This window comes from Lutra lutra, chromosome 4 (genome assembly GCF_902655055.1).
Source record: "Lutra lutra chromosome 4, mLutLut1.2, whole genome shotgun sequence".
NCBI lineage: Eukaryota > Metazoa > Chordata > Mammalia > Carnivora > Mustelidae > Lutra > Lutra lutra.
The window spans coordinates 96,574,449-96,813,149 of NC_062281.1; the positions used below are offsets into that span (position 1 = coordinate 96,574,449).

A 238,701-nucleotide genomic window follows, 5' to 3' on the forward strand; every position below is an offset into this window, starting at 1 on the left:
ATATTAAAATAATGTTAATTATAAATTATGAATATAAAATATAACATGAGCTCATACTGATAGTTTCATTCAAATCCAGGACCACAGAGTTTTTATTTAGCCTTATTCATCTTGCATCCATGTCTCCTTTCTCCCATATCATAAAATTCAGTTCTTGGTGGTACCTGTTATGGACAGAATTGTGTCCCTTCCAAATTTATATGTTAAAACTGTAACCCTAATGTGATGTATTTGGAGATAAGATCTTTAGGGATGGGACTAAGGTTAAATGAGGTTATAAGAGTGGCACCTTAATCTGATAGGACTGGTGTCCTCATCAGAAGAGTAGGAGACAGAAGATTCTCTTTCTCTCTCCTTACCTCTCTCTCTCTCTTCATGAGCACAGAGGAAAGGCCATGTGAAAACACAGAAAGATGGCAGCTGTCTCCAAGCCAAGAAGAGACCTCACTAGAAACCAACCTAATGGAACCTTGATTTTGGACTTCTTAAGAAAATAAATTTCTATTGTTAAGCCACCCAGGCTATGGTACTTTGTTATGGCAGCCCTAGGAGACTAATACAGTACCACTGTAACTCATTTGCTTTATCTCACAATATACCCACAATAATACCATTGTTACCACTACTAATATGATTATTGTAAAAAGTTTAAAAATGCTTCATGTAATTTTTTTGTCCTTAGTGACTAGTCAGGTCACTCTGACTAGTTTCTTCCCATGTGGTTATGCTGCCATTAATTAATTAATTAATTTTGAAAGCTTTTTATTTATTTACTTGAGAGAGAGAGAACAGGAGGGAGCAGAGGGAGATGGAAAGCAGGCTCCCTGCTGAGCAGGGAGCCCGATGTGGGGCTCAATCCCAGGACCAAAGACAGTGACCTGACCAATTGCAGACACTTAACCCACTGAGCCACTCAGGCACCGTGGTTATGTCACCACTTAAATACAAGTTAGGATTGTTTCCTTTTCCTTTTCACTTTAAGGGATGGCTTTTTAAATTTTTTTTTTTTTTTGCTTTTTAAATTTTTAAATTTGTTTTATAATTATGTAAAATATTACATGATTCTAAAGTCAAATCTGAAAAGCATCTTTTATTTATAGAATTCTATCATTAACATCCATATGCCCAAATACAACTCTGTTTTTTCAGAAGATTTAGAATATGTTTAGATGGACATATAGCAAACTCTGTCACAGCAATAATTTGTATTTTCTCTGTACTTTTAATTTTTCCTCTTTTTTTGTGTTTTATAATTCATGAAAATGTGTTTAGCTGTAGACATGTATTTTTCATCACATTGAAGACAGCATGCTTCTTGAATCTAAGATTTATGTTTTTATCAATTCTGAAAATTTCACAATAATTTTCTCTTCAAAACTTTCTTCTGTCATTTTCTTTAATCTTTTCTTTTTGGAACAAAATTGCTCCTTCTCAGTATATCTTTCCTGATTCTTAACTTCTTTTTTATATTTTCTATCCCTTTATCACCTTGTATTACAATCTGGTTGATTTCCCCAGATTTCCCTTATTTCTTTAGTTGTGTTTTAATCCGTTATTTGTTTGCTTTTTTTTTTTCCTCTGAATTTAATTCCAATTGCTAGGATCTCTGTTATATAGAAGTTCCTGTAAAAATCTACCCTTTTATCTCCTAATCATTTAGAAATACGTATTTTATACAACCTCAGGTTGTACTTTTGCCTAAAATTTGCGAGACTGCTTATCCTACTATTTATTTAGTCTACTGACTTTCTTAAGTAGTGGATGACGTTATCACATTTTATTTATTTATTTATTTATTTTTTTGTCACACAGTAGTTTTGTGTTTAAGTTGATCTTTAATGGGGGATATTTTCCCCCCTTGGGCTTTCTTTGTGCTCTGGAGCTGAAGTTGATGTACTTTTTCTATAAAGAAACAGACTATACAGTAGCCCCCTTTATCCACAGAGTATATGTTCTAAGACTCCCAGTCAGTGCCTGAAACCATGGACAGTACTGAACCCTGTTTTTTCCTATACATACATACCTATGATAAAGTTTAATTTCTAAACTGGACACAGTAATGAATTAACAACAATAAAGAATAGAACAATTATAGCGAATACTGTAATAAAAGTTATGTGAGTGTGGTCTCTCTCTCTCTTTCGAATATCTTACTGTACTGTACTCAGGCTTCTTGTGATGATGTAGGATGATAAAATGCCTAGTGATGAGATAAAGTGAGGTGAATGACATAGACATTAGGCTGACACTGACATTCTGAATACAATCCTTCAGAAGGATCATTTGCTTCCACACGGTGATTCACCGTGGGTAACTGAAACGGTGGAAAACAAAACCGTGGGTGGGAGGGAACTGTATTTTAGACTTTGTAGGTCACATAGAGACATAGTCACTATCTCTCCTTTTCTTCCTCTCCCTCCTCCTCTTCCTCCTTCTTTTTCTTCTTCCCTTTGATAATGCAAACACCATTCTTTTTTTTTTTTTTTAAAGATTTTATTTATTTGAGAGACAAGAGATCACAAGTAGGCAAAGAGGCAGGCAAAGAGAGAGAGAGGCAGAGAGCCCGACGCGGGGCTCAATCCCAGGACCCTAGGACCATGACCCGAGCCGAAGGCAGAGGCTTTAACCCACTGAGCCACCCAGGCACCCCTGCAAACACCATTCTTAACAAGCCATCATACAGAAACAGAATATGGTCAGTATTTGCTCCAAGCCTTGTGTGCCCACTCCCATAATTGATATTGGAAGAGTGTGCTTCCGTCTGCTGGGGGTCCCAGGGATTTGCTAGCCCCAAACGAGTTTTTATTAATTTCTTGACTTGGGGATGATTACACCTTCCGGGGAATATATATTTGGGCTCCACACTCATGCCATAGTTTGGTTTCTACAGGAAGAATTTTTCCTCTAATCAGGATTCTAGGCAGATTCAAATTTCCTTATCACTTCTCTGGTCCAGAGAGTGAAGTGGTTTTGTTCCTAGTTCACTGGTAAAGGTTCCAATTTTATGCAGTGATCTGAGTCATAGCCTCCCATTTTATGCAGGACCCAAACCATTATCTTATCCCTTCATGGACAAAAAAATGCTGACTTTTGACTGTTAGAAGCAATATTGAGATTTGATACCTCTAACCCCTTATCTCCTAAGTCATCACTACATTAGCTTATAATTCTGGCTTAAGTTCCTTCCTTGTTTATTTACCTAACTTTTTCTTCCCTTGGAGCCCTACTAGTGTTTTAATTTTATTTTTTTTTATGTGACAGAGAGAGAGAGATCACAAGTAGGCAGAGAGGCAGGCAGAGAGAGAGGGGAAAGCAGGCTCCCGGCTGAGCAGAGAGCCCGATGTGGGGCTCGATCCCAGGACCCTGAGATCATGAACTGAGCCGAAGGCAGTGGCTTAACCCACTGAGCCACCCAGGCGCCCCACCTACTAGTGTTTTAATTGTATGTATCATATACTACCTTCCATTGCTCCATGTTGAGTGAAGAAAGAGATCCAAGGTTGCTTATTTTCCCAAGTTGCCAGCACAATTCTTAATCAAAGAGAGTGTTGAAGTTTATCAAAAGCCTTACTTCATCCGCTGTGGTTATAAAATAGGTCTTACTCACTGAAAAAGATGCGTCATATTATATTAACTTTTTTCTAATTCTAAGTTATTCTTTCATTTCTGCAATAAAGTTTTCTGGGCTTGAGGCATTTAACATACTGTGAATTTAATTTAGTGGGTTCATGAATCCAGATGCATAAATAAAATTGCTCTAAAGTTTGATATGCTCTTCTCTTTCTTTCTTTTTTTGGGGGGGAGAAGAGGGGTTCAGATTTTGTATTACAGATGTCTTGATTCTGTTAAAAAATTGGGTAACTTCCTTCATCTTCTCCTTCTCCTCCTCCTCCTTCTTCTTCTTTTTTGAGGGAGGGAGAGAGAGAGTGTGTGGGCACATAGTGGGGTAGGGGGAGAGAGAGAATCCCAAGCAGACTCCGTGCTAAGCACAGGGAGCTTGTCACAGAGCTCAATCTCACAACCCTGAGATCATGACCTAGGCCAAAATCGAGTCTGACGCTTAACCGAATGAGCCACCTGGAAAACCTGGTTAATTCTCTTTTTCTTTTTCTTTTTAAAAAAATTTTTTTTTAAAGATTTATTTATTTATTTGACGGAGAGAGAGAGATCACAAGCAGGCAGAGAGAGAGGGGGAGAAGCAGGCAGAGGTAGAAGCAGGTTCCCCACTGAGTAAGGGGCTAGATGTGGGACTTGATCCCAGGACCCTGGGACCATGACCTGAGCCAAAGGCAGACACTCAACTGATGGAGCCACCTAGGCATCCTGCCAGGTGACTTTTGATATTCATTTTTTTATCTATGTTTTAGATTTTTGATTAGATGCTTATCTTCTCTACGTTTCCTCCAAAATAATAAATCTCAGATTTTTAAAAATAAATCTTGCTTGTGTTTTTGTTTTTGTTTTCATATTAGTTATTTTGGTTGTTATTTTTATTTTTCCTTTCTCTTTTTTAAAGAATTTGTTATCCTTCTTCTAACTTCTTGAATTGAATTAACAATTTAATTATTTCCATTCTTTCTTCAATTATTGGACTATTTAGAGTTATCAGTTTTTGCATTTGCTGCATCCAATTCTCTAACACATAGTGGAGGTTGTCTCTCTGCTGGAATGTTCTTTTCCCACAACTTCATGTGGTGAATTCTTCCTGATGTTCAGATCTCAACTTAAATGCCATCTCAAGGAGGTTATACCAACCAAAAATAGTCCCACCCCCATGGCAGCCGCATTATTCTTTTTTATCTTTATTAAAGCAAGTGTCATCCCTTGACGTTTTCTTGCTTTTTTCTTGTACTCATTTATTAGCTCTTTCCCCCCACTCTAGAGGTAGAATGTAAGACCATGAGAACAGAGTTTGCCTTTCCAGTGCTATATATCCTGCTGGTAGAACAATGTCTCGCATCCAGTAGGTGGTCAATAAGTATTAATTGCATGAATGCATTCAAAGTGGTTGCATTTCATGATTTCCAAAATAGCCCAGTATGTTATATCTCAATTATACCACAATTTAAATTTTTTAGAAGATTTTTATTTATTTATTTGACAGAGAGAGATCACAAGTAGGCAGAGAGGCAGGCAGAGAGACAGAGAGGGAAGCAGGCTCCCTGCTGAACAGAGAGCCTGATGCGGGGCTTGATCCCAGGATCCTGAGATCACAACCTGACCTGAAGGCCAGAGGCTTAACCCACTGAACCACTCAGGCTCAGTTTAAATTTTAAAAATTTAAATTTAAATTTTTTAAAGTTTTAAATTTAAAAAATTTTTTAATTTAAAATATTTTAAATTTTTATAATTATTAATTTTTAATAATTTCATTTTGTCATTCTGTTTGGAAGTTTGCCCTCTGCCTCAAGTACGTGGTTTATTTGCTTATATAATTTCTAGTTTTATTACATTCTTATATGATAAAATGGCTCAGATGAATTTCGTGTTTTGAAACGTATCAAGTTCATCTTTGTGTCTTATTTATGATGGCTTTTTGTAAATGTTCCTCAGAAGCTTAAAAAGATGGCATATTTTCTCTTTGTAAAAGAAAAATTGTGTGATCCAAATTTTTTATGTTTTTGACAGTTTTTGTTTATTTCAGCTGTCAACATTTGAGATACGTGTGTTTAAATCTCCTACAAATATTGTATTTCAAGAACTTTTTTTCTGACATTTCTAACATACTTTGTTACTGTCACAGAAAGTTTCCAGTGGTTAGATCTTTACTATAGATTGTATCTTTGGTTAAAGGTATAAAATGTTTTTCTTTGACCCATTTAATGCTTTTTGACATGAAGTCTATTAGTCTGAAATAAGCCATTGCCTGCTCTCTTTTTGTTTGTGTTTGTTTGAAGAGAGAGTCTGGGAAACTCTGTCCTAAAACTCTGATGGCTCCCAGAGCTCCTTTCCTTATGTGCAACAAAAGGTTAAAATAACACCCCAAAGGCCAGCTGAATTTGAAGGGGAATTTAATGCCCTGTATGTTTGAAATGTTTCCCTTGTAGGAAAAAGAGAGCATCTATTGCTGACTTTTCCAGGAGTGCTGAAATTACTTTACCATAGCCAGAAATTGCATACCTGTCGACCAGTTTAGCAATGTCCCGCCTTTGATGTCTTGAGGTCCCAAGACCACCTGGCCTTCCAGAACAAGATGGCAATCTCCTTGCTGCTCCTGACAGAGGATCAGAAGGCTGGTATAAGGTGAATGAACCACCACATTTTATAGAAAGCTCGTTGTTCCCAGGGGAATCTGGGAAAAAATTGCAAAGTCTGTACCTTTAGCAGAGATGACACCTTTTTGCCTGGGGCAATGGAGAAAAATTAAATATTACTAATGCCATTAACAAGGAAATACTGTACTGCTTCCACCTCCCAAAGGCAGTTTGCCTTGAGTTCTCACCAAAACATGCTGTCCTGGCAAAGAGGCAGCCTCACACTACTTCTAAAGACGGCACAGCTGGGATACCCAACCTACAACAAGGATGTGAAAACTGGTACGTGTTTGAAGTCTTTTGTCCAGGAAGAAAATGCAAAGTGTCCATCCTGGTCAGAAGATGAAACTACCTGTGTCTGAAACGTTAGCAATAACATTCACTTCTTTGAAAACAATGATTTTAGTATGGAAAGATTTACGAAATAAATGTATTATTTACTATTTTTTAAAAAAGGGTCTCCAAAGGCATTGCACTTGGGATTCACCCTAGACTACGTAGTTGCCTCTTTTGTGAAGATGTCCCTGGAGCCGACTGTAATTGGCAATAGCCAGGCGGGTTCCTAGACAGAGCTCAGAGAGCAGGGTATGGAAGGTGTCAAGTGTGCAAAGTTCCCTGCTATCCATTTCCCTGAGGCTCCTTGCTTGGTTTGGTTGGCCGTGGTTGAGACATCTTCATTCACTCCCACCTAAACCTCGTTCTGCTACTGAGATGTAGGAGTGAGAGATGCTGGAGAACGTTCATGAAGCCCTTGCGGGGAGGAAGAGCCCCGCAAAGACATCACACTCCAGGAAATGAAACCAAAAATAATGCTCAGCTTTGGCTGTGCATCCTCTGGCTATGGTAGCCAAATAAGAAGTAAGCAATGATGGGGTAGCTGAGTCCAGGCTGAATGACAGGAGAGCTGTGTGTGAGTCCCTGTCCCTGTCACTCACATGACATAGGCCACTTTTTGTTATGTGAAAAATGGGCCAGAGCAGAGAAGGGGAACAGTTCCCTCCTCAAGAACCTTCTGTAAGTAAATGAGAAAAATGTTCTAGTTTGTGACGTGTTGGGAGCTGTCTGGAAGCAAAATACAGTAAAAAAAAAAAAAAAAAAAAAAAGACAAAATAGTACAACTGAACTATCAAACTGCAATCTACCACCAGAGGCCTCTTCCATTTCAGTGAGGGGCTGGCTGGGAATGCTGTTGGCAGCTGACCCTCCGCTGTCCCGCTGTAGGGAGCCTCCCCACCCAGGAGAGCCCTGTCTCAGGGTGGCCCAAGGCCCAAGACTGATCAGGAGAGCGTAGAAAGTTCATGCCATTTTGCTCCAACCTGGGAAACCCTGAGGTTCAGCCCAGAGCTTCTGGAGGAATCTTTGGAGACCTTCACTGAGACAGCATGGCTAGACCCCTTTCAGGGTGAGCCCAGCTCCAACATGAGCCATGCAGAGTAGGAGGGAATGGTTTTTTTCATTGTTCTTTCTCCAGAAATACAAATAGATCCCTAGTGTAGGTACACCCAACTTTAAGAAAAAACCATTTTTGTAGGCGTGGATTTTTTTTTTTTTAAGTCAAATTGAAGGGCAATTTTCACAACAGCTACCATTCATTTACATTTACTATGTGTCAGATCCTGCTAAGTGCTTTCTATCCATCAGCTCATTTGATTCTCAGAACAATCTTCTGATGTAGATACTAATATGAGTTTCATTTTAGAGTTGTGGGGAGCTCGGCTTAGAAAGGTTAAGTAATTTGCCCAAGTTCACATCTAGGAAGCGGTGGGTTTCAAACTCAATTCTGTCTGGGTCCAAAAAACAGGCTAATTCACAAACACTCAATACCACTTCTTGAAACTGTGCTACAGCATGTTTCCCTATAATTCCTGTAAATAATAAATTCTTTTCTGGCACCAAGAGGAGAATTGGGTTTGCAAAAAGAGCTGGGGTGGGGGAGGACACATACTCTGTTTTCTAGAAAAAAAGGAACACTATGCACTGCATAAATATTAAATCTTTTCTCTGGGTCTATCTCTTCCATGTCCATGAAAAGAACTAGAAATAGACTAAGATGCATTTCTCACTACCTAAATACGTCAGAATTAGTCAGCTTTTCAGGACAGGAGTGTCCACAGAACAATGTGTCTTGAAAAAAGACCTCATCTGCTGTCCAAGAGGTGGGGCTATCTGTAATTTCAATGACCTCTGGGGCTTATGCAGACAGTGTTAAGCAAAAATAACTTACAGTGAATTTTTTTTAACCTCTTCAGAAGACAGCTCATTCTCTCTAGGCCATTTTCGGTGTTTCAGTCCCTCCTGCCTGAGCCTTGCCTGCAACCCTCCACCGTGGGCAATGCCCTGGGAAGGCCCACCTGCTCTCACAGCTGTCGTGTCCACCAAAGAACCCATCTCTGACTCTTCAGAAAGCAGAAGCAGATTTCCACAAGAGCACCAACCCCCCATTAAACCAAGCCCGTGGTCAGATTAGTATCTCTTGTTCTCAATTCCTTCCCAAACTTGCTGGGAATGTGACAGCCAATGCACCAGTTCGCAGCTTTCCAAAGTGTTGTCAACCCCCTTGAATGCCTCACGTTCCCCACCAGGCTCTGCCGGCCAGATCTCAATCTCAGCCACATCACTCACGTACGCCTGACTGGCTGAGAAGGAACAGAACAAAATTCCCTCAGGTCACAGCCCACATTCTTGTATCCGATAACCAGAGCTGTTTCTGGAAGAGCGTTTATCTCCCAGACCAAACACCACTGGTCTCATAGCTGAGGCCATGCTTTCCTCTGTGTATGCTCAGAGCCCCCGCCAGGACCTGGCCCCTTCCCAGACTCTCCAGAGTGGTTTGAGCTGCCTGCTGCCTCCATTCTTTCCATCCGTCCATTCCCCCAGGGATAGGTCGGTGCGCTGTGGTACCCTAACACAGAACACTCAGCAGGCACAGTTCAGCCATTGAGGGGGCTGTTCCAGACACTGGCCATGACGGATGAGGAGTGCCGGCTCTGCCTTAGACCCTTCTGGGTGGAGCTCCGACCAAGGCTTCAGGTCTACCTGATTTAGTGATGTCATAATGGCAGTGCTAACTTTGATCGACTATTGATTATGTGGCTGGCAGCATTCTAAGTGCTTCAGCTACATTATGTCACTTAATCTCTCCAAGAATGCTGGGCTTGATAAGCCCAATGTTACCCTTGCTTTATGGATGAGGAGACTGAAGGTGGGAGAAGTGCCTCACCCAAGGTTGCACGTGGGGGCTGAGCCAGGATCCCCACTGGTCTGTCTGCCTTTGACCCCATGCTAAGCTGCAGAGGCTATCCGGGAACTGGACGGTGGTCAGTCTGCCGGTGTTTTAAAAGACACTTAAAAATGTAAGCCAGTATGTAACATGCAAGCGATTTCACTTAGAAATACATAAAAAATTCTAGTAACTCTTTATGAATAGATATGTTCCAGGATATCGGGCCCTCCCAAAGGCTCCCAACCCCTGGAGGGTTTGTCCCCCCTGGAGTGGGAGGAATGGCAGGATGAGGAGGCAGCTTGGAAAATGCTGGGAAGTGACTTTGAACCTGGAATTCACTCCAAGTTCCGTGTTCTGCTGCAAACAAATTGTGAGAGGCAAGCTGAGTCTTTCTCTGCACCTAAGAGAGGGCGAGAGTGAAGTGGGCTGGTTGGAAGGTAGATGTCAGCTCTAAAACTCTTCTGAGCTCCTGCTTGTAAGTCAGATTTTCACCTGAGAGGGACTGACTTTGGGACATGGACGAGTCTTTTGTCAATTGCCCTCAATAGCTACAAAGGAACAGGTAAGGAGCAAAGAGCTCTGGCTGGCCAAGTTCAGAGCAGCCACGAGGAGGGCCGTGGCTGGGGTCCTTGTGTCCATTTTGGGGGCCAAAATCCTTTAAGTTCATTCAGGGATCACATGGAGGCTCGGTTCTTTATTTAGCAAACCATAATAATAACCACTGAACCCTGTTCTTGCCAGGGCAAACATCTCAACCCCAACAAAATCACTGGGAACTCTATTAGAGAGAATTTCACAATCTTTTTTTTTTTTTTTAAGATTTTATTGTATTTATTTGACATAGAGAGAGACAGCGAGAGAGGGAACACAAGCAGGGGCAGAGGGAGAAGGAGGCTTCCCGCCAAGCAGGGAGCCCGATGTGGGGCTTGATCCAGCACCCTGGGATCATGACCAGAGCCAAAGGCAGAAGCTTAACAGCTGAGCTCCCAGGTGCCCCAAATTTCACAATCTTGCAGCGCATTCAGAGGAACCTGTAGGAACTGCATTATTTTCTACTCTCCCTCTCAAGCACAGACCTTACCAGAACAAAGCGAACCTGTTTCTCAAATTAGAGGAGCCATGAAAATAAATATCCAAAAGACTGCCCTAAAGAAAATCAAGGTGTAAGTCAAAAGATGACACACGGGTCCAAGAAAAACATACGTTTTCGTAGGTCTGTGGGTTTCACCATTCCCTCGGGCCCATCACCTCCTGTGAACATAGGATTCGCTGGGGTCTTAGAGTAAGCCTTACTTGCTCTTCGGCAAAGGCAGTATGTACACTCTGAAGTTTAGTTGCTTGTGTGAAAATCTGATCTCAACTATGACTTCCTAGCATCCCGCAAGCCTGGGCGAGTTTGAGGGTGGGTATGAGCACCAACAGGAGAGAGCCAGATACCAACAGAGGTTCTCTGAGCCCCTCTGAGGAAACCAAGTCAACCCAGACTGAGCCTACGGGCTTGTTCTTCTAGTACTCACCTCCGTATCTGGGGTTAGCTGAGTGTGCAGCTTGTGTGAGAGCAGTGGGTCTCCTAGAGCAGGCATCTCTTAACTGTGCATACACGTCAGTGTTGGGTTGGTTTTTTTTTTCCCTAAGACTTTATTCTTTTATTTGTCAGAGAAAGAAGGAGAGAGAGCGCAAAAGCAGGGGGAGCAGCAGGCAGAGAGAGAAGCAGGGTCCCTGCTGAGCAAGGAGCCCGATGCGGGGCTTGATCCCAGGACCTCGGGGTCATGACCTAAGCTGAAGTCAGCAGCCCAACCGACTGAGCCACCAGGTGCCAAAACCTGTCAGTGTTAAATGCAGGTTTGAGTCAGGAGATCTGGGGTGTAGGGGCACCCATGATCCCAGGGCAAACTGGCCAGGGTGCTCCTAGTGGCACAAGTTCTCTAGAGAGGGTGCTGGGTGGTTTTCCAGCAGCACACAGTAGTGTTCAGGTGAGATCAGGCTCTACTGAGAACTGGGGCTGCAGAGTGGGGATGGGGTGAGGGTGGGGGGATATCGGGGAGGCCGGGCAGCTAGCACATACCTGCAGAGCAAAGGAGAAATTCACAGCCCCATTCCTTGCCTTGGGATTTGGGGATAAGCTAAGGGCCAGTTGTTTCTTAGCTTCAGATTCTTTTAGAAGTTGATAAAATTTCTTCCTAGAATCAGAAACACGAGAGATGGAAGAAACCTTAGGTCATCGTGTATAAAAACGCCCATTCTTGTCCTTCAGTGACCTCTAGAACTTTCTTGCCTTGCAGCCCACCAATAACTATCACCTCGGGGGCAGTTCCTTCCTGCCTCTTGAGCAGGAACCTTCCCCTTGAATTGAATGAAAATTGACCTTTTTGTAGCTTTCTTCCATCTGTTGTCCCTTTCGTAGAGAATGTTTGCTTCCACTCCCAAACCATTGCTCCACCCAACCTTGCTGAGCGCTCGGGAGCAACTCTTCTTCTCTTTCTATGCCTGTATCTTCTCTGCCTGTCTGATAGAATTTCTGGCAAGGTCAAATATAATTATTATGTGAAAGCACTTTGAACAAGCAGGTTGGAGCTAGACCTTAATGAATCATGGCGGTTACTGGTTCGGCTGGCTAGTTCTCCCCCTTGGTGCCATGTTTTCTTGTCTACCTTCTAGCTCCAAATCCTACAACAACCCTCCTGTTTAGCCTTTCCTCCTTCTTTTTCTCCTTCTCCTCTCATTCCTCCACCTCCACCTTTCCCTCCTCTAATAAAATTCCAAAATTTATCTGGGCAAATGGTCACGCAGATAACAATCACATCTCCCAGTGCCCCTTGCAGCTAGGAGGGACATGTGATTACATCATAGCAATCGCAGCGGCCACCTTAAACCAAAGGTGGGAACCATCACTGAGGATGGAAGAGCTGTCCCAGCGCCTACCCCTTGGATGACCTTAGGGAACAGGGCTGTATGTCTGTTCTGCATCGCCAGTCTATTGGCGGATACTTCCAACAGGAATGTTCAACTTCTGTCTTGTTGAAGTCCCTGTATTTTTGGATTTTTTTGCAGGACACTTAAACCCATAACCTAACTCGCATGCCCAGGGTTCACCCCTTGGCCTGTCTTTAGCTTAGCTCAGGACCACAGAGGCATTTCCTGTTTGTCCTAATCTATACATAGTTCCAACATGAGGTTCTCTTGAATGATTTTCCAGTTTAAGGATATCATGATCCCTCTCTGGCTGTCATTTCTCTTAACTCTTCCACCCCTCCTTCTCTGCTCACTTGCTTCTTTTTTCACGGTGCAGGCGCTCTAAATATTTGGAGAAGAATGGAAGTCATGGAGTCATGGGTTTCCTTGCCAGGTCACAGTGCCTGGGAACGGGTGGGCTAGAAGAGAGAAGGGATGTGAATGAGATTCTGAGCTTAAGAGGAAGACCTTAATTACCTGCAGCTTGACCAATCACAGCTCTCTATTACTGAGAATGTTCTACTGCCTCTTTAGAAAGAAGAAAACTGCGACCAAATAAGGAGTCATGATAGATTCACTCAAAAAATCAATTTCCGACGCCCACGACAGTGTCAGCCCACTGGCTGCTCTCTCAAGGGCATCCACAGCCAGGTGTGGTGGGATGGGTAGTTCTTATAATGGGTCTGAGGCCGTCCGTTCAACTTTATCAAAGTGGACGCTTTCATATTAAGGGTAAATGGACTCAAATGTCCATTTTAAGGAACTTTTGCTAAATAAATAGTCTATAAATGTGCAAAGCTATGGGCACAAGGATGTTCTTTTTGGTGTTGTTTGCATCAGTAATAAAATTGGAAACCACCTAACATGCAGCAATAGGAAAAGAATGAAATAAAAAATATATAGCTTTTCATACTGTAGAAGGCAAAGGCAGCCACTTCAAAGGAGATGGGTCTGTATGGACCAACCTGTAAAAATGTACATGATATATGGTTAGCAAGATGATTGTATTTTTTATAAAAGTGAAAAACTGGTATTTATATATTTTTTCATACACCTAGAAAAATAGCCTGAAAGGATACATATGAAATAATTGACAATGATTGCCTCTGGGAAATAGAATTAAGGGAGGTAGGGGTAGGTTTTCATATTTTATTCTATAGAATTCTATACTGTTTGAGTTTTTTTGTGACCATAGGAATCTGCTGTGAGGCAGGGATCATCTTATCCTGCTGATTACCCTTTGATGAATAAAATAAGGGAACAATCAACAACAATAATATTAACAATAAATAATATATTAATAATATTAATAATTAATTAATATTATCAACAACAATACTAATAATATTAATAATAAAATTAACAATAATATTAACAGTGTGCTAGGCACTGTCCTTTGAACTTTACATATGTAAGTCTATTGAATTTTCATAAATATGCTATGAAATAAGTACCATTACCATTTCCATTTTATAGAAGGGAAGACAGACACACAGAGAGGGTAAGCAAGCTGCCCAAGGTAACCAAGTGATGGAGCTGGGGCTGCATCTAGGCAGTTTGACCTGGAAACTGCTCTTACCCCAATGTACATTGATTAATCGGTGGAATGAATGAATGAATGAATACATGCATGCTAAAAGTAAAAAAAAAAAAAGTTTTCTGGCTAAGTCTTTGATAAGTAGAAGAATCAATGAACCCGTAAAACTCATTCCCAGAGCATTCTGCTTAATCAAGGTTCTACAATTTATCTTTCATTGCAAGGTAATGGGCTGTTTATACTTAGAGCCTTCCAATGCTGAAAAGACACTGATGTTAACCGTTGTTGATGAGTGGCTGGGAAAGGCTGAACATTTTAATTTAAAGTAAGTGAAAGACTTAATTGCCGGCAAATTAAAAGGCTTCATCTGCCATTTCTCTGCTCCTTGGTCTTCTGCCTTCCACCCAGAACAATAACAAGGGCGTTGTTGAGTTCAAGTGTGGAGGGCTGGCGCTCCTTTTCCAAGCTGCCTGGTTTAGCAGTTTGTGATTACACACCTGGGGACCTGGAAATGTGATAATGAATTCTGCTCTCCAGAAGCACCTAGATTCCTTGAGGGGTGATTGAGACTCCTCCCCCAAGAAAAAGGCTAAAGTATAGACAGTGAGTTCCTGGAACAGAGGAGGTAGATTTCCTCCCGTTTGTATCCTCAGCAGCTGGGAGAGTGCCCAGGACGTAGTAGAAGCTTTGCATAGGACCAGCTATCAGTACTGTCAGATCCATAGAAATTTTGATGGTATAGAGGAAGTTCTAAGAAAAATAATAAACACTCCTTAATTGACACAGCGTTTTCTGAATTTACAAATTACATTCATTCAGCAAATAGATACTAAGCATGTACTATTCACAAAGCCCTGTGGCAGATTCAAGTGAATATAAAATAATCCCAGTCTTCAAGGAGCTTATAGTAGAGTTTGAGGGATATATACACTATGTCAGCTCTGTAACTATAGAATTAAGGAGAAGAATTTTGTAAATTTGATGTCAAGGAAAAATAGCATATCTCTCGCTCTCTTTTTCTTATTCTCTCCCTCCTTCCCCCCCATCCGTCCATCTCTAATCTTAGCTATTATACCAGAGTCATTGTGTGGGCTATGCCTATAGGTGCCTAACCTGAAGGGTTTGTGGCAGAAGGAGAGCAAATAGAAACATTTCCCTAGGACAATGGAATGTGGTTTGCTGGCAGGGTGGAAGCTGATCCGTGCACAATTGAGTTGAGGGTAGGTGTGCACATAAACTGGCACTATTCCAGCTGCTGAGGATACAAACAGGAGGAAATCTACTTCCTCTGTTCCAGGACCCCATAGTGTATGCGGTAGCCTTTTTCCCCAGTGGGGGAGCCCCCGGAGTCCCTTAAGAAATCGAGGTGCTTCTAGAGAGCAGAATTCATCATCACATTTCCAGGTCCCCAGGTGTGTAAGCACATACTGCTAAACAAGGCAGCTTGGAAAAGGAGCGCCAGCCCTCCACAATTGAACGCAATAACGCCCTTGTTATTGCTCTGGGCAGAAGGCAGAAGATCCACTTGCAGAGAAATGGCAGATGAAGCCTTTCAATTTGTTGGCAATCAATTCCTTCACTTACTTGAAATCTCTTCCGTGGGAAGTCAGAAGAAAACCCCACCGGAAAAAGACATGTCAACCTATTTGATGGGACAAATGACCTATCTGGGGGAGAGGAAAGGAGAGGAGTACTTAAATGAACAATCGTGTTGGTTACCTGATTCTTAACAGTCTTATAGAAAGGGTATAGAGCAGTGATAACTAAGTCTCATAACTACGGTGGAATTAGAAAGGTACTTGGCCAGAATTTGGACTACACACCCCTCTTGTCTTTCTCCAAGCAAACAGGTGCCAAAGTCCTGAACTACAAGAAGCCAGGGATGTTGCAATTCTCCATTTGTTTCCAATCAGAAGTAATAACATCTCCTTGAATATTTTTCATGAATGTTTGAGTTTTGGAGGTGACGGCATAGTGCAGTGGTGAGAAGAGCAGGTGTTGGTGTCAGGCTACTAGTGTTGAAAGTGCATTGTGTGTGTTACCCTGGATAAGGAGACCCTACGTGGGCAGTAGGAAAGTCAGAGGGCTACTGTTAAGATTAAATGAGATAAGATATGTGAAATATGTGGTATGTGGCAAGAACTCAACAATCGCTAGCCGTTATCATGTTCCACAGGAAAAACAAGAAGTCAAGGGTGCAGAACCTGAGTTTGCCAAGTGTTTCCACATGTATGTTCCAGGCGAAGCATGGTGCTTAAGATGGGCTCATACAATGGGCTCATACAAATGTGAGTGCAAATACTGGTTTCCTCCTCACCAACTTTCCAAACACAGGGGACTCAGTTAACCTCTGAGCCTCCGTGTCCTCATCTATAAAATGGGATAATAGCTGTATATGAGGAGTATAGGCGTGTAGTGGAGGGGAGGTTAAATAATGGAGGTAAGTTGCTCAGCACACACTAAGTGCTCGGTAAGTGTTAATGAGTACTTAGGACCCTATTTCTCCTCCTAACACCTCTAGTATCAGGAACCTAAAAGTCTGTATGTCAGAGTCTCTCCTGTTTAGCTGAAAGCATTCCAGAACAGGACTGAGATCCCACTCCAGGGCGAGCAGAGCCCCTGGCTGAGAACATTCTCCCCACAAGGGAGATGTTTCAGAAAATGAGGTGGAGGCTTCAAAGAGACACACCCTGTGCCTGAGCCAGGAATGAAGATTCTAGCCCCCGAGGCCATAAAGCCAACAAAGGAAATCTGAAGGGAGGAGTCCCTTTGAATCTGGCCCTGTGCCACAGCGAAACCTTCAGCTCCGGAAATGGGGTCATCGAAGTGGACATTCTCTTCCGGTCTTAGTTCTGGTTATCAGGAGCAGACAGTGGAGAGGTCTTCATAGGTCTTAACGTGCCCAGAAGGTTTTTGGCTGTCCTCGGAGCTCTGAAGATGTGCATGAAATTAAAGAGCATGCAGAATGTGGACTCATCAGGGTGGAGCCCCACTATGCTGCAGAACCAGGTGACTCAGCTCTGAGATCTGCTGAGTCAGAGAAGACCGTCTGCTTGCAGGCACCTGTAGCAATCGTGACAACAGACGGGAAGGGACAGAATCCCATTTCTATTGCACCCCTTCCTCTCTCTGTCTATTCACCTTCTCTTCCCCCTCCAGTAGCCTCCCAAAGCACACTTCCTGAGACCTCGCATTCTTCCTCTATAGAGATGTCCACTTATTCGACTCTATTTTTGGAGTTCTGTGTATGCGACCTAGATGAGTGTCTACATGTGTCAATGTATAGTGTCTACACATGTCGATGCATAGTGTCTACCCCCATTGTGCTTGTTAATATGAGTTATCTGGGTCATCTAGATGGATAGCCATCAGGGACTTACACCGAAGTCGTGAAGCCAAACCTAAAAGAAGCATGCTGGCTTGCTCAACTAAGGCAAATCTGAAGGTTAAATATTTCTTAGAAGACAACTTAGGAGAAAATAGCTTGGTTCAGTTTAAGACAAGCAATAGAATTTTTCAAAAATCACTTAATCTTGTAAGTAGATAATACATTTATAGAATTCAAATTTAAATAAATATATGTACATCAAGGTCTGTTTTCTATCTCTGTCCTCAATGTATCCAGTTCCATCCCACCTCCCCAAACTGGTAACCATGTCAGTATTTCCTATGCATTCTTCCAGAGATTTTAAATACATGCACAAGCAAATACAAATTGACAATGCATTCTCTTCCTTTCTACACAAATGAAAGCGTGCTCTATGTGTTATTTTGTAGCTTACTTTTTTTTTCACTTCAGAATCCATTTTGGAAATCTTTTAATTCAATTCATAAGAACTACCTGCATTCTCTTTTTACAACTACATAGTATTCCACTACAAGGACACACTATACTGGATATAACCAATCCCCTACTGGTGGACATTTAGGTTGTTGCCAATTTCTTGCCATAGCAAAGAGTACTACAATGAATAACCAGTTCTGATGGTTCTTACCAAATTGCCCACCTATTGGTGGTACCAACTGATGTTTGCAGGAACAGCAGGGGAGAACGCCCATTTCCCCTTTCCTTGCTAATACCATACATGAATACACTTAGATTTTTACTAAGTTAGTAGTAAAAAATGGTATTTCGTTGTAGTTTGAACTTGTGCTTGTCTTAAAATACGAAGGACATCAAAATTTGTCTGTGAAATGAGTTGCAAATAATTTGCTCCCAATTTATTATCTGTATTTTGACTCTGTTCAAGGATTTTTCTGCTAAGCAAAGATTTTTATTTTTATGAAATTTAATTTTTAAATACTTTATGCCTTCTAGATTTTGTAACATAGTTAGAAAGGTCTTCTCTAAGTTTATACAGGAACTTTCCTTTTAGGATTTATTTTTTTACATTCAATATTTGATTCATTTGGTATGGATCCTAGTATAATTTATTTTGCAAATTCAGTGTGAACCTGAAGGACAAGGAAGTCAGAAGGATGATCCCATGTGGGCTGAAAGCTCGAATCAAAAACATCCAGAAGATTCTCATAGCTTTGCCATGTTTTTCATGTGTCCCTGACCTTCCAATCACAGTTCTTTAGCCCAGAGCTAAGTATCTCACCCAATACTGGTCAATCCAAGCCCTTCTTAGGCATATCTCAACTTGGGACCAGAACAAGAACCAGGCAGTTCTTAGAGGAGATAGACATTAAAGGTAAATCTTGGGACTTCCATGGGCCAGGCTTCCTTCTACTGGAGATAGCAAGGTAGTAGTGAAAGAGTAAAATTACACAGAGCAAAAGGGCAGAGATGATGGAATACTACTCAGCGATAAAAAGGAATGAACTACAGGAGTACACAACAGCATGAACCAACCTGAGTGAAAGAAGCTAGACAAAAATCAGAACCTACTATAGGATTTCGTTTACACAAAACTCTTAAAAATGTAAACTAATCTGGTGTGACAGAACTTAAATCAGTCAGTGCCAAGAGAAGGAGGGTGAGGAGAGGCAGAGTGGGGTGAGAGAGAGGAAATACAAAGTGGAATATGGAACACTGGGGAGCGATGGATAGGTTACTATATTAATCGTGGTGATGGTTCCAGGGGTGGGTACACATTTCAAAACTTATCGGTTGGTACACTGTGCATTTATACAGTTCATTTTTGTTTTTGAGAGAGAGAGAGAGAGAGAATGAGAGCTAGCACAAACAGGTAGAAGAGCAGAGGGAGAGGGAGAAGCAGACTCACCACTGAGCAGGGAGCCCAGTGTGGGACTCAATTCCAGGACCCTGGGATCATGACTTGAGCTGAAGGCAAATGCTTAATGAAATGAGCCACCCAGGCACCCCTATACAGTTCGTTCTGTCAGTGATATGCAACAAAGGTGCTTTTTAAAAAGCAGAGATGAGAGGAAAAATTAACACAGAGAGAAGCAAAGAGTATTCATAGGAGGGAGGGAAAACAAGAGAACGAGTGAATTTAAATAGTATCTGGTTCTCCTGTTCTAAATGCCCAGCTGATTTCCAGTTTGGTATCTTAACCCAAAATTGTATTCTTGGGGTAATATATTTATCACTTTGCCCAAGCTGAGTTTCTACAGACAGAGTAATAGAACCACAGCCTCCTTCTTCCCAAGAAATAACTCAAAGATTCCACTTTGGCTCCTTTTCTTCCTTACCTTTCACACCCATTTTAGCACCAAGTACAACCAGTTCCACCTGTGGGCATTTCTTGCCCCTGTTCTCTTCCATCCAGACCTGCTGAGAGTCCAAGCTCTCGTTCTCCATCAGACTCTTCAGGTCGCTCCACTAGGCTCTACCCTCCATATTGTTTCCAAAGTTACATATTCAAAGCACAGATCTGATCCTTCCATCCCTTCTTCTTAAAACAATAGTATCAACAAGCAGTGATAACTTAACGTGTTGCCCACTGCAGCTCCCAGCCTGGCCCCCCTGGCCCCCTCCAGAGCACTTCCGGTGTCCCCCACTTCCCGGCAGATAGCTAACCCTAGCGACACGAGGCATATCTGCCCTTGAGTGCTTCTATCCTATTGGTCACCTGACAAACTTCTAACAGAGGTAAAGTCTGACTCAAATATTACCTTTTTATAGCTTTATTTGGCTCTCTCAGGCTGAGTTAATTCCTCCTTCATCTGTGTTCCCGTAGCTCTTATCACCTCTGCTGTGGTGATCGATGAGGCTGTCTTTCCCAGAAGATGATAAACTTCTGAAGAGCAGGAAGTACATCTTATCCATCTTTATAAACCCAGAAACTAGCACAACTCACAAAACTGTAGCAGGTGCTTAAATAATGTTTTTTAATTGATTTGAATTGAGGGAATCAAAACAATCAATGGTTTTCAAGTCTTCATGAACACTCCTCAATACAACTCTTATTAAAAACAAAACATTACAAGAAACCTCAACTTATAATTTGGATAAATGTAGAACTGATCTGGTTGATGAGTAAATTCATGAGTTTGATCTTGAGGCTATTTTGTCATTCAAGTTTTATTCCTATCTGCATCCACGAATAAGAGATTTGCTTTCCCGCCACCTTCCCCATCTCCACATCTTTTCCACCACTTGACGAAGACTCCCTGCCCTCTCTAGAAGTATCCCTGACCCTCCTGTATCACAAAAAGACCCCAAAAGACAACTCCCCTGTTTTACCAGGTGCCCTTGCTCAGCACCTTCTTGTGCCATATCAAACTCCCCGTCATGGGGGTTGGGGGAGGGAGATGTTCTTGGACAAAGAAATTCCTAACCGCAAAGAAAATTCTTATAGAGTGGCCTCTGGCTGTTTGCTAGTTTCCAAAAAGTTACATGAAATTGTAAGTGCATCTCCAAAGTGCCAAGGAGTCTGGGAAATAAGCCATAGCTGTTGGGTCACCTCCCATTTATTCTTCCGGCATGCAGAGTCTTAATTTAAAATTTTGAGTCTCTGGTCTTTTATTTCCAGAATTTCAATTTATAGAGTTGATTCTCATACCATTTTCTGTCTAGTAGTATCCAAAGAGTTACCATGTTTTGATCCCCACCACACACACAGTTTTATAGACAAAGCTGATTCAATACAAAAACCAATAGGCTACATTTGGAACCCAGAGGAAGCATTCAGAACATTGGTGGTATATAAAATTTATGATAAAGATAAAACCAAAGCAATTTCATTGTTTGTAGGCAAAGTGAAGGCATTGGACCTGATGATCTCTGAGGGTTCCTCCAACCTGTGAGTCTATGACTTCTGGGCAGACGAGAACAACAACATAGGTTTCAAGTGAACTGTGCAAGAAATCAATTGTTCATTGCATAAACAAATAGCATAAAATGGCAATAAATCTCGGAAAGAACATTCCAAAAATTATCTTCAGCACCTCATTATATGTGCAGTTTCATTTTTGTCTTACTTTTCTTACTTTCTAAGCAATGCCACTCGTATGAGGTTTCAGCTGTCATTCAGCACATGGTCTTTGTATTTGTGATATCTCCCACACTCCCAGGGTAGAGGCCACAGGGTCTAGAGACATTTTGTAAGGTCAATAGGACTAAATTAAGAGAAGAGAGGACTTTTTTCATCTGCTAAAAATGTGAAGAAAGAGGGTATTGCAAAAGTGGATATGTTGTTTGGAATTCAAAATCCATTTGCCCAAAGCATTATATGGTTGTTTCTCAGGCTAGATCCTCAAAGCTATTTAACCCAAAATATAATATAAAAGGACAATTAACAGCATTATTTTGATATGCTTAGCTTCATTTGTAGAACCATTTTCTTAGGAAAAAAAAAAAAAAAACGCCCATCCTGTGTTCCCTGATAGGACACCATGGACATACATACGTCTCTCGGACCAGCAGGAGACACAGATCTGCTGCAGTGGGGACAGTTGGGGATAGGTGGTACCAGCCACCCCAAGTTCATTCTGTCTTGACATCTGCCTAAGAGGAGGCAAAGTTGTTCCAAACTAGGGAACAAGGAAAAGTTACCTAGAAGAGTGGAGTTGTGAATGTCAACTCCCCCGATTCTTATTTTTAAAATTATTCTATAAACTGAATATTCACAACAGACTGCTTGTCTTTGCTTTGTTTCAGAATCCCGTTTGGGGACCATGATTGAGAATTCCAAAGTTTTTTTGCTCTTTGTTGTAATTAGTAAGTGGTTTTATGTATCTTGATTATAATAAATTTGTTTTTGAATTTCATTGTAATACCTAAATTGATCATTGTCACAAATGGATGTCGGTATTTGGCTATCAGTGTTTTTCTTCTAACAGAAATGAATGATACAAATTTTTTGAATTACTATGTTGTGGGTTTCCTTTTTAACTACTTGAAGAGAGAAAAAAAACACACAGGGATAAAGTGTATTTTGAACCAAACACGAGCGCTCACTTCGGCAGCACATACACTGAACCACACACGAACTCATTCATTCGACAAACATTTATTGCGTACCGACTTTTGGGCTGAATCCTCTGGAGTATACTAAGATGAATAAACCACCTTTCTTGCATTCATGGACCTTATGAGATACAGCAAATAAAATAGATAAATAAATAACCCTACTAAAGATAGAATGAATGAGTAATATGAGAGATGATGATCCTTCGGGCAACAAAGGAGGGGGAGAAGATAGATATTCATCTGAGACAAGAGAAGTTTCTTGGAGATATTGGTACATGAGCTGTTCCTTGTTGGAGAATCAAGACCCAGAATGTGATGGGAAGGGGTCCCAAGGAGGAGGGAATGGAAAACCACTGATGGTTTTAGAAAGGGGAAGTGACACAGGTTAGCTGAGTGGTTTAGAAAGCAGACAGACACCAGCTCAACAATGACTACAGTGATTCAAATGAACTTTACATGCCTGAACCATAAGAGACTGGTGTGAACAGAGCACACAGATTGGAGAGATGCTAAGGAAGCCAAGTCAACAAGCCCAGGGGATCCTTTAGAGACAAGAGTGGAAACACAGATTTGGAAGTCAGTGCAGGTAATTATTGAAATTATAGAATAGTGGTTCTCAAGCTTACTAGGCAGAAGAATTACCCGGAAAGCTTATTTATTTCTGTGGATATAGAAATTGAGGAAGATTTAAGTTCGGACTCAGGAATCTGTGTCTTCAAGTCACATCCTAGATGATTTGGATGCATATGGTGTACTGATCACACTTGAGGAAACAGTGCTGTGGACTTAGGGACTTCCTGGAGAGTGTGCAATGAGTAAAAGGCGGCTGAGGATGGCTATTTAAGGAAATGAGGCAGAGAATCTGCCCACTGGAGCTCCTGCCACGTGCACTTGTTTCTCCATGTCCTGGGGTCAAAGGTGGGCCTTCTTGGAGCTTCTAAAGTAAAAGAATACATACACAGAAATTAAATGGTTTTAAATAGAGCCATGGAGAAAAGAAGCAAAATAAGGGCTAGAGAGTGATGAGGTTGGGGGGAGTGAAGGGAGGCGGGAAGGATAGTGTGGGAAGAACTCTCTGATCCAATAAGGAAAAGCTCTCAGAAAGTGACATCTAAGTGGAAAGCTGAGAAGAAGAGGTGGCCCGGAGATGCTCTGGGAGGAGAGTATTATAGGCACGTGTGTCAAGCTTACAGTGTGTAAAGCAGATGTGTCAAGATTAGGAGCTGGGAGCAGCTCGGTGTGTTCGGAGAATGGCTGTGGGGCCAGGGTACAGTGGGGCTGGCACAGAGTGAGTGAGTGGGGGAGTAGTAGGAGATGAGGATGGAGAAGCAAGGAGGAGCCGGGTCATGCCTTTGGAGACCAGGGCAAGGATTTGGGAGTTGAGGGTGTGTGTGTGGGGGGGAATTCCCTGGAAGCTTCGAGTAGGAGAATGACAGCTTCTGACTTGCTTTCTGGAAGTCTCACTCTGCCTGCTGTGAAGTGTAGAGAGCAGGTGTGGAAGCAAGAGCCCAGCAAGGAGGCTACTGAAGGGGTCCAGGTGGTGGTTATGGTGGTTGGGACATGGATGGTGGCAGCGGATATGGTGAGAGGAGGGCAAACCTGACATATGTCATAAGGCAGAAATGACATAACTTGCTGATGGATTAGCTGTGAGATCTGAGGGAAATTTCTAGGTGTGGGGGTTTTTACTTGGTTTTTGGTAGAAGAAACAATTAAAATTTAAGTGATGAAGATGACATAGTATGAAAGTAAAGGGGAACTGGGCTGCCAGGTCTTTTTGGTTTTGGTATCCCTAATGCCTTGAACCATCATGACACACTGTAAGAGCTTAACGAATGTTTCTTGAATGAGGGGCACCTGGGTGGCTCAGTCAGTTAAGTGTCTGGCTCTGCTTTCAGCTCAGGTCGTGATCTCAGGGTCGTGAGATAGAACCCAGCATCAGGCTCCACGCTTAGCGCAGAGTCTGCTGGAGATTCTCTCTCTCCCTCTGCCTCTACCCCTGTGCCCTCTCAATCAACCCATCAATAAAATCTTTTAAAAAAGATTTCTTGAATTACTGAAAGACTCACTGCTGCAGAAAAGCTAAGAAGGTGAGGACTAGAAAAAGCCATTAGATGGTAGAGTTAAGAATTTGCTGGAAGGCAGTGGGAGGGTGGATTACTAACCAGGTGAGGGACATAGAGGAAATTGCAGTTTGGGGGCCAGGAAATAACAGTGGATGGAGGCAACTGGGAAGGTCAGTTGTGCAGAATGGACTTGGTAGGGCTGAGCCAACACAGATGACAGAAGGGAGGAGCTTATGTCTTGGGTGTTACCAAGACAATTGAATAAGGACTGACAACTGGAAGAAATGTCATAATTACATGCTAAATGATTCTTTTTCAACCTCCTCTAGGGATGTGTGTGAATATGTGTAGGTGAGTGTTCGTGCTTACACAGTTGTGGGGGTTTGGATTCACAAGAGCAGCATCTGTTATGAGGAAAGCATGTTCATATCTACGGGGATATATAATTGTGCCAGCAAATTACAGTTGCTAAAACAACGTTCTCCCTTATTCCCTTCCTCTCCTCCTCCTGTCCCTCTCTTCTTCCTTCTCTCATTCCTTGCTTTCTCCCATTCTTCGAGGCAGGTTTTTAAAGACCTTGAATCGACGAGCTGAGATACTTCCTTGAAAAATGATTCTAATTTAAATGTCCTGGTAATCAAGAACGGAATAAAGGAATTCTGACCCATGTCATTCCCTAACAAATGAAAGTGGACATTACCTTTCCTGTGATATAAAGTATATTTCAAAAGAACTTGAGGCTACTTCCTAACTGATATGTTGGTGGACTGCCCTTCTCACAAGTGTGTTTCTAGGTGGAGGTAAGCCTTATGTTCCCACCCATCTGTGCCCTCTTTGAACTATTTTGGTCCAAAAATGTGGTTGTGAAAGGCTTGCCGCATTCCAACCAACAGGATCCGTTATCACTTGATGGATAGAACCTTAAAGAAATAGCTCAATATGGGGTGCCTGGGTAGCTCAGTTGGTTAAGCAACTGCCTTCAGCTCAGGTCACCGAGGGTTCTGGGATTGAGTCCCGTCTCAGGCTCCTTACTCAGCGGGGAGCCTGCTTCTCCCTCTCCCTCTGCCTGCTACTCTGCCTGCTTGTGCTCGCTCTCTCTCTCTCTCTCGTCAAATAAATAAATAATTTTTAAAAAAGAAGAAGTAGTTCAATATGTGTAACATTTAATCTTTTTCAGAGTGGCCCATGAAATTAGTTTTAAGCGTCTCATAAAACGGGACACATTCCAATTTTGTGTTGTCATAAGATTATCTTTAAATAAAATATCATAAAGATGTTTTATCTTGACATAACAAACTACCTTCCGCCCATATTTTCATACAATTTCCTGAATTTCAGTATATGCCATACCTAATAGAGTAATAATTCCTAAGCAGTCAATCTGCCTGTTCTATGCAGACTTACAATGGCACAGCTAATACCACGCTAGAGTAATGCCCTGTCTGTTTTTAATGACCTTGAGCCAACAAGCGACAGTCCTCCTTTGGAAAGCAGTTCTAATTTAGATACACTGTTAATCAAGAAGGGCATATTTGCAGTTAATTTAGAAAGTTCTCACCAACCTTAAATCAGCGGTTCTTGACTACAGACACAGTCCATTGGGATGGCGGTGGGGACGGAAATTCACAGAGACGCTTTTGGTTGTCATGAAGACTGGGAGACGCTATTGGCACTAGTCACATCCAGTCTCCTGAAGGCTCCTACCAGGCCGTTTCAGGCCCGCATGTATTCGTGTGTTATTCCCTCTTCCTGCAACATCCTTCCCCATCCCTGCATCAACTGTATGTGTGTGTTTATTATTGACTAATTGTGCAGCTGTTATCACTACCTAGTTCCGGAACATTTTCATCACCCCAAAAGGAAACCCTGTGCCCATTAAGCAGTTAATATCTCCATTTCCATCACTAGCCCCATCCCCTGGAATCCATTAAGCCTTCTGTCTTTATAGATTTGCCTATTATAGATATTTCATATAGATGGAATCATGCCATCTGTTACCTTTGTGTCTGGCTTCATTCACTTGGCATAATGTTTTCAAGGTTCATCCATGTCATAGAATGTATCAACACATCATTTTATGAGTAAATCATATTCCACTGTATGAACATACAATGTTTTATTTACCCACTCATCTGTTGATGGACATTTGTGTTTTTTCTACATTTTGGCTCTCATGAATAGCGCTAGTATGAATATTTGTGCACAGGTTTTTGTTTGCACCTATTATCAGTTTTGGGGGTTATATACCCAGGAAAGGAATTGCTGAACCTTATGGTAATTTTATGTTTAACAGTGGGTTGAGCATCTTTTAAGAAATCCCCTCTGAAATCTCTCTGGACCTGTCTTGCCCCTTCCAGCCAAGTTATCCTTCCTTCTGTGTATTACCACTGTAATACCTGAAGTTCAGCACCTGAACTTGAGTTTAACAATCTTATATTTCCTGCCTCCTGTTAGTAGATTATAAACTCCTGAGCACAGAACCCAGGTCTTATTTTTCTTTGTATTGCTTACCGCAACTCCATTTATCTTCGGTGAATTATAAACTTTTGATCTTCGCTGGGAAAATGACTGTTTTCTGGGTGCAGAAAAAACTTTGCTTCCAACGGCGTGACTTTTCACTTGGAGAACCAAGAACTTTAGATGCTATAAAGTGGTAATTGCTGTTTTTAACTATAATTGCTTGGGCTGTGATGGCACACCCGGGTTGCTATTATATTTATTTAGGCAAAGAAAGAGAGGGCGTATGTGTGTGTATGTGTGGGGAAGAAGAGGCTGTATTTTCGATGTTGCAGCTTTTTGACAGTAAACTACATTTGCAAAAGCTCTCTACCAGCCAATGACCTCAAATGATGTAGGAGGAACTTCTCAGAACTTCATCTTTGAACAAGTTTGATTTGCTGGGCTCCTCCACCGCTATGCTGATATCTGTAAATGTTGCATTTTATAAGTCATAGGTTTGCCTAGAGCTACTAGCATTTTTGGCAATCTTGCAACATCACAAGGGTTTTAATTAAATTGCTTTCAAAGTAACTTTCCTTAATGGGTCATAGGACAAAATGTTGAATTAACACAAAGAATTTCTTAATGGAGTGAAAACAAATGGGGGGTGGCTTCTCATGTGATCTTCCTGTAATTGGAACCACCAATCAGACGTGTCGCAAGAGGGCTCCTTAATGGAATGCTTTTTTGTCTCTGGATTAGCATTCAACATTAAATGCTGAAAAAGGGTTGACTTTCCAAGAGCAAAAGCACCCAGGGTCAGACAGAGAAGTATGAGGCATGGCTTCTTCTTACTAAGAACTTATAATCTAGCTGGAGAGGTGAGAAGTAGATGCATAAAAGATAATTAGCAAGTTAGGTAACATGTAGGAGCCTCAAGAGTGATATATAAACACTTGGCAATATTAGGTGAGGCGGGGCGGGGGGGTGGTAAGAGAAAATGCTATTTGAGCAGTCCATGAAGTGTGGAGAAGTGCTTAGGGTAGACAGAGAGGTTGTGTTTTCCAACTAAAGAGCATGATATGTGTCGAGATCATGCAATGTTTAAGGACCCCTGAGCCAATTAGTCTAAATGGAGCAGGATATGTGGATAAGGGAATAGGGGAAGCAGGAATAGCATGGATAAATTGGGAATCAGACTGAAAAGAGCCTTGAAAATAAAAATAAGTATAGACTTTATTCTGTAGGGATTGAGAAGCGGTTTGGCTTCTGAGCAGGAGAGTGACACATTGACGGTTATATTTACAGAAAAGTAATCTAATGAGGTTTTGTAGACTGGCTTGAAGGGAGAAATAATGGAAATGAGAAATAAGTCAAGAGACTCTTGAAATAGTCCAGGCAAGAATGGAGAATTTGAACTAGAGCAGTGGCAACGGAGATATAAAGAAGGGTGGGAGTAGGAGGTAGAGTCATAAATAAAACTGGGTTTTCTTCCATTTAGACAGACATTAAAAAGTGTTCATTTTATGTTTAATTTATCTATTCCTACTTTATAGTTTCCACACACCACTGTGTTGGAAATCAGGACCTCCTTAGCTGATGGTGGAGTTCAGAATATGACACCCCAAAATATGCCACTTTGGCTTAAGGATTATTTTGAGCTGAAGGCAATTAAAAAATTGCAGACACAGGAGGAACTCTCTGCCTTCCCCTTACTGGCTAACAGGAGGGGATAAATTTTTCTTTGTAAAGGAAGCACAAATTTCCATTTGTCAAGATGTCTCCCCTTTTAGCACCAGGAAGAGGAGGATACTTTTAATCACTGGAGATGACTCTTATCACTGGAGACAACACTAACTTCAGTCTTCATAACAAACCTTATTGAGTAAACAGCCTTTATCTACCACACATTTCCTAGTTAACTTCCCACAATTTACTGCCCCGAGAAGCCCAAACTGCACCCTTCTTTCCTTTGTCTAGTCACTTTACCACCATTTATCACCCTTTGTTAAAGTGGTATATAAACCCCTGGGTCTAACCCCTTCTTTGGGTTTTCACTTCTTTTCTGGAAAACCCCATGTGCAGACTAAATAAACCTTTCTCCTGTTAATCTGTCTTCTGTCATTTTAATTTGTAGGCTCTGGGAACAGAATCTAAGAGGGTAAAGGAAGCCATTTTGTCCCCTACACTGACCATTCAACAGTGTGCTTGAACAACTAACCAATAATCAATCATGTGACCTCTTTTATTCAGAGTCTGATGCCAAATCTCAGGTGGATTCTAAGTGCCAACTGACAGTCGAATACATTTCTCTAGTAAGCTTACTGGAGTGTGAGCTCTAAGTAGGCAAGGATTTCTGTTCTCTTCACTGGAATATCCCAGGAGCCCAGAACAGAGCCTGGTACATAGCATGTACAGTGAATGTTCTGGACAAGTAATTCACACTTTTTCCTCATACCAAAGATCTCAGACTCTTTCACTGCAATTCACACTCAACTTTTTATTTCACTGAGAAAAGAGAATTGGGACACCTGGGTGGCTCAGTAAGTTAAGCATCTGCCTTCGGCTCAGGTCATGATCTCGAGGTCCTGGGATTGATCCCCACGGCAGACTCCCTGCTCAGCAGGAGAGTCTGTTTTTCTCTTTCCCTCTGCCCCTGCTCGTGCTCTCTCTCTCTCAAATAAATAAATAAAACTTTAAAAAAGAAAAAAATAGAATTAATCTGAGGAGAATATCCACTTACTCCCATAGCAAAGGCAGCCACACCCTTGTAAACTTACCCATATTTGTTCCTTTCCACTATCACAAAGGACAATTTCTCTCAGCTTCTATCCAAGGCCGACTCTTCCAAATGTACATGGTATCCCAGCCCCTAGCATAGACTTTACTCCTTCAGTTGACTCCTCTCCTGCATCACCAGTTTTTCCTCTCAACTGGATGGTTCCCAGCAGCATTCAGATTGGGTTAGGAGAAAGCTCTGAGCAGGAAAGCAAAGAGATGCTTTGGCATGTGCTTGGGTGCTGGCAACCTGCACAGCACCATCCAACAGAACAGCCTTTGGGTGGCCTTTGGGCAGCCAAAGCATCTGCTGAAGGAGCTGATTACAAATTTTCTAATGCATAATTTTGCATCTGACAATTAGCAGGTGTTTAATAAATATTCATTGAGGAATGGATAATATCTCCCAACTCAAATTGTCCCTCTTTTGGCTATAATCCCTCCAGCTAACACCCCATTCCTCATCACCCTTTTATAGCCAAATCCAGAGGAGCATTTTTTCTATACTTACTGTCTCCACTTCTTATCCTCTTTGTCTCTCTTGCTCTCACTCCAATCATACTTTCATCTCTACCACTCTGCTGCAATTTTGAGATCACTCATGACCTCCAATTTGCCAAATGCAATTCTTAGACCTCATCTTACTTGACCTGTCAAGCAGTCATCTGACCCAGGGAATCATGCCTCCTTCCCTTTACCTTATCAGCCCCTCTTTTTCAATCACATTTGCTGGTTCCTAATCAGCAATTAATTTCGGGATATTCCCACTTCTGCCTTCAGACATCTCTTTTCTTTTTTTTTTTTTTTTTTTTTGTCAGAGAGAGAGAGGGAGAAAGCAAGCACAGGTAGACAGAGTGGTAGGCAGAGGCAGAGGGAGAAGCAGGCTTCCTGCCGAGCAAGGAGCCTGATGTGGGACTCGATCCCAGGACGCCGGGATCATGACCTGAGCCGAAGGCAGCCGCTTAACCAACTGAGCCACCCAGGCGTCCCCAGACATCTCTTTTCTATCATACTGACTCCCACATTTTACATCCCATCTATATGCTGATGACTAAAATTTATATCCAAGCTCTAAATTTGAGACTCATGTATTCAATATCTCCTCTTGGATTTCAAATGGACATTTCTCTTTCTCTCTCTTTTTTCTTTTAAATTTCAGGTGCATAGAAATGAATTAATCATAACCTTTGGTTGATGACACACTGATGTTTTGTCAATGCTTGGCCTTCATTAAAATTTTTATTAATTGGTTTAAATAATATAATAACTACTTATGAACCCACAGCCCAGTACAGAAAATAGAACATTGACAATAATGTAAATCATCCTCTGTGGTCTTCATCCATCCCATCCTTGTACCGCTGCACTCCCCTTGAGCCCCCATTACCATCTCCATCACTATAATTGTCCCATACACCATCAGCTGTCTCCTGGACTTAAAAAGTAGTCTTCTAACTGATCTCCTGGCTTCTTCTTTTGCAACCGAGCCAATCAATTATTTTCATTGCATCTGGGATGATTCTTCTTGGTCAGCTCACATAAATTCTCTCTTCATAACTTCCAATGTCTTCCCATCTTATGCAGGGTAAAATCCAAAATCCTTACAATGAATTATCAGGACATATTTGACCTGACTCTTGGTTCTCATCTGCTATCATCTTCCTCACTGCTCCTTTGGCCTAAAGTCTTGGAAGTTGCTCTTCCAACTGCCTAGAGTACTCTTTCCCAAAATATCTTGTCCCTTTCTCTTATTTTATTCAGGTTGTTGCTCACCAGTGACTCCTTAGTTTTTATCAGGAATGGTATTCCTCATCCACTTCCCAAGTCATTTTCCAACTCCCTTATTCTATTCATGACACCCTCTAACTTCTTATATGCATGTTTGTTTATCATCTGTCTTGTTCCCATAGAGTGAATGCTCTATGGGAACAGGGGCCTGGTCATGTTCACCACTCTAAACCCACTACCTAGAACAATATCTGGTGCTTGTTATAGGCTGGGGTCCCTGGGAAGCAGACTCTGAGATAGGGTTTGCTGTGCATGACATCTATGAGGGAGTATTCTTGCGATGAACAGCTATAAAATGGAAAAGAAAGAAACAGAGTTGGTCAGAGGGAGAAGGTTCCTTAGCCAACCCAATGGGAAACTCTCAAGCTGGGACAGTCTTTCAGAGTTGTACCAAATTGTACAAAATTACAAGCCTGGGTCTTTGTAAGCCCCTATAGATCAGTCATTCATGGGGTTGCCCTAGGAAGGGGGCATGACCTTGGAGGAAGGGCTCTTCAGCTAAGCAATTGAATTGCGGGCTGACAGCCACGTGTTTAGTACCAGCAACACTCTCAGGAGCTGAGGATATAATTCCTTCATTTCTGAAGGAAGATCTGGGTGGCCTATCGCAATACCCACTATAAGACTCAATGAATTGAACAAATAAAGTCATTGAGATCCAAGAAAAGAATAGATGGGGTGAGAGTTCATGACATGTAAAAAAGGAAAGAAAGGAAAACCAGGCCAATGATTCCCCATGCCTAAAGTCCTCCATTTGCCTACAGTGAGGAATGCCTTGTGCTGACGCTCTGTGGGATATAATGTTAAAAGCAACGTGACCCCTGCCCTTGAGAAAGAGAAAGAAACAAAAGCACAAACATACATGGCACCAAGCAGTGTATTTTAACTTCCATGTGTAGCACAAACTGGTGCTCATAGTGGGAAAAGAGGAGGAGGGTGATCGATGTAACGATCTTCACTAGGATAACCTTACAGATGAAGAAACTGACCCAAAAAGTTGAAGGGACTTCCTCAGGGTCATGAAGCAGATCAGCGTCAGAAGTAAAACCTAATGATAAACACACAACCCCTTGCCTCTTAAACATCTGAGTAAATACTTGCCAGAGCCCCTTATGTGATGCCTGCTTTTGCCCTTCTTTAATTAATAGGAGATGAGAGTCACTGGCCAACCTAGCTGCTGGGTCAAGTGGACACTCTCACCTAACTGTTACCACTGTGAAGAGGAATGACATCATGTGAGTCAGCTTGGAGTCTGTTTTCCTGTAGCTCATGAACGGCAAGCTGAGAAATCAACTATGGGTATTATTGTTGAAGTAAGAGAACAATTTACAAGGTTCCAGCAGAGGTCATTAGCCTCAGCTGTGATGGACAAAAGAAAATGCTCTAAGGTTGTGATTTCAGAGAGTGACAAATAGTCACTTGAAACCATGGTTTCAGCTTGAGGTTCCAACTTGACTTTGGGTTTGCCCTCAAGTTAACCAATTTCCATTTGCCTAAGCTAATCAACCTGAAGGGCAACCTGCTGAACTGCCCTCTGACAGGTTATCCTCCTGCTTGCAATGCCTGAGGGTGCCTGTTCACCCAAACCCTTGACAATCCTTGTCAAACCCGTGGGTTGTTGCCAAGCTGACAGATGAAAATAGCATCTCACTGTAGCTGTGCTTTGAATTTATCTTACTATAAATGACTTTAAGCAGGCATTCATAATTTTATTTTATTTTTTTAGGTATTCATAATTTTAAAAGGCTATTTGTCGGGGCGCCTGGATGGCTCAGTAGGTTAAAGCCTCTGCCTTCGGCTCAGGTCATGATCCCAGGGTCCTGGGATCGAGCCCCGCATGGGGTTCTCTGCTCAGCAGGGAGCCTGCTTCCTCCTCTCTCTCTCTGTCTGCCTCTCTGCCTACTTGTGATCTCTGTCTGTCAAATAAATTAATAAAATCTTTAAAATAAATAAATAAATAAACAAAAGGCTATTTGTCTTTTATTTACTATAAATTGTACGTTCGTATCCTTTGCCCCTTTTCCATTGGGTTGTTGAATTTTGATATTTATAATAAGGAAATTTCTGTAAGGAGAATTTTATGTTAGAAGTAGAAGCCCTTCTTTTGTAGTATGAGTTGCAAATAACTTTTTCAATTTGTCATTTGCCTTTTGATCTTGCTTGTAGCATCAGTTGTGTGTGTGTGTGTGTGTGTGTGTGTAAGAAACCAGCCCCAAACATATTAACTTAATACAACAAGCATTTATTTGCTCATAATGCTAAGGTCTGGCCTCCACTGAAACCACTGATCTCTGTAGCACAAGGTGTCAGCTGGACTCACCTATGCTCTGAAGTCACCCAATGGTTGATGGCCTCAATCACAGGTCTGGTGGTTGACTGACTATTGGTAGAGCTAATGGAGATCACTAGCCATTCAGCAAGCTAACCTAGTATTCATGGTGGTCACAGGTTCCAAAACATAGCAAGAGAGTAAAGCACCAATGCCCAGGTATTTTGAAGCTTCTACTTGTGTCATATTTGTTATTGTCCTGATGGCCAAAGCAAGGTAACATGGCTAAGGCTAGAGTCAGGGTAGGAAAGGAATACCCATGGGTATGAATAAAGGCAAGAAATTTGGGGCACCTGGGTGTCACAGTCAGTTAAGTGTCCAACTCTTGGTTTTGGCTCAGGTCCTGATCTCAGAGTCTTAGGATGGAGCCCCATGAAAGGGTCCATGCCCAGTGTGATGTCTGCTTAAGATTCTCTCTCCCTTTCACTCTCTCCCTTCCACCTGTACTCTTTTTCTCTCTCTCTCTCTCTTCTAAAATAAATAAAATAAATCTTTAAAAAGAGGGCCACCTGGGTGGCTCAATCGGTTAAGCATCTGCCTTTAAGCTCAGGTCATGATCCCAGGATCCTGGGATCGAGCCCCACATTGGGTTCCTTGCTCAGCAGGGAGCCTGCTTCTCCCTCTCCCCTTGCCCCTTCTCCCCCGCTCATTCTCTCTCGCTCTCTCTCTCTCAAGTAAATAAATAAAATCTTTTGAAAATAATAATATATCTTTCAAGACAAATAAAAGGAAAAAACTTGTGACCATTTTTGCAAATAATCTACCACACTTATGGGATTTGTTTGTTTTGGGTTTTGGTTCTTTATCTTGGTGTTACTACTTGTCAGTTTGTTTTTCTACACAGTTTTAAATTTTTATATAATGCAATTTCATGGATTCTGAATCTTGAGTCATAGGTAGAAAGCCCTTCCCCACTCTAAGGTTATAAAGTTAATTCCTATTTTCTTCTTTTATGGCTTCATTGCTTACATTTAAACTTTGATTCACTTGAAATTTATCCTTGTGTTCACTCCACATTTTTACATATATATAATGCATATAATATATACATGTATTTTTTAAAATATTTTATTTATTTATTTGACAGAGAGAGAGATCACAAGTAGGCAGAGAGGCAGGCAGAAAGGGAGGGGGAGGCAGGCTCCCCGCCGAGCAGAGAGCACGAAGCAGGGCTTGATCCCAAGGACCCTGAGATCATGACTTGAGTCAAAGGCAGAGGACCAACCCACTGAGCCACCCCGGTGTCCCTATATATGTATTTTTTTGAAGAGAGAGAGTATAAGTGAGGGTGAGGGGGAGAGGGAGAGAGAGAATCTCAAGCAGGCTCCACACCCAGTGTAGGGCTCAACGTGGGGCTCGATCTCACAATCCTGAGATGGAGATCTTAACTGAAATCAAGAGTTGGGTGCTTAACTGACTGAGCCAGCCAAGGCCTCCATATTTATATTCTTAACTAACAAATAGTCCTCTGCTATTTGGGAAGGTTGCTGTATCAGTCAGGATAGACCAAGTCGTACCCAATTACAAACAAATCCTAATCTTGGTGGCTTTTAACAAGAAAAATTTATTTCATGTTAGATGTCCGTCAGGGTTTGGCATAAGCTCTGCTCCACACCAATTTTGCTCACATGGGCCCAGACTGATGAACCGTTCTCCATCTAGAATACTCCCAGTCTTGCACAGGAGAGAGACCATGAGCCAACACAGACGGCCTCTCCCAGCTTCCTCTTGGAAGTCACACACATCCCTTCCACTCTCATTTCATTGGCTAACACAAGTTGCACAACCAATCTTGATGTCAATGGGATCCTCCCCTGAGGAGGGACAGTAAATATTTGGGAACAACATTTCAGTATTTCATAATTGTGCTTTCTGCTAATGTGCAGCTTTGGAAAGAAACACCCATGGAACCCGAAGCAGGCTGGGGACTGCATCTCACCAGCTAGTGAAGGAACATCGCTGCTAGTCTGTGGTTATACCTCCCAGAGGAAAACAAGCCCCATCCCAACATCTAGTCCCCAGATCTTGTATCTGCTCAGATCGGAAGGCACGAGTATAATCTAGAGCAGCAGAGGACAGAAAGGGAGGACGAGGGGGCCTCACCTAGGGGACTGTTGTGATTTGAATTATGCCTCCCTAAAAAGATATATTGGAGTGCTGACCCCCAGCCCTTATTCGGAGAAGGGGGTCTTTATAGAGATACTCGAGTTAAAATGAGCTCAGTAAGATGAGTCTTGATCCAATATGGCTGGTATCTTTACAAAATGGGACATTTGGACACACACATGTACCAAGGAAAGATGATATGAATACACAGGGAAAAGACAGCCATCCACAAGCCAAGGAGGGAGGCCTGGAACAAATCCCTGCTTCAGAACCCACAAAAGGAACCGACCCTACCAACACCTTAGTGTCAGACTTCCGGCCTACAGGACCATGAGATGATTCGTATCTGCTGCATAATACAGTTCTTGGTGACGGCAGCCCGAGCAAACAAATACAAGGAACATCTCCATTTGCTTGGGAGGGGCCTCCTCAATGCTCTTTTGGAAGGGTTTCTGGAGCCACACCAGATTAGCAGGAAAGAAGTCCGTGACCAGCTAGCCACGCTGTCTGTGAACGTGGAGTGGGGAACAGTGTTGAATTTGGAGTCAGCTGGTCAGGAAATGCATTCAGGCTCCGGCACACTGGGCCTTGGCCATGAAAACAGGGGCTTTGCTGAAAGATGACGGAAGGAGCACTGAGAGCTAGCATGGCATCTGCGGGAATACTGGCCCCTAGCCTGCCCAGTGAGAAAGCAATCAGCCCTTTACTAATAAGACAGCACTAGCAACTAGCAAGAGAAAGTCCAGGTCTCAAACAAAATGATAACTCCTTAATATTTTACCAGATGTCAGCATCCCCTTCAATTATCCTTTTTTTTTTTATTTTTTTTTTAAAGATTTTATTTATTTGTCAGAGAGAGAGGGAGAGAGAGCAAGCACAGGCAGACAGAATGGCAGGCAGAGGCAGAGGGAGAAGCAGGCTCCTGCTGAGCAAGGAGCCCGATGCGGGACTCGATCCCAGGACGCTGGAATCATTGACCTGAGCCGAAGGCAGCTGCTTAACCAACTGAGCCCCCAGGTGTCCCTCAATTATCCTTTTTGAAGTTTTCTGTATTAAGATGACAATATCTACTCTCCCCAGCTCTGTGGAGTATTATGAGATCTCTTTGCCTCCAGATGAGTATCATAAGATTCCAAAGCCCCACTAACCGTAAGGTATCTCTCAGAACAAGTCTTAGCGCATGCTAGTGTATCGGGGAAAGGCTGAAATAGGTGTGAATAAGCCCAGAGGTGTGGGTGTAGTAGCTGCTTTAGGCAGCTGAGAGCCCCTCTTTCTTTCTTTCCTGATGTATATTTAACAGCAAACCTTGTATGTTAAATCTGAGGCATGTGTGTGTGCACGTGTGCGTGCATGCGTGTGTGACATGGCTCAGCATACCGGGTGCTCCATGAAACACCCATTCCAATTTGGAAGCAGACACCCATTTTGCTGTTGACTCCACAGGTCCGGCAGTAGTAAATGGTGAGAGGACATCAGAAGGGACTCCAAAAGCAGCCATTGCCAGAAAGAAACCGGAGCAGAATAAGAGAAAGAAGAGCCTGTCTGTTGCTGATGTAACAAACCACCCCCTAAAGTGTGGCTTGAAACAACCATGTTATTTGTTCCTGATTATGGGGGTCAGTAATTTGGGCTGGGCTCAGCTGAGTGATTCTTCTAGTCACGCAAGGTTATTCATGTGGCGGTGGCCAGCTGGTCGGTCAGTGGGGGCTGGTTGATGTTCGGAAATGTCTGCTGGTTTGGCTTTCCTCTGTTCCACAGACTTTATCACAAGGCGGCAGAAGAGTCTTTGGCAGCCAGAGAGGGCAAGCGCTGCTGCATTAGCCCTTCTCCAACCTCTGCTTACATCACATGGTGGCCACGCCCAGAGTCCGTGTGGGAGGGGCTTGCACAAGGGCTTAGCTCCACCAAGCCCCGGTTCCTTGGGGACCTTTCAGTGTAAGAATCTGCCACAGTTTGCTTTCCTGAGAACCTTTGTAAAAGGTGCAGAAATTTTCCAAGATAACCCTTGCAGACATCCGGAGCTTCTGCTGTAGAAGGTAGCGATCCTTTTATTACTTTCATTGCTGTGATCCCATCTATACACACAGCTGAGTGGCCTGGGGAAACCCAAATTATGGACTTTGGTCAAACCCCTGAGCCTCAGTTTCCCATTTGTAAAACTCACCCCATACGGTTATGGTAAGGCTCGCGCGAGCTCATAAAATACAAAGTCATCTGTGGGTAGTCTGTCAGCCAGGAGAGGCTATGAGGGAAAAACTCTAAGCTGGTGCCCAGGGAAACGTGCAGATACTCAATGACAAAAGAGAGCTCTGGGAGACTGGGTTGTTGAACAAATTTTTTTTAAAAATTCATGAGAATCTTTGAGAGACATTAAGTTGGCCTTGGTCTCTGTGTCTCTCTCCCCAGGATCGACAAGGAGAAAACAGAGGCTGTCTTTTGTTTCACACATCTGCTTTCCTTTTGTGCTAATTCTAAATTGTTCCTCTAGCTCAAATGCAACGTGTTCTCTCCTGCTTGGAATAGTGTCGATCCAGCTCACAAAACATCTCCAGAAAGTGTTTGATGGATCACACCTCAGGTTGATCCCTGCTCACCCATCCATCAAACATTACCACGTCCTTTTTATGTGTCTGGCACGGTGCTAGGACCGGTGACACAAAGATGAATGAGGCATAGTTTTTATCCCCTAGCTGCTCACAGACTAGTGATGAGATAGATGCATAAACAGGAAATAGCACTATCATTGTGTGCTGTGGAAGAAAAATGTGCATTTTTCAACAAACACATAATGATCCTTTCTGTGGTGCATGCCTGATACTGGGGTGAAATGCAAAAAAAAAAAAAAAAAAAAGAAAAAAAAAAAAGAATAAGAAAGCCTTTTCTATTTTTAAGGGATGTCTAGCTCAGGAGTCAGATGAGTCAACAGTCACCGTTCTGGAACACAGAAGCAAGCACGAGGTTCACATGGGAGCCCAGGGTCTGGCACCTGCCAGATTGAAGCAGTCAGGGAAAGTTTCCCGGAGTATTTATATCCAACAAGGAAAAGCAGGGTGTGGATTCCAGGCAGACAGAACAGCACACACAAAGGCAGAGTGGCTTGGGGGAATGCGGCATTTGGGGGAAACCCAGAACAGCTCAGCATGCCTGGTACCCAGGTACTCCGCATCAGACTCTTTGCTCAGCGGGGAGCCTCCTTCTCCCTCTACTTCTGCCCACTCATGCTCTCTCTCACGCACTCTCTCTCTCTCAAATAAATAAATAAAATCTAGAAAGAAAGAAAGAAAGAAAGGTCATTCCAGCAGAGGTGGGTAAATCAGCACATACAGGGGCAGTCTGGGGGCAAGACAGTGACATAAGAACTATTAAAATTCACTTCAAATGAGAAATTATGAGGGATTGAATTTAGCTAATACTACTGGAGAAAAGAGAAGGGGTGGATTGGAAGCCATAAAGCAAGGTGATGGGCTGAATTCGGTTCTCCCCTGAAAAAATTCATGTGTGGAAGTCCTAGCCTCTGGTGCCTCAGATGTGTTTGGGAGAAGGTCTTCAAAGACGTGATAAAGTTAAAGGTCATGGCCATAAGGTGAGCTGAATCCTACCCGATTGTGGTGCTCGTGAGATTAGAATGTGGAGACACACAGAAGGAAGACCACATGAAGACACAGGGAGAAGACAGCTCTCTACAGACCAAGGAGAGAGGTCTCAGAAGAAACCAATCCTGCTGCTACAGTAGCTCAGACTTCCAGCCTCCAGAATTATGAGATGATCAATTTCTATGGTTTCAGCTACCCTGTCTGTAGTACTTCACTATGGCAACCTGAGCAAACAAATACAGGCAGGAAGCCTTGGAGAACTGGGTGGGTGGGGGTGGGGGGAGTGGGGACATGGATGTAGGGCTTCAGGGAAGAGAGGAGAGGGTGGCTTTCAGGTTTCTGCCTTGGCCACTTGGCAGATGATGCCATGACTTTCCAAGAGCTCTAACAGAGGTGGAGCAGTGGGGTTGAAAATGGAAGATGAAGCATTCCAGCTGGGACATGTTTGGTTCTGGCTGGGATGTGTTCGTGGTCCCTATAGAGCAATGAGTGGAGATGCCCACTAAGCGCCTGGACATGTGGGGCTAGGCTCACACAGGAGCGGGGTGGGGGGGTGAGGGGGTCCAGACGATGGCATCTTTAGACACAGAGGCAGTTGAAGCAGAGGACAGCTGAGGTCCCCCAGGGGACATGTGAGCTCTGAGAAGAGAAGGCAGAGGCCAGAATCACAGAGAACCCCACCCCTTACAGGAAGAAAGATGGCCTGGGCACAGGACAGAGCGAGAGGCTTTGGCATTTCCAGGAGAAGAAAATGTCAAGAGAGGCTCTGGAATCCTGGAGAGATCAATGTCTCAAAGTCTCTGTCTCTTGCTCCTTCACACCACACACACACACACACACACACACACACACACACACACATGTTTATGTTGTTCTACTGTCTTACAATATTGGTCTGTTGCTTTGCAGTGATTTTTCCATTATTTTATGTGCATTGTTTCCAGGTTTTCGAGTCAGAACCGAAGCGATGTCTGTCTGCTTCTCCAGAGGCGGCAGAACGCCTTTAGCTCCAGCCCCCTGCCTGCTAGTGCTTCCCCTAGTGGCAGGGATGCTCCTCCAGCCAGCCCCAAATGGAAGCTGCCTCTACATCACGCTCCTCTCTGCAGGGGCATCTCAGCGTGCCCTCTTGGTTTTCCCTTCAGGGCCTTCTTATGGTCGGTCCCATAGTGATGATGGGTGACTGGAGGACACAGACTCAGTGGCCCTTCTCCAGGGTGTTTGAGGTGACACTGCTCTTTTTAAGGCTTTTTGAGGAGCTGGGCAGAAACCTTGTGCCTCTGGGATGGGCTCAGATGTCTAGGAATTGTGGAAATCTCTGCTCCCGCTTACCTCAGCTGCCCAGACTGGGGAAAATCCAATTAGCCCAGACAATTCCTTGGTTCCAGGCATTCCCTTTACTTCCTCTGGGGAAAGGGAAGGCACATGGACCTCCTCTCATGGATTTCAAGATGCCTTGAAGAAAGGTAATTTGCCCAGAATTGCATGATTAATTAAGAATTTGGGAGGCGGGGGCACCTGGCTGGTTTAGTTGGAAGAGCACACAACTCTTGATCTCGGGGTCATGAGTTCAAGCCCCACACTGGGTGTAGAGATTACTAAAAATAAATTGGATCTGGCTCTGGTGACTCTTAAGATCTCTCCACTGTTAAACGACCCTCTTCCTTGTTGTCGCCCCTCAACCTCCTGCCTGTTCTGCCTTCCTTTCCCAGCATCCTCCATGCTTGTTCCAGCAGCCAGCGCACCAACACTGGAATCACGCAGCTGAAATCCTGGGGTGCTTTACCCTGAAATCAGCAGTCAGGCAGGCAGTGGGTGTTTACTCTCCAGGGCCCTCCTCCAGGGTCCAGAGGGTATGGATGAAACAATAGGACAAGAGGAAGAGAAAGGGCTTTGTGCCTTAAGAACTTCCTGCCTCCTTGCAAGTCTGAGGGCTAGATTAAATGTCGGAGATCAGTTTTTCTCACCCACTCTCCCAACAGCACTAGGTTCTGGGGAATGTCAGTCAGTGTCTCTTGGGAGTGTGAAAGTCATGGTGAGGTGGGCAGGGCAGGCCCTCTCCCCTTTTTGCTGAGAAGAAGCCTGAAGACATCTGCCCTCCCAGCTGGGCCGTCTCAGGGGCCGAGGGGGAACTCAGTCCTCGGCAACAAACTCAGCCCTCTTGTCATCCCCACTCACAGCCCTCCTGCGGTCTCTTGGCATGAATTCCCTCCTGGAGATACCACACCAATGGTGACCAGCCTCTTTCTGATCATCCACTGCCCCCAAGGAGAGGGACTCCATCCTCCCTGATCCCTGGCACGGCCTGACCCTTTGAGCTATTCCAGGCCATTCTTATTTGGAGATTAAATTACCATCCCTACTGCTCCCTTCCAGAGTCAGGAGGAGAAGACGTGTGCTGCATAAAGACCCTGAAGCCGGGGGTCCAGACAGCTGTTGCCTCTTCCCCTCCGGCCAGGTCAGGGCCCAGAGAGGCAGCTCTGCAAGCTCAGCCTCCCCAGGCTGGCTGGGAGCAGGCAGTCTCTGCGCCTGCGGGGACTTCTGCCCGGCAGCCCTGTTTCCTCATACCTGAGCCGTCTGCCGCCACGCACCACTCCCCGCCTGAACACACTATTTAAGGCCAGCACACGAGAGCTGGCTGTGAGTCACAGCTCCGGGAGGGCAGCAGCAGCTCCACGTCCCCCAGCAGCCAGCACACCGAGGGAAGGGACCCTTCCCCTCACCATGGCTTCCCTGGGGCAGATCATCTTCTGGAGGTAGTGTACTCTTCTCTAGCTTAGCTGGTGAAGGGAATAGGGGTGAGATCTTTAGGGGGGTTGCTGAGGACTCCTGGGCTACCTGTACCCTTATCCGACCCAGCATTGGGCTGGCAAGAAGCCTGGCCAGACCTGAGCCTCACGGGACTTGATTGAGCATCATCACACCCCAGCCACTCAGGGCACTTATTCAGAGTTAGGCTGGTTTTCTGCCATGGAGAGCTGGCGCCTGCGCAGGCAGCTCTGGATCAGGGAACCTGAGCAGCTCTCAGGCTAAGAGCTCCTTGAGACATCGAGGCTCTTGGGGGGGCACTGAGCAGGGTGGCATGGGGCTGCGTGCTGGGATGGAAGGACACCAGTGACTAATGATGGGAGGGATGTAGGAGAGCCCACTATGCAGTCCCTGGAATGAAGCAGGTGAGCATACTCTGACCTTCTCTGGGGGTGTGAATTCCCAGTACTGCTGCGTAACCTGCACCAACACCCTCCCTCCACCCCCAGCTCCAGGATGGGGTCCCTAGTTCTTCGGGGGCTCCTTGAGGAGGAGACCCCTGCAGCTGCTGCTGAGAATGCAGGCCTTTGCTAAGGCCCCAGAGTCTGCTCACCCTGGGGGCTGGGGGCAGGGAAGGACACAGGAAGAAAGAGCGTTGGAGGCACAAATGCAGAAGGCAGTAGAGCTGATGGACTGGAGAATCCAAAGCTGAGAGCAGGGGCGAGGCTAGACGCCCATCATGAAGAAAGGAGAAAGCCTTATGTTTTGCTCCTCTCACTTAGGTACCTCTAGTTGCTTCTTTTCCCTCAGGACATCACTTCCTTTTCTGCAAAGAAAGAGATGGAAAGTGAAGGAAGGGTTTTCCTGAGAGGGTTGGTGATTCAATGTCCGTCACAACTCATGATGGTGTTTGGGAAGACAGGAAGGCTGGTACCTGTTGGTTTTGGGCATCGTTTGAGAAACAAGTCCTCTCATTTCGTGGTGTTTTTTCTAGTGAGAGGAAAAGAACAGAGGGAAGGAGGAAAGGAAAGCTCAGATTAACAGTAAAGTTTGTTGAGATGTTGAGGGAATATTGTTTCGCAGTGCAGCCTGGAAAATTCTCTCCCTTCAAACAGAATGGCAGCTCCATCCCTTGGGTCTATCTGGAATAGCTAGTCCTGCAACAGGGGTTGGGCGGGGGGCTCTGTGTGGCCAGTAAGGGTGCCGGGCAGCACTTCCCTTCCTGTGGCTGGTAAGAATGCTCTGCTCCCAGGAGAAGCAGCAGGTAGTGGAGAGCATCCATTGGGGCTTTTCTGCCCTGCAAGAACACCCCAGGAAGCACTGACGTCAGAGGAACTGGTATTTTGCCAGCACCTTTTTTCTCCATGCCCTGGGCTAGGTGCCATACAGACGCCTCCTTTAATCCTCACCAGAGCTCATGAGAGTTCATCATTGCCTCAGAGAAGTTAAGTCATGGGCTCGAGGCCACACAGCGTGCAGGAGACAGGGCAGCATTTAAATCCACTCTACCTAATTCTGAAACCCAAGCTCTGTCCTCTGGGCCATGCTTGCCCCCACCCCCGTCCCTGACCTGCCTGTCCCAGCTCCCCACACCCCCCACCCCCATTCCTCCATTATGTTTCTATAGATGTGAAACACTCCTCATGCAACAAGTGACTCTGTTGTTCTAAAGATGGATGTGTGGGCTTTCTAATAATACATTACAACCAGCCTGACTGGTTTGGTGGGAGGATTAGCAGGAAGTGGGTGTTCAAAATGCATATTCCCCCACCCTTCAGAGACCAAATGGAATCCACAGAGGCTCCTCTTGTTGGCCCCAGCATGCCTCATTAGCTATTTATGCTCTGCAATTGCAAAAGCAAAGACAATCCATGGAGCAGCAGAGCTTTTATGCAAAGAGACTACTGGGAAGACGGTCAATGGGTGGGCTCGGTGGGAAGCAGGGTCTGGAGAATTCATCCCAGGGAACCATGGGAGCCCACTTGGGGGAACCCAGGGTCAACTCTTGGCCCTCAAACCCTCTTTCTTTGCCATAATTTTCTTAATTCATAATAATTCCTTTTATTGAGGCGATCATGACCATTGGTGATGTGGGAGAGCTTATGAGAGGGCTTGGTGGTAGATTACTCTCTTAAATAATTACCAGAGAGCCTAATACCTTCAAATCTCATGCTCAAAGATGAACGCCAATCAGGGATGAAATACTGATGTGCAGTTTCTATCATGCCTGACCTCCTTAGTATATTTAAGCACTATGTGATCAGAATTTTCCTCCCCTCTTCCCATTATAGCTGTCAACAGGAACAGCATTTGCCCATGGGACATTTGTTGAGTACCTGCTAGGAGTCCAGGGGTGGAAAATTCATGACCCCTGCTCAGTGAGGTTATGTTCTGATCAACAACATTAACTGAGTACCTACTATATGTGGGGTGTTGGACTAGGAACTGGGGGAAAAGGAGCTAAGACCTTGATGAGATTACAGCCTAATGAGGAGAAGGATTCCCAGACAGATCATTCCAACCTGCTCTTCATAGGTCAAGAAATAATAAGAGCAGGAGGCAACAGCAGAAATTCCCTAACCTGAGGTTTTGGGGAAGGTTTCCTAAGCCAGGTGATGGCTGGATTAAGTCTTAAAGGATGAATTAGTGTGATCCAGATGAAGAAGGGTGGGAAGGACACTGTGCAGAGGAAAGAATAGAATAGAATAGAATTCATGAGCCAGCATGGGGTGTTGGAAAGCTACAAGCTACTCTCCTAGCATCATCATCAGTGTATGAAGCATTAGGCAAGGAGTGCTGGGATGAAACAGGAGAGGCAGATCCAGGTCATGCTAGGCCTTTTCTGCCAGGCTCAAAGTTAGGAATTTGTTGTTGTGATGAGGAGCCAATGAAGGATCTCAGGCAGGAGAATCTTGGTGGATTTCCTCTTAGGTGGGTTACTCCAGAGGTAGCATGGAGAATGGATATGAAGGCATTGAGCCTGGAGGCCAGGAGAAACAGTTGTGGTCCAAAGTATAAGAAATAATGAGGACTTCAAGTAGAGAATGATAGCAGGGATCTATAGGGGAAGATCAATTCCAGAAAGGTTTAGAACTTAAAATCAGTAATATATGATAAATGAATGGAGGGACAGGTAGGGTGGTGCAGAGTAGGAGTAGGTGAGGCAAAGGGTGGAGTCTGGAACATGCTCCCCCCGCCCTTTTTGTATTGCACAGAGTGAATAGAGAAGAGTGAGGAGAGAGATGAGAGTTAACTCTGGTACATGATGAATTTGAAGTTCCCCTGGGTCCTCTAGTTGGAGATGTTCAACAAGCAGTGGAAGGCATGCAGCTAAAACCAAGAGAAGCCAAGCCTGGAGATAGCAATTGAGAGTCAATGACTCACAGGCAGGGAACGATCACCTGGCATGTCTTCTAAGGAAAGCACATAGAGAGGGGGTAAGGAGGCAGGGATGGGAAACTAAAGAAAACCAAATTTTAAGGATGGGCAGAGGAAGAGGAGTCAAAGAAAGAACTGGGAGTCCATGGTGGGAAAGGTAGAGAAGAGACCAGGATAGATAAATCTCAGGGATGTCAACAGAGAAAAGTTTCATAGAGGTCCCAGGGCTGGAAGGGGTGTCATTTAGGCTCAGTAAGGTCTGGTGCTGATAGAGATCCAATCCTGATAAAAATATGGCCTATGCAGCATTTCAGCAAAACTCACATGGATGTGCTCAAAAAATGAAAAGAACATACTGCCAAGCAGACTCTGCACCCAAACGAGGCCAAGAAGGGGCGGGAATGGCTCTCAGTCTAGCCTGAAGAAGGGCTCATGGGTGCACAGTCAGCTGAGAACACCAGATAGCTGTAACATGTGATAGCTCTCCTTCCTGAAATCAGAGACACAACTGTAGCAGAAATGAGGCCCAGCTAGCAAAAGTTCGAATTTTTGTTTTGCTTTCCCTCCCTCCATCCTCCCCTCTCCTCCCTCCTTTCCTTCCTTACTTTTCCCTGGATTCTTCATCTATTCTTATTCTGACTCTTCAGTTAGAAGACTGGGGAAATCACCAGCAACGATTGGATTAATGAAGACCTGTCAAAGGAAGGAAGTTACTAGTAGAGAAAGAGCAGGAGTCTTTTTACCTGAGGAAGGTGCATGAAACACAAAATGAGGGAGACTAGAATAAGAGAGCTCAAGCAGCTTTGCTCTATAGTCTTGGTTTCCCGTTGTCCCTGAGTTTTCAATCTGGTGGTTGGCTCAAACATACCAGACGTTAATGGCCAGAGAAAACAGCGCTTGGCAGCACAATGAAAGTTTGCCTGATGAGAAAATCGTGAAAGGCCTGGCTTGGGGAGGATTCTCAGCACAGGACATGATGATACTTGAAACCCCATTGAGGGATGAGATGGGCCCAACTTTCAGACTCTCTGAGCCTACAAAATCTAAGGCTTCAGGCCCCACCCCCCATGAACAGAACAGGAAGTTAGAAAATGCGATAAAACTGCACATTAGAAGAAAGAATTAAACAGGTGGCACCTGTATTCCTGCCCCTATCAGAAGTACATCATCTTTTGAGCCGGCCCTCTTTCCCCATCTCCACCTCTTAAAACACCACTCCTCTCCTTCAACATTCAGCTCAAATGGTTTTTCCACTTTGAAGTCTTTCTGGATCTTTCTGGTTGCAGTCAGTTGCTCCTTTTAAGTTCATGGTTGGTCATGTTGATGGATTTCTGTTCCTGGTGCCCATCTGTTTCCCTCCATAGGGTTGGCCCCTTGAGGGGCTGGCCTTTGTCCTGTTCACCATTGTATGAAGGCAATGTAACACCATGGCTATGTATCTGGGCTCTGGGATCAGACCCTCTGGGTTCAAATCCTCCTGTCACCTTGAATGCTTATCCCACTGGAATTAGTCTGACTAATTAGCCTCTATAAACCTCAATTTCCCTATCTGTAAGATGGGGTGACAGTAGTACCTAACTCCTAGGGTTATGTGAATGACATGTGATGATTGTATGTCTGGCACATCCTAAGAGCTCTATAAATGTTAGCTATTGCTAGAATCATTACTTGCAATTCTACAATGCCCAATACATGACTAGCTCTCTGTAAGACCTTATTAACCTCAACTCCATGACCCCACTGGCCCTCCTGTCCCTTGAATAGATGTTCTTGTGAGACTATACTTTGGCTAAATCATGAATGGGATCTTCCAAAGACAGTTAACTCTAACAACACTCTGGAGAATGGTCAGAGTTTTCTAGATTCTTGTTTTGAAAAAAAAAAAAAATCAAGACCACCTCGCCTTCTATTGTTTATGAGACTGATACATAATCCACCTTTCAACCTGAGAATGTCTGGCTATGGAGATCTGACCAAGCACTAGGTAATGGTTAACTAGCTAAACCACCCCACACTCCTAATTATCTCCATTTCACAGATCCAAATGTTGAGGCAAGATGACTTGCTCAGTGTCTCCCAGCCAGCCAATGGGAGGAACCAACTGGTTCCCACTGGACCTCCATACTGACTGTTTTTAGAAGAGTATCTTTATAATTAGCGCTTACTCTTCTCCTGCCACTTGAAGCAAAACCCATCTCATACTGCAAAGCTCACTTCCTCTGGGACAAGAGACTGCCAGGGTTCTTAACCATGGAGGAAGGAGCTGTCCCCAGAACAGGCTGGTGCCTGTGGATTATGCGTCCCTGGTTTGTGTTATTTCAAGTAGCACACATCTACCTGAGCTCTAGATGAGTGAGCTGAGGAGGAAAACGTGACTAAAACTCAGGGAGAATTTCATGCTTTCAGAACTTGATAATTCAGACAGTACACCCCCTCATTTTATTGCTGAGACAATGAAAATAAATTGTGTGACTTGCCCAAGGGTTATGCAGTTTTAGAAAAGTGAGTACAACAGAGCTCTTTCAATAATCCTGTATTGCTCAGTGTCCCTAGGTTGGATGGCAGCCAACCACAATTTACCCAAACAGCAAGGTTCCCTAAATTGGAGAGACCAAAGCTTCCTCCATATTTACCTTTGACATATGGAAGGAGTAGAAATAATGTTAGTACTATAATTAAGCTAATGTGTGTTCATATTCAGCTCTCCACTTCTTAGCTGTGTGACCTCAAGTCATGTCACTTAACCCCTCTGTGTCTTCATTTCCTCCCCACTCAACTGGGGTTAACAACAGTACCTACCTCACACAGTTGTGCTAACCCCTGGAAGGGTTAGCACTTTATGTAGGAGTTACTCTTATTCAATTATTCCCTGCTACTCTTTTTACAGAATAACAAAGTGATTTGGAGGGAGGGAAAGGAAGGACAAGTCCAGCAGTGGCAGATGGGTTTAAGGGACCTCAGCATCTGAATTGTTCTGGGGCTTGAGTTAACTGGAGATATCTTCTTTCCTAGTCCTTGTTCGGTGAAATATGGGAACATCCCTGGCCACCCCAGTGACAACACACTTTACAAAACACTCCAAATCAGTCCCCAGACAGCAGTGGTGGGAACACCACCTGGGCCTGTTAGAAATGCAAATTATTTCCGGTTCCGCTCCCCCAAGACCTGTTGATTCACAGCCTGGGGGTGGGGCCCCAGCAATGTGGATTAACAAGCCACCCAGGTGATGTTGATTGGCTCTCAAACTCTAGAAACTGTAATAGAGTTCTGTCTGTGCTCCTTGATTCCTCGGGGAAAGCACAAGGATTTAACTCAGGCAGAGATAAATTTCACCTGGGATCATTTATCACCCCACATTCCTCCTTTAAAAATGTCCTAAAGAGGGACAGATGGGCCTTGATGAAAACAAAGGGAAAAACATGAAGTTTCTGCAGGTAAGAAACCCAGGTCATATTTCTCTTTATATTAGCTTTCCGCAATCCCAAACCATCTGCCTGGACCATCTCGGATTTACTAGCCCATCACTTCCAAATGTATTCCTACTCCCCCCAGCACAGCAGTAATGGGAGAAAGGGCAGACGGTTTCCCCTCTTTCTTTTTCCGCAGATTTAGAATGAAAAATTTCATAGGATAAAAACCATGAAAATTTGAGAAAGGGAGAGAGCATCCATAAAATTTAGGGGTATTGAATTGTCTCTTTTAGCTTCCTAAGGGCTCCTCATTGTGCTGTCTCCCACCCCTAACCCAAAATGGCCATTTCATACCTCTCCTCTCTTCAGTCCTCTTGCAGGTCCCCCCCTCCCCACCCACCTCCTGCCCCAGTCTCAGATGATTATCTTGCTGTATCCTTCAGAGAAAATAGGAGTCAGCAGACAGTACTCGTCATCTTTCCACTCCCAAAATTACCGGCTATACTCACCTGTGCCCTTTTTCTCTGCCTCCCTTCCTGGTATGGAGGATGAGCCCAGCTCCTGTCAAAGGGCAAACCCTCTGTGCCCTGGGTCCATGGGATCCATCTGGATCTCGCCTGCTGCTCGAGAATGCCTCTACCAGCCAGCATCCACCGTCCTCCCCGCCCCCCTTCTTTTATCCCTGTCAGCATGCAGCCCATAGGCAGTGTTTGCTACTTTCTAGGGGAAGCCCTCTCTCAGCCTTACAGCCTCTTCCAGCTCCCACCCCAGGTCTATTTTCCCTTCTCAGCAATCTTGCCAGAAGCACTGTCTGGAGTTACCGATCTGAGATTTGCGGTGTCATGAAAGGAATACGATGTGGTTCCCAGCACAGCCTAAAGCCGGCTGCCACTTTCTAGCCATGTGGCCTTGGGCAGGTTATTGATTCTCTCTGTGTCTGGGTTCCTCCTCTGTAAAACGAGGGTGATGTTAGAAACTGCATAAGACGACCGTGAGAATTTTGTGAATTAATACATATAGAGCACTTAGCAGACCCTTATTGTAAACCATGATTTTGTCCCCTCTATACCAAGGTATTGCTCCTGTCAGTGCCAAACCTAATGTGGATTTCTCTGTACCTATTTTCGCAACAGCATTCAATGCAGATGTCCCACTACCTACTTTTGGATTTCTTTTCTTGGTTTCCATGATACTACACTTTCCTGATTTCACACCCTCCTTCCTCTGTGATACTGGTATGGTCTCTTGGGGTTCACCTCTGCTTTTCTATGCCTAGTCCTGGTTTGGGATGGTTACAACTTCCTCTGCTGCCCCATGCAACTGGAAATCAACCAGGATCTTCCTCCGGGAACCTGCTCTGGTATGAGGACTTTCAGTCATTTCCAATACTTGATGATTGGTTCTAGTCTGCTAAAAAGCCTCAGGGTCCAGGAACAAAATATAATGGTATAGGGACAATCATCCTTTAAAAGGGCTGGCATCAGCTTCGGGATTGGGGTAGAGTCCGATAAGGATGCTAGGTTAAGTCGTGTACTAGCAAGTGCTGTGTAAGAAGATGGCCATAATGGGCCACCCTTCCTGGAAACAGCCTCAGTGCCTAGCAGGATTCCCCCATGTGCCTGCTTCTCATTCTGCTCAACCCATTATCCTGTCGCATCAGAGCAAGATGGAATCCAAGCAACATGCACGACTCAAACACCTCATAATCTCTGTGTTTAAGTACCTAAGACAGTGATTCCCAAAGTTGAGGCCAAAGGACACTGATACTGCAACAAAATTTTCCCCCGAAGAGTTTTGTAGTCAAGCAAGTTTGGAAGTGCTGAATCTTATTAGGCTGGATCATATGAAATTGTCAATGTTCCATTGTTTTCGACCTACAGAAATGGTAATTTCAAAAGGCTCAACCTAAAATGTATTCTTCTGAGACATTTACTTAGGCATAGTAGCATATTAAAGTCCTACAGGTAAAGAAGTCTGTTTGATTGTGATTGATGCAATGTTATGAAAATGTAATCCTTCTGAAAATAATACTTATTAATAAACATCAGGACACACTTTGGGAGTCTAGGGGCCAGAGTAATTAGGAAAGAACATAAGTCATGAATAGAAAAAAGCACATTAACGTGGGAGCTAGGGAGCAGCATCAGGGCTGAGCAAATGCACAGGAGGAAAAGAATAGGCTGGTATTTTCCATCCTGGGAATGCCCGCCCAGCTTTGATATTCAAAGTCCTATTTTTCAGACCTTCCCCTTATACATTAATTCTTCCCTGATGAACCTTCTTCCAAATAGACTTGTTTGTAACTGACACCTGCCCTTTGCTTCCTCCTAAAGTAGAGGGAGGACTCATGAGGTGACATCAATGGCTCACCCCATATTCCTCAAGTGACAGATACTAAATAATCATGGGTATTATTTTGACTGCCCTCTCATTACTGTAATTATTAATTAGTTCATCTTTTCTGGGTATTATCATTGTCCCGGTTCAGAAGTGTTCATCTAATTTGCTTACAACTGTGAGGTGAGTTCAGCTAATCTGGACACGGGAACAAGTCTCAGCCCCAGCGGCTGGTGCCCCAGGGAACATCTCACATACGCTCTATAAAGAAAGTGAGCACGTAGCCAGGTTTGAATTTTTTGCTCTCCGGGCGCCAGAGCCAAATGCCCATGACAGAGGATGAACTCACTGGACAGGGCAGATTCGGGTAGAAGAGAATGGTACACGGGCTTGGCCAGGACTAAATCCTCAGGGCTTCCATCCTCCCCAACCCCTGTCCCACTGTCTGGAGTTCTTCCCCTGAGTCATTTGTATGCTACCTAATGGCCATCACGGTGACCAAGCCTCTGTGGAGTGACGAGGTTTCTGGACATTTGTCAGCTCCTGCAGTCATCTAGCAGGTGTTAGGGGCAGGCAGGTATTATCTAATATTCTGGGGAAGAGGAGGAGAGTTGATAGTAGGGTGTTGCTTCCCTAGGAGAGGAGAGAGTTCATTAAAGTTGTTAATTGTAGCCTGGCGGGACTTAAGTGACATTAAATGGGGCCCTGACGGTTTTGTGTCCTGTGATGGAAGACACTGCCCACGGTGGGCATGCTTACAAAAGCAATGCTTAGTCTGCCGGGGGCATCGCTACAAACATTTGGTTGCCAGGAAGGGTAAAAATCAGCCTTTTGGATTTCTCATGATGTAACTAAAAAAAAGCCTTTGATTTAAGGATGCTGAAAGAGCAAACACAGGTAAGGCTTGAACAGGCCACATTGTCTCTCAGATCCTCACATCTCATTTGTCTTCTACCCGTAGAAGTCAAATGACCTTCATAATATTTGGGGAGCTCTGGGAGCAGCAGGAAGGGAAGGGGCACGGATGTTGCTACTTCTTTGGCTGCATGATAGATAGGAAGAGGGTGGGATTAGAACCAGAGGGACCTGACTCAACTCCCCTTTCCAAATCTATACTGTGTAATATGCCGGTAATTTCTCCTGTTAAGTAAGGACAACAAATGGACAGCCCAAAACCTCCCTGGGGATCAAAGGTAATTAGGCACAATAGATTATCCTAACAGTGACATTGACGGCAACACATAGCTCTCTTGCATTACTTACATGTCTACTTCTTTCATTAGAAGTTGTCTCACCCATTTGAAGAAGATAACTTTTATTTTTTTATTAGATTTTTTTTTAATTTACTTGACAGAGCAAGCATAAGTAGGCAGAGAGGGGCAGGCAGAGGGAGTGGGAGAGCTGGCTTCCTGCTGAGCTGGGAGCCCGATGCCGGGCTTGATCCCAGGACCCTGGGATCATGACCTGAGTTGAAGGCAGACGCTTAACCGACTTAACCACTCAGGCACCCCAAGAAGATAACTTTTAAAAAGCACCAAGACCCATATACCAGGGACTTTAAAATAGGCAGAAATATTAAAAGCAATGGTCATACAGGCCTTATCGTTCATTTCCTTTTGAATACAGCTTTCAAAGAGTCTGTCCATGTTAGGGATGTAGCCCCACACTGTGGCTCTCTCGGACAACTATGTCAATTCTGGTGGTGGCCTTCTTGTGGGATCACCTTACACTCCCATAACCTTATAATCATGGCCTCCTGTATTAGGTTCTTCCTGTGTCAATACAGTTCTACAAGTTCTGCATACATTACTGATTAATTTAACAAATATTTATTGATCATCTTTTTTGTACCTGGTGCCAGAGTCCCTAGGGTTACAGTCATGTACCAGCATCACTCAGAGTACAGATGAGAAGAGACAGATGGATAAGCACGTAATTAAATACAGTACTCTACATGCCATTGCAGACGAGTTTCAGAATGCTTTGAAATCGACTTCTAATCCAGTGTTGGTTATTAGAGAGAATCAGAAGGTGGCTTCTGAATGGGAATTAGTGAAGCAAGGAGAAGTGGGAAGAACATCCAGGCAAAGTGCAAGGTGTACGGGGTGAGGCAGGTGGGAAGACGAGTGGGAAGGCAGAGCAGGGACCAGAGCAGCCCCTGGAGAGATCAGCGCGGGCTAGATTTAACCTCAACAAATGGAAGAGGTTGGCTTTTATCCTCCCATTCTGCAGCTGAATAAATTAAGGCTTAGGGTGCCGTGAGAAAGTAAAGGGAGAGGTTTGGGGGAAAGACTAGAAGATGTGCAAAACCAGCAGAGGAGATCAATCACTTATGAGAATGATTTTCAAATGAGTGAGGAGAGAGGATGAGATCAGGAAGCCCTGGGTTAATGGCAGGACTTTGTGAGGCCCATTACTTATCCTTTCTGCAAGGGACTGTGAATTTCACTACTTAACCATTATCACAACTGTTGAATATAATATACACAAAGGGAGTTGAAAGCAGATTCTAGATCTATCTGCCTCCGAAGTCTATACCCTTTCCTAGTTTAGAAAGAAATTTATTTTATTTTTTTTTTAAGATTTTATTTATTTATTTGTCAGAGAGAGAGAGGGAGAGAGAGCAAGCACAGGCAGACAGAATGGCAGGCAGAGGCAGAGGGAGAAGCAGGCTCCCTGATGAGCAAGGAGCCCGATGTGGGACTCGATCCCAGGACGCTGGGATCATGACCTGAGCCGAAGGCAGCTGCTTAACCAACCGAGCCACCCAGGCGTCCCAAGAAATTTATTTTATTTTTAATGCTAAGAATAAGTGGTTGGAGCAGCTGGGGAAGTCAGGGTGCCCGGGCTGGTGGCAAGGTGACTCTGATGAGGTCATTCCCTTTAGGTCCAAAGACTTGATGGCTATACTATGTCAGAGCCCAGCTCCCCAGGAGCCTCAGTGTCAAAACCTCAAAAGCCATGTTCCACTGTCTTTCTTTAAAAGTCCTTCGAAATAAAACTATGTCAGCAAAGAGGGATATTGGTATGAGAAGAGGTGTTTTGATACTGTAAAGCTATCAGGTTCTTGGTCCTTTTGAGGCACCAGAAGGACTTTTTTCCTTAAAGAGGTCCCCCCAAACTTCTGTGCTTAAACTGTAGGAGAAGATTAAAATTTTAAAAGTTTTGGGGTGCCTGGTTGTCTTCGTTGGTGGAGCGTGTGACTCTTGATTCTAGGGTTGTGGATTCAGGTCCCACACTGGGTGTAGAGATACTTAAAAATAAAATCTTGAAAACAAACAAACTTCAAAAGCTTTTGACCATGACCAAAACTGGGGGAAAAAAGGAAAAGATATTGGGTTACGGACATTGGGGAGGGTATGTGCTATGGTGAGTGCTATGAAGTGTGTAAGCAGGATGATTCACAGACCTGTACCCCTGAAACAAATAATATATTATGTGTTAATTTTAAAAAAAGAAGAGAAAAGGTAAATCTGGTTGTTTTCTCATATTTCCAGGTTGTCATTTTCTCATAGACAAATTCCTAGATCAACAAAATGCTCGACTTTCATAGATTTAGCAAATAGGTAATTATCATTGCCCTAATACTGACCCCCAACGTATTCCATTTATTCTAATAAAGGTGTTACCTAAATGTAAATGCCAATTGTCCAAGACAAAAAATATGGGGTCTATGAGAGAGTCTGTTTGATATGTGTATAAAGGATCTTGCTAGCTTCCCCGTTTCCTACCCTTAAGCAAGTACAATTGTAAAGTAGTAGGTTGCAAGATGGTGGGTTTTCTCTGGCATTCCCCAAAGAGGCCAAACTGTGAAGGAAGTGTTTTTTATTTATCTGAAAATTCCAGCTCCTAGTGCGGCTGCCCACCTGGGCTTCCTAGAACTGAGGCTGTTCTCAAACCATCGTGCCAGGCAGGTGTGAACAGCCTATCACGTTAGGAACACATCTGCTCACTTAAAATGAAGGCAAACCAGTTGTGGGTAACTTCTAGCCCGTATGCACTGGGTCCCCTCTCTGACTCTACCAGTGTAAACCACTGACTCATGAAACTGCTTTAACTGTTTCTGTTTTCATGGCATCACGTTGAAAGACTGTTCACTCACTGTCGGAAAGACAGGTCAAACCTGAAGAAAATAGTGGTTTCTTTGCAAAACGTGTTTTCCTTACTTGTTTTACTTATGTAATGTGGGATTAGTGTGGAAACTTTGGGAAATACAGAAAAGCATGGAAGAAAAAATATCAAAATCTGTATCATCCCTAACTGAGGGATAACCACTGTTATTGTATCCTTCCAGTCTCTTTCCTCATTATTTGTATTTAACAAATGATATCATACAGTGCATATTATCTTAGAAACTTTCAGGATGCCTGCTTGGTGTGATGGGTGGAGATCCGACCCTTGACCTCGAGGTCATGAGTTGAAGCCCCACGCCGGGTGTGGAGATTACATAAAGAACATAACATCTTAAAAAAGAAACTACTTTCTTTTTTTAAAGATTGTATTTATTTATTTGACAGAGAGAGATCACAAGTAGACAGAGAAGCAGGCAGAGAGAGAAGAGGAAGCAGGCTCCCCGCTGAGCAGAGAGCCTGATGCGGGGCTCCATCCCAGGACCCTGAGACCATGACCTGAGCCGAAGGCAGAGGCCCAACCCACTGAGCCACCCAGGCGCCCCAAGAAACTACTTTCTATTTACTGGCTTTGGGAATATGTCTCATATAAATAAATGTTCTTGGGTGATGTGATTCTTCACAACTACATAGTATCACCTCCAATAATGAACATTAATTCACTCACTCAGTTCTCTGTTCTCGGACATGTAGGCTGTTTTCAATGATTGACCTGCAATTACTATGTTAATTTTAACTTGCCTTTTAGTTGCCATCTCTAGGAATGCATCTTTTTTGTTCTTTAGAATGAGTTCTTAGAATTACTGGGGGCGCCTGGGTGGCTCAGTCGCTAAGTGTCTGCCTTCGGCTCAGGTCATGATCCCAGGGTCCTGGGATTGAGCCCCACATAGGGCTCTCTGCTGGGGAAGTGGGGGCTGAAATCCTTCTCCCTTTCCCCTGCTTGTGTTCCCTCTCCCGCTGTCTCTTTCTCTATCAAATAAATAAAATCTTAAAAAAGAAGAAGTTGAATTACTGGATGGAAGCTTGCTAGGTACATTGTAAGGCTTTTGATACACATGAACAAATTGTACCCCTCCTCACCCTAAAGTGTGCATCAACTCACAGCCCTGCCAGCCATCTAGATTCCCCAAAATAATAACGTCTGCCTAGGCCTTTTCTAGGACCAGCACTAACCCTTGCCAATGTTTTGAAAAAGAAATTTTTCAAAAGATCTAATGTTCCCACTTTTTCCCATTTCTGAGGCTTTCTTTTTCATGCCTTAGCCTTCTTAATTTACTGGCTGACCCTACTATCAGTAAAATATCTAATACTCATTTACACCCAGGTCTCAGTGACTAATGAGATAAAATATTGTACTATACATTTTAATCAGGCACAAAACCAAAGGGCTAAATTTCTTATAGGGTTTCACTTTATTATCAAGCTACTGATGGCACAGACTGTGGCGTGGAGAAAGCCCTAGAGGTGGTAAAACAGAGGGTCAGCTGTTCCCCTAACCCCCCAGGGCTGCCCTTTGCCAAGTCTCTCATGTGGAGTGACAGAGGAAACAATGAAATACTCACAGCCTCTTCCTTCTCGACCCAACCCCTCAGGAAAATCTTGGGTGTTTTCTGCTGAGTCTCTCCCCCACCCTCCAGCTCATGAAGAATTCAGTGGAGTGAACCCTGCAGAGAACACTGAGAAAGGTCTAAGAGAGAGGAGGGAGGATTTGCTGGTGAGAATGGACTTAAAGTCATGAGGGACAAGAGACCAGGGAGTGGACTTCAGAGAGTTTCAGGGAAATGTCAAGAATGAAGAGCTTGGGTTAGCTCCTAAGGAGGATAGAAGTTGCAAAAGAGGATTTTTTAAAAGAAGTTTTGCTGTGCACTGTCCTTGTAATGCTCTTGATGTTTTCCTGGATGTCCAGTGGTTTCAGTGAAAGTTTTCCATTGGGTTGGTATGTCTTTGATGGTGACACTGCCAAACACTGGACCACAGGATTATTGGGCTTTCCATAGGTTATAATGAGATCATGTCTTTGGGGGCACCTGGGTGGCTCGGTCCGTTAAGTGTCTGACTCTTGATCTCAGCTGGGGTCTTGATCTCAGGGTTGTGAGATCGAGCCCCATGTGAGGCTCCATGAGGAGCCTGCTTTTAAAAAAAGATGAAAAAATTTCGTGTCTTTGGAGCGAGACAATATTTATGCATAATAATGAAAAGCTGCTTTCTAAATGTACATTTATATTTAGCTACTCATTTTAATTATTCATATAAAATCTTTCCCAAAAAGTTATTTAAGGAGAGATAACCCTGAAATAAAATATGGACTGCCATTCAGTTGGGCTGCCTCCTGGACGTATTTTGGCTCGGTAGAAGAAAAATACATTCCAAAATCAGATCAGCTCAGTCTGGTATTTATCAAACACTTAAGATGAGTCAGGCCCTGTGTCTGACACTTAGGGGAATAAATGTGACTGATATATTGATTCAGCATGACCAGTAGGTTCTAATCAAAGCGAAATTTTATTTTTATCTCTCTCTGACCTTTTAAAGTGCACTCAGTAGGGAAATACATGACGAAATTTCCGAGCGCTCCGATGAAAACTTGGCCTCTCCCCCAGGGGGCTGATGTGCCCGCAGCCCCCCGGTCCTGGGAAGGGGCACTTCTCACATGACTCAGTGCTCAGGTCCCCTCCCCTGCCCTCCTCCAGGTATTCTACCGGTGAGGGCTCATCATGACTCCAGGGTATCTGGCCTGTTGGACAAACTTACATATGCCTTGCCTCGTACAAGGGCAAATGACCTTCAAATGCAGCCCTGTGTTCCTTCTGCCCCCTATGTTCCCTATGTGAACCCCTGTCTCTGTCTCTTTCTCCCTCACTGACCTGTTCTAGACCACATTAAATTTCTCAAGTATGATTTAGGGTCTAGCTCATGGTGTCTCCAGCACACACCAACTGTGTGCTTGGTGCATTGATGATGCACAGGAGTTTCTGTCCTCAGAAACAACCTCACGAATCTGAGCCCCTTTTATATCCTTCATCTGATTGAGGTGTCTCAGAATCATGGAACTGGCTATCAATGCTCCCCTTTTAAAAATCTGCAGAGAGGGGCACCCGGGTGGCTCAGTTGGTTAAGCGGCTGCCTTCGGCTCGGGTCATGATCTCAGGGTCCTGGGATCGAGCCCTGCATCAGGCTCCCTGCTCAGCAGAGAGCCTGCTTCTCTCTCTCTCCCCCTCTCCCTGCCGCTCTGCTTACTTGTGCTCTCTCTCTAGCTCTCTGTCAAATAAACAAATAAAATATTTTAAAAAATAATAAAATAAAATAAATTTAAAAATTAAAAAAATAAAAATCTGCAGAGAGGCGTGGGATCTTGCTTTGGTATTCTGTCTCTATTGTATCTTGGAGCCCCAGCTAAAACTTTCAACTCAACATCCTATGACGCAAAAAGGACAAGGGACAGTGCCTGCTATTGAGAAGTTTAGAGGAGGCCAGAGGAGACACAAATGTGTAAACAGATCATTTCAATTTGATGTGACAAGCATTGGGACAGAAACGTGTACTGGGGACAGCAAGGACACGGAGACAGCTTCTGATACAAATTGTCGCCACTTTCCCTCAAACATTATCTGGAGGAAAGCCATAGGCAAAAGAATGAGGAGTCCATGTGGCTTACATGGGAGCTCAAAGAATGTGGTGTTTGCCTGGGAACCTCATGCTTCACAACAAAAGCTACTGAGGTGTCCCCGCATTGACCTGTGTCTGACCAAGTGCCTGGGGAAATGAAAAAGATGACAGGTTTGAGGAAATAGCGTGTAATTGGTTAAAGTAGCTAGGAAGAGGATCCTTTTCTAAGTGTTTGAAAGGAGGCCCAGAAATCATGGCAGCCAAATGTAAAAATAGTAATCCTCTCTGAATCTGCCTTGAGATAATGTAGACACAGGGCAGGTTCTGGGGCCAAGGCAGCTCTGAGGCGTGTCACCACCGTGCTCCCAGCTCCGTGACATCTGTGAACGCAAAGGAGACATCTCCCCACACACAGCCCTGGCTGCCAGCGGTAGAGAGGGAAAATAAGCACCCTTGTCCGCGAAATCTACCTTCTCATTCTCTGCACATTCTCTCCCCTCCAATTCCTTCTTTTCCTTTGCAATAAATAGCTCATTGAACTTGCTCAGTCCCCAACCCCAACCCAAAACCTAGCGATACACAATTGTCAAGAAAATACTAAATGACTAAGAATGAGCTTGCTTGTCCAAAGCCGCTGAGGCAGGAGGAAAGGGAGCTGTGAGCAGTTAGGGCCTCCACTGAAGCTTATGCTGCTGAGCCCAGAACCCCGGAAATGTCCCATCCAGCTGTCCAAACAGGTCCAATCCACTTCCCGCACTGAGAACACCCTACCACGGACACACAGCCACAGGCCTGTTATATTTTGTTATTTTAACTCTTGTCCCTCTGAGCCATTGACAGAACCCAGAAATTCAAGTCCTTATGAATCTACACTACCCCTTTCAGACCTCTCATACATGTCAAACCACTGTTGCCATTTTTGGAAGGATCGCCCCCACAACCAGAGACCATTTCGAAGAAGTGAAGCAGCATGTCATGTCCAGGGTATCCCCGACCCCGTTAGACTCTGACTCCTCTGGCAGCCTCTGGAAACCTCCTCTAGGAGAATGGTGCTGGCTTTCACTGCGTAGTAGGAAACCCAGCCGGATGGAGAGTTCCTACATTTCCACCAGTCATCCCTGCCTCTTGTCTTCTGCAGCCCCTTCCCACCCCAGTCTGCACTGCCCCATCCCCAAGGCCATCCTGAGTTTCTTCTCAGCTCTGGTGGCCACCGGAATGGTCCTATTTGACTGAAATGTGACCTTCCATCCTTGATTTGGGGCAGAGATGCCTAGAAAGGGGGAAGAAACTAAGAAGCCATTATAAATATGAAACTAACAAGGCTAGTTTCTTATCCTGACTTCTGAAATCTAAGTCAAGGTAGATGTGGCTGGTGCAGCTTTAAGAAATCTGATATCACTTCCTTTTCTCATCTCCATCTAGCCTCCTGAGAAACAAAGCTAATCAGTTTCTAGACCAAGGGAAAAATCGGGGAGGCAAGGTAGGAGGCAATCCTACCAAGGTAGGATTCTTGGTCCTCAGCAGAATCTGCTTCTAACTGTCCCCGAAGGAGACCTTCCTCTCCTGACTCCACCCTCCACCCCTTTGGCCTGGAGAACAACCCAGTTTGTAACCACCATCACCCTCTTCTGCACATGGACCCTGGCCTCATGGGAGAGGAAAGGAATATAATATTTTTTTTTTAAGATTTTATTTATTTATTTGACAGAGAGAGATCACAAGCAGGCAGAGAGGCAGGCAGAGAGACAGGAGGAAGCAGGCTCCCTGCTGAGCAGAGAGCCCAATGCGGGACTCGATCCCAGGACTCCGAGATCATGACCTGAGCCAAAGGCAGCGGCTTAACCCACTGAGCCACCCAGGCGCCCCAGGAATATAATATTTTTTAGATCCTCTGCTTTTACAGGCCAGACTCTATCCTATAGGTGTTATATACACTACGAAGAAAGGCACCAAGGGAAGGTCGTTCCCTCCCTGGCCTTCAACTATTTCTTCCCTGAATTCAGAGCATTAAAAAGATGGTAATGGTACCCACTAATGCCCCACCAACCGGCAGGTAATTCAAAGTACAAAAGGTACAAAACCTTAAAACACACACACACACACACACACACACACACAAATGTATATACAAGTTAAAATTAAACCACTTCCCTCCAGCGTTCCTGGTTGGAGGACACACTGAAACTTAACTGATCTCTGGTCCCATTGTGAGTGTTGGTCAGGGGTGGGAAGGACAGGTTGCCCTTCCGGCTGTGCTGATGCCACAAGGTCATGCTCACAAAGAACCCAGGGCTGCCTGGGCTTTAGGCGCTGCCCAATAAAGATTGCTTTGGCCCATCTCTGGAAGTTCTTCTAGCTTGGACCCCTGTCACTTGTTCCTCTAACTAGTTCAATGTTGCCCGACACGAATTCTCTGGAAGACCACAAAGACTGATTCTACCCCGCAGTGGAGGTATAAATCTTATTTTTCCATTTTCGTGGCATCATCTACTAGTCTGTGAATCGGGCACGAAGGCTTCATGTTGGGTGCCATATTCCCTCCATGTCATTTCCGTGTCTGTAATATCCGCTGGGCACTAGAGCTATTCTTCCTATCCTGCGTTTCCTGTTCTCTCAGCACACTGAAGGTATCATTCCATCATTTTTTCTGGCATCCCTTGTGGCTTCAGAAAGCAAGCTATTAGTTTGTCATTCCTTTCCGGGTAATCTGTCTTTTCTCTCTTCCCGCTTCTAGGATCATTTTGGTTTTTGCTCATCAGAGGCATTATGAAGTCACCTGTAGCTTTTATTCACCCTACCTGAGTTTCACTGAGCTTCCTGAATCCTCAAATTGGCATCTCACATCAATACTAAAAAATACTCAGTCTTCTTCTCCTCGGGTATTGCCTCTCTCCCCCTTTCTTTACCTCCGATCAGATATATCTTAAAATTTCTCATTTTGGCCTGGGAGTGTCTTACCCTCTTTTTCACATTTTTCATCTTGTTGTTTCCCTCTACCGCCTCATGTGTAATTCTTCAATTCTCACTCGTGCTTAACCGAGTCTCCCCTCCAGTTGTATGCAGTCGTAACTTAACTTAAAAAGCTTCAATGATTTGTTTTTCATTTCTAGACACTCTGTATGGCTGTCTTTCAAACCTTTATCCGGTCAGATTGCATCTCTTGCTCCTTCCTCAAGCGTCCCATTCCCTCCTTCCATCATTTGAACACACTGAAAAGCCTTATTTTATATTCTGTACTCTGTGGTTTTTGTATCTGACATCTTTTCGTTCCAAATCTGCGGCTTGTTTCTACCAGTTCTTGTTCATGGTAACTTTTTCCTTGTGATTTTTTTTAAAGATTTATTGATTTATTTGACAGAGAGAGACACAGCAAGAGAGGAAACACAAGCAGGAGGAGTGAGAGAGGGAGAAGCAGCCTTCCCGTGAGCAGGGAGCCTGATGTGGGACTCGATCCCACGGCTCCAGGATCATGACCTGAGCTGAAAGCAGATGCTTAACGACTGAGCCACCCAGGCACCTCTTCCTTGTGATTTTTTATTATGAGCTTATATAGTTGGGGGAATTTCAGTAGATGAAATCCGTTGAGGCTTGGACTGAGAGCGCATATCTTCAGAGAAGGTTTGCCATTGCTCCTATGAAGACTTGGTCCCTTAGCAATGAGGAACCCTTTCCACTTGATTCTTTAGGTTCCTTGGGAACAGGAGGCCTTGTGAAATCAGGATGCAGACCTGCTTGACAACTGGCTGGTATACACACCATATCAGGGTAGGGTTGCTTTCTCTTCCCCCAAAACCGAGACCACATGAGGTGGTCATGCTTTGGAGGAACAGGGGTCCTAGATTATGTGAGTCCCCAATTCAGAGTCCCCAGCTTGCGTGGGCCCTTAGCTTTGTCACTGTCTTCTGCACACTCTTAGGTTGGAAACTTTTGGCCACTGGAAGGCATGGACAACCACTGTGTGCAGCGCCCTCCTACCTGTCTGGATTCAGGAGTTTCCTTCGTTTTTAGCCTTGACTCTGCAAACTTCTACTCTCTTGCCAGCAAAACCAGTGTTCAAAAAACATGTGTGTGGTTTTTGGTTTGATTCAGCATGCAGAGCATTTTTAAAGTAAGATTGTTATTTTTTAAAGGATATTTCTAGCCACTGTTGCTGGAAATTTACATTTTCCTTTCCCAACAAGTTCCGTTTTCTTATTAGAGGGACATCTCTATTTTGTAAATCACTTGCAGAAAGAGATGACGGAAAGGACCCAAGTTCAACAAGTGATCACACACAGCTGTTATCGATTAATTCCACCTCCAGGTTCACTTCCTGTCCTCTCCCCCACATCCCACCAGCTAGGTCTTCTATTCCCAGCCCTCCCAGGCAATGCGTTAAAATTCATGGCACCAGCAAGATTTCATAGACCCTAATTTTTAAAAAGATTATCTTCCTTTAGAGAAGAATATAAATGATAATTTCTCCCATAAAAGGCTGCTCAAAATCTAAGACTGCATTAGTTTCCCTTAGTAACACAGCATGGATATTTGATTTATTCATTAATTCAACAACTTTTAAATACTATGCGCTAGGTACTCTGAGGGAATACTTCTCCAAGGTGAAGCATTTATTCAACAAACATTTATTAAGTCCCTACCATGTTCTAAGAACTGGAAGAACAGCAGGAATAAAACGCAGAGTTAAGAAACAGCCTGGCGGGGCGCCTGGGTGGCTCAGTGGGTTGAGACTCTGCCTTCGGCTCGGGTCGTGATCCCGGGGTCCTGGGATCGAGCCCCACGTCGGGTTCTCAGCTCGGCGGGGAACCTGCTTCCCCCTCTCTCTCTGCCTGCTTCTCTGCCTGCTTGTGATCTCTCTCTCCCTCTGTCAAATAAATAAATAAAATCTTAAAAAAAAAAAAAGAAAGAAAGAAATAGCCTGGCATCTTTAGAGGCCCAGAGTAGTTTAGAAGAGTTGAAACATGGAAGTAGGGGGCCAGAAATGGGGCAAGAAATGGAAAGACGTATCCACACATTTATGTAAATTCTTCTCGAGCTTGTATTTGTGTTAGAACTGTTTAAACTTTCAGAATTCATATACATTCCTTACTTTTTAAGATCAAATCAATATTTTATATTTAGATTTAAATTTTAAGCTTTTACTAAAATATGGTATTTGAATATGTAGAAGTCTACACCAGAAGATAAAACAGAAATTTTGTGTCTCCTAGTAGTTCTGTAACCAATTAATCCCTGGGTTAGTGCCAAGCTCTGGGCCAGCCATGGGTTAGGGTGGCCCACAGGGTCTGGGGTGGGAGTTGGGGGTGGATACATGAGAACGCAGCAGAATCTTCTTGCACAGAGTATCTGGCTGGGAGTCCTGACCTGGGGGAATGCGGGAACCATGAATCTACAGGAGAAAGCTGAGACTGATGCCCGGGAAGTCAGGCTGGAACAGGGGAAAACGACCAAGCAGCCTGGTCCACAATCACAAGGAGGCCTTGGGTTCAAGCCCAGCTCCAGGACACAGGCTGGGTACAGGGAAGGCCTGGGAAGGCCAGGGAAACTTTCTTTGTGTTTGCTACAGATGAACAGGCGCACAGAGGGATTTATAATCTTTTTTAATTTGGTAATTAGCATATAATGTATTATTAGTTTCAGAAGTAGTCAGTGATTCATCAGTGCTCATTACGTCAGTGCCGAGCTTCGTGCCCGCCCCCCAGTTACCCCCTCCCCCACCCTTCTCCCCTCCAGCAATACTCAGTTTCTTTCCTGAGGTTAAGAGTCTCCTGTGTTTTGTCTCCCTCTCTGGTTTCCTCATTTCATTTTTTTCTTCTCTTCCCCTGTGTTCCTCTGTTTTGTTGCTTAAATTCCACATATCGGTGAGATCATGTGATAATGGTCTTTGTCTCACAGAGGAGTTTAACTCAAAGATGACTGTGGAACCTGGAGCAGCATGTGTTCCCCTTCCATCCTTGGTGTGAGCAGCCAAAGCCTGTCGTGTGTGAGAGAGAACAGCCCAGGGTCAGTGGGTGAGGGGCATGGCTTTGGCAGACTGGGCCCCCAAGGAATGGGTCAAGCTGTCTAACTGCCACACGTCCACCTCCCGAGCTTCCTACGGCCACACCTGCAGGACCACGCCCGCACCTACACAAGGAGATGTGGGTCCTAGCAGGGGAGGATTTGCGGTGGAACTCAGGGTAGGACTTTGGGAAGACAGAACAACATATCCCTTTATGATTTCCGGCATACACTGGTCTGCTTTTCACTGAGGACTTTCCTGGTATGACTAAAAGAGAATGAATGAGAGACGCCTTGGGGGGTACAAATATGACATTAGATCCCACTGCAGAACACAGAGACATCAGACCGCCTGACAGGTATGTGTTCCAGTAAAGTTCTGAGGGTGATAAATAGACTCGTTTCCGGCTTTCCTAGTGACAATGAGCCGATCCCCAGACTAGGATCTCTGAGAGAAGACAGCCCAAGTACTTCTCTGAATCTGTTCTGTGACAGCGCAGGTTTCCTGAAGGCAAGTAAGGAATGAAAAGTCACCACAGTCACTGTGGCTTTCAGCTGTTGAAAAGGGAAGCTAGACTCCAGATCATTCCGTCTGTGCGCCACCCATCTGTCAGAGCCCGGCTCACCAGGACTATGGGAGAGGCTTACAGGAAACGTGCTCACCCCAGAGAGAGACTGCCCTGTCCTCCCCTATCCAGCTTCTCAGTTCCAGCTCCTGTGTCCTCGCCTCCTGAACCCCAGTGACTGGCCCTCCTTCTCTCTCTCTGTCCCTGCCCTCTGAGGTTCCCCTCCTTGCCTTACCCCCTGAAATCCACTAAGGAAAGAGAAAGGAGAGCACGCTCTGGGTTGGGACTTCAGGAAAGGTGTCAGAGACAAGGCAGAGCTGACCCGGTTTTTGAATGGGGCCTGCCTTTCACAGCTAGAGAAGTGGTAGAAAAATGTTATAGGCAGAGGGCAACAGGGGGCAATGAACAGATCCGTTTGCTGAGAATTCACGGCTCCAGAAGGAGAGAAGGGTCGCATAGATTATATGGGGCCTTTTAGGAGGGTCTTAAATTCTAAGCAAAATTTGAACTTGATCTACAAGCAATGAGAAAGCACTTAAATTGGAAGATACTGAGAAGGGCTAAAAATAAGAATTAACATTAATAATTTAAAAACAATAATTAAGATCTATAGAAAGCATAGTTGTTTCTTTGACCCTAACAGAGATTCTGTGGACATAGTAGTGCTTACTGTGGACGTGGAGGATGAATTACAGTGTCGCTCAATTATACAAGCCCCCTGCTCCCATGAAGGCTTCATTAGGAACAGAACACCAGGTTCTCTGTGGAGTTGATAAGGGGAGAGGCACAGAAGCACCTTCTCTTTGTCCCATCCATTTCAGAAATGACCAGGCTGTCACTGAGCAGTGCTCCTGCTCTCCTCTGGATCCGGCTGGAGCAGGAGGGGCGAGGAGGGTGAGGTGGGAAGGAGGCCGTGCGTGGGAGAAGAGCAGCCTGAAAACAACCACCCATCATGGCAAGGATGTCCTTATTAGAGACCCAATCTCACTGTGGGTGCTGTGAGCGCCCCTGGAAATCTCTCCCAAGCTTTGGTTTGAAAGACTTCCAATTAGGCTGTTTCCATTGAGACCACACAGACTGCTCAAGGGCTCCCCGGCTTTTCTGACCGTATAGACAGACATTCATGGGAGGTTCATCAACAGTCTCAAGTGTGTTTGTTATTAAACACAATGGGATCGGTTATACAGCTGGAGACATCCTCTGGAAAGGTTTTTTCTCCCCCGTCTGCAGTGAGAATAGGGAGGAACGGGAAACACAGGTATGATTAGGAAAAGACTAGCAATCAACCTTATATTGACTTTTGTCTTGCTCTGCTTGCGCCACTGGAAAGCAGCGTGCACAAGGCTGATGAAATGCTAGCGCGTGCTTCATGGGCAATCAGCGAATGGTTATAAATAGAGCGGGCCGAAGAATAAAATAGAATGGTTTGCTGCAAATTCAAATATTGCTTAGGGAAAGGTGTCTATGTGTTCACATTCGGTATTTTTCCACCTGTATTGGAAAGTAGTAACTTTTCCAGAGGTATGACTCTGCCTTTTGGCTTTCCTTCCAGAGTCTCAACGCAAAGATACCACATAGAGAGGTGAGCTTCCTCAGTCTAAGGAAAATCGGGCATGGTGTCCGTCCAGAGGTTACAGCTGCTTAAAACATGAGCCTAGAAACAGATTTGAATCCTGGGATTTAGAGAACTTTTGATTTATATAACATAGAGTTTAATAATTAAGGCCATAGGCAATGGAGTATTAGACTGAAGTCTAATCTTGCTCTAATTTAATAATCTAGGGGTGACCCCTTGGATGAGTTCCTTAACACTAAAAGGAAAGATAATAGTACCCGTCTCATAGGGTTGTTGTGGGAATAAAGTGAGATAAATGAGGCCATGCACTCGTAAGTATCAGCTGTCATTGCTATGTTATTAATAAGGGTTTTAGGAGGCAGAGACAGAATACGCAACTGTGGCAAGAGCAAGGCCGAGGAACATCGAATTACAGAATCATCCCACTGTTTGAAAGGGGCTTTCAAAACTCTTCCACTCCCTATCTAGTGCCCCCAAACTTCCTTCCTCACTTCTGTCCCTACGTAGTTACTCAGCCCCCACCTGTAGGCACATGTCCCGTGGAAACTCGGCAGCCTCCGGCCAGGACCAAGGAGCTCTGCTGGAAGGTTCCTCTGCATGCTGAATCTCAATCTAACCTCCTAGAACTTTGACCTATTGCCTCCGTTTCTTCCAGGGTGATAGAGAAGAGGCCTCTAAGGCACCTCAGTTCCTGCAATGATCATTACTACATTTCGACTCCTCTAAGTTAAACTACCCCCGTTCCTTCAACTTCCCTTCAAAAACAATAACTTCCAACCACATCACCATCGCCAGTCTCCCTTCTCTTAGATCAATGGTTCTCAGCCGGAGCGACCTGTCTAGAGACATTTTAAGTTGTCACAAGAAGGACAGGACTATTGCTGGCATCGAAAAGACAGAGGCCAGGGATCCTACAGTCTGCAGAAGCAAAGAATTATGTGGCCCAGATAGACATAGTGCTGAGCCAGAGGAGCCCTGTCCTAAGCAAACACATTCATCGCTGTTCTTAAAGTGCAGGCCAAAAACATGCACAGACAAGAGTCCGCTAACACCGCCATTTTACCGTCATTACTTTTCCGTAAACTTAGCCTAGGACTGTGGTAGTTGGTGGCAAGTGGCCAGTTCAAGCCCCCTTTCATGTGTTGCTGCTGGCCCAGAGATGGCACTCACGGGGCGCGCATACTCACTCAGAAGTCTCTCATCACGGGGGCACTCTCCACCGCTGAGCCCCGAGGCAGCCTCGCAATCTTCTCCCACGCAATACCCGAGGCCATTACGATCAATCATTCAGAAGCAGCTGGCAAGCGAGAGGTAATCCATTTGCTGGCCATGTCTCCCTGGTTTTGTGGCATTGAGGCCCAGATAGGATGGAATCATGGGGCCTATGTTTTGGAGGACCCCCAGAATATCGTGTCATGTTTCTCAGCGGCAGCTTGAAGGAAGACAGGATGACTCAACATGATACTCAAAAGCACCTGAGTCTCTCCCATACAATTTTCTAAAATGTCTTCCCCAAACTGAAAGCCATGCTGTCCACTATTGTGAGAGATGTGTGACAGGGCGGGGCTGCCCAGAAGGACACCCACGCGTGTGCACGCACGCACGCATACACACACACACACACACACACACACACACTTACATAAGCTCCACATAACAGTCTTCTCTTTGCCAATTGCTTCCTGACCCTCCATTTACCACTCACAAATGCTCATGCTCGCAGTTCCCTGGATCAATACTGGCCTTGATTTTACCAATATAATGAGATAAAGCAGGGGACTGTAGAGATGGGGAAAAAGTGTTGAGGAGACAATAATCTAAGCCTCTCAGAAACTTAAAACCTGTACTAATCGATATCCAGAAAATAGATAATTTTGCCTTAAAGCCCAAAGTTCCACATAATATTTCAAAATAATTTCTTTTCACCTTTGATGGGACGAAAAAAGAGAAACGTGTTGGATAGGCTGACGTAAACGTCTCCGGTGTCAGCGTTCTTTATAAACTCAGTGGCTTGGTTAGTTTATGAACAAAGTAATATGTTTGATTTATTCAAATATTTATTTGATTTACTCAAATATTCTGCTTGGTATATTTAATTTAAAATTTTTATTTATATTTATATTTATTTTTATATAGTATATATATTTATTTAATATATAAAATGTTTATATTTATATATTTATATTTATAAATTTAAATATTTCATTTTAAAAAGCGTATTTACTTTAAAAGTGTAATTTATTCAGGTTAATCGTACGTGTGCTAACAATCTTCTTTTCAGAGTCTTAATCATTTATCGTTTATTCGAGTGAAGGTAAGCTGATAATCTGAAGGAATGTGGTATCTCTCGGTTCTGCCGGCATTGGGGAAGGAGGCAGAAATTAGAGAACATAGAAACCATTAATGTTTGGATAAAACAAAGAGCGCTTTATGTCTTCCAGACATAGTGCTCTACACATGGCATAGCAGATCCAGAAAGCCCTTGTTTTTGGAAACGGATCTAGAGGAGATATGCAGGGGTGGGGATGAGGGGAGGCTTCTGACCTTGTGGCTTCCTGCCACATGGGAATTTTGTGGCTTGGTTTGGCTTTTAGGTTTTTGGTTTTTTTTAATTTTAAATAAACATCTGCCCTTGGAGCTCCCTCCCCAAAGAAGCCCATCCTAGGCTCACGTTCCCATACGTCCACCTTTCCAGAAAACTCAGACTCACAGTACCCTCAGTCAGTGTCTGCTCAGTTGTTTCTGTGCATTTTTAATATCCCCTGAAGCAGCTTCTGGCCCTACTGAGATGCCCGCTTTGGAGGTCTGAGTTACCTCCCCACATACCCAGTATTGTTTCTGTTAGTAGACCAATTACAAAGTCACCTAGGTCATGAGTGGTCTGCCCTTAACCCTGTTTTTCCCCCATAAGCTCATCCTTTACTGTGTGATTTGCTACAGCATGAGGCTTTTCTGGAACACACCTACATGTCTTCACAGACATATCTTCACATGTCTTCACAAACGCCTGATTTCTTTCAAAGCAGCAGCAATAGAAGCAAAGACACGTGAGGGAACTGAACAAGGCCACCCTCGGGGAGTCCATACTACGTGTTAGGTGGAATCCAAGTCCATCCCCTGCAAAGCTCTGAGTCTTGCAGCCCCTTGAAGGCCCCTTCTCGGAGCCCAGAGCCCTGAGCAGGATGCTTGGGTCCTAACCCTGTCCATGTGGCAGAAAATGCCACTTTTCTTTGGGTTTCTGCCTTAGAGAGCATGTAGCAGCATGAATTAACCAAACATATTTCTCAGTGAAGACTTTGTCTTTATTTGAAATTTGTCCATGGAAATACACTTTGATTCTCCCTAATTCTCTGTTTTAAAATACCTCCTTCTCCATAGAATTCCTGTGAGAATTTATTCCTCTCTTTACTGAAGCCCTGACCACGTGTCTTGTGTTATTACAGTGTGTGTGTGTGTCTGCATGTCTGTGCATGTTATACATGCATATGTGTGTGTGTTTTACCTCAGTTGCACTATAAGCTCCTAGAGGGGGGCAGCTGGGTGGCTGAGTCAGTTAAGCGTCTGCGGACTTGATCCCAGGGTCCTGGGATCAAGTCCCGCATTGGGCTCCCTGCTCAGCGGGGAGTCTACTTCTCACTCTCCCCGCTGTTCATTCTCTTTAATAAATAAAATATTAAAAAAAAAAAAGAGCTCCTTGAGGGCTGACACTTCATCTCTACAATGTCCTCCCAACAATATCTTTCACGCGATAAATACTTCATAAATGTTTCCTAAATGAACAAATCTTCCAAAAGCACTGATTTCCATCTGGGCCCCTTTGTAAGGAGTGTCTAATAAATGTGCCCTGTGAATTCCAGTGCAGTGGTTAAAAGACAGTTTCACATTAAAAATTTCCTGCAGCATCGTTACCGGAAATTATTCTGGAAAAGTAAAAACCAAAAAGCAATGTAAGTACACCTTATGTGAATATTTTATTCAGCTTTTTAAAAAATTAATAAGCAGCAAAACAGGAACGATTTAATTTGGCTGCTCCGAGAGTACCTGCTTCTCTTTCCAAGGCTCTAGAGGGTGAGCTATTTCCCAAGGGAACAGCAGCTCCAAAAAAACCTCAAGGTGATTCCCATTTAGAGAAAGCGCTGGTAGCCAGGAGGGTTCCGCTTCCACAATTAGGGAAGCATGTGGGTCTGCGGGGACGGACCTGGGCTCGGCCGTTCTGATGGGTCCACACAAGCTCCATTGTCCCCCTCCTGTTGGTGTGTGGCCAGGTATCTGTTCTGTGTCTTTGCTATTTCTGAGGGCGGAGGATGGCATATGCAAAGGCCTGTGGCAGGGAGGACCTACAATGCTTTGAGGGAAAATGTGGGGAGAGGCAAAGACTGGGGAGAAGGGAAGGTGCCCCTTTGAGAGGCCCTGTGAGTCGTTATCCCAGGGGAGATGGAAGGACGCCCCAAGTTTTAAGCAGAGGACTAGGCTGATTCTGTTACAGTTTTGTAATCTTTCTTACAAAGAGCTCCGTAGCTGAGCCGGGGGGCTCATCCCCACACCATGGGCACCAGCAAGGAAACACATATTCTAACTTAGAAACATGTTTGTTACCTCACCACAGCAGAAAAATAAGACTGGGAATAGCTAGTACTTATTGAAGCTTCCCAGGTGCCAGTCGCTCTTCTTTTTTTTTTTTTTTTTAAGATTTTATTTATTTATTTGGCAGAGAGCAATCACAAGTAGGCAGAGAGGCAGGCAGAGAGAGAGGAGGAAGCAGGCTCCCTGCCGAGCAGAGAGCCCGATGCGGGGCTCGATCCCAGGATCCTGAGATCATGACCTGAGCCGAAGGCAGAGGCTTAACCCACTGAGCCACCCAGGCGCCCCGCCAGGCACTCTTCTAAGTGATTTTCCAAATCACCTAACTTGGGGTAACACTGTGGTAGCTCATTTAATCCGAACAAGAAGGAACAGGAACTTGAAACACAGCAGGAGCCCAGGGGCCCTGAGGCTCAAACCCATGAGGGCTCACTCTGGGAGCCACGCTAGAGACCTCAGCCTGTCTATTCTCCCCCTCATCTTGCAACTAGGTTGTCCCCCCTCGGCTAATCCGGTATAGAAATTCCAAAGTCACACTAATGCTGCCAGTGGGAGGACTGGGTAGGAGACGTCCAGGCTGCAAACAGGGAAAACTGTGAGGAGGGCACTGGAAAAATGCTGGGGAGACATGGTGGCGACAGGGGACAGTGAAGACAGGAACGAAGAGGTGTGAGAGACATGAAGGAGCTACTCAGCAGGACTTGGTAACTCAAAGGAGAAAATGCTCATTGGGCATCAGCCCCGAGCCCGGTGTGTGGTATTTTTGATGTGTCAAAATACTGTAACGTTTCTAATATTACCAGTCCGCAGGATTAAGTCATAGCTTTTGTTATTTTTTTTAAGATCTTATTTATTTCTCAGAGAAAGAGAGAGCGTGCTCGCATGCACACGCAGGGAGAGCAGCAGGCAGAGGGAGAAGCAGGCTCCGTGCTGAGCAGAGAGCCTGATGTGGACTCGATCCCAGGACCCTGGGATCACAGCCTGAGCGGAAAGCAGATGATCAACTGACTGAGCCACCCAGGTGTCCCAAATCAGCTTTTAATAGCAAATGTATTACAAACAGCTGCAGGTAAACTTTTTGATGGTAAAAAGCAATATATAAATAGCCCCTTACAGATTATGACATAGCTGCTATCTACTTTGATCTGAAAACAACACTTTTATATTCATTGTTCTGGCTGCCGTAACAAAGACCCACTGAGCAGGTGGTCTAACCAGAAACGTGCTCTCTCACAGCTCCGAGATGAGCAGTCTACTCGTAGGTCGGTGGGGTCGCTTCCTTTGGAGGGGGAAGGGGAGTCTGCTCCAGGCCTCCCCGCCATCTCCTGGTGGTTCGTGGGCCATCTTTGATGTTCCTTGCTTGAATCTCGGCTTTCATCTTCATGTAGTGTTTTCCCTGAGTGTGCTTGCATGTCTGTGGCTAGATTTCCCCTTGCTATGAGGACACCAGTCCTATTGGACTAAGGGGCCCACCCTACTCTGATATGATCCCATCGAATGAATTACATCTGCAAAGACCCTATTTCCAAATCAAGTGACATTCTGAAGGACTCGGGGTTTGGATTTCCAAATGTAAATTTGGTGGGGGTAGACACACTTCAACCCCTAACACCCTAGAGCATGTAAAGCAGGAATTACTCTTATTCCCATTTTAAAGATAAAGAAGCTGAGTCTCAGAGACATGAAGTAAGTGAAGGTAAGCAAGAGCCGGGGTCCCAAAGTCAAGTCCACTCTCTGGCTCAGCGGTCGGTACCTCTTGCTGAGATGGTGTAGCTGTTCTCACACACTTGGAGCAGTGAGAACTGAGGGTGCCCTGAGGTATGGAGAGAGGGGAAATGGTCAGATACGGTCTCCTCTTAGAATCAGTGGCAGGTACCCGATTATCATTAGAAGCATCATTTGGCTAATTCACTCACTGCCCCTACAGCTACACTCATGAGGGCTTGACCTCCAGGGAAACTGTTGACTCGAATGGTTTCTTGGATGTCTGTTGTTTTTCTCCGGTGGGCCCATCCCTGGGCCAAGCGGAGCTGGGTACAATGAGCCTATTCAGGACAGAAAGGAAAATGTCCTGTGCTTCCCTTTTCTCTCTGTGGTGTCATTCTTTGCCTCCCTGTGCCTCTCTTTTGTCCTGCTATTGAGTAATTTCAGTGTGGGTGTGGGGACTGTGTGAATTGCCAGCAGGGAGAGAGTGTGGCCCAGGACACCTGCCTGAGGACCTGTGTGCAAGGGCGGGCAGCAGTGGGCCAGCTTCCCAGGAACCGCTCTAACAACACCACAGCACCGACATGGGCCTTCTGTTTCTGAGTCACTCACAGCAGCTAGAGCTGGTGCCCTTCAAGGAGCATGGGTCCCCCCGGACCATGTGACTAGGACCCTCTGCCCCATGTGCGAGCCCCCAACTCTTGGGAGGCAGTGCGGGAAGAAGACGAGTGCAGGTTCCAGACACAGATTCTGTTCCCAGCTGGGCCACTGACCAACAATATGCATGTAGGGAAGATGCTTAACCTCCTGTGTCACCTCTGCATCTGTAAAACACGGATGATAAATGTGTTCGCCTCGTAAGGTTATTGAATAGATATATGATATAATCCATAAACGGTGCCTAGAACATGTCTGCCAAGTAATTCTAGCACTACTAGAATGTAAACACTACTTCTTTATTTTTTTCCCCAAATGTCATTTGTTAATCTGTTCATTGAGAAAGGGCAGGATACATCTCAAGAAGCTAACCGTGGTTGTGTCTGGGTGATGGAATTGCAGGTTATTTTAGTGTCCTTTTTTTTTTTAACATATTTGTATTTTCTAAACTCTCTGTAAGAAATATGTATTACTTTTTTAAAAGATTTTATTTATTTGACAGAGAGAGCGAGCACAGGTAGGGAGAGTGGCAGAGGGAGAAGGAAAACCAGGCTTTCTGCTGAGCAGGAAGTCTGATGCGGGGCTCAATCCCAGGACCCCAGGATCATGACTTGAGCCAAAGGCAGACGCCTAACCAACTGAGCCACCCAGGCGCCCTTGTATTACTTTCTTAATAAGAGAAAGCAAAGTTCCATTGAGAATCGAGAGGGTTCAGGGAACTAGGGGTGAGTGGGTATGGGCAAAGACATGACCGTCGTCCTCAGTGTAAAGTCTATGGAAGGAGACAAGACAGGTAGGTCAATGATGGGCATCAATGCTCCGTGCAGACTGAGTAGGGGACCCATCCCCCTCAAGTCGTGCCTGGCACTGCAGAGGTGTCATCAGTTTTGCCCCAACGATCTTTGTACAGAGTCTTTCCTGATCTGGAAATAGTCAGATGACATACAACGTCAGATTAAGGGGTCACTCCTTTCATCTCTCCCAGCACCCCGGGGAGATGGGGATTGTTGAGAATCCTGCCTAAGGCACCGCTTTCTAGGAAAGGGCTCATGGTGCAGACAGAGGTCAAGATGCTTTTAGGAGCACCTCTGATAGATAACACACAGGAACCCCAGTCGCAAAGCAGCATGTCGAGTGCAATGAAGAATAATTTCCTGTTTCTCTATCTCTCCATAGTGTTATTAGCATCATCATTATTTTGGCTGGAGCCATTGCCCTTATCATCGGTTTTGGTATTTCAGGTATGTGATTTCTCGAGTTCCTGTGACTCACTCACTCACCCCTCGCTGTTACGTCCCGACCACTTGATGGGGCCAAATGGAAAGAGTGCAGAAAATCTCAGAACACCGGTTCTTCTGCTCATTGGCTCTGCGCTCTTTGAATTACATTTCACCCACTGGGACTCCATTTCCTCAGTGATAGGGCGGGGAAATAACGTCCATGTGACCAGGTAGTTGAGAGAACCCCACGGGCTGTTTATCAGAGAGTTCTGCCTACCAGTCAGCGCTGCAGAGGTCACTCTGGCGACCCGGAGAAAGGGCTGCGGCTGAGCCATCCTACCTGCAGTTGGCCCAGAGGGATGATTCCCGTGCGGTGAAGCATCAGGTCTTTGCACACAGGGGTCTCAGGGAAAGAGAATACCGGCTGTGACCAGTGGAGGGAACAGGTGCCACTGTGCGTGGATGGTGAGTTTCTGAGCACAGCTGATGTCAGCAACAGGAAGAGTCTTATCTTTCCTTGTCTGTGTGGACCTTGTCTTGGAAGCATCTGTTATGGAAGCCACCTCCAGTAAGACACATTGAGTTAGGCCAGCAGCTGTCTTCTCTGAGGCAACCTGTTTGCTCCATTTCCCTTAAACTAACTACCTGATTCCGGCCAACATTTCTATTTTAACTTAGTCTGTGGCCCTGTCACTCTATAACTTTAGTTTTTATAGTCTGCCTTTTCTCTCTGTCCCTCTCCTCTGCCATGGGTGTGCCGCCACCAAATCGTGGTCACAAAGCCTGAATGAAGAAAACACATGGTAGATATGTTTGCCTGGAAAAGGCATTAGTCCCCTTCCTCACTTTATCAAAAATAGGTATTTCAGGGCACCTGGCTGGCTCAGTCTGTATAGCATATGACTCTTGATCTCGAGGTGGTAAGTTTGAGCCTCACATTGGTTGTAGAGGTTTCTTAAAAAATAAGATCTTTTTTAAAAAGTTATTTTGTCTTTCATCCATTTTTCAATTGGATTATCTTTTTCTTTTTGATTTGTAGGAATTCTTTATATATTTTGGAAGCAGTTTGGTTATATACAATGTAAAATCTCTTCTCTATGGCTTTTTCACTCTCTTAGTGATGTTGATGTCTTTCAATCAACAGAAGATCTTGATTTCAATCTAGTCCATTTTATCCATCTTTTCCATTATACGGGAACTTTTTATAACCTGTTAGGTTAAGAAGTGTTTGCCTATCCCAAGGTCTTGAAGACTTTTTTTCTAGATTATCTTGTAGAAGCCTTATTGTTTTACCTTTCACATTTGTATCTGTTAAGCATCCAGAATTAATTTGGGGCATGGTGCAAGATAGTGGTCAAAATTCACATATTCCACGTGGCTCTCCAGTTGACCTAGCGCCATTTGTTAAAACCACTGCCCTCCCCCAACTTCTTGCCAAGTGCCATTTTTGTCAGAAATCAAGTATCCAAATGTATATGGATCTGTTTCTGAATGTACTAGCCTGTTTCATTCTAATATTCCTTTATAGTTCATTTTCCTTTTTGTTATCTCTTTACCTATTGCTAATCTTGGGCATGGGTGTGTGTGTGTGTGTGTGTGTGTGTGTGTGTGTGTGTGATCATAAAGCAGGTTTGAGGTCAACAGAACAGTAGTTTTGAAAGAACCGGGTTTATGTTTGATTTTTACTTTCTCTGTTTTCCTATTAATTTTGTCTTTTATCTTTATTAACGTCGAACTTTCTGCTTTGTTTTGCTGTCTCTTCTTTTTCTAAAATCTTAAAAGAAGCACTTTGGAAAAGAGTATGCCAAAGAAGGCAATAAACAGCTTTTAGGAGATACCATCATTCAGTTTTCCAAAATGATTTACCAATTTACTCTCACCAGAAGCATATGAGAGAGCCAGTGCTCTGTGTCTTCCCCAACACTTGATATTATGGAATCTTGTTGTGGCTTAATTTCTGTTTCCTGGGGACTGAGGAGAGTGAGTACATGTTCATATGAAAAACATAATGTGGAGCGACAGAGCCAGACACAAATATAATTCCATGTATTTATAGTTCAAAAACAGGCAAAAGAATCTCTACTCTTAGAAAGGCAGGGAAAGCCTGAGGGGGTAGCCAGTTAGGAGGGAGTGCGAGGGGACTTCCGGGGGATATTAAAGTTCTAGTTCTTGGTGTGGGTGGTAGTTACATGGGATGAAATTGTGATAATTCTTCCAACTGCTCAGTTACGATGTGTACATTTTTTATGTACGTTATACTTTAATACACTCACATATACACATATATTACAAATATATAAAATATGTGTGTATATATTTTTAGCAGTAATATATTGCTAAAGCAAATATTTTGGGCTAACTTTTAAAGATATCAGTGCATACATTTCGGTGCCTTCCTCATTAATGCTTAATTAACTCTTCCTTAGTTATAATTTACCCTATTCTGGATCTTATATACCACCTTGAATTAAAACCCCAGTGTTTGTCTTTCACTCTAAATCTTAGTGACTAACTTTTTTGGGGCCTAGGGCTAAATGGCTTGGCACCAGGGCCACTCTGGAATTATGTTTTGCTTGTCAGGGGCTTTGACTACCCTAGCAAGAATTTTCACATTGTCCCAGCTTCCCTGTGAAAGTCAACACTTTGCCACTCACACTTTTCCCTGTTGAATAACTATAGTGACCTTAGGTACTTGGCTCAGTTTCCTGAAGACAATGCTCAGAGGGTACTCCATAAGTGCCTTTTGAATGGACTAGTGGATGGATGTTTGGAGAGGTAAATACACAGTTAAAAGCTAGTCTAGTCAGTGCAGCAATATTCCCCCCATAATATTAAAACCCTACCACCAATAAAGAGTTTTTCAACTCCTTCCTATTTCATGGGGTAAAAGCTGGTTGTTTTGGATAAAATGGGCTGTTTATTTAAATTCAACACTCTTTAGTTGGATTTTTCCCAACTGCTTTTATTAAAAAGACCATAACCTATACCTAAGAGCATCATATTATCACACTTCAGATAAATTCAATAAAATGTTAGCTGGCTTAATACACAAGACAGTGAAATTAAGGAAATGATATTACATAAGTGATGATGATGATATCTTTTGAATCCTTCCAATGTGCACTTCATTGTATTAAATAACTCGGCATACGTTATCTGATTTACTATTCACAACAAATAGGAGATAAGTATTATTACTACAACCTGGTAAGTACTCACACAAGGTTGCACACAGCTAGCAGGTGGGACAGTAGTACCAAGCCTTGGTAATTTGCTTCCAGAACCCACACTCCTCCCCACCACCCTGTGCCAATAGTAACATTCATAGAGGGTTGTGGCAGAGAAGGGTGTTTTCTGATTTGCTTTGTAGGCATGATGCCTGAGACCACAGCTTTTAAAGACATAGAGATATTCCTAAATACAGAAAAAAATTCAATTTCTTTGAAACTCTCCTCAGGCCATATATACCACCTCCTCATAGCCATCCTACCCCTTAGAAGTACTAAATATAGACCCCATAAAACATAAAATACATTTGAGGTAGACTGTTTGGAAGAGAGGTTGAGAGGCTCCCGTTAATCCCTGCTTATAGAACAGCATTTGTGAATGACCCTTCGAGAGGGGTGGGAGACATGTGGAAAGGCCCCCGACCCTACTTAGCCCAGTCCATGACTTCAAACGGCTCTGTGTAAGGGAAGAGTTTAAGAATCAGACAGAGACGTTCTAATCTCAGGTCTGACACTAACTGTGTGTCCTTTGGGACACAACTTTCCAGAAAAGTTTCCTCACTGGTAAAATAGAGCCATTGTGGGAATTAAATGAGAAAAGCATGTGTGAAGTACCTGGCGCATGAGCGGAGAAAATGACTGCCATTGTTCTTTATATTAATAGCATCCGTGCCATTAATGATAATTTATGATTATTAACGCATTTATATAGCACTTCCTAAAACTTGCACAATTTCCTGGACATACCAGGGCCGACTTCCTTTGAAGTTAGAGAGGCCAAGGCAGGAGGCCACAGGAAACTCCTCATAATAGATGCTGTGTCTTTGGACACTAGATAAGCCAAGCAGGCATGTGTTTATGGCACCAAAATAGGAGACTGAACAAATTGTTTGAAAAGTATTTGAGAGAGAGAGAGAGATTTTTTAAAATTGTAGTCATCTGAGAAACAGCTGTTGGCCTTTCTTCTATTTTATGGTCTTCAGTTGTTTTCATTTTTACATAAGGTGGGGATACCAATCTCTACATATTTTAGTCTGGCCATGGTTATCAGCCAAACGTGGGAGAAAGAGGACAGGCTTAGTTCCAGACAAGATCGTGTTCGATACTGGATCTGGTACTTGCTAGATATGAGGCTGTAGGTGGCCATTTACTCCCACGGAGCCTCTTTATACCATTTATAAAATGGGTAGAATGATAATTCTCACCTCTCATGGTTCTTACCAGCCTGAAAACGAGTCACTTTAACTGAAGCACTTACTAAAGTATTTCTTTCCTCCTGCTGCTCTGATCTGCAATCTTTCCAAATGATTCTAGTTAACAACAGTCCTTGATACCATTAAGATTTAACATATGGTAAGTCAGGTACTATGTTAAGCTCTTTACCTGTGTTGTAGCGTTTAGTCCTTTCAGGGACCGACTGAGGGAGCCTCTACTATCATTAACATCTTCATTTTACAGATGAAAAAAAAAGACAAAATGAAGTTAGAAAACATGCCCAAGGTCACATATCCAGGGAGTGGCACAGTTGAAACTTGAACCCAGAGGGCCTGACACCTGTTCTCAAACACCAGCTGCTTCCCACATTGTTCCCTCCTCGAGCCTGGCCCAGCATCCTTCCTCATTTCTTCTCAAGGAAGCAACTACTACCCCCAAACCTGCTCTCTTCTTGGGCAGGTGTGGCACTCACACTGGTGCCGGCTTAAGCCTCCGTGGGACCCTCGTTAAGCCTTGTGCTATGATGTCCAGCATCGTACAGAGCAGCAGATGCTGAGTGCCCACTGTTGAACATGTCCAGTATGTTCTGTAGGCTGCAGGAGACAGGACTTGTCTTACACAACTTTGATCTCTCAGAAGAGTTCATTTCCCAGGTTTGTTTGTTTTTTTTTTTTTTTTTAAGATTTTATTTATTTATTTGACAGATCGAAATCACAAGTAGGCAGAGAGGCAGGCCGAGGTGTGGGGCGGGGGGAAGCAGACTCCCTGCTGAGCAGAGACACCGATTCGGGGCTCTATCCCAGGACCCTGGGATCACGACCCGAGCGGAAAGCAGAGGCTTTAACCCACTGAGCCACCCAGGAGCCCCCATTTCCCAGGTTTTATGAAGTGCTACTGGGACATCCCAGATTCATAATCTCTGAAGAATTCTTGCATTGTATTATCTATAACCTCACTTTCCAAGAGATTTCTGCTCCTACAGCACAGGGCAACTCCAGCGTTCAGCCCCTGTGAAAACAGAACACTCTGGATTTTAGCTTGCTCCTCTTTTCCCGTGCAAACTGGAGCTGTCATACTAATTAGCCCTCCAGGGCTAGAGAATACATTTTCAGCAAATAGGTGGGTCTTCCGACTTGAAAGTTCAAATCTGTGCCTGTTTCAATTAACAGAATTCTGTCATGAGGTAATTGCCTTGAACTCACCTCCTAGAGCCTTTCTTTTTTTTAAGATTTTATTTGACAGAGAGAGAGCACGTGCCAGAGAGCATACATGCAAGATGAGCAGCAGAGGGAGAGGGAGAAGCAGGCTCCCTGCTGAGCAGAGAGCCCAATCCCAGGACCCTAGGATCATGACCTGAGCCAAAGGCAGACACTTCTGACTGAGCCACCTAGGCGCCCCTCTCCTAGAGCCCTTAAAAGGGTTCTTTTGGCTCAAAACCAAAACCCTTTGGCTCACCAAATCAAACAAGAGCCACTGGTGGTTAAGAGGCCTGGAGGATCCTACCAGGCCAGATTCTGTTTCCTAGAACATAGTTCTTTGAGCCTATTTGTTTGCAAGTTTGAACACAGATTTCTTTTTTTCCTTTCTTTCTTTTTTTTTTTTTTTTTGAGAAGCAATTATACTTGCTGCTGTTTGCTAATTACATTTAATCACTTCTGATCATCATTTATTCACCTAACAAGCGTTTATTGATTGCTTTCTGGGTGCAAAGCAATGGCTAGGTCCTCCTGGTTTATTCAGTTCTCACTGGCTTTTATTCCTCCTTTTGATTTGATAAGGGAGGAGAGGATTTAATCAACTTAATACCCCTTCCATCTGCCACATCTTTAATGCAACCTTAAATGGGCTCAAGCCTGCAGCATGTCCCTGGGGCACTCCACACTTGCCTACTTTCAATCATTAAGTTCTCGAAGAGATATTTCAGCAAATTCTCTACCTTTGGGCTCAGGGCCAACACATTAAAATTAATTTGGTAGCAAAATTACCAAACTAAGATATGTCATTACCATTTCATTCCTCCCATAAACTGCTTTAATCACATATTTTTTTTCTGAAAAGTAATTTTTCAATTCAACTTTAATGGCACTTTATAAACTACAATCAAATTTATTCTTGCTCTAACACGTTACGTTTGCTCCATGATTTTATTGAGAATCTCTGTTATTTTCATTGCCTTTCTTTTCACAGGCTCACATTTCCCCAAAATTTAGTTGTGGTAATCCTGCTGAATGTTCCTTATGCCTACAATCATTTTGGATAGAACTGTTATCTCAAATAGTGCTTTGATTTCTACTGATTTCCATGCATTCATTCATTTATTCATTCACTCAACAAATACTATTTTTCCTTGTAGAAATGGAGCACTAGGCACTTGTCTTACTTTGCTCAGGCTGCCATAACAAATATCATAGACTGGGTGGCTTAACAAAAACAGAAATTAAGGGGCGCCTGGGTGGCTCAGTGGGTTAAAGCCTCTGCCTTCAGCTCAGGTCATGATCCCAGGGTCCTGGGATTGAGCCCCTGCATCAGGCTCTCTGCTCAGCAGGGAGCCTGCTCCCCCCCACCCCCGCCGCCTGCCTCTCTGCCTACTTGTGATCTCTGTCTGTCAAATAAATAAATAAAATCTTTAAAAATAAAAAATTTAAAAATTAAAAAAAGACACAGGAATTTATTTTCTCACAGTTCTGGAGGCTGGAAAGTCCTTCCCAGCCTTCAGGTGGCCCCATCTCTAAGGCTACCATCAGTGGCCCTCTGTCTGGCCTGTTGAACAGAGGCAGTGGCCCCTTAAATCAAACAAGAGCCACTGGTGGTTTGAAACCAAGGAGGTTTCCTTTGAAACCAAGGAGGTTTCCAGGAGCCCTAATGATCTCTGAATCATCTTTAGGGTTATTCTTCCCTTTTCTGGAAGAATAGCACACACTTATGGCTGAATAGCTCTATTGTCCTGTCCTGCAGGATCTAAGAAACCTGACAGACTTCCTTCATTTTGTCTCATTTGTTCTATCCCTTTTAGTTTTTCTGACCCTCATTGGTAGTGTTGCTGCTGGTATAATCCCCATCTCTATTCCTGGCTTCTGCTGAGGTAGCTGATTTAGCCCAGGAGTAGCACCTGTGCTCTCCTTAACAAATGGCTGTACAGCCACATACCGAGTGTTCTCTCCAGAACAGATTTCTCTCTCTCTCTCTTTTTTTGCAATATGGATAGGCTGAGAATTTTCCAAATCTTCAAGTTATGGTTCTTTTCTTTTAAGACTTATTTATTTACTTATTAAGAGAGGGAGAGAGAGAGCACTTGTGTGAGGGAGTATGGGGGAGAAGCAAAGGGGAGGGACAGAAATCCTTAAGCTGACTCCGCACTGAGCACAGAGCTCTTCTCAGGGCTCCATCTCAGGACCCTGAGATAACGACCTGAGCCAAAGCCAAGAGTCAGCTGTTTAACTAACTGAGCCACCCAGGCAGGCATTCCTGGTTCTTTTTTACTTAACAATTCCTTCTTCAATTCATCTCTCTCCTTTCCCACGCTTTACTATAAGCAGTCGGGGGTAACCAAGATACTCCTTCCAACCTTTGCAGGACCCTCCTCAGCTAAATATCCAATTCCATCACTTGTAAATTCCACTTCCACAAAAACTAGAACATAGTTCAGCCAAGTTCTTTGCCACTTTATAACAGATTGGCCTTTCCTCCAGTTTCCAATAACATGTTCCTCATTTCCACATGAGGCCTCACCAGAATCACCCCTAACATCCCTAGCTCTAGCATGCACCTTAAGACTTTTCCAGCTGCTACCCATTACCCAGTTGCAAAGCTTCTTCAACATGCTTAGGTATCTCTTACACCAGCACCCCACTTCTCAGTACTGAAATTCATATTAGTTGGGCTTATCCAGAGAAGTAGAACCAATAGGTTAGTGCGTGCGTGTGTGTGTGTGTGATATGAGAGAGATACAGATTTAGGAAGAATTGGCTCACATGATTATGGAGGCTGACAATCCCAAGATCTGCTGTCTGCAAGCTGGAGACCCAGATGGTCTAGTTCCAATCTGAGTCCAAAGGCTTGAGAACCAGGAAAGCCAAGGGTGTAGCTCCAGTTCCCAAACTAGCAGGCTCAAGATCCAAGAAGACAGTTTCATTTCCAGTCCAGAGGCAGAAAAAGACTAACACCCCAGCTGAAAGCAGTCAGGAGGTAGGAGTTCCCTCTCACTTAGGCTTTTTTGTTCTATTCAGGTCTTCCGCTGACTGGATGAGCCCCTCCCCCATATTAAGGAGGTTGATCTCCTTTACTCAGTCTACGGCTTCAAGTGTTAATCTTATCCAGAAACATCCTCACAGATACCTCTGAAGGTTTGACCAAATGTCTGGGCATCCCAGGGCCTCCGTCAAGCTGACATATACAGTGAACCAGCGTAGCATTAGACGACTTACAAAAATCATTAAGACAGTTTCTGTCCTTGAAAAGCTTACAAATTTGTGCCAGGGCCAGACTAGACACAAGGTAGAGGGAGACAGCTGCTATAATAAAGGCAAGGGAAAGTGTTACGGGAGAGTAGAAAATCTATTAATTTTGTCTTGGCAGATCAAAAGAGGGTTTCATGCAAGGGCTGCCATCTGAACAGCCTTGAATATAAGTAGAATTTGGATAACTGGTGATAAAGGAGAGGAGGGAACTATAAATTATAGGTGCAGGATGAACAGGGGTGTGAAGAAGCATAGTATAATTATATAACCAGTACTAGCCTGGAATGTCTTGGATATTAGTCTGTCAAGTAAAAATAATTGAAAAGCAAATTAAATCTTTAAAGCATGTTCAGAAAAATGCCAAGGCAGAGGATGGGGTGTGTTGCATTCATATTAAACAGCAAAACCTCATCCTATCCTCTTTCATAATTTCTCTCCCAAATCTCCCAAGTGAATAGCCACCGTGCATGGCAGCTGCTCCAAAGTCCCTCTTCCCCCACACTCTGAAGCCCCTAAAACATTCTCCCAAGCCACCATATGCACAGGTTTTGTTTCCTCTGCCTCTTTTTTAACCTATAATTTTTCTCCCATTAACAACTCTCTGTTCTTTCTCAAATAAATCCATCTGGCTTAGCTTCTCCAGCTCTGTCCCTCATCCATTACCTTCACCTACTTTACAAAGGCCTGGGAGCCAATTAATTCCAGTCCCTTGGGGTGAAACCCCAAGAATATCCTTATGTTCATAAAGTTTATTTCTGAAATCTGAAAAATAGCAGGTACGCTTTGCTTATATATCTTTCCAGTGAAAGCAGAAAATCAATAAATCACTTGATATCTATAAGCAGTAGAGACTATGAAAGGACGTGGTAGGAAATGGGGCTGGAAAGGTAACAGTAAGAACTAATGTCTATGGGGCATTCACTATGTGCCCTGCTCTATTTGTGCCATGAAGCATTTAGCTTTGAAGGCCATGCTAGCGTCTGAACTTCAGTCCCCAGCCCTTGGGAACCGTGGAAGATTAGTGATTATAAAACTGACATGTCCAGATTGTATTTTAAGGTATACCTGTAAGATTAATGCAATTTTACGAAATAGATTGGATGGAGGCAAAGATCAGAGGCAGGAATAGCAATAAGGAAGCTAAGAAGTGCAGTTGAGAAGTACTCAGGACCCATCAATTTGGACTTCTTGGGTTGTAAGAAAGAGAAGTTTGTGCATACTGTTTTAATATAAAGTGTTTGTGTAAAGGATACTCCGAAATTGGGACAGGAACTAGACTTGAAAATCCTCAGGATCTAAGACAGCTCTAGGGATGGAGGACTCTCTTCATCTTTCTCTCTCATGTTCTCTCCCCCATACTTTTTTCCAACTGCTCCACTCTCGTCTTGGGCTCAAATACCCTTCCTCTCCTTCACTGCATATCCAATCACAGAATGAGCCTCTCAAGAAGATTCAGTTAATTGCATTACCCTCCTATAGGCATCCCCAGCCAGCAGTGTCCAGTGAGGAAAGAACAGTTGCTTCACAGACTACCCAGGCCATCCACTGGGCAATTGAGGGAGAGGTCGTGGACATGGCTGGCATTATAATTAATATTTCTACTGGTGGTATGTTTGGAGAGGAGGAGGTGACTTCTATCTTAAGCCAAAAATCAATTTAAGTACCATTCTTCATTATACCATCACTCTTACTATACCTTTTTATTTTTTAAAGATTTTATTTATTTATTTGAGAGAGAATGAGAGAGTGCATGAGAGGGGGAAGGGCAGAGGGAGAAGCAGACCCCATGCTGAGCAGGGGGCCCAGTGGGGGGCTCTCTCCCAGAACTCCAGGATCATGACCTGAGCTGAAGACAGCAGCTCAACCAACTGAGCCACCCAGGCACCCCACTCTTAATATACTCTTGACCAAGACACTTATCTTGTCATTGGTTTCTTCACCATTTAAATGGAGATACAAGTAACAGCCCTTTAGAATTTAGCATTCTTTCAAATTGCTAGCCACATTTAGTTAACACGAGGTTTCACTTCTGGGCCACTTCTGCTTAACTAGGAATAACAATACCTTATGTGTGTAATTACAGTTTGCAAATCAAGTTCACATCCATTTGATTTGATCCTCACGAGAACCCTTTAAGGTAGGTAAGACAGATAATACTGCCTCCATCTTTCTGAGACCCAGATAGGTTACATGACTTTTTCAAGGCCACACAGCTACCAGATGACAAAGCCAGGACTTGAATTCTCATCTTCAAACTCCAAGTTCTTTATGTTCTCTCCTTGGTGCCTCTCAAGAGTTGGGTTGCTTGTTCTCAAGGAGCAGATCAGCTGTAGACTCAAGATTACTGTCTTCCTGTTCTTTCTGTTCTTATGTCTTCTTTTCTTTATGCCTCTCCTGTTCTTCTATATTTCCAGTTTATTACAGAAGTCTCTGTTTGGCCTTTGGTAACGAAGGGTTTGGCTGTAGACATTCAAAAACTTCCCTGGGCGTTGACTCTTGCTTCCTGAATTGCAGGGAGACACTCCATTACAGTCACTACTCTGACCTCAGCAGGAAACATCGGGGAGGATGGAATCCTGAGTTGCACTTTTGAACCTGACATCAAACTTTCTGATATTGTGATACAGTGGCTGAAGGAAGGTGTTATAGGCTTGGTACATGAGTTCAAAGAAGGCAAAGATGACCTGTCAGACCAAGATGAAATGTTCAGAGGCCGGACAGCAGTGTTTGCTGATCAAGTGATAGGTGGCAATGCCTCTCTGAGGCTGAAGAACGTGCAACTCACAGATGCTGGCACCTACCAATGTTACATCATCACCTCCAAAGGCAAGGGGAATGCTAATCTTGAGTATAGAACTGGAGGTGAGTTACTTTTGGAAAGGGGGAAAGAGAGCGTCCAAAGGTATATGGGGCTAAAGACAATGGGTTGCTGCTGAAATATGTTATCCTCATGAGTGACCAAGAAGACAAAGACCATCCTTGCCAGCAGCCATCTTTGCTGTCCAAGACCCACACCCACTCCAAAAATAGCCCCCTTATAAGATTAGGTCTTAAAATCTTCTGTTCTGGACTCTAGTCTTCTCTGGATTTTCAGGTATATTCTCTGAAATATTTTACCAAAATAAATGTGGTCTCCTTTATGGTATACCGCCTTTGTTGTTGCTGGTAAGAGAAACCTATGATCTGGTCTGAGACTGTTCTATGCTAAGCAGGCCCTAGCCCAAGTCTGAAATCAGCACCTCCTGGGACTCATGGCAATGGAACCCATTTTAGGAAAAGTTCAAAGGGAACTAACCAAAAACAATATTGTTCTATAAACTCACTAATCCTCCCCCAGTGAAATCCACCCTTCCTTATCAACTCAGCTTGGTGAATTTATGTATAAGAAATTCAGGTTGGGGCGCCTGGGTGGCTCGGTGGGTTAAGCCTCTGCCTTCGGCTCAGGTCATAATTTCAGGGTCCTGCGATTGAGCTGCTGCCTGGGCTCTCTGCTCAGCAGGGAGCCTGCTTCCCCCCTCTCTCTGCCTGCCTCTCTGCCTACTGTGATCTCTCTCTCTGTGTCAAATAAATAAATAAAATCTTTTAAAGAAAGAAAGAAAGAAAGAAAGAAAGAAGGAAAGAAAGAAAGAAAAAGAAACTAACTCAGGTACTGTGAGGAGTAAAAAAAGGATAAAGAAAACCAGATGATGGTCCCTCCTCTTGCAGAGCTCATAGAACACAGCTTATAGAGTTGAGGAGAGGGATCACATCCAGATGCATAGGGAGGGAAGGGATTGGAGAGCCCCCATGGAGAATCTGGCATTTAAGAAAGGACTTACAAATAGGCAGAAAGTATCCTGAGGCCTCCTGGCCTACACTAGTCTACACTGGCCTTCCTTGGACACTTTATGACATGTGTTTCTACAGATGTAGAGCCAGACCTAGGCAAGTACTGGGACCTGGGCAAGGCAAATTCACTGACCCTCAGTTTATTCATCTTAAGATGGGGATTAATAGGGTCATGTCAAAGGGACACTGGAGCCAATTCAAAGGGCTTCCAATGGCAAAGCTGGAACAATCTGAGCAACAAAACAAACCACATGGTAGTAAATGAGAACTCCAAGTATAAAACAAATACACATGAACATTTTGTGATCAACTTTATCAACTTCCATAAACATGAGGGAGATGACACAAATCTTCCTTACAGATAAATTCCAAATAATGTATTTAGATCTCCCCACTCCAGGAAGTGGAGCTTAGAACAACCTCCCTTCCCCTTGACCACACTCCGGGTGTGTTTTTCTCAGTGAAGTCCAGCTTCCAGAGAAACCTGGCAAATACTGCCTCAGCCAGGTGATCAAAGTTAACATCGTCAATGATTAAGTCATGTCAACAGTATGCATTCTTATGTGATATGATGAGAAGGGCACTTTTCCTTCTATGGCCTTCCTCTCCAAAACCCATAGCCTCAATCTAATCATGGGAAAAACCCCAGACAAATTCCAGTAGAGGTTGGGGCAACAACAAAATACCTGACCTGGACCACTCAGACCGTCAAGATCATGAAAAACATGGAAAGACTGAGAAACTGACACAGACCAGAGGAACCTAAGAGGACATGCCAATTAAATGCAATATGGGATCCTGAGAAGAAAAAGGACATGAGTGGAAAAACTGGTAAAATACAGATGAAGTCTGGAGATGAGTTAGTAGTTATATATCAGTGATGGTTTCTGGGTTTTGACAAATATACCATGGTTAAGATGTTAACATTAGGGAAAACAGTGAGGTATATATAAGAACTCTCTGTGCTATCTTGGCAATGTTTCTGCAAATCTAAAATCATTCCAAAATTAAAAGCTTGTTTTTTAAATGCTGATAAGACAGATCCCTAGAACTGTAGTGAGGATCAAATGAAATAATGTCTGGAATTTGGCACCTGGCAAGGAATGCACCCTCAATAAATGGTGGTTCATTATTATGTACTCTCAGCAACTTACATCATCTCCCAGGAGTTCATTCCCTGCCTGCTGTGAGCAGATGAGTCTCCTCTCCCCTGCTACATGGAAGATTCTCTAAGGGCAGATGAAGGCTTTCCTTTCACCACTCACTCAGTCCCAGCACAGTCCCAGGCAAACGAAAGTGCCAAATAAATTGATAACTTGGATCTTGCCATTTGGCATAATAAGCATTTTATAGTCAAAAGTCCAGGTTTTAACATTTTTCCACAAATGTCTCATTGCCAGGATATCAGAGGAAACTAGTCTTAATTTCAAAGTTCATGTACCTCCCCAGTAAGGAGGATTATCTTAGAAGAAAACAAATGACTGTCTCTACCCCTGGATACCAGGGCTGGAGAGTCTCCACCCAAGCAAAATCCAAACCCCTGTGATGACAAGTCCTGTGTATGGAATTTCTGTGGGTGACGGGTGAATGCTGTTTGTTTTTTCCTTCTCCCTCTGCCTCCCCACCCTAACTTTATCCTCCAGGCAGAAAAATACATAACATCCAAGAGGCTTCACAGGTGCCTGAGAAAATGCCCCAAATCCTTAAGGAATAAACATTTTGTGATCAACTTTATCCCTTATCTTTAAGGGATGAACTGGAACTCCTCTTAGTTGGAGAAATTTGTTATAACAATTATACCTAGAACTTAGGTCCTTGGAGTTTGTGATTTTTGTCAAAGGGTTATACAAGTCATTATTTGCATCTATAATACAATGGGCCATACACAGGCAGCCCATTGGGGAAGTACTGAGTCACTTCAGTGGTGGAAATGACTGTGTTTTTAAGACCTAGCTCTTCAAAGGCTATATTGTTTTATCTGTATGACCTTGACATCTGTCCCTTTTGACTTTCATCCCTGCAGCCTTCAGCATCCCAGAGGTGAATGTGGACTATAATGCCAGCTCAGAGAGCTTACGGTGTGAGGCTCCCCGATGGTTCCCCCAGCCTACAGTGGTCTGGGCATCCCAAGTTGACCAGGGAGCCAACTTCTCAGGGGTCTCCAATACCAGCTTTGAGTTGAACCCTGAGAATGTGACCATGAAGGTTGTGTCTGTACTCTACAATGTCACAATCAACAACACATACTCCTGTATGATTGAGAACAACATTGCCAAAGCCACAGGGGATATCAAAGTGACAGGTGGGTTTCTCCACACTTTTTGCATGGTTTATTGGGCTAAAATCAAATACAAATTAAAATCTAATTGGTTTAACAGATATATTATGTATTGGGGCATAGAAAGCTTGAGAGTCCTCTTCATGGAGAGCTTGATCACAATTGCAATTGGGACTGAATTACATAAGACTAACACGAAACAATATTTATGGAATACAGGTCAAAAATCACAATGAGGCTTATCTTGTAAGCCTTCTCATGGACTCGGTGGGGATGGATGCCTAGAGATCAGTGCTTAGGATTCTGTGGCCCTGTCTAACTCAGAAGGACTGCTTTGGTGAAGCAATGGGGGAAATGACAATCATTTGACATCTTTTATATATTCAGTTGGTGATCTATGTCCCAAGTCCCCCACCCAAAACTGATTTGGTTCTAGCCTGCCTTTGAGAAGACTTTCGATCTGAAGACTAAAAATCTTAGGCTCCAACTCCGACTTATTCAGCCCATCTAGGACTGGCTCACGATCCCATTAATATTGGCCCAGCATTAATCAGAAAGCTCCAGATTGAACTGGCCTCCCAGACTAAAAGAGTAGGACTCCAAGAGGCCCAGCACCCTAGTTTCTCTGCTTCAGTGTATAAAAAAGCTAGGGTTGAGCTAGTGTCAAGAAAATGTACAGACTGGATTATGACTTTTAAGACCATCCCTACTGCAGCTGAATTAAATTCAGTCTATAGTGGAGGGAGTATGTCAGGAGAACTGCTATTTTATATCAATCCCAGAACTAGGTGGAATACCTTGAACATTTAAGTGCCCTATAAATATTTGCTGAATTTAACTGCATAAATCATATTTTTGTCAGCTTACTTTTTAATTTAAAAGTACATATATTAAAAGGAAACCTATGAAATGGGAGAAAGTATTTGCAAATCATATATCTGATATCCAGAATACATGAAAAATTCTTACAACTTAACTACAAAAAAATCAAATAACCCAATTTTTAAAAAATGCACAAAGAAGAAGATAAACAAATGGCCAACAAACATATGAAAAGATGTTTGATATCACTAATCATCAGAGAAATGCAAATCCAAATCACAGTATCACCTCACAAGCGTTAGGATAGCTACTATTACAAAAATAACAAAAACAAAAACAAAAACAAACAAAAAAAACAGAAAATAACAAGTATTGGTGAGGATATGAAGAAATTGGAACATTTTGCATGTGTTGATGAGATTGTAAAATGTTGCAACTGCTATGGAAAATAGTATGGAAATTTCTCAAAGAATTAAAAATAGAACTACCATATGATCTAACAATACCATATCTGTGTATATATCCCAAAGAAAGAGATAATCGTACACCCATGTTCATAGCAGCATGAGTCACAATAGCCAAGAGATGGAACCAACCCAAAATGTCTGTAGCAGATGAATGAATAAACTAAATGTGATATATTGGGGCATCTGGGTGGCTCAGTTGGTTGTGTCCAGCTCTCCATTTCAGCTCAGGTCATGATCTCAGGGTTGTGAGATAGAGTCCTAGGTCAAGCTCCACGCTGGGTGGGGAGCCTGCTTGAGATTCTTTCTGTGCCCTCCCCTCCTTCCCTCCCCAGCCCCACCCCAACTCAGACACACACTCTCTCTTAAGAAAAAAAAAAGGTGGTATATACATACAATGGAATATTATTCACCCTTAAAAAGGAAGGAAATTCTTTCACATGCTACAACATGAATAAATTTTCAGGGTATCATGCTAAGTGAAATAAGCCAGTGGTAGACAAATACTATATGATTCTACTTGAGATTCTACTTGATTCTACTTGAGATCTCTAGTCATTAAATTCATAGGAACAGAAAGTAGAATGGTGGTTACCAGCAGCTTGTGGGGGAGGGAAAAGCAAAGGGAGTTGTTTAACGGTATAGAGTTTCAGATTAAAATGAAAAAATTTTGGAAATGTTTCATAATAATGTGAATATGGTTAAAACTATTAAAACTATAAAATACTATAAAATATACTATACTATTATATATACTACATATATAATATACTATACTAATATAAAAATACTATACTATTAAAACTGTACACTTAAAATGATAAATATGGTAAATTTTATGTTTTTTATCACAATAAAAAAGTATCTAATAAAAAAATCATACATATGAGAAAAAGAGAGCTCTTCCACTATCCTGAGGAACAAACTGTTAACTAGTGAATAGGATGCTTTTAGTTGACTGTAACAAAAAACCAACTCAAATAACCCTAAGCTAAATGGAGAATTCAATAAAAGAGAATTAGTACATTTCATGAAACCAAGAACAGGAAGCACAATTTGGTTTCAGGAACTGCTGGAACCAGGAATTTAAATTCCATTGGGATTTTTAACCCTCTACTTTATTCTCTTGTTACTCTCTAATTTAATTTCTTCTGTTTTAGTCTATAGGGCAGAATGTGATTCCGAAGAGTTCCTAGTTTTAATAGTCTCTCTCACTCAATAGAGTAACAAGAGTGAGCCTTAATCCCACAGTCCTATTCCACATTCTCAGAAAGGCTCCAGTTGGGTCAGTTGCCCACACATAGATCAATGAGGCAGAACCTGATGGAAGGCCTTCCCTGAAGAAAAGGGGGAAATGAAGCATTGGGCATTTAGAAGGATAGGTGTTAATAGCAGTGTCTCAGTTCAAATCTCAATAAGTATCCCCAAACTGTATAACTAATGCCTTCCAATGGAAAGGATAATAACTGAACAAACCACAGAAATTGAGCACAACTTTGATTCAGTGAGCAGATTCTTCTTCCATACATGCTCATTGAATACGTTAGGACAAGTGTCCCATGTATCAGTGCTAGGACTAAATACAATATGGTAGCAAGACATAGCTCAAATTTCAGAAAATATTTGGTTCCAGCCTGCCTTTGAGAAGACTTTTCGATCCGAAGACTAAAAGTCTTAGGGTCCGACTCCGACTTATTTAGCTTTGCCACATACAAAGTAAGTGTATTTTTTAAACAATTGGATGAGATGGCGGAGTTTACATCCTATGTTCTTGGACTCTACTTCTAATTTAGGTCATTCATTCAGCAAGTATCTATTGTGTGCTAAATACGTACAATGCAATTTTTAAGTCCGATGATATGGAGGTGAATAGCATAATAGCCTAAATGTCCTAAGAGGAATGAATTCCAGTATAGATGTGGTGTCTAGGGGAAAGAATAGTTAATTATGACTGGCTGAGTAGAGGAGGCAGAGTTCAAGCTGGGCTTTGGAGAAGAGAATGGTTTTGTTAGAATAGGAAGGTATAAAGTCAGGAGCCTATGTGAGTGGTCCAGGGGAGAAATGATGAGGGCTTTAACTGAATGGCAATGGAAAAGAAAGAGGAAGAATCAAAAGCTAATGAAAAAAATCATCTTCGTGACACAAATATGAAGGACAAGAGAAAGAGGAAGCCAATATGGGTCTGATATTTCTACCCCGGGTGCTTAGGAGGTTAGTGATGCTAGCAAACCAAAATTAAAATAGGAGAAGCAACATGGAGTTGAGGATTTGGCGAGGAGTCGGGAGGCGTCCATCGTGCATGTAGGTAGAGATGTCCAACGCTTACAACACATTACCCAGCATATGACAGCATTCTCCCCATAAACTTCAACCCTCCTCTACATATTTCCTTCCACGAGAAAGGATTCCCATCCATGTAACCCTTCTAGGCTCTCTCATCTCCCTTCTTCCCCTCCTCCCCAGAGCGGGAGGAGTTAATTTATCTGATTAGTGACCTTAGTAGAAGAAGTTAGACACAAAGAGTTTGGCTCCTTTTACCTTTTCTCTCCAGCTAACCCTCAGAAAGTCTGCTCCCCCAAGCCATCAGTTCCTAGAAGCAGAATCTGTCCTTGCAGCAGGAAGCCTGCCCCAGTCTGGTGCTGCCCGTCACTGGGAAGGTCTGGGCTGCAGCCCATCTACCTGCAGATAAAGCTTCATCTTTTATTATCACACTTAACCAGTGATAAGTGGTTATGTGATATTATCACACTTAACCAGCCTTCCAGTTGCCTCATTCTTTTTTTTTTAAGATTTTATTTATTTATTTGACAGAGAGAGATCACAAGTAGACGGAGAGGAAGGCAGAGAGAGAGAGAGAGAGGGAAGCAGGCTTCTTGCTGAGCAGAGAGCCCGATGCGGGACTCGATCCCAGGACCCTGAGATCATGACCTGAGCCGAAGGCAGCGGCTTAACCCACTGAGCCACCCAGGCGCCCCAAGTTGCCTCATTCTTGTTGTCTTACCCTTTAACTGGTTTAGAACTCAGGTGGGGAAAAGGGTATTACTTACTGGACTCTTTTGAACCCCAACAGCAGCTGCCCCAAAATATTTACTGAATAATTAAGTTTTTAATGGACATATACAGTGGCAACCATAAATCCAGATGTGGAACTCAGGACAGAGCTCAGACTAAGAAGGTGGGTTTGGAGACGGTCAGCTTAATGGAAGTCATGCTTATTGGGCTTGAGTGGGGTCCCTCTATTGTTACAGGTGATACCTGTTGGGTGCTTATTACATGCGAGGTCCTGTTGTACCTCAGGGCTTTACACCCTCAAAACGACTCTGTGAAGCCCACTATCATCTTAGCCTTATTTTCTAGGTAAAGAAAATGAGGCACGTTTAAGTTGAATAACCTGCCTATGGTCACACAGCTAATAAAAGTCAAAGCTGAAATGAATTAAATGAGATTGGATTGTCTAAGCAGCAAATACAGTAAAAGAAGAGTGGTCTCATTCCTTCACTTCTCCCTTTCTGGGCTTCAAAATGGGAACAATACTTTCACATCGCCTTGTAGTGGTATGAAGCAAATGACCCAGACCTGTAAAGGTCACTGCCTACAGGAAAAAAAATGTGTCTGAAACCAAGGACTGGCCATGACCGCTTACCCTATTCTTTTTTTGGTAAGCAGTAACAATCTCTTTATTGGTCTAGTTTCTCATTTGGCTGAGTGTTCATGGGAGTGGATAACAGAATGGAACTTCTTTTGAAGAAAGAGAAAGCTCTGATTTTAAGCCAGTTACAGAAAGGTAGAGAATAGGGTACAAAATTGCCCCCAAATGGGGGTAAAAAGTTGTATTAGAAACAACTTATTCTGTTCTTCAGGTACTTTTCTTTGCCAAGCAGCCACGTGAAGAAGACATCCAGCTTTTCCTCTGTGACCCTGAACTTTTTTCTCTCCCTTTGCAGACTCTGAGATTAAAAGGCGGAGTCACCTACAGCTGCTGAACTCAAAGGCGTCCCTGGGTGTCTCTTCTTTCTTTGCCATCAGCTGGGTACTCCTGCCTCTCTCCCCTTACCTGATGCTAAAATAATGTCCTCTGGCCACACAGAAACATGCAAAGTCATTGGTATGACAGGTGAGATGAGTCACGAATGGTGTGGGGATTGGATCTGTGTGTGCTGTGTTCCTAACAAGAGTCAAACAACCTCCAGCAACAGCCTCAGAAAGAAACATTTGATAATGCCTGGTCTTGTGAAAGGTAAATATGTAAATATGTGTGAACAAAGAGTGTAGATCTCATCGATACACTTACAGCAAAAACAACTCTGCAAGTCAAATATTTGTGCAAATTCAAACATCTTTTCTTTTACCAAGTTATCTAGCCACAAGGCAAAAAGAGAAAGAGAAAGAGATGCTTAGCCCTGAGAGTTCCTCTGGATTTCACGGTTATCTTATAAAGCCTCAGGACACGCATATACTCACACAAGTGACTTCCTCCTAGCCCCTCAACAAAGCTCCTACTGACCAGAAGTTTGACAGATGACTCCCCAGCTGGCTCCCCGTGTTGAGACTTCTCTCTGTCACTTCAGTCCTCTGGCTCCAATTATTGGTAGGATATTGCTCCCCTAATATTCCTCTTGTATGGAGTCTGTGTGGCTGAGTTCATGAAGCTCCAGCCAGCACTACCCGATGACTCAGTGGCATCACCACAGTGCATCCGGGCTCGCAACCTTAGAGCTATTTCCAACCCCCTCTATCCTTGACATTCATTTGTTACCAGGCCCCATGGCATTTTCCTGGGTTGTCCCTCAGACCGACCCTAATCCAGCCTCCATTATTTCACACACGGCCTAGTTCTAAAACCCTGTACTTGCTTCTTCCTCTCCCTGTATCCACTGATAGGAAATAAGATGCCCCCCCCCAAAAAAATTTATTCCAATGCTATTTTCATCTCAGCATTCCTTTGCTCTGGAACCTAAGGTGACTCCCTGGGCACTCTGGTGTCAAAGTCCTCAGCCATGTGGTCCCAGCTCTCTTGAGTTTCTTTCCCTGTGCTTCCTGCTTCTCTCAGCTGCCTGCTCCGCTCTCTGGCCTTGCTCCCTCTCTCACTGCCCTTCCTGGAAGTCTCCTAGACTCGCTGGCAGTTCAAAGCCACACTTCCTTCACCCATTTCAATTAAGTGCTTCCCAGCTTATAGCCCACTCTCCCGATGGTCTGTTTCTTCCACATCCTCTTGGCATGCATGAATAATTCATGATATCTTACACTCTTGAAGGCACGTATATTCCTTGCCCAGATTGTTAAGTAGGGCAGGCAAAGATCTGTTGACCGCTTTTCCTTCTTTCTCCTGTTCTCCAAACACAACAGTGCAGCACAGAAAATGGATTCTTTATAAGGAAACCCACCAGTTCCCACCTCCATGGTTTTCAGCGGAGGGAGATTGCCCTGAGGAAACGCTCCCTTGAGGCTCCCACTAGCAGAAAAGGAACACTTTCTTCTTTCCTTGATTCCCCACGGCACTGTAAATGAATTTTTAACATTCTGCAACTAGATAATCTGACCTATAAAGTACGGCTTATTCATCTCTATCTTGTATTCCCTTTGAGCAGTAATTGGCAGCCTTTTTTAAAAGCCATGACATGCATGTAAAGCATGTTCACACATAGTATACATAGGTTATATACGGTTATCAGATTAGCTACAACCCCAACTCTTTCTCCATACAACTACAGAGGCATAACCTTAAATCAATTCTTAAAAAATAAATAAGTAGATCATTATCATTACTTGTAAAACCATAAGGAACTGTGAGGGAAGGTCATTGAAAAGATGTGACTGTCAGTTGACTCATGAGCTAGACCCAGGTGATCAGGTGCTCTTCACCTCCACCCCTGTCCTTGGGACAAGGATCCCACTTGTCTGTCTCGCTCCGAGAGGCTGCTCCAAGGACACAGCCTTGAGATAATATTGTGGTGTTGAGAACACCTTGCACAGTATATGTGATGGAACCTAGTAATGGCCCCTATATTAACTTTTACGACTTGTAAGGATGTACTTGTACTTGTCTTCTTGGTGCCCAGGACAAGCCCCGTGTATAAGTGACCTTTGCTTACTGAAACTGCCACCCACCAACCTGGAGTGGCCTGGAGTGGCCTGCCTCTTTCTTCTGTCTCTCCTTGCCCTACAAGTAAGGGGGTGTGGTTTCAGACTACTCCCAGGGAGCTCCTGGGAGGGTTGCGAATCAAACCGATGCTGAGCACAACATTTTAGGTCACATACATTCTTTGGTTGGACACTCAAGCAGAAGTCATCTTTCTACTTCTACCCAGGAGACTGCTCCTGGCTCATCTCTCTGTTCCTGTTTGCTCTAAGCATGATCCCCTTCCTGAAGAAGAGACTCAAGCCATCTCTTCCCCCAGCAACCCATGGTAGCATGTGCTCTTGATAGAACATCATCAAAATAACAGAAAAATGAGCCCATCTCTGAACAAACGATACCCTCATACAGGAACAGAGACAACTGGTTCTCCATAAATGTTTACTGAATGGTTGTAAAGACATCCTATTTGTGTTATTTTCAGAATCCCAGGAATCTGCAGAACTATTTCACAGTAAGATATGGCCTAGTTTTGTATTTCTGGGGGGAAATGAATTCATGTCTAGAGGTTTGGAATGAACAAATAAGATCAAGAAGCAAAAAAAAAAAAAAAAAAGTCAAAAGCAACCCACAGAAGACTCCAATATGAACCAGATAAATCTCTCTTCAAAGACATATATTAAAAGCTGGGAACATAATTCATCTGAACTGGATATGTGTTAGGACTAAGTCAATTGCAAGTGGAGACAAGTGGATCTCTGTATCTCAGGGACCTCCCCTTACTAACCAGCACCCCTCGCCAGCAACATCCAGGGATTGAGAGGATGGGATATTGCCTCTGACTTGTCTCTGAATCTTTATATTGCTATAATGTTGCTCTAAGTTCCCAGAAAGTTTTGACTTGCAATACCTCCACATTTTATAATCCATAAATTAAACCTCAGTAGATATAGTAAGAAGCTGCTAATTAGTTGCCACATCACAATTCAGAGGTAGTGATGGGTCAAATAACTCACCTTTCCTTAGGATGCTGCCAAAAGTACCTTGGAATCTCCTCCCACTTGACAAATGCTAAAGAAATGTGGGCACGGTCATAATTGTAACTTAAAACATGTAGTTGGGACACCCTGGTTTTCCAAATTATCCAAGCATCTTCTTTTTAAACAAACAAATGCCATTTGATTTCTCAGATGACGTGCATCCTTGAATGGTCTAGGAAAGGACCTCTCGTCATCGCTGTATACGGCATTATGTCAACATGAAGTGTCAGGCTCCGACTTGCTATCTTGCATGGACAGCGATAACCTCAGCTTTCAACAACATCTAGAGCAGTAGGACTCACCCAGTGTGATTTTTCACACTCCTCCCCACACACAGCGGACATCTGAAAATGTTTGGAGACAATTTTAATTGGCACAACTCAGGGGAGAGGGGAGGGTGCTAATGTTATGGATAGAACCCAGAGATGCTGTTCAAAATCCTACCATGTACAGCATTATCCACCCACAACAAAGAATTACCCAGCCCCAAATGTCAGTTCTCCAAAAGGATCTAGAAAAAAGGGAACTAACAAAACCGGTTTGCTTCCTACAGATAGGCACTATCCTCTGCCTCTTTGGCTGTTGTCTCAGCACAGAGAGCCAGAGCTCAGGCAGCCAGGAATTCCTGATGTGGTCATCTCTAGCAGGTTCCTTTCCCTTCATTCTAAGGTACAAATTAGGTTCTGTGAGAGCTGCCTGAGTTCTATCTCAATGTCTCTCGCTCCGAATTCTGATCTCAGGACCCTACTAGTCACAATTCCAATGAAGGTAACAAAAACATGTCCCCTCCTTGAAACACACAGAGACTTCTGAAAGTAGGGGCAGTGGGCCTTTGAAATGTCCGGGGAATAAAGCTTTGATCGAAAAGAATGTGTTGTTCACACCCCTCCCCCTTTCCATACTTTTCACATTTTGAGGTCTGCCTCCCTGGCACTTTGGACCCACCATGACTGTATTACATTTTGTTATAGAAAACTTAAGATTTTTGAGTTCTGACCATTCAAGAGAATGATTAAATGCACATTTCCTATACTGTTGTCTGCCTGGTTTGTCAAAGAAAGTAAGCATAAGATGGATAAAAAGCCATGGGTCAAGTTCTAAAGATTAGCAACTAGCATGTACAGACCTTCAATAAATGTTTGTTGAATGAAAAGATAATAAATAGGAGTGGCTAGGTCTACTTTCTTAAGGAAACTCCATAGGCTTTGCCAGCCTGCCCTGTGTGCATCTGGGAAAGATCTCAGTGGCTTGAGGCAGGTAATATTTGGGAGAACACATACAGGTAAACAAACCCATTGCTCTGGTGTCAAAAAACCTGATGTTTACTATTCAGGAATTACCAAATTCTCAAATCTTAGAGGCAAAGGACCTCAAAATCATCTTTCCTAGTCCTTTCACTTTTCAAATGAAGACCCAGAGGCCCAGGGTGAAGTGTATGTAACTTGCGGTCCTCAGATGACGTGACTTGCCAAAAATTGCACTGACAGTTGGTAGGGGGATAAAATCTATAGAAAATTTAATTGGCAAAGGGCAAATTCTCAGGGGACATTCAGAACAACTCTTCCCTGCTGTATTTCCAGCTTGGTCCCAATCAGCCTTTTGCAAGAAGGGACCAGTTTTGAACCAAACTGAAAAAGCAAACTGTAAGAGAATAAACATTCCCAACCCAGGTTCATTCTTTGGCCTTGTCCCTGAGCACATGGCAGATGCATTAGACAAACGTATTGTATCAGCTAAAGTGCAAGAACCAGAATATGAGGGGCGCCTGGGTAGCTCAGTGGGTTAAAGCCTCTGCCTTCGGCTCAGGGCATGATCTCAGGGTCCTGGGATAGAGCCCCACGTCGGGCTCTCTGCTCAGCAGGGAGCCTGCTTCCCCTTCTCTCTCTGCCTACCTCTCTGCCTACTTGTGATCTCTGTCTGTCAAATAAATAAATAAAATCTTAAAAAAAAAAAAAAAGAACCAGAATATGGCACACCACAAACATCTGGAGAAGCTCAAATCTGATGCCAGAGGCACATTTGACCAAACAAGTCAAACTTCAAGGTGAAGTATCAGCTCCCAGCTATCCCCAGGTTGTTTGAAGATTTGTTTTAAGTGCACAGTGACCTCAATCTGTGCATTATTAATCGAGGGAAAGGGTGTGCACAGTTCAATACTGCATAATAAAGCTTCAGCTTCACGGCATACATGGTATGCTTCGGTTCCACTGATGAAACGGAATTCCCAATCTCCCTCCGGCTGGGGAAGTCTCCACACATCCCACGGGCTGCTCTAATTCAGACTGTCTTACAATGTGCCTGAGCTCCTGCTCCTTCTGACTTTGTCTTGTTTCCTCTTTCACATCAGTCATCTCCAGGAGTTTCAGTATGAAAGCCATGAGTGAGAATTAACTGTCACAGAAACAGGAGCCTTAGCAATGCTCTCTACTGTCTTTTTTTGCATTCTACCTCCCCTCCAGCAAAAATTCTTTCCCCATGAAGCTGTTTCTGAGCAGTTTTATACAACATGATTTTACTCTTGTTTTTTGGTCTACGCACGCAATTTAGCACAAAATCGCACACTGTTTTGTCTATTGGTTTTCACTGCTGTGTACTTGGACTCCCTTGAAGATGATGACAAAATAAGGACGGGGGTCCAGGCAGGCAGCCCTTGGAAGTCTGCTCTTAGAAGAGGGTCAAACAGATACACGCAGGAAGCCTTGTTTCCTGAGACAAAGCAGTTAAATCTCAGCCTGGAAGGGGGCCCTGCACTTATCACTACAGGAGCCCCTATGTGTACTGAAAGGTATGGCTCCCCCAGAAAATTATATGTCTGCATCTTCTCAAAGTCATAACTTGACCTTCAGTGTTATCTTACCGCTTCGGTTCAAATCTAACCTTCTGGCCTAAAGAGTATCCTTAGCAGGTTCAGTTAGAAGGTCCCTTACCCAAAACCCTAAACAACATTTCAAATAAGAAATTTATGAATACCTTGGTCCTATATCCCTTCTTCATAACAAGCCAAAAGTGATGCTCCATTAATATGGTCTGTGAGCAGTTCATAGCAGAGGGAGACCATTTCCCTTCTCTTTGCCCTCTATATTTGCAGTTACCAAACACTATTTATAACTACTCATGTGTCATTCTAGCGAGAACAATTTAGGTTCTGACGGCTACAATTCCAGGACTTTATGGTACTTAATAGAACTTCGATGAGTTGGTTCAGGTTAGCCATATAGGACTCCAGTGGTGGATCCAGGCCTCACACCCAGGGTACCTGAGACTAGAAGTATAATAGTGTTACCGCATACATATAAGAGTTTCTATTGAGAGGGAGTGGTGCCCCAGAAGAAGCCAAGTCACAACCTGCTAAATGAGGATCTAGGAGAAAAATAATAGTTGTCTTCAGTTTCCTCTCCCTCCCCTTTTATCCATTTTCCCCACATGGCCCAATCAACTCTTCGTGTTTCCACCATTCTTTCCATTAACTGCCTCACCTCCACTGCCCAAGGGAAAAAAAAAAAAAGTGCTTCCCGGCCTCTAGCTACACATGAGAAGGTAATAATGGACAACCTTGGGGCACCTGGGTGGCTCAGTGGGTTAAAGCCTCTGCTTTCGGCTCAGGTCATGATCCCAGGGTCCTGGGATTGAGCCCCGAATCGGGTTCTCTGCTCGGCAAGGAGCCTGCCTCCTCCTTTCTCTGTGCCTGCCTCTCTGCCTACTTGTGATTTCTGTCTGTCAAATAAATAAATCTTTTTAAAAAATTAAAAATTAAAAAAAAAATAATGGACAACCTTTTTCATTAGCTTCATGTCTTGCCCTTCCATGAAAGCAAGTCTTTATTGAAATAAAGCCATGAGTGAAAATATCAAACAATATTAAATTACTAAGAGATACTTGGGATATCAAAGTGTAGCCCAGTGATTCTCAGCAGGGAAGTCTGGGGGCAGGGGATGCAGGGGCTTTTTAACAAGACAGACATCAGTCCCCCCACCCCCATCACTGCAGTGAAGAATCACTGTGTGACATGAGACAGATCTGAAGAGACTATGTTACCTTTCTACACATTTGACTACTCTGGAAGTTTGAGGTCAACTGATGCAAATAGCTACCTTTAGAGAAGGAAAGGAAATTGAGTGCCTCCTATGTGTCAGACATCATACTAGATATTTTTCTCATTCAAGCCTTATCCTATGTGGCGGGTATCACCTTGCCCCATCACCATCACCATCACCATTTCACAGAGGAGAAAACAGGTCCTGAGAGGTTAAGTAACTTACTTAAGATCACACAACCAGCAGGTTGAACCAGAATTCAAGCTCAAATCTATCATCACAACCCATACTATTTCTGAAAGAGTCTGGTCATGTGGTAAAAGTGCTATCAGAGGCTTAAAATATTATATAAATATTGGCCACCATGTAATTATATGTATTAAAATATGAGGAGGCATTGGAAGCTTTCAGCTTCTTTGCTCCTGCGGATTCGCTGCTATGTGTGATGACGGCTCTTTTGCCTGAGGGAGACTGGGATGTTGCCTCAGTTACACTTGGGGCCATTTCCCACCGCAGCCCTTCCCTGGGTCACGGAGGGTCTAGCAGTGGAATCTCAAGCCTCTCCTAACTGGTTCTGGCGACACCACCTTGTGTGTTCTCAACAGTCCTTCCGGGACTACCTCTGAGACTTCAGAAGAGGACTGTAATCTGCTGAGGTGAAGTCTTTTACAGTTGATCCAAAATGTCTTCTGAGACCAGTTTATATGTTCATTCTTGTCCAGCCTCAAGGTACACCTGGAAAGAACACATTTAATTACTGTAAATTCTCCCTTAAATCCTCTAATGTTGAGCACTAGATCACGCATGATCCCTTCTCCTCTGCTTTTGCATAATCAAATCTATCAGTTTTTCCACTTCTGTTTCTTCTTTTAGTAATTCTGTTTCTGTATTTTAAATATAACCTTCTGCAACCCTGGATTATGTCAAAGTCATCTTTATAATACTTCCATGTTTCTTTTTTAACATTTAAAACTTTACTCCATTGGGGCGCCTGGGTGGCTCAGTGGGTTAAGCCTCTGCCTTCAGCTCAGGTCATGATCTCAGGGTCCTGGGATGGGGCCCCGCATCGGGCTCTCTGCTCGGTGGAGAGCCTGCTTCCCCCTCTCTCTCTGTCTGCCTCTCTGCCTACTTGTGATCTCTGTCTGTCAAATAAATAAATAAAATCTTTTAAAAAAACAAAAAAAAAAAAAAAACTTTACTCCATCTTAGGTGCCTGGGTGGCTCAGTGGGTTAAGCCGCTGCCTTCGGCTCAGGTCATGATCTCGGGGTCCTGGGATCAAGTCCTGCATTGGATTCTCTGCTCAGCAGGGAGCCTGCTTCCCTCTCTCTCTCTGCCTGCCTCTCTGCCTCCTTGTGATCTCTGCCTGTCAAATAAATAAATAAATAAAATCTTTAAAAAAAAAACAAACTTTACTCCATCTTAACTTAATTTTTGGTATAATCTATGAGGTAAGGGAGTTAACCACTGTTTTTTCAAATTCTCCAATACTATTTATGAATTAATCCTTACCTCCAAGTTTTTAAAATATTACATGTTCCTGTACGTATTTGTGTCTGTTCTTGAACTTTTTAAAAAATTTTTCTTTTTTTTTAAGTATTTTATTTATTTGACAGAGAGAGAGACAGCAAAAGAGGGAACACAAGCAGGGGGAGTTGGGGAGGGAGAAGCAGGCTCCCCGCTGAGCAGAGAGTCCAACGCAGGGCCGATCCCAAGACCCTGGCATCATGAACTGAGCCAAAGGCAGATGCTTAACGACTGAGCCACCCAGGTGCCCTTGTTCTTGAACTTTTAAAAACCTTTGAGACCTACCATTTTAATAAGTCTGTACAGGAAAGGAGAACAAATATAGAGTTATATGCAAATACAGTTTTCCCAGATGTTTCCTGGAGAGGGGTAAGAAAGAGACCAAAACAGAGGGGAAAATTAGAAATGAAAAGTGAATGATCAGAAGGGACTTATCAGTTTGGTAACTAAACCCTTGTAAGAATCTGCCCAGGTGTAAAGGAAGGTGTTGCCGCTCTCCCTTAACGGAGTGAACAAGGAGGAAACAACTCGGGGTAGAGATATACCTGTCAGAAAAAAGCTTGGCTCCATTTAATTGCTTCTCCCACCTCACCCATTTATGAGCAAAAGTATTCTACTTACTTAGCTACCTTCAGGGTCAGGGCCAAGCCTGCTGTGAACAGAGATCCTGCTGTGGGCAAAAATTATATTGGGAGTCCCTGTCTCAATAGGACCTACTCCATTTGGTAAGTGCAACTATTAAAGAGATAATTCATGAAAAGCAGTTACTACATTGCCTGGCTGTATGACTCTGCTGCCATAACAAAATACTATAGGCTGGGGGGGGCTTAAACAACAGATATTAGTTTCCTCACAGTTCTGAGGGCTGGCAATCCCAGATCAAAGCGTCAGCATTTCTCCCAAGGTTTGTCTTCTTCGCTTGCAGATGGCACCTTCTCGCTGTGTCCTTACAAGCCTTTTCTCAGTACATGTGCATCCCCGGTGTCTCTCCCTCTTCTTATAAGGACCAGTCATATTGGGTTAGGGCCTATTCATATGACTTCACTTAAACTTAATTACCACTTCAAAGGCCCTTTCTCTGAAGAGTCACATTCCAAGGAATACTGGGGGTTTGGACTGCAATGTGTGAATTTGGGGGGATAAATTCACACAGTGACACTGGCATGTATGAAAGAACTCATAAAAACGAGCTATCCTTAAGTCCATGTGTAGTGCAAGGCAAATAAACATCGATGCAACCATAACAGGAAACATGTGAAGAGCTTTCTGACCAAGAACAGATGTCTAATGCTTGAGCAGCTGGGGCACAAGAAGGCCTTGTCCAAAGAGCTACTGATTCCAACCAGGTCAGAGGATACTTGAAGGCTAGAGCACAATGGCTCAGCAGGGGGATGCCGCTAAGGGAACTGAATTGGCTAATGGCCTCCCCAAAACCATAGGTTACTATTTTAAATGTTACAAAAGACCATAGAGCATGAAAAGATGAAAAATAAAACCAGTGTGGGTCCAGTCTTCAAAGGAGGAGAACTGCGTGAGAGGGGCAGTTTGGCTACATGAGACTAAACTAAATTGCTGTGTACTAAGCTGTCTGGGGGCAGAGGGGGATCAACATCTCTTCTGTCCTGGGGCTCTCGGGACAGAAAACAGCCTTTTCCCTTTTTCTTCCCTTTTCACTAAAATCCTTTTTGCAGTCCTTGAAGATGGAAAAGGGCTGTGTGCTGGCCAAAATCCTGCAAAAGGGACACAAATACACTTACCCCTAGTGCTACTTAATGTAAACATAAAAGAGGGGAGGGCTTATTTGGGGAGAAACCTTCTAAGCAGATTTGAAGGAGCACAGCGAGCCTCTGCACCCTTGTAAGAATGGCCCGCTTAGGCAGGGCGTAGCTGCCCTAGACCCAGCAGGGACAAGCGTTCAAGTTGAGAGTCGCCACCCAAGGCCATGGCAGTGCAAAGTGACCCTCCCCCTCAACAGAGCAGTAGGTAAAAAGAACAGTAGGTAACCTACTGGAAAAAGAACAGTAGGTAACTCTAATGCCATGGGAGCCCCCAACTGAGGAAATGGCCTTGTTAAAAAGGGGATCACCCAAAGCTCAGGAGCTAATATTTCAAGATTTACTTGTTTTATTTTGAGAAAGAGAGAGCGAGCATGGGGGGAGGGGCAAAGGGAAAGAGAGTGTTAAGCAGACTCCAAGCAGAGTGCAGAGACCAACGTGGGGCTCAATTGCAGAATCCTGAGATCACGACCTGAGCCAAAAACAAGGGTCAGCTGCTTAACCTACTGCGCTCCCAAGGTGCCCCTGCAGAAGCTAGTATTCGGTCATTCTCCACCCAAGGGCTTTCAGGACCCTCCAGAGGCACATCTGCCCAGTCAAGGGAAAGGAATATGTACGAGCCATTGTAGAGAGGGTGATCCTCGCTATATATAAATGTCATCAGACCACTGGTCCGTTGAAATGGCAGCATGAAGTGGAACTGAATTTCTTTTAAGATTCCTAGGTAGGTGTGGCCACACATAGATGTGGTCTTTTAAGAGCCAGGACTCTGCAGGACTCTTGGGTTATTTTTGCATTAGGGCAAAATAACAAACAAACCACAAGAATACCCTCTGGAGTTACACTGCTATAAAGGATCATGAATATGGGATCTCTAAATTCCTTTGTGTCATTTGAAGACCATCAACATCTTTTATCCCCAGAGCACACTCAGATAGCCTTCGAGTTCACCAAGGGATGAAGTCTTTTCTTTGACTTTCCTCTCTGCTTCATGTGCTCATTTACTCCCTGGACAAACGGTGGTCCAAATGTTATCATTAACACTATGAAAACAGTAAAAATGTCTCAAACATATATTGTAGATCAGATGTAATTCACACCAAAAGAAGAGGGTCTCTTTAGCCAAAAGACTGCATACATTTTTGGTAGTTATCAAACAAACAAAAATCTGATGATTCTCAAATTTTTATCTCCAGCTATCATCACTCTCTCCCAATCCAGACATGTTCCCAACTACTGACCAGGCACCTCCAGCTGACACTACCTCATTCTAAACATATCCAAAACAAGCTCATTTTTGTGAGAGACTATCTACTTAAGTCATCCAAGTTAGAGATTTCAGTCTTTGAAAGCTTTGACCCCCAAGTCTTAATTGGTCCTCAATTTTTATCATTTATACTGCCCAAATGCTTCTATATCCTTACTGTTCCACTGTTCTTTATCCATATTGTTCCTTAGTTCAGTATCTTTTCTCAAGTGAACAATTGCTCAGCCTCTAAACTAATCTTTCTGCCTCCAGTTTCATTTTGACTTTTGATTTTTGATCTGAGAACCAACCCTTTGAGACATGGTAGATGGGAATACAAGCTTAACCTCTCCTGAACAAGAGGGGAAAGGCAAGACTTCTTTAGATCCAACTCACAGCAGAAGAGTGACAGAGCTGAGAAACAAAGGAACAAGTCTTTCCCGATCAATATGGCATGCTACTGGGGTTTGATCCAATGATTCTGGCAGAGTTCTAGGTATTTTCTTGAGAGGAGATGGGAAGATGTTCTTTTATATATATATATATATATATATATATATTTTTTTTTTTTTAAGATTTTATTTATTTACCTGACAGAGAGAGATCACAAGTAGACAGAGAGGCAGGCAGAGACAGAGAGAGAGAGAGGGAAGCAGGCTCCCTGCCGAGCAGAGAGCCCGATGCGGGACTCGATCCCAGGACCCTGAGATCATGACCTGAGCCGAAGGCAGCGGCTTAACCCACTGAGCCACCCAGGCGCCCGGGAAGATGTTCTTGATGAAAGATGGGAAGACAGAGGAAAAATGGCTACTCAACTGAGGGGTTAAATTAGCCAAGAATCTATTAGGACTCAAGATAGGGGACCCTTAGCTTTCCTTAAGTAATACACAAAAGAACTTGCGTATGTACACACTCTAAAAATTATAGGCAAATTTTAATTTTTAAAGAAAAAAATTACTTCTAAATCTACCACCCTGGTAATGACTACCATGTCTGTATATGCCCTTCTAGTCTCTTCCCACTGCACACGTATTTTATCTAGCTGTAATCGCAGTCTTTATCTTGGGTAAATATATAGAATTATATATCTAAAGATGTGCTAAGTTATAAAAAAAAAACAGTTGACCTTGGGCACCTGGCTGGTTCAGTCAGAAGAGCATGCCACCCTTGATCTCAGGGTGGTAAGCTCAAGCCCCACATTGGGTTTAGAGATTCCTAAAATAACTAAACCTGACCTTACCTAATTTCATGCATTTTGCTTGAGGACTTTTCAATCTGGTGTATATTGTTCATTAGAGAGTAGCTCCTAACGGTGAAGGGTGATGTTGGAGCCTGGTTGTACCTACACAATTTACACAAAAGGAATAGTGCAGAATTTGGTAAAATTCTAGCCACTTAATATCACTGGACCCCAGATATGGGGAAAATGCCTAAAGTCTAGGAAATAAACAAGAGAATCTCCTATCTCCATAGCATATTCTGGCTTTTAATGGCAGCATCTTTAAAAAGGGGTTAGTAATACCTACTTTCTGGGTATTTTGGTAGCTCAGTTGGTTAAACAACCACCTTCAGCTCAGGTCCAGATCCTGGAGTTCCAGGATCAAGTCCCCACATCAGGCTCTCTGCTAAGCGGGGAGTCTGCTTTTCCCTCTGATCCTCCCCCGCTTCATGCTCTTTCTCTCTCAAATAAATAAAATCTTTTAAAAAATAATGATAGGGGTGCCTGGGTGGCTCAGTGGGTTAAGCCGCTGCCTTCGGCTCGGGTCATGATCTCCGAGTCCTGGGATCGAGCCCCGCATCAGGCTCTCTGCTCAGCGGGGAGCCTGCTTCCTCCTCTCTCTGCCTGCCTCTCTGCCTGCTTGTGATCTCTCTGTCAAATAAATAAATAAAATCTTTAAAAAAAATAATGATAATACCTATTTTCCAGGGCTTTTGTGAAGAATAAATTACGTGAAATTACATTGTAAGCTATTAAAAAATGATACAAATGTAAGGAAAAACTATTAGTATCACTCCTAAGTCTATCTCTCACTAAACTCCAAATTCCTTAAGAAACGATACCCTTACTTCCTATCTTTGTGTATCTCCCCTCTCCACCCCTCAGAATGCTCTATTGGGGCTGAGAGAAACAATTTTTCTCAGAATTCTCAGGGACATCTCACCAAGAGTTTTACAGGGGTAATAATAGGGATCCGGGAGCTATTTTAAGTATTTATATAAGTCTAACCTGGTATTATACTGTTATAAGCAGTAAAGCTTTACAAGCTAAATAAAACATCAGTGTCTTCCCTAATTTTTCTTGTTTTCCCTTGTAAATGGAATTTTATAAAACAAATATGCATCTCATAGAAAAATTAATTATTGCTTTATTTAATAAATATTGTGTGAGGCCCTGTGGTAACTGCCAAGGAAAAAAAGACAAATAAAAGAAGCCATAACCCTTGCCTTTATGGACATCACAATCCAGTGAGGACAGACAAGTTCAATGTGCAAGTATATTACACAACAAGCACAATAACAAGGACAATCACAATAAAGGGAAATGCAGGACTGTCAACCTAGACTTAAGTGGGGCTGGGCAGTCACAGAAAGGCTTCCTGGAGGAAGTAAAACCTTAAAAGATTGCTGGGAGTTATCCAGGCAAAGGCTGGGTGTAAAGGAAGAAACGGAGGCCACACAGTATTTCCAGGCAGAGGGAGCAATATATGCACAAGATCAAAAGTGACAAACATGTCACCAAGAAATTTTGGTTCAACAGGGCCCCTTGTGTATAATCAGGGTATAGGAGTGGGTAAAGATTAGGATGGCATTTTACCCTGACTTTTATTTTGAAAATTTTCACACCTAGGGGCACCTGGGTGGCTCAGTGGGTTAAAGCCTCTGCCTTCGGCTTAGGTCATGATCCCAGGGTCCTGGGATCGAGCCCCACATCAGGCTCTCTGCTCAGCAGGGAGCCTGCTTCCCTCTCTCTCTGCCTGCCTCTCTGCCTACTTGGGATCTCCATCTGTCAAATAAATAAATAAAATCTTTAACCAAAAAATAATAATAATAATAATAGTGCAGTGAATATCTATATAGTTTCACCTAAATAATCCAGGGAGTGTTGTGGAGGGTTGGTGGGGAGAAGAAGAGATTGAATGAATGAATGAATGAATGAACAAATGAATGAGGCAAAATGTTAATAATTGGTGATCAACTGGTGGTAGAGATTTCTAACACTCTTCGATGCTCCCTCGCTCCCAATCTGTAAAGGTAAATCTTCCTACAGCTTTCCTCAGTTTTCTAATCTTCCTACAGTTTTCCGCAGTTTTTTTCCTCCTCTCCCTACTTGGGAAACTTTGAAGACTAACTTAACTATTGACTAACTTAACTGTTAACTAACTTAACTGTTCATAAAAACATTCTGCTGTAATGTGAAAGCTGCAGTAATTTCTTATCCAGATAAACCAGTATTCTCAACATGTTTCATAACCAAACCACTAAGGAACATTTTCAGACTTTTTTTCTAATTGCCTCTTAGGAAACTTAAATATACAGATATACTGTATATTTGGCTTTGTAATGTGTGTGTGTTTATTATATACACATGTTACATATATTATGTATAAGTAATATATATGCTTATATACTTAAAAGAGTAAGATTTGGGGGGCACCTGGGTGCTCAGTTGGTTAAGTGTCTGGCAAGTGTCATGGTTTCAGCTCAGGTCATGATCTCAGGGTCTTGAAATAGAGCCCTGCTTTGGGCTCCCTGCTTAATGGTGAGTTTTCTTGAGATTCTCTCTCTCCCTCTTCTCCTGCCCCACCTACCCCTGCTCTCTCTCTCTAAAATAAATAAGTCTTTAAAAAAAAAAAAAAGGAGTAAGATATTTCCATACCTCAAGAACCAATTTTTGCCCACTTATGGGCAATAACACTCCTACTGAGAATGCATGAGATAAACAGATCTAACATAGAGAGGCATAAATCAGATTATAATAGAATGAATTTCCATTCCAATTAGTTTTTGTAACAATATTAATGTATTAGTCACTTACATACATGTAAAGCAAGATAAATTCAAAGATATCTAACAAAAAATAAGTTAAATCCTAAGGTTTTGTGTCAGATCTTCTACAAAAACTTTTTTATTATAAGCCACTCAGCCACAGACACCATAATTAATATGCTCCAAAGAACCTAGTGCAGTGATAAAGGACCTAATTCGTCAATTGTCACCTTCCTGACAAAATGAGTTAAATAGCGTAAGTCTCTGTTGGGGAAAGGTAGGGGGAGGACCATGGCAATCCCAAGTAGCTTGGGGTCAATGGAGGAACCAACCCAAAGCAGACAAGTCCTAGAGAAGGAGAATGCTCTTTGTAGGAGGCAGCAAAACTCAGGCAGATGTTGGAACAAGAAGACTGTTTTGAAGATAAACTACCAACAGCATCATTTTACCAAGGTCACAGCAGCTCTGTCCAGTAGAAATTTAATGTGAACAGTGTATACAATTTTATTTTAGAAACCATATTACAAAAATAAAAAGGAACGAGTAAAAATAATTTTAATAGTAGATTTTATTTTATAGATTTTTATTAAAATATTATCACTTTTAGATAAATAAACTGTAGCAGATTCACTTTGGAATAGCATCCAGTGTGAAAAAGAAATAGGTTATCAAACCATGAAAAGATGTGAAGGAAGCTTAAATGTCTATTTCTAAGTGAAAGAAGCCAATCTGAAAAGGCTACAAAACTGTATGATTCCAATGATATGACATTCTGGAAAGGACAAGATGATAGACAGTAAAAAGATCAGGGATTGCCAGGAGTTTGAGGAGAGGAAGAGGTAAGTAAGTAAAGCATGGGGGATTTTAGGAGAGTAAAACTATCCTAAAATGGTGGATACGTGTCATTATATATTTGTCAAAACCTACAGAATGAACAACACCAAGAGTGACCCTTAATGAAAACTGTGGACTTTGGTGATAATGATGTATCAGTACTGGTTCGATCACACCAAATGTAACTCCCTGGTGCAGGATGTTGATGGTGGGGAGGCCGTGCATGTGTGTGGAGACGGGATATATGAGAACTCTCTGCACTTTCCGCTCAGGTTTGATGTGAACCTAAGACTACTCTAAAAAATAAAGTCTGTATTTAAAAAAAAATATATATATATATACACACATACATATTTATAATATGTATCATTTCAACAAGCAATCAATATAAAATATTACTAATGAGATGATTTACCTTCCTTTCCGCATTACGAATCTTTTACAACCCACACGTATTTTACATTTCACCATTTCTACTTTGGATTAACCGCATTTCAAGTGCTCAAAAGCCACACGTGGGACAGCACAAGTCTAGAGCAGGGGCAGCACCAAGCCCCACTGGATACTTACACGATACTTAGATTTGCTCTGCAAGTGCAGCTTCCAATGAAGCCTCTGAATCCTCTTTCCGCCCCGACTGCCCCCTCACAGCTCCCCTCTTACAGCTATTTACGAGCACCCTCCCTACGAGGCCTTTCCCCAGGCCAGCCCTCCAGAAAGTACCACTCTAGAGATCTTCCCGATGGGACTCTGTCTAAAAGAGAGGCACTGAACACTGAAGAATATAAAGGATTTATCACATCAGAGTTTCCTGAAAACACCATGTGCTCCTCTCATTAGTAAAAGGAGAAAAAGCTTTCAGGTTCTGCACACTGTGCAGAAAAAAAAAGAAATTTATTAAATGCAGTGCAGGGGCGCCTGGGTGCTCAGTGGGTTAAGCCGCTGCCTTCGGCTCGGGTCATGATCTCAGGGTCCTGGGATCGAGTCCCACGTCGGGCTTTCTGCTCGGCAGGGAGCCTGCTTCCCTCTCTCTCTCTCTCTCTCTCTCTCTCTCTCTGCCTGCCTCTCTGTCTACTTGTGATCTCTCTCTGTCAAATAAATAAATAAAATCTTTAAAAATAAATAAATAAATAAATAAATAAATAAAATGCAGTGCAGATTTAAGTGCTACCTAGAAAATAGGTACTTAAGAAAGAAAGAGTTGCTGTCAATATAGAAATAAATAACTTGGCTTTGTCTCAGCTGGTGGGGATTATATATATTTCTATACAACTAGGAGCATTAATGTATAGACTTCTCTATAAGCCATGATATATTCTAAACTACTCATGCTCTAGATGCTATTACCAAAATGTGGGTGCACTTCAGCTCAGAAAAGTTAGCTGTCATTTGAATTAGAAAAGGCACTACATTAAATCATTGTCTGCCCCTTTATATTCATCATTTTCAGGTTCTGTCACTCAGAGAAGGGAGAAAAAAAAGGCATTTATTTGCTTATCATTTTGAACAGCTTTTCCAAAAGAGGGGAAAAGAAAAAAAAAAAAAACAGAAAGTGGCCCGTGTGGTCCCACAGAATCCTGAGAAGCAAACCATGTGCTATAACACGGGCTGCATATGTATACGTTTTATTTATAGTCACAGAAGTCATTATTAAATGCCCAGCTCCCATCTCAGTCCTCTTTGAAATGAAAGAGGGAATTTTAAAATAAAACAAATAAAATCGGTATTGCACTGTGTATGGTATTCTTTTTTTTTTTTAAGATTTTGTTTATTTATTTGACTGACAGAGATCACAAGTAGGCAGAGAAGTAGGCAGTGTGGGGGGAAGCAGGCTTTCTGCTGAGCAGAGAGCTGGATGTGGGGCTCGATCCCAGGACCCCAAGACTATGACCCAAGTCGAAAGCAGAGGCTTTAACCCACTGAGCCACCCAGGTGCCCCTGTGTATGGTAGTCTTAAAATTAAGACTTCTACGTGAAAAGTCAAAATATTTTCTATTGTGATAGCTAAATGTTTTCAAATAGGTATCAATATAATCTTAGTATAATTTAATAAAAGGACATGATATCTGGGATTCAATTGGAAATATTCAAACAAAGAAAAATGATAATAAAAGTTGGGGGAGGGAGGCCTGGGTGGCTCAGTCAGCTGAGCTTCTGCCTTCGGCTCAGGTCATGATCTCAGGGTCCTGGGATCGAGTCCCACAACTGGGCTCCTTGTTTAGCAGGGAGCCTGCTTCTCCCTCTGCCTGCTCTGCCTGTTCTGCCTGCAGCTTTCCGTGCTTCTGCTCTCTGACAAATAAATAAAATCTTTAAATAAATAAATAAAAGTTGGGGGAAATACCTGAAATAAAAATGATACTGGGGGCGCCTGGGTGGCTCAGTGGGTTAAAGCCTCTGCCTTCGGCTCAGGTCATGATCCCAGGGTCCTGGGATCAAGCCCCGCATCGGGCTCTCTGGTCAGCAGGGAGCCTGCTTCCTCCTCTCTCTCTCTCTCTCTCTGCCTGCCTCTCTGCCTACCTGTGATCTCTGTCTGTCAAATAAATAAATAAAATCTTTAAAAAAAAAAAAAAAGATACTGAATGAGAGATACATGGAGGTCCATTATACTCTCTGCACTGTGTATGGCTTATGTCTAAAGTTTTCCAAATAAAAAAGTTCAAAATTATTGGTGGTAAGTTTTAAAATATGTAGATATCTTTTTTTTTTAAGATTTTATTTATTTATTTGAGAGAGAGAGAGAGAGACACAGCAAGAGGGGGAATACAAGCAGGAGGACTGGCAGAAGCAGGCTTCCTGCTGAGTGGGGAGAACCCCAAGAGGGGTGGCTCGATCCCAGGACCCTGGGACATGACCTGAGCCGAAGGCAGAGGCTTAATGACTGAACTACCCAGGGGTCCCAAATATGGAGATACCTTTAACAAAAGAAATTGTTACCTGGTTATTTCTGACTCAGGGCATGGCATAGGAGATTTACTATTTACTTACGTTCTTTTAAATTAGTCACCTTTTTATCAAACATTATTCTCTCTATTAAAGAACCTATATACACACATATGTATACGCACACATTCGCACACACATTAGTGTTTTGTTAAGTGTAGAGCACTCTACACTTCCTGAAGAAACTGGTTATGCATTTAGCTTTGCACCTGATTAGTTGTGGGTCCTTAAGCAAGTTACTTCTGAGCCTTATTAAGAATAACATTTAAATGAGAAAGATTATTTGAAAATACCCAGCACAGTGTCAGGTACAATATAGGTGTTTAAACAACGTTTAACACATAGGGAGAACTAGATTTACTATGGAGATATGGCCACACCTAATGTTTGAGGGGCCATGAGCAAAAGGAGAAAAAGAGTCATATGCCCATATTGTTTTTCTTTTCTTTTCCACCCGAGAGAGGACACCCCAACAAACTCCATCAAGCTCCACCACCCCCAACAGCTGCCCTTTGACCACTTCTGAGCCCAAAGTGGAGGGGGTGAAGTGGGATAACATACTTAGTATTCCTTATCCCTGGGTGAGGATGTGACTGGAGAGGGGCCTAAGTAGGTCCTTCCAAAACAAAGAACTCAGGGCAGTGGCCAGGACTAAAACCTGTACTGATTAGAGACCAGGTGTTACACCAAACCCCTCAACAGAACAGCATTCAGAACACATGGATTCATGCCCCAGTTCTTCCAGAAATTTCATGTGACCTCAGGCCATGTCTCTACCTAGCTGTGCCTCAATTTTCTCATATATCCATTTAATAAATATTTATTGGGCTCCAACTATGGGCTAGGCATGCATCTAGATACCATGAATACATAGAGTATACAAGAGACAACAGGCCTTGCCTTCAGAGACTTACCATATGAACAAGCTAAGATATCTGAGGCAAATGTATTCCAGACAAAGGGTCTCCTCTAAACCAAAATTTTCCTGATTAATCTTGCAAGTTGACAAGTTCATTATGCACAAATAAGAAAAGAAGAAAGAAATAAGAAAACACAAATCAGAAAAACATAGCATAAGTTAAATTATAATGCAATATTATAAAGTGTGCAAAACATGTCTTTTTTCTTCCTTTTTATTAACCTTTAAAACAATTGTTTTTAAGATTTTATTTATTTACAAGAGAGGGGGCAGGAGAGCCAGTGAGAGAGCAAGCACAAGTGGGAGGGGAAGGACAGAGGGAGAAGCAGACTCCCCACTGGGCAGGGAGCCCAAAGTGGGGCTCTACTCCAGGACCCTGGGATTACAACCTGAGCTGAAGACAGACACTTGACTGAGTCACCCAGAAGCCCTGTTTTTGTTGTTGTTGTTTAATTTTTTTTAGTGTAGTTGACACATAATGTTATGTTAGTTTGGGGTACAACATAGCCATTTGATAAATTTAACTATTAAGTTGTGCTCACCACAAGTGTAGCTACCATCTGTCACCATACAACACTATTACAATACCATTGACTACATTCCTTATGCTGTGCCTTTTATTACTGAGACTTATTCCCTCCATGACTGGAAGCCTGTATCTCCCACTCCCCTTCCCCTATTTTGCCTACCTCCTACCCCCTACTCTTCTGGCAATCGCCAGTTTGTTCTCTGTGTGTTCTCAAGTGTGATTCTGCTTTTTGCTTGTTTATTCATTTAAAACATGCCTTTTAATATCTGTTCTCTAATACACCAGTATGAGCACTCCACAACTGCTGCTCTAATTTTAATCACAAGAATTATCACCATATGCCATACAAAATCCAATCTCTGAATGTGCCATTTTCTTTATATTATCCAGCTTATGTATATTTTATGTGGAAGATAAATTTATATAAAAGATAATGTAATCACAAAGCATTTATCCACATTAATTTTTTAGTAAATACGTTAATATATCAGGCGCTTTATGAAACATCTATTTCAAAAAAGGTTAATAATGAGCTTTATTATTTGATAGACATAAAAAAGGAATTCACAGAAAAAGATGAATAAAGTATGTAATAAAGTACGGTCTAAGAATAGCTTATATTTAGGCTAAACTAGCTAAAATTGGGTGCAGCTTTTTGACTCTATCAATTCTGGAATGTTCGGGGTCAGGGCAGAGCCTCTGGTCAGACAAGGAGTCGTCAAGTGAGAAGAGCTAGAAGATCTTAAATAAAGAATTCTTTCCGAAAGCGTGAGGAGTTAAGTAATAATGGAACTTACATCTTATTTAGTTCCAGTTTGACCTGAAAGAAGTTACACAAGGAGAGTTTCAAACCTCAGATCAGTCTAGCCATTTCATCCTACACCTTCTCAAGGCTGAAGAGTTGCCCACTTAACATAAAAATACCACTTCTAAGGAACTACTTATACCTGTTGGATCTCACAATTAGAAACATCTCAAGGTACAGTGAATTCCTAGATAAAACGCAAAGCAGCCATAATGCAACGTAACCAAGTTTTCTCCTGTCCATCTCCGTTCAACACAAGCAAAATAGAAGTGTGCACGGTCCAAGCTTTCTAAGTAGTATAGCATTTTTATTGCAGCTACTTCCACTAGATGGCACTAAAGAATCTTTTAGGAATCAGGCTCTTTCAAAAAAGTCTGGAGGGGGAAGCCAAAAAAAAAAAAAAAAAAAAGTGTGGGTGGGGCCGTAGAAGAAAGGAGGTTGAGTAGGCCCGCAGAGGTAGAGCTAAGGGAAGCCCCTTAAGCTTCCACGAAAGGAAGGATTTTTGCTTGTTCTACACAATGATATACCATGGCAATCAAAAGTCCCTGCCCTCAACTACTATTCTAGCGGGGAGCTAGCCACGAAGACATTCTGGGAAAACACATTCCAGGTGCTTAAAGAATATGTGATAAACAAATGAAGGTCCTGAAGTGCCACGGAAGATGATGATCAAATTGGGAGTTTCAGAAAGATCTCTGACAGGATTATCGAGAATGGACTGGAAACAGAGACACCAGTTAGTAATCGAAACAAAATATGATAAGGACTTGAACTTGACTTGAAAGCAGGAATAGTGGGGATGGATGGGAAGGAGTCAATTCAGAGATATGGTGTGGATAATAATGATAACAGTAAAAAGAGCCCTTTATATCAAACGCGGGCTCTAGAAACACCACCTTCACATCTCACAACAATCAAGGGAGGATGAAGATTTTTATTAAATAGGGCTGAGGAACCTGGGAAATACCAACATTTCAGAGCTGGGTGGAAGAAGTCATGCTCTGCAGGGAGAAAGACAAGGAGTCGTCAGAGGGACAGGAAGTGGAAGGAAAAATCAAGAATAGTGTTATGGCAACCAAGATTTTATTTTAAGATTTTATTTATTTATTTGACAGAGAGAGAGAGATCACAAGTAGGCAGAGGCAGGTGGGGGTGGGGGGTGGAGCAGACTCCCCACTGAGCAGCGAGTCCGATGTGGGGCTCAATCCCAGGACCCTGAGATCATGACCTGAGCTGAAGGCAGAGGCTTAATCCTCTGAGCCTTCCAGGTGCCCTGGGAAGAGAAAGTTTTAAGAAGAAATCTGTCAAGGTCACAAGCAGGGGTGACTGGCTGGTTCGGTTGGTAGGGCCACTTGGTGTGACTCTTGATCTCCAGGATGTGAATTCCAGCCCCTGCTGGGCATAGAACTTACTTAAAACAAAATAAAACCACAGCAAATTCTGTTTGAGAACAACTGAAATTTTTGAAGTAAGGAAGCAAGAGGGATGCTAAGTGAGAAAGAGGTGCAGTGGTGAAAGTAAGTCAGACACAGCTCTCTGGTTCACTTTCTATGTACTCACTCCGTCTCTGGTGGGGCTAATCAATCACTCTTCATTCTTCACAGGTCGTCCTGCCTTCCCATCCTTCTTGCCTTTGGTACTTTTCACTATCTTGGGCTACGAGGGTGGGCTGAAACTCTTTAGACACCTTGATGGACCTGATCACAGTCCCATTCCTCTGATCCTGCGACTTTGGTACCTCCCTATACTATTTGCTGCCTGGGGTCCCCAGAAAGATGAAGCAGTATGTGAGCACGGGAACACTGAACTGATTCTGGGACAGGAGAATCCTTAACTAATGCTCTCCTGTGACTTCACTCCATTTCACCTATGGTCTGACAGCCCATATACCTCTGGTTTATTCTCCTTTATTTGCAGTCATCATTCCCTGCCTCATCAATAATAAGCCTTTATTACAGGGCTAGTGATCGGGCATTAGGTTCATTGCTGAGCGTTTCTCATCTTCATACAGAGACAATGTGTTTGTGCATGTGTGTATACATACATATATGCACCCATATATATATATATATACATATATGTGTGTACATACATATATGCACCCGTATGTTCATATACATATATACAAACTAAATAAACATGCTTAACACTATCACACAAACTGAAAAGAAAAACGTATAGCAAAAGAGCTCCTGGAGCTCAAGTCTGGAGCCCTGAAGTAACAGGGAGTTTCAAAGAGGTAGTGTAAATCAGGCCTGACATCAAAGGAGGAGTAGGTTTAAACAATATAGGTGGGAGGATTCTGCAGATAAAACTGGCAACAAAAGAAGTGTGTTTGGCAATATTTAGGGGACAACTAAAAGGCCAGTTTGGGGATATATTAGGGAATCAATATTTTATCCTGTGGAGATAAGGAGCTACCGAAACTTTTAGAATGAAGCCTGCCTTGTAAGCACGTTTTTCCAATTAATTTGGGCAAAATTGTAGGATTGATTGAAAAAAAAAATTAAAAAGGGAGGGCAGGGATAATTCGGAGACTACTACAATACCTGAGGTGAGGGCGTAATACTACAGGTAAGGGTCCTGTATCATCTGAAATTCTATGCAGTGAGATGTTGGCAGTAGGGATGGAAAGAAATCGGCACCTGCCTGGATATGGAAAAAGGGAAGGGAAGCCAGGAGCACTGTAAGGTTTCGAGTTGGAGCGAAGGGGGAAAAATGATATCCTTGAGAGAATAAAATAGGAAAATTCAGAGTGCACAGTTTAGTGAGCAAAAAATTTCAAGGAAGTTTAAGGTAGGTGGGCCTGAAGATGATGGGGACACATTTGGGTGCAGATTTAAAATAGATAGTTGTGACCAAAGCTCAGGGGAGAAAGTGTGGATCTGGGAATCATCTGTGTAAGAGGGCATGTAGAGAGAAAAGTTAGGGTATAAAGAGGATGAAAGGGAACCAATGAGGAAGGAGAGTATGAGCAGCAGCCCAAGAGATCAGAAAGATGAGTAGAGCATTTCAGAAGTCAAGAAGGAAGCAAGCCTGAAGGATGAGGAAGTATGTAACAATGGTGACTACTAGAGACTGTATATTGAGAAAAGGCCAGTGACTTGGTCACTTGTAATCTATAAAAGTTTCAATAGAAAAGAGGAGTTGGAAGTTAGTTTATTTGAGGGAGGAAAATAATGGGTGATGACGGTGATGACCACAGAAAGCGGAACTACTCTTCTGAGAAATGTAAGGGTGAGAGTCACAAAAGTCAGTAAGTGGAAAGCCAGCTCAGTCAAGGGAGGATCTGCTTCCTTCTTTAGGATTTGATCGTAACTCTTGGCAGAAAGAACATGCTAGTAAAGGAGTGACTGAAAATGTAGGAGCAGGGGCGCCTGGGTAGCTCAGTGGGTTAAAGCCTCTGCCTTCGGCTCAGGTCATCATCTCAGGGTCCTGGGATTGAGCCTCGCATTGGGAGCCTGCTTCCCCTCTCTCTCTGCCTGCTGCTCTGCCTACTTGTGATCTCTCTCTCTGCCAAATAAATAAATAAAATCTTTTAAAAAAGGAAAGAAAGAAAATGTAAGAGCAGCAAGGTTTTGAAGAGCCAGGAGAGGCTGGAATAGAGTTGAGGAACGGAAGAATGGCAGTCAGGATGGGTATGAGAGGAGGTGTGACAAACCACAGATTTGGGGGGGGCGTGGGAAGAGGAGGGGCAGAGGGAGAGCCCCAACAGCCAGACTTGATCTCACAACCCTGAGATTATGACCTGAGCCAAAATCAAGAGTCAGATGTTTAATCCACTGAGCCACCCAGGCCCCCTGATAAACCATAGATTTTAAGTAGAAAGTAAGGGAGTTCTCCAGATAGCCCTGCTTTTTACACTCCATTAAAGGCAGTTACCTGCTGAGTATATAAGGATTAGGATGCTCGAGAAGAAAGGAAAGGGAGGTCAGGGTCAAATCTTAAACATGGCATCCCAAATAGGAGTTCAAGTCTCAGAGGTGTTACCTTGGCTGCCCACCAGACCTCTCTGAGACTTCATTTCCTCACAGAGTTGTTAAAAGATTAAGTGAAATAATGCACATGTAAATTCTAAAGCACTTCGTAAACAAGAGAAGCTTGGAACACCTACCATGGGAAATGTGGCGAAGCATGAATAAGAGATGAAGCCAAGCATCACCCAGCATCAGGTGAAGCCGAGAGCAAGAATATATAGCAAACAAGTGTCTGCACAGTTTTTGTGACTTACTCTGGCACACCCGAGTGTAGAAAGCAGATTCTGAGTCAGAGTAGGTGAGGAAAAGGAGGAGGAGGAGAAGCTGAAGAAACCTAGGTAAGGAGTATTTTAAGACCTTGGTAGGCATATTTATTTTGGGGAATCACATGTAATTTTTATATAAAAGTGGCATTTGGGGGCACCTGGGGGGTTCAGTCAGTTGGGCGGCCAACTCCACGACTTCGATGGGGTTGTGATCTTGTGGTCCTGGATTAGAGCCCTACACTGGGCTCTGTGCTTGGTGGAGAGTCAACTTAAGGATTCTCTCTCTCTCTCCCTCTGCCCCTTGCCCCTCAAGCTTGCCGGTGCATGCTTGCACACACGAGCGCACGTGAGCTCTCTCTCTCATAAATAAATGAATCTTAAAAATAAATTTTAGGGGCACCTGGGTGGTTCAGTCAGTTAGGCGTCTGCCTCCAGCTCAGGTCATGATCCCAGGGTCCCCGGATCGAGCCCCATATGGGCTCCCTGCTCAGCAAGGAGCCTGCTTCTCCCTCTCCAGCTCCCCTGTGCTTGTGTTCCCTCTCTATCTCTCTCATAAATAAATAAAGTCTTTAAAAATTTTAAAAATAATAAATTTTTGACTTCATTGACATGTGCATTTTGGAAATGGCCAAACATTTCAATTCCTGAAAGTTTTTATAGCTTTCATATTTTAGAGTCATGTTTTACTTTGTGTTTTGGAATTCCCTGTATTTGTAAGCTTAGGCTCCAGGCCCTGGGCCTATGGCATGAGATGAGTAATGGGAGACCCATCGGGTCCAAATCAAGGAAGGAAGGTGACCAAACCAGCAGTGAGAGAATCAGGCATACTAGACAGGGTGAAGCAACCGGAAATCATAGGAACAGTGGAGGATAAGGAGCTAGAGTGTTACCATTTCTGGAAATTAAGGAGTTACGGGTCCCGGATCCCAGGTGTGGCCAAGCCCCCACAGGGCCGAAAGAGGAGACTCCTGGTACGGACACTTAGAGAAGGAGACAAAGAAACTGTCAAGGCTGCCAGACGCGTTCATCTTCGCCATCAGTCTGTGAGCCCACAAAGGGTTCATCCCTCGTCGACATCCTCCACTCTCCCACGGTGACCAGTCACGGGCTCTCCGCCATGATCAAAACGGCAGGACAAACACGCTCCGTTTCTGGTATACAGAACTGTAGCATTCTGGGGGACAAACCCTTACGCCCTCAGAACTTCCGGCCCCGAAGGGAAACAACGGCTTCTCCAGCCCCAGCCACCGAGGAGCCGAGCTCCCCAACCGCCACCCCTCGGTTCAACGGTCAACCAGACGGGGCCCCAGAACCAGGGCCTCAGGGCCCTTGCCCCGGGAAAGGAAGCTCTTGTAGCCGCACTCTAGGCTTGAGGGATTCCTGAACTAAAATAAGCTGGGTAGGCCCCAAGGGGAGCTCCGGGCTCACGCCGGCTGAACAAAAACGTCGGTCGTCACGTCCGAAGCCTCCGCACTAAGACGACGCCTGGTCCTACAACTCCCGGCAAGCTGTGCGCTGAGCTCGGGGCGCCAGCCACCAATGGGAAAGCCCAGGCTGGTTCGTGGGCCCAATCCGAAGGCGCGAAGGAGGTCGTCCCCGGGGCTTATCAGAGCGGATTTTTAAGGGGTCCTCTGGCCTCTCTGGTCGCTACAGCGATAGAGAGATAGTCCCCGTAAAAGGGTGACGCTGGCTATACTATGCCGCTCACTCCCAGCGCTGCTCTTTTCCTCCCCTCGGTCCGAGCCCTCAACATCCCGACCCCTGGCCTTCAGTTTGGTCCCTCCCCTCCCGGTCGTAGTGGATAGGCGAAGATGTGGAATTTCCAAGCCTTATTGGATGCTGGTGGTGTCACTGTGGTGGGGGGCAGGGCCGCAGGGGCGAGGGCCGCCCTTCTCGGACGGTGATTGGACTTCCCTATGTAGATCCGGACTGGGATTGGTGCGAAGAGGCCAGAGCCTCCGGGCACCTTGGGCCGCGGTGTTGGGGAGGCGGCGGCCATCCAGAAGCCGGCGGGACTCGCAGCTCCCTTGCCCGCCGTGTGCGGTCCGCGGAGGGCCGGGTCGAGGGAAGGAGGAGGAGGCCCCCCCACCTCATCACGCAGAGGCGGGGGTGGCGCTTGTCGCGTGTCGGGCGTGGGGCCAGTAGGGCGGGCGGCGGGAGGGGGGTGGTAGTGGAGGGAGTGAGAGGCGCGGGGGTCCGGGAGTTGGCGGCGGAAAGACCAGCTCTAGACGTAGACCTGGAAGCGCTTCTGGGGAGGAGGACTTGGGGGGCACAGGAGGGCGTGGACGCGTCTGGTATGGGATGCCATGGAAAGGAGGGGGCCCTCCTAAGTAGATCTGCGAGTGGTTCCTTTGACGACTCCTCTTCTACCATTTTGCCCTGTGAATTGCCGAAGAGAGAGGCCCCATGGTCTCTGTTCAAATTCTGGGAACTTTCTCTTTGGGTAGGCTTAATCACCTACTACTTCATTATAGAGCTCTCCACCGCCTTTTCTGATACTGGGCACAAACGTGGGGATTATGTCAGAAAAGAGGAAGCCGCTGCTGGGTCTCGTAGGCAAACTCCCCAGGGGGACCGCATTGGGGAACTCAGGCAAGACTCACTGCCCTCTGTGCATGGGGCTTTTCAAAGCCCCCAGGCTCTTGCCTTGTTTGCACACAGTTTGCACCACGTGTCTGGAGCAGCTGGAACCCTTCTCAGTAGTGGACCTCAGAGGGGGAGACTCTGACACAAGTTCTGAGGGGTCAATATTCCAGGAACTCAAGCCACCCAGTCTGCAGCCACAGATCGGCATCCTCTGTCCGGTATGTGATGCTCAGGTGGACCTGCCCATGGGTGGAGTGAAGGCTTTAACCATAGACCACCTGGCCATGAATGATGTGATGCTGGAGAGTCTTCATGGGGAAGGCCAGGGCCTGGTGTGTGACCTGTGCAGCGACAGAGAGGTGGAGAAGAGATGTCAGACCTGCAAAGCCAATCTGTGCCACTTCTGTTGCCAGGCTCATAGGTAAAGATGGGATACCCCTCCCCACCCCACCCCCCCGGTGTGGCTTAAGAGCCAAATACAAAGAGGTATCAAGCCAGAAATCCCCTGGTGAGCAGATGGGACGGAAAGCTCTCTCTCGAATGCCGGCAAGGTCAAAGAGCAGTATATGCTGTCATAAGCACTCTAGGATGGTAGTTAACTCCTGCAGTCTTACATAATACATCTCGGAATAATAGAAGCAAAGGTTTGCATAGTCCTTTTCAGTTTGCAAAGCACAGGCGCAGTTTCCTTGGATCATCAATCGTTTGTATGGTGAATAATTGTAGTGGGTGCTGGATAAACAGAGAAGAATGCACAGCCCCTGGCCTCGATCGCATTTGATGCCTTGCAACTCTTATAGAAAAGCAGGCGCTGTTTTCACTCCCATTTATTATTTGGGGTAACTGAAGCTCAGCAAAATGTGATTTGCCAAGGCCCCACAGCCAGTAAGTAGCATATAACGGAATCCAGTTTTTAAATCCAGGTCTTCTGACCACATTCTGTGCTCTTTCTAGTAATCCATGCTGCCTTCCCAGTATAAGGGCTATTTGGCCGTGCCCCATCACAGCCTTGCCTTGGACCCTAGAGTGACTCTGGAGCTTGGTGAGGTGGGCCGATGATAGGTGCTTGTTGGGGTGCAGATTTTTGTCTTTTATGGCATTTGGTGAACAGCTGGTCACATGAATCACTCTCTGCCCCTTCTCCACCCCCACCCCCGTTCCAGGACATCAGATTATAAAATAGCCAAGATTTTAGGATTATCTTAAAATAGTTTTTGAATTCTGCCTTCCATTTGTTTTCTGGTCTCACCAACAGAACAAGTCAGTCATTTTCAGTCTTTCTATTTTTAACTTGTAATTATGACTGCCTTGCTACCATCTAAATGGCTGACCCTGTTTTCTCCACAGCCACTCTTCTCGTGCCAGAATAGTCATGTGAGCTCCGAGTTGCTATCATGCTACCGGGGCATCTCCCCACAGTCATCGGGTTTCCTGGGGATTCCCCTGAATCTCTAGAGGGTCGCCGGAAAGGGGAATTGAAAGAGAGCTGTGACTACTGACCATTGATTTCAGTCTTTCTAATAATGCCAGTGACTTGGGGAAAACTCTAGCTTGCTGCTTTGGGTGATACAGGCGCTGGTCAAAGGAAATGCTTTACCAGAATCTCGAGTGAAAGTGGAGGGAGACTCTCTGTCAGGGCCAGCTGGACACTTTTTAATTGCTGGGACTTATTGCTGTGCCACGTGGCACAGTTTCTGTCTCTTGGTGCTGGGTTCCCACCATGCTCTCACCTCTAGCTTGCTGAAGGAGTAGGCCATGGCTCTTGTCTCAGCTTGCCAAACTAATGCTTCGGAGAAAGTTCCAGGCCTTAGGCGTTAGTGTTGCAACTTTTGGCAAAGTCCCGTCCCAGGCCAGAGAGCCATAGTCTACTATCATTTTATTCAACATAATAGCCTTTTTGGAATAGGTGTTATTATTTCCTCCCCGCACAGATGAGGAGAACTGGAATCAGAGGATTGCATGGTTAAGTAAGAGGTCAGAGCAAGGGACTGAACTCTAATCTGTTTGACTTCCAAGCCATGCTCTGAAAACTGCCAGACTTGCCCAGCGGAACCGGCCTCTAATTGCCTGTCCCTGACTCTGTCCTTAGGCGGCAGAAGAAGACAACTTACCATACGATGGTGGACTTAAAAGACTTGAAAGGCTACAGCAGGATCGGAAAGCCCATTCTGTGTCCTGCACACCCCGCAGAGGAGCTGAGGCTGTTCTGTGAGCTCTGCGACCGGCCCGTGTGTCGGGACTGCGTGGTGGGGGAGCACCGGGAACACCCCTACGACTTCACGAGTAATGTTATCCACAAGCATGGGGACTCTGTGCGGGAACTCCTGAAAGGCACCCAGCCCCACGTGGAGGCGCTGGAGGAAGCCCTCCTACAGATCAAAAGGGTGAACACTGCCCTCCGGGAGCGGGTGGAGGCCGTGGCCGCTGACGTGCGAACGTTCTCTGAAGGCTACATCAAGGCCATCGAGGAGCACCGGGACAAGCTGCTGAAGCAGTTGGAAGACATACGGGTCCAGAAGGAGAACTCCCTGCAGCTGCAGAAAGCCCAGCTAGAGCAGCTGCTGGCAGACATGCGGACTGGCGTGGAGTTCACAGAGCACCTGCTGACCAGTGGCTCAGACTTGGAGATCCTCATCACCAAGGGGGTGGTAGTAGAACGGCTCACAAAGCTGAACAAAGTCGAATACAGTGTCCATCCTGGAGTAAACGATAAGATATGCTTCTCTCCTCAGCAGAAAGCAGGCCGGTGCCGTGGCTATGAAGTTTATGGGGCCATCAATACCAAAGAGGTCGATCCAAGCAAATGTGTCCTTCAAGGAGAAGGTAGGAAGGCATTTCCCGCTGGCCTGGAGAGGGCGGTGGGTGAGGACATGGTGTTTAAGGGGTGTGGCTTTTTCAGCTGGGGCCCTCATCCAGCTAGGAAGAGTTTCCTACCAGCCAGTTTACTGAGGGCGAGAGCCATAGTGATTGAAAGGACAGTGACCCCCCTTCCTCGCCCTTTCTTTCTGTTTCGTTCTGGCCAGGGTACAGTTAGTATCCCATACAGCAGTGAGGCGTGACCCTTTTCCAGTTGAGTGAAGCAGTTACTAGCAAGGAACTCCAGGAGCATGCTGTTTCTTTCTTTTCTTTCTTTTTTTTTTTTTTTTTAAAGATTTTTCTTTATTTATTCAACAGACAGGGATCACAAGTAGGCAGAGAGGCAGGCAGAGAGAGGGGGAAGCAGGCTCCCCGCTGTGCAGAGAGCCCGATGCGGGACTCTATCCCAGGACCCTGAGACCATGACCTGAGCCGAAGGCAGAGGCTCAACCCACTGAGCCACCCAGGCGCCCCGAGCATGCTGTTTCTATCAGATGGTAGAACAGAGACAGTGCCCAAAGACAGTAATAGGATAGGCCGGGGTGAAGTCCTGCCTGCCTACAGAGGAGCATGGCAGGCCCACAGGGGGCTTGGATCATTCTGAAGAGTTTCAGAGGAGTGAGGAAGACAAGGTTGGAGCATACTTTCATCTGTGCCCTTCTTGGTTTATGTAAGCCACATCTTGACATTTGCAAGATTATGGTAGGCATTTCATTTGGTAGGGGGAGAAACAATTTCCTTTGACTCTCCTGTCCCGAAAGGACCCTTCTGTTCCTGAAAGCAGTTATTCAAACACAGATATGTCGGAGATTGGTCCTGATGGGCAGACTGGACCATGGATGCAGCCTGACTCTGGCACGGGAATTCTTAACATTTTGGAGGTCTTCGGTCCCTTTGAGAATGATCTCTCCCCAAGAAACATCCACTAATTTGGGCACCCTGCTTCAGGAGATTCTTTGACCCCTCATAAGCTTCTGCAGAGACCAGATGGTAGTTCATGAGCCCCTCGTTAAGAAGCCCTGTTGCAACTGCTGGGCCGGAAGCTGCACCTAGTGACTATTTTCCCAGCAGCTTGGCCCAAGTGCTGAAGAGGCCAAGCCGATCAGCTGCACCCCCGACCAATTCAAGCACGATCTGCAGCTCGGACGGGATAGCTTTGGGCTTACAAGCTTCCCTCAGAGGGTCTAGAGGTTTTCTGCTCTGACTACAGAGGTCCATCCCAAGTCTTTTCAAAGCTCCCTTAGGGCTGCCCTTAAGGTTCAGGATCCTGGGTGATCCAAGAGCAGCAACTGGCTGAGAGACAACCAGGCTTGCCAGGAGGGACTCCCAGGAGGTATGCTCTGGGGGCCGGAGCGGGAAGGGAAAAGAAAGGGAGCAGGATGATTACGATAAACAGGAAGCAGGACCTTTTGTTCTAAAGAGAAGAAGGAAGATGGTGTCTGATCTGCAGAAGCAGGCACCCCGTCTGGCCTTTCAGGTGAGGACTGAGTGTTTGATCTTCCGCAGATCTCCACCGAGCCCGGGAGAAACAGACAGCCTCTTTCACTCTGCTGTGTAAGGATGCAGCAGGAGAGAGCATGGGTCGGGGAGGAGACAGCGTGCAAGTCGCGGTCATCCCTAAAGATAAGAAAGACAGGTGTGTATTACACAGCCCGGTGTCAAGGGTAATAAGCAGTGACGAAACTGGACACTTAAGGCCCCTTTGTAATTGGGGAGGTGTGCCTGCAGTACTTACACCCAACTCCCCCCACCCCGTGCCCCCCAGATGCTATTAAAATATGTGATATGACCAGTTGGAGCAGACGTGTTTTCTTCTGCGAGTTTTATGCCAATACTCCACTCTCTCCCAAAAGTCTGCTCCCTGAAAAATACTCTTATGTTGGACCCAACAGGCCCCTTCTCAAAGTTCAGCCCCACTCTGCTACTCCATTGGGCTGGGAGTATATTCGTGTGTCTCCTGGAATCAGAGGAGGGAGGAGAGCAGGAGGGTACAGCAAGTCCATTAGAGAGAACACAGTGATGCTTTCATGGAATTCCTCTGTACGTCAGATTAAAGCAGCATTTATATTGCTTCCTTCCTGTCGTGAGACTAGTTTCCGAGACCAATGGAGGGACATCCTGCTTGGGGGACATTTCAGATGAATGTGGGGCAGACTGGTGTAGGGCTCACACCTCAAGTGCTGGGCGGCTGCAGCAGGCCTGTGAGAGGGAGTGGTTTTTTGAACCCCATCTGCATTCAGTCCGGTCAGAGCGCTGGTGCGAGATAACAAGGACGGAACATACTACATCTCCTATACCCCCAAGGAGCCGGGTGTCTATACCGTGGTGGTCTGCATCAAAGAGCAGCATGTGCAGGTGAGTAGGACCTATGCCTGGCCCTGACCTCCCTTCTCCCTGCTTCCTCTGGCTTCTACCATCTCAGGCTGTGGAGACATGACTTGGGGGGATCAGCTATGTGGAGGGATTGCATGGGATCCTCTTTTTTCATTCTCTTCACTGGAGAAATGACCCAGATTTTGCTGGTGACCGTAAGAACTCTGTGCCTATTCCTCCTCCTGGCTGTTGAGCTTGTATTTTGTCATTCTTCCCGTTGGAAAATTCTTAATTTGGGAAAGATACCTTCATCCCAGGGGGCATTCTGCCAGGGGACAAGCATACACATTCAAGTGATATCCTTTAGCTCAGGATTGTTCAGACTGTAACCGGACAGACTGGAACGTACTGGAACACAACTGGGGAGAGTTATGCCCTCTCCCCTCAGCTGACCAGTCGTCTCTCTGCATGACCATCTACCCTCGTAACTCTTTCGCCTATTTCTGTATGTGCTCTGCTCTTACCAGGGTTACTGTACCACCTCTTCAGACGAGGATGACACTTTCTGGTCTAGAGATTGTGAATTTTTTAAAATTGGGCCATACTCAGCAGGTCCAATAGAATTGCTAGTACTCATAGGTTTTCCCCAACCAGAAAGCAGCACTTGACAGGAACGATGAAATATCATAGTGTCATGACGTGTTGGGCTTGTGGTGTGTGCAGGAAGGGAGGGGAAGACTTCTGTTCAGCATCCACTTGCTGCCCGTCTAACTACGTTGGCCAGAGTGGGCTACATGCCTCTGCCTACATTCTTAGGCCTTTGTTCCAGGCCGTTCAGGCCTAGGGATCATCATGCAGTTGGACTAAGGAACAAACATGCTGAGGTACACAGTCCCTATAGAGCAAAACCAGAACTTGAACCCATTTCCTTGAACTCCAAGGTGTTTTTAAAATGGATCATAAATTCTTGAAAGGAGGAGAGATGGAATACTTGAAAGGCTTCTGAGGTACCAGAATCTGAGTTTTGTGTTTCTGCAGACAGCATGCTTCTCAGTCAGGGAAAGGCCTATGAGCTACCTTCTTAGCTACTGATTGTCTGACACAGGACAGAAAGTGGAGAACGGAAGTTGTCCTGGAAGGAGAGGGGCAGGTGGGAGAGTTTCGAGTTTGAGGATTATTAAGCACACGCTCTTCACCTTTCTGCCTGTGTCCTCACAGACTGAGACTAGGTGGATGGGGAAACAAATGTCCAGGATGGAGGAGAGGGAGGAAGGGAGTGAGGCTCAGTGTGTGAGAGGAGGAGGTGTGTGACAAGGCATTGGAGAAAGGATCACGGGACGGCCTAGCCTTGTGGTTGTGGCACTCTACTAATGAGCCCTAAGACTCCCCTAGAATGGAGAAGATGGCAACACCAGTGACACAAAACACTTTTTTAAAAACTTATATATTTTTTTTAAAAACTTATATTTATTTATATGGGCTTATTCATGTATGAGGCGGGCTCCATGCTAGAGGGGCCGCACAGAGCCCTTGGCTCTCATGCATTTGTACGTGGTGTCACACGGCTAAGCACCCAGCCAGTCACTGGTCCCTCATCCGTTTCCCTCCTGCTGTCCTCAACTCTCCAGGGCCAGGCCCTGTGACTGACACTGCGTTTAAGCAAATGGGTTGCTCAGCACATCCCTGTTGACTCATAACGTGCTGTTCTTTGCTGTTCGCCTTAACTTTGAAGGGCTCACCATTCACCGTGACCGTGAGGAAAAGGCATCGCCCACACCCGGGCGTGTTTCACTGCTGCACGTTCTGCTCCAGCGGAGGCCAGAAGACGGCTCGCTGTGCCTGTGGAGGCACCATGCCAGGTGAGGAGGAACACTCTCGAAAGTCTCCCGGCAGTGCTGGGTCAACTACCACACAGCCACTGGGTTTAGGAGACTCAGACTTAGGCTCTCTTGCTAGGAATATAATCCATGCATATCAATACACCATAGTTCTAAAAGTTCGCTTAAAGCTTCTCTGTTCTGCAAAGTGAATAAGCTTTAAAGTTCTGAGTTCTTGCAGTTCTGATCTAGTTCACCAGTCTTATGAGCCCTGTGCTTCTCCCCAGGATGTTCAATTTCCATCTGTACCCTTTCCAACAGCCTGGCAGTGTAAAAAAAATCTAAACCCACTCTGCTTAGAAATGCCAAGCAAGTCAAGGATGGGGAAGTGGGTGATTACATCAGTTGACCAGGTCTGGCTCTTTTCTTAGGGGAAGGAGGGTCGACTCAGGCAAGAGACCTTTTTTTTTTTTTTATTTTTTTTTTTATTTTTATGATTTTATTTATTTGACAAACACAGTGAGAGAGGGAACACAAGCAGGGGGAGTGGGAGAGGGAGAAGCAAGCTTCCCGCTGAGCAGGGAGCCCAACTTGAGGCTCGATCCCAGGACCCTGAGATCATGACCTGAGCGGAAGGGAGACGCTTAATGACTGAGCCACCCAGGCACCCCTCTAATTTTTTGTGTAGCCCAACACAGGGCTTGAACTCAGGACCCTGAGATCAAGACCTGAGCTAAGATCAAGAGTCGGATGCTTAACCAACTCAGCCACCCAGGCGCCCCCCTAATTATTTTTTAGATAGTATCCTATTGTGTCCTTACTCTGGTGGTGGGCCTTCAGATAGGCTCATGCACCCTTTTGCATAAACACTTTAGGAACTATCTTCTTTATTTCAGCCACTCTTCCTGTGTCTTTTATTTCAATTACTTTACAGTTAAAACCTAAACCGGTTCATCTCGAGTTAGCAGAATGTTAAAACTACGCTCTCAGAACTTCAGCAAACCTTAATTGATGCGCTGTCTTCAGTCCTCAGGAGGCCTCCTCCTAGACAGGCGCCAGACAGCTTGTTTCTCTTGCCGGATTTTATTACATGTTTTCACATCCATGAGTCCACATGTTGCCAGAAACGTTAAGTTTCCACAGAAAACTGCTGGACTTTATTCTTAATGGTTGTCTTCTGTCTCCTCTTGGTACCACACAGGTGGGTACCTAGGCTGCGGCCACGGACACAAAGGTCACCCAGGGCGCCCGCACTGGTCATGCTGTGGGAAGTTTGCCGAGAAGTCAGAATGCACGTGGATGGGTGGGCAGAACGCGCCGAGGAGTCTACTCAGAACTGTGGCACTCTGACGCCTTCCTGGGCACGTGATCGACCCATTAGCTGCAGTCAGCACAACTTCAAATTACCGGAGGACCCCAGACCTTGATTAATTCTGAAGAAATGGATAGAATTAAAAACAAAGTGCCTTATCTTACACTCTCGAGTTCCAGTCCTTTCTTGTGAGTCACTAGCTGATGGTATATACAGACGGTTGAGCACCAGAGACCACGCTTCTCTCTTCATGATGGTCGGCAGTGTTCATTCTACACCGAGGCCCCCTTCTCTCATGCAGGAATGGAGCACTCTACACCATTGGATTTTGCGATCATGTGGGGAGTCTAGTTCCTAACTTCTGGATATGTAACTCGTTTATTTCTCCCAGAGCCACATGTTTGCTGTTTCCCTCAAAGAATTAAGACTGCCTTTCATCGTATCTACTTTTTCCTAGCACACATTAAATGGTTCATAATGGGATCTTGCCATTGGGGTGGAGGTCCCCGGCTTCACCACAGGCCACGTCCATCTCATACTCTTCAGGCTAGGTTAGTATTTAATCAAGGGCAAACAAGCAAAAAGTAAATAAAGGGAAACTGTGTGAAATACCACCTCAGAAATTGGTTACGGTTCTACTCTTGCCAGGCAATCTAGCTACTTTCATCCTCCTCACATCTCCCCACCTGCTGTTATTTACAGAGGAGTCTTTACTCTGGTCTGGAAAGCTAGGAAGTTTGGTCAAAGCTCCGAGTCCTGGAGCGAGCCTGCTTAGCTGTTAGAGGCCGCAGAGAACTCTGGGAAGAGGAAGCACACAGCACTGGTGCCTCAGGACTGCCAATGGCTTCACTGTATATACTTGGTGTAACCTTCTAGGACTCTGGATTTCAGTATGTATTAGATATAATTACTGAAATCTGCATTTCAGGAGCCATTAAAAAGCAGGTGACTCATTTGAGCAGTGAGTTGGGTCAGGCAAAGGAAGTGAAGCAAGAAGATGAAACACGGACTGTCAGTCATTGCGGGATACATTTCTTTCCTCCTTAGGGCTGCGAGATAGCTACATCGCAGCCGTAATCCTAAGGTAGTCACTATATTCCCACCCTTGTCCAGGAAGATTCTCTTCGGTGCTCTCTAACCCAAATCTGATCTTCGCACAAGACCGTGATGGCCCTGTGACCCTCTCAAAGTGTTAGCTACTTGCTTTTCCTCGCTTCTTATAATCGCTGGGCCCCCACATCAGGAGGGTGTCCTGTGAGCTGATCATTGCTGCTTTAGGATCAGTGCTGCTTAGCCAGGAGGGATCTTTCCCCACAAGGGATATTTAGTCATGTCTTAGAGACATTTTTCCTTGTCTAGCTGGAGGCTGGTGCCGCTAGCATCTGTTGTGTAGAAGTCTGGAACGCTGCTCAGCTCCAGGAAGCCTTCTGCAGCAGACCCAGTCCAAAAGGTTCACCGTGCCTCTGTTGAGCAGCTCTGTTCCAGACCATTACCTCTCTTTTTTCAAAAAATGGCCAGCCTTGAGCCTCAAGCCTTTCTACAACTTGCTGCTCCTCCGTGGTCCCCCTCATTCCTTGACGATTTTAGCCTGAGCTTGCTGCCACGCAGAATCATGCCTCATAGTCTCAGATTAATTCAGTATTCACATAGGCTTCTTAATTCCGTGTTCCTTTTCCCCTACCTTAGCCATACAGTCAGTCATCCCCTCCACCTGGCTGGGTTCCAACTGCACCCTCTGCATCAATTCCATTTCAAGCATCCCATGACCACCAGCTCCCCCATCTTTATGGCTCACCCATGAGAATATCCCGATCCTCTTCTGGAACACACAATCAGTGATTCCACCACCTTCTCATGGTTCCCCTCACGCCTGAATGTGCTTTCCTTCATTCTCTCTCAGATTCTACAGACCCAGCATTATAATCACTCTCTTGCATGTGGTCTCCCTATCATTTTTGGTAAAATCCCCAGTTGGATCCAACACTCTATCTAACCTGACTGGATGATCCTGGAGAAAAACACAAGAGCACGAGGATTTAGCCTCGCTTTAAATCTACGACCACAAATTTCAGCGGGCACCTAGTTGTCTGACAACATCTCCCTTGTCAGTTGGCTCCCCTGCTCTGCTAGACAATTAGTTCATACTTCCCTCACAAACTCCACTTTCTATCCCACTTCTCCTCCCCACTTATGACCTTGCCTCCTATTTCACCTAGAAAATAAAAGGATTCAGAAGAGAATTCTCCTACCTTCCCACCACATCTACAAATCTGGCTGTATCCTTATCAAAAGCAAAACTCTGGGGCACCTGGGTGGCTCAGTGGGTTAAGGGTCTGCCTTTGGCTCAGGTCATGATCCCGGGGTCCTGGGATTGAGTCCCTCGTCGGGCTCCCTGCTCAAGCGGAGAATCTGCTTCTCCCTCTGCCTGTTCCTCCCACTGCCTGTGCACACACGTTCTCTCTCTCACATAAATAAAATCCTAAAAAACAAAACAACGAAACAAAAAACAAACCTCTATACTTGTATGCTAGACCACATTGCATCTCCACAACCCAGGAACATTGCTCCAGGAATTTCCTCAGGAACATGCTATAATATTTCCCCCTCTTAAAAAAACAGATTGCCCTTGATTTTTGTACTAGTCTGCTAGGGCTGCCATGACCAAACACCACAGAAATTGATTTCTCTCAGTTCTAGAGGCTGGAAGGCCAAGATGAATGTTTCTCTTGAGACCTCTCTCTTGGCTTACAGGCGGCTTCTGCCTCCTGTGCCCTCCTGTGGCCTTTCCTCCGTGCAGACAATTCCCTGGTAGCTCTTCTCATAAGGACACCAGTCCTACTGAGTTAGGGCCCACACCCATGACCTTATTTGACTTCAGTTACCTCCGTATAGGCCCTATTTCCAAATACTGTGACACTGGGGATTAGGGCTTCAGTCTATGAATTTGGGAGGAACAAAATTCAGTCCATAACATGTTTCACCCTCCCAGCAATGCTCCATTTTCTGCTTCCCATTAAAAAACTTCAAAAATAATTGTTTACTAACTCTACTTCTCCTTGCATCCTCTTAGGTCTAACCCCATCAGGCTTTCTTCCTCACCCCTCCACCGCTTCCTCACCCCTCCACCTCTCATCAAGGTCCCCACTAATGGCCACATTATGGACCCAGTGATCAGTTCCCAATGTTTCCATCAACCGCATTTAACACAACTGATCACTTTCCCTTCCTTGAAACATTCCCTTCGCTTGGTTCGCATGGCATCACTCTCCTTCATTCTGGCTGACTTTTCCTGACTCTTGATCTTTGCTAGTTCCTCTTCCTTTCTCCTGATCCAACATGTTGGGCAGCCCTAAGGATCCATCCATTCCTGCATTTCTATGTCCTCCCCCTCCCTAGATGATCTCCTCCTCTCCTGATTCTAAATACCATTTAGACATGAAAACTCCTATGTTTATGTGCCATTCCAAATTCCAAAGGATTATATCCGATAGCTTAACACCTCCACTTGGAGGCATCCCAGGTGCCTCAAATTTCAGATGTCCACAACAGAACTCCCAGTTTCCCATTCCCACTTCCCACCTGCCTACACTAGCAAACTGCTTCTCCCGCGGTCGGCTCCACCTCTTTCGGAGGAAAGTCCAAATCCATTCTTACAGGTGGTAGGTAGAGTCAATGGCCTGGCAAATGTGTTTGACTCCCCCTCTCACGTACACATCCAATCCACGGGTGAGTCCGTTTGGCTTTCCCTTCGAAATACATCTGCTGAACACCGCTCTCCACCTCCACGGCCACTGTTCTGGTATAAGACACGCAGATCTTTCCCCTGCCTCCTAGCTGGACTCCCTGCTTCCACCCTTCCCCTCCTGTGGCCTCTCTCCCATCAGGAATTAAAGAGGTCCTCAGATCACGTCACTCTTCCACTTCACACCCAACATCTTCCCAACTCACTCAGAAAAAAGCCAGCGTTTGCATCAGCATGTAAGAGCCTGCACCCCGGCTCCCTGTTCTCTCATTTCCTCTCCCCTCACCCCTAGTCACTCTGTTCCAGCCCAACCTGCCTCCCTGGGCTCCACAAACCCTCCACATGCTCTGCGTAGCAGCCTTTACAATCACTGCCCCACCATCCGGAATGCTCTTCTCACAGATACTTAATGATTGTCTCTCCTTCTCCTCAGGTTTCCGCTCCTATGTCAAACATCATCTGTCAAACATCATCCTATCAGAGAGGTCCCTAACTACCCTGTATAAAATAGCAACTCGTCACCTCAGGGCTCCATATCCCTCTCACTCGGCTTCATCCCCACCTCACATACATATTCTATTTGTTTAATGTTTGTTCTCTGTCAGCTCCATGAAGACAAGGATTTGGCATTTATTGACCACATTGTTCCTGGCACATAGTAGAGGCTTAATCAACATTTTGTTGAATAAAAAAAAGATCTCATTTGGTACAAGTTTCAGTTTGGCTGTCCTTGGTATCTGTTTCTATACGCAAGACTTTGCTTCCCCCAAACGCCAGATTTGTCATTTAACCAAATACCACTTGGGGGAAAAAAAATATCAGCCTTTCTCTCAAACCTGCTAGATAAATTGTATGCACTTTAGGGACCAGCCTTGAATTTTCCAATTACCTCAGACATCCAGGGAATTGCTTTGCCGTGGAGAAACTTATTGTATTACATCATTTTTTCCCGTGTGTCTTTTAACAAATCACACTTCAGAAGCGAGGATAAAAAGCTTTTCATGTATTTCAGTTGGAAAAAGGGTTTTGGTAATTGTAGAACTCTACTGTAGATGAAGCTCTGTGCAGAAGAAAATTTGTCAGACATCCACGTTCTGGCAAATGCCCTAGCCTTGAAGCAGTATTCATGGTAGCAATTCCTTTACAAACACTAAGATTAATTTGTGTGGGAGGAGGGGGGTGGCTTGCTCATTGGCCTGCCGTATAGTGGAGTCCAAATTCAATTCTACTGTCCTACCAGCTGACAGACCTGGCAAAGTTAAGAGTGATCTGTAGAGCCCCAGATTCCTGAGGTGAGGAAAAAAAAAGAGAGATCTGAAGATTTAGGAATTGTTCCCAGTGTCGCAAAGTGCTTCAGAAATCACCCTTGAGTTGTGAGCAGTGAAGCATCAACATCAACAAGGTACAGTGTCATGAGGTAAGTTTTGTCTCTGGTGTTACAGGTAAGACAAGAGAGCCACAGATTACTGCCTCTGTCCTCTGGGATGCTGTCAAAGGATAAACACCTTGGCTGTCTTGGATAACAAACACACACATGTACCAGGCGGCTCGCCCACTCTGATCTCTGAAATGCAGTCCTCGCTCAGCTTTACCCCAAAGGATGCATGCCTGCTGAGTTTGTCTCCAGGGGAGGTTGGGCGAAGTGACCGCTAATGGAAGCAGGATGTAGAAAGGCATTTCCCTCTGCCTGGTTGGCCTTTCGGTACTGACTTCAATTCCCTCACTGCTTTCCCAGTCTTAACTAGTTCTTGTTCTAGCTCCTTGTCCCAAGCCCTCCCAGCGACTACCCCTCTCCCTGCAGCCCTTGACACCTCCACAGCCAGTTGGGAGACTGTAAGCCTCAGGGAGAACGGGGATGGTTTCAGGTTTCGCTTTGACCCTTTGGCTTTCAGTGCCCAGCAATGCCTGGCATATTTAATATCAATTTTTGAACTGATGTACAAATGATGTAGCAGTGCAAGTATTCTCCCCATCCTACCTTGCATACATCATCTCTACCCTCCCTCAGATTAGCTAAGGAATCTGGGTAAAAGGACTCAGGCCAGGACAGAGGTGTATAGCTGTGGATCTGTCTGCCAGGTTCCCTCCCTAGGGGTGAGGTTCTTCCTTACTTCAATCCCCACCTACTGACTCTGGGTGGGTACTTGGTGCTCTCACTGACCCTAATTTCATTTTTATTTCTGAAAACATTTTCATCTAGGTGACATGCTTAGGAATTCTAAGTTCTTATTATAATTCTTGGCGTTTCCAGCTATTTTTAAAATTCTGCCTTTTCTTAGGACAAGATGCTAGACAGCAAAGAGCAGTACAATCTCCCCCTTTGTAAACCCAGTTCTCTCAAGGCATCACGGTCAGTATCAAGATTCCCAGTGACCACGGAGGTCACTGAGCACTGATGGCTCCACAACTGTCCTACTAGTTCAGAAGAGTCTGGCTTCACCTCTGAGCCTGGCTGAAAGCCGCTTCATTGGGCAACAGAGACAACCACAGAGTAAACAAGCTGGAGGTCATACATAGCTGTTCGCAGTCATGCACACAGCCGCTAGAGAAAAGGGTCATACTCCACGCAGATGGCATCCTACCTGCTGCTGTTCATGACCGCACGGCAACAGAAGTCCTTAGCGGGATTTTTAAAGGCCTCGGGGTTCTGTCCAGCTATGACATGCACTGCACGCATTCTGTGATCAACACTGCTAACGAGAAGTCAAACCATAAACCTGCCACAAAGGCAGATCTGTCACACGAGAAACTCCTGGTAAATTGGGTGCTCCGTGGGGTTGTGCTTCTGGATGGATGCTTGCCAGCTGGCTTTCAGCTGCACCCAGGCTGCTGTCTTACCCTCATATGCCCAGACCCGGTCCCACAGCAGTAACAGGCGTGCCTGTGTGACCCTTCACAGCTTCTAAAGCCTCGATGACATCCTGTCCTCGCCTGAGTCTGGTCCAGTAGGCAGGCAGCCGTAAGAAAATCCTCCAAGTTAACAGTGTTTCTCTCCTAAACAGTGCTTGGGATGCACATGTTCATCGAACATGCCTTCTGACGTGACCAATGTCCATCCCCTCAAACAGGCTGTGGTGTATAGAGCAGTTACCACATTCCCAGTGGAGCCTAATGGGATATATACTAATCCATACACCTTACAGATCAAAGAGCTGAGCCTCGCAGGGAACCTGTAGCTAGCCTAGTATCAGACAGTCAGCCCAGGGCAGAGAAAGGCTTTGTACATCCTTGCTGGCCTGGGAGCCACTGTTCTCAGGGACTGCACCTTTGCCCTGTGTGTTCATCTTAAAACCTGCAAGAAAGGGCAATCTTACTTCTTCGTTTTCTGATCTCATCACGGACCTTATTGTAGTTGCTGGGTTCTGAAAACAATGCCCACCTTATGAATGGGGCAACCAAAGTGCAGAGAAGTTAATGATCTTTTTCAGGTCTACGTCCCCAGCTAAAACGAACCTGGAACTTAACTGAAGACTGAGTTCTACATGAGAACTCTTTCTATGGGCCATACTGTCACCTTTATCGGTCTTTAGACCTTGTCCTGAGAAAGCACCTTTACTTACCCAGGCTCTGATGCCTCGGCCCACACTGTGACTGGGTTAGCTTCAACTCCCACCCCTGACTCAAGGTTGGCACTCATAGTTCCATCTAGGAGAACTACAATCCCTTCTCACAGAAATTAGCAGATGTGTTTTAGAAATGATTGCTAAGGGGAAGAAGGAAAGAGGAACAGCTTCCCAAAGTATACAAGTCTCAAGAGCTTTTATCAGAGTACCAACTGCTATCTGACCAACCCTAAAATCTCAATGGCTTAAACCAATATTACTTCTTGATCATGTGATAGCGCCCTGGATGAGCGGAGGTGAGGAGGGAGGCACACATGCAGGCTTTACTCCAGTCATTTGGGAATTGAGGCTTACTAGTCTGGCAAAAGGTCCATGGCCCCAAAGGAGGTTAAGAATCCCTGACCTAGTGGTTTCTCTAGGGCCTTGTAGGCTTCCATCAGTTCCCTGGCATGTAGTGGGCCGATGAGGGAAGAAACAGTGTGACGAATCACTCGTAAAGTTGGAGGGGAGGTAAGAAATGACTGACATTACCTCTTTCCTTATCCATTGATTAGAACTCAGTAATATGGACCCATGTAACTGCAGTGAATGCTGGAAAATGTAGTCTCTCTGGGTGCCCAAGAAGAAAAGGAGATGGGGTTAGCAAACACACATTATCTCTGCTACACTGTCAAGCACACATTTATTCGATTATACCAACCATAACGCAAATACTAAATGATACAATGCTAAATGAGAGAATGACACTACATGCCACAAATACTGTCAGTTTGTAAAAATGCAAATACAGGCAGACCTTGGCTACTGCAGGCTCAGCTGCAGACTGAATACAGCGAATATCATAGTAAAGTGAGTCAAATGAGTCTCTTGATTTCCCAGGCATATAAAAATATTTACACTATATTGTGGTCCATCAAGTGTCCAATAGTAGAATGTCTAAAAAACTACCTATCTTAATTAAAAAATCTTTTATTGCTGGGGCGCCTGGGTGGCTCAGTTGGTTGGGCGTCTGACTTTTGGTTTCAGCTTGGGTTGTGATCTCAGGGTTGTGGGATCAAGCCCCGCATTCGGTTCCATGCTCAGCACGGAGTCTGCTTGAAATTCTTTCCCTCTCCCTCTGGCCCTCACCGTACTCCTGTGTGTTCTCTCTCTAAACAAACACATTAACTTTTTTGAAAATATTCTTTTATCGTGAAAAATACTATCATCTGAGCTTTTAATGAGTCGGTGGAGGGTCTTGCCTCAATGTCAATGGCGGCTGACTGGTCAGGGTGCTGGCTGCGGTAATCTCTTAAACTAAGATGATGGTGAAGTCTGCCACATCGAAGGACTCTTCCTTTCATGAATGATTTCCCCATAGCATGGAATGCGGTTTGATAGCACTTTCCCCACAATGGAAGTTCTTCCAAATTCACAGTCAATCCTCTCAAACACTGTCGCTGCTTTGTCAACGAAATTTATGTGATGTTCTAAATCCTCTGGCATCATTTCAACAATCTTCACAGTGTCTTCACCAGGAGTAGGTTCCATCTCAAGAATCCATCGTCTTGGCTCATCCAAGAGCTCCTCATCTGTTCAAGTTTATCATGAGATCGTAGCAATTCAAATAAAATAATGATGAAGAAGCCTCAAACACTGTGAAAACTACCAGAATGGGACACAGCCACAAAGTGAGCCAGTGCTGTCGCAAGAAATGAGGTGTCGGCAAGGTGCGATGAAGGGAGGTCTGCCTGTACTGGAAAGATGCCAGGTAGTAAACTGTGTTTCACAAGCAGCACATGATACTCTAGCAACAGGAAATTATGGAACACCATGAATGAAACAAGAGCAAACACTGGATGGTTCGAGAATACCCAAACCAGACATCTGTTCACGGACGATGCACCTCCTTGCCCTGAGGCTGGTGCAGCAGAACTGTCTGGCCAGAGACAGCTGCAGAGGCCTGGCCTCGGGGTCCACTCTCCGCCCTGCCCCAAGACGTGTTAGAAGGAGCAGCTTCGTTGGTAGGAGAGAGGGAGGGCCGGCACTGGAAATGGCAGTAACACTGGTCTCCCATGAGCTGAGAAGAACAAGGCAACGGAGGGCTTTCTGAGTTTTTACTGAGACTTTTGTAACAACTCCCCTGGTATTGTTTTCCAAAATTATCTAACTCTAAGGCATATTCTTTTTTCTGAAGTAATTCTTTGGTTTCTGCATTACCCTTTAATAAGTTGACTGATCGACCTGATGACCCAAGTGCTTAATGTGATCACTGACACCTAATTCCTTGGATAAGATGGTGGCTCCTTTTGCGGAGAGCCTGGCACTTGCCAGTAAAATGAGAAGCCGAGGAGGGCTTATATCAGGTCACTGTTCCAGACTCTACCGCAAACCCGCAGCAGTACGACCCTGAGCCCTAGAAAAGTTAGATGCCAAAAAGGACTTTGAGGTCAGCCAGAGTGAGCTTCTTGACAGATGTGCCAGATCCTGATAGGACCTGTTTGGCCAAAGTTTTCTTCTTCTCTTGGAGGTGTAAGATCTTCTCTTCTACTGTTCCCTCACAAATAAATCTAAAAAAAAAAAAAAAAAACCAAAAACAAAAACAAAAAAAACCAGATAAATAATCAGAAACCCAAAAAAGCATATTTAATAACCTAATCAAACTTGCATTTATGCTTTAGTTTTTACATGAGATTTCTTTCTTAAGTTGTCTTAAGGTTTAGTTAAAAACTCCATGTTTATGAGAGCCAAACAACCTTGATTAAACATGTGCCTGTTTAAAATGATGGGACTCAAATTATTTTTCATTTCTTTCTGAAGCTAAGGTAATTGGGAACATGCCAAAATAGGCAAATGCTATCCCTATCTAAAAAAATGCAGAGATCCAGCTGTCACCCAAAAAGCTCAACCCTGATCAAGTCAGAAGGCCTTAGAGCTTATCAAGTTCCTGCCGTGTGTGCTGGTGTAAGTACAGTGTCTCATTTCTTGGCGAATTCACACTGAGAACAGGTTTCACCCCCTGAAGAAATGCCACTATACTCATTCCCTCATTCAGCAAGTACTGATTGAGCATTTACAATATTGCCAGGTGCTGTGCTAGGTGCAAGGATGGAGAGCTGCACACAGTCCAGTCTTGTGCTCTCAAAGAGAACACAGGAAGAGAGGCGTGAAAACATACAATCACGCAAACTGGAAAGGGCTACAGTCATATGTCCAGTGTGCACAGAGTAAAAGCAAACATCTCCAGTGTTCGGGGAAATCTCTGTTGAAGACCGAGTTCATAATGTGTGGCCTGTGGGATGAGCAAGGGTTTGCCAGGCGCAGCAGAGAGTGGGTGTCCCAGGGAACGGGAATGGAAAAACCACGGCCGAGTTTAGAACAGGGTTATGTCAGAGGAAGATCAGGTGGTCCAGTCTGGCCAGGGCAGAAGTCAAAAGGACTCCACCATGTTACAGAGCAATGACAGAAGCTCTGGAGGATGGTGGAGGTCAGATCATGAGAGGCTCTGCATTTCATGCAAAGAAATTCAGACTTGAAAAAGGGAGATGGCAGTGTGGATAGGAAAGAGGAGATAGTTTTGAGACATTTCAAAAATAAAATGAATGGACTTGGTATGTGAAAAGGGAGAAAAAGGGAGGAACCCCATCTGTGGCTCTAGGATTGGATACAGGATCCTATTCATGTAGAGGCAGTCGTCAGAAGCATCGAGAGATCGGAGGCGGTATCTCACTTCAGTCTGTGACATTCTGAGTTCCTGGAACTTGTCTCCTGGAACTTGCTCCACAGTGAACACTCGGCAGGTATCAGATTTAGGAGCTGAATGAGACGGGTGCACGAGTGAATGGATAATGGGTACACACTCGGATTCAGAGGGTTAGCGGGGATTTGAGTATTGAGGTCTGATGCTGGAGGTCTTGGGGACACAGGTTCAGACTTTTGGACTTCCTGGAGCAGACAGGATTACTAGGGGAGGACCATACAGGGTGAGGTGAGAGCTGAGGACAGGGAAACCAGCATGATCGCTGTGGAATTCACGGATGACCTGTAACAAGAGCGGTTTCAGTGGAGCAACAGGGGTGAGAGGCTGAGGAATGAATCTGAGAGGTAAGCAAGACAAGACAGTCAGTGATTTCTAATTCTTCAGGAAACCTGGCCCTGAAAAGGAAGGAGAAAAAGGGGTCCGTTGCTACAAAGGGATTGTAGCATTAACGCTGGTTGTGGTTCTTAAGGGAAAAAGTCCTAAAGAGAGGGACATTCTATAAAAATCGCTGGCTTGTGCTCTTTGAAAATGTCAATGTCATAAGACACAAAGAAAGACTGACGTATGGTCCCAAATTAAAGGAGACAAAAGAGTCGTGACAACTTAATACTACGCAGCCTCTAGGATTTTCCTTTGCTGTGAGGGACCTCACTGGGACAAGTGGCAAAACAGAATAGTCCACAGCTCAGATAACAGCACTCTATCAGTGTTTATGTTCTGACTTTGAGCCTTTTACTGTGGTTATGTAAGAGAATGTTCTAATTTAAAAACGCACCCTGCAGTATTTAAGGGTAAAGGAGCACCACGGCTGCAACTGACTCTCAAATGGTCCAGAAAGAAGTCTACATGCACACAGACATGCGCTACAGCACATGAGCAGTTTCTGGTATTATTTTTATAAACAAGATTTTGGGGGATATTATTCTTTTAAGAACTCTTACATCCTTTTCTGCATGCCCGAAGTTACGTCAGCATAAAAGTTAAAAGCAAAAAACTAATAAACAAAGGGTGGGGAGGAGGGTACTTTCCCTATCCCTAACATACAAGCCTTTTCTTCTCTTGCAGGGACCAACCAACCCCCAGGTCACCCCCAAATTGCTTGTGTTCCCTTCTGGACTGTGAATACCAAGGGCACCGTGACTCAGGAGCATCACTAGTCAAGTGATCGCCAAATATTTTACATTCTGTTAAAACGGGACCCAAGAAAGACTGGCACAAAGGGAAAGCCTGTGAAGGGGCCTACGCCCCAGCAGGTCTTCACTTACTTGTGCACAACAACATCTTTCTGCTGCCCGACACGGTAAATCCGGTCACAGGCCTGGTCTTCAAGTGATGGATTCCTGTGAAAAGAGAGGCAAGGCTCAAAGGTGCTGCCACCCTGGACTGGGTGGTCAAGGGCCCTGGGCAGAGGTGGCCTGCAGCTGTTTCTGGATGGTTCTGCACCTACAAATGGGGTTCACAGTTTTAAAGGGTCAGAAAAAAACCAAATAAACAAAAAGCCCACAGTGAAGAATGCAGGACAGAGACCCATGGGGCCTGAGAGGTCTAAAACAGTTACCATCTGGCCTAAAATATTTAGAGAGCTCGCAAATCCCCGTCCTTGGCTACGCTGGCCCCGGAAAGGTTAGTGTCAGATACCTTCTTGCCCTCAAATGAGAAACTCAGGTCAGTTTGCCAACAGAAACTCAGCACCACCACCAGCTGACTTTAAGTAACTTTAAGTAACACAGGTGAACCAATGCTCCAATTCAGTCACTAACCAGTTGGATGAACTTGGGCAAGTCACCTCACCTCAACCCTCTGTACTTGAGATTGTCACTTGGAAACATGACGGCTGCCTAATGAGAGGGGACAGCTTTCTCTTTCTTTTTTTCTGTAAAGATTGTATTTATTTGAGAGAGTGACTGAGAGAGAGAGAGAGAGAGAGCACAAGCTGGCAGGAGGGGTAAAGGGAGAAGCACTCTCCCCGCACTGAGCAGGGAGTCGATGTGGGGCTCGATCCCAGGACCCTGAGATCATGACCTGAGCCGAAGGCAGATGCTTAAACGACTAAGCCACTCAGGTACCCCGGAACACCTTTTTAATATTCTGGGATTTAACTAAAGAGACTTAATTTCTTTCCTTCTTTACAGATGCTATCAACACCAAACTAGTTTCTCATCTTATCTCTTTAAAACCTTGGACAACATTCCTCCATTTCAGAAAACAGCATTTCTTTATTTTATTTTATTTTATTTTATTTTTTTAATTTATTTGAGAGAGAGAGAGACAGTGAGAGAGAGCATGAGCGAGGAGAAGGTCAGAGGGAGAAGCAGACTCCCCGTGGAGCCGGGAGCCCGATGCGGGACTCAATCCTGGGACTCCAGGATCATGACCTGAGCCGAAGGCAGCCGCTCAACCAACTGAGCCACCCAGGCGCCCGCATTTCTTTATTTTTTGAAGATTTTAAGTAATCTCCATACCCAACAGGGGGGCTCGAACTCACAACCCTGAGATCAAGAGTCACACGCTCTACTGACTGAGCCAGCCAGGCGCCCCCAGAAATCAGCATTTAACTCCCACTCTGCTCTCCTCCCTCAAACATATCAGGGAGTCCTAAGACCTAAACACATTCTCCCAGAAGATGGTACTGGGTTGGCCTGAGTGTGCCAATCTGGGCCGCCTGGAAAACCAGACGAATATGCAGCGATCTCTGCTTGGCATAACTGGAAAACCCCAAACTGAGACTAATTAGGACATTTTTCTCCTACCAACACACACACTCATTTATCTTATTTCCAGGAAATTTGCGGTTACGCTCCCAATGTTTACGACTCATGCAGCCAAGGGCCTTGTGTTAAGCATATTCCTAACATGAATAGAAAATTCCTTTTCCTTTTCCTTTTGGAGTAAAGCTTTTCCTTCTTTTCCAGGGCTGAGATTTCCCTGGATGTCCACAAATGGCGTGAAATATGGTATTCTGAAGAGGTAAAACTGAGTGATGTGGCTCTTAGCCAGGAGAAAAAGACTTCTTCTCAGTTTCCATGGAAACAGATGTAAGATTAACAGTAAGGTGAATGCTATTTTAAGCAGTCATTTGAAGCCTGGCTTGCTCAGGAATTCGGGGCCATCAACAGCCCCAAACCCTGTACAGACCAGGACCTGTGCACAGGTGTGCAGCCGAGGCAATGGCCCAATACAAAAAGGGCAGCTTCTCCATAAGAAGTCAGCAGCCCCCCCGCCCCCGCCCAGCTATGCTAAGACAAGGCAAGATAAATCCAGAGTCATTACCAGTGCATGTCCAGAAGAAAAAGGTGGTTTCCTCCAGTCAGGTTTAGACCCACACCTCCAGCCGAGAGAGATATTAGCATAACCTTCAAAAGAAAGCATGGCATTCCCTTTACACAGATCTGATCCTCCTAATACACCTCTCCCTCTGTCTCTGGTTCAAACCCAAGATCAATACAGATAAGTACCACGTGCCTATCAAATTTCCCTCTGCTGTCAAAAAAAACTCTTTGAGATGCACTCCCCTCACCCTGAAGAAAACTGTTCACTTCTGATTTTTGTGACTCAACCTCAAAACATGAATTGTACGCCTGACAAAATACACAAACACTGCAATTCAGAGCATGGGGGGTGCCTGGCTCAAGGCACTTTCATGGAACTTTCCATTAATCAGATTCTGTCCACTCCCATGTTTCTGCACCCTCCACCCTCCTGCCGCTGCTGCTCTTCCTGCCTCCCCAGGCCACCAGTGCTTTCCATGTTCCCTCTGTCCCTCCAGATCTCCCCACACTTCCTCGTATCCAACTTCCACCTACCCTTCAAGGCTGGCCTCGTCCACAGAGATCACTTGAGCCAACGAGCTCTGCTCTTCCTCTGCTTTTAGCCCTGGTATTTTATTTTCTTTCAAGTACCTGTATACTTCGATATGTACCCCAGTAAATGTCTAATAAACTCAAAGTACGGGGAAGGATCCAGGCAACAGTGTTTACACTGCAGTTCTCGCCGTGTAACTGAGAACAAGGTGCTCTCTGTGCTCTCTATGACGGAGCTCTGGTGTGACCAGTTCATACCTGGGGGCCTCTGGAGCTGTTAAAGGCCTCCACCAAGTCCATCCTCTGTTTGGGGCTGACAGAGCCATCAATGGTGGCATAAGTCAGGCCGTGTCTCTGAAGGTGCCTCGCTACGACCTGCAGCATGCTGGTCCACTGGGAGACCACGACGCTGGAAGGAAGAACACAACATCAGCACGCGGCGGCCCCCCCACCCCCCCGAAGAGATGAAACAAATTCATCGGCAGGGTCTCAACGCCCCTGTTACTCTTAAGATTCAGTCATCAAATGTGGATCCAGAAAGGCCTTCTGTCCCCTGCGGGGCAAAGGCACATGTTTAGGTCACATCTCAAGGTGAGGATGCTTCCAGTTGTTTCCAGATCCAGGTTGTCATTTGTTTCATGCTAGATGAGATCAGAATACAGTGGTTGGTCGGCCTAAAATAAGGGCTGCAGCTTCCTATCATCTGGAGATCTGTGGTCCTGTAGGGAAGGGATGCACGGGCTGCCCTCCCTTTGCCAGCCCTTGTAAGCTGCTGGCACGTCTCTACCCTCACACCTTGTGCTATGTTTCAATTAGGGTTGTAAGTTTTAAAAAAATCAAAATATTCCACATATACAAATGCAGATCCATAACACACATGTGAGGGTAACAACAAATGGATCCAAGTACCCAGCTCGAGAACATTCCCAGCACCTCAGGGCTCCCTGTCTGACCACACACCTCACCCTGCCTTTTGCACCTGTCACTCCCCTGCTTTTCTCTGGGGGCTTCGCTACTTTTAAACACTTCTCCAGATGCTTAGCTCACTCTGATCCTCTAGGGACTTCCTTCTCAACCAGTGCCACAAATAATTTAACTAGGAATCATAGAGAATGTGTGCTGTAACCTCAGTGCTTTCTGCTGAGGAGGATTCAAGGTCCTGGATTTATAAAAAGCTGAGATTCAGAACTATCAGCAATATCAGAGTTTCTGGACTCATCACAAACAATAACTTGGATAATAAAATAACATTTACCTCTTCTGGGACCCTGAATTTCCTCGGATTGCCTCCAATTCCACCAACAGAGATGTAATCTGGGAAATGTTATTCAGTATACGTTAAATTGCAGCAAATTCGCTTTTCTCCAGCATCCCTCACCTGAACTTCTGAATGGCCTGCCTCTGGTCTGACCCCACTCTAGGCCACTCTTCTCTCTGCAGCCCAAGGGCTGTTTCTAAAATGCCAGTCTGTCACTTCCCTCCCCTCCCGCAGGGCCTTCCCACCAAGGACCGAACCCAAGCTCCTGATAATGACCTGCCAGCTCCATGCTGCTCTGGCCTCAGCTTAGCCCCTCCTCAAATGATGCTCCTGTTATACCAGAGTTCCTCCTCTGCTAAGCCATGCTTTGTCTCATCTTTGTCCACTCTGTTCCCTCTGCCTGGAACACCCTTCCATGTCAGATCAACATCACTTCTTAGGGGTCCTCACTAATCCCAAAGTAGGGTTAGGTGCCTACTGCCTCCCTGCTACTAGGGCTCCCTTTGTTTCTAGCACTGTCTTTTCCACACTACCCACTGTGTCTTGATCATCTCTTGCCATCATGGCCTGAGGTGCTGCAAGGAAGCGGATCAACAGAGGACTGGTTCATTTTGGTTCGTTCCCCTAGCGGCCAGCACAGAGCCAGAGCAGAGAAAGTACTCTCCTAACATTTGCAGGAAGAGAAAATCCAAGAGCTTTACCCAGTTTAGGGCCCACTCCAAAGGCTGTTAAAGAAGAGACCCACCCACCAGTCTGAGCGACACTTGCTAAGGTTTCCCCCAAAAGCTCTCCAGGTATTTATCAAACCCCCTCAGAGCACATCTGAGTCCACAAGGGAGCGGTCTGTAAGAACCGTGCACATGAGCATGAGTTGGGAAAGCAGCTGGATTCATCCCTCCCAACTGCTAATGCAAAGGACCTTTTGAAAGCCTCCAGAGTCCCTGGAGTTTGTCCCTGGGATGGTGGAGGAGGAAGAAAATGACCAGGAATTGGGAGATGAAAAGAGCTCTTCTGTTGTACTCCTTCAGGGCTCCTGGTGAAGAACGTGAATGCCTCATCACAGAAACAAGGGGCCACCCCAGATGAACTCTGAGGCGCCCTCAGTGCTTATGTCTTGTACTGCCCTTGTTTGGATGCTTACCTCTAGAGGCCCCTACCACCCACAAGGCTGCCTTCCAATCTCAACAAATGTGCTGGACAGGAAGTGAGGACAACATGGGACCATTCTGAATTCACAGGGAAAAAGGAAGCAGGTACACGAGGTGCCCGGCATCTTGGCGACTTGAGGTTGTGGTAAGTGCTTGGACTGCCTCATAAAAAGCTAGTGATAGGTATTTTGAGAAAACTTCAATGGGAGAGCCGAACTCACAGTCCATGAGCAGGGGGGTCCAACTCCAGGAACATTCTACATGAGGTTAGGTGTGTGCCGCCAAAACTCCCTTCCCTGAGTAAAACAACCTTAAATGGTTTGAACCGCTATTAAGGGGCTCACATTAAAACACCCTGTGAATAAATACTACCCAACTATTAGATGAGGCACACAAATTATGAAGACTCAAAGTCTTAACCCAGTAGCTACTCTGAAGGTGCTACGACAGGAAGTTTGTCCACATACGGTGTCCTTCCTGTGTTTCTCTCAGTTACTAGTGGTAAAGACCTCAGTAGATATTGTGAAAGTTTAATTAAAAGTAATTCTTAAGTAACACCATTCCCTTGGCAGTGACCTCATTTCTAGTTACATTAAAAAAAAAAAAAAAAAAAAAAAAGAACCACTTGGGGCACCTGGGTGGCTCAGTGGGTTAAAGCCTCTAACTTCAGCTCAGGTCATGATCTCAGGGTCCTGGGATCGAGCCCTGAATCAGGCTCTTTGCTCAGTGGGAAGCCTCTGTCTCTCTGCCTGCTTGTGATCTCTGTCAAATAAATAAATAAAATCTTTAAAAAAAAAAACAAAAAAAAGCCTTTGAAGAGAAGCTGACGCTGGGAGACAGCCTCAGACAGCAGCCTCTGAGAGAGAGGGCCTCGCCCCACTCTCAGGGTACACGGACTAATGGTGTATACTCCAAACCAGCCAACAGAAAGGCAGCCCTCAAGTTACAACACACCTCTACTACAATGCTTCAGCCTCGAAAAGCTTTAATGGAAATAGAACAAAATGACTAATGAAGATAGAAGGCAATAGGAAATAATACTCACAGACGGATGCCTTTCAACAAGTCTAAGCAACTAGTACTCAGATGTATTACAGAGTCTCTGGGGTCAAGTCTTTGTTGTTCTCCTTTAAAGCTTTCCCGAAACAAATTGCTCACTCACTGAGGCCCTGTCACTGGTGTAAACCTGATAGGCAACCTTCCCAGTGATCCATGATGGAAAACGTGCCTTGCTGCCGGGGCCGGCCCAAATCACTCTCTGAGAGCCCACTAGGTAATAAGACTTGTTATATTCGTGAAATAAAATAAGAACTTAAGACTGGAGGGGCAACTGGACCAGCTCACATCTAATAGTTCTAGCCTCGCCATTCAATGGCTGTGCACGCTTGGACAAACGTGTCGCTCTCACAAACAGAAAAAAATGTGTGAGAAAATCCAAGTTTTTCTATCAGAACAGAGGTGACAAATGTACCTTGCTGCTCGCTCTTGTGTTCTCAAAAAGCTCTGCCTTGAACCGTTCACCGTTAAGGGAAATGATGGGAGACGCCTCCGTGTCACAGAGTTCAGACAATGTCATGGCACTGAGCTGCTCTTCCAGAGAAAGGGCGAGGTTCTCGCTTTTCAGTTCTGCCGGGTCCAGGGCCTGAGAAGAATACAGGAAGGGGACAGGGTGGGGGGTGCAGGTGGACAGTTGAGGAAGCAAGCCACCTTATTTGCCAACGAAGTGAGGACTGTTTAACATTTCACACAGCAAAATGTCTCATACTTCATCATTGGTATTTCCTCAGAGAAACCCTGATTAAAATTCAATCTTGCAAGTTTTTCACAAGATGAAAGATAAATCAAATGATGGAACTTCTTAGAGATTTGCCAGACAGATTACATGATCATTCTGTTTTCTCAGCTAAAGCAGTATAGTTAATTAAGCTATTGATAATCAAAACACATTACCACAGCTCCTCTGAAAGAGTAACAGACTCATCTTAATTATGGATGTGCCTCTAGCCAATGTTAAGGCAACTTTTCCAACTGTATAAACACTTGAGTTTTCATGACTAGCCTTAAAAGCCCCGTGCTGCCTGAAGGCAGAAAAAACTAGTAGCTAAACTGGCTTTATGACATCCTAAAATACCAAAGTATCCATGAATGGTTTAGCAGAATGACATTTTCCATTCTAAAATTAAGTTTATTTACAAAAATAAAACCAATACAAGCTGTTCTCAACACTATGGGAATAATCTCAAGATCAATAAAAACTAATATAGAGTAAAATAAAGAAGCTTCCTCTTCTCTGTCCCACCAGAGAAACAGAAACACCCCAAATGCCATTCCCCTTGATCCGGCAGGCTGGACCCCAGTTACAGAGGCCTGAAATGGACCTCTCTGGCAGCCGCTGGGGAGGGGAGCACACGAAGAGCTCTTCTTACCGACTTCAGCAGAGACAGGTGACAGCAACACTGGCGAAGTCTCAGCAACTGGGTCAACAGTACGTGGGGGGTGCTGGATCTCGGCAAGCTTGCCGCCATCCGGGGCCCAGGCCCGGTGGATGCAAACTCCTGGGCCACTTCCACGAAGGGACACAAAGCACATGGAACAGGACAGGGTTTACAACAGAAATATGGGGAAGAATCACAAACTGACGGAGGCTGTTTTGAACTTCTCTGATCTGCGATTCAGTAACATAGCTATAACTGACCTCTATCAAGGAAGCCACACAAAATACTGGTTTTCTTTATGGACCTAGGTGCATTGTAATCACGTGGATTTCAAGAGTAACTTTAAAAAAGTTAGATCAGCAGGTCTGGTGATAGCAGATCGGCTTATTTAGCTTTGGTCTGAGTTCCTAGCTAAGGTCAAGTCTCTGACACCAGGCATTCATAATATCCCGCAGCCATGAATTTTACCAGATCTAAATCCACATCTCTGTTACTTGTGTGTACTTACGAGTGTCCCACCGCTTACCTTTACTAAATGGATTATTGGGGCTTCTTCCAGACTGGCTGCCCCCACCTTCCTGCCCTCTTAGATAGGATCGCAGAGCTGACCTGCCTCAGATCGAAAGAGAAAATGCACATGGAATGTTTGCTAAGACCAAAGAGGTTTACTAGCGGTCACTGCTTAACCGTGCTTGAAGCAGGATCTTGACTAAGACTTGTTAAATAAAGTCAGGCTCGTGGCAAGCACTGGCCAAAGGTAATGAAAATTAATTATTTTAAAAGCCAAATCGAGGCGCCTGGGTGGCTCAGTGGGTTAAAGCCTCTGCCTTCAGCTCAGGTCGTGATCCCAGGGTCCTGGGATCCAGCCCCACATCGGGCTCTCTGCTCAGCGGGGAGCCCGCTTTCCCCCTCTCTCTCTGCCTGCCTCTCTGCCTACTTGGGATCTCTGTCTGTCAAATAAATGAAATCTTAAAAAAAAAAAAAAGCCAAATCATTTTTTAAAATAAGTGTCAATAAACACATTAATATTATAAATATTATGTCTGATGATAGCTATTAATTTATAACATATTGTAATGTTAATATTAATTAGTATTGGTTTATATTTATCAATAAATACAACAATATTACATCAGGTAAACAAGGAGAAAAAAAAATTCACATTGGAAATGAAAGGTACCAAGCAGGAAAGGGTAAATCTAGAATTTGGGGAAGGACAAGAGATTTAAAGAAAATACAAAGAACACATGACAAGAAGGATTACAGAGCAGTTTGTTGTTTTTAAGTTCCAATGAGATGCTGAGTAACAGGTTGAAGGTCAAAGAGATGTTCTTTCCCAACATAGCCCCACAGAACCAGATGTACCTGGTGTAGAGAGACCACACTGTTTGGCTTCTACGCAAGGAAGCCGATGAAGAACAGGTTCAGTGTGTATACAAGACAAAGGTAAGCCAGAGAACAGGTGAAGGGAGAGAAAGGGAGATTTAAAAACCAAAACAAACAGAAAAAGGAAGGTAGACATCCAAGTCATCAACAACACTATAAATGCAGTCTGAAGAAACTGGACCCTTAACTCACCCCCAAGCAAGGACAGGAATCACACAACAATAAATGTGAGGTACTTCCTCATTGCACACACCTTGATCTTGCCAAAAGGACACTGTAAACACTCTCTTCATCTTCAGAAAGCTTTAAATGGTGCACTTGAAATTTACGCTGGGGCAGCATCACCTGGAGGAGAAGAATTCAGCTATGGAAGTCCAACAAATGACCTGGGCATTACAGAGTACATTCCCCATGGCAGACCCTGGAAACCTAGTCAAGCCCTAGATAGCTCTCCCATCTGCCCTAAAAACAGGATGACTATGACACATGACCACTAAGGCCCCCTCACAGGGAGACGGGACACTCAGAGGCTCCGGAGCAAAGCAGATGGCTGTTCAAGCCAAGGCAAGGACAGGGCAGCCTCCTTCCCTGGCCTTCCCCAGGGACAGGGACAAACGAGATTACCAAGGGCTGGCCAGTGGAGTCCAGCTGGTCTTTTGTTCTCCTCAGCAAAAGGCTCTTGGTTAAAATACTTAACCGTTCTCCTCCTTTCTTTGAACCATTGTCAACCTGGCTCTTCCACAGTCGGAAATCATCGAATGGAGAACAACGGAGAAATCTTTTTTTGTTAAGGAATAAGAGGGACAGTAGGAAAAAAGAATTAGAGAATGGTTTAAGGAGTAAATAAGGGTCCAAGGAAACACACAAGATGAGAAACAAATCCAATTTTCTGTTATATCTGTCATCCAATCATTTTTTAAGAGTGAATTTCATACTAAAGCTCTGCAAGACACATCAAAAGAATCTAAGTTGATAACAAAAGCACATTATAAAATGTGAATTTTCCCATTAACAATATCTGTATCATCACAAAAGGACATACAACCAACAGCTGGAATTTATTCCTAAAGCTTCAAAGGCCAGCAAAGAAATTCCGTATTCTCTTATGGGCTGACTTGAATAAAAGCAAGGGCTTTAAAATGAGCATTCTTTTCTGTTTGCTTCGAATAAATAGCAGGCCTGACCCCAGGCCATACGCTTTAAAACAGAAAAAGCCCAAAACATTCACTAGACTGAAGAAAGAGGGCTTCTGTCTCCTTTTAATCCATCCTATATTTTTCCATATATAGGGCCTAGATAGAATCTTAGTCCTGTATCTGCCAGGCCATCAGCTGATTATCTTCTCATAATATGAATTCATTTGCCCTTTAAAGGTAGAGAAGCTTGCCATCCCCTACGTGAGATACTCTGGCATGTTCTGGAGCTTTGTCGTGAGATATGCAATAATGATGAAGGGTTAACTGACTGGTTCGCATTTATATAATCCCGAGGAGTTTTACTCACTTCAGCAGTGAATACATGTCCAACAAGGTGTTCTGAATGGGGGTTCCAGTGACAGCCCAACGGGCCCGGCCCTGCAGCCTGCACACAGCCATGGAAGTCTGAACTCGTGGATTCTTCACACAGTGAGCTTCATCTAGTATGATTCGAGCCCAGACTATTCGAAGCAAAGGTGTTTTTGCACTATCCTGGAAGAAACCCAAGTGACATCATCAACAGTATGGAAAAATGTACATGTCTTCAAGAAGAGGAGGGGAAACAATGAACGAGTAGTGAGGGTTCACTCTCGCCGTCCAGTTTGAGGGCTCAGATTGGGTATACTGAAATGAGAATTAAGCTGAAGAAACCAAAAGTGGAGACTCTCAGTGGGTAGAAATAAACAAGTTAACTCGAGGACCCCAATCCTTGAGTTTAAGATGCTTGAGAGTAGGGGCACCTGGGTGGCATAGTCAGTTAAGCCTTCAACTCTTGGTTTCGGCTCAGGCTGTGATCTCAGGGTTATGAGATCAAGCCCCACATCAGGAGTCTGCTTGAAATTCTCTCTCTCTCCCCCTCTGCCCCTTGTGCTCACTCTCTTTCTCCCTCTCTCTTTCAAATAAACAAATCTTTAATTTAAAAAAAGATGCTTGGGGCTCCTGGGTGGTCCAGTAGGTTAAAGCCTCTGCCTTCGGCTCAGCTCATGATCTGGGATTGAGTCCTGAATCGGGCTCTCTGCTCAGCAGGGAGCCTGCTTCTTCCTCTCTCTCTGCCTGCCTCTCTGCCTACTTGTGATCTCTGTCAAATAAATAAATAAAATCTTTAAAAAAAAAAAAAGCTTAAGAGTAAAAATCTTTTGGTGTGCCTGGGTGGCTCAGTGGGTTAAAGCCTCTGCCTTCGACTCGGGTCATGATCCCGGGGTCCTGGGATTGAGCCCCGCAGCAGGTTCTCTGCTCCGCGGGGAGCCTGTTTCCTCCTCTCTCTCTGCCTGCCTCTCATCTCTGTCTGTCAAATAAATAAATAAAATCTTTAAAAAAAAAAAGAGTAAAAATCTTTTAACTTGAGTTTTCAAGTTACAATTCCAAAATGAGCAACAGCTGTGGGTCAGGACTGCACTAGGTGTCAAGCCTGGAAATTCACCCATTTCAATCAAATATTTACTAAACTGACAAAAAAGTCACTGCAAAAAATTTCACTGCCAAGTCTACTTTTATAACGTAGGGTACGAAATCAGCCATAAAGCACAGCTCCTAGCCTTAAGGAGCTCACAATGGAGCGGGAAGAAAAACAAGCAGAAAGATTAATCACAGGCGATGTTTATGTATAAAGTCCCACTGGATAACCCGTAGATCCTGGAAGACTCTCGTCAGTGTGGGTCACTGCTGTATCCCTAACACCTGAGACAGCAGCTGGCACATAGCGGATACTCAGTATCCGCTGAATTATCCTCTGCATGTAAGGACATAAATAAGCTCAAGGTGCTAAGAGCGGCATTTAAACAAAGGATTAAAGGATTCTTGAAGGTGAAAAAAACAAACCAAATTAACCTGGAAAAGGCATGGAGGCAAAGCCTTCCATCAGAGAGAAGGAAAAGGCACAGAAGCCATGACAGAGCAGGACAGACACACATCCCCAGTACTGAGCATGCGATGCTGCAGGGAGGGCTGGGCCGTAGAAGATGAGGGACGCCCAAGCAGGGCAAGGTCATCAAAAGCCTCATACATCAGGTACAGGAACTAGGGTCTTATCCTGAAAGCCGTGAGGAACCACTAAGGGATGGGAATAGTTCATTATCAACAAGAAGTCAGAGTTGCTGTGCTGAAGAAGCATTCTAAAGATTTCCGCAAATATGGAGATCAGACAAAAAATAAGAACGTGCAAAAGATTTGTTCTGGGGACAGCACTGTATTTTTAGGAGAAAAACGCCCCACAGTAAATACACAAAAAAGCCTCCATGCTGAGTCACTGAGAGGACCCTGGGCGTCCTTGAGAACATTCAGACAATCAGGGTTTTCGCCTGGTTATCATTTAGCCCTGGGCCCCTTTGTGGCTTTACCGTTTGCAACCTCTTTCCCTGGGAGGCAGAAGAGAGGCAGGCAATTAGCACTTAATACAAAAATACTTGTCCTAAAATACTGGTCCTTGGGGGGCCTGGGTGGCTCAGTGGGTTAAGCCTCTGCCTTCGGCTCAGGTCATGATCCCAGGGTCCTGGGATGGAGCCCCACATAGAGCTCTCTGCTCAGCAGGGATCCTGCTTCCCTCCTCTCTCTCTGCCTGCCTCTTCTGCCTACTTGCGATCTGTCAAATAAATAAATAAAATCTTTAAAAAAAATAAAATACTAGTCTTCACAGTAAATATAAAAAATATCCTACGAGTACACCCCGGAAGACTCTAAGATAAACAGTGCAATAGGTGAGGCTCCCACAGTCAAGTGATGTCTAGAATAAAAGGAAAGGAAGAGAGGAAAGAACTTTCCCCTTCCACAGATGGAATGTTTAGGCCACACCTGACCTCACAGGAAGGTACCTTTGCTGTGTGTGATGCTGTGGAAAGACTCTGGTTAAACTATGAGGTATGGGGGCGCCTGAGTGGCTCAGTCGGTTAAGCATCTGCCTTAGGCTTGGGTTGTGATCTCGGAGTCCTGGGATCGAGCCCCACGTTGGGCTCCTTGCTCAGCGGGGAGCCTGTTTCTCCTTCTCCCTCTGCTCCCCCTGCTTGTGCTCGCTCTCTCTCAAGTAAATAAATAAAATCTTATATAAAAAAAAAATTATGAGGTGTGGCTCCCAGACTCACCTTCCCCACACTGGGGTTTGCACTGGGGGTCACTCCCTCTCCTTTCTGTGTAGGAATCTCCTTGGCCAGAAGGTTATAGGTAGTGATCACGATGTCATACGTAGAGAGGCTGCACAGATAGGACACAAAGCAAATGGTAAACAATCCCTCCATGACTGACAGGAGAGGTGGAAAGGATCCCTTTATGAAAATGCCCGTGGCTGGAAACATATCGGCAGAATTCATTAATTCATGTTCTTAATCCACATATACATGGTTCAGGAGAGGTAAATTTTACTCGTTGCCTTATGTTTTATCTCTGATCATTTTTATAGTCTGCTTATTACAGCTAAATGGTCTCCCTAGTCCCATTGCATGAGTCAGAAAGAAAAATCTCTAGCTGGAGTCATATAAAGCTGGTTAGGATCTGACAACAACAGGAGTAGGGTAGGGTTAGGAATTAACATTTAGTAATGCTTTGAGCTAGATTGATGCTGAAGTCCCAAGGAAGTAAGAAACCCTCAAAGCACTGTTCATCTAGATCTGATCTTTTGCCTTATTATCCTATAACGGATTTCTGAAAACCCATTAATCCAGCCTTGACATTTGGGTAAAAAAATACATGCTGTAAGCTTTGAGTTTACCTTGCCTATGCTCTTTACATGTAAAGATTCTTATCAAAAGGCACAATCTTTTTTCCAATGAAACTTAATACTGTGCACCTGGGAGAATGTCCATAAATACTTTGATAAAAATGATCTGCCTAATTCAGAGGGAGCACTGTTTACACGCTGGCTTAGCATAACATAGAGAAGAATTAAGAATGACTCCAATCAGTCAACTAGTACATTCTGAATACCAAATGACGTATGACTAAAGTGCAAATCAAGTAAGGTACAATTTATTATTTTTTATTTTTTTTTTTAAGATTTTATTTATTTGACAGAGATCACAAGCAGGCAGAGAGGCAGGCAGAGAGAGAGAGGAAGGGAAGCAGGCTCCCTGCTGAGCAGAGAGCCCAATGCGGGACTCGATCCCAGAACCCTGGGATCATGACCTGAGCCGAAGGCAGAGGCTTTAATCCACTGAGCCACCCAGGTGCCCGGTACAATTTATTTTTAACTACTATCTACAACAGCGGCATCTGGGTGGCTCAGTTGGTTACACGTCTGCCTTGGGCTCAGGTCATGATTCCAGGGTCCTGGGATTGAGTTCTGCATCGAGCTCCCTCCTCAGCAGGGAGTCAGCCTCCCCCTCTCCTTCTGTCACTCCACCCTGCTCATTCTCTCTCTCTCTCAAATAAATAAGTAAAATCTTTTAAAAAAAACTATCTAGAACAAAGGCCAGCCACTGACAGTATTCTGTTGGAGAAGGGACAAAGGCCTGTCACTGATGCCCCGACACCTTCCGTCTGCTACAGTGACCCTCACTCATGAGAGTGGGTGTAAGACCTAAGGCCCCGGCTTTTGCAAGTCACCTCTAAAAGACTACCGCTCTGTTCTTTAGGAGATAAAATAATCCAATAGGACAGGCTGGGGAGATTATTTAGAAGCAGAAACAACTCCGTTCTTGATTAGATCAACAAGTATTCAACCCAGACCATCATATTACAATTAAGAACAAAAAACAATTCGTTTAGGGGTTCCTGGCTGGCTCAGTGGGTGAAACATGTGACTCTTGGTCTTGGGGTTGATGTTCTTGGGGTTGAAGTTTGAGCTCTACATTGGGTGTACAGATTACTTAAAAATAAAACCTCAAGGGGGGTGAGGTTATGGACATTGGGGAGGTTATGTGCTATGGTGAGTGCTGTGAAGTGTGTAAACCTGGAGATTCACAGACCTGTACCCCTGGAGATAAAAATACATTCTATGTTTATAAAAAAATTAAAAATTAAAAAAAAAAAAAAACCTTAAAAAAGAAAAAAATCCTTTAAAGCCAAAAGGCAAAGACTGGGACTAAAATTACCATCTGGGGAAACATTTTCCTTCCTCCTTCCCGATCCTCCTCCTTGGGGAGTTCAGTTGGGTCTAATCCTAAACTCTTCAATCTAAAACTTCTTAAGATGATTCCTATGTGAAAAACACAGCCAGTCTACACCAACTAATCATTAATATTCTACCAAGATGCTCTGTAAGACTGGGCTGGTTGCACTCACACGAACGGAAAAAGAATATGAATTTGGGATCAGAAATTCCACAAGAATGCAATAACTGTGGCAGACCCCTGTTCCAGGGCTCCCTGGCCTAGAGCTCAGCAGCTCGGGCAACCTCGCACAGCCGCTCTTGCTGAGGATGGTGACAAGAAGAAAAGAACACCATTCTCTTCAAAGATGCATCTCTTAGCACAGGTGACAGATGCTGGGCGGTGACAGTGCCTTCGGTCTTCACAAGAACCATGAGTCCTGACTACCTGAGAGCTTGCGGGGAACAGGAAGGCCAATAGGGCCGCTCAAGCCAAGAGGCTGAGGGCTCGCGCCCACTGCCGTGTTTCTGCACTTACACTTTTGCACGTTGATCCCGATTGGGCCCGTGATAGAGACAGACTCTTAGCATGCTGTTGCTCACATGTTTCATCACCTCGTTTTTCCAGTGATGGATCAGGGAGGCAGGACAGATGATCAGCGTTCCGTGGGAAGTGAACTCACAGGAGTCTTGAGGGGAAAAAAAAAAAATCAACACCTCGTTGCTCTCACTAAATAGTCTTAAACTCCTTCAAGGTACCTCCTCTTCCTCTTGACTTTTATTCCTTCAATCAGTATTTTTAACAGACTATTGCTTTTATTTCCACACACAGCATAGAATAGAATGGGAAAGGACTCAAACTGCTTATTTTCCCTTGTATAAAGGTTAGACAGAGAGAGTAGCTAGAGGGAGAGGAAAGGGTGTAGTCTGTGGCCTCGGTCTAAAAAACCCAATGTGCTTCCACGGTGGTTAAGAGGTAGAAGTGGGATCTTTTCCTACCTTGTCCTGAGTTGATGCGTTACAGGGGGTATTATTACTTTTTTCTGGAAAGCATAACTTAATTACATCCATGCTATAACACAAGTACAAAACCCCTAAGACAGGCCACGTGTGATGTGGAGTTGCTGACATGTTACACATAGGACCTTGAAAGTACTCAGACAGTTATTTTATCTTAACAACAGCGGCTGTGGTGAGAGAGAAATTGTCTAGAATTGGGAAATTACAGAATTTCAGAAAACTTGGAAACAGTTTCTGCTAAAATCAGAGGTTGTGACGGGCCTTCCTTTAAAAAATTCTGTATTAACTCATTTGACCCGGCCCTGTACCTGTGTCCTTATGTTAACAAGAATCATCAGAGCCATTCCAGAGGCTTGGCTTTCTCTATACACTTTTTTCGAATCACAGGTCAGGTTACGTTTATGGCAAAAGAGGAAATGATCACTGGTAACGAGCAGATTCAGCCTCAGAAATGGTGCCAGAGGACAGAGTCTAACACTGGTTTTCTGATCGATTAATGACACAGGACCACAAATTCTTTCACAGCGAGAACACGCCCACTCACCGCTGGCTCAGACAGTTTAGGAAATAAGAAGCTATGAAGGCATTTGTATACCATCTCTGGAAAGCCAAGTCAAGGCTGTGTTTTTGTCCTCTTCTTTGTTCTTCTCTTGATTCTTCTGGGACAGGATGAGTGCAATCATCGTCAGGGTTTTCCCTAATCCCATATCATCCGCTGGAAAAGCAAAACCGAAGTCAGAGAGTTTATCACTTAGAGCAAAGAATCACATCCACTTCCACAGAAGAAACCACTGGTAGACCTGAGTCCTTGATGCGCAGCCACGGCTCGTTCAGGCACTATTATTTCTGACCCTAACAAATCCTCGACCTTGGGAACAAGGAGGAACCCTCGCCCCCCCCTCCTCATTATCAAGATCAAAGACATTTACCATGACCTTTGCAAAACTCAAAGTTTATTATTTAGACCTCACTCCTGTGTGTGTTGTACTGTTACTTAACTAACGCATTCACTGGCTGGCTGTCTCAGTCTGCTGACACTGCCCCGTCCTTTTTCACTCCGCCAATCAGAAAGATCCAGCAGAGGGAGTTAATTCAAAACAGTCCTCCATTCCCTTATTCATCAAAGCGGAGCATAAACTAACATTTCTCAGACACTGTCATTGTGCCCATCACTGAACCTCTCTCTCACTGAATTTGCTATTTATACCCTAAAAAATATTCTCACCCTCACTGTAACAGTTTAAATAATCATTCTGACATAAGCAGAAGTAAAATGTCCCAGCAAGGGTTCTGGCTCACATCTGGCTTCGAACTCCAAAGCAAGCAGGGTTCCCACGACTCCCAGAACTTCTTAGGGCAGCTCACTATGCCTACACTCCGTGCACAAACACTGTGGCTTATGCCGAACACCTGCCTTGCTTCGGGAAGCCTGGCATTTCAGGACAGACCAGCCCCCAGCAAACAGCCGAGGCCCAAACTCCCATGCTTGGCAACATCTTTGCATGTCATCACCCCATGTGACTTCACTGGGAAAGGCCTCTGGAAGCTTCCACCTGGTGTCCCCTGAACTTTGCCCCGTGGTTTTCCCTTTGCAGATTTTGAGTCACAGCACATCAAAATAATTTTATTTTTTTATTTTGCAAGAAATCCTAGCCATGCGTATGGCTATATGCTGTGCCGCCTCCTTGCAAATCGTTGACCCTGGAGGTGGTCCTGGGGAGCCCTGTCACAGCCACTTACTTCCTAGCCACTGTGGCCACCTGTCATGTTTTCTAGAAGCTGAGCACCTTGGAAATTTTTAGGTTTTTTTTTTTTTTTTTAAAGATTGTATTTATTTGACAGAGAGAGATCACAAGTGGGCAGAGAGGCTAGCAGAGAGAGAGAGAGAGGAGGAAGCAGGCTCCCTGCAGAGCAGAGAGCCCGATGTGGGACTCGATCCCAGGACCCTGAGATCATGACCTGAGCTGAAGGCAGAGGCTTAACCCACTGAGCCACCCAGGTGCCCCGGAAATTTTTAGTTTGATGAGTCTCCAAAGAAGAGCATGGAAAACTTGCTTTTGAGGGTTCCCTGCACCTAAGTCCCAGGCAGTGTGCCTTGCCTCGGGAGAACACACATACTCCCACAAGAGCTCAATTTAGATGCAAGCAACTTGAGAAAAGAGGCTCCTGTGAATCCCTTTCTGCAGGAAAGGGTGGAGACAGGAGTCTCTGACTTTGGGGTGGCAATGCTTTCCTTTAGAGTCTAATGGAGCAAAGCAGCCATGAGAGTTCCCACAAGACACTCAGGTTTGTACTTGGCTTTGGCCATGCTCATAGACATCTGGCCTCCAGCCTGCCTCCCCACACCTCCTAGAAACTCTCTGTCGCACCAGAGAATAAATTCCCCCTCTGCTTAATTAGCCACGTCAGCTTCTACCGCCTGCAGCCACGACCTGCCTGATCCTCCAGCTGTGTACTCTTGACCATGTTGCTTTACCATCCTGCACCTCAGTTTCTTCACCTGTAAAAGGGGGGCAGCATAGTGCCCACCCCAGAGTTGTCGAAAGGATCAAATGAAACCATACAATACACATGTTGCTCTTAGCATAACACCAGACTCACCCAGAATTCCTCCGTGTGGCTTCTGACTTTCCCGCCATGACAACCAGGCCAATGCCTGCTTCTGGTGTGGTAGCAAAGGGACCTGACAAAGGAAGAACCAAAAGCTGAGTATAAATTCCGCAGGAGGGGCTGGATCCTAACTCCAATGACTCCATGCTCTCCTCTCCTCTTTTCTGTAAGCGATCCTACCAATAATCCGGCTGTCATGGGCTGCCCACAGCACCTTGGAGGTCCCTGACCCCACCTCTCACCTCGGGTGGCCGAATGTCCTGGACTGCCCAGGACAGACTTGCCCCTACTGGCCAGCATGTCTATCAAGAGCATCCCCAACCCCCTCAAGTAAGTCTCCCTCTGTCTGCTTTAATCAGCCAGGCAGTTTCTACTGCTTGCAATCAAGACCTCTGACTGGCCACCTTCCTTTCACTGATGAAGCCATTCCAATGGTTCTTCCTCATTCTCTCTCTTAAAATATGACTCTCCTGGGACGCCTGGGTGGCTCAGTGGATTAAAGCCTCTGCCTTTGGCTCAGGTCATGATCCCAGGGTCTTGGGATCAAGCCCCGCATCGGGCTCTCTGCTCAGCAAGGAGCATGCCTCTCCCTCCCGACCCCGCCTGCCTCTCTGCCTACTTATGATCTCTGTCAAATAAATAAATAGAATCTTTAAAAAAAAAAAAAAAAGTGACTCTCCTCTCTGCAGGCAAGGTCCCCCTCGCACCATGAGTTGTAAATTTCAATAGCCTTTTGGCGGACACCCCCTTCCAGTCTTTTCTTAACTCCAGTTCATCTTGCACTCTGTGATAAAAATCACCTTCAGGAAACTACCTGGCTTGAGATTCTAGATGATTTCGTCCCATCTCTGGAGCAAGTCTTTCTGAGCTGCTTCCCTGTGCCACACCACACTGCCAGGGAGACCCCCACTCGAGGACGTCACCTGCTCCCCACCTTCACTTGCTGGTCCTGCTCCCGGCACCTTCTCTCTACCCAGAGTGTTTGGTTTCTACCCCCTCTGCTTCCTTTGGGCTTGCACCTCTGTGAAGGCACAGGGCAGACAGGCAACAAAGAATGCTTGACCTACGGGGCCTTCTCTCTTATTCGGTATACTGTCTGTGGTCCAGTACAGTGCACACTTTACCTATGTTCCTGTGTCCTTTTCTGTTTCACGGATGTTGTAGATGCACTTCCCCCCCAACCAGTTAAGAGCAGCAAATCCTTTGCATCTTTGCGGCACCCCTGAAGCTCAATAAATGGGTCTTCTATTGCTACTGACCTACAGAACCTTACGGCTTTAAGAAAAAAAAAAAAGTGGGTGTTGTTTTTTCTCAGTGCTAAACAGAAGGAGAAAACACTCCAACAGAAGCCACGAAAGCATTATGTGTAGGAAAGATCCATCAGGAGGGCGCTCCACCAGGCAGCCCCCAGGGTCTCCCTGTCCATGGTGCAGGGACACTCTTGGAGGACATGCTGCGCCTCGAGTCTCCCCCAGCTCACCTTCAGCCCAGCTGGGTCCTCCGCCATGGCTGTCTCTCCCGGCCGCGACTCAAGTGACGCATGCAGCTCATCGATGGCTTTACTGATGATTCTCCACGTAGCATGAGGGCCATCCTGTGGAGGGCCTGCAGACAGACAGGTGGTATGGAAAGGTGTCACGAGTGCTGCAATCTCACAACTCACGATTCACCAGGTAACCGATCTGCACAAACTACAAATTCTCACTCCAAGATTTTCCTTTCTCACAGGCTCCACGAACCCCATTTTCCGTTTGTTTAACCACACGCTTCCAAAAATCAAGGGCAAAATAACAGAAAATAGATGAAAAAGAGAGCTGGGAGTATTTTTGGTGGGCTTTTTTTCCCCCTCCAGTTTTGAAGAGGTGGCAGAGGAAAAGGTAACGCCACCATTATTTTAGGAAGAAAAGCTCCTTGGGGCTGGATGCAAAGAAGGGAAGCCAGCAACAGGGAAGGCTGGGCTAGTGGATGTCTGTGGACTTTTAGGTAGACAGAGGGACACCCCCTGATGTGCACGTCACACACTGACTGTGCCGTGCCAGGATTTTGAGAGAGAACGAGTGTGCACATGTGAGCATGCAAAGTAGGGGTCGGCCCACCCCCAGAGAGACAGAGACAAGCAGACTCCCTGCAGAGCACGGAGCCCAATGCGGGGTTCGATCTCACGAAACCTGACTCTCAAGTTGGACACTCAACCGACTGAGCCCCCCAAGCGCCCCGAAACAAGCGCATTTTCTGTTTTTTAGGCCGCCCTCAGTTGTATCCAGCTCCTAGTCTATTTCTTACCCCCATTAACTATCGCTCTTCCACTTTCTCCCTTTCCTTCCCTTTTCTGTTTCCTTGCTTCCTTCCTTTTCCCCTTCTAGATCGCTCGGGCCCCTCAGCTGGGAGAAAACTAGCCTTAGCTTTTCCAGTCACTGCCAGCCAACCGGACCAGCGAGCTCAGGTACTGTCTCCTCATCAGCAAACCAACCCATCCTAAGACATACAACCTAGTTACTTCTGAGCCACAGTTTTCTGGAAAGTTCAGGACAGAAACTCATTTAAATAGGGCATCACGGGCGCCTGGGTGGCTCAGTGGGTTAAAGCCTCTGCCTTCGGCTCAGGTCATGGTTCCAGGGTCCTGGGATTGAGGCCCCCATCGGGCTCTCTGCTTCCTCCTCTCTCTCTGCCTGCCTCTCTGCCCACTTGTGATCTCTCTGTCAAATAAATAAATAAAAGTCTTTAATAAATAAATAAATAAATAAATAAATAAATAGGGCCTCACTGCTCTCGGTGGGTCTTTGGTCATCAGGTTGACTTCTGCTGCTTCTCCGCTCGGCCTTAATACACAATGTGCAAATGTGCCCGCTGGTGTGCCTCCCTCACTGTGGAGTAAGTCTGAGTTTTCATTCACAAACATTTACGAGAGGATTCCCACATGCCAGCCCCCGGGTTAACTGATTACGGCTTGTGATCAAGGTCAGTGAACACAGCAGGCACAGAAATCTCAACACTGTGCAAGCTCAGCTAAGCATCACGATCTGCATCACGTGGGCAACTTACACCTCCAGAACGGCTTCCCCCTTCACACGGGCACAGAGACCTCTCCTAGGCAGCATTAAACATGCAGGAGTAGCCATTCACACTGGGCCCAGGCCCTTGCATCTTACCTCCATAGCCAAGACTGGATCCCCCAGTAGCTGCTGGGCAGGCAGCCTTCCCTCCTTGAGAACCCGGAGGCTCGAGACCCTGACCCTGCAGGGGCTGGGGAGGCACCAAAGGAAGGGACTCAGTGGTAGATCTGGTGAAGTTTCTCTGTTGTGGCACTGGAGTGTTACTCTTCTCATTGGTGTCTGCTCAAAAAAAACCAAGAAAAGAACAGGCTGTAATTCAGGAAAGCAAAGGAACTGTATGTGGGAGCGGAGGTCAAGAAGGGGTGGGATCACAACCACTCCTATAAGCTGGGGAAGACCTCAAGGGCACAGCACTGAAAAGTTATAAACGATGGAAAAGAGCCTGAGTCCACAGGAAATGAAGGAAGCTTTTATAAATCACAGGGGTCATTTTGAAAAGCTCAGAAGTAGATAATCAAATGGACAGGTAAATGGAGCAACAGATTCTTTACTGAAAGGTCTTGTCGAATGTCTCTTTTAAAGTTCCTGCAGACCTCGAGTTCTGGGGCATAACCCATTTTACCTGGCTCTGGGGAGAGGGCAAGAGCACCAAGGGCTTCCTCTAACTCCTGAATTTGCTTGAGCAACTTCTGACCCTTGTCTGGAAGAGCCTGGATGTTCACTGACTTCAGTGTGCTCTGAAAAACAGATCCTGTAAGATGATCTCTTGTCTCAAGTTGTTAGAAAGATAGTTTCAGAATAGAGAATCTAAAATGTGAAAACTCTGCAATTAGGGTCCTTTGAGTATATGTGTGAAAACCTGGGTTTTGTTTTGTTTTTTTAAATCCACAAATATAAACCCAGGAAAAGACAGAACCTAACTATCCACCTACAAAACCTTTCTCACACTGACACAGTTGACTTCCCTATAGCCCCCACCAACCACTGCTCAGACCTTAAACACAAAGCACACGGTGGGTCAGGAGTAATTACCTTCTTTTGCTTCAGTTGTGTTGTGAGGTACACACGTTGGGCTGCTGGGTCTGAAGACTCTGCCTTCCTGGAAACACCTGAGACAGATGTTTTTGTTTGCACACTCTGACCAGGGAACAGGAGGCTCTCCTCCTTCTGTGAGTCCGGAGTCGAGTCAAAGAACAAGGGAGGCTTAGAGGAAGTGAAAACGGCATTATTCTCCTCACCGTCACCACAGCTGGAGGCCGCCTCTGGCCTCTGTCCTGGGGAGCAGACCGTGGCCAGTGGTGCACACCGTGCAGCTGGTCCTCCCGGAGCAGGCCCATCCCCAGGCTCCGACTGCTGGGTGGTCTGAGAGCATGAACCATCCCTTGCCTTTGTTTCTCTCACCTCCTTGCTCTTGGGGTGCTCTTTGCTGACCTGTTCCCCTTTCTGGGGCTTGCTTACTGGGTTCTGACTGTGAATAATCCCAGGCAAAGGATTGGTTCCCTTTTCCCTCAGAGGCTCTGACGTTTTTTGGACATGATGACTCTCAACGTGTGACTTCTCCCAAAGAGACCTACATGGTTTTCTCAGCTCCTCACCATGGCACTGCTTGGATTTAACCTCAGAAAGGTTTCTTGTGCGCGTCCCTTCCCTCTCCTTGGCTTCATGCTGAAACTCCGTCTTCTCCCCTCGCTGCTGCTCTTGAGGTACAGGCTGCTTTTTCGTTCCCTCCACCAGGCCAGATGAGAGATCTTTCTTCATCCAGCAGTTGGATTCAGGCTTCCGTTCTTTCTTTTGATCCATGAGCCCATCTCCCTTTTCCTTTGGCTTATCAGTCACCTTTTCCTCACCTTCGCCTTCGCTGAACTGCTTCCAGAGAGATGGTGCTTGATTCTTGTCCAGCACCTTGAAAGGGTTTCTCTGCTGGGTGGAAAGACAATGAAGAGGCTCCGAGGCATGCTGAGACTTGTTGGTTACAGAATGTTCTCTGGAACAAGGCTCCTAAAAGACAAAAAAAAAAACAAACCTTAATATAAAACATTAATGGAAGCATTGTATCTAGAATGCCTTTTTTTTTTTTCCCAGAGGAAATGGAAACAGTAGTCCGATATTTCTGAACATTCCTGGGACCATTTTTAAGCTCTCAAAAGGACTATGTGCCTAACTCATGAAGTATTAGTTCCTGGACAGTACTTTTGAAGTATGGTTCCTTCTCTGTCCGCGACCATTGCTTTCCTGGGTCTCAAGGACAAGCACTGACCCAATCAAGTGCTTTTGCAGTTGCAATAGCCACAATGTATACCTTTCACAAAAAATTATTCTCTCGAGATGAACTGATCCTCAAACGTATACAATGTCCTATGCTTGGAGTTTGGCTTTAGGGCAATTTCACTATAGGAAGCCAGAGTGACAAGTCTGAGCTACATTTCGACCACGAAAGTCTTGCCACTTCCCTGGGTTGAGCCTCTCATGCTCTGGGTGTCTGTCAGTCTCTCACGGTCTAGGAGCTTACGAATAACACCCTATTTATACCAACATCAAGGAGATACCAGTCTATAACAAGATGCTGAAATCAATCAAGTAAATCCAAATTTTTTCCTAAATAGAACAGTGACTCCATTTAAGACCTTGATTATTTAAGTGAAACAGGAGGCAAATGATTAAATCACCACTATAAACAAGAAGTCCTTTGAATTAGAAGACCCAATAGGGTCTACGTTGCTTAAAGAAAAGAACTATCTTTCAGAGACAGTATGAAGACCAACCAGTTTATACTGGACTTCAAGGTCTTTTCTGGTGACACCACAGATTAACCAGTCTTGGGAGAGCAGGCTGGAAGACGGGAATAACTCCTACCTGCCACGGGATACTTCCACACCATTGCTTCCCCGCTGCCTTACTTCTAACGCACTGGAAGAACAATCTAGTGAAATATAAAACACAAACAATCAAGGCTGTGGAAATCCATCACAATGAGACAAACTGCTTTTCCATCCAAAAAACATCTTGCAACTGTTTGGTGCCGGTTTTGAAAGGTCACTTGAAAGCAATTACTCCTATATTTACATTTAGAAATTCTCTACTGCACGGGGTATGTAGAAGGACTAAGAAATGGAAGACAAGAAGCGTCATGGAAACCAAAATGTACACAGGTTTATCCTTTTTACTCTGCAAAGAATGACTAAAACAGAAACATGATCAGCAGTGGCTGCTAAAATCAGAAAAAGAGAGAGAACCAGACATTAGGTATCCCTGATGGGAAACCACGATACGACCTATACAGTAAAACAAAACAAAACTAAGCGAAACCAAAACAAACAAAAATTAACCCAGATCAGGTCAAACCCCCAGATTCAATTACCAATTTACGGAAAATACAAACGACAGGAACACACAGAGCTTGGCCACAGGGATGTGACCTGTAAGATCTTGACCGTGAGAAATGATTTATGACAAACAACTGCCTTCCTTCAAAACATAAATTACAAGGGAGGGGGAAAAATGGAGAGAGAACTCCGGAGACTTCACAGACACATCAATCAATTGCAACTGTGAACCTTATTTATTGATTTAAACATGTAAACAGAAAATCATTAAAAATAAACTATGACATCTATGAAGCTCCTGGAAATCTGCACTCCAACTGGTTAAAAAGAGAGAGAATCCCTGTCTTAGAGCCATACAGTGAAACATCTACAGAATAAATGATGTTATCTGGGATCTGTTTGAAAATATGGCAGGAGATGGCAGGGAAGAGTGGGTAGAGTATATACAGAACAAGACTGGCATGAGTTGGTAACTGTTGGAGCTCATATGTTGTAATAGTCTATCTTGTCTACTTGTATATATTTGCAATTTCCCATTTAAAAAAAAAAAAAAAGACTGTACTCAGACATACACTCCAATACAAGACTGTCCCTGTACCAGCAAACACAGCCTACAACCCCCGCCCCCCAGAAATGGCTATGCTGCTCCATTCATGAATGAAACCATGCATGCGCTCTCTGGCATGCTGGATTTTGCATGTGATTCTCCCTCCATCCAAAGAATGTCTCCTTCATCCCTATTTGCCCACCACATCCCCCATCACCAGTTGTCAAAGTCCTACATGTCCCTCAGCGTCCAGTTCAAGCCATATCTCCTTTGCAAGGTTTTCCCATATTGCTTTCCCTGTTCATCCACTGTATTGTTTCTGTATTTCTGTTGTATTGAGTTGTATTATACTCGTATCTGCCTGTCTGCCCGACATTTTCAGCAACCAGAAGGCTATAACCATATGTGATCTCTTTATTCCCAACTATGCCTTGCCTTTTGTACATAACTGTTAAGTATTGTGGAATTAAATAGAGTGAGCTGATTTTTTCCTTACCCAAAATGAGTCTTCAAACACATTTAATAATCAGTCAAAGAAAAGCAGCTTTTAAATATCATTTTAGTTAATTGTTTAACTAGGCAACAAACTCAACCAGAAAGTATAAAGCCATGAAAAGGATCATCTCACAGTAACCTATATGCCCCGTTCCCATCCTTTCCAAGTACCCATTCCTATTAGCTTTCTGTTTACCTTTCCAGAGATTTCAATATATTCAGATCAATATAAATATATGAATCATAATTTCCTTTTCCACACAAATGGATAGCATTAGTATACATTATACTAAATACACTGCATTTTTTAACAATGTAGTCAAGATTTTTCTAGAACACAAAGAGTTCACACATATATATGTGCATATATTTTATGTGTATATATGTGTATATATATACATATATATAATATGTACGGACATATCTATTTTTTCCTACAGCTGCACAGTTTCCCCCTATTTAGAGCTCCATTATTTATTTAAGAACCCTCTTGATAGTTTGGTTGTTTCCAATATTATGCTACTAAAAACAATGTCACGGTGAATCTTAATGTATCTGTAGGGTAACTGCTTATTTCTCATATTTACACAAGCCCTTTTTGGTTTTTCTTGATCAATTACCTTCTGGATTTTATTTATTGCTGTTATCTGACTCATTAAACTCCATTTTTACCTATCCTTCCTTTCTTCTTTCTTTCAGTTTAATCTCTTGCTCTTTTTCTAATCTCTTAAATTAGTCCCATGATACACAACATGAATCATGATAGTCCGAGTCCCAATTCAAAATCCTCAGATGTCATTACCTCACCTGGACATAAAAGCAAAGATAAGCCTCCAATGAACAAGTGTTCCAGTCAAACTGCAAAGAAAATAGGTCCAGCCCCCCCAGCATAAACTCACGATTTTCCCGTTCAAGCTCACAATTCTCGGAAAAAAATTTGCTGGTCTCTTTAGTTTTTCTCACCACAACAGGATATTATATTGAACATGTGTAATAAAATTTCCGAGATGCTTCAAATGCCTAACAATTTAAAGTACAGGCAACTATCGGGCAGTACCACTCCTTATCGAAGTGAATCAGGAATAAATTTCTGCTGTTATTTTAAGTGTATCAAGTACTTGAAATCTTCACTGACAAGAACATTTCATAAATCGTATCTATTTGAAAGCCCAAGTGACTAGACTTTGAAAAGGGCAGGACTTAAGAGACCAAGAAGGGACAAAACAACACATCTCTGATTTAACAACTAAGCATCTACTATGTTCTAGGCACAGTGCTAAAAATGCCTGTACTTGTATTTTTATTAAAACCAATCTGGGTGGGCTTCTCTGTTTTTAGGATAAAAAGTTTGTTATCTTTATTAAATTGCAAATCAACAAAGAAAGCAACGGAAATATATTCTCAGAGAAAGCAAATACTGATTCTGCCACGAAGAAGAATGTGATTTCTGCAGTATATTCATTATCTCCCAGGATGTAAGCAATAAACAGTAATAATGAACACAGCTAGAGGAAACCAGACCTCTTCGGTGCTCCACGAGAAGGCATATCCTCCCTTCCTCCTACAGGTTGATCGTCCAACCCAGATTTACAGTCAGGCACGTTCACTTTAGTCAGGCCAGGATTCCCTTGGGCCCCAGCATCTTCTTCCATTGGTCAGAATCCCAGCCTCACTACACTTAGCTCTGAATCCTCAGATAATTCATTTGATTAGCCTCTGTGCCAGTTTCCTTTTCTCTAAAATGGCAAAAAAAAAAAAAAAAAAAAAAAAAGTACCTACCTCCTATGATCACTGTGAAGACCACATGCATTAATACATATAAAGATAAGGTTCAGACCAACGCCTGACCCATATTAAGGACTTGCTAAGCAATACTAATCATTAGTTCATGCTCTCTGACCCTCTTGCTTATTCCTATATCCACACTTCCGCTTATAGCCCCCAAGTACTTCCTTATCTTTATACTGTATCCAAATTATAAAGGTCATTCAAGGCCAAGGTCAGGTGTCAACTCCTATACTTTCTCAGTAACTTGCACCAGCATTAACTCCCTCCTGCAGGTCTTACTAGATCAGAGAAGCGCCTGCATTTCAACACATCCAATGTGCTATACATGTAGATCGCGCTGGACTACAGCCTTCGTGCGTCTGACTCTTACCCAGTGGTGTCAGAGCCCCTTAAGAACACAGGTTCCCTTGTTTATATGCACCAGCACTAGGAAAACCTGAAGCTGGATTTCTACCTCGTCGTTCTCTTACGTTAAAATTCAAGATGAAACAAAAACGTAAATGTAAAAAATGCAACTGTTAATGTTCTGGGGAAAAAAGAGAGATGAATAAGGTTTTCTTAATCCTAAAGGGAAGCAGGCTTTTTTAAGTAGGACCTAAAGCCCTGCAGCTGAGAGGTGAAGGATTTGGCAATTCTGGTCACATTAAAGTTTTAAACTTCCACCTGTGGGAGCCACTCAGGAGCATGGCTCTCCTCTACCCTACGGCCATGAAAATAAAGTTTTAAACTTCCATATGGTGAAAATACCATTAGCGAGATTATAACACAAAAGGCAAAGTGGGAAAAGTGTGACACTTAGAGCTAACAGCCTTCACATACGAGGATTCCTTCCATTACACAGCACAGTGTATGATACGCTACCATATAAATACACTACAAGATGTACTAGCTTTATTGAGGGGGGCTCTTCATGGGGGTGGGACTTCAGGTGCTTCTGCACGGGCCTGGCTTAGACCCAAATTTCTATCATCTGCCCAGAAAATCATCACTGGGCTACATCGTCTGCACCCCAATCTTACCCAATAACCAACCACACAAGGAATCTGCTAGACAAAGACTCAAATATTATTAAAAATAAAATAGATTTTTCAATTTAAATTTTAAATTTATTTGAGAGAGAGTAGAGAGAGTGAGAGTGTGCACTAGTGGGGTGGGGGACAGAGGGAGAAGTAGATTCCCCGCTAAACAGCGGGCCCATCCACGGGGCTCAATGCCAGGCTCGATCCCAGAACTCTGAGATCATGACCTGAGCTGAAGGCAGCCACTTAACCGACAGCCACCCAGGCATCCCTAAAAATAAAATATTTTGAACATTCCACAACATTTAAAGAACTAAAACTTGTTTTACCTAGTTACAGATAAAGAATACTTCCTTCTATTTTGATTCTAGATCTTCCGAGAAGTTGAAAGACAAAGGAGAGGAGGGGGAAATGGGAGAGCAGCAAACAAAAACTCAGGAAGCTCAATGACAATGTCCACACTTGATTTGTAAATCAAAGTGTGTGTATCATATCATTCAAGTCAGGGCAAGAGTTCCTTCCTCTGGTTCTACTGAAGTGACTGTTTCTTGTCCCTAAACAGAGGACCAAGGCTGAAGGGTCAGTCAAATGCTGGTGAGTGCCACCATCTGGTGTTTAAGATAGAAAACTGCACACAAATGCAGCTACATGCCAAGGAATGAAAAATGGGCATCTTGGCCTCATCTGGGCTTATCCCTCCTTCCCATTACTTGGCTGCACCTGTCACCTAGTTGGGTTAAGCTTCAAACGTGCTGGAATTAAGTCAAAGACACGAAGTACTTTAAGTTCAGCTTTCAGAAGAAAACGTTGTATTCCCTGAGGTTATTCTCCAGAGTACAGGGGTCCTGGCTAAAAGCCCTTACTGTCTGCTAGGAAGTCATCTACTGACGTACTAGACGTATCTAATTCTGTTAAAATTTCCAGTCTGGACTATGTATCAGGGTACTTGACTGTTTCTTGTTTTTTATTTATTGTGTGTTGTTGAACTGTATTTTATTTATCCTAAAACAACCTTTTAAAACCTCCAGTAAGTACCTCCTAGTAATAATGTTCCAGACTTGGACTAAAAGAAAAACATTGACATACTTTACTTTTCTATTTTATTTTTTTTAGAGGGGGGAGGGGCACGAGAGGGAGAGAGAATCTTAAGCAGGCTCCACGCCTAGCGAGAAGCCTGACACAGCAGTCTGTCTCACAACTCTGAGATCATGACTTGGGCCAAAATCAAGAGTCAGACGCTTAATCAACTAAGGTGCCCCTTTACTTTTCTATCTTAACATAATGATCACCTCTCAGCCTCATCTTCCTAGTATGAAGACTATTCACGGTAAATTTTCAGAATTCCATCTGGAGCCTACACCTTTCTTTGGAGCTGCACTTACTTCTCTAGCTGGTCTCATATATATGTAAGATGTGACTAGTTCAAAGCTGTCTGTGTTGTCCACACATCCAAATCCTCCACTGATACTACCTTTCTTTCCTTGTCTTGCTTAATGGTAAACTCATCACCCATAAATCCCAACTTGAGCAGCATTTACTGAGCACTCACAGTGAGCCAAATGCCAGACTGCGGGGATCATACCCACGACCTCACCGAATCCTCAAACCCAGGGAAGTCGGGACCGCCAGGATCACTGCTCCTGAGGGGAAAATGAAGGACAAAGGTACAAGCTTAAATGCCCTACCAAAGCTTTTTGCAATCTAAGTACACCCAGTTCCACTGCCAATGCCTCAATCCAAGCACATCTTTTACTTAGAGACTAAAGGGGATGGATGCATCTAGAACCAGAAAGACCAAGGTCTGAATCTCAGCAATGCCACTTCACAACCTGGGACCTGCTTCCTTTCCTAACCTCTCTAAATGTTAGTTGCCGCATTTTCCTATGACAGAAGAGTCTATGGTGGTAAGTGATACTGACTATGCCATTTACTAGACATTTAATAGCACCTCTATACCGTAAGTCTCCTTGCCTCCACCATCTTCCTTTCTGACCAACCTTCTTCAACCATCTGTCTTTTATTAATGCAACTGGAGCAAACATTCTTCAGTGGCTTCCTACAACCTCGAACAGTCTTCCCATATGGTAGAGAGGCCCCTCCCAGCAGCACGTAAATGGTTTTAGGTGTCAGGACATCCTGACTTCATGCTCCAGAGGCTTACCAGCCCCACTGTACTAACAACAACAACAAAGCAGTCAAAAGGTGAAAATTTCAGAGCACCTGGGTGGCTCAGTTGGTTGAGCATCGGACTCTTGGTTTCGGCTCAGGTCATGATCTCAGGGTCATGAAATTGTCCCCGTGTAGGGCTCTGTGCTCAGCGGATAGTCTGGTTGAGATTTTCTCCCTCCAATTATCATACAATCTCCCTGATATGAGGAAGTTGAGAGGCAAAGTGGGGGGGGTCTGGGGAGTAGGGAAGGAAAAAATGAAACAAGATGGGATCGGGAGAGAGACAAACCATAACAGACTCTTAATCTCACAAAACAAACTGAGGGTTGCTAGGGGGAGGGGGGGTAGGGAGAGGGCAGTTGAGTTATGGACATTGGGGAAGGTATGTGCTATGGTGAGTGCTGTGAAGTGTATAAACCTGGAGATTAACAGACCTGTACCCCTGGGGCTGATAATACATTATATGTTAATTTAAAAAAAAAAAAAAAAAACTATAAAACCTCTAGAAGAAACCCTTGGAGAAATTTGCGATCTTTGGGCAGGGAAAGATTTCTCAGAGAGAACACATAAAGCACAAAGGACAAAAAAATGATAAATTGGACTTTATAAAAATGAGAAACTTCTACTTTTCAAAAGGGAGTTAAGAAAATGAAAACCAAAGACTTGGAGAAAATATTTATTATACATGTATTTGCCAAAGAACTCATATAGGGAATATATAAAGAACTCTTCTAATTCCATAATAAAAAGACAACACAATTTTTAAAATAAGCAAAAAATCCCCCAAAGTTACCCTTTATGACTCCATTGATGTAACATTTCTGAAGGAACAAACTTTAGAAATGGAGAGCAGATTCCTGGTTGCCAGAGACGAGGTGGAGGGAGTGAGAGGCAGGGTAGAGGAATTTAGTGATGAAGGAACTGTCCCATATCTTGACTGTGGTGGTGCGTACAAAAAACTACACATGATAACTGTATAGAACTAAATCTACACACACACACACACACACACACACATTACTACAAGGAAAATTATCTTCACAAGTAAGATCAGTGGACTGAATAACATCCTAGTTATAATATTATATACTATTTATATATACTTTGCAAAATGTTACCATGAGGTAAAAAGTCTACAGGGGCTCTTTTTGTACTATTTCTTATAAATACATGAGAATCTACAATTACCTCAATAAAATTTTCAATGAAAAAAATGGCCAAAAGATTTAAACTGATACTTCACCAAAGAAGATATACAGAGGGCAAATAAGCCCAAGAAACTGTGATAATCAAAAAATGGAACTCAACTCAGCAATAATGAAGAATTATTGATACACACAACCATGTGGATGAATTTCACAGATACTGTTACATAAAAGAAGCCAGACATAGAACAGTAATAGTGGTTGCCTATGGTGGAAGGGGAGGATTAACTAGAAGGGAGTCCAATGGCACTTAATGGGGTGATGGAAATATTTCTCTATTTTGACTGAGGCTTGGTTATATCAACTACTCAAACTCAACTGCTGAACACTTAAAATCTATGCATCCTACCGTATCTACAACCCAATTAAGAAAAACAGCAGTACTGGCATTTAAGTGCCATATGAAGATGGTACTTAAATGCCAATATTGGGGGGGGAATTGATCTGGAATATATACATTCTGAACTGCACAGAGTATCATATAGCGAACATCATACCTGGTCTCTGCCTCCTGGCCAGCCTTATCTTCTGAAATCTCTATTCAAACACATGCTAAATTATTACCAAACCAAATGCTTGCAATTCCCGGTTACTACCTAAATCTGTGTCCTAATGGAGGGTATTGATCTGTTAAATATGACCCTTCTCTTGCCCCTATTGAATTGCTACTAATCTTTCAATACTCATGATAAATATCACCTGCCATCTGTATAATTTCCCTGCCTTACCTCGGAGTTTTCATAAAATAGAAGGGAAACTAACATTTATTGAGTACTTAACATACTTTAGACATTTTTAGACATTACTTCATTCTATGACTAAATGGAAAAGTTGAAAAGTCACAGCAAGTTAATGACTATTGGGGGGCTGACAGTATTGGCTACTGAAGAGCTGGAGAGGGAGGAAGGAAAACCAATTGATCTGAAATTAACCAGATTCTCAGATCAACCACTTGCTCAGCAGTGAGGAATGACAAGCTCAGTAGGCATTCAATACACACAGAAATCCTCTTTGTTAAAAATTGTTTTTACAGAATAGTCAGTTCTAGAAAACATACCTGGCTGTAACTCTTCCAGGGAAAGAAAGAAGCAAATACACGAAGATTTTCCCTTTGGACACTTACCTATATTCTTCCTTGCCTGGCAGCAGAAGCAAACCCTGAAGCCCTACCACACAGTCCTCATGCAATAAACAATGAGAAACAGGAACACTAGAGGGGAGGGGGGAAAAAAAGGAAATTTTGTTTTAGGAGATAATAGAAATTAGCATTCTAAAATTCAATCCAATCTATGGGTTTTATTTATTTATTTTTGAGTGTGTGTGTGTGTGTGTGTGCGTGCGCACGCACATGTGTGCATGCCCTCGCATGCATGCACAAGGGAAGGGCAGTGGGAAAGAGAGAATCTCAAGCAGGCTCTACACCCAGTGTGGAGATCGACCCAGGACTCGTTCACATGATCCTGAGAGCATGACCTGAGCCAAAATCAATAGCCCAATGTTAAACTGACTGAACCACCCAGGCACCCTTAAACCATGGGTTTTAAACATAAGAATGCATGTATGACCTCCACTAGGTTTGTAAATCCCATACATTTGTACATCTATGCACATCCCTCTGGGAAAGGCTCCACAGCTTTCATTTTTCTTCACTCTCCCCTAAAGACAGGATGATGATAAATACACCTTTCTCCTGATGACTCAATAGCTCAAAACTACACTGTGTTTGTGACCTCTATGTTGTGAGACACTCACAGCTGAAGTACCTAAGACTGGCTATGAATTTTCCCCAAGTTCTTCCATCATCCCTCGTCCTATAACAATCTGTTTAGGGGCAGGCTCTCCTAACCTGCTTCATGCCTGGCCTAAGTTTTCTAACCCTCCTTTTCCAGTTTATGATGAGCGAATGTATATAGAACATTTGAGGTGACACAGTTTTGAGTGAAGACCTAAAGTGCTCTCATATGATGTGGGGCGCTTGTTTCTTTCTTTGCTTTGTTTATATTGTGGTTATCAGACATATTCCAAATTGGCCAAGTTTATTAAGTAACTGTCAAGTCAGATATTATATTGTACTAGTTTGAGAGCAGTGCATTTGCATAAATGATATTCTATATAAATGTTTGTTTCTTTTTTTTAATGATTTTATTTTCAAGTTACCTCTCCACCCAACATGGGGCTCGAACTCTCAACTCCGAGATCACATGCTCCACCAACTGAGCCAGCCAGGCGCCCCAAAGGTATGTGTCTTTTAACATAAAGCTGAGTCTTATGCTATAATTAATGCTTAGTTCCTTCAAGTCTGAACATGCTTCCATGTTTCATGAAACTTGAATGAGGTACAGAACCTAAGAAACTTGGTATAGAAATTAGGAATAAATAGTAAATCCTGACTTAATGATATGTTGTTGATAGCTTAACTGGCTTATCCCTTCTATTTTAAGATCTAACACTGCTTTTTTCAAAACCATTTCGTATTTAACTAAATTGGGTTCCGATAATTTCTTTCCAATAAAAGGACAACTAACTAAAAGACTAAGAAAGTATTTTCTCTGAAAATTTATCTGCCAAATCTGAAGACAGATTCAAATTCCTTCGCTTAGTTTCAAAGCACAACAAAGACACAAATCATCTAATCATGTAAGGGAAACATAAGTTAATACATACATGCTAAAAAATAATTTATTTTCTAGTATTGATATCCACTTTATGCCTTACAGCAGATGGAGAGAATTCATGTTTCTCTACCAAATTCAGTAGAGAGCAAGAAAAATGTTTAATGTGATTAGGTTTAAAAATTCACATAGGCTGTGGACCTTATTAACACTTTATGACAACAATATTACTTTTCTCACTTTAAGGAGATGCTTAACATTTCTGGGCCTCAGCTTCCAATTTTGTAAAACCAGAATGTTGATCAGGTATCTGATTTTCTTTCAGCATTAATCCCGAAAGTAACCTGTTTCTTTGGATTATCAATCTTACACCTTAAATGCAGAGAATCCTTTTTTTTTGAGAGAGAGAGAGAAACAGAGAATCTTAAGCAGGCTCCACACCCGATGCACGGCTCCAAGCGGGACTCTATCTCAGGACCCTAAAATTATGACCCCAGCGGAAATCAAGAGTAAGATGCTTAACCAGCTGAGCTACTCAGGCGCCCCAGAGAATCCTCTTTTAAAAAGTAGTTGACAGGGGCGCCTGGGTGGCTCAGTGGGTTAAGCCTCTCTGCCTAGGGCTCAGGTCATGATCTCAGGGTCCTGGGATGGAGCCCTGCATTGGGCTCTCTGCTCAGCAGGGAGCCTGCTGGCCCCTCTCTCTCTGCCTACTTGTGATCTTTCTCTCTGTGTCAAATAAAATAAATAAAATCTTTAGAAAAAAAAAAAAAAAGAGTTGACAATCTGACCACCAGCGAGTTTTAACCTCAAACATTTAAAAACAAATTCGGCCTGAAACTAGTGCAAAACAAGAACCACTTATTTTCTACTACATCTGCATGTCCTCACTTAGCAGGGAGAAGCAATGTCCTAGCAGAAGGCCTGGCAAACAAGAAGAAACCCAGAGCGGGAAAGAACCAAAAAGGTTCCAGATGTAGTCGACCCTCCATTTTACAGGGGGGCGAAATAGAGGCCCAGAGAGGGTGCCCAGGGCCAAAGAGCAAGGCAGGAACGGAGCGCCTCCTGAAGACGCCACGCTGTCCCGGGACCACCAAGTACTTAAAGGCCCTGGCTGCAGAGACCAGGGTCGCACCTCTCCTAGTGCCAGTGGCGCAGGGCGGAGGGGAGCTGGCGGTGGCGGGCAGTCATGCCCAGCTCGAGACTTACTCGGCGGCCAGCACGAAGCTACAGGTATTAGCCGGGCACACGTAGAAGCTCTTTCCTTTATTCGGGCCATCGCGGACGCCGGTCTTGAGAAAGCAGACGCTCCCTGAAAATAGGAGGTTGACAACGATTACGCCAAGCTACACCGACACATCCGGGAACCCTTAAAAGACCCAGGCCCCTTACCATGCTCCGAGCACCTAACCACTTCCATGAGCGCTCAGGTCTCCAAATCCACGGAGCCCACCCCCAACGCCTGCTTCCGCCTTTTACCCCGCCCTCCTCGCTCAGGAGCCAATCAGCATCCACCTTCTGCAGGCTCAGCCCCCATAATTCACCGCGCGGGACCTTCACCAACCACTTTCGCGGGCGCCCTGAATTTAAATAGTGGGGCGTGGCTTGGGCGGCGGGATGGTATTTCGGAGGAGGGGGGGCGTTCCCGGCGAGGGGCTTTCCGGGGGAGGGGCTTCGCTTGGCAGGTAGGGGGAGTGGACCCGGCGAGGCCGAGGCCGGGGAAGACCCGGGTTTATAATTGAGACCCGGAGGCGGCCCTAGAGGGAGCGCGTGTTACACCTGCAGAGGGGCCTTCTGCAAGGAAGGCTCCCTTCTCCCGGTGGCAGACGGTGCCCGGAGCTTCGCGGTGGTCTCCGAGCCCTGTCCTGGGGCTCGGTCCCTTGGGAGGCAAGGCCGGGAGAAGCTGCTGCCGTGAGTGGAGCCTGTGAATTTGCAGGGCTGGGGTGCGGTGGTGTGCGGGCTCCTGGGCGCGTCCCTTCAAGCTGCACGGTGAACCGAGAAGTCTGGGGGAGAGCAGCTGTGAAGACTTCTGCAGGGAACCCCCCGCCCCAGCAGTCCTTTAAGTTTGCCTTGGGCTTTAGACTTCACAAAGTGCTCGCGCATCCCCGTCTCTCTTGACTTGACAGCCTGGTGAGATGGGCAACATGATAAGGAAGGCCTCGAGAGGTTCACAGAAATTTGAGAGACTCAACCGAGGTCATAGAATTAGTGAGTGGGCGATTCGCCGACGGGTGCCCAGGGGACTTCGCAGCTGCTTCCTGTGTGTACTGAATGTTCTCTGGGCCCTCCTGGTGCAGGAACCCTGAGTTTTACAAGTCAAAGTGGAAACAGCAGGGAAAAAATAGGTAACCTTTAATGAAAAGTACTCTGTATTTTTTGTATTGTTAAACTTGTCTTATTAGTATGCTTTTGTGTTAAAAATCGAGTCTGAAGATAAATAAAAGAAAGGGAACTGTATTTGAAATGGTGATCAGAGCTATTAGTTAGTAAAAAGGGAGAAATAGAAATCAGAGACTTATTGCAACAGAGATGGATTCATATTACAGCTATCGAGGACCATATGCCCAGACATCTGGTGTGGCACATGCAACTGTTCTTAAGGGACAGTAGGACAGAAAATCTGTAATGTCTAGGAAATCTGGGTTATATGATAAATATAAGTGGTGGGGAGACAGGAGGCAGAGGCTCCTGGAAGGGAGACAAACCTGAGGTGTCATTATTAATTAAACAAGTACTTATCAAACAGCTTTTCCTGTGCCCAATGTGAGCGAGGTGCTTGGGAAACAGAATTCGTTTATTCACCCACAAAGTCTGAAACAGTTATTCTAACCACAAGGAACTCAGTATATGAAGGAGGCTGAGTGAACGCATAGCGAACACTTAAATAACAAAGTAAAATAGTATTTAAATGTCAGGATGAGTGGAGTTGTAAACTCTGTAAGGCTAGATAAAGGAACCAAAGTGGAGGTAGTTTATACATAACTACCTCTCTGAAACACCTATAAACTTAGAGATAAGGCAGGAACAAAAAACAAATAAGTAAAGGCATTTTCTTTTCTTTAAACCCAGATTATAATTCTCGCGTTGAGAGATTTTGTGTACATATCTTCTCGATGCTCTATTGGGAGAAGTAGAGCATCAGTACTGGAGCTGCAGGATGAGGAGCGTGGTAATTTCATTATTTCTGGAGTAAATAAGCCTTCTGGAACAAAGAAGACAAAATCAGAGCCTCTTAAATATCCCGTTTTCTTCTGCAGGATATAAAGCAGTGTTTCGCATCCAAGCCCATGGAAGTGTACACAGCCAAATTACAGAAAGGGGTAATATTTCTTCCATAAATTTGGGATATGCCAGATCAAAATGTTCAGGCTTCAGGAAATTTATCCCACCTAACCATATCTGTAGGAGTGAGAAAACAAATAAGGTGATCTTTGGGTGAAATGCGGCCATAATGTTGGCATAAACTGTAATGAATTATGTAATATATGCTTTTCAAAATATACATTAATGTACGTGTATTAACTTTTATTCTTAACATATAGGTTTAATTTATATTCTAATTAGCCTGCAGACCCCTGGAGAGAACGCCTTTCATCGACCTCTCTTTGGAGTAAAGTTGAGAGTTTCACTTTGTTTCCCTTTAAAGCTTGATTTATTCAAAAGGAATGCTTCTGCTAGGTTCTAGAGCCAGATGGTTTAAATCCACAAGGTAATGATCCAGTAAATTCTTTCCCTGTGGGGCTGGTCAGATGCAAAGTATACGATGGAATTGTTCTAAAACTGAATTGCGGTAATTGCTGCGTAACTGTAATACAGTTACCAAAACTTGGACAACTGTATATGTTAGGGAATTCTATGGTATCTAAATGATCCCTCAATAAAGCTGTTTAAAAACAAACAAAGAACTTAATGTATGAGTCATGCCAGAACATCTGCCTGGAAAATAAAAGCTAAGATCATCTCGGTATTTTGACATCCTAAGGAAATAGAATTGGTGAAGGAGTAAAATAGTAAACATTCGTTAGTTTCGGATAGTGTAGCTCCTTATGCAGCCTAGTCCTCTGACCTATGGAATAAAATATCAAATGATGCAAACACTCATTGGAAATCTTGGGAAAATGAAAGAGTTCTGTTTCCCTCTGGTCAGCATTGTGCTGGCTGGCATATAGTAAACAGGGCAGCCACCTGTAAGGTACTAGAAATGAGAGGATCAGCTCCAAGTCACCACCTTGATGTCCTTGTCACTCTCTGTATTGTTTAAAAATAATCAGTGAGGGACGCCTGGGTGGCTCAGTGGGTTAAAGCCTCTGCCTTCAGCTCAGGTCATGATCCCAGGGTCCTAGGATCAAGCCCTGCATGGGGCTCCCTGCTCAGTGGGGAGCCTGCTTCTCCTTTTCCCACTCCCCCCTTTGTGTTCCCTCTCGCTAAATCTCTGTCAAATAAATAAAATCTTTTTAAAAAAATAATCAGTGATCTCAAGTTATTTGTAAAATTCCAGCTTCTGTGCAGCCTTTGGCTTTACTAGGTATTTTAGTAATTAAATTGCTAAAATGTGTTTTTCCAATCGGCTGGTAATTCTAAGAAATATATTTTGTTTTCTGAACTTCTGTCTTTCAGGGGTTTGGCTTAATTTTGGGGATGGGGTGGGTTTGGGAGAAGTAAGTACTTCAGAATGTCAGATAAAGGATATTTGCCCAGGAGGCACACAATTACTCATGGGAACCACACAGCACACTATTTTCTGACAAGTATTCTGAGATGTGTTTTCACATGCATTTTCACACTTGGTTCTCACACTGACCTTGGCAGTGAGTATTCTTTTATTCCCATTTTAAAGAGTAGAACAGTCATTAGGAACTTACCTCAACACCATGCTCTTAACCGCTAACTTACAGAGAGCCTCTGCTTGAACTTTGGGACCAGGTGGGGCCCATACATTAATCTCGTTTGGGCTCAAAGTCACAAAGCTGACTGACACCAGGCAGATCAGGGGCTGGAAGCTATTTTTTGAGATTCCCAATCCAGTTCTGGCCCCTACAGTTTGTGTTTGTTTGTTTGTTTGAAGCATAAATTATTCAGCGATCCATTCAGATATTTAACCTACACACAGCCAAGCACTGAGATATTTGTGGTATACAGACAGGGCTCAACAAAAACAAGGTCGTTAAAAAAGCGGGGCACGGGGTGGCGGGGGGGCAAGCCGAGTGGCGCCATTTTATAAATGACCACGAGGTGGCGGCATAGGAACAAAAACTAAACACAAAGCTCTCTTGTGCTGTTTCATTCTTTTTGTCTAAGGGTATGTAATGGTAACTCAATTTCCTTCCATATTGTGCCTTTCAAAGATATTGATGAGGGAGCAGGAGGCTGGCTGAAGACAAAGCAAAAGCTGGCACCTTGCACCGCCTCTCTATCCGCTCCCCCTCCGTAATATGTGTAGCATTCCTCAGGCACCCCCGACTGCCATAAACAATAAAACAAATAGCTAACTTGGGAGATCACAATCCTGCAAGACAGGAGTCTCCCTTGCTTTACAAATGTCCTAGAGATCTACAAACAAAGAAGTTACCTTATCAATAGCACAAATTTCCAGAGGCAAATAACTCCTTTCCTCAAGCCCTGTGTCTCCCTCCCCACCATAAACGAAACTGAAGGAGGCTGAGATAGAAGGGAATGTAAATATAGTTAAATCTCTTCTGAACTAAATCTCACTAACAAAGACGATTGATAGCAGGATTGTGACATCCCACCAAAAATCTCCCAACTATCTTGATGTTAATGGCTGGTCTAAAGACAACTTTGATTAAGCTGCAAGGGCAAGGCCTCCGGTAGGCCTCCGGATATCCTTGTAGCCTTCTTTAGCATATGAAAGCTCCGTTGAAACCTCCCTTCCCCTTCCCCTTCCCCAACCGCAAGGTACATAACCTGCCATCCCTCACAACCCGGGGCAGCAGCTCTTCTGCCCATGGGTCCTGTCCCCGTGCTTTAATAAAACACCATTTTGCACCAAAGATGTCTCAAGAATTCTTTCTTGGTCATCAGCTCCGGACCTCAGCCCACCGAACCTCACCTAGGTTCTTAGAACTTCATCAATATGACCGTTTTAAATTCATCCTTTGACATAGGCACTTTTGCGATGATATTATGTTAAGGATAAATCTGGTTATCATCTGAAAAGCCAAGAGACTTTACAAATTCTTTTGTTGCGCCCTATTTCTTCTTCGGCTCCAAATTTCACTCATCTTAAAATAGTGTCTCCAAAATGTTCAAAGCACCCTCTCCTTCATCTACTTTGTGTGTGTTTGGTAAGTGTACAATTTAATACTTTTTGAGTAAACTTAGGAAGTTGTGTAGTCATCATCATAACCCAGTTTTAGGACTTTTCTATCACCCCCAATATGTCCCGCAAACCTGTGCATAGGAATCCTCACTAACACTCGCAGCACCTAGCAACCACTGATCTGCTGTGTCTTTATAAATTGCCTTTTCTGGACATTTCCTGTAAATGGAGTATACAGCGTGCGAACTACCGCCTTGTCTTCTTTCATGCAACACAAAGCATTTGAGTTTTCTCCGTGTTGTGGCACGTATCCATACTTTATTCTTTTTATTGCATGAGAGTATTCCATGGTATTCATCCATCAGCTGATAAACATTTGGGTTGTTTTCCCTTTGGGGTCATTAGGAATAACGTTGTTAGGAACGTTAACAAGTGTTTGTGTGGGCGTTTGCTTTCATTGCTCTCAGGGGCATACGAATGGCTGGAATTTCTGGTCATGTGGTAAATTTAGGTTTCACTTTTTTTTTTTTTTTAAGATTTTATTCATTTATTTGACAGAGATCACAAGTAGGCAGAGAGAGGGGGTGGGGAAGCAGGCTTCCCGCTGAACAGAGAGCCTGATGCAGGGCTCGATCCCAGGATCCTGGGGTCATGACCTGAGGCAAAGGCAGAGGCTTTAACCCACTGAGCCACCCAGGCGCCCCTAGGTTTCACTTTTTAAGAAATCGCCCAACTCTTTTCCAAAGTGGCTGAACCACTTTATTTTCTCCCAAGTAGGGTATAAACATGCCGCCTCTGCACACCCTCACCAGCACTTGTTATTGTCTGCCTTTCTTTGTGATAGTCCTTCTCCTGGCTGTGAAGCGGTATCTCCTACTCGGGGTTTTGATTTGCATTTCCTAATGACTTTTGACCATTGAGCTCCTTTTCATGTGCTTATTAAGCCATCATCTTCCTCTTTTTCAGTGGTTTTGAAAGGCTTTTTCCTTTAAAGGTTTTTGTAGGAAAGTTAATCTAAAACCCAAGTAAAAATGACATCAATCGTTACTAATCCTAGGAGATCAAAGAAAGAGTTATAGTTTGTATAATGCTAAGTAACACAATTACATATATTATGATCCTAGTCATGTGAAAATGCTTGACTACAACAAACTATTAGCTTTTTCTTTTCTTTTCTTTTTTTTGAAAAGGATGGAGAACCCCTGAGCATGGGCAGAGGGAGAGGGAACAAGAGAGTCTTAAGCAGGATTCGTGGCCAGCACAGGACTGCACAAAAGGTTACATGCAGGGATTGAAGGGGGATGAAGGCGAGAGTAAAGGATTGCTGGATCTCAAGACCCTAAAATCATGACCTGAGCAGAAACAAATAGATGCTTCACCGACTGAGCCAGCCAGCCCCACAACAAACTATTAAGTTTTAAGACTATACACTGTATGGTTCTGTTCCTACGGCTTTGAGAGGTTGGGTTGGATAGGATTTTTATTTCATGCAACTCACATGTAGGATTGGAAAAAAAATTCCAAATGTCTTTACATTAAAAGCAGATGCATAGGAAAAAATAAGGAGGGAATGACCCCAGCAATAATCGTGCTAATTTAAGATGGTAGGATTATCGGTGGCTCTTTTCTTTTTTCCCATTTTTCTGTGCAGTGTGTGATGCTGTTAGCCTGTCCGCGGAAAAGCGGTTGGAGGACCCATATCTCCACACTTCAACCGCAGCTCCTCTTAAAAACTCCTTCACTTCTCAGTCTTGCTAGTTAATCCTGACCTTCCTATAATCCTTTCTTTCTTTTACTTTCTTTTTTTCCTCCCGCCCACTTTTTGGTATCTTGCTTCAAACCTTACAGCATTATTATCTTTTCCCCAATTCCCTTCATCTATACTAGTTATTTTGCTTAATTCCAGCTTTATCCTCAACCCAGATTCCAAATAACATTAGAAAGCAAGGACACTTCTTACTTGTTCCCTAAGACCCTTAACGCTTCACAAGTTACAGACACCCTAGTCCCAGGACCTCGGTGACTGTGCCCTGGTGTCACCTTGAGCTGTGTTTCTTCACGAATAACAAAGGGCACTGGAGTAGATTCCAGGTTCTTCAAGTGGAGAACGAGAGTGAAGAATCCACTCTGAAGACTTTTGCCATGAAGTTTTGAGCCTCCCCAGGTGCTGGGATCTTCAGGCTTGAGCAACTCCAGCAGAGTCCTGTCAAGCTCCCCCTCCACTTCCTTGCTGAGCTGACCTAGGGGCTGGGGCAGAACAGCCTGTCTTCTGCTGCTGTTCTTGTGTACTAGAATGTTCTTACAGAACTTATCAACCTTTTTTTCTTTTTTTTAAAGATTTTATTTATTTGACAGACAGAGATCCACAAGTAGGCAGAGAGGCAGGGAGAGAGAGAGAGGAGGAAGCAGGCTCCCCGCTGAGCAGAGAGCCCAATGTGGGGCTCGATCCCAGGACCCTGGGATCATGACCTGGACCAAAAGCAGAGGCTTTAACCCACTGAGCCACCCAGGCGCCCCACTTATCAACCTTTTAAAAACGTGAATCTGATTCCGTTACTCTTTGCTTAAAACGATTCGGTTGCTCTCCACTGAACTTAGAAAAATATTTAAATCCTCATCCTGGCCCATGTGCGGGGCAGGGGGGTGGGGGGATGTGACCTTGACCCTGTCTGCTTCTTTCTCTCTCACCCTCTGCCATTCTTTTCTGTGCCCCCTAGGTTCCAGCCACCCCGACCAGCTCTGCTTGCCTCACTGTGGCCAGCTTTGTCTTATACTAAGGCTATTGTTCATGTACTTTCTGCCTGAACTGTTCTCCTAGTTCTTTCAAAGCCTAGCCCCTAGGTCTTCAGGTCTCAGCTGAAGTATCACGTCAGAGAGAGTTTCCATGACTAGTTAATCTAAGGAGATCCTTCCTGGCTCTTCCCCACCTCAGCACCATTTGCTTTTCTGCCTAACATTGAGTTAGCTTTCTGCTGTTTCCTGTTGATGGTCTGTCTCTTCTTCATGGATTATACACATATGTGCCAAGAAAGCAGAGACTAGTTAGGTTTTGTTCCCCACAGTATGTAGAAATTCAGTACATATCTGGTAAGTGAAATAAACTATGCCATAGATCAGAAGGGACCTCGGGACACCTTGCACGCCCACCCAATCCCCTCCCACATCACCCCTAATGGATTCAGCAAAGGAACTTCGGGTCACAGCAAATTCTTTCTTAGAGTATATCAAAATGACAGTTAATTCTAATGTATACGGAGGAGGACTCTGTCTTTCCATCTGAACCTTCCACTTACTAGTAATCCGGAGTTACATATCATACACTTAATTCTTCTCAATGTCACTTTCAAATATCTGAATATGGCTCTCTGCTCCTTCCCACATCCCTCGTATTTCTACTCCTCAGAGAGTCTGTTCCAACTGCTGCAATCATTTCTCTCCCCTCCGGACCCCCTTGCCAGCACTTTTTTTTAAGATTTTTTTATTTATTTGACAGAGAGATCACAAGTAGGCAGAGAGGTAGGCAGATAGAAATGGGAAGCAGGCTCCCCGCTGAGCAGAGAACTCAACGTGGGGCTCGATCCCAGGACCCTGAGATCATGACCCGAGCTGAAGGCAAAGGCTTAACCCTCTGAGCCACCCAGGCGCCCCTTGCCAGCACTTTTCAATGAATGTTTGCTTCATTTGAGACATCGCAGGTAGAATTCAATATGAAGAATCCTGTGGGATAATTATCTCCTTTATTTTGGATATGACCATGATACACATGCAATATAAAGCAGCAAAAAAAAATTCTCTCTCCTTTCTAACAAATATGTCATGCTAGTAATTCATATCAAGTGTGCAATCAACCAGAACCACAGCTTTCATTTTTCACACATGAACTCGCATCTCCTTTACCTGGCGCATCTAATTGCCTGAACTTAACTCTGGGTTCTATCTTTCATCCTGTTAGTGTGGCTCCATCATTCTAAGCTGTCTAGATCTCTTTGAATCTTGCTCCCATCAGCTGACCTATTGGTGCCATCTCCTGACTCCGTGTCAACCGAACAGTTGACAAGCCAATTCCCTCGGACGCCATCTGAGTTGCCAAGAGAAATGCTGAACCAGGCAGAGCACTTGAGCACGACCCAGAGAGCTCTCCTCCGGGCAAACACGGCGCCCGAGGTGCCCTGCCTTGGGGGTGGTCCTTCGGGCCTGCACCGAGCAGAGCGCCAGGCTGTTCCTAGCGCCGAGAGCCTTGCAGCAGCTCACGCATGCTCTGTACCTGTCCCTTGACTTAGCGTGCAAAGCGGAGCGGAAGAGGAAGTGAGGTTAATGTGGGCGATTTTTTTCTCGGTGAGCGGTACCGGAAGCAGCCTGGAAGCTGCCGGGGGTTGTGGTTCTTCAGGACAGAGGCCCTCGACGGGCACCAGTCTAGTGATTCGTTCAGCCGCACCATCTCCCGTCTTGTCGACTTGCCTGACAGCATCTGTCACTTCCCACTTCTTATCTAATCTGCCACCTCCCTGCTGGTTCTCTCTCCAGTTTCCATGCATTTGGATGAGGGCCAGCCCGTTCTGGGTGGTGGATTTGCTCCCGTCCCACTATGAGAAGGAGGAGAGTTGGTAACCCTTTTGATGGAGATCTGAAGCGGCCTTCCTGGGTAGCCCAGGGCATCACCTTCAAAAGATGGAGCTCTTCCTAGCTCTTCGTTTCTCCTTTAGAGCTTTCCCACCCTTCCTTTCCTGGACCAACTTCCACCTTACTCTAAGCAGAAGTCCTCTGCACAGCAAACAGAGTTTCTCGTCCTCTAGGGTAGCCAGGAGAAAGCAAGGCCTATTCTCTGTGCCGAGGGGCTTGCTGCCTCTCCTGGCAACTGGAAGATTCTTCCTGTAAACAGGCAGCCTTCTTTCTTCTCCAGGTCAGCAGGTGCCTTCAGACCTGGGGATGTGACCCACCCACCTGAGCCCCAGAGAAGAGCTTGGGTGGGGTTGGGGGCTGTGAAGTTGTGCTTTCAGTGGTTTCTTGTCTTTTATTTCTGCTTTCCCACTCTTAAGCTAATTGCCTTGTTCTCTCCAATTCCTCTTTTGCTACTGCTTTCCCCACTACCCCTCCTGCCAACCCACAACACTTCTCCTTCAGTCCAGAGGAGACAAAAACAGCATTAAAGAGGGGCTGTGGAAGAGGACTCGCCCAGGCTCTGCATATGCCAGCCCGGAGCTCTGTATGCGTGTTTAAGCATCCCTTTCCAAGCTCACGCTTTTTTCCCAGATGACACAATTCCTGCTCCTTTCCTACTTGCCTACATCTGACAGGACAGCTGGAGCATGGCTAAGTGGAAGGTGGGGAAAATTCTGCCCACTTGAGCAGCTTTGCTGTTAAGCTGTATACATTACCCGAGTGTGTGCATGTGCAAAAAAAAACCCAAATAACTTACTCCCTCTGAACCCTCTGAACCATGCTAACAGGCATGGAGACCACAGTTCAACTCATTAATTACACCATCAGTTCCTCTATGGACTGAGTTGTGTCTCCCCAAATTCATGTGACAAAGCTCTATTTCCCAGTGTGATGGTATTTGGAGGTGGGGCCATTGGGAGATAATTAGGTTAAATCATGTCCTGAGGATGAGGCCCTCAGGACCAGGATTAGTGCCCTTATAAGAGATAGCAGAGAGACTCTCTTCCTGTGTGTGTGTGTGTGTTCTCTGTTTCTCTTTCTCTGTCATATGAGGACATAGCAAGAAGTTGGCAGTCTACAAGCTGGGAAGAGAGCCCTTGCCAGCTGGCTGGCATCTTGATCTGGGACTTTTAGTCTCCAGAATGGTGAGAAACTAAAGTTCTGTTGTTTAAGCCGCCCAATCAATGGTATTTTGTTATGGCAGTCTGTGCTGACGAAAACAAATTCCCAAGCTAATTATTTGCTACCTACCATAACATTTGTTTTCCAAATGTGCCATTTGCACTCAAATCTACATGCAAATTGAATTAGTTAATTAATACAGGTATAAAGTACCTCAGGATAGGAGTCTCTAGTGACTCCATTCCCCATTAATTCCCATATATTTATATATCTTCACTTGGAACTCCTGGATTAAACTACCCTGGCTCCTCATTTAACTATAAAGCACTCAGACAATTTTGTCCAAATGCTCCTCTTTCCTGAAACTTCATACTTATCTTTCTCTAAATTAGGCTCTTGGGCTGTGGACCCAAACAATGATCCCCTTTTGTAGCAAAGCCCATGCTTGCATTCCATGTCCATACCCAGTTCTGTCCACTATCATGTTAAGAATTAGAATGTCAAATGCAGGTATCTGGTTTCCTTCTTAGGGGTAGAAAGGATTAGAATGTCCAGCTTGTCGGTGATGATAATGGTGATACCTAAGATTCAAGAATTCTAACCCCCATACACGCAGATCTCTTTAACCCTTGCAACAGGCTCAATGAAGTAATGGGCTTCACCTCGTATGGGTGAGGGAAGTGGGGCAAAGGAAGATTAACTGGCAAAGATGACACAGCCAGTGATGGATGTCAGGATTTGCATACAGGCAGTCTAAATCCGGAGCTCACTGTCCTGACTTAAAAACTGGATATATTCATTGAGCATACTATCTAAAAGGAGCAAAGAGTCAAAGTAGAGAAACCTAAGAAGGAGAAGTTTAGCAGCCTCAATTTTATCTCAATGCCTCTTACTTCCCAAAAGGGCCCATGTACTGATGATTTCTTTTGTGTGAGACAATTACTAAATATCACAGTCCCCATTTAGCCTGTTGTTGCCAGGTGAGGAGTCTCTTGGTTTACTGCATTTGAATGACCCATACCCTGAATACCTTCCCTCGATCAAGAAAAGTTTCAAGCGAGGAATTTGGACCTGAAACTTAGATTTTAGAGTTTGGTATCTTTGTGTTAGGACCCAAAGTTGGACAGAGCCATAACTCTTCTTCAGTATCAAAGCCAAGTCTAGCCACTCCAGACTCCTGTACCACTGTTCCAGCTTTGCTTTAATAGTGATAGTTTTTGAGCAGCATCCCCATTTGTCAGTTCTAGGACTAGAAGGTGTTTGGTCCACATAGAGTAATAAAGGCCATTCTGACATCAGCGCCATCTTATTAGGATGGTCCTATCTTCGGTACTGGCAACAGAAGATCCTCAAAGAATTTTCTGCTGCCAGTTTCCCTAAAGACAAGTTTGCCTAAAGACAGACTCAAGAACTTGTAGCATTTGCCTTCCATCATGGGAGCCCATAACAAAAACATGCATTGGGTTGAATGGACACCTGTGGGAACCAGGGCAAAGGGTGCCAAGAGATCCCTTGTTTTCTAATCCAAATTCCTCCTTGCATTTTTAGAGCAAATGGGCACTTAGCATGTGATAAAGCAAGCACCTATCATTATTTTTTTCTATCCCAGTGGTCCTCCTGTTTCACCTTGTGTGTACAGATCTTTGCTCAAAATGAAACGGTAGAGTCCTTACAACTAGAGGAAGCACACTGCGATAGAGAGACCATTGCTTTTGGAGTCAATGCACCTGGGTTTAAATACTAGCTCTGCCACTCATACTTAAAGGTGCAATGTTTAACTGCTTTCTCTGGTTTCTGGTTTAATCGCAGCTTCACAAGTTCGTCATAAAGATCCAGTCCTCATAACTCGTGACGGTCGCTCAGTATAGAGAACATTAACTCTTTTCTTCTTTCCTCTTAGAGGGAGTGGATGATTCCCGTTGGTTCTGCATTCCTAGCTCCTACCATATGTCTTTGCACATGCAGAATATCAGAAGATGTTTGTGGAATAAATAAATCTTATAGCCCTCTGTATTAATATCCCTCACTCTGGTTAGTCATCTAGTTGGTTCTCAAATACTTTTTTTTTTTAAGATTTTATTTATTTATTTGTCAGAGAGAGACAGTGAGAGAAAGGGAGAGAGAGCGGGGGGAGTGCAGGCAGAGAGAGAAGCAGGCTCTCTGCTGAGCAAGGAGCCTGACTCAGGACTTGATCCCAGGACCCCGGGATCACGACCTGAGCCAAAGGCAGATGCTTCACTAACTGAGCCACCTAAGTGTTCCTCAAATACTTTTTGAAAGAGAGATGTCATTTTAAAAACGTAGGTTTAAGTTATTTACACACAGTAAGTTATTTAAGTTATATATTATTATATTTATATAAGTTGTATATTATTTACAGATATTCTTCAATCTTAAGAAAATAGCTTAGTAAATTTTATAAAATTTTATATGGGTATACACCCATGAAACCACTACCTAGATAAAGATAAAAAACATTTCAGTTGCCCCAGAAGGTTCTTCATGCTACTTCCCAGCCAATACCCCTCCCGCCAGGGGAGCTGATTGTTCAGACTTATGTCACCATAGACTCCTTTGCTGGTTCTTGGACTTCAAATAAATGGAATCATATAGTGTATACCTCTGGCTTCTTTTACTAAAAAAACATGTTGTGCTATTCATCTGTGGTGTTATGTATGTCAGTAGTTTATTTTATTTATATATTATTTATTTATACTGTAGAATACTGTATTTATACTGTATTATAGAATATAATACAGAATGTTATACTGTATTATAGAATACTGTGTAGTATTCTACACTATAAATAAATTCTGTATCCATTCACCTATTGATGGAAAATGGGGTTGTTTCCAGGTTTTAGGAATGATGGCTAAAGCTGTGAGTATTTTTATATGGATCTTTTAGTGGATGTAGGTATTCATTTCTCTTGGGTAAATGCAAGGAGCAGAATTGCTAGATCATAGGGCAGGTATGTGTTTACCTTTATCAAAAACTACCAATCTATTTTACAAAATAGTTGAACTATTACACTGTTACCAGCAACATATTAAGTTCTGGTAACTCTAAGCTTTTACCTGTGTTTGGTATTTGATATTGTCTTTTACATTTTAATTATCCTGATGAGAGAGATATCTCATTGGTGTCTTACTTTGCAGGTTGCTGATGAATGATGATGTTGACCATCTTTTCAGATTCTGTGTCCTTGGAGCTGCACAACTCAAATCTCCCTTCAAGAGAACCTTCTGCAGGAAACATAGCTGACTGACAGCTTCTAGCAGCTAGATCTTGACATCCGTCACCATGCTCATGCCTATGCCACATTTTCCCAGTTCTGCTTTCCGTCAAAGACTAAGCATGGCAGGGATACTAGAGCTAGGCCATTTCTGCCCAGTGGAGCACTCCTCCAACAGCCAAACTTTATTCAAGATACTCCCATCAATGGCCCAGAATATCTCAAAATTACACTGAATCCAAAGTTCTTCCTACATAATCCTCCTTCCTTCTCTGTTTCCTTTAAAAGATGTCCAACCTGCCCCAGTCCAGGCTCTCCCTACCTCTCCTGCTCCACCCCCTTTTCCTTCATAAGCATTTCCCTCAGTAGACCCACTGCATGTCTAATCCCATCTTGGCATATGTTTCCTGAAGCCTGAACTGATACATATGATTACTGACAGTTCTGATAACTCTCTTTTATAAAATCCCTTGTTCAAGTCCTTTACTTATTTTTAAATTGAGTTTCAGACTCCTCCTCCTTTTAAAAAAAAATGGATGTATAGGAGTTCTGTATATATTCTGGATGTAAGTCTTCGTTAGGTATGTTTGATGACTATCTTCCCCCCATCCATGCCTTATATAATCACTTTATTAATGATGCCTTTGATGAACAGAAATATTTTATTTTAGTGATGTCCAATTAATTTTTTCTTTTGTAGTATAAAACATGAAGTAGATGTCAAGATTCATTTTTTTTTCATACAATTATCCAATTGTATCAGCACCACTTACTGGAAGAATGATTTCCCTACTGCAATGGCACCTATAATGGAAATTAGGTAAATTAACATATGTAAGTATATTTCTGGATTCCATTCTCCTCCATTGCTGTTTATACCTGTACCTATAACACACTGTTTGTTTGTTTTTTTTAAATACTATCACATTTTGAGGCGCCTGGGTGGCTCAGTGGGTTGAGCCACTGCCTTCGGCTCAGGTCATGATCTCAGGGTCCTGGGATCGAGCCCCGCATTGGGCTCTCTGCTCAGCAGGGAGCCTGCTTCCTCCTCTCTCTCTGCCTGCCTCTCTGCCTGCTTGTGATCTCTCTGTCAAATAAATAAATAAAATCTTTAAAAAAAATAAATACTATCACATTTTATTTATTTATTTTTAAAGTAATCTCCATGCTCAACATGGGGCTCAAACTCATCACTCTGAGATCAAGAATCGCATGTTCCACCAAATGAACCAGCCAGGTGTCCCATAACAGACTTTTTAAATTATTATAGCTTCATAGAACTTCCTGGAATTTGAGAGCGTAATTCCTCCAACTTTTTCTTTTTAAATATTGTCTATCCTAGATTATTTATATTTTTATTTATTATTAGAATGAGTTAGCCAATTTCTAAAAATTATCTGGGATTTTCATTAGGATTCCATTAAATGGATTCCATTAAATTAAATCAGGGTTTCTTATACTCAACACTATTGAAATTTGGGGCCAGGCAATTCTTTGCTATGGGGAAAGGTGTCTGTCCTGTGCATTGGGGGAAGTTAGCAGCATCCCTGGCTTCTACCCACTAGGTACCAGTAGCAATCCCCTACCCCAGGCTGTGCCACACAAAAACATGCTTCCATAAATTGCCTAATGTCCTTCGGAGAGCCACAACTGCCATGCCCTCCCTCCCCCACTGATAACCACTGCATCAACTCTATAGAACAGTTTGGAGAAAATGGACCTCTTAACAGTATTGAGACTTCCAATCCACAAGAATGGATTATCTCTCCATATAAAATTGAAGCACACACTTTCAACAACCTGTACCATTGTGACCTTAAAGGCATAATGAATTTGGGTTTTCATTTACTGGTTATTTAATGACATATGAACTTATTCATACCTCCTATCCAAAGTGGTCTTCCATCTTTTCAAATGGTTTAATGTGACAATTAAGCTTCTAGTCAAAATACCTCTATTTGAAAGTCAGAGCTGATCCAGAAGGAGCCTTGGATTTAAAGATGATATGGTAAAAACTGCAAATATCTAACAAGTAAAATAAACATAAAAGCAAGGATCAAAAAAATAAGGTAAGGGAGCCTGGCTGGTTCAGTCAGTGGAGCATATGACTCTTGATCTTGGGGTTGTGAGTTCAAGCCCCACATTGGGTATAGAGATTACTTAAAGATAAAATCTTTAAAAAAAAAAAAAAGATAAGGCAGGGGCACCTGGGTGGCTCAGTCTGTTAAGAATCTGCCTTGGGCTCAGGTCATGATCTCAGGGTCCTGGGATGGAGCCCCGTGTAAGCCTCTCAGGGGGCTCCCTGTTCAGTGGGGAGTCTGCTTCTCCCTCTTCTTCTGCCCCTCCCCCTGTTCATGCTCGCTCGCTCTCTGTCTCTCTCTCTCTCTCTCTCTCACAGACTCTTTTTCAAATAAACAAAATCTTTTTAAAAAAAAAAGATAAGACAAAGGGAAAGCCAGGTAAGTGAAAAGATATTAACTCTCTTACCTCTTCACTTACCAATAGAAAATCAGGTAAACAAATATTTACTAAACAGAAAAAGAATCTCATGTTATCATTATATTTAACAATATACATTAACTACCTCTATGAACTTGATGTGATACTTGAATCTTTCTGATAATTTTTTTTCAGTCCTCAAACCTCACAAAATTGATTTTATCCCTGTTAAACGAATTAGGAAAATGGAGATTATTTCCTGAGGTTGGCTGCCCTGCTTCACCTTGGTACTGTCCCAGGCCTCACTCAACCCTTACCCATCATCTATGCTGCTGCTCTTTCAATTCTCCTAAAGGAGAATTCCTTCCATGCTAAATAACATTCAATGACTCACCATTGTCCACCAAATAAAGTCCAAGTTTTTAATGCATGTTCAAGATCTGTTCTCCTGCCCCTCCTCACTCTAACCTTTCCATACGTGTATCTCTCATTGCTCCATACATCTGACACTTAAATCAAACCAAAGCTATTCTACATACTTTGCTTTTCATGGAGCTCCCTCTGCCTCCAGACTACTATTTATCCCAACTTCTCCCCTGTCAAAATATTTCCTGACTTGAAAGCCTAGTTCAAACGACATCTTCTTTGTGAAGTTGTGTCTGATTTCTCAATTGCCACAGCACTCTACTGCATTAGGGGTAAAAATTAATAGCCAACCAAAGTCCCAGCTGAGGCTGCAGGGAATGCAAACTTCCCTGGGCCAGTCTGATGAGTGGGCGGACACCCCAGAAGTACAATTTGCAAGACTCAGCAGCAGGGGAGATAGGAGGCCTGGGAGGAAGATGTACTCACAGGTTCCCAGGAGCTGAGTGGGGGGGAATGGAAAACAGCATGATGTCTCTCTCTCCCAAACTGGGCCCAGACTGACTGGGGTCTGGTCCCTGTGGAGCAAGGAAGTACTGGGCAAAAGCTACAGGACCTGTTTTTACAATCTTTGGAGACATGGGGGCACAAGCAATTTTGGATTCATTTGCAATCCAGAGTGCGACATGAGGACAGAGTGAAGGTGCTTTTCCTTGCTTACCATGGAACACCGTCCAGCTTTGATACCTCGTACACTCTAGCATCCTAGCTGCAGTGGGAGCCCAGAGATATGAACAGAGCAGCAGGAAACCATGCAGGAGTGGACTTGTTTGTGAGTTCATATGAATTCCCAGAATGTTATGGAATTCCCAGAAATACTTGAAGAACACTTTATAGAAGGCCAACAATCTGTGTAAGTAGCTTGGGGGCAAAAGTCTATAGAATTTGATTATCTTTGATTTAATTGCTTTTATGTGCACAGACAGATGAGGCCTGAAAAAAACTTGGTTATGCCCATATGCATTTATGACTTGAAACGTTTTAAAACTTATCTCCATGTAAGTGTCTGATTCTATGCTCCACCACCATGCAAGGTGGATATTATCATTACCAGATGTTCCCCATCGCTGTGCTTTGAGCATAGTGTCTACTGTGGGAAGACTCTAGGATTGGGTACCAGCAGACCTATATCAGGGCTCTCTCTCTTCTACACATGGCTGGATGATCCTGGATCAACCCAGACCCTCTAAGCATCCCTGTCTCTCCTGTAGGACATGGTAACAGTCTCTTTTGCATGGGGGTGCCCTGAAACTCTGAGACGATGAACAGCTTCTGTGCAACTGTAAGAATGTATTATGGCCTTGACTTTCTACCATTGTATCCATATTCTGCCATACATCAGCTATTTCCTATACATTATCCATAGACTAAAAAGAATGAAAACCGCCTACATATGCCTTATACACGTCCGTGTCATCTCGTCCTGCACAGAGCAGGAGGGCCTCCAGGGTGATGAGTTTTCCCTCTCTAAGAGGAGTGTAGCAGAGGATTCGAACTTCACAACAGCTTGGACCAGACACCAATCTGGAGGGCCTCAGATTATTCTTCAGTTAATCGTGTATATAACAGATTCCCCGTACACTAGGCCAAGGGTCCCAGGAACACAGTGCATGGTTAAGACAGAACATAGCCACTAAACAGGGTAGGGTCGGAAAACTTTTTCTGCAAAGGGCCAGAAAGTAAACATTTTAGGCATAGAGCCTCTACGGCAACTACCCACCTCTCCTGTTTTATGATGACAGCAGCCTGGGTAATGTGCAGGCAAATGGGAGAGGCTGTCTTCCCGCAGCTCCTAGTGTGCAAATGGGTGGTAGGCTGCTCAGCCTGCGGGCCATAGGCAGCCAACCCCCGAGACCGTTTTGCTCTGTTGCCGAGGAGGACTGAAAACCCAAGACGCTGAAAGGAAAACCAGGTGCTTACATAGAAGGAATGGAAAAGTTGAAATCAGTGAATAAAAGTCAAGTTCTCCACTGAGTGTTAGAGAGTAAAATGGAACATTTTACCATTTCCAACGGCACCTCATTGGAAAGAGAAGAGGTTTCGCGTAAAACGCCGATTGATTTGGGTGAACACAAATTTTAATCGGTTTGGAAAAGAGAAAAGACGACTTTGGGGTTTAGTTGCCTAAAAATTCATGATGGGCCAAAGAGCGCAACGTGGCTTCTGAGAACATGTGGCGTGCTGTATGAAGGCACAGGATCCGGGAGAGACAAGGTGATGATCCCAGGGGACTAGAGCTGTGTCTGGCTGCATCCCCGCTGGATTCCTCACACCTATCCCAGGCCAGGCACAAGGAGGTGCTCCCTGGGGAATAAGCGGTCCCAAGCTTGGCTCTGGGCGGCGCAGTTGGTCATCTGCGAGTCTGCTCTGTGCCTTGTCCGGGCTGGATCCAAAGGTGAAGAAACGGCCGGTGAGCTCTGAGCCGAAAGGCTGGACCCAGGTGAGAGGAGAGGGAAGGAGTCAGGGGAGAGAGGACCCCAGGCAGAGGGCAGCACTAGAATCCGTTCTCATTATCTGATGGGGTTCGATTCTGCTCCCTTTTCCTTCAAAATCCCAATTAAAATTTCTGGGGCGGGGGGGACAAGGGGCATCACACTTTCTAAGAAGTCTTACCTTTAGCTTTGTTTTCTGAAAAATATGCCACCCTCCCTTTGAGAAAAGAGACAAATGCATTGACACATTTAAGGATACACTTGGGATATTTTAAATGAGCCTATAAAGGGAGATGAACAGAAGGGACATAGAGGTCTACACTGGGAGTTCTCATAGCCTCCGATGCTCCCCTTGCAAAGGAACTAATTATGTTTGGAGAAGACGTGTGCTTGATAAAATAATTAAAATAAATGCTCTCCTTAGAAATGCAAATTAGCGAGTGTTAAGCAACCCTGTTGGTCATATAGATAATAAATAGATGGGTTTTCTCAAGTCTGTTACGCCACACTGATTGATTTCCAATTCTGGCTCCAACAGGCCCAGAACGGCTTCTGAAACAAAGGTGAGGAGACCTCAGGCCCAGTGGGAACCGTTGTTGTATCCTGAGGGCCAATGTTGAAAACCTTAAGCCAGGACACTCCCGAACCACACCTCACCCTACCCTCGACTATTCCTGGCTGAGAATAGGTGACCCCTGAGGAACCAGACTTGACCCACTGCTTCCCACGAGCTCTTAGCCGCTGCTGGGGGAGGACAGGGCAGGGGCACTGTTCCTCCTCCTCCATCGATAACTACCACAATGCCCTGAGCTACTACTAATGCTGTCTGGTCACAGAAAATAAGGCCTTGGCTCAGAGCCAGGACCCAGATGGATCTTTTAGTGTGGGGAGGAAGGGGAGGTATGAGGCCTTAGGGGCTGATCAGACGACTCTTACTTAAAAAAAAAAAAAAAAAAGTTTTCTCTTAGCAATGACCTAATGCTAATAGACAAGAAAGAAAGAAAGAAAGGGAGAGAGAGACAGAGAAAGAAAGGAAGGAAGGAAGAGCAAAGAAGAGAAGAGAAAAGAAAAGAAAAAGAGGAAGGGGGAGGAGGAGGAAGGAAAGGAAGAAAGAAGAAAGAAAAGATAGGATAGGTTAGGAAAGGAAAGGAAGGGAAGAAAATAGAAATTCAGACTACAAGATGCTTTACAGCTTCATGGAAAGACCAATATTGATCAGGGACCCTCTACACAGAGCTTGTTCTTGCAAAGCATTCATAGATGGGATGAGGGAACGATGGGCGTTCTGCTTTGAGGGAAGTCACACTCACCTTGCAAGACAGATGAGATATGAATGAAGGGCACATCCCTAATACCCTTTTGCCTTGCTGACATCAAGGCCCTTCCTACACCTGTAATCTGGGGGCAAAGGATGCCCAAGGGCCAGCGTGACTGGACCACTCGGAGTGCTCTCCTGGGAGTCAGTGACATACGGGAGGGAAAAGTAGAGGGTATTCTCACCCAGGCTTTGCTGTAGGATCTCACCAAATACCCAGGAGGCTGTGAGAGGGAGGTTCTCTCCTTACAGACAGGGACCCTGAACCTCTGTGAGGTATGGCCAGTGAAAAACAAGGTAAATCGTCTAGCTCCTGGGAGGATACAAGGGGTAGATGAGGGCAACACGCAAAGAAACACTTCATGGTGTGGGTCCCACAAACACGCTCAATAAACATTCCCTATGATTCCTAGGTAACTTGCCCAAGGCCATGGACACCAAGAAGGACCCAACCCGGATTCATTCACATTCACAAGTGGCTCAGTTCAATTCCAAAGCCCGCACTTTCCCGGGGGCTGATGGAAGCTCTCCGGATTCAATGGTCTTCCTCTTCCTCGTACCTCTGGTTTATTGTCCAGTCTCCAGTCCCTTTCAAGTCCATCCAAAGAGACTTTTCTTTCTGTGCTTTTAGACTCATTGCTGACAACTTCCTGGCCTTGTGGCAGTAGCAGAAGAGAGAAATAAGCAGAAGAATCAACAGAATGCAGGGGAAGGCCAACAGGAAATAGAGTAAAGATGTCGATGAGCAGATCCTGGAAGGAAGTGTGGGCTCTGCAATGAAAAGGAGAACGACCAAGAAGATAATCAGTCTCCAAATTCCCTGCAACAATCAACCATAAACACTTGGGGGATTTATTGTTACAGGCAATTACGGGGAAGAACCGCGGGCCCTCAAATCACAGGAGGGCAGAGAGAGGGAAGCAGTGGGGAGAAGAGAAGCCCAGAATGGTGCTTTTCCAGCCTCGCTGCCTTCACCCCAACAAGTTCCAACCGCTGGGGTTCCAATGACCTACTTAAAACCAACAGCCGCGAAGAAAAGCAAACAAAAAAAAGAAAACCTCTCCTTTAATCTTCTATCCTCAGAAAAGAGATCTATAATTCAGCCCTTGTTCTCAACTCTGTTGCTGGTCCTGAATTTTTAACTGAGTTATTCCTGCTGCTGCTTCTTATGTGCGCGTGCACACACGCTCACACCGTCTTGTCTTCCCACGACAGCACCCACGGTGAGCAGCTCCCTCCCTTCCCGACCCTCCAGATGGGTCTCCCCTGGGGCACCCTCCTTTGGGCTCCTTTCCTGTGTTGCTCTCACGATCGCCTCCCTCCGGCACACACACTCTGTACCCGAATCCTCTGGGTCCTTCTGACCCAGATCATATGACCCTCTTCCTCCCCAGGGTTATCCTTCCTGCCTCAGGCATGGTCTTCCAAGATCCTCTTCTCACATACACCTTGGTGTAGACCTCTTTTGTTCCCCCTTAACCATCACCTTGGTTTCATCCACCGTTACTTGAGTCTGCCTGATAGTGTCATTTGTTCCCGTGTCCCCTGCAGTGTCCCACACACGTGCATAGAAGCTTTCGCTGATCTGAACTGAATGGGACTGACTGCAACCACGGGGGCAAAGGATACTATATAAAGGCAGCCCGAAGCACATGACCGTCAGGCAGCTGCAGCCCGTGGGGAAGCCCCATCACACATATAGACACACAGAGCACGCACTGCACCTCCCCAGAGTGATTCCCGGCCATGTGCCCAGGGAAGCAGAGGGACAGGACTGCAGACTTTCCAAGATTCCAGGAAGCAGCTCCCGGAGTTCCTAGTCCAAGGACGGGGTTTACAGACTCTCCATGCAAAAAGACACAGGCTCAGAGAGACACCAGCTGCTAGTTGTAGTCTTCCATCTACATGTATTTACGACAGGATATTTGAAATCCGGGCTCCTCCGGAAAATCGGATGCTAATAGTAGTTGTGCTTTTATTGGAAAATTGTAATGACTATAAACACATTCTTCTTCAAAGGTGAAGTTACAGGATTCAAGGGATTATAGATTCTTAGAGATGTAAACAGCTTTACAGATCATTTCCACCAACCTCTGCTGCAAGAAAATCCCTGTTTCCTGCATTGCTGATGCATCTTGCACCGAGAAGAATGTCTCTTTGGTGGAAGTCAAGAAAGAATCTAAACATTTGTCCAACTCCTGCACTGTGAGCTCCTGAAAGACGGGTCCTACGTCTGATGCATCTTTTTACCTTGTCCAGCACTGGTCTGTGGGTCATCATGGAACTGATGAATGAATTAATTGCATGGTACAATGCTACCCACAGGAACGCAGGGGTGGAAGCCCTCATGTTGCACAGAGTAAAGATCATCATGAAACTAGACCTGCCGCAGCGCTCGGGACTCACAGGTTGCTACGGGGGTGTGGGCCTGGATTTCTCTGGTCTCATTTATATTCTCCAGCCTAATTTTGGTTTTCCCTTTTTGAAAGGGTGGACAATGATAAAGCTGGATTTTTAAATCCTTATCACCCCCATCTCGTAGCCTACCTGGACCCCTCTCTCAAGGCCCTGCTTGACTACAATAATTCTCCAGTCTTATGTGAATGTATTTGAAGGCACTGGGATAAGGAGGAGTTATAGATAGAGATGCTGAAAGAGAATGGAGCTGCAGGGAACGGTGGGTAGGAGTACGGGGTTTGACACTTCACACTACTCATACACGGGGTAGGGACTGACTACCATCCCCAAGAAACCTGGGTTCACATTCTAGCTCTTCAACTTACTGATATTGACATTAGACAAATTACTTATCCTCAACAATGATAGTTTCCTCATCGATCCAATGGGGATAATAATTTCTAGAGTTGTGATGAGATAATGCATAATAAGTTATTTAACAGAGTGCCCAGCACACTTGTTGAGTCAGCAAGAAATAAATGTAAGTTGGAAGGCTAGTGAGGATGTTAGGAAAAATCATGGGCAACTTCTCTTAAGAGATGGGACAGAAAACAGGGCTGGACCAACTGCCAACTTCTCTTAAGAGATGGGACAGAAAACAGGGCTGGACCAACTGGACCCCAACAGACACGGGTCACCTGCCTGGCCATGTTCTCCCACAGACCAAGACTCTCCCTTAAATCTCTGGTCCCTCTGTCTCCACGACTGGGTAACAGTCCACTGAGAGTCTAATGACTACTTAGTAGGAGACTCTGACTTCTCTTCCCAGTCATGGGTGTCAGAGAACTGGAAGGTGAGAGTCTACCTTGGTCTCACCGTTGTTAGACGATGGTATGATCATGAGGAGATGGGGCTGGCATACAGAAGGGGGAAAGAAATCTGGTACTTGGTTTTTTCTGCCACTGAGACTCTAACCTTCAGTATGAAGGGACTGCCAGAGGGCTTGACTGTCTTAATGGGGCGGAGGCCTACTCTGTTTGGGAGCAATCTGCCATCAAGGATGGTAAAGTGTGCTCTCACAGTGCTGGAATTGGCCAACAGCTAGGACTGTCAGCTCCAGTGCTTCTAAATTACCTCTCCTGGGAAGGCAGGGTTTGCTCTGGATCCCATGATCACCATTTTGAACCATCTGCCTCTTACCCCTATTGGGATCAGAATTAGTGACATTCCAAACCGTTAAGGTTTGGCATTTTGAATCAATCCAAGTAAGTGCCCAATGCTCAAAGTACAAGGTCTGCAAGGCAGGGCCAAAAATGTAATGAGACTACTTCATCACCAGATCTAGTTTATAACTGTCTTCCACCCACAGCCAAACACGCCACAAGGAGCACTCCTTTTTGCTAGCGCTTCAGAAATACGTACTTCAGCAGAAGAAAGATACAGGATAACGATGGGGGCTATCAACTCCTCTCTCACCTCCCACCAAGACTTTGGCAACTGTCTATGCCAAGTGTGGCCATGTGAGAGAGTTGGCTCCTGTCCAACAATAAAAGTAGGGTTAGGGAACCTGATACGAGTGCATCCCGTAACCAGTTGTGCCTGACAGCATCCTGTTTCCTTTGAAGACTTGTTTGCTCCTTCTTTCATCAAGCATTTGTGAAGTACTACATGCCAGACATTGTTGGAGGCATTGGGGTAGCATGGGTAAATTCTATGGTCATTCCAGAAACTTCAGTGTGGTAGGGGCACATATCTCCTTTGAAGGTTCACTTTCTAAGTATATCCTTACCCAAATAGAAGTTGGGGAATAGGAACAAACACCATATAATTACAACTAATCCAGTCCCCAGGAAGCCTTATAGTCTTGCCTGTTAATTAATCCCAGCAAATTCTGTAGAATAAGACATTTATGTCTGGGTTCTGAGGGTGAAATAAAAAGATGAAGATATCTCCAGCCCCTACCTTGGCATGGTCATAGATAAGAAAGTAAGATGGAGAAGATGAGAGGTCCATTCCCCCAGGGAATTCCTCTTAATTTTTTTTTGTCTTCATTTGAGCCACATGCCCCACAGTTTCATTAGGTGGTCCTAAACTACCCAACCTGACATTGCTACATAGAGGTGGTGGAAAACCACCAGAGAATTGAGAATTGCTAGCATGTTAGATCTGACCTGGACTTTATTAATACATAAGCAGGTCCTTATAAGGAGTGCAATTACATTGTGATTTGGTAAGTCCTTGAGCATCTCTACTTGCCAGGCATTGTGCTGTGCTAGGAATGAGACACTCAGTCTTTGCCTTCTCAGAATGTACAGTCTGACGGTGCAGATGGATGTTAGCCAGGTGTGATAATTAAGAGAACAAGGCAAGTCACAGATCGTGGCAGTTATACTTGGAGGTAGAGGATTCATGGATGTTGACCAGAGAAAGATGACATGGGAGAACATTCCAGACAGGAGGTGGTCTATGTTGATGCAAGGTGTTGGACTATTGGTCTACCCTCTTGTGATCTTTCCCTTTGTCCTTGCCACTGCCTCTTTCCCCTCCAGAATGTAAAGGTTCTCAAGTCTCTACCACCTCCAAACCAACACGGAACAGAGTAAAAGTTCATTGACACCTCTCGCCACTTGTTATTTCCTCTCTTGTCCTTTACATCAAAGTTCTTGAAAGTGTAATCTGTATCTGCTGTGTCCACTTTCTCACCGCAGTCTGAATTTTCTCATTACTTGTCTACAATGGCCCTATAGTGTGAAATCCAAAGGATATTTCCCCCTTCTTATCTTCATTGATTTCTCTGAAATAGTTGAGTCTGTTGGCTTTCCCTTCCTTCTTGATACCCTCTCTGCTTTTGGTTTCTACGGTACCATTCCTACCTCTTGGCTACTCCTTTCATTCCCCTTCACAGGTTCCTCTTCTGCACTGATCAACAGTGATAGATCTCAGGAGTCCCTCATGGGACACCATTATTGGCTATAAGTTGATGCCTTCTAATCTACAGCTCTGGCAAAGATCTCACTTGGAAGTCCCCATGTCTACTAGGTAGAACTCTTCCGGTAATTTACACGTACTCCAGGGGCGCCTGGGTGGCTCAGTGGGTTAAGCCGCTGCCTTCGGCTCAGGTCATGATCCCAGGTCCTGGGTTCGAGCCCCACATCGGGCTTTCTGCTCAGCAGGGAGCCCGCTTCCTCCTCTCTCTCTGCCTGCCTCTCTGCTTACTTGGAATTTCTCTCTGTCAAATAAATAAATAAAATCTTTAAAAAAAAAAAAATTTACACGTACTCCAAACTCAATTCCAGCCCAGTTTATTAAAAATTGAACTAATTTCCCCTTCAGACTTTTCTTCTATACCCACTGAAAATTTGATATTCATCCTTGGTTCTCCCCTTCTGTTCATGCACCCTCCACATATATCTAATCAGTGTCTAACTCCTGAAGATGACGCCTCCCAACACTGAATGCCTGCCCTTCTCTCAACCCTTGTGTGTACTGCCTTAATTTAGGCCTTCATCTTGTCTCACCTCGGTTCCTACGATCAATTTCAAATGGTTCTCCCTTCTCTGTGTCTGCCTCCCTTCTAGTTCATCTTTAACACAGCTCCAAATGGGAGCTTTCTAAAATGTAAATCTCATGCTGTCCCTCCCCTGCCTGAACTTGTTTGCTGACACTCTATAACATTCATGAATAAGTTCACCCTCCCCTTTGATATCCAGACCCTCTCCATCTCACTAACTTCCTCTCTGTCCCTTGTGCAACAGCTTTTAATGTCATCTTGCATAGTCTTTCCTTTTCCTAAAATATCTTCTCTTCCTTTTCCTAGGCTGCATACCCCAAGGAACTTCCTGGATCTCCTCCCCACACAGCCCTTTATCCCAGCCCTGCCTCTGTTCCTTCATCTTGAGGCTGCTTCTTTGATGACCGCTATCATTTTGGACTTCAAGTCCCCCATCAGAATCTGAGCTCTTTGGGAAAAGACTCCGTAATACACATTTTTGTGTTTTCAGATCCTCACAGTTACTTATTGAACAACTTAAAATATTTTGTCACATATATAGATATATCCATACATATATATGTACGTGTGTGTGTGTGTGTGTGTGTGTGTGTGTGTGTAGCATGTTTGGTGGCATAAGGGGATAGAGAGTTAACATTTTGACCACTTACAATATTCTAGGGACCATGTTACTTTATACACATTTGTATTATGATCCTCACTTTATGAGTAACCTGAGGTTCACAGAGGTTAAATAACCAGGGTATGAGTTCGTAGGTAGGTGGCAGGGCTGTGATCTGAGCCTAGGCTCATCTAATTCCGAACCCCAGGATTTTTCAAAGCCCCTCCTCCACTGCCACCGCAACTCCGCAACTCCCAGAAAGGAACAGCCAGGTAGAGGAAGCGAGATCCTGTAATTGAGGATTTACTTGGGAACCCTTAAATGTGGTTATAAAAAACCCTCAGCTGATTGTGGCACAGGCTTTCAAGCTTCTTCGACTGTAAGGAATACAAAGACCACCTAATTTTTAACGTTTTCTTTTCAGAGTTCATCTTTTTTAAAACCTGTCACCTGATTTATAAGGATTCCACAAAGATTAACAGTATATATACATATGCGGTGAAGGATCCCATCTGTCTCAGAGGAGATGTGCTTTTTAGTCACAGAATAGGTATGTTTTATACTTGTTATCTATTTATGCTGCTACCAAAACCCACTGATGCTATAGGGTCTGCGGATTCCAGTGAGAAAACAGGTATGGAATGTGCTCAGGGTTGTGGGACTTCCCACAATTGTTAGACTAGAAGAAAAGCCAAGAGGAAGAAAAATTCTCTCTGGACACTTGGGAGAAAAGTTCTGCTGAAGAATGGTCAGGGGAAAGGATGATGGAGCCCCAGGGAACAAATCAGGTAATTGGCTTCCTCTCCAGAAGCTTGGCCGGGGCTGGGTTCCAACTAACCCTACTTCAAAGAAGTTGACACCTTCCTGGGCAGCACCTTTTCTCCATGCTAAGGAGCGTCACCCAAGCTAGCTGGTATTTTAGGAATGTGACCTTTCGTTGATCCTTCTTACCCTTCTTGGTGTGGGACACCGAGACCACATCTCTACGTCTCCAGTGTCCCTTTCCCAGTGTAAGTTCAGCTAATAGCTCGCCTCTCAGCCTCACCTTAAACCCTGCCATAAAGGAGTGGCTGAGAGATGAGCTTGGCTACATCAGGCAGCACAGTGATCACCAGGGAAGATTCACGGATCTGGCTGGCAAAACTGTTGCTTTCGTGAACAAATGCTTCATGAATGTCTATTACGTGCTCGGCACCAGGTTGGCTGGAAGGATGCTCTCCTCTCTTTCACAACCACCTTTTCCACATCCCACCTAAAGCTGTGCACTGAGTAGAATGGTCTTCCTACATAGAGAATGGCCATGCTGTGGCCAAGGTCTTTCAGGAGCTACCCTCCTTGTTGACCCTGTAAACGAGTTCTATGGGGCACACTTCCTCCTTCAATGCCTTGCAAGCTGTCATTAGGAGACACACATCAAACTGACTATCATTATCAAAATCCTGCTAATCTGTTGAACATATAGAGTGATAAGAAGCTTGGCACTTATTCATTGAGAAAGGTTTCGTTTTGTTTTTGAGGTGGGGAGCATTTAGATGTAGTTGACTTGGTTTCAACCCAATGAAACCTCAAGTCACTCTACCCCTACCCCTCACTCTGACTCCCACTGCAGATCTGAGCCTTCTGAGAGTGGAGAATCAGCCAAGGGGTAAGGATGTCTACTGTGAACATTATTTTGTTCTTTGAAAGGGTACAAAGTTGGTGGTTTTTTTGTGTGTTTGTTTGTTTGTTTGGGAGGGTAAGGGGGGAAGTGGGCCAGATGCCCCTGACATTTAAATGTCAATGCCAAAAACTCTCGTAGACCTTGTCGGTTCAAATGGGGAATGCAAATTGGCACTGAGAGAAATGGCAGAGTCACTTTCTTTAGGGAATCTGTAAATTGTTTTCAGCAAAACATAACTGAGAAGGAAAGCATAAGAGAGGAGACAAAGATTCTCCTGACCACGGGCCAGGACAGATTATCCCCTTGTTACCTGAAGGCAGCACCGTGAGCACCATAAGCTGTGACTCGTCTGAGGCTTGCTTGACCCACTTGCTTGGGTTGCCATGCAGCTGCCACTCGGCCACTCTGCACCAGTAGAGCCCAGCATCCTCCATCTCTACCCGATGAAGCTGCAGGACAAAGTCTGTAGAGGATGAACGGTAACAGAACAGAGGCCTCCTGAGCTCCTCTTCGCCATACTCCAGCAAGCCATCATGCTGCAGGTGTACCAGCATTTTCGTTCCAGAATTTTCCCTGTTCCGGTACCACATCACAGAGAACAGGGAAGCTGAGCTGCCAGGACTCTCCAGGCTGCAGCGGATGGCCACCTGGCCGTGCTCGGTAGCATTCTCTGTCCTGTACTCTTTGGACACACGTACTTTACTTCCTAGGAAATAAAGTGGCAATACGTTCGAGAAGAATCCAGATTTTTAGTTTGGATACTGCGTCTGAAAAATGTAGTTTTCACTGAGGAGATGCGGTCTTAAAATCCTTAGACATCAGGTCTTTCATCTGTAACATGTTTTTCCTTGACCCCTGTTCTTCCTCCACATTTGCTAGAACATTCAAACTGGCCATTTTCCTTCTTCAGGCTTATCTCTTGTCTGCTGAAAACCTGCCCTGGAAACCACCTAGCTTCAGTGGGTGTTCTGCCCTGCTGCTTTTACCCCTCCCCGGTCAACTCTTTCTTCTACTTCCCAGAGGGATCCTTCAAAACTTCCAGCCATCCTCTCGAGCTGTGTATGGCACCAGTGCCCCTTGTTCTTAGCAGATTACCCTCCTCTCATACGCCCACATATCATCTCAGTTCTAGAGGCAAGGAAAGAGGAGGCTATCAGAGAGAATGAACATGTTTATACACATGTTAGACTACCATTCAAGGAGACACTAAATTACTGGATTAGACTAAGCTGTTTTTTTATTATGTTCAATTAGCCAACATATCATTAGTTTTTGACATAGTGTCCAATGATTCACCAGTTGACTAAGTTTTAAACAGATTTTGACATTTACTTTTGTAAAAGTTCCCCTCCTAACCAGCAGGTGAGAACTTCGAAGGCCAGAATAGTCACAAACAAAATATAGAAATTATAGTACACACTAAATTTTCGACTCTACTACAAACATATTTATTAAACTGTCTTTAAAAGAATGACTTCAGGGGCACCTGGGTGGCTCAGTGGGTTAGGCCTCTGCCCTTGGCTCAGGTCATGATCTCAGGGTCCTGGGATTGAGTTCCACATTGGGCTCTCTGCTCGGTGGGGAACCTGCTCCCCCCACCCGCCTGCCTCTCTGCCTACTTGTGATCTCTCTCTCTGTCAAATAAATGAATAAAATCTTAAAAAAAAAAAAAAGAATAACTTAAAGAATGACTTCAGGGCACCTGGGTGGCTTAGTCAGTTAAGCATCTGCCTTTGGCTCGGATCATGATCATGGGGTCCTGGGATCAAGTCCCCCATCGGGCTCCCTGATCAGCAGGAAGTCTGCTTGTCTCTCTTCCTCGGTCCCTCCCCCTGCCCATTCTCTCTCTCTTTCAAATATATATATATATATATATATATATATATATATATATATATATCTTTTAAAAAATAAAATAAATAAAAGAATAACTTTATCTGATCCTGGATTTGTTGCTGTTATTGTTACCATCTTGACCCTCTCCTTCCTTTCATGGCAAAGTATTGATATATTAGTTTATATGATACTGTTTCTGCTTCCTCATCTCTAATTCCTCCCTACTGGACTACAATCAGTCTTCCAGTCATGCTCTGGCCAAGACCCTCAGTATGGGCCCAATTTCCCAGCTCAAGACACTTTGTTTTGTTGTCCTCTCTGTGTTTTATCACTGAAGTCCATTTTCTTCTTAAGTTCTCTCCTCTTTTGATTTCAGAGAAAATGTCTCTCCTACAATTCTGACCACTCCTTTGCAGTATCTTTCCCTGGGGCCTCTTCCTTAACTCACACCACACACCAGGGTGCACAGCTGGCCACCCCCACCCACAGATATGTTTTGTTTGACACCCTCAGAATTTGAAAAGAACTCAGATTCGTTGCGTACATTCTCAAATCGAGTGATGTCACACGAGAAAGATTTTAGGTATTTCTTGATATACTAAAAGATCAGACAACACTGAGCCCACATTTATGGATGGGAAGTGTTTGCTAGCTTGAGCTAAGGAGTGGCTGCCTCCTTAAAAAGGGTGTGCATACACTGTCGAGATCTGGCTTGGGCAAATGGGAGAAAGGGCTGCCAGCCACACAGATAGAGAGTGTAAAAGTATGCACGGGTCTCGTGGGATGGCAAGGATGATAATGCAGTTTGGGACCTGCTGAGTGTAAAGGTCTCAAGGGCATCCAAGTAGAAATGTACAATAGCCAGTTGGGTAGAAAGACTTGGAGCTAAACATCAAGACTGAGAGCAATTTCATCGAAGGTGGTAGTTGAAACTAAGGAAGAATTGAAGAAATTCTGAAGCAAGCAGAGAATAAGAAGACAAAGGGGCCCAGGATCTGTCCCTGAGGAACACCCACATTTAGCAGGGAGAAGAAGGCCTGAAGAACATGGAGAAGAGGAGGCAGAGCAGCAGGAAGAGATCCCAACGCTAAGCTACTGTCTTGCTCTGCCGCCCCCAACAGATTGTAAGCTCCTTAAGGCAAGAGCTGTGCCTTATTTCTCGTTGTATCTCTAATTGTCTAATGCAGAGCAATGTTCATTATAATCTTATTTTTGGGTGTTATATTGAAAATAAAATTTTAAGCACCACTTATTTGCATTGTGCTGTTGGATCTCAGCCAGTTTCTGAACCTTCGCTGTGACATTCATTTAATTTTAATCAACATTGGAGGTGACCTAACTAACACCAAGGGATCTAATGAACCCTGCCCACATTTCGACCGCAGCACTCCTAGACCAATGCAAATGGATGGAACTTCTGTTACATCTTTAAAGATCTCCTGAGGAAGAGGAGACTCACTCAGTAAGCCATTCCAACAGTTAACTACTCTTATTCGCCTTATGTTTAGGCAGCCAAATGTTGAAAAGCAATTTTTCCACACATCCCTATAGAGTTGTACAGTTTCTGTTCACAGTGGGAGAAATATGCTTCGTATTACTCTTTCTTTGCCAAATTACAGTAGAGCCCCACTGGAATGACACAGCTTGTTATTATAGAGATCTAGAGATACGACACGCTAGGTAGCTCCAGAGACCAGGCTGCCAGGCTAATAAGCAAACCAAAGGGATCTAGTCCCCATCCAAGCACCTTGAAGCCACAGACTGATTCACCTTAAGTGACACCTGCTTCCTCTGCTGGGCTACCAGGTCCTGCATTCATTGTGTAGGTGGACACTCTTCCTATGACCCTGGTTCATATTTCTACCTTCACATAACCACTCTAAAGAAAAGCTGCCCAAGAGAAGATGGAAATCCTATAGAAAGACATGTGAGAATACACTTGCAAGGTTTACCTGTGGGCCTGAGTTTCAATTCTGTCAGACCCGACTTCTTTTCTCCAAGCTTATGCCAAGTGCCATTTGTAGACAAGAGCCATTCCTCCACAGTGCAGTGGTACTTGCCCTGATCGCTGTCTTCCACATTCAAAATGTGTAGCTGAAACAAGTCTTGGGAAACTTTCTTGGGGTAGAATTTTTGTTTTCTCCTTGGGGTGTGAAATTCATCCCCATATTTTACAACATTGGTTTGGTCCATTTGCAGGATCCTCAGCCAGATTGCGTTAGTGGAACTGGGAAAGAAGTACCAAATGACGGCTAACTGAAGATCTCCAGTGGACTGGGACAAGATGCTACATTCTATGTTGGTGTTGGAGTTGATGAGGATCTCTCGGACTTGACTGCTTGAGTTCCTTGCAGCTGCTCTCTAAATTAAAAGAATGGTGACAGTAACTTTTGTTACTTCACTAGAAAATAGAATTTTAAGGTAGAAGGGACATTAGAGGTCAACTAAGGCAATGCATCCTACATTCATTGGATGTAGGCATTCCGTCCTGCACAGTCCCACTAACTGCCCACAAAGCCTCTGGATAGCTCACCAACTGACAAAGCAGCACGTTCCATCTTTGGACATCACTGCCACTAGAGAATTCTTTCTTTTTTTTTTTTTTTTTAAAGATTTATTTATTTATTTATTTGACAGAGAGAGAGCACAAGCAGGCAGAGAGGCAGGCAGAGAGAGAGGAGGAAGCAGGCTCCCTGCTGAGCAGAGAGCCCGATGCGGGGCTCGATCCCAGGACCCTGAGATCATGACCTGAGCCGAAGGCAGCGCTTAACCCACTGAGCCACCCAGGCGCCCTAGAGAATTCTTTCTGATGTCAACTTGGATTTTACCACTCTGTACCTTCCACTCACTGGTCTTGGTTCTACCCTTAGCTGGCAGAGTAGGATAGAGAACATGGGGCAGGATGGAGTGTCATACAGAAAACCAATCTCTTCCACATGGTAACGCCTCACTATCAAAGCCTAGACATTTTCTCTTCTGTCGCATCTTATAAATCAGTGAGAGAAAGTGACCCTATTAATGCTTTGTCTGTGTACTCACTCTCCAGAATACTCCTGGATTCACAATTTGCTGACATGTCCTTGTTTGTTTTCGCCTTCAAACATGGGTAAATAAGAGGTAGTTGTAGGTGGGCTATTAAAATTGTATGTCTCTTAGGGCGCCTGGGTGGCTCAGTGGGTTAAATCCTCTGCTTTCAGCTCAGGTCATGATCCCAGGGTCCTGGGATCGAGTCCCACATCGGGCTTTCTGCTCAGCAGGGAGCCTGCTTCCTCCTCTCTCTCTGCCTGCCTCTCTGCCTACTTGTGATCTCTGTCTGTCAAATAAATAAATAAAATCTAAAAAAAAAAAATTGTATGTCTCTTTGAAGCCAGTCAATGGGAATCTCATACAGATATGGAGTCAGCTATCCTTTTACTCTAGCAGCCTTTCTACTCTATCAGAAAGAAGAATGCTACAACCTGCTTTCCAAACCTTATTCTAACTTCTTGCTGTTATCGCTAATTCTACTTTTGTAATGGCTTCTTGAAGTTGACAGTAGGTCTCTTTCCTCTTCCTTCAACAAATACATATTAAGCACACACTGGGTTATGTGCCAGACCATTCCAAGCTCTGTGGATACCTCCCATCAGCGGGTTCATAGTCTACAGGGAGAAAAACTAGTTACAGGCACAGAGGTTTACAGATTGCAACACTGTGTCAGCCAAATGTGACAAGGTATGTCAGAAATGCTGTCGAGCCCAGGCAGGACTATCTAACTCAAATACGGCAGTGGGGAGAGGCTTCCTGGAGCAGAGATCTCCAGGCCAAGTCTTAAGAGTTAATAGGAATTTGTCTGGTGGAGAAAAGGTTAAAGAGTTCACACAAGATTCCCTCTCTCTCTCTCTCTGCCTGCCTCTCTGCCTACTTGTGATCTCTGTCTGTCAAATAAATAAATAAAATCTTAAAAAAAGGGGGGGGGGTGCCTGGGTGGCTCAGTGGGTTAAAGCCTCTGCCTTCAGCTCAGGTCATGATCTCAGGGTCCTGGGATCGAGCCCCGCATCGGGCTCTCTGCTCAGCGGGAGCCTGCTTCCCTCTCTCTCTCTCTCTCTGCCTATCTCTCTGCCTACTTGTGATCTCTGTCTGTCAAATAAATAAATAAAATCTTAAAAAAAAAAAAAAGAGTTCACACAAAACCCATGACTTGAACAAAGACTAAAAGTGAGGGAGAACATAGAGTATTTGAAAACCTGCAAGTAGTTCAGTGTGGCCGGAGCTCAAATTCAAGATGGAAAGTAGAAGATGATGCTGGAAAGTCATAATGTAAAGACATAAATGTGCCAGGTTATAAAGGATCTTGCAAGCCATGCTATGGGAGTTTGGATAAGGTGGATATGGAGGCATTATGGTTTCTCACCTGGGCCACTGATGGATTGTGTAGACATGGAGAACAGTGTAGGAGGAGCAGCTTTGGAAGAATAAAAATAGTGCATTTATGTTTGGACTTACTAAGTGTAGATATGCCTCAGAGCTAACTGCATAATGAGTCTGGGGATCAAGAGGAACCTTTCAGGATAATGGATTTGACAGTCGTCACTATATAGGTTGAACCAGGAATAAGCCCACTTCAGGAAACTGTATAGAATGAGAAGGAAACAAGCTAAAGCTGAAACACAAAGGAATGGATCTGTGAAGGAGGAGAACTCTGCAAAAGAGAATGAGAAGAAACAGAGTGTTAGGAAAGAAACCAAGAAAATCTTGTGTTGTGAGGCCAAGGAAAAAGAAAGTTTCAAGAAGAAGGGATTGAGTTGACAATCTTAAATACCACGGGAAGGACAAAGCAATTAAGGCATGAGTTAATCAACAAGGAGATTGTTAAATGTCACTCAGCAGCAGAGAGAATAATAGCTTCCACCATGTCTGACCATTCTCTTGGTACGTCAGGCACTGTCCGGGGCACATTACATTATATCACCACCTTACAGTGCACAGCAGCAATTTAGGGATGAAGTACCTAGACTAGGACAGACTGAATGACTTGCCCAACGCTAAGCCGCTCACTGGTGCCTGTCAAGTGGCAATGACTTCAAAGGCTCTTGAACACAATGTCTTTAGAGAACAGAAGTCATAAAAGAAGATACATGGACCCAGCGGGACTTTGCCCAGGTTGTGTCTTACTTTTTTACCTCTGCTCTTTCACCAGCTGATGAGGTAAATTCTATTTGACAAAATCAGATATTCTCTCTTTACATTAACATGTTAAATCAAGAGGATAAATGTATTCTAATGGAATTGACATTATCCTTACCAGTAGGGGAGACATTGCAAATATTTAATGATTAGTAAGGCACAGGCAGTGACCAATCCAAAGAATGCCTCCCTCCCCACCAGAGCTGATCTGAGAAGCCCCCTGTTGTGCCACATGATACCTTTCACTTGCTGGGTAGAGGGGACTTATGGAAAGAGGGGGATGGGCCCTGGAGCAACAGTAACTAGTAGTCCGTGTGGAGGTATGTCAATGTTTTAACAGCCAGTATGGCTGTCCCATGTGTACTAACTTCATATTAGCCTGGACATTGGTTTTATTCAGTGCTAACTTATATAGTCAAAACATTGGGGGGAGGTATTTTATGTTTTAATTCTATAACTTGCCTCAAATAAGAGAAATTTGTTTGTTTTTAAAGCAAGGATTAGGGGTGCCTGGGTGGCTCAGTGGTTTAAGCCTCTGCCTTCAGCTCAGGTCATGATCTCGGGGTCCTGGGATCAAGCCCCACATCGGGCTCTCTGCTCGGCAGGGAGCCTGCTTCTCCCTCTCTCTCTGCCTGCCTCTCTGCCTACTTGTGATCTGTCTCTCTCTGTGTCAAAGAAATAAATAAAATCTTTAAAGAAAAAAAAAAAGCAAGGATTAATTTCCAGTGGTGTTTACCTGGTAAAGCGACGGCTATCATCAGTGAGTGAGAGATGGCAGAAGCCCTTGCGGGGCCACTTGTGCATAGGGAATTTCTGACATAAACTTCTACTTTACACTGATAAACTCCTGCTTCTTCCTCAGTGGCATCATGGATTAAGAGTTGAGAATGAAACGAGGACTGGAGAACTTTTGTCTTCTTTTGGAACTGAAGTAGGTCTTCCCCCCACTCAATAGTGCCATTATGGGTGATTCGAACAAGTAGGTGAAAGACTTGAGATCTTGCTGGCTGGAACAGCCACGTCACAGTGAGTGGCACCCTGAGGTTGGCGTAGTCAGCCTCCACTACGCAGGACAAGCCAAAGTTCTTGCCTAATTCCGCTTTGGGCTGACGGCTCATCAGCTTAACCCGTAAACTCAACTCTGTGGGCAGAAACACATGGGAAACACCAATGCCAATATGCTTATCAAATCAAAGTTCTCCTACCTACCACCTCTTCATATGGAACCATGCATTCATACATGGGGAGTCCCAAATATTGGGGCTTAAAAGTTGAGCTCACAGTACAGTCTGTCCTGAATTCTGGCCTCAATTTTCCAAAGTTGATCCTATTCTGAGAGCGTTCCCAGCAGGAACAACAAACAGGCAGTGTTTCTCCAGCTTGCCACTTAGACAGATGCTACTGAGTGGGTGGAGTGCTCTCCCCTCCCCACCCCTACCCCTGGGTGGCGGGCCTCCCCTGATTTCCACTCATGGGCTCAGCGTCTCTCTGGCGCACAGGCTTGAAGAGACTCTGCAAGCCCAGAGCTGCAACTATAGAAGCCTGGATGTACAAAGTTCACGTCCACGGGCACAGGTCCTCTATACGTCCACTCTAGCTCATAGGCTTTTGTGTTTAGCTCTGACCAACAACCGACGAGTGGCACCCTACACATGATCCTTATAAAGAGGAGTAAACTTTAGAGACTGGTGGACAGACATGGCAGCCAGAGACTATGCTCTGTGTCCTGGGGTGCACGTGCCACAAGGAGGGGTTTCGGGATGACGTACAAATTCCACCACATCCCACCGTCAAGGAAGGTACTGCTGATATTATTTAAGTTTAGAACAGGATTTCTCTGACACTTACCCAGAGACTTGACAGTGACTGCCAACTTCTGAGTCCAGCTCCGACCTCTGGCGTGGTTCTGGGTGCCCTCAGACACTCGGCACTCGTACACACCGCTATCTGTGGTGCTGGTGGGGCTGATCTCCAGCTGGAAGGTGGCCCCAGTCCATTTTCTCCAGCCTCGTGGGGCCCCGGTTGTTGAGTTGCTTGTAGGAGGCCGCCAGCTGCACGGCACCATCTTGTTGCATACTGGCCACCAACTCCGGCTGCACCTGGCCTTGTGGGAGGCGCCACCATTCCACGGACAGGAGACCCACAGCCCCATCTGCCTTGCAGAGAAGCGTTAATGCCTCTCCTTCCCACATGGCTTCCTGCTTGTTCTTGGTGGATAAGACCACATTTCTTGCTGTTCGTTACAGATTTGAGAGGAAAAAGAAGTATTTCAAGCAAATGAAAATTTTACTAAAACACAGTGAAATCTCTTTAATTAGGCCTTGACTGGTTTGTGACAAATCAGATCGGGCTGTTGACTGTTCTTAACACCCCCAGAAAAAAGATTTGCTAACCACTTAACTAGTGGCAATAAGACAGCACAAAGAATATCAGGAGCACTTATTTACACTTAAACAATTTATAATTTGCCTTTATTTTTAGTGCTTTGTTAAATCAGCCCTTCATTAAGAACATCTAGTTGGGAAAACATCTGGTAATATTTTGTTAGATTAATTAGGGTGGGTGTACGAGCCTAAAAGTAACGAAGCTGTATTTATTTAAATTTTTAGTCTTTTAGAATTTTATATTTCATAGATCAAAATGACGTTGCTCTCCCTACTTATTTTTCCCCTAATTAGTATGTGTTGTGAACAGGAAAGGAGTATTGGTAATTAGATTTCTTTTCAAAAACTACCATTGGGGTGCCCGGCTGGCTCAGTCCATAAAGCATGGGACTGTTGACTCCAGGTTCATGAGTTCGAGCCCCACGCTGGTTGTAGAGTTTATTTAGACAACAACAACAACAACAAACAAAATACTGTCATTGAAAACAATTACTAGAAAAGAAAAAAACAATTACTTGGGGGAAAATACACAAATAGATATATTTCCCTTCTTCAAATCACATATTCTCATACATACACTATTGGTTGAAGGGAGATCCTTCTTTTATCTGAACTATAATGTTAAATTACAAAATATAAATGGCTCCCAGATGGGAAACTCAAAATGTGTGGAAATGCAAACATTCATTCAACAGATACTTCCCGTGCAAGGCTTTGTCCTGGGTGCTTTGTGGGCAAAGCAAAGACACCTCAGTAGCTCATGCATCTCAGGTTTAAGGCCAAGGTCCTGGGAGTCAGAATTTATCTTGGGCAACACAGTTGTCCTCCCTGACCCTTGATTTTCTTTCCTGTAAATAGAAACGTTAATAGTAGCACCTACCTTATCACATTGCTGGAACGACTAAAAGTGGTACACACCCAAGAGCTTAGCCTGGCTGGCAAGGGAAAGTCCCCAGTAAAGGGGAGCTATTAGCATTGAGAGGCACTTAGTGAAAGTGAGGTAATTCAAAGCCAAAAGATAGAAAACAAAATAGAATTGGGATGAGAAATCTCAATAGGATCTAAATGAATTTGCAAATTGTTCTTCCCTGCTGGGGAAGGAGCTGGGTCTTCTCCGGTTCTCTGTATATACGTAGATAAGGTACAAAGGCAGAATGAAGCCTGATGTCCACAAGTCCATCCAACACATGTATTTAATATTTTAATTATCTAATAACACAATTAAATAATTAAATGATAATTATTTAATAATTATTAGTTAAATAATATTTAATATTCTGAATCTGTATCTGTATCTATATATGCAAACCTACTTCCAGATTTTGGGTAGTGAAGGCAGGATTATACTTGAAGTTCTTTTCAAGTTAAAAATAGACTCCAGGGGCGCCTGGGTGGCTCAGTGGGTTAAAGCCTCTGCCTTCGGCTCAGGTCATGATCTCAGGGTCCTGCTCCCTCTCTCTCTGTCTGCCTCTCTGCCTACTTGTGATCTTTGTCTGTCAAATAAATAAAAAATCTTAATTAAAAAAAAAATAGACTCCAACTGAAGTTTCAAAAATAAAGAGGAAATTATTACTCATAATCTCACTACTTGAATGTAACCATTATGGTTAGTTTCAACTAACATCAATTTTTTTTAAAAGAAAAAAAATCAGGTCTCCTTAGTTCTTTACAGTCATTACTGCCTCTTGGTAAGAAGTAATAATCTTATCAAGTACGTGTGAGTTACACATTCACAGTGGTAGTGAGTACCCCCTTCTGTTTAAAATATTCATAAAATATGAGTTTCATGATAAAACTGCTCAGACTTTGGTTTGACTTTCAAAACCGAATGCTCAACAGAATCCTTAATAAATTTGCTAATAACTTTTTCTGTTTCCACATACCAGGCCGAGTTTGGACTCCAGCCTACACAAAGAACTATATTTTGCTTTGGAAGACCAAAGCGAAATATAGGACAGGCTTATGATCTGAGGACCACAAAGCACACCTTCAGGTCCCTCTGGCACAGATTCCCATATGCCAAATTTAAGAAAGATTTACAGATATGTTTCAGCAGAGACTGAGATGAATGAAGCAGAGATTACGCTTCATGTAAATATGTAAACCCGCCCACACAGTTCTTCCTGAATCCTAGAAAGTCAGACCAAATGTTTAGTGTGAAAACTAACACCAACACACTTCCTGGAGTGCCGTCCTAGGCCAAGGCTTGTGCTTCTTCATTACTCGCAAACAGGGCAACAGAGAAGAGCATGAAAGGGAAATTTATCTATCTTTGGAGATGCCCCCAATGAGCAAGTGAAAACGAGAGTATCTTTATTTTTAGTTGGGTTTTGTTTTGTGCTCTTGGGCAGTGGATGCTTCTAGGCTTTGAATATAACACCCAGCCCAGAGCATCCTAACATATGTTGTAGATTTGTCTGTTTTCTCTGCACACAAAAAACACTGAGCGTTCACCACATTTAAGGTTGTCCAACCTTCATAGACTTGAAACGAGAGCTGAGTGGCCTTCCACGTCCATCCTATGGTAGCTACATGGACCTGTTCGGACAGGCACCTCGCATTGTAGCAAAACGCAGGGAATTGAATCTGCCTGCTATCATTTACCTCTTCATTTCTTATTCTGAGTCAGGCTTTGATGCAGAATTAAGACGTACTCTCATTCCCTGTATCAGGTTTAAGAGAACAGAGGATGGACAAAAGACATCTGAAAGATGTTTGCGGGGCGGGGGGCACAATGCGGGTGTTTCATCCACAGGAAGGAGGCAAAGTGTCATTCTTTCCTCTCGCCATACTCGCATCACACAGACAACAAAGAGAAGACGGGGGTTTCGTTAACGCTGGTGTTTTCCACGTGGAGAAAAACCCAACGTACATAAATGAGGACTGATGGCAAATAGAATCAAAGAATCTAAGGCAGCAAGAGGGGACTTCAGGGCAATCTAAATGTATGTATGTATGTATGTATGTATATTTAAGGAAGCTGAGATTTAAAGAAGTTAAGCCTTGGGTCTGTGGTCACAGCCTGTTTAACAGTCCCAGAATAAGACCTAGGTCTTCAGCCAATTTGGTGGCTTCTCTTTTTTAAAAAAATTTTTTTAAGATTTTATTTATTTATTTGATAGAGATCACAAGTGGGCAAAGAGGCAGGCAGAGACAGAGGGGGAAGCAGGCTCCCTGCTGAGCAGAGAGCCCGATGCGGGGCTAGATGCCAGGACCCTGGGATCATGACCTGAGCTGAAAGCAGAGGCTTTAACCCACTGAGCCACCCAGGCGCCCCTTGGTGGCTTCTCTTAACTCCACCTCAGAGTGATGGGACTGACACCGGACTCTCCAGGGGTGTGTCTGCTGTGTCCAGGGAGGCAGCCTGGCCTCACAAAGGACGGAAGCAGAGAGCAGTCCAGGCATGTCTGGCTCTGACTTCACATACCTGCTGGCTTCCTCAGATGCACATGGCTGTCTGGGGACTGCTTGCTCTGAAGCACCTGCCAGGAGCCCATCGGAGCTCTCGCCACCTCTGCCACGGCGCAGCTGTAGGTGCCTTCGTCCTCGGGGCCCACGGAGAAGATCTTGAGAGAGAAAGCTTTGGAGCTTAACTTTGAAACCTGGAGCTGTCCTTGACTTGCTCTCTCTCTGTAGTCTCCTTTCAGGTCCAGAACACCCCCAGCGTCCATGCGGGCCATCTCATTACCGTTGAAGAACCAAATGCCCTGAAGCCATGGGTCCCGGCCACCACCTACAACCAGGCAGACCAGTTCCAAGGAATTCCCTGCAGTCCACGTGCTTTCAGCTGAAATGTCGATGTGAAAATCTCTCACTAGGAAACAAAAGCAACGCAGGTGTTTAGAGAAGCCTCGGCATTGGTCCTTTCGGGACCACAGAGAGATAATACCCCCTGTAAGGGTACTGTGGGGATTGCATTTCATGTGGGAGTTGAGCTCTGAAGAGGAGGTCAGCCAAAGCAATGCCTAGAATCAAAAATGTCCTTGCCGGGGCGCCTGGGTGGATCAGTGGGTTAAGCCGCTGCCTTCGGCTCAGGTCATGATCTCAGGGTCCTGGGATCGAGCCCCGCATCGGGCTCTCTGCTTGGCAGGGAGCCTGCTTCCTCCTCTCTCTCTGCCTGCCTCTCTGCCTGCTTGTGATCTCTGTCTGTCAAATAAATAAAGAAAGAAAATCTTTAAAAAAAAAAATGTCCTTGCCTATTCCTTCAGTCTTTCAGGAAGAGCAGCGCACGTAGCTTTTCTGATAGCAATCCTATTAAGCAAGATGTATGCATAGAAGTATAAGGAGTAGGGTATCTTTTTTGAATAAAAAATATAAAATATTTTATAATATGTTGAACTGCTGTAAACAGTGACTGCTTTGCTCTCTTTTTTGGGGGGCTAAGACTATCCAGTGGAATTTTCCTAAGTTAAAGCACGTGTGATGTGACGTATGACAAATCCACAGCTAACATAACACCTAACGATGAAAAGCTGAAAGACTTTCCTCTAAGATCAGGAAAAGACATGGACGTCCACTCTCACCCCTTCTATCAGACATAGTACTGGAAGAGCTAGCCAGGGCAGTTAGTCAGGAAAAAATAAATAAAGAACATTCAAGTCCGAAAAATGAAGTAAAATCATCTGTTTGCAGATGATGTGATCTTATATATAGAAATCCCAAAAGCCTCCACCAAAAAATGGTTAAAACTAATGATTTCAGTAAAGTTGCAATACACAAAATCAATACACACACAAAAAAATCAGTTGCATTTCTATGCACTCGTGACACAGTATTGGAAAAAGACATTGAGAAGACAATTTCTGCAGATGGCCAATAAACACAATGAAAAGATACTCAATATCACTCATCGTCAGGGAAATGCAGATCGAAACCATAATGAGACATCATCTCACACCTGTCAGAATGGCTATTCTCAAAAAAGTCAAGAAATACCAAGTATTGGAGAGGATGTGGCAATAAGGGAACACTTTTATATTGCCGATAAGAATGTAAATTGGTGCAGCCAATATTGAAAAGAGTAGAGAGATTTCTCAGAAAATTAAAAATAGGGGGCCTGAGTGACTCAGTAGGTTAATGGCCAACTCTTGGTTTTGACTCAGGTCTGATCTCAGGCTCTGTGCTCAGCACTGAGTCTACTTGTCCCTCTCCCTCTATTCCTGTCCATGAGCTCTCTCTTCTTGCCTCTCTCCTAAATATATAAATAAAATCTCAAAAAAAAAATTAAAAATACAATTACCTTATGATCCAGCTATCCCTCTTCTGGATATTTATTCAGAGAACATAAAAACACCAAAAAGATATATGCACCCCTATATTCATTGCAGCATTATTTATATTAGCCAAGATATGGAAGCAGCCCAAGTATCCATCAATGGATGAATGGATAAAGAAAATGTGGTATATATACACACACAAAGAATACTATTTAGCCATAAAGAAGAAGGAGATCTTGCCATTTGCAATAACACAGATGGACCATGAGGATATTATTCTAAGTGAAATACAGAGAAAGACAAATACCACATGATTTCATTTATATGTGGACTCTAAAAACCAAAACAAATGAACAAACAAAACAAAAATAAACTCTCTATAGAGACAGAGAACAGATTTGTGGTTCCCAGAGGGGAAGGGGGTTGGGGAGTGGGCGAAATGGGTAAAGGGGCTCAACTATATGGTAATGGATTGTAACTAGACTTACGGTGGTGATCACATGGAGTGTATACAAGTATTGGATTAGTGTTGCACACCTGAAACTTATATACTGTCATATACTAATTTTATCTCATTTTAAAAAAAATCTCACTTGCAATAATGTCAAAAAGAAGAAAATACTTAGGAATAAATTTAACCAAGGAGATGAAAGACATGTGCTCTGAAAACTGTGAAATATTGATGAAAGAAATTAAAGATACAAGTAAATGGAAAGATGTCCTGTGTTCCTGGGTTGGGAGAATTAATAATACATGTTGGTGAGGATGTGGAGAAATGGGTGTGGAGGACATGCTCTGTTTTCGGGGAGGTAACGTTATAGAAATGGTGTGGAGGTTCCTCAAAAACTAAAAATAGAACTACCATAAAATCCAGCCATCCCTCTTCTGGGTATATAGCCAAAGGAAATGAAGTCAGGATCTCAAAGAGACATCTGCTTTGCCATGTTTATTATTCGTGATAGCAAAGATATGGAAACAACCTAAGTGTCCACTGATGGATAGATGAAGGAAGATAATATAGTAAATATGTACACACTGAAATATTATTCAGCCATGAGAGAAAAGGAAAGCCGCCATTTTCAACAACCTGGATCACCCTGGAGGACATTAGGCTATCTGAAATAAGCCAGACACAGAAAGATAGATACTGCAGGGACTCACTTATATGTGGCATCTGAGACTGCTGAACTCATAAAAGCAGAGAATAGAATGGTGGTTGCCAGGATCTGGGGGGGAGGGAGTAGATATTGGTCAAAGGGTACAGAGTTTCCATTACAAAAGATAAGGTCTATAGATCTATTGTATAGCATGGTGACTGCAGTTAATAATACTGTGTTGCGTACTTGAAATTTGCCAAGAATAGATATCTCAAGTGTTCTCACCCTACAGCACAAGCACACGCCCACTACACACAAAAAGTAACAAGGTGAGATGGTGGATATGTTAATTAGCTTGACTGTGGTAATCATTTCAAAATGCATATGTGTATCAAAACATGCACACATTAAATACATACAAATTTTGTGAAAATAAATAAGTAAAAATAAAGACTGTTTTACATAAAAAACTGTTCTCAAAGAAAGAGGAAAAGCACATGTGATAGGTCCTCACAGAACTCATTGAGTGTAACTTGGACCCTTAAGAGCAATAGGACAATTTCTTAATGAAAGAGAGTAACTGTCCTCCTAGGAAGGAAGAGAGGAAGGAAGGAAAAGGAAAGGAAGGGAAAGGAAGGGGGAAGAGGAAGGGGAAAGAGGAGCGGAGAGGAGAGGAGAAGAGAAGAAAGGGAGAAAAGAAAAGAAAAAAGGAAGGAAAGAAAAGAAAAGCCTTGAGTGATCCACCATTGGATCACTGCTTTTAGTCTGGATATATACGGCTTTTGCAACCTCTTCCTGTTGGACCATAGCCCATGTAGAGAAACCAGGAATGACAGCTGAGCCTTCCCGCTTGCTTTGATGAAAATGCCAGCGGATCATGAAGAGTAACACCATCCCAAGCAGGAAATGGGGTCAGATGTTAGGAAGTCCTGGCAGTGACTAAGACAAGGCTCCACGATGGAAACTGCTAGAGCTACTCTGAGGCCCAGGGGTCTGCGGTGTGGGGGCTTCCAAGAGACACACCTGCTTCGAGCACCAGCTCCACCTCTCACCAGCAATTTGCCTGTCTGAGGCTCAGGTTCCTTGTTTTAAAAATGGGGAGTCAACCGCTTGTCCCATAGGGCGAGGACTAAATCAGATAATATAGATAAAGTAGAAAATGTAGATAAAGTGCTTACACAGGGCTTGGCAAGGGTGGTAACAAAACCATTTTCAGGCATGCCTTGCAGAACCTACCTAACCATTCAACAGATCTTATCCCATAGAAAACCTGCTATGGACAGACCCAACACCAAATGTCCCTCTTTTTACTTATGCTTCCCAGATGCCAAAATCCAAATGTATTCAAACTTTCTAAATGTTTTTTTAAAGGCATGACAGAAGATCAGAAAAACACCAAGGAGATACCCCATCAATATCCACTATCAACATACTAACGAGTTTCTTGAGAAGATCATTACCTATGGGTTGGATCCTCAGAGCAGTTTGAGCTGTCCGCTTCCTCGCGATTGAAGTCCAGGTTTCATCTGGATCCTGAATCCATTCGGTGGCCTCACAGAACAGCTGGCCTTGATCTGAGGGCTGGAGGCTCCCTATGGACAGCCTGAAGGTGGCGAACCCAAGCTTGCCGAGCTGGACGTCACCAGCCGCAAACCTCTCTGTATACGAGGGCCCAGGGATCAACAAGAAATCTTTGGAGAGGGAAATAATCTCGGTGATTTGGTTTCTTTCTCCGTCCTGCATCAGGTACCAGGTGACAGAGAGGTGAGTGTGCTGAGCTGTGGCTTTGGCTGCTTCGCAGGTCAGTTCTAATGATTCACCCTCCTCCTTACTGAGAGTCTGGGAACTCATGGTGGCAGAGAGGGTATCTGGAATAACTGGAAGCAAAGGAACGATGATAACTGACTGGCCCAGTATCCTGCCAGACAAGCCTGCTCGGAAGGAGATGGCGCCCTGACCCACCGTCCGTAAAGCACCGACTTGGAGTTACTTTTCCACCAGCCCCGGGCTTTCCCTATTGCCAAGGGGAACATCAGCGTCTGTATACACAGTCTGTGGAACTTGGCGAAACTAATGGCTTAGTGATGTATTGACCCTGACTTTACGTTTTTAGCTGAGGCAGTGACCAAATTAGCTACTCAGACACAGAGTATTTAAAAGGGAAGAGCACTGGGAGCCAGAAGACCTAGATTCTGGTCCTAAATCTGTCCCTATTTGACTACAGGAATTGGAGCAAGTTGCTTCATTTTCTGACGCCTTAACCTGCTTCTTTGTGAAGTTCTGGAATAATCTCTTATAATCGTTCAGAGCTCAAATGCAGCCCTTACCAAAGTTTTGATAACCATCCTACTACCCTCTAACTGTGTTCTTCCTCAGAGGAAATCATGCAGCCTAAGCTTATGGGAAAGCAACACTTAGATTCGATCAATGAGTATTTATTGAGCAGCTACCCAGTGCTACCCACCGTGCTAGGGGCTGAGATCATGATTCTGCTGGAGCTCGAGGTGAGGAAGGAGTCGTATAAGCAGCCAAATACCACATACACTGGGGGAGTGCTAATAATAGCGATGTGAATAGAGCATCAGGAGGAAACAAAGATGGGAATATATTGCCTGAGACAGGACAGATTTCACAGAAGAGGTAAGAGCTAAACTGGGTTCACAAGTACATGTGGGTTGGCTAGATTGAAAAAGGGGTGCTAAGGTATTCTAGGCAAAGGGATAAAATGTAATTGCAAGGACTATGAACCTCTCTATGTAAATCTGCTTGAGATGACTAGCTTGGGAATATTCATTTCCAACTGAATGACTTACTACTTGACCGTATTAACTCCAGCTCTCTTATCAAGTTAACGTCCTGCCCCCAAGAAGAGACAGGACATGGGAAGAACTCTCAGAATTTTGTTTGATGCTGTTGCTACGATCACCCCGTGGCTAGCTATGGACCAAGCCTTTGGAAGACCACACGCTATCTAAATCTTGGCAGTGGACCAAGTTGACCAGAAAGACGAACTGAGTGTTTGAGAGAAAGGGAGATACCAATGTGTGACCCATCTGCAAAATACCCAGAGGGCTTCCAGGGTTCTCTTGCCAAAGCAAGGACATGATGTGAAGCCACGTTACATGGCACAAGGCATTGTGATGGTGGGGCTCTGGCTTCTGGGGGCTGCCGGACGCAGGTGGGCCCATAGCTTACCAATTAGCCTAGTCTTCGCGCTGTAATTGCCATAGTATCTTTCATCCGTGTTCGGTGTGTGACACTCATACTCGCCAGAATCCTTCAGCTGGGGCTCTGAGATGTGCAAGAAGACTGAGTTGCCCCGGATCCTCTCCACATAGATCTCCCCGCTTCGCACTCGCTGTGCGTACACCACATAAGAGAAGCTAGCATCCTTGGTGCTCACGATCTGGATTTCTTGTTTTGGGGTTTTAGGCAGGTAAACAGACCACTGGAAATTCTGCTCAGCAGGTCCCTGGTAGCCCGTGACATTGCAGCCAATGCTGACAGGGTAGCCCGCGACCCGAAACAGTGGTCCTTTCTGGATGGTTACCTCCCTCTGGCCAAGGCTGAGCTTAGCTTGCAAGGAAGAGAAAGAACGGGGAATAAAAATAGATTAGCGCTCCAGTCCCCAGTGTGCCACCTTATTGCAGCGTCCTGTATTAGAGTTCTAGCAAATGAGATCACAGGTTATTAGCTATAATCAACTCAAATGTTCATACACCTCCTTCAGGTTGAGAAGCAGTGGGATGGCTTGATGAGTTCCTGTTCTTTCATAACTTTAACTTCCATAGTAAGTCCTAATCACTTTAAAAAAAAAAAAAGGTGAGCTTCAACAGAATGATAACTATTATAACTGATAACACCTAGTGCCTGGTGTTATCTAAGGGCACTTATTTCAAAGTCAACATGAAGGGTACCTGCGTGGCTCAGTCGTTAAGCAGCTGCCTTCAGCTTAGGTCATGATCCCAGGTCCCTGGGATCGAGCCCCACATCGGGCTCCCTCCTCAGCGGGAAGTCTGCTTCTCCCTCTGCCACTCCCCCTGTTTGTATTCCCTCTCTCACTATCTCTGTCAAATAAATAAATTAAAAAATCTTAAATAAAGTCAATACGATGCACAATAATTCACCTTTTACATTATTTTATGGGACAATTCAGCAAATTCTTCCTTCTGACTCTCATTCCTGGCTACCTGTCGGGCCTTTCTCTCCGAGATGACTGGAGAGGGGAAATCTACCCACAGCCTGTGGTGCCACACTTTCTCGGTCTTGCTAGTTCGTTGGAACTATTTGTAGCTCCTGGCCACGTCTGATGCAGGACTAGCTAAAATTAGCAGCAGAAGAGGCAGCAGCACTTCCTTTCTATGCTGTGGAGGGTTTTTTGTTTTGTCATTTTTAAAAGAGCCACTACAGCTTTATTGAAAAGCTTCATAAAAGACGGCCTGTCAAGTCTGCCAGGATCTGGGCTCAAAGTCACCTTAGTTCTTCTCTCACCAAAAGCATTCAGTTGGGATGACGATGAAGTGTTTCCTGTTGAGACAAATCTCAAGTATTCAGTTGGAAGGAGAAAACATTCTCAAATGACATTTTCTTTTGACGTGCACGTGTTCAAAATCAGACACTTTGCAGAAATGAAAAATGCATGTGTTTATGGATTAGGCTAATATTAAAGGCTAGTTTGTGTGACAGAAAGAACAAAGAGCAGATGACAGAGTTGCCCAAGGGTGAGCACGATCTTTCACTAGGGGCCTGGGTCCCAGTGGAAGGGGAAGAGGAGGGGAAAGACCTCAGAAGAGTCCCACAGGGAGCAATTGCTGGCATTGTGGGATGAACAGAACAGAGCTCCAAAGAAGACATGGGGAGACGGTGCCTGGGTGACTCAGTCGGTTAAGCATCTGCCGTCAGCTCAGGTCATGATCCCAGGGTCTTGGGATCGAGTCTCAATTCGGGCTCCCTGCTCAGCGGGGAGTCTGCTTCTCCCTTGCCCTCTGCCCCTCCCCCATGCTTGTGCTGTCTCTCTCTTTCAAATAAATGAATAAAAATCTCAAAAAAAAAAAAAAGAAGGTATGGAGAAAGCAGAATATCTGCTGAATTTTGCAAATCCACAAGAACAGCAAGTAAAGGAAACTAGGGTGGAAAAAAAGTGAGAGAAAGGAAAAATGACCTTATAGAGATCATGTAAGGCTGAGGAGAGGAATTTTGGAATGGAAACAATTCTGAGAGAAGAGGGACTACACAAAAACCAGGGAGAAAGTTCAAGTGGTCATCTGAGGCAGTCCACTAAAAATTGCCATTGAATGCTTCATGCAAAACTGGAAAACAAACATACATCCAACCAACCACACACATTTCCAATAACAATTAAAATATACTAATTTATTCATAAATCCCAGTTCATGTGATATGATACATTGATATTATGCTCTTCTTCTAATAAATCCTGAGGGATAGAAGGAAAAAATGTAACTTACTACTTACCAATCATTGAACAGAGAAAACTTAAAACATTTTCAGCAATGCCAGTTAGACATGTATCTCAGAGAAATGTGTGTGCTGGGCACCAGGCTACATATGAAAAAATACCCACGTCAACACTGTTCATCGTAGCCCCATCTTGAGACTATTGGTATGTCCACCAGCAAGAATAGACACACTGTGGCATATCCATAAAATGAAATATTACACAGAAATGAAAGTGAAAGTATCATAACTGGTTGTAACATGGATGATTGGGTTTAATGAAAGAGACCATATGTTGAGAATTTTTTTGACGCACTAGATGATTCCAGAATTTATCAACTTAAAAACAGGCAAAACCACGCTGTATCATTTAGTAAATGTGAACAGAAAACCACTTAAAAAAAGAAGAAAAGCTAGGAAGTGGTTATCATGGGAGTCAGGACAGTGATTGTGTGTAGGGGGTCGGTAGAGATCTAGAGGGGGCTCATGGCACAGTGAGTGGGTACTTCTAGAGTCCTAGCAATCTTCTGTTTCTTGACCTGGATAGTGATGACATGGTTTTTATTTTTTAACTTATTTCCTACACTCCATGTTTATGTTTTACTAACTTTTCTTATGTGTTATATTCCACAACAAAAATGTTTTTAGAAATAGGGTTTCTGAGGTACCACTTTAGTGGTATGTTACCACAGTGTTATTTTGGTCGCTAGGCAACACTTTTCAGTATCTTCCATGGCATCAGGAGATGGGTACCATATCTGAAACATTTTACTGTGAAAACTAGCACTCTATCTTCTACTGCCTTATTTGCCAACTCAATAAATACTTATTCAACAACTTATAGTATTTCTATACTATAGAGCTAAGACACGAAGATGAGTTAGGGATCGTTTTTGACTTCGTGATTTTATAATTTAGTCAGATAGGATAGTAGTCCTCTCTCCTTAACAGGGAGATGATAAGAGTGCTTTAAGGAATTTGAGGGAAGGAGAGATCGCATTTTGAGGGGAGGGAAACGGGAGAGGTTTAAGGAAGAGACCGTTTGAGAATTGGAATTTCAAGAATTGGAAAGATTATGATACTTTAAGTGGGGAAGACTTCATGACAAGATTGTATGAGTAGGAATCAAAAGACTTGTTTAAGAATTAGGTAATGATAAAATGGATTGCGGGGGGCGCCTGGGTATCTCAGTTGGTTAAGTGACTGCCTTCAGCTCAGGTCATGATCCTGGAGGGAGGATCGAGTCCCACGTCGGGCTCCCTGCTGAGCAGGGAATCTGCTTCTCCCTCTGACCTCCTCCCTTCTCACGCTCTCTCTCTTTCTCATTCTCTCTCTCACATAAATAAATAAAATTTTAATAAATGGATTAGGGGAAAGTTTACACACATGAAGATGAATAGAAGGAGGTAAGGCTGGACAGGAATTTGGGGCCCAAAGCATGAAGTTCTTGACTATCACATCTAAAAGTTTGGACTTGACTGATCAAGTGATGGAGGATCCACTGGAAATGTTGGAAAGGTCTTAGGAAAATCAATCTGACAGCTGTGTAGGTTGATGGAAGTTAGAAATAAACATTAGGAAATCATGGTAGCCCAGGAGAGAAGTGATTGCTGCAATCGGAATGCAAAGAAAGCGACTATAAGAGCTACAGTGGAGATAAAATCTAGAGAGTTTTTCAGTGACTTGGATGCTCAGAGGTAGAAGAGGTGGATGGAAGGATGGAAGGCTGTTAGAAATCGAAAATGATGGCCAGTTTTGTGAGGTTGACTGAGAGAATAATGATTCTCTTAATAGAAGTAAGGGTATCATGGGGCACCTGGGTGGCTCAGTTAAGCGTCTGAATCTTGCTTTCTGCTCAATTCATGATCTCAGGGTTGTGAGATCAAGCCCTACATTGGGCTCCGTGCTCAGCACAGAGTCTTCTTGGGATTTTCTCTCTCCCTCTGCCCCTGTCCCCTGCTCTCTCTATAAGTAAATAAATAAACAAAGAAATAAATAAAATCTTTAGAAAAATAGAAATAAGGGTATCAAGAAGAGACTGTTGTGTTCAGGGGTAAGGGAGAAGATATTGCATTTGATTTTGAAAATACTAAATTTGAATACCATAAATTAAATAGGAAGGATATCCAGCAAACATTGGGAAATAATGTTTAAATAATATATATTTTACATATGTGTTTATAGATACATAAAAGTATAAATAAATATGTATTTTTACTTTGAGGTCTACTCAACCCTTAGAAAATCTTTGTAATCTAGTCCTTTTAAGAAGTCTGTGATATTCCCACATTTAGCAAAGTCAAACTTGTAAATGGCTGAGTCTGATTTGAAACTAGATTTGCAAATGTGAAATCCCTGACTGTCTCCATTGCTTCTCACCGCATCCTGTGAATGCCTGTTTATAACCACAGAAGGTTCTGGGCCACGGGCGCAGATTAGGTCAGTTACAGCACTGGGCAGTGTGAGGGAATAGAAGGAGGAGGGCCGAAGAGAGGTCTCTGCTCAGCAGGAGGCCTGCTTCTCTTCCTCTCTCTCTCTGCCTGCCTCTCTGCCTACTTGTGATCTCTGTCAAATAAATAAATAAAATCTTTAAAAAAAAAAAGTGGGGGGCTTGTCTGGGGCACCTGAGTGGCTCAGGTAGCTAAGCAGTTACCTTTGGCTCAGGTCATGATCGCAAGATCCAGGGATCAGCCTCACTTTGGGCTCTTGCTCAGCAGGGAGCCTACTTCTCCCTCCTCCTCCCCCTGCTTGTGTCCTCTCTCCCCCTCCCTCTCTCTCTCTCAAATAAATAAATAAGTAAATCTTAAAAAAAAAAAAAAAAAGTCTTGTCTGCTTGCTGAAAAGCTGCTGTGAGGGCAAGGACCCTAAAGTCAGGGGACAGTCCTTTTAGTTTGATGAGGACGGTGTCAGGGGAGATCTTTGTAAAAGAGATTTCAATAGAGCGGAGGCCGAGGATTTCAAGGATAAGAAGCGACTGCAAGAGGTGGGAACTACTTGGAGAAGTTTTGTGGAGGCGGGAAACAGAAGAATAAGGTGGCAGCGGGCAATGGCAGCTGAGAGGGGAGAAGCGGGGTGGGCCGGCCGGGTGTGCTTAAGGGCAGAGGAGCTGCAGAGGGGAGATGGACCGTGAGTGGAGGAAGGCCCCACGGAGCCATGAGGTCACGAACACGAACGGGAAGGTACTGCTTTCTTAGAAAAGTGAAGCAAAAAAAAAAAAAAAAAAAAAGAAAAGTGAAGCAACAGCACAAAGTATCACAGGTATTTTTGAATGGTCGACAGAGGTCTCTCAAATGGCCGTGCACTGGGGCTATTCGCTGAAGCAACTTTTATAAAGACATTCTCTGAGGGAGATGTTGTCCCTATCTCTCCTCCTCAGCAGTAAAATACTTCAGAGGACTGTTCTGTTGCTTTCTCTCCTAATGGACAGAGGGTTAGAACCCTTTGCGTAAGCAGCTCAAATTCTCACTGACTGATGGTATACAGCTGGGCCCTGAAACACACCGCACCGGGGCCACGCTTTTGAAACCAAACAATTCTTGGATGATAATGGGATTTTTTTTTTTTCCAAAAAGATCACTGGGACTGCCAAATTTACCATTACAATATTATTTAAAGGGAAGATGTTAGGTTGATTATATAAAATGGCCCATAAATGACCACTTTTTAAAAGGATTTGTTTATTTTGACAATGAGAGAGAGAGAGAGAGCACAAGGAGGGGAAGTGGCAGAGGGAGAAGCAGACTCCCTGCAGAGCAAGGAGCTCAATGTGGGGCTCGATTCCAGGACCTTGGGATCATGGCCTGAGCCGAATCCAGATACTTAACCGACTGAGCCACCCGGGTGCCCCTATAATCGACCATTTTTGATGCACAAAAATAGCAACTTCAAATGATTCCACATTATACAAAACCTACCCAGAGAATATCAAACATAACAAGCAACATCTCCTTACATGTACACATACAAAAACCCTATGCCCTTGAAGGTGGAGAGAACTTCCAACCCAAAACAATTTCTTCTATGAATACAGTTTCTGTAAGATTAGAAAAAAATGGGTCTCTCCCTAGGTCTCTCCCACATTAGTGGTTTTCCTATGGAAGGAAGCTAGTCAGGGTGAGGGGAGACAGGTCTAGATCAGGGAGGCCAAGCTGAGTGCTAAGTCCATGAGCTCGTTCACTGATAACATTAATTCATTGAGCGCTGTATTCTGACAGAACTAATCAGTCTTTATGTTTATTAAAAAATTAATCCAAAGTATACCTTTGCTAAATAGTGCAACCAATCAATTGATCAGCATTCAACTTCCTCCCTTATTTATAATTTTGCCTCCATAATTGTCAGGACAAATAGCAGGCTTCCAAAGTTCTTTCGAGTTGCTTCCTGATTCATGTGCCCTTCACATAAAAACCATGGTTCTATAAAAAATGAGTGCTTTAAAGGGAGTCAGTACTTAGAAGCAAGAAATACAGGTCCAGTTTGGATAATTGTCTATGTGGGTTAAAGAAAAGCTTGCAGCTTCCCTTTTTTGAACCTGGTTACTACTTGCCTTCACCCTGGGCTTCCAGTCTGCTCACCAGAATTTAAAAAAAAAAAAAAAGAAGTGTGTGAAGGAGAGAATTTGCAATGTCTGACTTGTTGCACAACACACACCCTGTTTTCTACTCTACACAAGCCAACACAGTCCAAATACTCAAAGCATGTCTATTTAAGAATCACACTCTAGGGTGCCTGGGTGGCTCAGTGGGTTAAGCTGCTGCCTTTGGCTCAGGTCATGATCTCAGGGTCCTGGGATCGAGTCCCGCGTCGGGCTCTCTGCTCAGCGGGGAGCCTGCTTCCCTCTCTCTCTCTCTGCCTGCTTCTCTGTCTACCTGTGGTCTCTCTCTGTCAAATAAATAAATAAAATCTTAAAAAAAAAAAAAGAATCACACTCTAAATACATACATACATACATAAAATTTAAAAATAAACAAATAATCACACTCAACAACTGAACAGGACAAATTGGAATGTACCAGCCACCAACCTGCCAGCCAAGCCAGTCTGGTGAGCATCCATCCACCCAGCCACTAACCTAGCCTTGTAACTAGCCCCACTGGCCCCCTCTCACCCCATCAGGTCCCAGATCTGATCTACCGTCTGCTGAGACATGAGCTCCGTTCGGTTCAAGCCAATGTTTACGAAGCACACCATTGTGCTGAAGGCTGTCACTTCTTCATGTGTTAGCCACAGCTCTGGCCACACTGCTGATTAAGTTCACTTAGTTCCCCTACCTTCCCACTCAGGTCCCCGTGTGAACTCCGTCTAGTCTCCACAGCAGTTCTTAGCCTGAGTCCACACTCAGGATTCAAGGTCCATAAACTCAAATAGAAAAAAAGAAAACCCCTACATCTTTATTTTTCACTCGTCTTAATGAAAATTTAGCATTTCCTTCAGTCAGGAAGGTAGACAACAAAGCAGAGATATGTTCACGTTACATTACTGTTGTTGAAGACATCTTGAAACATGATTCACATTCATTATGCCTTCAAAGTTTGGTGGTTAACAGACCACCTCTAGATCTTGTGATGGAACCGCCAAGAAGCCAGTAAATGACTACATCACTATTTAAAATGATACCGATAATTGCATTTAAGTATGATGGATTTCCCCTATAATCCTATGCATTTTATTTTAGGCATTTAACAAATTATCCTAAGGTGGGATCTATAGGCCTCACCGCTAAAGGAACCCATAACACACAAAAAAGTACCTGTTACCTGCTCTGGAACGATTCCATTCCCAGCACAGTTCATCTGTTCTATTCCAAATCTCCCCATTCCTCCACGGTTGTATGTTTAAGTGCTCCTGGGCCAGCTAAGACCCTCCATGTGCCCTTTAGCAGAGCCCGGTGAATCTTTCAGCCCCTTCTCAGTCCTCAGATCAATTCCCACTTCTGCTCCCAGGGATGTCCAGAACCTTCTTTTAGCTTTGCTTAAGATTTCTAAGTGCTCTCATAACTTTCCCTTCCATCCATCCACATTCCCAAAGCAAATACATCAGACAAGACGTAAGGTCACCTCTCAGTCTGGGCAGCTGAGGCCTCCACAGACGGGTTAGCCCAGGAGGATAAGGTAAACTCAGGGCAGCATAGACAAATGTGAACATCGGTGGGCCCAGGTTCACAAACTCAACCAAGCACCGCATCTCCCTAGAACTCAAGTGCGCTGAGGTAAACCAGGACACTGTTCTTGGTTAAGTAAAAAATCAGTGCCTAAACTCAAAATGTGTGGCACAATTTTTGCCTTTAAATACCAAATTATCCTCCTCCACCACCCAACAGCCTCCTGTTGACAAGCTCCTGGGACGACAGAGACATGCAGAATTATGACACTTACTCAGAAAGAGAAAGAAAGATGCCACATGTGGGATGTGTGCCATTTGGCCCAGTACAGACCTTTCCTCGTGGTGTCACTGAAGTTGCTCAGACACTGAGTGACAAACGCTGTGCTCTCGCTACAAAGGTAAAGAGGAAGCAATGGTGTGGTTTGCAGCACACTGGGAAACACAGATGGCTTGCAAAGAGCAAAACTGTTTGCATCATATGGTTCTTTGCTAATCATTTGAATCTGGGTGAGAAAAGTGAGTGATCTTCATGGGTAAGTAAGCGTATACGGATAAAAATAAGAAAAGATGGGCCTCATCCTGGCTAAATGTGCATCATTAGGTCATGTAGTAAACCAGATAAATAAAAAAAAATCAAGCAGAAATGTTCTCTTTTTAATGCTTCCCTCTCCTTCCCCCTTGGGAAGAAGGATCAACATGAATGTGGGGAGATACAAGGTGGTAGTAATGACAGTGGTCTCTTGAGCCAGGCTGCCCGGGTTGGCACGCAGGTTCTATTTTCAATAGCTGGGTGATCTTAGAGAAGTTACTGACCCTCCTCTGTAAAACGGAGATACCAATAATATGTACCCCATCAGGCTGTGTGGGTTGAATGAACTCATTCACGTCAAGCACTTAGAACAATACCTGGTACATAGTAAGTGCTCAATGAGTATCAGCAGCCATCATGTGACATTTAAGTGTATCTTCATCTGCCCAAGATGTGCCTGGCACCAAGGATGGAGAGTAAATACCTAAATCTAACAGGTGCCACTGAACCCAGCCCAACTCAATCCTACCTAATCCTGGAAGACAAGACCGTACAAAGAGTTGCTCACCAAAGACATTGGATTTCTAGGTCAAGGCTACATCTAGATCGGCCAATAATAAACTGGTGTGCTTTGGGGCATATTCCCGCTCCATCCACCCACCGAACCGTTTTTTTTTTAATACTTCTATGTGCCAGGTGCTTTGGTAAATTCTGCACCTGTGAAGATGTTAACAACCCAGTCTTTGTTCTCAGTAAGCTTCCACTTCATCAGAGACCCACAGTGCAATGTTGCAAGCACAACCATCAATGCAGCCCCTAAAAGGAGTGAGAAAGTTTGGTGGACAGGAGGGAAGGGCAGAATGGGTTGGGTTGGGCCAAATGAGACAACTAGGAAGGAAGAGAGGCAGTTACAGCTGGGGGAGAAGCAGCCTAGTGTGAATAATGATGCACAAGCCACCCCCTCCTGTTTGAGTGAAGTTTGAGGTTGGTCTACAGGGTTAGGCTGGGGCAGATCTTACTGGGCCATGCATGCCGAGCCTAGGAACTTGGCCGTTATCCTACAGAAAAGGGGAGATTTGAGGTCTTCTTCTTCTTCTCCTTCCTCTTTTTCTTCTTTAGGAGAATGGCCTGATTGGATTTTTCCTTTTGAATTGAATTCCATGTTGTGTATTGCTAACTAGTTGAAAGATGAGGGAGGGAAGCAAGGCTAGAAGCAGGAAGGCCAGTTACAGGATTTT

The 238,701-nt window shown here is 44.2% G+C and overlaps 4 protein-coding genes and 1 long non-coding RNA gene across 9 annotated transcripts; 2 read left to right on the forward strand and 3 right to left on the reverse strand.

The window, feature by feature from the left end:
• The first annotated feature begins 42,025 nt into the window (after nt 1–42,025).
• On the forward strand, nt 42,026–99,811 carry VTCN1 (V-set domain containing T cell activation inhibitor 1). 3 transcript variants are annotated; one of them, XM_047724629.1, is made up of 7 exons: nt 42,026–42,201; nt 67,170–67,199; nt 75,312–75,376; nt 86,769–87,116; nt 90,106–90,384; nt 95,591–95,760; nt 98,207–99,811. In XM_047724629.1, the coding sequence occupies exons 1-6, from the start codon at nt 42,170–42,172 to the stop codon at nt 95,713–95,715; spliced, it is 879 nt and encodes a 292-aa protein (XP_047580585.1). In that variant the 5' UTR covers nt 42,026–42,169; the 3' UTR covers nt 95,716–95,760; nt 98,207–99,811. The 3 variants fall into 3 exon arrangements, with proteins under 3 accessions (XP_047580585.1, XP_047580584.1, XP_047580586.1); XM_047724628.1 differs by having other exon boundaries at nt 98,913–99,809; XM_047724630.1 differs by lacking the exon at nt 67,170–67,199 and having other exon boundaries at nt 98,913–99,809.
• Nucleotides 99,812–102,553: 2,742 nt separating this feature from the next.
• On the reverse strand, nt 102,554–123,401 carry LOC125097145 (uncharacterized). 2 transcript variants are annotated; one of them, XR_007126512.1, is made up of 3 exons: nt 122,490–123,401; nt 116,018–116,097; nt 102,554–103,531 (listed from the first exon to the last, which is right to left on the reverse strand). It is a non-coding gene; the product is annotated as an uncharacterized LOC125097145 (long non-coding RNA). The 2 variants fall into 2 exon arrangements; XR_007126511.1 differs by lacking the exon at nt 116,018–116,097 and having other exon boundaries at nt 122,490–122,579; nt 123,028–123,392.
• Nucleotides 123,402–123,537: 136 nt separating this feature from the next.
• Nucleotides 123,538–132,646, forward strand: TRIM45 (tripartite motif containing 45). The gene is made up of 6 exons (XM_047724626.1): nt 123,538–124,606; nt 126,275–127,008; nt 128,548–128,677; nt 129,282–129,396; nt 131,087–131,213; nt 132,373–132,646. The coding sequence occupies exons 1-6, from the start codon at nt 124,119–124,121 to the stop codon at nt 132,519–132,521; spliced, it is 1,743 nt and encodes a 580-aa protein (XP_047580582.1). The 5' UTR covers nt 123,538–124,118; the 3' UTR covers nt 132,522–132,646.
• Nucleotides 132,647–140,453: 7,807 nt separating this feature from the next.
• On the reverse strand, nt 140,454–181,073 carry TTF2 (transcription termination factor 2). Of its 2 annotated transcripts, XM_047724625.1 has the most exons (23): nt 180,995–181,073; nt 180,812–180,914; nt 178,117–178,203; nt 169,301–169,367; nt 167,480–168,445; nt 167,070–167,184; nt 166,544–166,726; nt 164,875–164,999; nt 163,386–163,467; nt 161,380–161,499; nt 160,303–160,453; nt 157,825–157,933; nt 155,058–155,242; nt 154,179–154,332; nt 153,808–153,899; nt 152,695–152,777; nt 152,160–152,296; nt 151,205–151,375; nt 148,583–148,641; nt 147,586–147,736; nt 146,798–146,880; nt 144,793–144,867; nt 140,454–142,337 (listed from the first exon to the last, which is right to left on the reverse strand). In XM_047724625.1, the coding sequence occupies exons 1-23, from the start codon at nt 181,020–181,022 to the stop codon at nt 142,193–142,195; spliced, it is 3,471 nt and encodes a 1,156-aa protein (XP_047580581.1). In that variant the 5' UTR covers nt 181,023–181,073; the 3' UTR covers nt 140,454–142,192. The 2 variants fall into 2 exon arrangements, 1 of the variants encoding a protein (XP_047580581.1); XR_007126510.1 differs by lacking the exons at nt 140,454–142,337; nt 148,583–148,641 and having other exon boundaries at nt 144,809–144,867.
• Nucleotides 181,074–199,766: 18,693 nt separating this feature from the next.
• CD101 (CD101 molecule) lies at nt 199,767–237,457 on the reverse strand. Its single transcript, XM_047724905.1, is given in 11 exon segments — nt 199,767–202,278; nt 209,987–210,382; nt 213,465–213,873; nt 214,351–214,382; nt 217,415–217,819; nt 218,527–218,665; nt 218,667–218,911; nt 222,490–222,876; nt 226,836–227,252; nt 228,571–228,951; nt 237,207–237,457. Coding segments are annotated over 11 exon segments (3,090 nt in total). The 5' UTR covers nt 237,250–237,457; the 3' UTR covers nt 199,767–202,042.
• Nucleotides 237,458–238,701: the final 1,244 nt, after the last annotated feature.

Excerpts from the sequence above, each read along its gene's own strand:
- VTCN1 (XM_047724629.1), top strand. The coding sequence starts at position 42,170 with ATGGCTTCCCTGGGGCAGATCATCTTCTGGAG. Across the intron at positions 42,202-67,169 it reads GGGCAGATCATCTTCTGGAG|AGTCTCAACGCAAAGATACC; the intron begins GTAGTGTACTCT and ends CTTTCCTTCCAG. Across the intron at positions 87,117-90,105 it reads TCTTGAGTATAGAACTGGAG|CCTTCAGCATCCCAGAGGTG; the intron begins GTGAGTTACTTT and ends TCATCCCTGCAG.
- TRIM45 (XM_047724626.1), top strand. The coding sequence starts at position 124,119 with ATGTCAGAAAAGAGGAAGCCGCTGCTGGGTCTCGTAGGCAAACTCCCC. Across the intron at positions 127,009-128,547 it reads ATGTGTCCTTCAAGGAGAAG|ATCTCCACCGAGCCCGGGAG; the intron begins GTAGGAAGGCAT and ends GATCTTCCGCAG. Across the intron at positions 128,678-129,281 it reads CCTAAAGATAAGAAAGACAG|TCCGGTCAGAGCGCTGGTGC; the intron begins GTGTGTATTACA and ends ATCTGCATTCAG.
- TTF2 (XM_047724625.1), bottom strand. The coding sequence starts at position 181,022 with ATGGAAGTGGTTAGGTGCTCGGAGCATG. Across the intron at positions 154,333-155,057 it reads GACATGTATTCACTGCTGAA|ATTTCTCCGTTGTTCTCCAT; the intron begins GTGAGTAAAACT and ends TAACAAAAAAAG. Across the intron at positions 152,297-152,694 it reads CAATAATCCATTTAGTAAAG|TGGCCCAGGAGTTTGCATCC; the intron begins GTAAGCGGTGGG and ends CCTTCGTGGAAG.